The sequence below is a fragment of the Microtus pennsylvanicus genome, chromosome X, assembly GCF_037038515.1.
Source record: "Microtus pennsylvanicus isolate mMicPen1 chromosome X, mMicPen1.hap1, whole genome shotgun sequence".
Taxonomy (NCBI): Eukaryota; Metazoa; Chordata; class Mammalia; order Rodentia; family Cricetidae; genus Microtus; species Microtus pennsylvanicus.
Genome location: NC_134601.1, coordinates 81,339,397 through 81,627,754, shown reverse-complemented (window position 1 = coordinate 81,627,754; position 288,358 = coordinate 81,339,397). Strand labels below are relative to the sequence as shown.

At 39.9% G+C, this 288,358-nt stretch overlaps 2 protein-coding genes and 1 non-coding gene across 37 annotated transcripts; 2 read left to right on the top strand and 1 right to left on the bottom strand.

Moving 5' to 3' along the window:
- The first annotated feature begins 87,677 nt into the window (after window positions 1–87,677).
- Window positions 87,678–97,492, top strand: Fgf16 (fibroblast growth factor 16). The gene is made up of 3 exons (XM_075957717.1): window positions 87,678–87,951; window positions 95,662–95,765; window positions 97,101–97,492. The coding sequence occupies exons 1-3, from the start codon at window positions 87,678–87,680 to the stop codon at window positions 97,344–97,346; spliced, it is 624 nt and encodes a 207-aa protein (XP_075813832.1). The 3' UTR covers window positions 97,347–97,492.
- Window positions 97,493–124,338: 26,846 nt separating this feature from the next.
- Window positions 124,339–280,756, bottom strand: Atrx (ATRX chromatin remodeler). Of its 35 annotated transcripts, none has more exons than XM_075957921.1 (37): window positions 280,468–280,756; window positions 255,297–255,337; window positions 249,418–249,633; window positions 235,487–235,599; window positions 229,241–229,296; window positions 227,649–227,701; window positions 226,526–226,650; window positions 223,666–223,779; window positions 219,221–219,327; window positions 216,854–216,921; window positions 213,167–216,201; window positions 207,355–207,427; window positions 197,209–197,342; window positions 196,614–196,790; window positions 194,624–194,717; window positions 193,256–193,358; window positions 190,661–190,885; window positions 186,654–186,795; window positions 185,543–185,652; window positions 184,263–184,409; window positions 183,940–184,117; window positions 180,587–180,724; window positions 178,734–178,909; window positions 176,820–176,937; window positions 170,297–170,427; window positions 169,044–169,132; window positions 168,743–168,915; window positions 162,340–162,493; window positions 160,293–160,399; window positions 154,440–154,548; window positions 152,010–152,187; window positions 150,760–150,954; window positions 130,700–130,849; window positions 129,660–129,785; window positions 128,710–128,805; window positions 128,097–128,225; window positions 124,339–127,191 (listed from the first exon to the last, which is right to left on the bottom strand). In XM_075957921.1, exons 4-37 carry the CDS (start codon window positions 235,500–235,502, stop codon window positions 126,913–126,915), a joined length of 7,305 nt encoding a protein of 2,434 aa, XP_075814036.1. In that variant the 5' UTR covers window positions 235,503–235,599; window positions 249,418–249,633; window positions 255,297–255,337; window positions 280,468–280,756; the 3' UTR covers window positions 124,339–126,912. The 35 variants fall into 35 exon arrangements, with proteins under 35 accessions (XP_075814036.1, XP_075814028.1, XP_075814058.1 ...); XM_075957913.1 differs by having other exon boundaries at window positions 219,221–219,330; window positions 280,327–280,731; XM_075957943.1 differs by lacking the exon at window positions 223,666–223,779 and having other exon boundaries at window positions 213,167–215,080; window positions 215,165–216,201; window positions 280,468–280,723.
- Window positions 153,364–153,551, top strand: LOC142841923 (U2 spliceosomal RNA). The gene has a single exon (XR_012909155.1). It is a non-coding gene; the product is annotated as a U2 spliceosomal RNA (small nuclear RNA).
- Window positions 280,757–288,358: the final 7,602 nt, after the last annotated feature.

The window sequence follows — 288,358 nt, the reverse complement described above, 5'->3', positions numbered from 1 at the left end:
GGACCATACCTTTTATTCCCTACCCCTGTCATCATCACTACCACCACTAAAATTGATTTTAGCACACCTGGAAGAAATGACATAGCATCAAATTCCCTATTGATGGTGGATTCGTGTGATGGAAGAGGCTCCCATCAGCAGTCTCAATGCCTCTGTGCCCCTAAAAAGGTTTTGCTTGTGGGATTGAAAGGTTAGGCAGAAGAAGGTATAGCATGAGGTCCTGAATTCAATATGTAGCACTGTGGAAAACTAGAAGAAAATAAGTTAAAAACAAGAATTTAGGGAAAGATATTAGTGAGACAATGAGTGATATTTATCACAGATAAGGAGAGTTGAGGGGATCAAAGCCATGAAAATTGACAAAAATGATTTGAGTACATAGCTCAGCTCCTCCTTTTTAGATAAACCTTTATTAAGGCAATGGCTTTCTCTTCATCTCTCCATTCCACACAACAGGTAGAGGCTGATATTCCACACTAACTGTATGCTAGGCACTTTATGTATACTTAGTCTCAGGTTTTTGATTTGTGGGCTTGGGGTTTGAATTTGGGGGTTTAGGTTGGGTTTACTGCTTTGATTTAGTTTTTGTTTTTGAGAAAAGGCACCTGTAATCCTGGCATTCAGAAATCAGAGGAAGAAGGATAACAAGTTCATGGCCAGCCTGAGCTACATAATGAGACTGTCTCAAAAGATATGGTTGGTGTGAATGTGAGGCAGATAAGAAAGGATAGAAAGATGAGTGTGATCAGAGTATATTATATGCATATATGAAACTTTCAAAGAGTAAATTAATTAATTGATTAAAGCTGGGTGTGGTGGTATGGGCCTGTAATTACAGCATTCAGGAAGTAGAAGCCTAAAGATCATCACTCGCTACATAGCAAATTCAAGACCAATCTGTCCTACTTGAGACTTTGCTTCACAAAACCAATATTAATACTAGCATTAATAACATTATATTATTGATATTAGTAAAGTCTACCCAACTACTGTGCAAGGTAGGTACTGTTATTCAGTTTACTTACTAGATAATGAAGCCAAGACTCAAGTAGCTGATATGACTTATCTAAGATCTTGTCTCTAGTATGTGGTCTGCGTAGAATTTGAGTTGGACAGCCAGATGCTGAAGGCTGTATTCTTACATACATCAAAGTACCAGCCATAATGTTGGAGGTTAATAAATAAGGCACAGTGCCCATATCAAAGTCCCTTGCTGCCACTGTCAATACGAAGGATTATATTTGGGGCCTGTCATCACTTGGTTTCTTGTAGCCAAGCACAGACTGTTCCCCTGCCAACCTGCGGCCTCTGCAGGGTAGTAGAGGCTTTTGCAGCTAAATACAAGCCAGCTTCAGGCTCCAGACAATCCTTGTTGCTATGGTGAATGACATTGTTTCAAGGACAACAGACAAAAGCTACCTGCTAGAAGCAAAGAAAAGGAATACGTGTTTCATTTTGTTTTGTTTTGTTCTGTTCTGTTTGGAGTTTTTTGAAACATGTTTTCCCTATGTAGCCCAGGCCTGTCTCAACCTCTTGTGTGCTAGGATTACAGATGTGTGCCGCCACCAGGAAAAGGTACCATTTTGTAGAAGCATGACCACAGTTGGCTGAGGTGGCTCCTTCTTACTTCAAACCAGTTCTGAGTAAAATGGGAGTGAGGAGTTGGGATTAGCACTCAGAATATTTACATTCTAGCTCAGCTTTTGTCATGGTTGTATTGTGTGGTCTTGGATATTTCAATTCCCACTTCTCAATCTTGGTTCTTATCATTCTTGTGTGAAACAAAAGTCTTAGATAAATAATGTCACGTTGAGAGCTGAATTTACATTACATCTGTACATTGAATTTAAAAGTAGTGGTCAGAGTCATAGCCATGCATAAATGTGTACAAGAGGGCATGTGCATACACACATACACACACACATGAATTCACACACACATACATACATATATACATACATACATACACGCACACACACATGCACGCGTGCTCGCAGGAGGTTTTAAACAAACCCTGTCACTTGTGTAAGCAGCAGACATTTACAGAACACACTTTCTTGAAGGCCAAATTTAGTGCTTTCTCTCCGCTTGCCAAGGCTAAGCCATGTGATCATTTTTCTTGTAATCTACATCCACTCACAAGAAGAATGTTGTTTTTCATGATGTCACCCAAATTATATTTGTTAAAGTGAGTGAGACTGGAAGCTGGGCCTGAGGAGCCTGCTTAATTGCATTATTGCAGTATATTAAGTTATCTCGGGTACTCAAGTCTGACTGTGATGAGAAGAAAATCTGCCAGAGTTTGGGTTTTATCCACCAGCATGGAGGGTGGTCTCAGAGTTTGCTGAGCAATGAGGTAGATATTTTTCTCAAGTGTTCACATTCCTCCTTTTCAGCTTCCAAGGCAATTTTTCCACTGACCTCCCTCCTAGCAAAAGCTAGGCTTCACCTGGCCCGGTATCTTCCGGGTTCAACACAGTAAAGCCTGCTAATGGTCCCCAGCCCCTCCAGGTTCCTCAGCTGGCTCAAAGCCCTCACATCTTGCTCTACCCCCTGTGAAAGACAAGTGGAAAACACAAACTTTTGAGTGCCAGTGGAGGAAGTTAGTGTCCCCCGGAAAGCTGGATTTTAGGCCCCGCCGCACGGGAGAGAGCAAGCAGCATGTGTGGTGGGTAAGGCCATCAGTTAGATTAAGAATCCTAGCTTCTCATGCAGCTTCTACTCTCATCTAAGCAGTCTCCTGTCCGCCCTTTATACTATGGAGCTTTTTAAGATGCATGTGTGAAAACAGTGTACAGATCAGTGGTGAAGCCATGACCTAGCGTGCAACACACACACACACACACACACACACACACGTGCGCATGCACACATGCACGCAAGCACGCACGCATCTGAGATGTCTTTAAGATCAGATTGAGAATAATACTTTTTGGGTTTTCTCAGTGTGTTTAAATCCCTCTTCTCTATACTTTTGCAGGTGTCGTCAGCACACTTCCTGGCCCATTGGCATCAGAATATAGCCCCTAACAGGTAATTCAAATGTGCACTGCAAATGGCCATGAAGTGATCAGTTACCACAATATTAACACAGTCCCTCAAAACCTAGTGGCAGAAACTGAGTGCGCCTGTCCTTGGGAAGCTAAGGCAAGAAGAATGTTACCATTCAAGGTCAGTCTGGGCAAGACATTGTCTCAAAAGAAAGGAAAACTTAGTGGCAGAAAACAGCCAGTCTATAATGCCCACAAGCACTTGGGACATGGGTAAGTTGATCTGCACTCCTTTGGGTCACTCAAGTGGCTATAGGAATTCACTAACTTGCCTGGGACTGGATGGATGGCCTCACTCAGATGTGGTACAGTCAACGCTGGCTCTCAGCAAGTCTCTGTCTTCCTCAGTGTGGCCTCTCCTCGGAGTGGGCAGCCTCATGGCTTTCATATGTGGCACAAAGACTTCCCAGAAGCAAGAGGACAGCCCCAATCAATGCACAAGAAGCTTTCAAGCTTCTGTTTATGTCACATTTGCTAATGTTTCGGTGGCCAAGGCAAGTTACTTAGCCAAGAGTTGAAGAGGGAGGGAACCATTAAAGCAGGCAGATCCTAGGAGGCATGATTCATTAAGGACAATTACTTTAATGATCTGCCACAGCTGTTTTTCAGAATTTATCCAGACACATCCGATGGTTGGCACAATTGTCTGTTTATTTTCTCATCCTGTCTGGGTTACTCATGAAATTTATTCAAATGCCTTCCAAACACAATGCCTGGAGGAAATCCCAAGAGGGAGAAGTCCCCAAGGATCAAGTCAGGTCTATCTTTAGCCTTCATATGCCACCAAATGCCAACAGAAAGGAAAGGAAAACAAATTCCTCGCTAAGTGAAAGAAGCTAGCCTGCAAAAGCTGCCCCATGTAATTCCAATCATCTGACATTCCAGAAAAGGCAAAACTATAGGGAGAATAAAAAAGATCTCTGTTGCCAGGGATCTTTGGACAGGAGACAGGATGCATAGGCAAACTATCTTTAGAGCAGTGAAACTATTCTGTATGGTACCGTAATGGTAGACACATGACCTCATGCTCAGCAGCTGAACTGTGATCACAGAAGAATCCCAACAAATGTTACTGAAGCAGAAGAATCACGCAGGCCAGAACTACTCAGTCCAATAACAGTAAATTAATATTTCCGCCCATTAAGTTTTGGTGTAGATTTTCCAAACAACAATAAATTATTACAGCAGGAACATTACCTTTCAGAAGGTAAAAAAAATAGTAATAATCTCATGAAAATCTACACAATTGGCAGTACTTGAAAAATACAGATTGTATAATTTTTATCGAAATACTTGGGACCAGCAGTATTTTAGGGTTTTTATTTGTCTATATTAATTTTATAAAATAAGATGTTTCATGAAGTTCATACAAGCAGATGTTATTATTTTATCAAAGTCACTGCCTGAATTATACTTTCTTGTCCTCCTCATTTTTGAGACAAGGTCTGCATCAGTAGCCCAGGCTAGCCTTTTGCTTCCTGTGTGCCTCCAACTTGTGATCCTCTTTTAGCTTCCAGAGCCCTAGAATTAGAATCATCTTCCTCCTTCAAACTCAGAGACTTCACCTCTCCCTTACAGAGTGTGCTCTCTCTCCATCCTCATTCTCTGTCTCTCTCCTTCCTTCTTCTCTCCTTTGACATTCCTCCTTCTTTGTGATTCTGTTGAGTCCAATGAGAAAACTGAGATAATCTTCCTATTTTAAATTGTAAGCAACTTTAGTTAACCAGCTAGTTGGTTAGTTAGTTTTTGCAGTGCTGAAGTTGGAACCAGAGTTTGTGCATGACAGGGAAGTGCTCAGGCATTGAACTATATACTAAACCCCTCAACTTTAAATATCTGATTGGCAACCTTAATTCTACCTGGAGCTGTAATTCCCCTTTGCCATGTCACCCGGAGATAAGGATGTGGACATCTCTGGGGATTCAGAAACTATTCTTGCCTACACGAGCTTTAAGTGTTAGAATTTAGGAACTCAAGAGGGTGATAGTAACACTAATGATGGTGAGCAAGAGGAGAGGAAGACAACAAGGCATTTCCAAGTTAAATGGTGTGACCCACATAGCAATGGTCCCAGGGATGATGGTCTTGAAGGTCTGGGTCTCAGGAGACAAGTTATATGTTCAAGAAATGGCTTTAGGGAACTGTATACCTAGTCATGAAGACTGAAAGTCCTTTAGCAACTGGTCCCTTTGAGGGGATCCTTTAAGAGAAAGAACACAAGGATGAGAAACCACAGGAGGTGAGTCTTCATCACCTCTTCCCTGGACTCAACAGGACTCCTCCTTTGGAGAATGAAAAGAATCAAGAAGGGGCCTAAAGATTGTGGGAAAAAACCTCCAAAGGGGACCATTTAGATGGCCCCCTCAACCACATCTGTGGCCCAGATGTTCTGTGTAGCCAGAGCACATGCCCACCCCAAAAAGCCGGCATTATATGCTCCACGAGGTCTGTGGTCAACGTAAAAGTGTGGAGGAACCCATCCACATGGCAAACCAAGTTTGTTATTTATGTCACATCAAAGCCAAGGCCTCAACGAATTACTGCCCTCTGAGGTCATTTAATTATGATTAAGTGAACTAAGAACTAGTGTAAATGGCATTTTATACTCCAGTGAATTAAGGTATGAGATGTAACTGAAGTGAATAAGATTTATGGCCCAAACTCATGCAACTTTACAGTAATTTCATGACACTTTTACTATGAGGCAAGCGATGCCAGTTCTTGAAATAATTAAAAGTACATACCAGCTCCAAGGCTGGGCTTCAGACATTTCTGGGAAGCTAGGAGACAGAGTGAGGAGCAGGTTTCTGTGTGACTCTTTTACTGTGGACAGCAGCAGCTGTTTCTCTTACCTGCAGCAAACATCTCAGTTAGAGTGGGAGGACTAACCCCGAGCAAGTCATGCTGACCCTAGAAGGTCAGGCCACACCACACATCTCCAAGGTCCAGGTTCCTCCCCTAGTGAGTCAGTCCCTCACCCAAATGAAAAATGCTTCTTAGATAATAGCTCTGCGGAGCCCTTGATGCCCTTCAGGACACTTTAGCCTAGGTTACCATCCCTTGAAGGCAAGAAGTCACTATCCATAGGCCGCAAGGGACTGGGAGGGTGGGTGAAGTTCCAGCCAGAATGTGCCCCTCTTGCCTCATGGCACTTGTTCTTCGTTGTTGTAGGTCATGCTTGGCTTCCTGGGACATCTGCTTCTGCAGACTAATGTGCCAATTAGCACCTTCTTGACTTCTCCTTTTGCTCTTTGCCTCAGGAATTGTGATCTTGCCTTGCCCACTCACTGAGGTGGGTCCCCTGAACAGGTCACCCAAGGAGGGGCATAATCATACTACATTTAGTGTTCCAGATTTTCAAATTACAAACCTTAGCCTTTGAAAATGAGTCTGTCATCACAACCATTGATGTGTGAAGGAAACAGAAAATGGGCATGTGCCTGTGTGGTCACGTGTACCTGGGAGTAGGTGTAAGTGCATCTAAGTGCATTTGTATGTGTGCAGGGGCGCCTGAATGTGTAGGTGCATTTGTGTGCAGAGGCCAGCGTTCAACCACAGGCACTGTTCCTCGGGAGCCATCCGCCTTGGCTTTGGAGATGGGGGTCTTCTCACTGGGACTCAACAGTAGGCTAGACTAGCCCCACGCAATCACCCATCTCTCCCTCCTCAGCTCTGGGATTACAGGCACGGGCCAGCACACCGGCTTTTTTACATTAGGGCTGGCTCTGGAACACAAATCCTCATACTTGCAGAGCAAGCGTTTGGTTGACCAAGCTGTCTCCCCACGCTGTCTGTAAGACTTCATAACTTTTCTAAACGACTACTCAGTTCAAGTCACTTTCTGGCCAAAATCTTTCAGTGGATCCCTTCCCAATCACTGTGCTCTCCAGAGGTAACAAGTTCGTCTTTTTAATTAATTAATCTCCTGATGTTGATCCATTCAGCTCTGGAACTGAGACCTGGGATATAGAAAAAGGAATCTTTCAACTTGTGAAAAAAATTGGAATTAGGGCTTTCAAAATTTGGGAGCCTCGAATGTAGTGTGTGTGTGTGTGTGTGTGTGTGTGTGTGTGTGTGTGTTCACATGAATGGACACACACGCACATGTTGTGCTAATGCCCAAAGAAGAAGGTGCAAGGTCTCTTGGAGTTTAAGTTTTAGGTGGCTGCAAGCCACCTGACTGAGGGTGCTGGGAACCAAACCTCGTCCTCTGCAAGAGCATGACACTCACTCGAGGAGAGCTCTTTTTTATTTAAGAAGCAACCTATGTAACTCAAATAGAAATGGTCTGCGGACCACATTGGGGGAATTACAGCCCATTCCAGCTATATTCGACTATATCATAATTCTCCAAATGGACACGATCTCCCTTTCGTATTCCCCACTATTTGTTTCCTATCCCTAAAACTGTTGTCTGCCATCTAGCAAGTTCTTATTTAGCCTCCAGGCCTAGACTTAACATCTCCCTTCCTCTGGAAAAGCATCCCTGGCTCCCAGGGTCATGTTAGTTATCCCTCCTAGAGTCTCTCATATCTAGCTAGTGCTCTGATAAGGGCAAACAGTTAGGCCAATCCTATTTACCACGTTTGCTCTAACATATTCTAGTATATAACTTAGTTCAAGGTCAGTATGCAGTAAACATTGGAATTAATGTCTTGTCTTGAGCTCAAGTCCCAGAGCAAACCTAACCAATCGACATTTAAGATTCAGGTGTAATGGTGGCTCATAACCACCTGTAATCAGGCCTGCAGGGACACATATGATCAGAACATTGTATACGTAATAAATAAATAAATATTTTTAAAAAGAAAAAGAAAAGAAAAGGTAATTTTCTTTTTAAAAAAATCAGGTGTAATAACCCTTGTCAGCTTCAAAACAAATGAGTCACCAACTTACTTCATGACAGAGAGAGCCAGCAACCCAGTTTTCCATTTCCCAGGTGCTAGTTCACATGGCACTCTTGAGCTTTGCACCTCAAACTGCCACTACTGCTGTGAGTTGTGCCCTCTGAGGTTGGCACCCCTCATCACGAAATGGCTTTCTCTGTCATTCCCCATGGTTTCCTATTCACCAGTGTGATTACTAAAATTGACAACTTGACAGGATCTAGAACCACCTGAGACAAGCCTCTGGCCAACACCTGTGAGATTATCTAGATCTGGGGGGCATCCTGGCAGGCCTGTGAGAATTTACCTTGATGAGATTAATTGAGGGGGCAAGAACCCACCCTAACTAGAGGAAGCACCACTCCATATCTTGAGTCCCAGTCTACATAAAAAGGAAAAAGCAACTGGGCATAGACATTCATTGCTCTCTTCTTCCTGAGTGTGGACACAATGTCACCAGCAACTTCAAGTTCCTGCCACCTTGCCTGCCCCACCATGATGAACTGTGCCCCCAAACTGTGACCCAAAATAAGCCTTTCCTCCCTTAAGTCCTAAATCACAAGATTGTGACACAATCCTCCATCCATTTTCTCCTGCTTTCTTGCAAAGATACCAATTTTAGGGCAACCTGGCTTGCCCAGGACATTTCTACCTTTCACATTGAAAGCGCATCTTAGTCTTCAGCAAACAAAAATGCTTGATCACTCGAAGTCTGTATTTGCAGCTATATCTGGTTGACTTGGCCCTCGCATAAGAAAATGTGGACATCCTCAACAGTGGAGCCAATAGTGGGGCCTGCTTTTGAGATCCTCCCCCCCAAAAAAAATGCACTGGGTATTTTTACAGTGCTGTTACATCTTGAGTTCTTCTGGAAGGTGCTGTTGCTCTTATTCTCTCTTTTCTTCCCCTCTTCCCTCTCCTTCCCCTGGCACTGATAGAAAAGGTTCCCCTAGTTCTCCAGACTCTCTCCTCATACAGGAAGAAGTAGCATTTGACACATCTACCCTGGGCCTGTTGTCACTGCTTCAAAGTCAGGCTTCATTGCCAGCCTGAATTCCAATTAGAACTTGTGTGTAAAGTTGTTCATTTGAATTGTTTTAATCAAGATAAAATTTACCACTTTAAAGCTTTTTGGTATTTTTAAAATATAGCTGTAGTGTTGTACAACCATCATCACCTGCTAATTTTACAACTTTTTCATCACACTAAAAAGAAAATCCATGCCAGAGCAGACATTTCTGAGTTCCTCTACTACTGAGTAAACCAGCTCTTCAAAAGTGATTATATAAATACAATACAATCTAATAACAAAAACTGAAAAAAACAACAGCTCTTCATTTTTAATTGTTTATTCAATAAATGAAGTGACACATATATACCCTCCAACATAATTGACCCCCTTTACAACTAAAACAATACCCTCTTTTCAGAACAGAATAACAAATATAACAATCCTCTAAACTAAAATGCATAATATTGTTGTGTGGCAGGCTTCCTGGGAGATGCAACACACACCCATCTCCTCCAAGAAAGGGAGCCCATATCAAGTCAAAGTTGCACCAGTGTCCAGGGTGGTGAATCAATTCGTTTTTTATGGAAATTACTAACAGGAACATAGTTACTTACAAGGAGCAGGGATAACTCAAAAGCAGAAGCATCACCAGAAAGCCCACCCAAGGTGATTCCAGAAGACTATGCCTCTGGACCACCAGCTGCCTCAAGAGCCTCAAACTTGTGGTTTGAACACCTTTCCTCAGTCTGATTGGTGGGTCTCCACCCCCAGCAACTGTCTTCTGTTTTATATTGTTGGTAGGGACCCTGAGAATCTTCCCAGAGTTCGTTCTTCTTGGACATGTGACCTTTTGCTTACTCTCTGTTTACCACCTGAGGCTCCAGGCAGTCCTGCTCCTTCCTGAGACAAATGTTTCCATTTTGAGGGAATGGTAATTCTGGGGAGCAGACCATTCAACAATATAAATAATATGTTCCATATATACACTGCCTTACATGTTAGGAGAGAATTTCACATACTCTCATTTGATAATGAACATACAACTTGGAGACTCGTGTGAGAAGTACTGGCTAGTCGGTAGAGCCAATCCAGAGCTGCTTGCTTGTTTCTTAGTCAAACCCTTCTCCTGGCCTCTGTATTGCCTCTATAGCTGAGATGACTGTTGGCTCAGCCAATATTTATGGATTCTATCTTCACTCTGATGTAAAGCTGACCTGTTTCTGGTGGGACTCTACCTTCTGAACTTAGTTTTATTTGCCTGTTCAAATTCCAACCAGGCAATCAAACAACTGAGGATGACATCCAAAAGGAGTTATGGCCAAAGCTGAAGGGCTGATTTGGCACCCCCACCCTGAGGACAAGGGAACATACACCCAGGAGACTATACATCATTGAGAGAGGGCTGCCTCCCCCTACCATAGATTTCGCCTCCTTCGAGACCATCTAGACTAAAATAAACTGGTTTGGATCTCTCCTCTATATTGGCATTTCCTTGCTCTCTCTAGAGCCAGAAGATCACATGGTAATAATGACATTAAATCCTCATGTCTGTACTGGGCTTTATGGTTTATAAAACATTTTCACCCTCCTGACAGCCCTGTGAAGTATATTAGCATTATGTCCATTTAACAGACAAGGCAATTGAGAACTAGAAGGATAACCAGGCATGCCTTTTGTCCCATAATTCATCAGTAGAAGAGCCAAGAGTAAAAATAAGTGATTTGTTGAGACTTCATGGTATATTTTTGGCTTGAATGAGGTCAAGACTGGATTAGAGGACCAGTGTCCTGGGATGCTGTCTTAGTTTCTGCTGTGACAGAACCCTCACAGACTGGACAATTTATAACAAACAGAAATGTATTAGCTCCACAAGATCAAGCCAGGCACCACCCAGGCATGGAGAGAGAGGGGCTCACATGCCCCCCCCTCCTAATTGAGGAAACTTTGACAGTCGGTGGCTTCTGGGAGAAGGTTAGTCAGTTTTCTTTAAGGGTGTGGTCCCTGGCAAGTTATCATTCTCCAGTAGATGACTCCTTCACCAATGTGCACATCTGCAGCACAAACTGGGTCCCGAGGCTCTAAAACGGGCATAAAGTTGTGAGGGGTGGGGAAGTAGAAGTAAATTGGGGGGGAGTGAATGGCAGTGAATATGGTCAAAATCTGTTTTTCAAAATTCCGAAAGAATACAAAGATCATATTTAAAATTTTATTTAAAAATGTTTAAGTAGGTACCCCTGAAACTATTGTCAAGACCAAAAGAATAGAGAAAGAAATCTATTAGCTCATGGTACTGGCGGGGGGGTAAATCCAAGATTCAGGGACAGGATCTGGTGAGGGCCTTTTGCAGACGCGCCCTGAGCAAGAAGGGTCAAACCCACTGATCATACAAGCCTATTTCCACAATACCAGCATCTGTCGACTCAAGACAGTGGAGTGCTTAGGATCCATACAGCTCCCAAAAGAGCACTTCTAAATGCCATGACAATAGCAGTTATCCCCTAACAGTAATTACAAGTAACAAAAATACAAATCAAAGCACTCTTATGGAAGTAAAGTACAGACTGGCCCCAGGTCCTGGGGAAGTTGTATTTCTTAAAGCTCACAGTCCCCAATTCTAAGATACCTAGTATCTGGATATTGCTTACCCAATACCACCTCCATATATCATCCTTCAGGCCTTAATCAGAGAGTTCTTCCTAGACATAATGCAAGGAGTAGAGTAATCCGTTTTCTAACTAGATTCTGAGCAGCATTTCTAGCCTTCCACTCCACTTTTGTGTGTGTGTTTGCCGTTCCTTCTGGGGTCTTGACAACCACAAGTCTGACTTTCTGCTGGTTTACAGAGCACAGGGGATCCTCCCCACGTTTCAAAGTCCTTATAAGTGGAGGCAGTCGGACTTGAAACCGATAACTGACTGGTTCTGCAGTTCACTTTATGATCTGGAGCCTGGTTCCAGCTCTGGAGCTGGCTCTTGGCTGGCCCCTGTGAACAGAGAGAAGGAAACTCGTTTTTCATCCTCGGTTTCCAAAGTCCGACCTAGCTGTCTGCACGCAAATTCCATGACGGCGTTGGGCGCTTTGGACAGCAGCAGGTGGAAAGGTTCTCATTCCTGACTAGAATTCCTGGGCTGCTACACAAAGTCCCTCCTTCCCTTCTCACGGCAGTTCATAGGCCTCTGCTCTCTGACTCTCCCACTGTTTCCTAAGCAAAGCAAACGGAATTCTAGCTCAGCCACCCAGCAACACCTCCCTAAAGTGCTGGCTGCTTACCTGACCTAGAAACCAGGACCTCCTAGAAAGTGGTTCTTGGCTTAGCCATGCCAAGCAATGGCAAATCTCTGAGCCAGAAATGAGCAGTCCAAGACTCTACACTCACCTTTTCCTCTTTGGAAGCCCAAGTTTTCTCATCTAGAAAACAAGAATGATGATGACTCTCTGACCAGTCTCCATAGAGTTTCGCACAAGTGAAAAATCCTATATAAAAACAAATAACAGAGCTGTGGTAGCACACCTGAATAGCACATGTGTGGCCCTGAGCTCCATCTTCAGCAATACACACACACACACACACACACACACACATGCACGCACACGCGCACACATGCACGCATACACAAATGCATGTGTTGTCTTCCCAGGCCCTATCCAGCACTCTGTTCCCTTAGTCTGAAGGTTATCTAAATTGAAGCTGATGGGGGAGGCATGTAAAGAATGTGTGAGGGGGGGAAGTTACCCAGCAGACAGCAGAAAGGTCTGGGCATGTGTTCATATGTGTATGAACAAGCACTGGAGTAGAGAGGCTGGGGGTGCCAAAGAGCACAGGACTGGAGGACCCAGTGTGTGTGAATTACACCCAGGTACAAAGCAAGGAAGTGCTCAGCCTCACCCAGGCCTCCTTTTTATCTGCTTTAACTCATTCCTCTAGCTAGAGCAGCCTTCACTGTGGTTTTTGTTTAAAAAAAAAAAGACACAGTCTTCACACTGTGCTCTTAGCTTAGTTCCTGTGTGTGAAGACAGAGGCAGAACCCAGGCTCTGCCCTCCAATAGCATGTATCCGCTCTGGAGAAGAGAGACACCCATAGACTTGAAGAAATGCCTTTGTGAGTCAAGAAAAGTTTGAGTTGTCCTGATTAAAGGACACCTAATAGAAGAGGCTCACAGAAGCAAGAATAAAGTCAGGGTCTGGGAGTATAGCCCAGTGCTGCAACATTCCCCTGGCATGTGTGAGAATCTGTATTGGTTACTTTTCTGTTGCTACGACAAAAATACTTGACAAAAGTAACTTAAGGAAGAAAAGATTTAGTTCGGCTTACAGTTTCAGAGTATACAGTCCATCATGGAAGAGAAGGAATTGCAGTCTTCGTGGTGGCAGAGCACATAGATAGGACTCCTCACATTCAGGCAGACCAGGGACCAGGGAAAGATTGATGCTGTGCTCACCAGGCTTTCCTGCTCCTTTTCCCGTTTTCATTCAGCCTGGACTACCCACACAGAGGGTAGGCCTTTCCATCGCAGTTAAACCTCTCTGAGATGTCCTCGCAAGCATGCCTAGAGGTGTGTCTCCTAGGTGATGCCAAGTCTAGTCAAGCTGACAGTGAAAATGAACCATTACACCAGTACTGTGAAACAAATGCTGTTGTTGCTCTACCAAGCCTCATTCCCCAAATGGCTACTGAGAAAAGGCAAGACAATCAACCTGTGTTATGTTATTTCCTTCCCCTCTTCTCCCTGTGTATATAGAAATTCCCGTTACTTCCTGGGTTTTCAAAGGCCTCTACCTTGATAGGAGTCTTTTACTAAAAGAGATAACTTTCTCTATCCTTCACCCCGCCAGGCAATCAGCTACTTGTGCCTAAAAACATACAGTTTCCTTGTCAACCATGTTACCTTTGTCAATGTCTTTGCTGCATGCTGGTTAGGAACACTTAAACAAAGAGCACTTTTAAAGGTCTGACAACAACCAGGCTTGGTGGCACATGCCTATAATCTCAATACTAGGAGGCTAAGGCAGGAAGATCATGATTTGAGTTCAACACATGCTACATTGTTAAATCCTGTATCAAAAACTATTTTAATGATTTAATAACTAAATTAATTCCTCATTTTGGTTAAATCCAAAATATTAGAAGCTTTCTGTCTTGTGTAAGCATGTATTGCTCAGTTAAATACCTGGCACTGTTGCCAGGCATAGTGGCATGCATGTGCCTATTGTCACAAGCTACTGGGGAAGCTGAAGCTGAAGGATCGTTTGAGCACAGAAAACGAGCCTGGTTAATATGACAAAGCACCATTTTCAAAAGAAGAAAAGAAAGACAGGTATAGAGGCTCACACCTGTAATCCCAGCACTTGAGAGGTCAAAACAGGAACTCTGTCGCAGCTTCAATGGCAGCCTGAGCTGCACAATAAGCTGTGGACTAGCCTGGGCTACACTGTGATACCCTGTCCTCCCAAAGAAAGAGTTGATAGTGGTGATGCATACTCCCAATACTCAGGAGGCTGCAGCAGGAAAACCACAAGTTCCAAGCCAGCCTGGACTATAAAGCAAAACTTACCTCAAGAAAACCCAAAAATTATGAAAATGAAAATGCCTGAAATTGTCAACTTTAAGAGAGAAATGGTTTATTTGTCCTCACAGTTGCAGAGGTTCTAACCAGTAGAATGCTATGTGTGTTGCTTCTGGGCCTGCAGTGAGACAGATGGTCACGGCAGAGAGGGCACAGTAGGGATGCTCACCTCATGGTGGCTAAAACGGAAAAACAGAGGCTCATCCCCGCAGCATCTTCCAGGACATGCTCCCAAGGACCATACTTCACTTCCTAGGCCTACCTCCTAAAGGTCTCAACACCTCCAAATGACATTCCTGGTGAGGACCAAATCTTTAACACATAGGCCTTCAAGCAAGAGGAGAGACTCAAACTACAGCCATGATCACTTACCTAATAACGCAAGAAGGAGCCAGCTCCCTCAAGGTGTCCTCTGACTGCTCCATGTGCATCATGACATAAACATACGAAGTATATAAATCAATAATTTTTTAAGAACCATAGCATTTATTGAGATCAGCCATGATTGTAGGCATGTGCGTGACCTTTGGTTATTTTATTGTTTTTTAATTTTTATTGTTTTTATTGAGCTATATATTTTTCTTCACTCCCTTCCCTTCCTTCCCACTTCCCTTCTACTCTCTCCCATGACCTCCATGCTCCATATTTACTCAGGAGATCTTGTCTTTTTCTCCTATGTAGTTCCACACATGTCTCTCTTAAAATCCTCTTTGTTGTCTAGGTTCTCTGGGGTTGTGGACTGTAGGCTGGTTTTCTTTGCTTTATGCCTAAAAGCCACTTATGAGTGAGGACATATTATTTTTTTTTCTTTATGGGTCTGGGTTACCTAACTCAACATGATTTTTTCTAGGTCCCACAAATTTCAAGATGTCATTGTATTTTTCTGCTGTGTAGTACTCCATTGTGTAAATGTACCACATTTTCCTTATCCATTCTTCAGTCAAGGGGCATTTAGGTTGCTTCCAGGTTCTGGCTATGACAAACAATGCTGCTATGAACACAGTTGAGCACATGTCCTTGTGGCACAATTGAGCATCCTTTGGGTATATACCCAAAAATGGTATTACTGGGTTTTTGCAGGAGGCTGCTTGTTTGTGCCCAGCAGCCTAGAACCAAAATAATCACACAAAAACTGTATTAATTACAACACTGTTTGGCCTATTAGCTAATGGATATTTCTAGCCCACTCTTATCTCTTAAATTAACCCATTCCTATTCTTTTATATTTTACCACAAGGGTCTTGGCCTGCCAAGGTTCCAAGTGACAGCTTGTGTCTTTCTCCTCTGGCAGCTCCATGGTGTCTCCTGACTCCACCTTCTTTCCCCAGCATTCAGTTTAGTTTCTTCACCCAGCTCTGCTCTGCCTTGCTGTATGCCAAAGCAGTTTCTTTATTTATTAACCAATAAAAGCAACACATAGACAGAAGGGCTTCCCATACCACTGGGTCTTGAAAAAGGTTGTTTCCTAATTTTCTAAAAAATTGCCATACTGATATCCAAAGGGGCTGTACCAGTTTGTACTCCCACCAGCAATGCAGGAGTGTTCCCTTTACCCCACATCCTCTCTAGCATAAGTTGTCATCAGTGTTTTTGATCTTGGCCATTCTTACAGGTGTAAGATGGAATCTTAGAATTGTTTTGATTTGCATTTCTCTGATGGCTAAGGATGTTGACCATTTCCTTACATGTATTTTAGCCATTTTAGATTCCTTTGTTGAGAATTGTCCTTTAGGTCTGTACCTCATTTTTTATTGGATTATTTGTTCTTTTGATGACCAATTTCTTGAGTTCTTTGTATATTTTGGAGATCAGACCTCTGTCTGATGTGGGGTTGGTGAAGATCTTTTCCCATTCTGTGGGCTGTCGTTTTGTCTTGTTAACCGTGTTCTTTACTGTACAGAAGCTTTTAGGTTTCAGGAGGTCCCATTTATTGATTGTTTCTCTTAGTGTCTGTGCTGCTGTGGTTATATTTAGGAAGTGGTCTCCTGTGCCATTGCATTCAAGTGTACTTCCCACTTTCTCTTCTGTGAGGTTCAGTATGGTTGGCTTTACGTTGAGGTCCATTTGGACTTGAGTTTTGTGCATGGTGATAGATATGGATCTATTTTCATTCTTCTACATGTTAATATTCAGTTATGCCAGCACCATTTGTTGAATATGCTTTCTTTTTTCCATTTTATATTTTTTACTACTTTGTCAAAACTCAGGTGTCTTTAGGTGTGTAGATTGATATCCAGGTCTTTAGTTCGATTCCATTGGTCCCCTGTCTGTTTTTAATAAGTAATATTTTAATGTACACTTACATTGAGAAATCAGAAAATGTACGACTCTTTAGTATGGCATACCAAAAATACCGAGCTACTCCCTCCCTCATCTCCTCCTGTCTGTCATTTTGTGAATGGTTTCACTGTACCACATAGCTCCTTTCCTGAGATTCTGCCTCCTCAGGCAGAATGAAGTCAGCTGAACATGGACAGAAACCAAGGTAGACATCTATAGTCAGATATGGAGAACAACGGCAAAACGTTGTGTCTTTCCAAAAATCTCGGCATGGAGGAGGGTAGGGGCTACAAAGCTCCACCTCTAGTTAAGAAGTGTTTGGCATTTGATTGTTATTGGGAGAGGGATAGTCAGTTTTCTTCAGTGGAGTGATTCCTGATGTTTTGATCACACACACACACAAAGGCATGTCCTGCACTCAGGACTAGTCAGCCAACACAAAATAGATTCAATGGGGGAAGAAAGAGAGAGAGAGAGAGAGAGAGAGAGAGAGAGAGAGAGAGAGAGAGAGAGAGAGAGAGAGAGAGAACATGATGTTTGGGTGAGTAGAAAGAGTTGAGGTAGATATGATCAAAATATCTTATAAGAAATTTTCAAAGAATATATTAAAACATTATTTTCTAAAGGCACTGTGTCTAGGTCCTTCAAGAACAAGGTTTCCTGTACTACACACAAGACTCCAAAGCTCACTCCGCCAACTGTGCTGCTGGCTTAGTGCTCTGGCACAGCGTGGGTCTTTTCAATCATTAGAGGACAAGAGAGCAATCATTCCTGACCTTTTGCACTTTAATGATGAGCTCCCCATCCAGGAAGTATAGATAAAGTGATACCAGGCATTGCCACAGCAGAACCTTCTAGAGCCCAGCCATATCTAGACTTCTCTTTCTACCAGAGACACTGGAAGATTATGCTCTCTTGCCACCTTGCAGATAAGACACTGTAATTTGTCTGGAAAGTGACAAGGCTTACTTTGGGGCCAAAGCTTTTGTTATCCGTGTGAGCCCTCCAGCAATCTGTGTGCCAGTCTGGCCTCAAATTCCTTGGCTGAAAACTTTCAGACCAGTGAGGACCAGGTATTCGTGTGATGATGGATGCCACAAGTTCCCCTCTGTCAGGCTGGGTTCCAAGAGGACTGGAATGAAACCCTGGGAAATGTATGTTAGACACACACATGCACAAGTAGAATTGGTGCTACCGAACCACTAGGAGTTTGGAGAAGAACTTGCTCCTGAAGAACAGCACATCATAACCTATCCTAACACCAAAAAGAGAGACAGCCAAGGCGGCAGGAAGAGACAGGGACAAAGGAAGTTTCATATCCCTCTTGTCTCTAAAATAAAAAAGACTATTACTTTCTCAGTTTATATGTTTTCTGTTTTGAAGCGTGTTGTCCATATGGTTTAATCTTGGTCTGTGCTTAGCTTGACTCTGCTTCTATCTGGTCCTTTCCTCCTGACTTTTCCACTGGGCAGTTATTTTAAATCTTTCTTCTTTGGCTAAATTTCATCCTTGAGCAGCTTTTTCAGCTGTTCATTGTTGCTTTCATATTCAAATAATTATCTGGGTAATATATAAAATTCTTAGATCCATCGTTCTTACAATTTTGTAGACTATGCCCTACATATAATCTCACTAAAAGTAGCAGGCTTTCTTTTGGACCACCAACCAGCTCCCAAATTATGCTCCCAAATTGTGACCCAGAGACTTCTCAATTTTGAATGCTCAGCCTTATCTTATGCTTGTCCCACTAGCTCTTTTTGTTGGTATGTGTTCAGAGCAGGTGTGTTTTTTCTTTTTAATTTTATTTAATTAATAGTTTTACTCATTTTACATACCAACCAGTTTCCCCTTTCTTCTCTGCTGGATAGATGTTTTGCAGACAATAAGAGACCACAGATGCCAGCCCAGACTTTTATATCCAGCAAATCACCATAGGTGTTGAAAACAAGATATTCCATGACAACACCCACTAGCTTTTATAACTTATATTAACCTGTTTCTCTTCATCTGTTTTGTCTCGGGGCTTTTTCTCTTTCTTTCATTCTGCATGTCCTACTCCATGTCTGGCTGGCTGGTGGCTGCCTGCCTGGCCCCAGGTATCTCCTCTCTTTATCCTTTGTTCTCTCTCCTCCTCTCTTCTCTCTCAAGCCTAGATTACTCTTCTTACTTATTCTCTCTGCCCATCAGTCCCATCTTTCCCTCTCCAGACTAGCTGTTGGCTGTTCAGCTTTCTATAAGACTATTCAGGTGCCTTAGACAGGCAAAGTAAAACAAGTACAACACATCTTTACATAGTTAAACAAATGCAGCATACACAAATGTAACACATCTTTGTCTATTAAAATAATATTCAACAACTGAACTACTCATACAAGCCTCCTATGTACTGGGATTGCAGGCATGTACCACCAAGCATGGTTTGATTTTATTTAGAACCCTTGAAAAAACTTCTTTTTCTGGTGTGTATGGGAGGTGTGTTGTGGGTGTTTTGTTTTGCTTTTTGAGACAGGGTCTCACCATGTTGCCCTGGATGGCCTGGAATTCACTATGTAGACCAGGTTGGCTATAAACTCACAGGATTTAAGCCTACCTCTGCCTCCCAAGTAGTGGAACTAAAACCATGCACTGCCATGCCTACCCCTAACTCTCTTAATTTAGCCAATTTTTAAAGAATTTTTATTTTGCTCATGTGTATATGTGTATGTGTATACAGTTTATGTGCGGGTACTCACAGAGGCCAAAAGCAATTTGGAAGGAAAGAGTTTATTTCATCTACAGTTCCACATGAAAGGAAGTTGGGGCAGGAACCGATAAAGAAGCCATGGAAGAACACTGGTTACTGGCTTGCTCAGTAGGCTTTCTTTCCAGAATCACCAGCCTAGAGGTGGCACTGCCCACATCAATCAGCAGTCAAGAAAAAGCACCATGGCTTTCCCTCGGGTCAATCTAATGGGGACATTTTCCCCATTGAGGATCCCACTTCCAAAATAACTCTAGCTTGTGTCAAGTTGACATAAAACTAGCTTTTTTATTGTTCTTAAAGGAAATGTTTTCAATTTTTCCCATTTAGTATCATGTTGACTCCATCATTTTGTACACAGTCTTTTTATGTGGAAAGGTCTCTTCTGAATCTATTGAAATGATCACATGATTTCTGAAATTAAGTCTAATTACACACTTATAATTGTTAATTTACATATGTAGAAACAATCTTAAATGAAACCAACTTAGTCTTGGTCTTCTTAATGTGTTCTTGAGTACAATTTTCAAGAATTTTATTGAGCATTCTTGTGTCTGTGTTCATGATGTTTGACTTCCTTTGGTGTTCTTATAACCGTATCTGATCTTGACATAAGGATAATACTGTCTTCGTAAGTGCTCCATCCCTTTCTGTCTTGTAGAATAGTTGTGCAGTGCTAGTGTTAGCACTCACAAAAGTTTGGAAGATGCTAGGCTTTTCCTCATATGGGCTCTTTTACCACTGCCTTGATGTCATTGCTTGTCCTGAGTCTGTTTATTTCATTTTTGCCAAGCTGTATGTGTCTAGGCATTTTTTTAAGTATTCCCCAAAGTTTCTCTAGATTTCATTGGAATTTGTTGTACGTTTCCCCCTTTTTATCCCCAATTTTATTAATTTGAGTTTTCTCTCTCTCCTTCAGTCTGAGGGCTGCTTGACTAGGAGATTGTCAATCTTTTTACATTTTAAAACAGCCAGCTTTTTTCTTTGATAGATTCTATGCATTGTTGCTTTCCTCTCTATTTTATTAATTTCCATGCTGGTCTTTATTGTTTCCTGCTGGCTAGTACTTTGGGGCTTGTTGTCCTTGTTTTTCTAAGACCTTATGCATACTACTTATTTTATATCTCTCTAATTTTTCAATGTAGGCTCTCAGAGCTACAAACTTTCCTCTTACAACTGTCATAACTTAAAGAGGGTGGAAGCGTGATGCTCCCACAGGATGGCTCAGTAGACAAAGCACTTGTCATGCAAGGCTGGTGAGCTGAGTACAGTCCCTAGAGTGTGAAGGTGAAAAGAAAGAACCAACCCCAGAGCCCTGTGACCTCCACATGAGTGCTGTGCTTGCCACATGCCCACTCTCCACACATAATCATATGCACACATACATCATAATAATAAATAAAATAAATTTTAGAAAGAACTGTTTTAAGTTTATCTGAGCTAATGGGAGCTCACCAACTCCAGCAGGACTGAGAAGGAACAAGCATAGGACCAAAGTAGTCCCTCTGAATGTGTTTGACAATTGTACAGCTGGGGCAGACTGAGGGGCCACTGGCAGTGGCACTGGAATTTATCTCTACTGCTTGTACCGGCTTTTGGGGATCCTATTCTCTTTGGATGTATACCTTGCTCAGCCTAGATGTAGTAGGGAGGGCCTTGGACCTTCCACAAAGCAATGTGCCTTACCCTCTCTTAGGATTAGAGGGGGTGGGGTGGGAGGGTGTCTGGAGGGAATGGAAGGAGAAGAGGAAGTGGGAATGGGATTGCTATTTTTTTAAAAAAAAATCTAATAATAAAAAAATAAATTTAACTGGTAGTGGTGGCGCACGCCTTTAATCTCAGCACTCGGAAAGCAGAGGCAGGCGCATCTCCGTGAGTTCGAGGCCAGTCTGGTCTACAATACAAGAGCTAGTTCCAGGACAGTCTCCAAAGCTACAGAGAGACCCTGTCTCAAACCCCCTCCCCCCCAAAAAAACTACCGAGAGGGGGCCTCTACTGAGCTCATCATGGCTGGGTCCTACACATACATATATAAATAAATAAATAAATAGATAGATAGATAGATAGATAGATAGATAGATAGATAAATAAATTTAATAAAAAGAAAAAAAGAACTGTTTTAAATATATCTTAAAGGTTCTGGTAAGTTGCACTTTAATTTCCTTAGATTCTAAGAAGTTTTTATTCTCCTCTCTGATTTCAATGACTCACTCCTTATTCAAGAATATATTATTCAGTCTCCAAGTATTTGTGTAATTTCTCTTCCTATCAATTTCTAATTTTATTGCACCGTGATCCAAAAAGATATAAGAAATTACATTGATTTATATTTTTAAGGCTTGCATTGAAGCCTATAATGTGATCAATTTTAGAGAGAAGGTCCCATGGGCTGCTGAGAAAAATTTGTATGTTTCTTTTGCTTGGAATACTCACTTTTAATTCTGCTGTTTCTTTGTTGATTTGCCATGTGGTGACGTCTAAAAATGAAAATGGAATATAGAAGTCATCCACTATTCTTGTATAAGAAGCTCTTAGACATTTTACGTTCATTAGTGTCTGTTTATGAAACTTGGAGCCACAATATCCAGTGCACAGATATCTAGAATTGTCGGATATTCTTGGTGGAGTGTTTATTTTATTATAAAGTGGCCTTTTAATCTTCTGTCTAATTTTGTCTAAAGCCACTTTCTCAGCTATCAAAGATCTTGCAATAGCTTTTTGTGACTCCCATTCACTTGATAGATTGACTTTAGCTATCAGTCTGTGAGTGTCTATACCAATGAGACATGGTTCTTGGAGACAACAGATAAAACAGATTTGGTTTTTAATGGAGCCAGCACCTCTCTGTTGGTGACTTGAGTCTATATTCAATGTTGTTAGTGAGAGACGTTCATTAATTTTTGTAAAATTTTTGTTAGTTAAGCTGTTGTTTGCTCTTTACTTTCTCTCCCATTACTCTTAGGGGTTTGCTGATTCACGGTGTTGGACATGTCGCATTACTTCCTATTCTTCATCTGTGCCTCTCGTGAAATGTATTCATTCTTGTGCTCTCGTGATGAAGATAACCTTCGTTCTCTGGTGTGAGGCAATCGTGTATATTCTGTCAATTATATTTAAAATAAATGCTGATTGGCTGGTAGCCAAGCAGGAAGTATAGGTGGGAAAACCAGACAGGAAGTAGAAGTAGGGCAATGAGAACAGAAGTATTCTGGGAAGAAGGAAGCTCTTTCCTGCAGTCCTGTCCAGACACAGAAGAAGCAGGATATGATCTGCCCCTCTGAAAAAGGTACTGAGTTATGTGGCTAACATAGATAAGAATAATGGGTTAATATAAGTTATAAGAGCTAATACGAAGCCTGAGCTAATGAGCCAATCAGTTTATAACTTATGTAGAACTCTGTGTGATTTATCTTTGGAACCTAACGACTGCGACTGCGAGAACTGGGCAGGACAGAAACCTCAACAAGCAGGCCCTCATGTTACAGCTTTCTCTTCGCTCTGTAACATTTTTTTTCTTTTTTTTCTTTTTTTTTTATTGATAAAAGGACAATAAAGAAAGAAAAAAACAAATTTCCACCTCCTCCCAGCCTCCCATTTCCCTCCCCCTCCTCCCACTCTTCTCCCCCTCCTCCCACTCTTCTCCCCCTCCTCCCACCCCTCTCCCCTTCCCCCCACTCCTCTCCCCCTCCCTCTCCAGTCCAAAGAGCAGTCAGGGTTCCCTGTCCTGTGGATAGTCCTAGGTCCTCCCCCCTCCGTCCATATCTAGGAAGGTGAACATCCAAACTGATCTACTGGGAGCTCACCAAGGCCAGCTGGACTGCTACCAAAAAAGCATGGGATAAAACTGGACTCTCTGAACATGGCGAACAATGAGGGCTGATGAGACGCCAAAGACAATGGCACGTGGTTTTGATCCTACGCAATCTGCTGGCTTGGTGGGAGCCTAGCCAGTTTGGATGCTCTGTAACATTTTTCACTCCTCTTCTTTTTGTTTGTTTTTTAAGTATTTGAAAATTCTGTACACTATATTTTAACCATACTCACCCCTCTCCCAACTCATTTCCTTTGTCTTTTAACTAATTTAACCTTGTTTCTCCTCTATTTCTACCCTTTTATGCCTTCTTCATCTATCTTGTTCCTTTACTATTTTAAAATTTATTTTTATTTTATGTGCATTGGTGTTTTGCCTGCATGTATGTCTGTGTGAGTATGTCAGATCTTGTACTTAAGACAGTTGTGAGCTGCCATGTGGGTGCTGGGAATTGAACCTGGGTACTTTGGAAGAGCAGTCATTGCTCTTAACCACTGAGTCATCTCTCCAGCCCCCTAAATAATTTTTCAACGTTTTTCACAGTCTACAGTGCTTGAGAATGGGCATTAAAGATTAGTAGCATTTAATTAGTTTTAAGTACATTTCCCTATATTATAAAGGTTGATGTTGTTGCTCTTTTAGCAATTTGTTCTCTCCTCATTAAGCAGAGTTGAGCTGCTCAATAAGATCTCTATATCAAACTGGAAGAGATATGAAAACCAACAGATTATCAAATTGTATCACAAGAATCACATGAAACATGAAAAAGTAAGTCAGCATGAGTCCTCCTCAACTACCAACTCAATGATACTCAAATAGGTAAAATGCTAGATAAAGATTTTTAAGTTTACTAGTAAAAGTGATCAGTGACCTTAAGATTGATACAAAATATTATTTCAATAGGAAAGTCAACAACATAGAGGAAAAAGTTAAAGATGAAAAAAGGTTGAAAACATCACCACCCTGGAAGAAAAATTCCACAATAAGACTGAAAATAGTAACGTGGAAGAAAAATTCAACAAGGAAACGGAGATTTTGGAAAAACTCCTAGAAATATTGGAAATAAAAAAACTTCAATGAACTAAAATAAAAAACAACAGTAAAAAAACATCACCAATAGAGTTGACCAAGCAGAAAAAAAGACTATCAAGGATAGAGAAAAAGCTCAAGGAAATACCACACTGGCACATCAATAAGGAAAAAATAAAACAAAACAAAGAAAACACAGAAAGAAAATACTGAGTATGACCCAACCATCTACAACAAAAAATCTAAGAGTTTATAGGATAAAAGAAAGAGCTGAGATAAAAGCTAAGGGACTAACAGTGAAATTATAGCATGAAATTTCTCAAATCTATAGAAAGAAATTAATATCCAGATGTAAGAGACATTTGAGTCCCCTAATAGACACAAGCAGAGAAAAAGCCCTTACAGCATATCATTGTTAAGATTCAAAAATATAAGAAAATAATAATAAAATGTGAAAGAAGGGGAAAGTCAAAAATATCTACTAATATCAGATCTCTCACCGGCAACATTAAAACACAGTAGAGCATTTTAGGTCCTAAACGTAAGTGACTTCCAACCAAGACTATTATATCCAGAAAAGCTGTCTTTGAAAATTGATTGTGAAATAAGGACATTTCAAGACAAGCATAAACAAAGGCAGTTCATGACTGCCAAGCTAGCACTGCAGATGGTACCTAAAGTAAAACTATATATGAAGAAGTGCAACAGGAGGAGCGGGCTTGTTGGGGTTTCTGTCCTCCCACCAGGTCCCACAGCTGGCAAGTCCCAAAGAAAATCACACAGAGGTCTCCATAAGTTATAAACTGATTGGCCCATTAGCTCAGGCTTCGTATTAGCTCTTATAACTTAATATTAACCCATTATTCTTATCTATGTTTGTCACATGACTCAGTACCTTTTTCAGCAGGGCAGGTCACATCCTGTTTCTTCTGCGTCTGCACAGGACTGTGGGAAAGAGCTCCCTTCTTCCCAGAATACTCCTGTTCTCATTGCTTCACCTCTACTTCCAGTCTGGTTTTCTTACCTATACTTCCTGCCTGGCTACCAGCCAATCAGCATTTATTTAAAATATAATTGACAGAATATAGACTATTGTTTTGTACCATTCCCCCCCCTTTAAAAAAACAAGAAGATCCATAGTTCATTTTTTTGGGAATGTGGGCATGGTTCTCCAGGCTACTTCCTGTTGGTTATGGGCACTGATAATCATATGGGGACTAAGAAAATTTAGAATTATGATCAAGTCTTGACTGGAGTATCCTGTGAGGCTTGATCATCTCAGGCAGCATCTTGAATCTGTTCTGGATGTAGAACTCTGGCATCTGGGCCATTTGTTTCTACCGGCGATTTCTCAAGTGTCTTCCTTGATCAAACCTGACTTTTCTTAACTCAGAATGAATCCACAGCCTCTCATTTCCTGTAGAAACAAAAGCAAAATCTCTTCTCCAAAGTAACATACCTTTTGACTTCAATTTTGAAGTCAAGGTATTTTCAAAATACCTATCGTGGATTAATTCAGCAGCATTTATAAGCAAATATCTTTTAGCAGCTGTTGCTCCTTCCTCAGCATTCAAACAATTCAAAGAGAGCATAATAACTTACAGTATCAAGATTCTCTGTGTATTTTTCATCTTTACGTGGCTTTATTTTAACTTCTATTTCTTTTATTTTTACTTAATGGCTTTTTGAAACTGGGTTTCTGTGTATCTTTGTTCTAGAACTCAGTCTGTAGACCAGGCTGTCCTTGAACTCACAGAGATCTATCTGTCTGTCTCTGCCTCCCAAGTGCTAGGATTAAAGGTGTGTGCTACCACACCTTGAACTCCTAGAGATCTGTCTGCCTCTGCCTCCCAGGTATTAGGATTAAAGGCATGTGCCACCAAACCCAACTACTCTATTTCTTTTTTATTTTAAGGATTTTAACCTTTAGCCTTCATTTTTAAGGACTTTAACCATTAGCCTGGTTACCGGCCAATCAGCATTTATTTAAAACATAATTAACAGAATATAACAATTCTCCCAAACCAGAAAGCAGCAAGAGATTAGAAAAAATTTTTTAAAAAAGTATGGGGCTACAGAGATGGCTCCCAGGATCCAGTTTCCAGCACTCATATGGTGGCTTGCAACCCTCTGTAACTCCAGTTCCAAGGGATATGATGCTCTCTTCTGGCCTCTGCAGGCACCAGGCACACATATTGTGAACACACATACATGGAGGCAAAATACTCATACATATAAAATAAAAATATATAAATTATTTTTTTAAAAAAGAAATATTGTAAAGAAAAGATTTTTCAATAATGACAAAGTTTGAAAACAAAATCAGGTAAATATAAAAAGGGGCACTAAAACAAAACATGAGTTTTTAGCTGGGTATGATGGCACATCCATGTAATAAAAACACTTGGAGTGTTGAGGCAGGAGGATCAGGAGTTGAAGATCAGATTCAGCCACATCAAAATTCAAGGCCAACCTGAGCTACATGATGAGATTGTTTTTTAAATGGTAGTTTTAAGCAAACAAAAGCAAAATTCCAATAACATAAAGTCACACTATAACTAAAAATATAATAAAGAGTGCATAGAATAAAGAAACAATTTATGGAAAAATAAGGGAGCAAAAAAGATTAACCAATAATGAGGAAATGTATAAATAAAATCATTATGAATGTATGAAGGAGAAAAAACATATTTTATGACTTTTGTGTACAGATGCTTTGCTTGCATGTACAAAATGTTTATGCTTAGTGCCTGCAGAGGCCAGAATAGGTCATTGGGTCATCTGGAACTGGAGTTACATGACGTATCATGTAGGAATTATGAACTGAACCTGGGTCCTCTCCAAAAGCAGCAAGTGTTATTAATTGCTGAGCAATCTCTCCAGTCCCTAAAGACATATTTTTAATCCCACAATACAAAAGTACTACTGACAGTATGATAAAAAGAAAAGCAAGAAACACAAGGGACAGAAAAATGATGGTGAAATGTTGAAACAGCTCCTCAAAATTTAGAAACTGGCAGTTACGTGCTCAAGGTGGGGAGAGGTGTGGTCTCTTGTCTTTCCTATGGCACATACAGGTTTGGAAACTGTACTGAACACTGTCCAATGTCCAGCAGAGTTGTCTTCATTTTCTTTTTATACCAAGGGCTTCTGCCACCACAATTAGCTTTACAGCCTATGCATTAGGCAGTTTCTCTTCCCTTCCCGAGACTCCTCAGATTACACCCACTGGGTTGGCTAATGTTTTATTTGGGGGTATCTCCCAAGTGAGAAGCAAACATAGCACTGAGATTGATATGACCAGAGGACCTGTCTTCACATTTTCAAGACCTTAGAAGTCATAATCACACTGTTGAAAGGATGCAGCTATGGTAGACTTCTGGAGCCACAGAAAATTGGGGCTCTCTACCCATGAATGGCAGATGGGCAGCAGAAACTGACCTCAGGTTCCAGCCGTCAAACTCCAGGGTTGTTCTTAGTTGATGAAAACTGCTCCCAGCAGCTAGATGGCGTTACTGTCCCCTATACATTTCACTGTTGAGCTGAACCTCTCTGCCTTCACTTCTGAGCTTGTCAGTGTCTTGCTTTCCCACTCATATACATGTATGAAAACATAATATACCCATTATTAATCATAATTAACATATGCTAATAAATCATTTTAAAAATTTTAAATACCAAAAAACATTTCCACATACAAGGATGATACATATTTCCATTTGCATAATGCCTTGAAACTTATAGTTATTTCTATATTTATAGGCATTATAGTTAGCATTAAATATCAAATTGACCCAGCCTAGAGTCATCTCAGAGAAGCCTCAATTGAGGATCTGTCTAGATCAAATTGGCCTGAGGAGCTGTCAGTGAGGAATGACCTTGATTGCAAATTAATACAGGAGGGTCAGGCCCATTGTGGGTGGCACCATCCCTAGGCAAGTAGTCCTAAGCCATATAAGAAAGCTAGCTAAGCATCATCCTCTGAATGAGCCACAGAGCCAGCCAGCAAGTAGCACCCACTTCAAGACCCTGCTTAAGTTTCTGTCCTGACTGACCCTTGAAGACAGATTGTGACCTGAAAGTATAAGCCAAACCAATGCTTTCTTCCCTGTGTTACTTTTGGTCAGTGTTTTATCATATCAATAGAATGAAAGTAGAGCACAAGGATGCTCATACAGTCCACAGATTTAATCTTAGTAATTGTGTAGAATAGAGTTATGTCCCCCTGGGAAGAACCAGCAATAAAGCACACAGATGTTCTAAGAAATCACCACACTGATATCCAAAGGGGCTGTACCTGCTTTCATTCCCACCAGCAATGCTATAGTGTTCCCTTTTCCCCACAACCTCTCCAGCATAAGTTGTCATCAGTGTTTTTGATCTTGGCCATTCTTACAGGTGTAAAATGGAATCTCAGAGTTGTTTTGATTTGCATTTCTCTGATGACTAAGGATGTTGACCATTTCCTTAAGTGTCTTTCAGCCATTTTAGATTCCTCTGATGAGAATTTTGTTAGGTCTGTAACCCATTTTTTAATAGATTATTTGTTCTTTTGATGACCAATTTCTTGAGTTCTTTGTATATTTTGGAGATCAGACCTCTGTCTGATGTGGGGTTGGTGAAGATCTTTTCCCATTCTATAGGCTGTCGTTTTATTTTGTTAACCATGTCCTTTGCTTTACAGAAACTTTTCAGTTTCAGGAGGTCCCATTTAGTAGTTGTTTCTTTCAGTGTCTGTGCTACTGGTGTTATATTTAGGAAGTGTTATTCTGCACCAGTGTGTTCAAGTGTACTTCTCTCCTATGAGGTTCACTGTGGCTGGCTTGATATTGAGGTCTTCGATCCATTTGGACTTGAGTTTTGTACATGGTGATAGATATAGATTTATCTTCATTCATCTCTGTGTTGATATCCAGTTATGCCAGCCCAATTTGTTAAATATGCTTTCTTTTTTACATTTGATATTTTTTAGCTTCTTTGTCAAAAATCAAATATTTAAAGGAGTGTAGATTAATATCTGGATCTTTGATTCAATTCCATTGGTCCTCCTGTTCTGTTTTTATGCCAATACCAGGCTGTTTTCAGTATTGTATCTCTGTAGTAGAGTTTGAAGTCAGGGATTGTGATGCCTCCAGAAGTTCTTTTATTGTACAGGATTGCTTTGGCTATTCTGGGTTTTTTGCTTTTCTATGTGAAGTTGAGTACCATTCTTTTTGAGGTCTATGAAGAATTTTGCTGGGATTTTGGTGGGCATTGCATTGAATCTGTAGATTGTTTGGGGTAAGATTGTCATTTTTATTATGTTAATTCTACATACCCAAAAGCATGGGAGATCTTTCTACTTTCTGGTATCTTCTTCAATTTCTTTCTTCAAAGATTTAAAGTTCTTGTCATGCAAGTGATGGCAGAAGTCACAAAATAATCCCACACTAGTTCAGAATTATGAATAATAAAGAGTTATTTATTTAGGAGAGACTTACAGATCACTGTCCTAGATAACAGTCCTCTGCATGAATGGGGAACAGGAATGGAGTCTAGAAGCCAAAAATGAGAGCTGGAAGCAAAAATCGAGTACTCGCTTTACAGCTACATTTATATTATAAGAGACCATGCCCAAGTGGGCTAGTATCTTAAATGCTATTGGCTGAAGGAGTGAAATGTTCTGCCACAGCACCTCCCCTTTTGTTTAAATAAGAGAGTTTCAAACCCAATACAAAACTATATACACTAGGAACAGATATCAAGTATAAGATTAGAATTACAATCAGCATAAACAATATTAAGCAAGGAACATATGCTAAATGTTTTAATTATCATTCTATCCTAAGGAGTTTAAGACTTGTATAGGAAATGGTTTGGCTAGATCATAAGAGGGTGGTAACTATGACTATCTAATCTTCAACCCCATCGAAGGCCTGAGAAGAAAGATAATAGTACTTGAGTAGGCAGGATGTGCATTCAAACAGCTTCCAAAGCAAGCAATATATGACAGAGACAATTAGCTACCTGAGCAATCACCCAAAGTCTCATTTGCAACATTGAAGCAACCAACTTTGGCTAAGGTCTAGTATAAGTGACAGACCGTTTTCAGAAGCAGAAAATTTTTCAGAACTGTCTTGCCCAGTCTTGGCAAGATTTGACAGTCTTTTTCCTTGTGTCTTGCTTATCCATTTCCAGATACCATGTACTTTTTCAGTGGTTGAGGTATGGGCAGTTCCTTGCCCAAAGGCCAATTGTGCCAAGCAGAAAACAAACTCTGTGTGGAGTGTCTTCAGTGCTCAGTATTCTCTAGGGAGTAGATTGGTGCTGTCAGGAACAATCAGGTCTCATGTCAACAGAACCCTAAGTTATTTAAATGCCATGTTCTACAGATACTTGAAGTGGTTAAAGATTACCTATCTAGACATAATATAATCTCTATGCCTCTACAGAACCTAATTGATCTTACTGTATGCACAACAAACATGAACGACTATTGTCGTTATATTTAATATCTGTATAACTTAAAGACTAAAACTTCATGTCAGAATATTAAATAATCTGTAAACAAATGTGCAACAAATGAGGACAATGACCTCAAAATATAAACAATGTATAAGTATCTTGATCAGAGGTAGGAGTAATATATAGTACAATATGAAAATATACCTTAAAAGTTGTATCAATATACAAAATGTCCTAAACAGAGGTAGAAGCATGCATATATACAATCTGACAGAATAACTTTGCATAAGTGTACAAATATTATAAGAAGAAATAAAAAATATAATTTGAACTTGTATCAATACACAAAAAACTGTACCAATGTAAATTATCCAAAAAAATAGCTCACTCTATTACCCACTATTATTATCCTTTTTTTAAAAGACAAATATAGTTTTCACCCCAACCCTCTAATACAAGTAATAATTAACAACCCCTAAATGATGTTCTCAACCCTGAGGACAAACCTTTTTGGGATAGGGGGTGTCATCCTCTAGAATTGCTTACTGCTTTCATGGGGGGAATGTTTTCTTAATGGGATCCTGCAAAAATAAAGTGATGGTTAAGTTTCAAAATTACTGTCTAGTATAGTTGCAAACAATTTCTGAGCAGTCAATAGGGTTTTTTCCAAAGTTCTTATTTGGAGTTCTGGCCAGAATGTCATGAAAAGGTGCACCATTTCCACAGCTGGTACCCAAAAAACTGGTCTTATAGTAGCACTTTCAGCATCATGATGTTATCTCAACCAGGTGGAGTTGTTGCTGTGGGGCCTCATTTTCTTTCATGAAACTTCAAAGATTACTGCAGGAAAAGGCTCTGTAGGAAAATCTATTGTTCGTCGTGGAAAACAAACATTTTTCATATAGACATATATTCAATAAAGAATATGATATAGACAAAACAGACATGTAGAAAGTAAAATTTTTCCTAAAGTCTTCCTTCTGTCCCATACCATACGGCTCCCTATATGAGACAGAAACGCTGAATGTACCTTTTAACAACAAGGTTGGATTTAGAGAAGTACAGAGCCATTGTCCAACTCTATAACCAGCTGAATATATTTGTGTGTGTGTGTGTGTCTAAATGTATGTGTATCCAGTACCTGACCTCATAATCCATATTCCTTTTTCTAGATGATCCTTAGTGGATAGTTATTTTTCTTTCTGTCAGCATTCAAACATCCAGGGTCTCTTGAATTTTTGAAGATGTGTATTTTCCAGTTAAGATGAGCAGATCCCTGCCCCAAGCCTATATGCTTTCCTTACCACCTGTATGGTGGTCACCATTGTGGATGAGCTGTCATTTCTTTTTCAAGAGATTTCTCCTTTTCAAAGCGAATCTTTATTAATTTTCATGGTATCCATAGGTTTTCTTCTCCTGTGGAAACAAGAGTGAAACCCCTTCCACAATGTAGCACATCTCCTGGTTTCCATTGTGATGTAACAACATCCTTGAAATACACTGGTTGATTCTATTCAGGAGTTTTGTCCATTATCCAATGCCACTCTGCTGCTGTTGTTACTTTCTCATTAGTGTTAAGAAAATTCAAGGTTAACAAAGCATTATGCAATCTATTTCTAGGGGTATTTTTCATCCCTTTCTGTTTGTTCAGCATATCCTTTATTGTACAATTTGACCTTTCTATAACTGCCTGACCTGTAGGATTATTTGATCTACCAGTAATGTGCTTTATATTATAATAAACAAAAAATGTTTCATTTTCTTAGATTCATGTGCTAAACCATTGTCTGTCTTTATTTGTGCAGGAATGCCCATGATGGCCATAACTTCTAATAAATGCATGATTACTAAATCAGCCTTTTCTGAGCTCAGGGAAGTTCCCCATTGAAAACCTGAGTATGTGTCTATGGTGTGGTGCACATATTTTAATTTACCAAATTCTGCAAAGTAGAACACATCCATCTGCCAGATTTCATTTCTTTGAATACCCTAAGGGTTTCTCCCTGCAGGCAATGGTGTTCGGTTATAGAAAGAGCAAGTAGGACATCTCTTTATACTCTCCTTAGCTTGTTACCATGTAACAGGAAACTCTTTCTTTAAACCTTTGCTATTGACATGATGTTTTTATGAAATTCTGAGACCTACAACACACTTCCAATCAATAATTGATCAATTTCTGCATTACCTTGTGCTAGAAGACCTGGCAGACCCATATGGGATTGGATATGTGTTATGTATATAGGACAAAGTCTATTCCTGATTATGTCTTGCACCTGGATGAATAATGAAGTCAATTCCATATCATCTGGTATAAATACAACAGTTTCAATGTGCAAGACAACTCTTTCTGCATATTGTGAATGAGTAACTATAGAGGTTCTTTAAAATCCCTTAGTACCCTAAGAATAGCTTCTGCCTTCTAGACAGAATTATAAGGGCTTTATTCTACCTTACTTAAGTCTTCTGATTTGTAACCTGCCTTCTCTGATTTATTTGCATCAGCATAAAATGTACAGGCTCCAGTTATTGGTGCATCATGTACAATTTGGGGAAGAATCCAAAAAGTATTCTTTATAAGGTTAATTCTATCAGTTTTGGGATAATTGTTATTAATTTCTCGAAAAAATTAGCACAACCCCTTTGCCAGGATTCATTGTCTTCCCATAACTTTTTTATTTCATCAGTAATAAAAGGCACTATAATCTCTGCTGGATCTATACCTGCTAATTGACAAAGCCTCAATTTACCTTTTATAATTAATTCAGAGACCATTTTCACATAAGTTTTTAATTTTTTACTTGGTTTATGTTGTAAAAAGATCCATTATAAGATAATATTGTCCCTCTACATTAAAATTCCTGTAGGAGAAATTCTGGAAGGCAATATGACTAGAATACATTTAAGATTTGGACTCACCCTATCCTATCCACATGTGCTTCCTGTAATTTCTCCTCAGCAATCATCAATTCCTTTTCCGTTTCAGCTGTTAATTCTCTGGGACTATTTAAGTCTTTGTCACCATCTAAAGTTTTATTCAAATGAATTATTAGATCAGGTGTTATCCCAACAGCCAGCCATAGACTGGAGATGTCTCCCAAAAACTTTGAAAGTCATTAAGAGTCTGCAACCAGTCTCTCCTAATTTGTGCCTTTTGTGTTCTAATTTTCTGAAAATCTATTCTGTCACCTAGGTAATTAACAGAATCTCCTCTTTGAATCTTTTCAGGAGAAATTTGTAACCCCCATTTAGGCAAAACTTTTTTTTTACTTCTTCAAACATCCTTTCTAAAACATCTGTATTTGAATCAGATAACAAAATGTCATCCATGTAATAATAGATTATAGACTTAGGAAATGGTTTACATATTATTTCCAATGGCTGGCTGACCAAGTATTGGCAGGGGGGGGCTATTGAGCAATCCCTGTAGGAGGACGGTCCATTGGTATCTCCTAATAGGCTGGGAATTGTTATAAGTAGGCACCGTGAAGGCAAACTTTTCTCTATCCTTTTCTTGTAAAGGTATAGTGAAGAAACAATCCTTGAAATCAATAACTATGAGAGGCCATGCCTTTGGTAACAGAGAAGGCAGAGGAATCCAGATTGTAGAGGGCCTATAGGGTAAATAACCTTGTTGATAGCTCTAAGATGTGTCACCATTCTCCATTTTAAGATTTCTTTTTAACAACAAATACAGGAGAATTCCAAGGGCTGGTAGATTATTCAATATGTCAAGCATCTAGTTGCTCTTGTACCAACTGTTACAGATGATGGCAGGTCACAAAATAATCCCACACTAGTTCAGAATTATGAATAATAAAGAGTTATTTATTTAGGGGAAACATACAGATCACTGTTCTAGATAGGAGTCCTCTGTACAAATGGGGAACAGAAACAGAGTCTAGCAGCCAGAAGCAAGAACTGGAAGCAAGAGAGTGAGTACATGCTTTATAGCTGCATTTATACTATAACAAACCACTCCCAATTGGACTGGTGTATTAAATGCTATTGGCTGAAGGAGCAGAATGTGCTCCCACAGAATACAAGTCTTTCACTTGTTTGGTTAAACTTACTCTGAAATATTTTATGCTATTTATAGCTACTGTGAAGGGTGATGTTTTTCTGATTTCTTTCTCAGCCCATTTATTATCTGTGTACAGGAGGGCTACTGATTTTTTTTAGTTAATCTTGTATTCTGCTAAATTACTGAAAGTGTTTATGAGTTGTAGATGATCCTTGGTAGAATTTTTTGGGGTTGTCTATGTAAACTATCATATCATCAGCCAATAGTGAGACTTTGACTTCTTCCTTTCTGACTTATATCCTCTTTATCTCCTTTTGTTGTCTTATTGTTTTAGCTGGGGCCTCAAGAGCTGTATTGAATAGATATGGAGAGGGTGAACAACCTTGTCTTTTTCCTGATTTCAGTGGGATCACTGGGAGTTTCTCTCCATTTAGTTTGATGTTGGCTGTTGGCTTGCTGTAAATTGTCTTTATTAAGTTTAGGTATGTTCCTTGTATCCCTGCTCTCTCCAAGACCTTTATCATGAAGGGATATTGTATTTTGTCAAAAGCTTTTTCAGCATCTAATGAGATGATCATGTGGGATTTTTTTCAGTTTGCTTATATGATGGATTACATTGACAGATTTTCATATTTTGAACCATCATCCCTGCATCTCTGGGATGAAGCTGACTTGATCATGGTAGATGATGGTACTGATGTGTTTTTGGATTTGATTTGCCAGTATTTTATTGAGTATTTTGGCATCAATGTTCATGAGTGAGATTGGTCTGTAATTCTCTTTCTTAGTAATGTTTTTCTGTGGTTTGGTTATCAGGGTAATGGTAGCCTCACAATAAGAGTTTGTCAGTGTTCCTTCTGTTTCTATTGTGTGGAACAATTTGAGGTGTATTGGTATTAGTTCTTTGAAAATCTTGTAGAATATTGAGCTGAAAGCATCTGGTCCTGGGATATTTTTGGTTGGGAGACTTTTGATGACTGTTTCTATTTCTTCAGCAGTTATAGGTCTGTTTAATTTGATTTTCTGGTCTTGACTTAATTTTGGTAAGTGATATTTATCCAGAAAGTTGTCTATTTCCTTTAAGTTTTCTAATTGTGTAGAGTACAAGTTTTCAAAATATGACCTGATGATTCTCTGTATTTCCTCCACATCTGTTGTTATGCCCCCTTTTTCATTTCTGATTTTGTTAATTTGGATAGTCTCCTTCTGCCTTTTGGTTAGTTTGGATAATGCTTTGTCTGTTTTGTTGATTTTCTCGAAGAACAAACTCTTTGTCTCATTGATTCATTGTATTGTTTCCTTTGTTTCTATTTTGTTGATTTCAGCTCAATTTGATTATTTCCTGCGATCTAGTTCGGGTGAGTTTTCTTATTTTTGTTCTAAAGTTTTTAAATGTTCTGTTAATTCACTATTGTGGGATTTTTCCAACTTCTTTTTGTAGGCATTTAGTGCTATGAACTTTCCTCTTAGCAATGCTTTCATTGTGTCCCATAACTTTGGGTATGTTGTATGATCATTTTCATTAAATTTTAGGAAGCCTTTAATTTCTCCCTTTATTTTTTCCTTGACACATTGATGATTCAGGTGAGCATTGTTTAATTTCCATATGTTTGTGGGCTTTCTGGAATTAGTATTGCTGTTGACTTCTAGTTTTAAGCCATAGTGATCTGATAAGATACATGGGGTTATTCCAATTTTTACATATTTGTTTAGGTTTGTTTTGTTACAGAGTATGTGGTCAAATTTTGAGAAAATTCCATGAGGTGCTGAGAAGAAGGTATATTCCTTTATGTTTGGATGGAATATTCTATAGAGTCTGTTAAGTCCATTTGAGTCATAACATCCTTAGTTACCTTGTTTCTCTGTTAATTTTTTGTCTGACTGACCTGTACAGTGGTGAAAGTGGAGTGTTGAAGTCTCCCACTATTAGTGTGTGTAATTTAATGTATGATTTAAGTTTTGGAAGTGTTTCTTTTACATATGAGGGTGTCCTTGTATTTGGAACATAGATGTTCAGTATTGTGGATTTTTCCTGTGACTAATATGAAATGTCTTTCTTTGTCTCTTTTGATTGATTTTAGTTTGAAGTCTATTTTGTTAGATATTAGGATAGATACACCAGCCTATTTCTTAGGTCCATTTTATTGGAAATATTTTTTCCAACCCTCTCCTCTAAGGTGATGTCTGTCTTTGAGGTTGAGGTGTGTTTCTTGTATGCAGAAGAAGGATGCATTCTGGTTTTTTTTTTATCTAATCCATTAGCCCGTGTCTTTTTATACCTGAGTTGAATCCATTTATATTAAGGGATATTAATGATGCGTGATTGCTCTCTCCTGTTAATTTAGTTTTCATTGTTGGTGATCTTAATTTGTGTGTTTTTCCCTCCTTTATGATTTGCTGCTATGAGATCATCTGGGTTTTTCTTGATGTAGCCAACTTCCTTAGGTTGGAGTTTTCCTTCTAGTATTTTGTGTAGGGCTGAGTTTGTGGCTAGGTATTGGTTAAATCTAGTTTTGTCATAGACTATCTTTTTTTGTCCTTCTATAGTGATTGAAAGTTTTGCTGGGTATAATAGTCTGGGCTGGCACCTGTGGTCTCTTAATGTCTGCATAATGCTTGACGATGACCTTCTGACTTTCATTGTCTCCAGTGAGAAGTCAGGTATATTCAGGTAACATGAGGTGTTATATGTGTTCTTACCTTGTCTACTCATCTTTTCCTCTAATGGGTGTGGTTGTTGCTATCTGTATTTCTCGTGATTAATCTTCTAAGTGCCAGTGAATCCAAGGCTCAGGTGGTTGTTTCTTGTGGTAAAGTCAGTGTCATGGTTCTAGTTACCCTGTTGGCCACTCCATGTTCCTGGAGGTTGCTCAGCACTCCTGGGCTTTGCTCCACTCCCATGGAGTCTCAGGCCTGCTCTGGCCTAAATTGTCAGTTCAGACTGTTTCTGTAAATGTCCCTGGTCTGAATCTGCTCCTGCAGAGGTCCCTGGCTTGGGGTTGGTCCTGCAAAGATCTCTGGCTCTGATCTACTCCCTCAGAGGTCCCAGACTCAGTTGTACCCAGACCCACAGAGGACCTGGCTCAGGCCTACTCCCTCAGAGTTCCCAGACTCACACCTGGACCCGCAGAGGTTTCTGGTTCCTGCCTACTCCCTTTGACATCCCAGACCAACGCCCAGACCCACAGAGGTCCTGGCTCAGGCCTAGTCCCTCAGAGGTCCCAGACTCATACCCAGATATACAGGAGTTTTGGCTCAGGTCTACTCCCTTGAAGGTCCCAGATTCATGCCTAGACTCACAGCAGTCTCTGGCTCTTGCCCACTTGCTCAGTGGCTCCTCCCCTGTACCTGTTCCTGTGGAGTTTGCTGTCTCAGGTTTGCTCTGGTTGTCAGGTTGCTAGCTCAGTTCTGCCTCTGCAAATGTCCCTGGTCTGGATCTTCTCCCTCTCCCATTTCAGGCCCACTCTGGCCTAGGAATATGGTTCAGTCCAATTCCTGTAGAGCTCACTGCCTCAGGTCTGCTCTTGCCTAGGTCACTGGCCCAGTCCCGCTTCCACAAATGACCCTGGTCTGGATCTGCTCCTGCTCCTGTGGCGTTCACTGTCCCAGGCCTGCTCTGGCCCGGGTCGCTGGCTTAGTCCTGCTCTTTTGGAGTTCGCTGCCTCAGATCTGCTCTGGCTGAGGTTGCTGGCTCAGCCTTGTTCCTATGGCATTCACTGTCTCAGTGTTTGTTTTTTATTGTTTGGTTTAGTTTGGTTTGTGTTTTTTATTGAGGGAGTGCAGGGTCTCACTATGTAATAGTGGCTCACCTGGAACTCACTATGTTGACCAAGCTTCTCAAGTACTGAGATTAAAAATATGCATTACCATGTCTGGCTAGCAGTTCACTTTTCACATGGAGTTTGATAATCTCCCCAAGATGCAACCAGAGGAGCTGATCTTCCAAGAGATGGCCTGTTTCTGGCCAGTGGCACTAAAGGTGTACTCAGGTCAGGAAGCAAGAAACTGCCACCTTCCAGAAGGCTCTTATATGCCCTTCTCAGTCCATTACTGCTCCCCCACAGAGAAGTAGCTGTGTTATGTCCTTTCTGACTTCTGTCACCACAGATTTGCCTTTGGCATCAACTGTCAATTTATGTTAATTGTCTTGAATCCTAATTTGTGAAGTTCCATTTATGTTACCAAAAATTTATCTTACCCATTCTAGCATGTGTACTGGGATGGTCCTACTCACTTTTATTTATCTGCTCCCAAGTTGTCTGGGTTCCTGGTGAGCACTGTGAATGTCTACAGTGGGCATGTACACAGGATCTACTGGATGCCCCAGTTGACTAACACTTAACAAGGTCAAATCTTAACCAGGGGAGTGGGTAAATTGGTCAGCCTCTTATATGAGTCACTTTCCTTCAGACTGTAATACCTGTTGTGGAATATTAGTTAAGATGTATTACATTCATGTATGCTGTGGAATATTTGTTTAATGGTTTAAAGATATGTTGCATTCTTTTACATTGCATTTGTTTAACTCTGTGAATCTGTGATTCTTTGCCTGTCTAAAACACCTGATGGTCTAATAAAGGTCTGAATGGCCAATAGCAAAGCAAGAGAAAGGATAGGCAGGGCTGGCCAGCAGAGAAAATAAATAGCTGGAGAAATATGGGGAAAAAAGGATTGAGGAGCAAGAAAAGAAGAAGAGGAGGACTCTAGGAACCAGCCACCCACCTAAATAAACAGCAAGCCATAGAGTAAGAAGTAAAGAAAGGTATATAGAAAGGTAAAATTTCAGAGGCAAAAGACAGATGGGATAATTTAAGTTAAGAGAAGCTGGCAAAAAATAATGTAAAATATCTTGGGGTAACTCTAACCAAACAAGTGAAAGACCTGAATGACAAGAACTTTAAATCTTTGAAGAAAGAAACTGAAGGAAACACAAGAAAATGGGAAAATGTCCCATGCTCTTTGGGTATGTAGAATTAACATAATAAAAATGGCAATTTTACCAAAAGCAATCTACAGATTCAATGCAATGCCCATCAAAATCCCAGCAAAATTCTTCACAGACCTCAAAAAACAATACTCAATTTCATATGGAAAAGCAAAAAAAACAGGATAGCCAAAACAATCCTGTACAATAAAGGGACTTCTGGAGGTATCATCATCCCTACTTAAAACTTTAAAACAGCTTGGTATCAGCATAAAAACAGACAGGAAAATGAATGGAACCGAATCAGAGACCCAGATATCAATCCACATACCTACGAATGCCTGATTTTTGACAAAGAAGCTAAAAACATAAAATGGAAAAAAAGAAAGTATATTCCACAAATGGTGCTGGCATAACTAGACATCAACATGTAGAAGAATGCAAATAGATCCATACCTATTGCCATGTACAAAGTACAAGTCCAAATGTATCAAAGACCTCAACATAAAACCAACCACACTGAACCTCATAGAAGAGAAAGTGGGAAGTACACTTAAACACATTGGCAAAGGAGACCATTTCCTAAATATAACTCCAGTAGCACAGACACTGAGAGAAACAATTAATAAATGGGACCTCCTGAAACTGAGACATTTCTGTAAAGCAAAGGACACAGTCAACAAGACAAAATGGTAGCCTACAGAGTGGGAAAAAAATCTTCACCAACCTCACATTGGACAGGGCTGATCTCCAAAATATACAAAGAACTCAAGAAACTTGACATCAAAAGAACAAGTCATCCAATAAACAGAGAACGCTCAACAGAGAAATCTAAAATGGCTGAAAGACACTTAAGGAAATGGTCAACATCCTTAGTCATCAAAGAAATGCAAATCAAAACAACTCTGAGAATCTATCTTACACATGTAACAATGGCCAAGATCAAAAACACTGATGACAGCTTATGCTGAAGAGAATGTGGGGTAAGGGGAACACTCCTGCATTGTTGGTGGGAGTGCAAACTTGTACAGCTGCTTTAGAAATCAGCATAGCGATTTCTCAGAAAATTAGGAAACAACCCATTACCTCAAGACCCAGCAATAACCACTTTTGGGTATCTACCCAAAGGATGCTCAATTGTACCACAAGGACATGTGTTCCACTATGTTCATAGCAGCATTATTCATCATAATCAGAACCTGGAAACAACCTAGATGCCCCTCAACTGAAGAATGGATAAGGAAAATGTGGTACATTTACACAGTGGAGAACTACACAGCAGAAAAAAAGTAATGACATTTTGAAATTTTCACACAAATGGATGGATCTAGAAAAAAAACATATTGAGTGAGGTAACCCAGACCCAGAAAGACAAAAATAATATGTACTCAGTCATAAGTGGCTTTTAGACAGAAAGCAAAGAAAATTCAGCCTACAGTTCACAATCCCAGAGAACCTAGACAACAATGAGAACCTTAAGAAAGACATGCATGGAAGTACATAGGAAAGAGAAAAAGACAGATCTCCTGAGTAAATTGGAAGTGTGTGTTGGGTCACAGGAGAGGGTAGAAGGGGGAAAGGAAAAAGAAAGGGGAGAGAACAAAAATGTATAGCTCAATAAAAACAAAAAAATAAATAAATTAAAAAAAAGAATTTGAAAACATTGTAAGCATTAAGGAAAGGCACACTGTATAGTTTAAGGAAAGATCACTAAATCTAGAGACATACAGAAATCCTTAATCTGTACTAGGAATTATTGTAGTCTCTATTCCCACCCCTATACCTCGGCCACTTGTCTTACACACTCAGAATAGTTGGGGCCCAGGAACAGGGGTCTAAGAAGGATGCAGAGAAGGTGGCCCTGCTTTAGAAACGGAATAAAGATTTTTGAAAAAAGAAAAGCTGGCTAGAAATAAGCCAATCTAAGATCAGGCATTCTTAAAAAAGAATAAGTCTCTGTGTGTTTATTTGGGAGCTGACTGGCGGGCCCCCAAAGAGCAAAGAGTAAATTCAAAAAAAAAACAAAAAACAAAAAACTACAGATATCTCTACAGCCAAGGAGCTGTTTCATAGGGCCATACTCACTGGAGGCATAATTCTCTCCCACCCCTAACTTGCCTCACAACAGTCTCCTGTAGTCGTGTTCTAGGATGATACCAGTGATTGCTCTAAGCATTTGCTAAAAGCAGCAATTTACAGGCACTGCCTTTGTGTACCATAAAAGAAAGATCCAAGGCAAATGTTGGAGGAGCTGCTTGTTCGTCCAGCTGCCCAGAAATGAAATAATCACACAGAAACTGTATTAATTAAGTCACTGCTTGGCCCATTAGCTCTAGTTTCTTATTGGCTAACTTTTATATCTTAATTTAACCCATTTCAATTAATCTGTATATCACCAAAAAGTTGTGACCTACCAGCAAAGCTTCAGCATGTCTATCTCTGGCTGCAGATCCATCACTTCTCCCTGACTTTGCCCTTCTTCCTCCCAGCATTCAGCTTAGCTTTCCCTGCCTACCTAAGTTCTGCTTTGCTATAGGTCCAAAACAGTTTCTTTATTCATTAACCAATAAAAGCAATACACAGACAGAAAAACCTTCCATACCAGGCAAAGGTCAGTTATCTCTGTGAGTTGCTTTCATTCTGCCACTCAGCAGTCCAGACGTCTAAGCCAGCAGTCCTCAATCTGTGGGTCACAACCCCTCTGGGGGGCAAAAGAACCCTTTCACAGGGGTCGCCTAACCACCAGAAAACACAGATATTTGCATTATGATTCCAAAAAGGAGCAAAATTCCAGTTATGAAGTAGCAGCGAAATAATTGTATGGTTGGGCATCATCACAACATGAGGAGCTGGATTAAAGGGTCACAGCATTAGGAAGGTTGAGAATCACTAGTCTAAGAAAAGCCTTTAAAGGGAGGCATGGGAAGGAAAGAAGAGTGGGAACCTGGCAAAGTCACATTTGACTGCATACCCTTCTGATCATTCCATGATGTGTGATCTCAGAACTAGTGACTGAGCATATGAGCCCTAGACAGAGCAGGGAACACAACTGGTATCTGGATTCAGTTGTATCCAGTTTATAGGAGAGTTCATAGAAGCATGTAGATGATGCGTAGCAGAGATAGGCTTTCCCTGCTGAGACAAATGTCAGACCAAAGAGCAAAGACCAAGGCTGTCTTCTCCACCCCTGAGGCTGCCCAGCCCAGTCCTGCAGATGTAGCTGCGTTAGGAAACAGCAAATCCTCATCATCTACAATGGTACCACAGAGTCCCAAAAGAAAATTTCTTCAGGAAATCCCTGGGAATTCCTTTGTGCCAGGAAGGTCTGCCAAAGGAGGCACTATCTCTCGGGAAAAGGATAATTTCACAGTTCTGATTACTTACCTTACAACCAAGTCTCCAGATACATGTTTGCTACAGACAAGGCAGGGAGACGCTGAGAGTTTTTCTCTCCTCACTTCTTGCTCAAACTGTAATTAAACTCATTTCCTTCTAGCAATTCCCGGCTCATGGTTTTTTGGTAAGAGAAAAAAAAATGAACTTCAGATTCTGCTAACAACCCTGTGCAATGATGTGAAGGTGGGGAGGCCAGACCGAGAGGGGATTTAGTAGCTGGCTGTGGACAGCATTCCTCTAATTGGCTCTCGTGACCTTTTCCCCTGGAAGTGCACAAATGAATCCGTGTGACTTTCAGCAAAGCTATTCACCTCATGGCAGCAGGGAAACAGAGGAGCTTGTGGCTTTGGTTCTATAATATTACCCATGAAGCAAGTGTAAACAGAATTCTAAACCTTGCTCTTCTCTTTCTAGTGGCCATGGCTTTTTGTTATTGTTGTGGGTTTTTTCCATGTTAATTTCCATTTGGGGGTTGGTTTATTTGGTTGGTTGGGTTGTTTTGTCTTTTGAGACAAGGTCTTACTTTGCAGCCCAGGCAGGCTCCAAACTCACTTTCCTAGTTCTCTTCAGCTGTCAACATGGCACAGGGCAGAGTTATCTGAAAGAGTCGCCGGTGATCATATTGGCACGTCTGTGATGCATTTTCTTAATTGCTAATTGATTTGGAAGGTCCCAGCCCACTGAAAGCAATGCCAGCCCTAGGCAGGTGTGCCTGGGCTGCATGAAAAAGCTAGTTAAGCAAGCCAGTGGTAGAAAGTCAATAAGCAATGTTCCTTATGGTTTATGTTCCAGTTCCTGCTTAAACTCCTGTCTCGACTTCCCTCGATGATGGACTATGTGACTTGGAAGTGTACCAAATGAATCCTTTCCACCCCAAGTTGCTTTTGGCCATGGCATTTACCAGAGAAACAGAAAGCAAACTAAGGCACTCAACATCCCCCTGCCTCATCCTTGCAGGTGCTGAGATTACAGGTCTGTGGTGTACCACCACACGTGGTACTTTGGAAACAGCTCTTGACTTCAGGTACAGACACAGCGTGGTTAGCCTCGCACGGGGCTAGGGAGCATCTTGATTATTGCTGCTTTTCCAAGTGCACAAGGCCCAAGATGAAGTTTAGCCTTGACAGGGTAAACTAAGCAACACCTTGTTGACCACAATATGGCTCTTTGCTCATTTTCATAAAAATAGGAAGGTACTGAGGGTCTGAGCACAACTGTGGCATGGTCACATGACCTTGGTCTGCTGTATCCTTCCACTTGTCTAACTCCCTGCTCACCAAGATTCCTGTCTTGGTCTTCACTGGCCACTGAAATCCAGGTTCACTATTGCTCCAATGTCTGTGCCTGACTGGATGGCCATTGAAGACCTTGGGCTGCCTCTTTCACGCTTCTTGTCTATTTTCAGACCCTGTGCCTCAGTTGGTCTCCTCTCCTCGGCAGCAGAGCCTCTGCTAGGGCCTTCTCCACCAGAATAAGTGTTGAGAGCCCAGGGATACAAACTGGCCCAAAGGAGCCAGATAGTAGACACTACGGAAATACGTGGAGTTTTTATAAAAGACCAGGAGATGTGGGGACAGATTCTGCCTCAGTGTGGCAGTCACCATTCAGTGCCAAGCAGGCAACTTGCCCAGTGTTATCTGAACCTACTGTTTTCAATGTTCTGGGTTTTCACATGTGGGCAACCAGTGCGAAGTGTTTCAAAACACTGTAGGTCACACGGAGTGTGAATGCTGGATTGAGCCTTCTGGATCCCACTCGGTAGCTTCTCCTCTCATTCTAAAGAGACCTGCCCCTCTGTTTGCTCTCTGCCCCACTTACCAAAGGTGCTTAGAGAAGCAGTTCTAATGCCTGGGTCCAACAAGGCATTGGCCTGCAGTTCTATTGTCCTATAAGAAAATCATCAGTTAATCACCTACTGAACACCTCTCAGCTTTAGCAGCCACATTTACCTGTGGAACCAGCCTCATTTTGATCCATCCAGATCTCTCACAAAGTATACATTCCCATGTTCTTGTGAGCAGGGGCTCCATCTGCACCCCTGGAATTGATTCTACCTACAAAGACTGAGAAATAAATCCTTTTGAAATCGAAGAGACATGAGGCTCCTCCTCTTCGCATTTCTTCAGGAGCAGTGAGCAAGAGCCAGAACATAACGCGGGAGGGACAGGTATGTTCAAAATGTATTCAGGAGTGGCACCTTCTAAGTGGAGAACAGTAAGACCCAGAGGGACCGCATCATGTCCTGAGTAGTTCAACAGAATCAGAAACAACGTTTGGAGGAGCCTAGGTGGTAGCTTTATTTACCTGCCAGGCAGCAAGGAAAAGCAATTTCTTTTTATAACCAGGGCTAGAGAGGAGCCCAGCTGCAGAGCGTTTGCTTAGCATGTATGAGGTATTAGGTTCCAACCATAACACCATGGGGTGAAAATAGGAAATTTCCACAACCAACTCCAGAAAAGAACCAAAAGACAAGTTACAGAGTATACATACAGAACACACACATGCAGAAACAAACTCATGCCTGGATGAAAAGAAAGAGGGAGGGAGGGAGGGAGGGAGGGAGGGAGGGAGGAAGGAAGGAAGGAAGGAAGGAAGGAAGGAAGGAAGGAAGGAAGGAAGGAAGATGACTGTTCCTAGGTATGGAGGAGAAAGTTCATTGTAGATTAAAAAAAAAAAGGAGAGCATAACCAGAAGCAGAGACGTGGAGACATCTGGGAGAGTCCAGAGTGAACATGACCAGACTGAGCTGGGCCAAATGAGAAAAAGGGTGAGAAGAGAGGGGAGAGGAGCAGCCAACCAAGAGGGACAACCTGGACCAAGAGACTGCCAAGAGAGTAAAGGACAGACTAAAGGGGAAAAAAGGACCAGCATTGCAAAATGGCTGGATTGTATAAGGAAGGGCAGCCCAGCCCAATAACTGGGCTGGAGAGTTCAGGGTAGGAAATAGGGGATGCCAGCCAGAAGGGCCCTGTAACAGGCAGAGACTGGGGTATCCAGGGAGAACCTGGCAGCTAGCATCTGTTTTGATACGTTAATGGACACCTCGGGTCACCTGGTTTGAACCTAACAATGTAAATGCACTCACGCATGTGCCCACACGTGCCCCTTCCCACACCTGTAAACTTCAGCTAACCTTAGCCAGTAAACCCTTCCCTTCCCCTCCCACATTTGCAACCCATGCACTGATATATGAGGCACGGAACTTATTTCTGCTCAATATTAATAGCACCAGAGGATCTTTTAACCCAGAATTCCACCTCTTTCCAAAGGAGTTTAACACTGGACCCCAGCAAAGGCCCCAGGCTCTGTGAGCAAGTGAAAAGCCTCAGGGGCTGCCTAGAGGGATTAACGGAAATAATCTTTCCAGGATAGTGGCTTTTGTGGGCCCCGGGACTGGTCTCCAAGCCTGAAACAAGCTCATCAGGCCTGGTGAGTCAGTGTGACTCAGGGCTCTGGGTAGAAGCAGGTAAATTGTTAGCCTTCCATTTGCCCTCAGAGGCCAAGCAGAAGACATCTTTAGAGTGTCTCCAAAGGCCTCGGGCATTTCCTGAATGCAAATTTATTGTGTTTGCTGCCTGAATAAAATGCACAGGGCCCCTGTGTGAGCAGTTTGAGAAACAGCTTCAGAAACCCCCTCCCTCCACAACAACAAACCCTGCCTCCCCAGTGCAAGCACCTGGCCTCCAGCATTACTCATTCCTGCCCACCCTGGGAAAGCTCCCGGTGGAAATGTAAATACATCATCCAATTAACACCTATTAACACCTCAGCACGAATGCCTTTTTCTAGCTTTGGTGACAAAACAGCGTAGAGAACAAAACGTCCAGTGCTGAAAGGGATGGTAAATAGGTTTAGGTAAAGGAAGAAGTTTCTCTGCCAGATAACAGAGGGCTTGATCCTAAGGGTAACCCGGGTGTGGCCTCCGAAACACCTGGGCTTGCAGAGGCTAATTGACTTTCTCAAAGCCCATCGGTGCATCATTTCACTTCAAAAACCCTTCTGAGCCCTCTGCTCTACTTGGGCAGTACGGTTCTTTGACCCGGGATATAGAGACTACAGAGGCGGTCAGGACACAAGACATTAGCTTCACTTTGAAGGCCCCGAAACTACCCCAGGTGGACCCTCAGGAAGCAGTAGCAATGGGAGGCAAAGACCTCCAGGTGAGAACTTGTAGGTCTTGCTGCAGCAGCTGAGTCTTGATGAGAAAGACATTCTCCATGTGGGCCATTTATCGCCCTGCTGATAAATCAGCTTCAGCTGCCTCCACACCGGCTTTCCCAGCCAGTGGTTCCGGGAGAACGTTCTTTAAGACACGAGCATCCTGCTCACAGGCCGTAACTCAGGTCAGCCAGGCTTCCAAGCACTCAAGGACGTGATTGAAGTTCAGGTTCCGCTGCACTGAAAACGAACCGTTTGTTCCTTATTGGCGAGCCCTAATTAAAAAGAAAGGTGGGGGAGTGTGTGCCAGACTTCTTTGTAGACATTATCTCATTTTGTCCTCCAGCAGCCCAGAGCAGTAGGTACCAGTAACAGCACAGGTTGACAGATTGAGGAAAAGAAGCCTTGGAGAGTTCCAACTTGGCAGCGACTGGGATTCTAACCCAGGCCTGTGTAGTGTGGTTGACCATGCTATTGTTTCTGGCAGGTCGTGAGCCGGCCTTCTGTAACCTTTGCCTCTCGGCTACTCATTCCACCCACTCACTCACCCATTAAGCACCGTTACACCGAAGATACTATTCTTGACTAGGTTTCAGTAGAGACTCTAAGTTAGACAAGCCAAGGACATTATCTTCCTGGACTTTCCAGAACATAAATCCGCCAATGTTAAAAACTAAGAGGTCACATTGCCCCACCTCTTCATTTTACCTATAAGGAAGCAGAGTCCTGGCAAGGACAAGGGAGAGGTGAGGGGCTGAACCAGGCTGGCAAGCTCTGTTGGTTCAGAAACATTTTATTTAAAATCCATATGTCATTTTCTGACTTGGTGGCTCTCAGAACTCCAGAGCTCATGCAAGGAGGATTTCCACAAGTTCCAGGCCAGTCTGAACCTACGTAAGTGAGTTCTACAGCTGCTTGAGATATAGAGTGAAATCCTGTCTCGAGGGTGGCAGAGAGGAAGAAAGGAAGGAAGGGTATGGGAAAGGGAAGAGAAAACAGAAGAGAAACAAAAGTAAAGAGAAAATGATGGAGAGGGGAGGCAGAGAAGGAAGCCAAAATCCAAAGCATAGACAATGAAGCTGTAGTCAAGGAAGAAAATTCTGTGCTGATATCAACCCAGAGGCCTTCAGGGGGGATGGGGGGACAACGCTGACATTGGAGGACAAGAAGGATGAGATGGACAGGGCAGTACAGGGAGGGGATATACTCTGAACAAAGCTACAAGTGAAGACGGAGAAAGTTTTTGGCCAGTGCTGCCACATTCAGGCCCTAGAGTTTAAGTGAGGGGCTTCTCTGATGGAGCTCACACAGGACAGGCGACAGAAAAATAATCCCCAATAAATCCAAGCTGAGGCGGTGACAGGTGTCATGATAACAATAACAGGAAGATGGCTGTGGTGGAAGATGCTACCTAACAAGGGGATGGGAGGACACCCTCTGAGGGGTCATATTTACCATAACCCAAACAATAATCGATGTGGATAAATGGCAAGAACAATGGTTAGTGAGACCATAACCAGGGACTTTTCTTTTGGTTTATCTGCTTTCCTCGAATCCCAGGTAAAGGACAAGTAGGGCAATATTTGCCCTATTTTCTGATTTGTTCAAGCTACAGTGGGGTCCAGAAAAGCGGAAAATGATTTCTGGGTCACTGGATAAGATTACATGGGTGGAGCCTAGCCTGGCAGAGTAGGTATCTAACAGCACACTGGGCCTAGCACGCAGGCCTCTGACTAAATTGAGCAGACAGCCATCTCTCTTTTTTTAAACTTGGATTCTTGCTCTACAACCAGGGCTTGAGTTCCCGGCTGAAAACATGGCTCATTAAACTACAGTAACTTCCCCTCGCCACCTGCTGCAGGCAGGAAAGCTGGCCCCAGGGTTCTGAGAGCGTGAAAGCAGGCCCTGCCCCTCATCAGCTGCAGCTCTCAGGAGAGCAGACCCTGCACCTCGCCTGGGTAGCCCAATAGAGCTAATCCTTTTGACCGAGACCCAGGTAAACCAGCCCTGAGAACATGAGCGATCTGGTCCCACCCCTCATCTGCAATTTGGTAGCTTGGTCAAGGGAGAGAACTCGCCCCCCTTGCCACCTATGGCGATGGAAGAGCTGCAGCACTTAAGAGAGTGGCCCCAGCATCTCACCTGGGCAACACAACAGAGCTGTGGCTCTGCAGGTGAGCCAGCCCCGAGGGAGAGCAGGAGAACTGGCCCCCCTTTCTGCCTGCTGCCTAGGGTGAGCTATCTGGGGAAGGGCTGGAGAGCTTACCTTGGTGGTGAGGATGAGCGAGAGCCGGCAGGCTGACCAACCCAGCTACCACCCAAGCTCAGGACCTGGGCTATGAGTTGGCCCATCCCCAAATCCACCCCATCTATAAACTGCTGGAGCTTGGGAAGGGGCTTGTTCTGCAGATCCAAAGCTGCAGGATCTCCACGGCACAGGGCAACAAAGGCTATCCAAGAGGAGTCCCAGTGAGGGCCCGTTATAGATAGTGTAGCAGAAAACAGAGGCTTCAAACGAGACCAATGACTCACTGAAATGAACACTTACAAGATGTACCGACACACTTCAGCTTCCATGATGACATTTTTTCTTTTAATTTTATTTTATGGAGCTAGAGAGATGCTTAGTGGTTAAGAGCACTGGCTGATCTTCCAGAGGACCTGGGTTAAGTTCCTAGCACCCACATGGCAGCTTGCAACTGTCTGTAATTCTAGTTCTAGGGAATCTGACACCTTCAGAACAATAAAATAAAGTTAAATTAATTTATTAAAAAAATTTTATTTAATTTTATTTCGGGGGTGGGTTGCAAGGACAGAGAGCAGATAGGAAGGGACAGGGAAATGAATGGGATCAGGATGCATGATGTAAAATCCACAAAGAATCACTAAGAAGTTCAAAATTCTTTTCAGTAACTTGCCTTGAACAGGTCACACCTGTAATCCCAGAATACAGGAGACTGAGTCAGGATGTTCTCAAGTTCAAGGACAGCCTGGACTTAACAGAACAAAACCCCATTTTCAAAACCCTTTTCCAGTGACTCCTTTAGTCCTCCCTTCATTACCCAACCTCTAATCCTACAGTAACTTCACCTGTGGTCATAACTTAGGTCCAAAACTGCTTTATAGACAAGCCATCAAGTCCTCTCTGTCCCGGCAGCCCCTCTCTGTGGTCTTCTCTTCCTTGAGGATGCTATTTTCCCCCGGCTATGTGTTCTACACTCTGTGGTCTCTATGTTCACTTCATCTCCTTCACTGAAGAAAATAATAATAAAATCTCATTAATATGAAGACTGAAGTAGCTAACGGGGATGATAATACATGCCTATAATCATAGCAGTAAGAGGCTGAGACAAAAGGATGAATTCAGGGCCAGTCTGAGCTACATGTCGAGGCCTTGTCCCAAAAGAAGCAAACAAAAGATGAAAGTGATTAATGAGGTTTGGGGAGCGTTTGTGTGTTGACTGGAATTTTAGGTCTTAGTGAAGAGATACGGAAAGGTCTGCTTGGTTTGTTGGTTTAGGGAGAAGGTGAGATGAGGTGGACGACACAAGGAGTGGCTATGTTGCTGAAGCTGGCCTTGAACTCTTTGCCTCCTAAATTCCAGTATTGTATAGGTGTATACCACCATGCCTGCTTGGGTCCGTGTTATTTTGCTCGTTTTTTGAGACAGGTCTTACTGTGTAGCCTAATGCACAATCCTCTTTCCTCACCACACTGAGTGCTGGATTATAAACAAGCATCACCGTGCCCAGATGGCTATCCCCGCCCCACCCTACCGCCACTTTCTTAAATTAGGTACTTTGGGTGCTGGGGTTAAGACTCAGGGGTTAAGAATACTGACAACTCTTCCAGAGGACCCAGGTTTTATTCTAAGTACCCACATGGTGGATTACAACCCTTGGTAATTCCAGTTCTAGAAGATCCAACACCTTCTGCTGACCTCCACACTCATGATGGCTAGTAACTATCTGTAACTTCAGTTCCAGAGGATCTAACCGTCCCTTCTGAAAACATGTGTTGCAGAGACATATAGGCAGGCAAAAGACCCAGACATACAAAAAAATGTAAAATAATTTAAAAAATAAATTAGGTACTTTGGAGGAATGGGGCATGAACCTCATGGTAGAATACTTTCCTAGTCCAAGTGAAGCACTGGGTTCTATCCCCTGTGTGACAAAAGCAGAATCGAATCGAATCGAGTACTTTGGCTGCAACCCTAAATGATATTAGACAGCTGCCTACTGGGTATGGAGGCACACCTGTGATCCCAACGACTCAGGATGCTGAGGCAAGAGGATCAAGAGACTCAGGCCAGCCTGAGTAAGATAGTAAGACCCTGTCAATTTTTTTTTATTTTACTAAAATAAAAGAAAGACCACTGCCTATTCTGAAAATATAGAGTTAAACTGTGCTTCCAAAAGGCACAAGCTAAGGACAATGTAGGAACAAGAAAGAGCCAAGACCCAGATTTGTCATAACTGCGGGGTGAGTTTGTTTTTGACCATAATAATGATTAATATTATGGCAACACCCTACATTGCGGGTATAAAAACACAATTCTCTCCCAAAATATGACTCAGCCTCCGTGCTCCCAGATATCACCAGCACTCCTTGGAAGGCAACTGTGGCTGCATCCTTGCACCTTCCACGGCTGGACAAGACAAAGCACACTGGAATTTGCTGCTAAATGCTCAGTCTTAAGGGAAGGATTGTACAATGAAGGAGACATCCCGCCTATCACCTGCTGCCACCTAGGCTGCTTCTGGGCCAAACTCCACATTTAATGGCAATCCAAGCACCATCAGAGTTTGGGACAGGAGGGACTTATGACAGCTGAGTAGGGGAGGGGTGGTTTTTTATCTTTTTCTGCAATATTTTATATTTTCAGAAGCATATCCCCAACACACACACACCCTGTTCTTTCTTGGGGACTCTGTAATTGTATTTTTTATGCTAAGAAATAAAACAATAACTTAGCTCCTTTGCTAAGCCCATAGCCTTGGGTGTGGCTTTTCAGTTAAATGATGCCTGAGGAGCAGAGGTGGAAAAGGTTGGGGGATGTGAGAGGCAAAATCTTAGAAACCCAAGTATTCGAATTAGCATCACTTTTGAGTGCATGATCCAGGCCTTCTGACTCCAGCCAAGAGCTCCATCCAAAAAGATGTGTGATTCTCCCCAGTGAGTCAGCGAAACTGCAGGGAAACAGGGTTATCAGAGGAGAGGGCTGTAGCTCCAGGGCTTTCATTCAGCCTCCTTATATGAGCAGGATAGAGACAGACAAACAGGGCCTCAATGGATCAGCCAGAAGGGCTCGGCTTGCAGAGCAGGAGAGGCAGCGGCATGATCCACTTTCAAAGACGCTGCTCCAGTATGAGGCCACCCTATCTACACAAATGTCCCTCACTATGGTGACAGAGGGGTGGGGAAACAGTGACACATGAGAAAGAGAAAGAAAAGAAACTGGGACAAGGATTTGGATGGGGGGATGGCCCAATGTTTGAAAATGATTAAGACGCCACCACAGGATTATTTGGTATCCCAAGAGAAGAGATGCTTCTTTCTCTGCACCCCCACACTGGGCTCACCATTTTTTCTTTCCAGATACCTGGCTTGGGCTCCAAAGCCTCTGGACTTCAACTGTTTTGAAGGAATTTCTGGGCCAGTTCAGTCTGTTTGCTGTCTGACCTATATACAGATGTTAGTAACCTCTACCATTCCCCAGGGGACCCAAACAAAGAAAGCAGGAAAATATCTACTCCAAGTGCTGTCCTTATGTCCAATGAAGGGAATGGCATATTTCCTGACTTTCATGTCACCGCCACAACACACACACACACACACACACACACACACACACACACACACTGACTGTAGCAGTGGGCTTTACTAGTCCCACAGGCAAAAAAATAAAAAAAAAAACACAAACTACCAAGAAAAAATTGTGGAATTCAAATGAACAACACTTCATTCATCTGGAAGAAACTTCTCTGGAAAACTCAGATCTGGAGCAGCAACAAAGACAAAAGATGAAAGCCAAGGATGGTGGCTCCCGCTGTAAAGCCAGCTAGCTACTCAGGAATCAGAGATTGGAGATTGCCATACGTTTGAGGGCAGCCTGGAATACTTATTGAGAATGTGTGTAGGAAAGAGAGGGACTATTAATTTCTTCTGCTGTTACCCAGAGGACTTGTATAAAATCTTGTACTCAGGATTGTATAAAGATGGTAATTCCAAGAGGTTTCAACATAGCCAATGGGATAAGGAACTGTCAGATTTCCTGCTCCCACATCGTATCACAACAAAAGGACTTCTCAGTGTCCCTACTAAGGTAACCAGCTAGGATTATCCATATAGCTCAATGACAGAATGTTTGCCCAGCATGTTTGAGACTTAGGCTCAATCCCCAGAACCACAAAATAAAAAAAGGAAAAAGCCTCTAGGAGACCTAAATAGATGTCAACACTCATACACTGAGCTTTGCAGACTTCCTTCATAAAAGAATTTCACAGGTCTATTTTTTTTTTACTTAAGCCTAAATCCTTACAAATGTGTTTGTTGTTTCCAGAACCATAAAGAATGAGGAATGACAAATAATGAGTCAGAAATGCTGAAGAGTGTGTTGTAGATGTAGGCAGAGAATCAGACAGAGAGTCAGAGAATCTGGGCGCTTCATACGACAGCAGGCTCGTCCCTCCAGTCCAGTAGGGAGTAGTTTGCCTAGCAATGAGAAAAGGGGCCAATTCTTGCTGGCCCAGAAAGTCCAGTGGTCTGCTCTAGGGCACTGTCAATTGCTTCTCAATTATCCTTCCTGCCTGACCATTCGCTTCAGGATAATGAGTTCTGATGATGGCCATTTGTAAGGCTCCTCCCCAAATTTAAGAAATCAAATTAAGGGGAATTGTTTTTCCTTAAGCTCTACCAAGGTAAACTCAGTCCTAGTGGATTCATCACATATGACAGCACAGACACTGGAGCATTCTAAGTAGCCCAGAGGTGGGGCAGCAGCAGCAGTGTCTGGGGCAGGATTTAGGGCACCAGGCTTGTCTCTGTAGAAGAAGCGACCACAGACAAGACACTCTTCCGGGACTGGTCTTACCAAGTCGCCAAGTCACTGGGAACGTTTCTGTCTTTTTTTTCTCGGTGGGGTGAAACTGCACCCAGACCCTAGGTCCTCCTGAATGGTAGACAAGTGCTCTACTGTTGAGCTGCATCCCCAACTCCTTTGTGAGTCCTTAAAGCCTATCAGACCCTTCCCTGGGAAGATGTTTGACTTATGAAGGCTGGGATAGACACCTGCTTCCCACTCCCCTGTCCACATCACTTTCTAATCAGAAGCCCACCCAGCCATCAGGCTCATCATGTCAACAGATCCTGCATGTGCTCTCTGCGGTAAAGACAAGTTGATAAGACTGCCCCTCCACTCTCGTTTCTGTGTGTCAGGGTGTGACCCATGAATAGGGAGGGGAACAATATTAGCCCTAGAAGACATGGAGTTGAGTCACTACCAAGATCACTTTTAGGCCCTGAAGGAAGAAGTACTGGCATAGAAACATGCACCTTGGTACCAGTCCTGTGGGGCTCAGCCGTCAGTTTGGTATCAGGATGCAGGGTCCCAGACAGCAGGCAGGCACAGGGGCTACCAACTACCCTCATAGCCAGAGAACCTAGGTGGCAGGCGGCAGAACTTCTCCCAATTAAACAGATGGCTATAAAAGTCCCATTTACAGCTGTGCCTCGGCCGTCGTTCCCAAAGGAGGAACTTGGCATGCTAGGAAGAAATGCAGACCCTGACCAGCAGGCCTTAGTCCAAACAGAGAGCCAGAGCTCCAGGAGGAACATCTTCTTCAGGCAGTCGCCAGGGGTCTGAACCAGCTGAGGTGTCTCCTGTCCCTTCGGAACTGGCTCAAGAGTAGGAACTGCAAAAGACTGAGAAATGTAGGGCTTTCCGTTCACCATCAAGGTCCCCAGATATGTCAGAAAAGAACCCACCTTGTGTTGTTTAGATTTCTTTGACAATCCTTGAGCCTACTTTTAAAAACAAACAGCTTTATAGAGGTCTATGTTCATGTACTAGAAGACCATTTTGCTAAGATAAAAGTACATTCCCTCGCCCACTAGCCTGCCACCCATCCCTCCCACTATACTGATCTGGGACTGCTTAGAGTCTGAGCTAAGAGTTCCAACAGGAGCATCACTCAGCCCTCATCAGAGAAGGTTCTCTTTCAAGAGATAGTAGTTGGAATAGAGATCTACACATGGACAGTGTGAGCATTTGGTCCTAAATGGAATGCCTTTATCAAACCGCTCTCCTCAAGGCTCAAGGATCTATGCAGAAGAAGAGAGAAAAAATTATGGGCCAGAGGCAGTGGCTGATGATGCACTCACAGAAATTGTGAAAGCATCAATAAAACATGTGCAGGTTCAAACCAGACAAAACTGTTATCTGAGGTTTCTGTCCTGCTCAGTCCCGCAGATGTTCAGTCCCAAAGAAACACACAGAGGCCTGCATTAATCATAAACTGATTGACTTATTAGCTCAGGATTCTTATTAACTCATATGTCCTAAATTAATCCATAATTCTTGTTTGTGTTAGCCACATGGCTTGGTACCTTTTATCAGTGAGGCAGTCTCATCTTGCTTCCTCTGTGTCTGGGTATACCTACAGACTGAGCCTTTCCTCTTCCCAGAATTCTCCTGTTCTCATCGCCCCACCTACACTTCCTGCCTGGCTATTGGCCAATCAGCATTTTATTAAAACAATACAAGTGACAGGATACAAGACCATTGTCCCACAGCACAAAACTTCAGCACTGAGAAAGGGAAGTGCACACAAAGTTCCACTTCTACTAGTAAGCTTTTTGCTATTGATAGCTGCTCTGAGAGGTAAAATCAGTTTTATCAGCCACACTCCAAGTCAGACCTCATGCTCAGGAGTAGTTGACCAACAACATACATGTTTGGTGTGTGTGTGTGTGTGTGTGTGTGTGTGTGTCCTTTTTTAATATTTGTTTTGTTTAAGAGAGAAAATGAGGGCTGAAGCAATGGCTCACTGATTAAAAGCACTGCCTGCTCTTCCAAAGGTCCTGAGTTCAATTCCCAACGACCACATGGTGGCTCACAACCATCTGTAATACATGCACACAGGCAGAACACTGTATACTTAATAAATAAATACATCTTTTAAAGAGAGAGAGAGCGAGAACACTTTAGTAGGTGGGTTGTGGGAAGAGAGCTGAGAGGAGTTGGAGGAAGGGAAAGAATATGATCAAAATATATTGCATGACAAGACTCCTAGCAATAGGGAATATGTAGCCTGAACTAGCCATCCCCTGTGATCAGGCAAGACTTCCAGTGGAGGGATCAGGACACCAACCCAGCCACATAACTTGACCTACCTAAAGTTTGTCCTGCCTATGGGGATATGCTGGTATTTGTTCCTAGCCCAATTGCCATCAGAGAGGCTTCATCTAGCAACTGATGGAAACAGATGAAGAGACCCACAGCCAAATATTAGGTGGAGGTTGGGGAATCCTGCTGAAGACAGGAAGGAAGGATTGTTTGAGCAAGGAGGGCCAAGGACACTAGGAGAAAACCCACAGAATCAACTACCCTGGCTTCATAGGGGCTCACAGAGACTGAACCAACAACCAGGGAGCCTGCATGGGACTGACCTAGGACTTCTGCATATATGTTACAGTTGTGCAGCTTGGTCTTCTTGTGGGACTCCTAATTGTAGGAACAGGGGCTATCTCTGACTCTTTTGCTAACTTTTGAGACCCTACTCCTCATACTGTGTTGCCTTGCCCAGCCCTTGTATTAAACAAGGGGAGGTGCTTAGTCTTACTGTAACTTGATATGCCATGTTTTGCTGATATCCATGGGAGGTCTGCCCTTTTCTGAATAGAAACAATAAAAACAGAGGAGTAGTGGATGAGGGGGGCAGAAGGGAGGTAGGAGAGAGGGACTGGGAGGAGAAAAGGGAAGAAAAACTACAGTCTGATGTAAAAATTTTAAAAAAGAAAGAAAAAATATATTGCATGGAATATTTTAATAAAAAATAACAGATTTATAAAGATATATTTTACATACCACACAACGACCCATTTAAAGTATATAATTTGTCAAGCATGCTAGAAAGCACCTATAATTCTTACATTTGGGAGGTTCCAAGTTCAAGGCCAGCCTCAACTTCATAGGGAGACTCTGTCTCCAAAAAATGTAAGATTGTTTACATTATTATAGGTACAGTCTTTTTTAAATTTTTATTTTTAAAAAATTATATGTATGCTGGGCTGGAAATATTGCTCAGTGGTTAAGTGCAGTTACTGATCTTGTACAGGACCCAGGTCCCATTTCCAGCACTCGCATGATGGTGCACAACCTCCTGTCACTTCAGGGAATCCAATGCCCTTTCTGACCTCCATGGGCTCCTGCACACATGTGATACACATACATACACTAAGGCCCACACGAACACATTAAGTAAATGTGTGCTTCTCTGTGTCTGCCACATATGCACAGAGGGCAGAGAGAGCATCTTGAAGCTGGAGTTGTAGATGGCTGTAAGATGATGGAGCTGGAAGAACAACAAGCAGCCTCTGGCCTTCACTGCCACTCAACTGCAAGTAACATTTTTATTTAACACTTTGGTGACTCGCACGCATTATAAAGAAAAAATACAGGGGCCAGGTGTGGCGGCACACGCCTTTAATCCCAACACTCGGGAGGCAGAGACGCAGGTCTCTGAGTTCAAGGTCAGTTTGGTCTACTTAGTGAGTTCCAGGACAACCAGACTATACATTGAGACCTTGTGTCAAAAAGGAAAGAAAAAGAAGGAAGGAAGGAAGGTAGGAAGGAAGGAAGGAAGGAAGGAAGGAAGGAAGGAAGGAAGGAAAGAAAGAAGGAAATAGCCCGAGGATTGAGGCAGTAGCTCAGTTGGTAAAGCCCTTGCAAGCATGAGAACCTGAGTCTGATTCCCAGCATGTACATATAAAGCTAGGCATGGTAGCTAACTGGCATTTATTATCCCAGGGTTGTAGAGCTGAAGACAGTCAGATCTCTGGGGGCTCACTGGCAAGTTGCCTAGTCTAATCTACAAGCCTTAGGTCCCAGTGAGATACTAAATCTCAAAACACAAGGTGGGCCTGTGGCTCAGGTCCTTTCACACGCTCCAGCAGGTCACAGAAGGGGTGGATGTTGGAGCGGGCCAAGTCATAACCCTGGATCTGGGCCTGGGCAGCTGTAGAGCTGGTCTGCCAGCCAGTTCTCCCCTATCCTCACCAGCAGGGTGAGCTTTCCTGCATTGCCCCAGCTAATTCACCTCTTACAGTAAGGAACAAGGGGCAGGGCTGGTTCGCCTGCTTTCTCGCCCCCAGGGTTAGCTCTCTCACACCTACACCATCAGGGCCAACTCTACTGTGTGGCCCAAGCAAGGTGCAAAGGCCATTCTTCCAAGTGCTGCAGCTGAAAAAGGGGTTTACCACGTGACTCAGTGTGTCACACTGCAGCTTCCATGACGAGATTTTTTTTTTATTTTTCCTCTTTTTCTCCTTTGTTCTCTTAAATTTTGTTTTATTTGGGGGGAGTGAAGGGGAGGAGGGCAGTTGCAAAGAGATGAGGAAATGAATAGGATCAAGATACATGATATAAAAGACACATAGAATAAATAATAAGAAAAAAACCCAACAAGGTGGGTAGCTACTGTGGAACATCACCAGAGGTTGACTTTTGGGCTCCACCAGCATATGAATACACACACACACACACACACACACACACACACTACACACACACACCTGCACCTGCACACAGGAATGTGCATACAAAGAATACATCAATTTCTATTAGAGTTTCCAAGTGTCTATAATAATAACACTTTGCGAAACTACACGTCTGCAGCTCCTTCGGGGTGTTTCAATCCCTCCAAGCTCTCTCTCTTTCCCTATGCTCTCCTCCTCCAATAAATACAAGTAAAACCAAAGAGATCAGTGCCCGCCAGCAGGGTGTGAGATGGGGGAGGGGAAGATGATTCCGTGGATAAAGGCACCTACAGTGCAAGCCTGGCCACTTGACACCTAAATTTGACCCCTCAGCCCATGTAAAGGTAGAAAAGGAGAACCAACTCCACAAGGTTGTCATCTGACCTCTATAGGTGTACCATGATGGTAGACCCCTCATACACCACACACACACACATACACACACGCACACATGCACACACACCCTGCTTGCTTTCTCTGGTTTCTTTGGTTTTCCTTGTATCTGTTGGAGGAGGGGAACGTAGCGAAAGCGTGGGCCTGGAGGGGTTGAAGCATGCTAAAGGAGCTGCAGAAGTAGGGGCCACAGGCCCAGAGTAACTCTTCCATCTTAAAGATGTTCCTGGAGTCTTGATCTGCACTTAAGCACATACCACCCGCCCCCCTTTCAGTTGAAGTGTGAAGCTCAGTTCTCCAGAAATCAGACGCCAACATTTGTCACCACAAGACATCTGGCATTTGGGGACTCCACCCATGTCAGACCCCATTCTCTAGAGGGGACGCCTCGGAGGTAAGAAATCATTAATTATAGCAGAGCCCAACCATAGAGTATGGAACATTCCAGAAACCGTCCACGCACCGAGCGGAGGTTGTCTTTCGGGGAAGAAAACCCACTGTAGTAGCCAAGGCGCCTCAGGAAAGCCAAAGGCTCTTGCTTTGTGCTTTGAGTGGTTGCGCTGGGGAGGACACACTCCAGCAGCCTGGACAGGGCTCATTTGCCCTTAGTCTTTTATTCACTGAAACCTAGAGAAAGGTGTGTGCCTGTGGCCCCAGCTGCTGTGAAACCGGCAGAGCACGTGAGTTTGGGAGTTCAAGGCCAGGCTTGCAACACAACAAAATCCTGCCTCAAAAAAGAGAAACAAACCTGATGAGTTCTGCTGCTTCAATTGCTCTTCATCAGAACGAGCTACTTCTTATAATATCTGTACTTTACCGCGATGCTAGAGCAGAGCCACATACAGAGAACATGCCTCAAAAAGTTTCCTAAGGCAGAGGCAGAGGGCTTGCTACGATTACTAGTTCGGGTTACGATTGCTGTGATGAAACACCATGTTAAAAAAAAAAAAACTGGGGAGGAAAGGGTTTATTGGGCTTAGAGTTCCAGACCATAGTCCATCATTGAAGGAAATCAGAATAGGAACTCAAACAGGGCAGGAACCTGGAAGCAGGAGCTGATGCAGAGGCCATGGGAATGGTGCTGCTTACTGGCTTGCTCCCCATGGCTTGTTCAGCCTGCTTTCTTATAGAACCCAGGACCACCAACCCAGGGATGGCCCCACCCACCATGGGCTGACCTTGCCTCCATTAGTCACTAATTAAGAAGGTGCCTTACAGGTTTGTTAGCAGCCTGATCTTACGGAGGCATTTTCTCAATGTTTCTCCTTTTTCATGCCAAGTTGACATAAAGCTAGCCACCACAGTGATATTGTAAGGGCTTCTTGGAGTTGGGCTACATACAAGAAATCCCATGCTGGGAGCTAAAATGTTTTTTTAGGTCAGGAGAAAGACTCATCTGCAGTTCCACGAGGGAACCAACACCTAAACTTCCATATGGCTACTCCTGAAAGATGAATACATCTTTCATCCTGATTGTTCCATCTTCTCTGTAAGTAGGAATGTTGCTGAGGGAAAGGCACAGAGCATTTCTCACTCCACTGATTTGTTCGGAACTGTCAACAAGGCCATTTGCTTGCTCTCATCTATGCTGTGACATTTTCTCATAATATGGGTGAGCAAATGGACCCAGGGCCAGGGCCAGGCCCTGGCAGAGCTCAGGTAACAGTGCTCCGCATGACTGCTTCAGCATGGACAGTCTGGTGTCTTACTCAAGACTCTCACTCAAAGAGATGATCTAGGCTCCTGCCCTAGCACCGTTCCAACTGACTGCGATGATTAGCATGACTAATGCTGGCAATCCATTCTCATTGACAAGAACCCAGGCTTGTTCATTTATGTAATAGAGCCTGGTAGGCTAGCTACATAGGTCAAGGTGCCTGCTGCCAAGCATGACTACCTGGCTTCAACCTCCAGAATCCACCTGGTGGAAAGAAAGAACCAACTCCTTCAAGATGTCATCTGACTTCCACATGCTCCTGCTTGCACCTGCTTGCTCCACTAAGTAAATAAAATATCATAATAATGGCCTTTAAGAGAAAATTTATATAATTAACAGGCATTTAAATGGGATGTGTGTGTATTTATTGTGTGTGTGTATTTATTGTGTGTGTGTGTGTGTGTGTGTGTGTGTATTTCTTGTGTGTGTTCATTGCTCTTACAGGTCAAAGGAGGATAATAGATACCCTGGATCTGGTATTGTGAGCTGCCCAATGAGGATGCTGGGAACTGACTCCAGGTACAGAAGAGTAACAAGTCCTCTTAATTGCTTTGCCATCTCTTCAGTGCCTAAAATAGTTTGTCACTGAAATTAGTGACATACAAAATATGTGAACCGATTCGAATAGTTTTCATTGACTAAAGCATAAAGATCCCAGAGTTCCTTTAGAACTGATACTCTTCTCCTCCTTTCTCCATTCTTTTCTTCCTTTCAAATCTTTCTTTTTAAAGACAGATGTTCACTTCAAAGCTCTGGCTTACCAGGAGCTTACTACATAGACCAGGCTGGCCTCAAACTCACAGAGATCCATCTGCCTCTGCCTCCTGAGTGCTGGGATTAAAAGTATGTGTCACTACCCAGCTAGAAATGGAACCCTTTGATAGCTGTTGTAACTCAACGGCAGAACACCACTTGGTACACATGTGACCCTGAGTTTCATCCATAGCTTCCAAAAAAATAATAAAGAGAGGGAGAGAGGGAAAAAGGGAGGAAGGAAGGAAGGAAGGAAGGAAGGAAGGAAGGAAGGAAGGAAGGAAGGGAGGGAGGGAGGGAGGGAGGGAGGGGAGGGATGGGCAAAAATGTGAATCCTGTATTTTCAAATAAGATGCAAGAAGTCCACAAAAGGAAGGCCTCTGCAGTGGCACACTATGATTTAAGACTAGGTGTCCTGGGCTTCCATGTGACCTTTTGGCAAACCTCAGTTTCCTCATCTATACAATGGTGTCAAATAACACAGGACTGGACGGTACAGGGTGGGTCTATATATTCTAGGACAGTGGCTGACACACAGAAAATAATTTGTGAGCTGCAGACATCGTTCAGTTGGTGGAGCAGTTGCCTGGCATGAAGGAAGCTTTGGATTTGATCGCCAACATCATCTAAACCAGGCACAGTGGGCAAACACCTGTAATCCCAACAATGGAGAGGCAGAGAAAGCAGGACCTAGATGGAGTTCAAGGTCATCCTTTAGCAGTAGCTAGCTTTCTTCAGGAAGTCAGTGCACGACTCATGGTGGATCATGAACTAGTCATATAGTACATGTGACTAAACACTTTCCTGATAGGACAAGTACCATGATCACCTGTCTAGTTGGGCTAAGAGAGCAAGCATAGAACATGTGGAATCTTCGTGGGTTCAGCTCACAATACACTCAAAAATAACCAGTCTCAATAAAGGTGAGCTCAATATTCATCCAATTCCCACAATGAGATCCATAAGAGACCACTATGGGGGGCAACGTGGTGGTATTAGTCCCTTGGAGCTCTTTCTTGCTTTTTCTTAATCTACATTCTTTCTACTCACTACTTATCTGTGGTCCCTTGTTCATCTTGGGTGTGGAACAATGAACTCACAAACCAGTTCTAGGGTGATATTGGTAGCCATGACCATTTGGTAGCATAGCTCCCTGGGTTAAGCTCACCAAAAGCTGAGAAAGACTCTGTTACCCTCAAACAAACCATGTCAGTCCTTGGCTACACAGTAGAGCCAGCTGGACTACATGAGATCCTATCTCAAAAGAAAAAAGATACTTCATAGATGAGATATGCACATGATTCCTAACACCAGGATCAAGGTAAGCAAGTTCTCCTTTATCTTTGTGTGTGTGTGTGTGTGTGTGTGTGTGTGTGTGTGTGTGTGTGTGGTGTGTGCTTGGGATTGAAACCAGGGCCCTGCTCAGTGTCTTTCTCTGTCGCAAAGAGGGGAACTCAGTAGCTAATAGATGTTCATTGGCCTCACCAGAGGGGAGTCTCACAGTATAATAGATATTCCAGAAAGAAAAAGAAGCCAAGCGAGGAGTACACTTGCAGTTCTAGCAGCACTCCAGAGGTGAGGCAGGAGCATAGTAAGCTCAAGAGCAGCCTGGGCTCCATTGCAAGAGCATCTTTTATAAATGCAAAACTAGAAACAATACAAAGACAGAGAGATGTCCCATTCCTGCAGCTTTCTGTCCTTTGGCCCTGGATCTTAGTCCCCAAGCACAGAGAGTGATTACACAGTAATGACTCAGAAATCTGCAGCTGACTGAAATCCATCAATCCCTAGCTCTATTCCCCAAGGAAAGTCTTCTTGAGGCAGACAGAATTCTACCCTAGTCTACAGAGCCTGATATCTCTTGCAATTTGGATGATGTTCAGGAATTGGATGAAATAAAATATATCATTACACTCCCTATAATTTGTGCTGCTGTGTTGTGGCAAGTAATGGATAAATTCCCACATGCTGAGACATGTCTTTGGATGACCACTCAGTTGCAGTGGAAAAAGACCATAATATAGGCAGGAAAGCCAATAAAGAAGTTCCTGCAAGGTGGGCATGTTGGGTACATGCCTTTAATCCCAGCACTTTGGAGGCAGAGGCAGGCAGGTCACTGAGTGTGAGGCCAGCCTGGTCTACAGAGGAAGCTCCAAGACAGCCAGGGCTACACAGAGAACCCGACCACCAACCCCCACCCCCCCACTCCCCACCCCCCACCCCACACTGGAGAGATGACTCAGCAGTTAAGAGTACTTGCTGTTCTTCCAAAGGACTTGAGTTCAGTTCCCAGCATCCACATGGTAGCTCAAAACCATCTGTAACTCCAGTTCTAGGGTATCCAATACCCACTTCTGATTTCTTCAGGCACAAGGCACACACATGGTGCACATACATACATGCAGGCAATATGTTCGTACACATAAGGAAAAATAAACCTTTAAAAGAATTAAAAGACACTCCTGCAGCTGGACATGGTAGCGAGTGCCTTCCGGGCATCAAGAGGCTGTGGCAAGAGGATCACAAGTCTGAGGCCAACATTCACTATATAGTAAGATTCTGTCTCAGAAAAAAAGAAACTCCTGCAGTTATCAGTAAAGAAAGTGCATGGTAGGTTGAAGGTACGAAAGAAAAGGGGAATGATGGCTAAAATGAGCTAAGGAGAAGGGAAGAAACCATCCCCACACAAGAAGAGACATTTACTGATGGAGAGGAAGAGGTGGCACTGAGGTGCAAAGGAAGAGTAAAGGCTCACTTGTTTGTGAGAGGGATTGTGTTGAAAGGAGCCTGAGCGATTCCAACCCCATACTTTCAATGTTGTCAGCAAATCAGCAGGCTAGCTCATCTCCCAAACAAGGAAAGGATAGTGGCAGCATAGTTAGGCATGTGTAGTGGGGTTTATATCATGGCTTCCCTGTGCCTCCATCCCATTTGGTCATGGGATTTCCTAGGAAAACAAACATAGGGTGTGGTGTACTCAGTTAGCATGCCTGACAAGAGAGTGCCTTCTACTGAGAAGCCTATGTGTGAGCGAAGATTAGGGAGAAACCAGAGACAAAAGGACAGGCCACACTTTCAAGAAGTGTGTCAGAAGTCTGGCATGGTGCATGCCTTTAATGCCAGCATTTGGAAAGCCGAATTAGGAGGATTGCTCATTTGAGGCCAACCTGAGCTAAGTAGAGAGCTCCTGTCTCAGCAAACAAAACTCCCACTTTCTTATCTTGAGCAATTATGGGAATGAAAAAGAATCAAAGGAATCTGTCAACAGTAAAACCTTGTGTCTAGAAAGAAGTAAAGTAGCTGGAAAGATGGCTCAGCAATTAAGAGCACTGGTTAATTTTCCAGAGGCCTAGGTTCAATTCTTAGCACCTGCATGCTGTCTTATCACCATCTGGAACTCCAGTCCCAGCTGATCCAACAACCTCTTCTGGCCTTTACAGTGTTTATTATTGACTCATTGTGAAATTGCCAGATCATGTATGTAGCTTACATGGTCCATATATTATACATACCATATATTATATTTTATTTAGCCTTACAATCACCTGTGAGCTAACTTGAAATATTGCTTCAATTTTCCAGCCAAAGAGATAGAATTGGAAAGATTCAGGGATTTGCCTAAGGTCACACAGCTGATGAGAGATAGATCCACAATGAGATCTGTCCAGCATCTCTTTGTTTTGGATTTTGAGACAGGGTCTCACTCTGTAGGCAGCCTGGCTTTGGACTCTTGAGTCTCCTGCCTTTGGCTCTGTGTGCTAGGATTATAGACATGCACCACTGCACCTGGCCTGATTTCTTCATTGTCGCGGTTATTGTTGTTGTTGTTTGAGCTGGGGTAGGTCTCTCTGTGTTGCCCAGGCTAGTCTCAAATTCCTGGGCTCTAGAGATTACCTCCTACCCCTGCCTCCCAAGTAGCCAAGCCTACGAGCATGCCACATCCAGTACTTCTCAAGCCTTTATCTGATACATAATGCCTTCTACAAATTCTCTCGTGGACTCCAAGAGAGCCTGAGGTATACTAATTATGGTATCTGATTCCAAGACTGTCACTCCTCTGGATGGCCAAGCTCCAAACCCTTGCTGGAGGGCAAGTTATCCCACCCCTAGTAAGCAGCCAGCTGGCCCCACTTATAGTTTAAGAAGCTGAGCAATTTCCGCTTGGGTTTTCTCTCTTTTTTTTTTCTTTCCTTTTTCAGGTCGAGGTCAGTAGGTTAAACACCCTCTGCTTTGGAAATCTTGAGAAGATGAAGCTTTTTGTATCTGCAGAAGATTTGATCTCTATCACATCAAGACAACCGTTCAGTGTTGGCCCCACCCTGGCATCATGTGAACCATGCTTACCTCCCCAGTGCCCAATCTTCCCATACACTGTGCTCTGTTCAGGCAAAAGTCACAGTTTTACAAATAGCTTCATGGTCAAGGTTTTGTATTACATAACCCCTTGGGTAAACTATGAGAGTACAATCTTTAGCTTTAAACACAGCCGTTTTATGGGCAGCCAAGCCGTGACACTGTCATCTCATCTCACACCAGGCTGACCTCATCCTCCACTGTGGGCCTCAGATGCTAATCAAGAAAGGCCTGGGATAGGGGAGGTCCAGACAGTCAAGAGCCAGTGAAGTTAACGCCCTGCAAGGACAGTTTTATATTCCCTTCTTAGGGTGATGGGGAAGACTGGGGAGCTGAGCAAGTGTATCCCTCAGAACTCTGCTGTGGAGATTTAGAGCAACGGTGTGCCTATAGGTGCTGGTTTGGGTAACATTCTGATGATATGTCCAGCAATATGTCCTATTGACCTAGGGCCACTTATCACTACTGACGGGTTTATTCTCCATCTTTACAAAACCCAGATTCCGGGTGTGTTTATCAAGTTTCCCTCCATACAACAAAATTCCTGCAATACTTAACTTGCAAAAAGAAATGGACTATTTTTGGCTCGCTGTTTGAGGGCTTCCAGTCCATGACCAGGCAGACCCATGGCTCTTTAGTCTTTGGTATGGGTGCCAGATGCCAATGACATGAAGCACAGCATGGCAATGTGAAACATCTCATCTCATCAAGAGTCAAAGTCAGGGCTGGCAAGATGGCTCAGCAGATAAGAGCTCCTGCTGCCAAGCCTAGTGGCCCAGCTTTTATCCCTAGGACCCACGTTGTCTTAGGGCTATTGTTGTGATGAAACACCATGATCAAGGCAACTTGGGGAGGAAAGGCTTACACTTCTGCAGCACTGTCCATCACTGGAAGAAGTCAGGACAGAAACTCAAACAGGGAAGGACCCTGAGGCAGGAGCCGATGCAGAGGCCAGAGGGGTGCTGCTTACTGGATCGCTCCACATGACTTGCTCAGCCTGCTCTCTTATAGAACCCAGGACCGTCAGTCCAGGGATGGTCCACCCACAATGTGCTGGACCTTCCTGATCAATCACTAATTAAGAAAATGTTCTACAGAGGAATATATGGAGGCATTTTCTTAACTGAGGTTCCCCACTTTCAGATAACTCTAGCTTGTGTCAAGGTGGCATAAAACAATCCAGCACACACATGATAGAAAGAGAAACCCAACTCTGGAAACTTGTCCTTTCACCTCCATATATACACCAAGGCACACATATGTCCACACAAATAAATAAATGATGTAGGTGGGTCTTTATCTATCTGTTGCTTTCATTGGTTAATTAATAAAGAAAACTGCTTGGCCTGATAGGTCAGAACATAGGTGGGTGGAGTAGATAGAGCAGAATGCTGGGAAGAAAGGAAGTGGGTCAGATGCCATGGAGCCAGCTACCATGTCAGACATGCTGAATCTTTCCTGGTAAGCCACCACCCCGTGGTGCTACACAATTTACTAGATATGAGTTAAACGAATGTGTGAGAGTTAGCCAGTAAGAGGCTAGAGCTAATGGGCCAGGCAGTGTTTAAATGAATACAATTTGTGTGTTGTTATTTCAGGTATAAAGCTAACCATGCAGGAGCCGGGCAGGACGAAAAGCAGGCCTGCTCACCTCCTCACTACAAATAAGTAAAAATGCAATCTTAAAAATAAGATTTTCTTAAATACAAAGGGCAGGTGGGCAAGATGGCTCAGCAGGTCAATATACTTTCCCTACAAGCCTAGTGACCTGAGTCCAATTCCTAGAACTCACAGAAAAACCCAGATACAGTAGTGAACATCTGTAATTCTAGCACTTGAATGAACAGGTGGAAGGCAGAAACAGGAGCATCAGCTGGCAGCTCTCAGGCCAGCTTGTCAGTACTCAGCATCACAGAAACAAGGGAGATCCGGCATCAAAACCAAAGTGGAAGGAGAGAAAAGGCTCCAGAAAATGTCCTCTGACTTCCACACACCATGACATATGTGCAACCCCCTACACACACACACAAAGAGTACCAAAAACAATTTATTTATTGATTTAATATCCCGACCACAGTTTTTATCACTCCCCTCCCCCCATCTCCTCCCTCTGCCTCCCTTCCATAACCTCCCTCAATCCACTCCTCTTCTGTTTCTGTTCAGAAAGGCACAAGCCTCCCATGGATATCAACAAAGCATGGCATATCAGGCTGCCATAAGACTAAACATCCCCCCTGTATTAAGCCTGGGCAAGGCAATCCATCATGAGGAATGGGTTCCCAAGAGCCAGTCAAAGTGTTAGGGACAACCTCTGCTTCCATTGTTAGGAGTCCCACACAGTAAACCAACCTGTCACAGTAAACAACTGTCACATATATACATACAAGTTAGTTCCATGCAGGTTCCCTGGTTGTTGGTTCATACCCTGTGAGCCCCTGCTAGCCAGGTTAGTTGTTTCTTTAGGTTTTCTTGTGATGTCCTCGACCCTTCTGGCTCCCACAATCCTTCTGCCTTCTCTTCAACAGATTTCCCTGAGCTTGGGCTAATGTTTGGCTGTGGATCTCTGCATCTGTTTCCATCAGTCACTGGAGGAAGGCTCTCTGATGTCAATTGGGGTAGGCTCCAGTCTGATCACTGGTGAAGGCCTGTTCAGGCACTCTCTCCACTACTGCTAGGAATCTTAGCTGGGGTCATCCTTGTAGATTCCTGGTAGTTTCCCTTGCACCAGGTTTCTACCTGACCCCGAAATGCTCCCCGCTTCCCAGTCATCTCTTTTAGTACTCTCCCCCTCCACCCACCCCCCAACCTGATCCCTCAGGTTCCCCTCTCTACCCACCCCTAATCCACCCAGAAGATCTCCTCTATTTCCCTTCCCGTGGGGATCCGTGCATCCCTCCCTTGGGCCCTCCTTGTTGCATAGCCTCTCTGAGTCTGTTGATTATAGAATGATTTTCTTTTGCTTTACAAGAATATCCACTTATAAGTGAGTACATACCATGTTTATCATTCTGGGTCTGGGTGGCCTCACTTAGTATGAATTTTCTCTAGCTCTAATCATTTGCCTTCAAATTTCTTGATGTCATTTTAACAGCTGAGTAATATTCCATTGTGTAAATGTTAACATTTTCTTTATCCTTTCTTCAGTTGAGGGACATCTAGGTTGTTTCCAGGTTCTGGCTATTATGAATAAAGCTGCTATGAACATAGTTGAGCAAGAGTCTTTGTGTTGTGATTGAGCATTCTTTGGGTATATGCCGAGGAGAAGTATTGTTTTAAAAGAACCTTTAATTCCAGCACGTGGGAGGCGGAGGCAAGCAGATCTCTGTGAGTTCAAGGCCAGCCTGGACTATAGAGTGAGTTTCAGGACAGTCAAGGCTACACTGAGAAAGCTTGTCTCAAAAAACAAACAAAAAAACAAAAAAGAACCAGAAAGCACATGGCGGGACTGAAGTTCCACTGTCCCTTCAAGAGTAGACTGTCAGTAACCTCCCTTCCTCTCACTGGGCTCTACTACTTTCCCACAGCACATGAGCCTTTGGGGGATTTTTAAAATCCAAATTCTAACGTTTGGATATGTTCTGTTAAGAATCAGAGGAAGATCCGAGCTCTCCATCAATAACTCACCAACTAAGACTCATTTGTTAATATTTTTTAAACTATTTTGTTTTATTTTTATCTTGGTGCTAGAGACCAACAACCCCAAGCTTTATGCATCCTAGGCAAACCCTTTTTTGCAAGCTCTGAGTTGATCTCTAAGTTCAGTCTCAGCACTTGGCAAGCAAGGCAAGTGGATCTTTATGTGTTTGAGAGCAGCCTGGGCTACATAGAGAGTTTCTGGCCAGTTAGGGCTGCATGGTGAGAATTTTTTTTTTAAAAAAAAAAAGAATTTTGGTTCCAGTAACTGGGCTCTCTCTTGTCCCTTCCTTCACAGATGTATGACTGCTTCTGTCCCTATAACTGGACTCTCATCTTGCCCCCTCAGTGTCTGAGGCTCAGGATAGATCCTTAGGTACCTAAATTCATCCAGATCATAGGCTAGGGCTTCCCAGCTAGGAACTTTGTGGATGAGTCCTTTGGAATTTTAAATTCTTATGTATTCCAATTCCAGACATTATATTTGTTTGTTTCCTATAGGAAAAGGTAATCAGCACTCATCCATTTCTGCCTTTTCTCTCTTGTCGCCTCTTTATTTCCTTCTTTGTTCTCTCCCCTACATCCTCCCCCTCCTCTCCTTTTTCTTTTTCCATGTCAGGACGTGACCCTAAGTTTTATGCATGCTAACACTTCCTATTTAGTCATGTCAATAATTTCACTTCGCTCATTTCTAACATAGTGTTAAACACACCCTGCCACCTGCTGCTGCTCTTCCCTAAGACTAGTTCCCTTCCTAGACCCTTATCTCCAGTCAGCTGCTAGACTTTCCAGATTCCACCTCAAAGTGCCTCAAACTGAGGCTTTTTGCAACAGCCCCCTCCCCCCCACAACCCACTCCTAGGCCAGCAGTGGTGCCAAGGTTTCCAGGACAGAAAACAGAGCTGGGGAGATGGCTCATCAATTAAGAGCACTGGCTGCTCTTCTAGAGGACCCAGGTTTGGTTCCCAGCATCCACATGACAGCTCACAAATGGCTGTAATTCCAGGAAGTCCAGCTCCTCTTTCTACCATATTCTTGGAACACGGTCTCTCACGGAACCTGGAGCTCACCATTTAGCAAGGTTTTCTGGAACGTCCGAGGAACTGCCTGTCTCCTTCCCTCTCGGGATCCAGGTTTTTACATCAATGCTTGGTGTTCAAGCTCAGGTTCACATACTTGCCTGGCAGGCACTTGACCCATAGAGCCATCTCTCTAGCCTTTGCTTTTGTATTCTGAGACAGAGTTTCCCAATCTGGTCTGGAATTCATTGCAGACCTTTTGTTTTAGTCTCTAAACACACTGGGATTACACACCAGACTCCAGAGACTTCATTTTTTTGGTTGCTTCATCTAAAAAAATTAAATAAATGAAATAAAAGTTTGAAATAGACTGATCTAGCTCAATCCTATGTTTTCACGGGTAGAACAGCAGGGACCCACAGGTATTGAATAATTCAGCCAAAGCCACATACAGTGCCTTTGCAGCAGCAGCTAGAACTATAACCCACCTCTATCAAAATGACAGTTTCTTCCTAGCTAGTTTGCTGTCCTGTGTCTACTGTCTTAACTATATGCCGTTGCTGACTGTTATCCATTCTAGCCATGTTTGTTTTGAGGAGGCTCATACAACCTGTCCTGAGGGAAAGCTGTAGCTAGGAAGCTCCGAAAGCAGGGTAGATGCTGGGCTTCATTTCTATAGCATCAAGTACACTGAGTAACAATGTGTTTCTCAGCTGTCACCTGTGAATGATGAGCATACAAGCTCATGCACACACATGCATGCATGTACATGTGGCCCACAAAACAGAGCAGGGTTTCAGGACCTTCATAGACAGAGGCAAAACGAAGAGAAGGTTCTGCTCATCAGAATTCCTCTGGGTAGACCAGAAGTGGAGACAAGAGAATCATCTGAAACTTGCCTAACGCACACAGTCCAGTACAAACAGGAGAAACTGCCCCCAACAAGGTGGAAGGAAAGAACTAACTCTTGAAATTTGGCCTCTAACCCCCATAAATGTGCTATGGCATGTATGCATGTGTACACACACGCACACACACACACACAAGCTACGTCATGCTAACTGCCTTCCTGCCCATTTACACAGAGATGCTATAAGGCTACTTCATCCCATGTCTGGCATCTCTGTTTCCCTCAGGCTACTAGGCCAAAATAATCACTTTGTATGAAAATAAAATGAATTTGAGCTGGGTGTTCTGTGATCTCAGCTCTCAAAGAGGCAGAGGCCGGAGAGACATCTTGGTCTACACAGCATTTCAAGCCAGATAGGGCCACATAGCAAGACTCTGTTCAAGGAACAGACCATGAATTTAAAAAGTCAAACCACCTTCAATCTCCCAACCTGGAACACTAGGGTTCAGAGAAGAAAGAAAGGCTCTCTGGCTGAGACAAGCCCCTCGACTTAGCTTTCTGCTCAGTCTCCCACAGTGACACTGGGCCCCGAAGCTCTTTTGTCCCTGCTGTCAACTTTACAACCATCCTGTCTATTTTTCATTCAAATTAGCAGAGACTACAACTAAATTCATAGACTTACGGACACGTTAAACCTAAACCTATAACTCTGGATTCTACCCAGTCATATGCAAATGCCTGTACACTTTGCGTTAGAGAAAGCAAGCAAGCAGAGCCCTCTGCCCACATTCCCCCTCAACACCCAGCTCCACGTGCACACAGTCACCACGGATAGCCACATCCAGAGTCACAGACACCATCCTGAGATGTGGTGCAGGTCGCCAGCCTTAGAGCCACATTCCATAGTGTCCCAGTCCTCTCAGAGAACTAACAGATCATTTCACAGAGATGTCATCACCTGCCGGCTAATGTCAAGTTACAGCCAGAATAAATGGTCCATTACCTCCCCCATTACAGGTAGGCCCACAGGAAAATGACAGCAGGGACAAAGGAGACTTGTTCCTCCGTGTCACTGAAGGAGACTGAGCAGAAAGGTAAGATGAGGGGCTCATCTCAGCCAGAGAGCTTTTCTTTCTTCTCTGGACCCTGCTGTTGGGGGTGGGGAGATTGAAGATAGTTTGACTTTTGGAAGACTTCTCAAGCCCTGGATACCTAGGACAAAAGAAAAAGAAGAGGAGTGGGGGAGGGGAAAAGGGAGGGGGGAAGAAGCAGAGGGGAGGGGAAGGGATAAATGTTGCCTCCTTTTTGCAGTACTGGAATGGAGGCCAGCCTCAAGCATGCCAGGCCAATGGTCTACCACTGAGTCACACCCCACCAAAGACTAATGTTTTAACTGGGTTCATCCTTCATGGATGATAGATACTTCCTCTTTTGCATCAAGCTTCAACATTCTACAGCCAGTTCTTTATCAATAATAATCACTGACTTGCACTCCCACCTTATGACATGGCTACATGACATTAAGCAAGTGACTTTAACCTCTCCACCCTCAGATTTAACATTTGTTAAAAACTGAGATAATAATCGCATCTACTTCCTGGTGTTAGGACATGATTTAAATGTAAGGCCCTTACAAAAGTGTCTGGAACTTAGGATGCTCAATGAATGAATTACACAAATAAGCAACTTCCCATTTTCCACTCCCTTACTATTTGCTTGCCCACCCAGGGCTGACAGTGTAGTTGCTCTGTTTCTGAAGACAGGCCTTCTGAAGCCCAGAGAGAAGAAGAAGGACTCAATACCATGGAAAGAGGAGCAAGGTGACTCCGCCAGCAGCCAAGCTTCTAATGTACTTCACCTGTTCTTAAGTGCAGAAAGCAGAATGTCATTTTTAAAGATCTATTTTTATTATTGTTAATTACGTGTCCATGTGTGATGCACATGAGTATAGGTGCCCAGCAGCCAGAGGCATCAGATCCCTTTGGGGATTGTGAGCTGTTGGCCTTGAATACTGGGAATGCAAGCCAGGTCCTCTAGAAGAGGAGGACGTGATTGTGACACCTTCCTGCCCATAAAGAAAAGAAAAGAAAAGAAAAGAAAAGAAAAGAAAAGAAAAGAAAAGAAAAGAAAGGGCATAATTTAAAGAAATTAGAAGAAGAAACATAACTGAAGCTGGGGAAAATTTAAATAATGGCAATGAGAGAGATGGCTCAGCAGGTAAAGGCACTTGCCATGAAGCCTGATAAACTGGGACCCACATGGTGGAAGCAGAGAATAAATTCCTAAAGTTTGCCCTTTATCAACACATGAATTTCAGGCACATAAGCAATAAATAGATGATGATGATGATGATGATGATGAAGATAGATAGATAGATAATAGATAGATAGATAGATAGATAGATAGATAGATAGATAGATTATAAGCAATGACATATTAATATGTGCCAGGTACAGTTTTGCTGCGTATTATTTCATTTAAATTTCACAGCAACTCTGCCATCCATCTCCTAGAGAAGAGGAAACTGAACGGCATGGTGCTGTGCTTATGAAGCTAAGCCATCTGACTCTCAGGATGGAGTGTTCACATACTACGCTATCCTGCTGGCCTCAGGAAATGGAAAGTAGGAGAAAGGCAGAAGTGAGGGCAGAGGATTTGAAGTAAACTGGGGTGGTCCAGCATTTTGGGTCACTTTCAATCAAGATTCAGAGTAACGGGCTGCCTGTGGGTGGAACTCAATGCTAAAGCTCTTGCCTACCATGTGTGATGCCCTGAGTACCCTCCGAGAAAGAAATACACCTGGATTTAAGTCTGCTCTTCACTACTAGGTGTTGAATCCCTTTGGATCTGTTTCCATACATGTGAAATGGAAAGAAAACTATTTCTTACAGTTGTGCTAAGGCTCACTGGAGATAATATATGCGAATCATCTAGGCTTAACCCACGGTCTATAAACAGGAATCTTTGATGTCCTTGGCTGTCCTTTGCCCCCTTGCAGCTCTTCTTGGGCCTTCTCAGCGAAGCCTCACCACAATGGAGAAAACATTCTGAGTTGCTGGAGAAATAAAGAACTGGGTGGGGTAACGGCACTAGAGATGCCTTGCCACTTCCTGAGTAGTGAGACAGTTTTTTCAGCAATGCCTTCTCCTTCCTCCAGAAACAGGTTGGCAGCTTGTTTGGAGCTCCGTTCCCAACTTCACTTAGAGTGGAAGTCAGAATGTTCTTTTGTGGGTTTTGAGTGTAACTCCGTGGTAATCTGGTATATGCAAGGCCTTGGGTCCAATGACTATGGGTGCAATGAAAAAAACTTGCTGTTTTCCTTTCTTCTTTTCTTCCTTCCTTCCTTCCTTCCTTCCTTCCTTCCTTCCTTCTTTCTTCCCTTCCTCCCTCTCCCTCTTTCTTCCTTTCTTTCTTCCTTCCTTCCTTTCTTTCTTTCTTTCTTTCTTTCTTTCTTTCTTTCTTTCTTTCTTCATTTATAACATGTCCTTGTTTTATAGCCTACCCTGGCTTTGACCTGGCAACTCTCTTGAATACCGGGCTTACAGGGCTGTTTTTCCATGTCCTTTCCACATCGGTCTCTTTGTTTGCTTCGGTATTGGGAGGTATTAAGAAAGAAGGAAGGTGGTGTGGGGGGTCGACAATTCTCCATGTGCTGGACCATGCTGAATACTTTTCAACATTCAGCCTCACGGCACTCTTGGGAACAGATACACTTCTCGGCCCTTTCAAATCATGCCCTGAATCCAATGAAGGTTTTTGTTCCTTTGACCCCATCACCCTCAGTCCTGGGAAGCTCATGCATGCTACATTCATAGCCGCCCTCCATTTTGAAAATTTTGAAGCAGGTTCTCACTAAGTTGCCCAGGTTTCCTTTGCACTTACTTGGCAGGACAGGCAGGCCCTAAATTTGAAACTCCCTGGCCTCAGCTTCCAGAGTAGCTGGATCTGCTGGCATCTGCCACTGAGTCTGATGAGTTCTTTTTGTAATGTACATTTTCTTCTCATCCCATTCATCCAGTGCAGCACTAGCCTAAGAATGGGTCCTCATGAGCAGTTTCACTGGGCTGAAATGTATCCGTTTTTGCATAGTCACCAAATTCATAAATTGAGAGTAGTCGGTCGTAGTAGATCTGAGACCAGATTCTGACTGCTACTTTATGACTGATGACTCAGTGCTAAGCACCTGAAATAAAAAATATTGGCACCTCCTACTCCACAAGGTTGTGAAAATGCTTTCAGGAACATTCTGCTGATTGAAATGATTCATAGAAATATTGCTTAAAATAGGGACAGCAAATGGTTGGCTCAGTGGGGAAAGGGCTTGCCTCAAACACCTGACTGCCTGAGTTCAATCCCCAGAACCCAGGTAAGGTGGAAGAAGAGAACTGATCCCACAAAGTTATACTCTGACCTCCACATGTGTACTGTGTATACAACACACATACACACGTTAATAATAGTAAGTGGTTTTAAAGAAATATTTCTTAAAATAGAAGCATCAGTCAGATTAATCTCAAAAGAGCTCCAAATGGGGCAATGGCGTTCTTCAACCTCCGAACTTCATAAAGTCAGGTCTGACAACTGTGGTTGTGGTTATTGAATTTGGGGGTCACAGCCTGTATCCCAAGTCAGGTCCAACCACCCATCATCCATAAGTCAATTAGAAGGGATAAATTAAAAGTAGAAAGCAGAAGCCGGACAGTGGTGGCACACGCCTTTAATCCTAGCACTAAGGAGGCAGAGGCAGGCGGATCTCTGAATTCAAGACCAGCCTGGTCTACAGAGCGAGTTCCAGGACGTCCAGGGTTACACAGATAAACACTGTCACAGAATACCAAACAAGCAAACAACAACAAAAAAAACAATGCTAAAGGACAAAAAAAGAACCCTGTTGAATATGTGATTTGCTCTCTGTTCCCCCAGGCTCGCTGCTAGTGCTGCAACAGAACACCAGCTACATCCTTCTCTCCTCCCCTGCTCACACCTCCTGTGGACCCCACAGAGCATCCCCACCTAACCTCACTCCCCCACTCACCACTGCATCCCAGCCCCCAACTCTGGCAGTCACTCTCTGTTAAATCACAGGCCACACCTGCCAGAAAACCAAGTAAGCTGCCCACAGACCTTCTCTTCTCTCTCTGTTCCATCAGACCCATTTCCTCAGTCTTGTCTTCAGCATTGCAACAGCAGCCTTCCCTCACAACTGCCCATATCTCCCATAGATCCCACAGATCTTCCTTTCCTAACTCCCCTCCCACAACTTCTTGTTTTGTTCCAGACCCCCAAATCTACCAGGCACACCATGCTAACCCAAATGTAGCTCTTCCCAGGGCAACAAGTAGGCTGAAGGCAGAGTGACACCCCTCCACTCTCATCCCCAGCTCTGTAGCAGGAAACCCACTGTGATCTATATGACTCCATCTCCAACAGATCACAAAGAGCTTGTCCTCCAACCTTCCTTCCTTCAACTCATCCAACTATCCCAGCCTCCAACATCAACAAGTATTCCCTGTGAACAAACCAGCTAAACAGGCCAGGAAAACAGGCAACACACTTTGACAATCCAGAGAGAAAATAGAAACCAAGAAACAAAACACGCATCAAAAAAAAAAAAAAAAACTCCGAAATCAGCACCCAAACCTATAATCACTCGAAATCCAGAAACCTAGATACCTATTTAAGAACAAAATCAAGAACAATCAGGGCAATATGTCTCTACTAGAACCCAGCTATCTTACCACAGCAAGCCCTGAATAGTCCAACATGGTTGAAAGCACAAAAATACAACCTTAAAACCAACTATATAAAGATGATAGAGATCCTTAAAGAGAAAATGAAAAAATCTCTTAATGAATTCCAAGAAAACACAAATAGTATAAGGAAATGAATAAAACTGTTCTGAAATTGGAAATTTTGAAGCAATAAATAAAATTCAAAATGAGGGAATTTTTGAAATGAAAAATTTAGAAATTCAAACAGGAATTACAGAGGTAAAAATGGAAGAGATGAGAGAATCTCAGATATTGAAGATATGGTAGAAGAAATAGATACAAGAGTCACAGAAAATCTCAAAAATCTAAAAAGACTCCTGACACAAAACATTCAGGAAATCTGGAACACTATGAGAAGACCAAATCTAAGAATGATAGGAATAGAGGAAGGAGAGAATCCCAACTCAAAGGCACAGAAAATGTTTTCAACAGAATCATAGAAGAAAACTATCATAACCTAAAGAAGGACATGCCCATAAAGGTACAATAATCTTACAGAACATCAAATAGATTGGGCCAAAAAAGAAAGTCCCCTTGATGCATAGCAATCAAAGCACTAAACATACAGAACAACAACAATAAAAGAAAATAAAAGCTGCAAGGGAAAAAGTCAAGTAAAATATAAAAGCAGACCTGTTAGAATTACACCTGACTTCTGAATGAAAACTCTAAAAGCCAGAAGGGCCTGGACAGATGTGCTGCAGATGCTAAGAGATCACAGATGCTAGCCCAGACTACTATACACAGCAAAACTTTCAATCTCCACAAATGGAGAAAATAATATATTTCATTATGATATCAAATGTAAACAACATCTATCTACATATCCAGCCCTATGGAAAGTGCTAGAAGGAAAAGTCCAACCTAAGAAGGGTAACTACACCCATGAAAACAGAGAAAATAAATAATCTCATACCAGCAAAACCAAAAGAAGGGAAGCATGTCTGTGCACACACACACATGCACGCAAATGCACGCACACACACACACACTAACTCACTCACTCATACATACACCACAAACAACACAACAAAATAACAGGAATCAACAATCATTGATCACTGATATCTCTCAACATCAGTGGTCTTAATTCCCCCAATAAACAGACACAGGCTAATAGAATGGATTCAAAAACAGAATCCATCCATCCATTTCATCCAAAAAACACACCTCAACATCAAGGGGATAGACATTACCTCAGAATAAAGGATTGAAAATATATTCCAAGAAAAGAAGTCCCAAAAAGCAAACCGGTATAGCTATTCTAATATCTAACACAATAAACTTCAAACCAAAATTAATTTAGAGATGGGAAAGGACACTTCAGACTCATCAAAGGAAAAATCCACCAAGATGACATTTCAATTCTTAACAACTATGCTCTCAACACAAGAGCACCTACATTTGTAAAAGAAACACTACTACAGCTTAAATTATATATTGACCTTCACATTGGCAGTGCGAGACTTCAGTACCCCACTCCCACCAATGGAAAGGTCATCCAGACCAAAAGAAAAAAAGCCTAAACAGAGTAATAGTAGAGCTAACAGACATTATAAATCAAATGAACCTAACAGATATCTACAGAACATTTTACCCAAACACCAAATAATATACCTTCTTCTCAGCACCTTATGGAACATTATCTAAAATTAACCACATACTCAGTTATAAAGTAAATTTCAACATATACAAGAAAACTAAAATAACTCCCTGCATCCTATCAGACCACCATGTATTAAAGCTAGGCATCAACAACAGAAACAACAGAAAGTTTAAAAATTCATGGAACTGAAAAACTTCTCTACTGAATGAAAAAAATGGGTCAAGGCAGAAATAAGAAAGAAATTAACGACTTCCTAGAATTCGCTGAAAATGAATGCACAACATACCCAAACTTATGGGACATGATGAATTTCATAGCACCGTCACATAAACAAATTTAGAGAGGTCTCATACTAGCAAGTTAACAGCACACCTGAAAGCTCTAGAACAAAAGGAAGTAATTAACACTCAAGAGAAGTAGACAGCAAGAAATGATGAAACTGGGGCATGAAATCAATAAAATAGAAGCAAAGAGAACAATACAAGGAAACAATAAAACAAAGAATTGGTTCTTTGAGAGAAGAACAAAATAGACAAGGCCTTATCAAACTAATTAAAAGGCAGAGAGAGTATATACAAATTAACAAAATAAAAACAAAAGGGGGATATAGCAACAGACATAGAGAAAATTCAGACAATCATAAGGACATACTTTAAAAACCTGTACTCCAAAAAATTAGAAAACCTAAAAGAAATGGGTAATTTTCTCAGTAGATACAACTTAAACAGATCTTTAGCCTATTGTGAAATACAAATAGTCATTAAAAGTCTCCCAAACAATAAAAAATCGGGGCCAGGTATTTTTAGCACAGACTTCTACCAGACTTTCAAAGTAGAGTTCATGCCCATACTTCTCAAATTATTCCACAAAATAGAAACAGAAATATTGTTACCCAATTCATCTTATGAGGCCACAGTTACTCTGATACCCAAATCACATAAAGACTCAACAAAGAATGAGAATTATAGACCAAGTTCTCCCGGTACTAGGTAGTTATGTGTGTTAACGTGACACAAGTCAGAGTCATCAGAGGAAGGAGCCTCTGCTGAGGAAATGCTTCCTTGCGATTCAACTGTAAAGCATTTTCTCATTTAGTGATCAATGGGGAGGGTCCAGCCCATGGTGAGTGGTACCATCCCTGAGCTTCTGGTCCTGGGTTCTATAAGAAGATGGACTAAGCAAGTCATGGGAAGCAAGCCAGTAAGCAGCACCCCTCCATGACCTCTGCCTCCAGGATCCTGCCCTATTTGAGTTCCTGTCCTGACTTCCATCAGTAATGAACAGCAATGCTGAAGTGTAAACTAAATAAACCCTATCCTCCTAACTTGCTTTTTGGTCATGCTGTTTCATCATAGCAATAGAAACCCTAACTAAGACATCCCATGAACACTGATGAAAAAATACTCAATAAAATACTGGCAAACCAAAGACAAGAACACATCAAAGAGATCATTCACCATGATCAAGTAGGCTTTATCCCAGAGATGCAGGGATGGCTCAACTATCAAAATCTGTCAATGTGATCTACCATATAAACAAACAGAAAGAAAAAAATCATATCATCATGTCATTACATCCAACACCTCTTCATAATAACAGTCCTGGAAAGATTGGGGCTACAAGGAACATACCTAAACATAATAAAGACAATTTACAGCAAGCCTATAGGCAACATCAAATTAAGTAGGGAGAAACTCAAAACAACTCCACTAAAATCAGGGACAAGACAAGGCTGCCCACTCTCTCCATATCTACCCAATACAGTACCTGAAGTTCTAGCTGGAGCAGTAAGACCACTGAAGGAGATCAAGGGAATACAAATCGGAAAGGAAGAAGTCAAAGTACCTTTATTTGCAGGTGGCATGATAGTATACATAAGGGACCCTAAACATGTCATCATGAACTCCTACAGCTGATAAACATTTTTAGCAAAGTGGCTGGATTCAAAAGTAACTAAAAAAATCAGTAGCCTTCCTACATACAAATAGCAAATGGGCTGAAAAAGAAATCATGGAAACAACACCCTTCACAATAGCCACAAATAATATACAATATCTTGGTGTATCTATAACTAAGCAAGTGAAAGACCTGTATGACAAGAACTTCAAGTCTTTGAAGAAATTGAAGAAGATATCAGAAGATGGAAAGATATCCCATGCTTATGGATCAGTAGGATTAAAATAGTGAAAATGGTCATCTTACCAAAAGTAATCTACAGATTCAATGCAATCCCCATCAAAATTCAAACACAATTTTCACAAACCTTGAAAGGGCAATTCTCAACTTAATATAGAAAAACAAAATCTCAGGATAGTTAAAACAATTCTGAACAATAAAAAGACTGCTGGAGGTCTCAACCATATATAACTAAGCTACAGTAATAAAAACAGCATGACTTTGGCATAAAAACACACATTGATCAATGGAATTGAATTGAAGACCCATACTTAAATCCACACACATATCGACATTTGATTTCTCATAAAGAAGCCAGAAATACACACTGGGAAAAAGTGAGCATGTTCAATAAATGGTGCTAGTTAACCTGGATCGCTACATGTAGAAGAATGCAAATAGACCAAGTGTATTACCCTGCACAAAACTCAAGTCCAAGTGCATCAAAGAACTCAACATAAAATCAGATACAGTGAACCTGATAGAAGAGAAAGTGGGGAATAGCCTTGAACACATTGGCACAGGAAACGACTTCTTGAACAGAACACTGGTAGTGCAGGCACTAAGGTCAACAATCAATAAATGAGACCTCATGAAACTGAAAAGCTTCTGTAAGGCAAAGGACACTGCCAATCAAACAAAACTGCAACCTACAGAATGGGAAAATATTTTTACCAACTCCACATCTGATAGAGGACTAATATCGAAAATATATAAAGAACTCAAGAAACTGGATATCAAAAACAAACAAATAATCCAATTTAAAAATGGGGAATTGCTCAGCAGTTAAGAGCACTGGCTGCTCTTCCAGAGGACGTGGGTTCAATTCCCAGCACCCACATGGCAGTTTATAGTTTAGGATCTGTGAATCCTAAAAATCAATGCATATAAAATAAAAATAAATGCATTATTTTTTTAAAAAAATGTTAAATGGGGAACAGATCTAAACAGTAAATTTTCAATAGAGAAACCTTAAATGGCTGAGAAACACTTAAGAAAATGTTCGATATCCTTAGACATCAGGAAAATGCAAATTAAAACTACTTTGAGATTCAGCTTATGTAGTATGAATAATAAAAACCCAGAGACAGATATTGGGGTTCAATCTGAAGATCAGAAAAGCAAAACAACCAAGCCACTAGAGAGCTCTTACCTCTATGAAATCTTCAAACTGAAAAGCAAGTTCTTATCTAATCCCACCATATATTCCTCTCTAGTACTGGGATTAAAGGCATGCACCACCACCACCCGGCCTCTATGGCTAACTAGTGTGGTTGCTGGGATTAAAGGTGTGTGTGCCATCACTGCCTGGCCTGTATGGCTGACTAGTGTGGTTGTTTTGTGTTCTGATCATCAGTCACACTTTATTTATTAAAATACAAATGAAATATCACTACATTATTACACCTGCCAGAATGGCTAAGATCAATTATACAAGTGACAGCTCATGCTGGTGAAGATGTAGAGCAAGAGGAACACTCTTCCTTTGCTGGTGGGAGTGCAAACTTGTACAACCACTATGAAAATTAATATGGCAGTTCCTCAGAAAACTGGGAATTGATCTACCTCAAGTTCCACCTATATCACTCTTGGGCATATACCCAAAAAACTCTCTATCCTTCCACAAAGACACTTGTCCAACAATGTTCATAGCAGCTTTATCAATAGCAGGAAACTGGAAACAACCTACATGTCTCTCAACAAAAGAATGGATAAACAAATTGTGGTATGTATTTACACAATGGAGTATCACTCAGATATTAAAAAATGACATGAAGTCTGTAGGCAAATAGGTGGAACTAGAAAAAAATCAGCCTGAGTGAGGTAACCCAGATGCAGAAACATAAATATGGTACTTATTCACTTATAAGGGGATAATAGCCGTTACGTAAATGATAACCAAGCTACAATCTGTAGACCCAGAGAGGTTATGTAAAGAGAGGGATCTAGGGGGCACTCAGAGGTATCCCTGGGAGGGAAAAATAGATTTTACTAGTTGACTGGGAATGGGGCCAGAACAGGAATGGTGGGCCAGATGGTGGGAAGATGGGGTGGAGAGAGACAGTAGGAAGAGATGGCTGGAATTGTGTGGACAAGTAGGGGGTGGGTGGAAACCTAGTGCAGTGGAAACTTCCTGGAATGTATGAAGGTGATCCTAACAAATACTCCTAGTAATGGGGGATATGGATTCTCAACTGGTCATCTCTTGTTGCCAGGCTAGGCTTCCTGTAGCAGAACTAGGATGTATTCAGGTGAGTTGTTGGCCACGAGGGTTCCATGGGAATTCCCAAACAACCCAGGCTGTTGCTAAGAAAGAAGGTTGCTCTCTGAAAACTGACACTGGGCCCCATTGCGGAAGACAATACACACACACACACACACACACACACGCACGCACGCACGCGCACACACACACACAAACTCACTTAAGCATGAAGTCGAGCTGGTGCCTGCATGAAGCCCTCACCCCTACACTCTAGTCCCTTTGGTACAGGAAGGTACTCTGTAAGCTACTGAGAGATAAATGTGGACACCAACCCAACCACAAAACCTTTGACCTACAATCTGTCCTTCCTGCATAATATGCTAGGGCAATGGTGGCACAGAAGTTGTGGGAGTAGCCAATCAATGTCTAATTTGACCCTAAGGGCCACTCCACGAGAAGAAACCCATACCCAACACTGCTTGGGGGGCCAAGAACCAGAAACTGGATAGCCCAGGGACTTAGGGTAAAACCAAATACTACTGGTCTAGAAAAAAATCAATAAAATAATTCCTAATGATATTCTGCTATTTGTGTATAAATCCAGTCATCATCAGAGAGACTTCCTCCAGCAGCAGATGGGAATGGATGCAGAGACCCACAGCCAGACATTATACAGAAAGAGAGAGAGTCTAAATGGGAGGTCTCCATCAAATCATTCCACTCAGAGCTCAGGGAATCCCATGGAAGAGGAGGTAGAAAAAGTGTAAGAGCCAGGAGCAATGAAGGACACCAGGAGAACAAGGCCCTCTGAATCATCTAAGCAAGGTACATATGAGTTCACTGAGACTGAAGCAATAAGCACAGGGCCTACATGGGTCTGCATCTCTGCATATATGTTATAGCTATTAGCTTAATATTTTTATGGGACTCTTTTGCTTTGTTTTGTTTTTTGAAACAGGATTTCCCAGTAGTTATGGATCCAGTCCTGGAACTCACTCTGTAGACAAGGATAGCCTCAAGATCAGAGAGATCCACCTGTCTCTGCCTCCTAAGTGCTGGTATCATGGGGCTCTTGACTTTGAGAACAAGTGGGTCTCTGACTCTTGTGCCTGCTCTTGGGACTCTTTTCCTCCTGTTGGGTTGCCAAATCTAACTTAGATATGATAGCTTTCGCTTCATCTTATTATATTTTGTTATATTTGGTTGTTGTCTCTCAGAAGCCTGTTCTTTTCTAATGACAGACAGAAAGGGAGTGGATCCAGAGAAGAGGAGAGGGGAGGGAGAACTCGGAGGAGTAGAGAGAAGGGAAACTGTTATCAGGATATACTGCATAAGAAAAGAATCTATGTTTGATGAAAGAAAAACATTTAAAAATGTAGGATTTATTTCATCATAAACATCTACATTCTTTATAGTGTGTGCTTATCAAAGTTGTTTCATCTAATTTTTTTCATTTGACACTTATTAGAATCTTCAAGAATTACTTTTTAACAATTAAAATTGTTCCATTTTCTCTATTTTGGAAGTGATCCTTCTGACTCTGCAAAAAATTCTTCCCATATGTGCCTCAGGGCCCATTCATTACAAAAATCACCTTAGCCCAGAATGGGTCCAGGACCCCTACCTAGATAAGTTCTCTCTCTCTCTCTCTCTCTCTCTCTCTCTCTCTCTCTCTCTCTCTCCCTCCCTCCCTCCCTCCCTCCCTCCTTTCTCTCTCTGCTTCATGAATCTGCACTTCACCATAAACCCTTGTTTTATTGTTGTTGGAACAGGGTATCAAAGTCCAGTCTAGCCTTGAACTCCTGATCCTCCTGCCTCCTCCAAAGTGTTGAGACTGCGAGTGTGAGTTACTGTGTTCAGCACTTTGGATAATTTCTTATTGGTTCAGTCCTTCCTTCATTTGAAACAGGTTCTTGCTGTGCATCTCAGGCTGGCTTCACTCTAAATTCCACAAGGGCTAGAATTACAGGTAGAACCCACCACACCAAGTTCTTACTTGGAATACTTTAAAAGTAATCCAAGAGGGCCTGTAGTTTCTTTTATACGTATTCTAACATGGACTCCACCCTTTTAAAGGTGTTTTTAATTTTTTTAAAGTTATGTGTACATATGTGCCTGTGCACATGTGCGTGGGTGCCTGTGGACACCAGAAGAGGGCATCTGATCCTTTGGTGCTGGTGTTACAGGAATCTAGCAGCCAATGCGAGTGGCTGGAACAGAACCTGAGTCCTCTAGAAGTGAAACACTCGCTCGTCAGCACTGAGCCATCTCTCCAACCTCTGGATGCCACCATTTGTATTCGTGGGTCCTCTATAACTGGGTGGTAACTTGCATCTGTGTTCTCTGTTACTGAGAGCGTAATATTACTTTTGAGTGCCTACATGTGTCAGGCATTGTACTTGGCCCTGGAGGTTCCCTCTGAGCTAAAGAGGCACAGCAGGGCCAAGCCACAATGTTATTCCAAACTGAGAATTGCTACAGGAAGTGAGCACAGAGCGCACATGGGAGCTTAAGAGTAGGGCCTCGAATTGCACTGAGTTGTGGGGAATCTTGTTTACTCATTTTTATGGTAACCCTGAATTTGAACTTGCAGCTCGGTGGGGTCTCCAGCAGGAGGCGCAGCAAAGGCGCGGAAGGGTAGAATTGGGGGTTCAGTCACTACAGGAACCTGGGAAGGCGGCCAGCGCCTGCTGCGTGTGAAAACTGCAAGCAACAACGCCATTTAATAGGCAAGAAGGAGGCCAAGCGCCAGAGCCCCAGAGGGACCGTGGGGTTCAGGTGCGGGGCAGAGAAGCAGGGGCTCACGGCAGGCAGGCACCTGCCTGCCAGGTCCTCTCCACCCAGCCTGTCGTCCTGGCTACCGCCAGTTCCCACCCCGACTGCAGCTCTTCCTGATAGAATATCTTGGAACAGGGCACAGGACAGAGCGAGGAAACACCTGTTTCCAACAAGAAAAGAGGTGGGGGGAAGCCCCCACCCGACTTCCAACAGCCTCTCACCAAGCTTGCTCTCCTGAGCCTTGTAAAAGTGCGTCCAGAAAGCCATGGAGATCATTTTTCAAAAAGATCGCTTTCTATTTCTCAACCCCCCCCACACACCCCGGTTTCTATGTCTAAACCACATCTTTTTAAAAGTCTTCTTTCCCTTCTGGGGTTTCCCGCTCCTCTCAAACCCCTTAACCCCCCCCCCCTCCGTTTTGGTGTCTGCAGGGACCTTCACCACCTCTCAGTTGCAACTGCATTTGGCTTCAGTATCTTTTTCGCTTCCTCAGCCCCTGTGGACCTACAGGTGGGGAGTGGGACTACGGGACAGCAGAACAAAGGAACCGGAGCACCCCTGTCCCGGGCCAGACACCCCTTCCGCAGTCTCTTAAGAGCCAGAGAAGAGGGGCTCAGCGGCTCGAGGACGCCCTCCCCGAGCCCCAGTCTCAGGCACTTTCCCGAGGGGAGCAACCAGAGGATGCATGGGAGGTGGGGATGGCCCTTGCAGCAGACCAACAAGCAGACCCCCGCGGAACCGGCCTGCGTGGCCGTGGGCGCCGATGGCTTCCACGTACTGGACTCCGTTATTTCATCAGCAGTTTAAGAAATCCTGCCAAAAGCAGTTATGCCTCACTGCAATGTGTAGCTTTTTCCTGCCTTTTTTTTTTCATAATAAAAGAGGGAGTGAAGCTCGCTCGCTCCCCCCTCCACCCCCTCTCCCAAAAAGAGCCAAATGGATACGAGAAGGGGGGAAAAAAGGAAAGAACCCACACACCAATCTCTGAGGGGATGCCAGTGAGGTGTGGCTTGTATTTAAATATCCAATATGTCAATGGAAGGGGAGTGGGTACGTATATAAAGTGTCGTTTGCATCTGATAGCTCCACGAAGCCAGCTATGAGAGGCCAGGAGAGATGGATGCGGAGGGGAAGCCGCACTTTAACTGAGAGCAAGGTCGGGAGCGCGCTGCCCCACGCTCCCCGCCGCTAAGAAGTTCTTTGGACGCGAACAGACGTGTGCTGCAGCTGGGCAGAGCACGGAGCCTCGCAGCGAGCGAGCGCCGCCGACCCGCCCGCGCCCGCCGCGGGGAGAGGCAGTTCGCGCCCCGCGGCCCCGGTTCAGCCCGCGCGGCCGCCAGCCCCGTCATGGCGGAGGTGGGGGGCGTCTTTGCCTCCTTGGACTGGGACCTGCACGGCTTCTCCTCGTCTCTGGGGAACGTGCCCTTAGCTGACTCCCCGGGTTTTCTGAACGAGCGCCTGGGCCAGATCGAGGGGAAGCTGCAGCGCGGCTCGCCCACAGACTTCGCCCACCTGAAGGGTATCCTGCGGCGCCGCCAGCTCTACTGCCGCACCGGCTTCCACCTGGAGATCTTCCCCAATGGCACCGTGCACGGCACCCGCCACGACCACAGCCGCTTCGGTGAGGACGCAGCCAGGAGGAGAGGGAGGCGGGTGGACCGCGTACGGGGGAGCCGACAGCTTGGGGATGTCGCGCAGGGGGGCCCGCTGAGCCTCCCTGGGCCGGGTGCTGTCCGGACCCGTCGGGGCGGGACGCAGTGGCAGGGCCCTAAGCCTCGCGGCGACCCTGGGGCCCCCATGCCCCGCGACGCTCCCCGGAGGGGGCGGAGGCGCCTTGCGGTGCGGCCTCTCCCACCCGCTCCACCCTCCCTCCTTCGGGACCTAGGGGCTCCTTGTGAGAACCCCAACGTCGGGCCTCTGATGGAAGCAGGTGGAGCCAGGAGAGGAGTGGGAATCCTTGCCTAGGAGGCAAGGGGACTGCGGCTGGCGGAACCTCGAGGGTGGCAGGCCCATCGCAGCTGATCACCCAGAGCAGGAGCCTTCAGGGCCCACGGGCGTGGTGGCTGGCGGCCCGCACCCGGATCACTTTTATCCGGCCGGGACCCTGTAGCCATGGCACTGGCCATCCTTGGGATGGCTCAGGCCAGGGTAGGTGCCAGTCCAGGAAGCATGGCATAAACCGGCTACCTGAGAATCTAGGAAAAACTCGTGGTACCCATCGCAGAAGGACACAAGTCTTGGGCATCTTTTGCCTAGAACTAACTCCTTGCCCACGTGAGGAAACTGTCCTGAGCCCACTGCCAGCCCCAGAAACAGGTGTCCCCTGAGCCCAGGACAGGAAATGTCTAATCTCCAAAGCGGGATTGCCTCCGCCTGCCCGGAACTATACAAACTGTTTAGAGCACCCAGCTGCCTGCCTACATTCAGAACTAATTATGTGATTAATATAAACCTTGATTCGCGATAGAAATCTTTAGCTTTCTGTTTCCTCTTCAACAATTTGCTATTTTTATTTTCAATTTCCTATTCTCTATTAAGCCATCAAACAGGTGCTGTGAAAGTCACCTTGTCTCCTCCATCTTTCAATGTCTTCTGCTTCCTCCCAAGGTCCTTGTAATGCAAGAAGGGTATTTTCTACGACTACCCTCAAGCGGGACATGCTTCGTTTTTTTCCCCCATCCTTCCCATCTTCCCATTCTACATGCTTTTCTAGAGCTGCATCTGGAGTGCTCAGTTTTGAACAAAAGAAAGGAAAGAAAAGAAAAGGGGAGCAGAGGAGGGGGCAGATGAGGGCCAGCCTAAGGCCAAGCGTAGCAAACAACTAGGACCAGGGTTGGTCTTCCTTGCTGGGAGCAGGCAGGAACCCTAATGAGGTCTGTGTCATCTTGGAAAAATGCACTCAACGAGAGCTGGAGTACAGTAGGTTGGGAGGGGTAATGGAGGGGTGCAGGTGTCTGTATAAACTTGCAGCAGGTCCTCAAAAGGGTGATGAGGTGGGGTGGGAGGAGAGGGAGTGTTAACTTGGCTTCTTTCCCTTCCATCACTTGTGATTTAGAAGTCCCCTTTTGTTCCTCTTCCTAAGGAATGGGACTCCCACCCTGAACTCAGAGGCTCCCAGAAAGAACCTAAAGATATTGGACTGGTTCATACATAAAAGAAGTGCATATATGTGCGTGTGTGTTTATATGTATATGTGTAAAAGCAAAGTCCTGAAATGATGGTGAAATGTGGAGTGGGGGTAATGAAATTGGTGAACTTGTGCACTTCTCCTAGCTGCTATGTTTGTCTGACTCTGCCTAAGCTGAGCCCAGTAATCTACAAGGTCAACATAAATCAGTAATAGGCTCTTGGGATAAGTGGTCTTTAATTGCCTCCCTAAAGACACATCTTGATTTCTTTTCATCTCCCATACCTGCTAAGGGTGTTAAGTTTAAGGAGAAACCAGAGGAAGTAAAGCTGGCAGAGGAGGGGATGTTTGCACTGCCGCTTAACTGACTGCTTCAGTTTGGGTTTGGCCTTTTAGAAAAAACAAACTTCCTGAGACCACCTCCACATCACCTTTTCCCTTTCCTCCTTCCTTGATTTCTTGGCAGATCCGTATATTTCCTGTAAAGGAAATGATAACTGGTCAAAGCTGTCTCTTCGTAACCTCCCCTGCCAACTTTCAAACACACTCTTACTCCGTTTAGCATTTGGCACAGGACGAGGTGGTGTTTGAGTTTGCTCACACTCTCCGCCCTCCACATTTGAGTTAATCAGCCAGAGTATTCAATAAATCGAAACTTTAACATTCCATAAGTGCTTTAGCAGTCAACATTCCAGCAGGGTAAAGTAGGCCAGACTTAAGATATAAAATATTATAGATTTCTGCTTGGGGGGAGGAGGGAGTCTCCGAAGGCCATGTAAAGTAAATAGCTATTTGTTGTAATTGGAGAGCAGGGCCCCCAAGGATTACCCTGGAATCCATGTGTTCTAAACAAGTCAGGCTGAGCCCAAGTGCAGCCCCGACTCCAAATAATAACCTGTTGGCACTGCACATGCTCCCTGCTCTCCATTTGCAGTCAGTAGCCAGGAGTCTTTCAGTCCCCGCCTGGCTGGTGGCATTTACATGAGCTTCATAGGGAGCCTGACATTCCTGAGGGGCACCTGTGGACTGACAGAGCAGGGCTGGGGAGCCAGACTGGAGGAGAGGCCTCCTGCCAGGTGGGATGGAGCAGGCTGCTGCAGCTGCTTTGGGTTTTGAGCGATCTGGTTCTTATTTGGCCGAGGGCCAGGGCAGCACTGTCTTGGCCCTGATGGTCTGACAGGATGGCTGAGGGAACCAGATTAAATGACACATTAGCCAGTCATCTAGCAAGGTCCTGAAACAGTGGGGCCCAGGATAGATCCATTTTGATTGAGACCCTGGGGAGGGAGGTGTAAGAAGAGTCTGGAAACTGTCGAGAAAATGCCAGAGCATGAGGTGGGCAGGTCAAGATGAGGCAGAGGAGATGGAGGTCCTGAGCCTCGAAGGGGTGAGAACCGATGACAAACTTTGTCTACTTAATACTTTGCCTCAACGCTCTGCTGTTAACACCCCTGTCCAGCTGTAGCTGGGAAAATATGAAAATGGCTTGTTTTCGCTCCCCTTTCATGCTGGCTGGGATTCAGGAGAAGGTTTAGAAATATCTGTTCCATCATCATGTGCCACTGGGTTCCCACAGTCTGAATCCAACTAATAGGAAAGTTGGCAAAGGCAAATGATGCCCAAAGACAGCTGGGCAGGGATGATTCCAGCTGTTGGAGACCCCTGTTACTGGACACAACCCAAGCAACATCCTGTATGATCTGTCCTTTGGCATCAGGGTTCACAGAGAGTTGGAGAAAAAAAAAACTGGTGACTCAAATGGCCACACCTCTTGGGTTCATGATTTGTTCTCACACCAGGTCTCTGGAAGTGAGATCACAGGCTTCCCTCTGCTACTTAATGAGCTCAGGGTAGTCTGGGACATGGGATCCTTCGAGAAAGGGGCAACTGCTGTGATTAGAGGCTCTGAGGTGAGCTGCCTTAGCAAAGCAAAGATGGTTAGTAGCATGCTTTGGTACCCCTCAGAGGTTAACACCCAGAACAGAATCAAAGTATGGCTTGGGATCGTCTTGCCAGATAGGCCACTCTACATTTTTTTCCAACACCCTCTCTAGGCACAGTAGAACCAGACACAGAACCCCAGCATGATCCTGTCTGGACCAAGTGGAGTGGCAGAGCAGGCCCTTCTCTCATGTTAGTAACTAGCGCTCTCTGAATACAGCCTACCCCCACTTTTGTTTCCTATTTTATCCTAGGTTTTAATATATTTTTCATTTTTAAAAAGGCATCAAGGTGCACAATCTGTAATACCACTGCCTAGGAGATGGAGCAAGAGGATCAGGATCAGGTCATCCTCAGCTGCATAGAGTTCAATTTCAAGGCCACCCCGAACTACATAAGACCATGTCTCAAAAACAAAAACAAATTTAAAAGATTTAAAGACAGTGTTTCACTACCAGGCTGGCCTCAAACTTGGGAGCCCCATCTTTCAGCCTCCTAATTCCTGGAATTATGGGTGTGTGTCAATTTACCTGGTCTTTGTTTGTTTGCTCTTTTGTTTTGATTTTGTGTTTTCCAGACAGGGTCCCCCTATGGAGCACAGGCTGGCCTTGAATTACCTGTCCTCCTGCCTCAGACCCTCACGTATTAGTAGTACAGATATATGCCTCCACACCCAGATAACATTTATTTTTGTTTGACCTGTTTTATATTAGCTTTTTGAAATTTTATTTTTCATTTTGTGGGTTACAGAGGAAGAAGAAGCTTCAGTGTATGGAGGTCAGAGGACAGCTTGCAGGAGTCAGTTCTTTCCTTCTGTCATTTGAGTCCCAGGATCAAACTCAGGTTGGAGGTTAGGCAGCCATTGCTTTTATCCACTGAGCCATCTTGCCAGTCCTACCTTAACTTTAAAACTATTATTATATTTTATTTCTTTAGTGTGTGTGTGTGAGTGTGTGTGTGTGTGTGTGTGTGTGTGTGTGTGTGTGTGCAAGAGAGAGAGAGAGAGAGAGAGAGAGAGAGAGAGAGAATGGGTGTGTTGGGTGATTGGGTCAGGCATGTGTATCACCCACAGCTGCACATGTGTAGGTCAAAAGGACAGCTTGGGGAAGTCCTCACCTTCTACCACACGGGTCCCTGGAATTGAATTCAAGTGGGCAAGTTTGTAAGCAGGTACCTTTACCTGCTGAGCCACTTGTCAACCCTACATTAGCTTTTCAATAACCCTGTTAATCACCAACAAAGTGAGCTAACTGGTCAATGAAATCCCAGAAGCCTTTACTATTTGAGTTTCACTGGGCTACACTCCCCCATTGTAGAAACAGGCAGACTTATATATAATTAAAGTACACACAACATATTCTGGCTATTGGGATCAATCTTCAGCACCAAAACCAAAAAAGAGAGAGAGAAAGAAAAGAAAAAAGAAAAAAATGTTAAGTGCACAGAAATACAAAAGTACACACACTCTCAAGAAAACACACAGGTTCTAGGTAGATAGTGGCAGATTACTTACCTGGCACGTCCAAGGCCCTACGTTCAGTTCTGAAGTGGGAGGTGTATGGTGGTATGATACAGAGATGTCAAGAGGGAGATAGATGGCGGAAAAGCCCTAGAACAATGCAACTATGACAAGGGGCCATGAGCTAAGGAGTGAAGTTAGCTGTGTGCATATGGCGCTCACTCTCCCTTAACAAAACCCCAAACACAAATCTCTGGTGAAGCTAATTTTGGGGACCAAGGTATGACACTTTCTATTGGCTTATAATTATGCTTATTCTGTTGGAGTCAGACCATTTTCCAACCTTCTGAAACCTCTTTGGATCTTGAGTATCTCATCCCTTCCAACTGGGTCTCCACTGGTGCTAAGGAAAGCTGCGCTCCTGTGTCCTCTTATGAGTTGTTTATTAAAATGTTTAAAGGGCAGAACCTCTTCCAGAGCAATTGAAGATCGCTGTTCATTAAGTCAATGGTTGATTAGCCCCCATCATCACCGTCTTACCCTTCCTTCGTTAAGGCATATGGCATTCTCCTCCTGAAACAATCTGCACTGTGCTATAAGAGCTACTAGGAATCAGGAGCCTGATGAGATAGATGACTCAGAAGTCAAAGACTTGCTGCACATGCCTGAGGACTAGAGGTCAATCCCTGGAATCCATGATAGGAAGAGAGAAGTGATTCCCCCAAATTGCCCTCTGATCTCCACACAGCAACACAACAATAACACTAATAAACAACTTTTTAAAAGTTACTAACAGTCAGAATAAGGATAAGACTCAGAGAACTTGAACATGAAAAGCAAAAGACCAACCCTCAAGTGTTCCATAGACAGGTAGCAGAGCTGTAGATCCTTCAAATAGATCAGAATGAACCATAAAAACATGTACCACCAAAGCTACCATGATTGATTGACTACCTCCATTGCTAGGCTAGCCACTAAAACTTGAGAGAAAACTTCCCACTGGAGTTTTCAACCTGATTGCAGAATGCAGTGCTTCTAAGTTTTTACTTTAGCCCTTGGGAGATAGAGACGAAGGTTAGCCTGGACTGCACTGCTAACTACTTTCTCATTAAAAAAAAATAACTTTATTACATTTATGTATTTATTTATCTATTTTGTAAGTGTGTGTGTGTGTGTGTGTGTGTGTGCGTGTGCGTGTGTGTGTGTGTGTGAGAGAGAGAGAGAGAGAGAGAGAGACAGAGAGAGAGACAGAGAGAGAGACAGAGAGAGAGACAGAGAGAGAGACAGAGAGAGAGACAGAGAGAGAGACAGAGAAATGCATAGAGAAATGCATGTGCCATAGCATAAGTGAAGGCAGAGGAAAACTTGCAGGAGTCAGTTCTCTCCTTCTACCATGTGGGTCCCAGGGATCAAACTCAAATCTTCAGACATAGTATTAAGCACTTTTACTACCCTCTGAGCCATCCCAACAGCCTCCAATATCTTATCCTTCTGGGACAAGTTCTACCTCTCATATAGAATATCAAAATATTACCCTTACTAATCATACTTTTGGCATGAAAGATAGCTAAGTGTGTAAACTCAGTGCATGCTTTCAAACAAGTGTGTTGAGTTTCTGGTCTCTGCTGAAAATGTGGTTAGAGGAAGGAATAGCAAAGAACAATCTAGCTGGGCACAGGCCTTTAATCCTAGCACTGTGAAGGCAGAGGCAGGTGCATGTCTGTGAGTTCAAGGCCAGCCTGGTCTACAGAGTGAGTTCTAGGACAGCTAGGGCTACTCAGAGAAACCCTGTCTCAAAAAACCAAACCAAATCAAAAGAAGAAGAGGAGGAAGAAGGATCTAGTTGACTGTCTTCAGTACTATTTTGTTTTTGTGTCCCTTTACCCTCTTAACAATTCATTTTTTTCTCATGGGGTAAATGAAAAAATTTTCAAAACTTCACCTCTAACCTTGTCAGTTTAAAGGACATTTCTAATTTCTTCCCTTTCCCCTTAAAGTTACAACATCCAAACCAGTTTGGAGTCCAATACTACCTGCCAACTGAGCCGTGGCTCAACTTTAAAATCTCAAGAGAGGGCAGGAGATTGACAGGCTTGTCAGTTTGGGGCTGAGCGAACAGAGAATGCTTTCAGGCCAACTTTTCCCTCCAGCCATAAACAGGGTGAAGAGACTTCGAGCATGGCCTGTGTGGCATTTGTTAGAGTCAGCTACAGGCAGTTGACAGCCTTGTGTGGTTTTTAAGGACATGACAGCTGAGAGGGTAAAAAATGCATTCAGCTTAGAGGACAGTGAGGGAACGCAGGTGGGTGCCAGGGAGGAAGAGGGTGGCTTGGCATTGAGAACACTGCCTTGCCGTTTCTTGAAAGTGTGGTATTCCACTACACTGATGCCGTAATTGTGGAGTGTTTGTTAGCAAGCCTTCCCATGGGTTCTTCACCCTAGCATACCTATGGGGCTTGGGGGTGGAGCCTAGAGATCGAGCTTTTTCCTAGCGTGCCCCAAGTTCCAACCCCGGCACCGCAAAATAAAGAAGAAAATCGCGGTGTTAAGTGGAGGAAAGGATTGTTTCCCATTTTACACGTGGGAAAAACTGGGGCTTAGAGAGATTGAGCACTTTCCCTGAGGTTTTCATTTCTCACTGCAGAAGACTGATTCATCAGATGATTCTCCATGGATACCCAGGGTTACCTGTAGTTGGGGGTAAAGCTGCCTATATAGTTGAGGGTAAATGACGGGTAGGTCATAGAACAGCCTTCTCCTAGCTCCATGTGAGTAACAGAATGATGTTCTATTTTTTGACCCAGGAATTCTGGAATTTATCAGCTTGGCTGTGGGGCTGATCAGCATCCGGGGAGTGGACTCTGGCCTGTACCTAGGAATGAATGAACGAGGAGAGCTCTATGGATCAGTAAGTTTCAGCTTTTCTATTTATCAGAAGCTATAAATTTATCCAGTGTGTGGACACCCTAAGGCAGAGGATAAAATTGTTTGCCTAGCACTTGAAAGACCTTTTACGACTGTAAAGGATTAGTGTCTTCTTGTTCCTGGCTGCTCAGGGCTTTGCTCCAGAATACCTTTACCCATTCAGCCCTCCACCTTAGGTTTTGTATGATATACTTGCTTTCACCTTTTCCATTAGAGGACGCGCTAGTGCTCTGATAACAGGAAGCCATGCTGGTTTGTCAGGAGCCACTTAGGCTTGGGGGCATTAAAGTTTGGAAAGAGCACCTCCTAGTTTTAATGGGTACCCAGAGCAGAAGCCGATGGGCAGCCACAAAATAACACAGTAAAAGATCCAGCCTTCCAGTAAGAAGCACAGCCCCCGATTTCCAGATCGGCTGAACCCCAAAGGCCAAATAACACCAACAAATGAAGAATGAGGGTTCTAAGGACTGGTGACAGCCCCAATCCCCTAGCTAGGAATGGGCTGGCTGCAATACATTTTCTGTGTTCTGGAAGCTAGCCCAGCAGTGGGTCATGGTAAGTGACTTTGCTGACCTTAACCCTTTTGGGGGATCCCAGTATCCTGACTCAGACTTTCGAGTCACATAACATGCTTTCTGGCTGGCTATACCCCATGAAATCAGAACACATTTTTCTCTGACACCTAGGAGATAGGCCTGTCCCCAGCACTCGGTATCGGGCACCCCAGCAAGCAGTATGGCGGCCTGATCATGTATGAGAAGGGCCAGAAGCAGGAAACCCAGGAGCTGCCAGCTTTAAGTAGCCAGATTGGAGGAGCTTTTCAAGGAGATCTTTTCTGAGCTTTCCAGCTGACAGGCTGCTCATTAGGAGAGATCACAGCTCACCTCCCATGCAGCTTTATATAGACCCGTGGCCTTTGCCTGCCAGTTGATGTGGGTGACTGTAATCTCAGTGCAGTCAAACATTATTAGCCCTAAGTAGGAAGTGAGCCTGGTGGGTGCCAGAGGGGCATTGGAAGGCCATAATAGAAATTCTGGGGTTAAAGAGCCAGCCAAGGCCAGCTCCTCCAAATTCCTTTCCTTCAGGAAAGATCACACCCAAAACATTTTTGTGTAGCTCATGAAGGAGGATGAAGAAGATACAATGTGGGTGGGAGTGTTGCGCTGCGTGGAGGAAAGACTCCTTGGACACACAGGGAGACAGGACTGAAATTTTCTAATCTCAATGTGCTGTTGCTATTTCAGGCTTTCCCCACCAGCAAACTGGGATGGAGGAATAGTCATATAATGGGCTCTGCTTTATTTTCTCACCCTCACAGAAGAAACTCACTCGTGAATGTGTTTTCCGGGAACAATTTGAAGAAAACTGGTACAACACCTATGCCTCCACCTTGTACAAACACTCGGACTCGGAAAGACAGTATTATGTGGCCCTGAATAAAGACGGCTCACCCCGGGAGGGCTACAGGACTAAACGACACCAGAAGTTCACTCACTTCTTACCCAGGCCAGTAGATCCTTCTAAGTTGCCCTCCATGTCCAGAGACCTCTTCCGCTATAGGTAATGGACCTCTGGTGCCACCTCTGTGACCCGTGTACTCTGTGGCCATGGTTGGCTCTGCAAACACTATACTCATAGCTTTTCAGTCCTTCCTTCCTATCAATTAGATAACAGAGAAGCACTTACTGTTCAACTTGACCCAGTTGTCCCCTTGTTCAAAGTGTATATCAAGGTTGGGTTATTTTGGGGAGGGACATGGGGGGAGGGGTGGGTCAGAGGGAATCTTGTATATACTTTTTGCTTTACTCATGTTCTTTCCCATGAGGTGGCATGACAAAGAACAGGGGCCCCCTCACTACGGGCCAAGGCTGTCTTGCCGCACAATCTACCCAGCTACTTAGAGATGGGGTGCAAATGAAAGACCAAGGAATCTGCCACAGATGCTACCTACAGAGCTTTGGGAAAGTGTCGTTTGGAAAATCCTAGGGGCTCCAGCCCTGCTGCAAGCCATTCCTGCCCTGGCTCTGCAGATCTCTCATTCGTCCTGACATGCAGTTTTCCTGCCACCGAAGTGGGAGATATGGGGTAGGTTGTAAGGAAATGATATTAAAATGTAAGCATGGATACTGTGCATAAGGACAAACTATTTATGAAATGTATATGCTATTTATTTTATATATTTATTTATTTCAAAATAATTTTATTTTTAATGAGAGATGCTATGACTGGATTTTCATCAGAAAGAATAAGGTCCTACTGAAACAGGAAAAAATGAGTTATTAAAGGCTTTTATTGGCAATAAAATTGTCTTTATATTATAAACCAGTGTCTAATTCTATTGATTTGTGCATTCAGTAGCATGAAAAGGCTGGCCAGCTTCCTTCTATCCAGGTCATTAGAATTCCTGATGGCAGGCTCATGCAGCTTGGGCTGGGTGACTCCAACATCCAGTGTGGCAGCATTATCCAGGGGCCTTCCAGATCTAGCATTCTTTTCTGTCCTATGACTTACTGGAAAATTAGGGAGGAAGGCCTCAACCAACGCTCTTACTAAAGCTACCATTTGTTTAGGACTGAGCATAGAAGAACCCTCTTCAGGGACTTGATGAGGGCTCTGAGCCCCAAGGGTGGACACTATTGGTGCACCTCTACTTCAGATGTGAAGGAAAAGCAATTGAAAATGGTAGTCAGCAAGGAGAGGAATTTTTGAGCCAATCAGCTTCCCTTCAAGAAGATATTATCCTACCGGCTCTGACCACACCCAGCGTCTCTTGCCAGGGCTCCTCCTAGAAGACTCTGGGAAACTGTCAGGACATTCATTCCCTTAGAGGAGCAGTGCTCAGAGCGCATGGTCTCTTGCCCAGCAGCATCACTTGGAAACTGCTCAGGAATAGAAACCAGCAGAAATCTGTGGCTGAGCCAGACACCTTGCATGGTATCAAGCTTTCCAGGGAACTCCTAAGCACAGCATGATACAATTTGGGAACTAACACCCTAAAAAGATGTTTTTGAAACCAAATGGTTCATAAAGTAAATTGGTGGGATAGTGATAGTCCAGAGAATGAAGGAGGCATACCTCAGAGCACTCCCTCCCAGATCAGTCCTATAGTATCTTGTCTTCAAATCCCTGGACTCTTGATTGGCATTTCCAGAAGTAGTGGTAGAAGAGATCAGAAACAAATGGATAAAAGCCTTGTTGAGCACACAAACAATATGAAAGCCTGGTGGGCAAAGGTTTGGCATCTAGGATAGCTCTTCCTCAGCCTGCCCATCATATAGGCATCAACTATTTTTCTAATTAATTGAACATGTGAGTCAGACTGTTTACATACCAGCTCACTTGCAAAACAAAACCAGTAGTAGAGGTGAGATCAATGGTGAAGTGCTTCTTAGCATGTGCCAGGCCCTAGATTCCATCCCCAACACTGTCACCATCCAGCACCACAAAAAAGCAAAATCAAAAGAGTTGTAAACGCTCACCCAAATTTACATGCCCAATAGAAAAGCCACACACCTGAAATACCAAATAAGACTGTATAGTGAGAGCTAAGCTTAGGGCTGGGAATACAGTTCAGTGTAAGAGTGTTTACCTCCCATTCGTAGTTCGATTCCTAGTGCCAAACAAAAAGCAAGTTATTGCATGACATGTATGATCATTAACCAGCCTGCTGATTGGTGGGATCCCCAAGGTGGACATTTCAGTGGTCTAGGCCTACTAGGATGCTTTCCAACAAGGATAATGTCTGCTTTGAAGAAGCAACAGGATTAAGAAGAGCAAAGAACCATTGTGTGTGTTAGACTGTGGAAAAGAGACACTATCTGTAAAATTCTCCAAGATTAAGACCCAGCTACATTAAAAAAAACAATTATGTGCTTTTGAGACAGGGTATCTTTATGTACTCCAGGCCGAGAAACTTGCTACATATCCTAGACTGACCTCAAGTTCACAATCCTTCTGCATCAGCCTCCGGAGTGCTGGCTTGACTGAGGTGCACCTCCTCACCTGGATTATCATGTCAGTAATGAGCATCAGACCTTGATGGCTTGTTTGTGTCAGACCTTGATGGCTTGTTTGTGTGAGACAGGGCTTTGCTATGTCGTCCAGGCTGACCTCAGACTTTTTTTGATCAGGTGATATTTCTGCTTCAGCCTCTTGAGTACTAAGACTACAGCTGTGTAACACTACACCCAGTTTTACAGCTTGATAACTGTAGTTTTGTTGTTGTTCGTGGTGGTAGTTGTTAGGTTTGGTTGTTTCTTGTTTTGTTTCTGGGTTTTTTTCGGGGGGGGGGTGTTTGTTTTTGAGACAGGACTTTATATAGGCCAGGCTTTCCTTGAATTTAATTTATGACTGAGACTTGATCCTCTTTTCTCTACCTCACGAGTGCTGAGATGACAGGCAGATACCATCATGCCTGGCTGTACCTTGATTTTTCTAATGTACTTTTATTCCATTATTTATTTAGTGTGTACATGCATGTATGTGTATCTGTCTGTCTGTCTGTGGGCATGCATTGCCATGGGTGAAAGTCAGAGGACAATTTGCAGGAGTCGGTTCTCTAATTCTTCCATGTGGGACCTGGGGATTGAAATCAAGTTTCAGGCTAGACAGCAAGTGCCTTTACCACTGAGCCATCTCACTGGCCCTGCATTTGGTTTTAAAACCTAAAATTTACCTATGCTATCTATCAGTGCTCAGCTACCTAGAGCTTTTGATACACAGCCACAGTGTGTGACTTTTTGTGAGGCACATAAAATCTGCTGTAACCAAAAAGAGAATGACATTTCTCTGTAAGCAGGGATACTGTTATTGAAATGAGCCCATTATCTCCAGCTTGGAAAGACCACAGGCACTATATTGTAGAGCAGGATGTGCAAGAGAAATGCCATAGCAGTGAGACAGGGAAGAACCCCAAATGCCAAGTCTGGACAGGAGCAGAAGGGACAAGCCTAGAAGAGCGCCACAGTAGGGTGCTTGGTCCTGGTGATTGACGCACAGTAACTGTGGAGACAGAGATTAGGAATCCTGGCTACTCTCACTTTCAAAAAGAGAAGTCAGTCCTGGAAATGAGAATATAAGATACGTGAGCTAGTACCATTACATCAGTCAACAGCAGATCAGCACCATATCCCCAAAGTGCTAAAACAACCTAAATAAAATTCTAGAAAAATAAGCTCTGCAGCTCTGGTCTTGGATTAAATCACGCAGAGAGACCACATTTTAGTTGTCTTCCTCATGGCTAGGACATTCCTGGAGCAAAGCAGGTACTTGAGAAATCTTGTTTACACTAAGTAGTTGAAAGAATGAGTGAACAATTGAGTAAATGGACAGAGACATAGATGTTTCCTTAGCATGTATACATGTCTCTGTATATATGCATACAAATGCTACAAATACTAGGCAAGAAAGAAATTAGGTATTATATAACAGAATAATCTAGAATGCTATGTCAAGTTCTATGTGTACCTAAATAGGACTATGACAAACTTGAGTGTGTTAAGGGAAACTTAAAGGGTTCAAAGGGTTCCCTGTCACTATAAGTGCAACCACTTGACGAGAATATTGTGTCATTTGGTGTACACAGGGTAAATATGAGATACATGGTAAGGTATAGTATTAATTTACCGCCTATATAGTCTACGAGGCTCCCAGAATTCTCCTGAACTCCAATGTTGGTCCTAGAAAGAATACATAAGACCTAAAAGTGCTACCCAATTGCTATCTCTGTCAAGGAAAACAGTGATGATCAGAGATCCCCAATTTGGAGTTCATGAGATTTTTAATGGTCCAAAGAAGGCCATCTAGGCCTGAACTCCCCAGAATAATATGTTTGGTCACATATATTTGGTCCTTGAAGCATCCTTCAAAAGCTAGAGATGGGTACCTTAAGAGTTTCCAGAAAGCATCTGACATAAGAACTGGTGGGCACTGTTGTCCTGTGTGAAAATGCTAACAAAGTCTGTAGGTGTTTGTTTGCTTGCTCTTGCTTGCGTACCCCCAAAATGTGGGTTTTCTGGTCGTCTGAGAGAGAGCTTCAAATATGACAAGAAGATACAAGTGAGGGCACGGAGGACAGCACCACCCCTGACAGCAATGCTAACAGCATTATTCCCCTCCCTTCTTTGTCCCCTTCTGCCACTGTCCTTAAGGTCTTGCTTTGCTTTTTTCTCTTAATTTTAAAATTACTATTATTTTTAAATTGTATGCTTGTGGGTGTTTTGCCTACATATATGTGTGTATCTTGTGCCCAAAGAGGTCAGAAAAGGGTGCCATATGTCCTGGAATTGGAGTTTCAGATGGTTGTGAGACAACATTTGGGAGCTGGGACTCAAATCCAGGTCCTCTGGACGAGCAGGCAATGCTCTTAATTGCTGAGCCTTCTCTCTGGCTCCTCTTGCTCTATTTTCTACTTCAATTCCAGTATACCAGAGACTAGTTTATAAAGAACAAACATTCGGCTCAGGAGTCTGAAATCTAGGGTATTTGTGCTTAGACAGCTGCATCTGCAGGTCCTCTTCACTGGCAGAGACTCTAGACAGAGTTCCAAGGTGGCACGGGGCATCACGGGGCAAGAAGAAGCCATCTGCCTATGGCATTAGTGCTTCCCCCTTAAAATCTCCTTAACCTTAATCACCCCCATGAAACCACCACCACCTTCCCCACCACCAGATACCACAGTCAGATCAAGTCTCCACCTTGAAAAAGAGTCTGGCTGTGTCTAGCCCAGGATGATGTCAAACTCTAAATCCTCCTGCCTCAGCCACCAGAGTGCTGAGACAGCAAGCGTGCATCACCATATCTAGTGAGTCTCTACCTTAACAACACAAAATAGAGATTAAAGTTTAACAGGAATTTTGGTAGAGGCATTCGAGGCACAAGGGTTGTGTATGCTCAAAAAACCATCAAAGTACTGAACCACTAGGCCAAGTCACAGCAGTTCACTGGAGGCACATGGCAGGGCCTTCCCGAAGGACCTAAGTCAAAGAACATAAAAGAAGGACCTGAATCACACTCACCTCCAAATCTCTACAGTGCACTACACCAAATCCCTATGGGTACGGTAAGAAAAGCGTCAGGCCTTGCAGTGGGGTCAGAGGTCACCTGGGCTGAGTCTAAGTTATCTGGGGGGTAGCCCCAGCCTTCCCCTTCCTCGGAAAGTTAGTTCTTAAGGATCACCTTCCTCTTGCCCTAAATGGCTGGAGCTGCTATGCCTTCCTCAGCAGGGAGGACCAGTGGAGCAGGGAAGCGAGAACCAGACAGGAGGGGCTGCTCCTTTGAAAGCCACGTTCATTTTCAGTCCTCTAACTCCCTTACTCGACAGACGGCTCAGAAGAGCCTTTGGTTTGTCATGGAAGAATTTTTCTAGTAGGTCTCTGTGCCAACACCCTGGTGGCAAGTTCAGAGAAATGATCTTTGCTTTGACCTTCAGTCGTTTCTGTTCACCCCTCCACCCAGCATGGGTCGCATGGTCCCCTCTGCATCTACTGCACTCAGCTCGGTTTTTCCTCATTTGCTTTGGAGCCAAAGACATGCAGATATTATTCAGGTCCTGGAATCAGAGAAACCTCATATTTTGTTCTGTTTTTCTTGTACTTTTGCCGTGTGTGTGTGTGTGTGTGTGTGTGTGTGTGTGTGTGTGTGTGTGTTCATGCTCACTCGACTGAGGCTCAAACCTAAGCCTTTATACATATTATGTAAGTACTCTCACTGAGTTACCCTCTCAGCCCTTGGTTGTTGAGATAGAGTCTCACTGTATAGCTCAGGCTGACAATAGGCCCTTATTTTAAATCTGAATCTTTTAACTCTTTGAACAAATTCAATCATTTATTAATTCATTGAGTATTTGTGGAGCACATTTTACATCCTTAGAGGCAGAAATGTGAATAGGAGTTTCTGTCTTCCTGACATAGCTTGGTCAGATATTCTGACACAAGCAAGTGAAGCTATACAGATCACAGAGAAAGAGAAGTGCAAGCGCTGCAGTAGTGATCCCAGAGAAGCTGGCCGTGATGGTATGCCCCTGTCACCCCAGCTACTTGGGAAGCTGAGACAGAAGGATCACTGTTAGTCCAGGAGTCCAAGATCAGCCTGGCCAACACAGCAAGGCTCTGTCTTAGAGCAAGGCTGCAGGTTGGTGTTATACACGAGAGAGAAATGATCAGTTGAGGGGATTGTGAAAAGTCTCCAAACACTGATGCTTAGGCTGAATGCCCACCACTAGGAAGATACTAGGAGTCCTGTGTACCATAAAGGAGCCTAAAATGTGACTCAGAGAAGGAGGTGGAGCTCTCTGTAGGAAGGCATTTTGTCCTTTCATAGCCCTGTCCCACCCCCCCCCAAAGCCCAGCACACGTTCCAGATCCCTCCTCAAACAGAGGCAACTATAGGTTTCCTCAGCTTCCCCTCTTAGGCTATTATGTTCACATGCCAGAGGGACCTGAACTCTTCTCTCCCCCCACGTAATCCAGGTCAGAGCTTCTCAGTGGACAACCTGAATGCCAGCCGCGTGTATAGTACAAGGTGACTTAAAGAACCTCATCCGAGCCCCAGGTAGCTGGAGTTTCCAGTGCCCACCTTCTGTTCCTGTCCTTGGGCTGTCAGCACAGCTAGATACAGCTATGAGGATTAGCTCATCAAGCTCTGTCACTACCCACACAATCTCCAGGGGACCAGCTATTTTCAGCCTGACAAATCTGATTCCTCTAGTTTTAATTCCACCTGTCAGTCATAAACACTGCTGGCATGCAAACATCTTTACATTGGCTCAACATGTACCAAGCATCCTCAGTAAGTACCCAGTCCAGTTGTCTAACAACAGAGTCCAGGGCCCTAAGAAAGACTTCCTAAATCAGAATTTCCACACTTTCTCCTAACCAAAAGGCGAAGAAGCCATCTAAAGGACAATTTATAATGGAAATGATTGTTTTTCTCTGTCAATGTTTGTTTCTTGGAAACAAATCCTCACACTCTCAAAAATTACTTGGAAAATTGGGAACAGCGGTACATGCCTGTAGTTTGTATAAAACAATAAACTTATTACACATTAATATAAGCTATATTTAATAAAAATGACTACGTTCTCAACAATTCAATTAAGAGTGATAGTGTTTTACATCTTCCACTCTTCTGTGTGTCTTTTATCAGGAGTGTGTGTGTGGGTTACATCATTTATTTATTTAGGCACAGAGTGTCAGAGAGCTACTTTTCAGAGGTCAGTTCTCTCCTTTATCTTGTTTGAGGCAGCATCTCTCTCGTTTCTATTGCATTTTGTGCTCCAGCTAGCTAGCTTCAGCTAATCCTGTCTCTGCCTCCCATCTCACCACAGGAATACTGAAATTACAAATGCTCACCCCAAGATCAGTTTTTTTACAATAGTTCTAGGGATTGAACTCAGGTCATTAGGCTTGCTTAGCAATTGCTTTAACCTGCTGGGCCAGCTACCTTCTTGGGCATACAACATACACACATATACATATATGTTTTTCAAGACATGGTTTCTCTGTGTAGCCCTGGCTGTCCTAGAACCCACTATGTAAACCAGGCTGGCCTCAAACTCACAGAGATCCACCTACCTGTGCCTCCTGAGTGCTGGGATAAAAGGTATGTACCACCGCCACCTAGCCACAACAGATACTTCAATAATTAACTTTTTAACATTGTGATGATTGCTTTAGATGACGCAGGTTAAACTCAGTGGGCCACAAAACCAAAAGGCATGACCATTGAAAATGAAGGGGGCTTGCCGGGGCTGGAGGGAGATAACAGAGGGTCTGAGGTGAGAGAAATCAGAATGCATTATATCTGGATGGAATTGTCAAAGAAGAAATTAATTTTAAAAATGTAAGAAAAAAAGAGATGATTTGAGAGAAGCATCTTTTCTCCTTGGACGTTTGAAGGGATGCTTCATGTGTGACTTAATCTATAGAGAGAACTGAGTTGTGTGAGCTGTGTTAACACTGGGACCCACAACTATGCTCCCTTCCCCGCTGCTGAGGCTCAATTCTGCTGTGGTTTCAGCAGCAAATAACCAGTTCTCACTGTAACAAGAACTAACTCACAGCATTACAAAAGTTTACAGAGCCCCTATCTTCTGGCATTTTTTCTAACAGCAAAAATTACAATGGCAGAATTGAACAGATTCTCACATCTGCCCCTGCATTCAATTTGTTGCTATATGTTCTGTTGGCTGAAATATAGAGGAAAATCCAGCTAGTTTCAGAGATATGTAACTGGAAGAGAGAGGGCCTCACTGACCCCCAGGACTCCTTGGACAGTACTTTGAGAATCAGTGCTCTGTATGGTTAACAAGTCCCCAGGTGATTCTTATCATGAGAACGGGGCGTGACCAGAGCGTTGGTTCAGCTCCATTTGCCTCGAGCTTAGCTCCAGTCTGTTATGCATCAAGTACTCTTTGGTCTCTGAGGATGAGCTTCCCTCACGTTTTGCAGAAGACACAAGCCATCCAGTGGTGTTTCCTATCAATCATAGTGTTTGTGTGTCTGTCTGCTTTATTTTTCTTTATATTTTAATGAAAACTTCATTTTATTGTGATAAGATATACATAGCAAAATCTGCCATTTTATCATGTACACACAATGACATCAATTATATTTTCAGTATTGTGCAACTGACACCACAATACTTCCAAACCTTTTCATCACCCCAATCAAAAACTCTGAAACCATTAAGCAATATCTCCTCATTATCCCCTTTTCCAAGTAAGCCCCTGGTAACCCCTAATCTACTTTCAGTCTCTATGGATTTTTTTCACCCTGGACATTTCCTACAAATTGAATTTTACAATGTGCAATCTTTCATGACTGGCTACTTCTCTGTAGCACAATGTTTTGAAGGTACATCCATTTTGTAACATATCATTTTTTTTCTCTTTTGGTTTCTCAAAACAGGGTTTCTGTGTAGCCCTGACTGTCCTGGAACTTGCTCTGTAGACTACACTGGACTCAAATTCACAAACATCCACCTGTTTCTGCCTCTCAAAAGCTGGGATTAAAGGCATGCTCCACCACCGCCTAGCTACATTCCTTTTTTTGCTCGAATAGTATTCCTTTCTAAGAATATACCATATTTTACCAGTGGCTACGCATTTTGGTTGTTTCTACTTTTTGCATATGGTGAATAATGCTACTGTAAGTATCCACATACAAGTGGGTGGGAGTGGTTTCCTCCTCTTGGACATATACCTCATCATGGTCAGCTCTAAGAGGAACAGCTTTGTTTGAAAGGCTGCTCCATTTTGTAGAGAGTTCCAGTTTTTCTTTTCTTTTTTTTTTTCACCTCTTAGATTTTTTTTTGAAACAATGTCTCAATATATAGCCCAGGCTGGCCCTGAACACACAGTCCTCCTGCCTCAACCCCCTGACTGCTGGGATTACAGGCTTATGCCAGCACACCTGGCTGGCCTCTAACATCTGTACATCCTAACCTCCACTTGTTTCTCATCATTTCTATAGTCATACTATGTTGAGGGAGCTGCGGGTTGCATTCCTGCCGCCCTGCTCCCAGCCACCTGGCTAGCTTATGCCCCGAAATAACAACACACAAACTGTATTCATTTAAACACTGCCTGGCCCATTTCTATTAATGTGTGTAGCACCCCAAGGTGTGCTTACCGGGAATATTCTAGCCTACGTCCATCCTGGGTCTGAGCTTCACCGCATCTGCCCCAGAGAGGAGAGATATCGAATCTGAGCTCACTTCCTCTTCCTCCCAGCATTCTCTTCTGTTTACTCCACCCACCTAAAGGCTAGCCTATCAAATGGGCCGAGGCAGTTTCTTTATTAGCCAATGACCTTCCTCCATCATTTCCCCTTTTTCTGTTTAAACAAAAAGGAAAGGCTTTCACTTTAACATAGCAAAATTACATATAACAAAACAGTTATAAAGCAAGAATTACAGTTACAATATTTACATCTACTTTATCTTTTATCATAACTAAGGAAAACTATATCTATCTATTCTTCAACTCCATCAAAGACTCCAGAAGTATATAATATTACCTAAGTAAATGAGAAGCAAGCAACTTACAAAACTCTAGAAATCACAGAGACATCTCGCTGCCTGGACAGCCACCCAAAGTTCCTCTATACCGTTGGGGCATCCATCTTCAGCCTACAGGCCCATAGTTTCCAGCAGACATTTCAATGAAGCAGGAAATTTCAAAGGCAGTTTAGTCACTATCTGCTGTGTCCTGCAGAATGTCTCGCAGACTCCTTCATGAATCAGGAACCCTAAAAGGTCATCTCACCTTTAGGCAATTTCAGCAGTCCTCTCTCTGAGGGTTCTCGGTGTCCAGTTTATGCAGTAGTTCAGGCAAGAGCAGTTTCTTGCCCAAATGGCTATCAAACTCCATAAGGAGCCTCTTCGATGCCCATCGTCCCCTTGAAGTAGATTGGTGCTGCCAGGAGCAGAGTGTCTCATTGTCATGAAAAGTCCTAAGGTATTAAAACATTTAAAATGTCATATTCTCTACCCTTTGAAAGATATGAAGAATGCCCATTTGAAATATATCTATGCACATCTAGAAAATCTAACTAACATAACTACAAGCTTGACTATTATCTATGATTATCCATTAACAACCTATATACATTACATTTTTAAGTGAACTACACAATCACAATACCTTAATCAAGATTAGAAATACATATACATGTAACAAAATTGACCTTAAATCTCTATCAATAAAGCAAAATCTATATACTAATGCAAATTACTCCTACCTATATCAATACTAATTAGGTATGAACTAGTTTCTCATTATGATGTTTTGAGTTGTACTAGTTTTAACTGGCAAATTATAATTGCATATATTTATAGGATATAATCTAATAATTTAAAATATATGTACAATGCTGAATGATTGACTAAGGCTAATCAACGTATTAATTGCCACACTTGTTTTGTAGTGAGACGACCTATAATGTTGTTTTGTTTCTAGATATATTAAATTGTTTTATGTGTGTCAGTGTTTTGCCTGCATGTATGTATGTGCATCACATGTGTGCCTAGTGCCTAAGGAGATCAAAGGGGGTATATGATCCCCTTGAACTGGAGTCTTGGATGGTTGTGAGGCATCATGTGGGTGCCGGGAAGCAAACCCAGGTTCTAAGCAAGAACAATGAGTTCTCTTATCTGTTGAGCCATCTCTCCAGCTCTAAGTTTTGTTTCGAAATATACATTATCATTCATTATTATCACCCTACTGTACAACAGATTTCCAAACAACCATCCTTATGCCGATTCTCCACCCCACCCCCGATAACCATCATCCTAACTCTCTGCACCTTGAAGCTTTGTATTTTTTCCCCTGAGATTGTACATACAGGCAAAACCAAGTGGTATTTGTCTTTTGTGTCTGCCTTATTGCGCATGGCATAAAGACTTACAAGTTCATCATATTGTCACAAACGTCAAGATTTCTTTTTAAAACCAGCTGTAGCGGCACATACCTTTACTCCCAACATTTGTAAGGCAGAGACAGGCAGATTTCTATAAGAATTTGAGGCCAGCCTGATCTGCAACATCTAGTTCTAGGCCAATCAAGCTACACAGTGAGACCCTGTCTCAAAACCAAACCAAGCAAACAATTGCCCCCACCAAAAAAAGAGAGATAATTTTTTTTTACAAACTAATATTCTTGGGGCTGGAAACGTGAGTCAAGTAGTAGAATATTTGTCTTCACATAAAAGGAAGCAAGGTGGTATAAGCATGGAATCAAAGTATTTGAGAGATGGAGGCAGGAAGACCCCAAATACCAGGGAATGTTTAGTGAGTAGACAATGTCTCAATACATCCATAAATAAATAAATAAAATTAATAAAGCACTAGTATTCCAATGTGTTTAGACTATTGTGCCTTTATTTGTTCACCCTTGCTTAGTTCTGAGGATGAATCTATATTTTGGCTATTGCTACAATGAACTCAGGGGTAAGAGTCTCTTCGACTATTAATTTTACTTCCTTTGGTTTCTCGACAGTGAGACTGCTGACTCATAGGACAAAAGTCCTGTCTGTCTGTTTGTGAAAGGGCTTTGACAGATAGCCTAGGCTGGTCCCAAACTCACATCCTTCCTGCCTCTATTTCCTATATGCTGGGGTTACAGATGTGGCACACAGATGTGGTGCGCAGCCAACAATACCATTTTAATTGTTGCTGTTGTTTTGAGGTAGGGTCTCACTGTGTGGTCCTGGCTGGCCTGATACTCGACATGTAGATCAACCTGGCCTCAACCTCACAGAGATTTGCCTGCATCTGCTTCCTGGGTGCTAGAATTAAAGACTCTGTGTTAAGGGTTCACCATACTGCTTTCTCTAATGGCTATCCTAGTGTCCATTCCCGCCAATAGTGTACCATGTGCCATGATTCCCTTTCCGTTACATCCTCCCCAGCACTTAGCCTGGTCCACGTGCGTGTTTGTATGGGTGTGTGCCGTGTATGCACATACATCAGGAGGCCAGGGCTTGACTTTGAATGTCTTCCTCGGACACTCTCCATCTTATTTCTTTGAGACAGTGTGTCTCACCAAATCTCTGTTCACCAATTAGGCTAGGCTGGCTGACCAATGAGCCCCTGGAAATGTTCCTGTCTCTGTCTCCCCAGTGTCGAGATTAGTAGATGGGCTCGCCCAATTTTTTATGTGGGTGCTCGAGATTCACACTCAGTTTTCATGCTTGCATAGATATCTAAGTCATCCCACTCAGCCCACCTCACATGTGTTGGTAAATTGCTTGGAAATACAGAGTCCAGGGATCTAAGGGAGACTTAGTCTTTTTCACAGCCATTGTACTGCGTCCAGGTGCATTAAGGTTTGGGTTTGCATTCCCTGAAAATTAGTTATGCTCAGCTCAGCATTTTCCTATACCTTCTGGCCATTGGCATGTGGTCTTCTGAGAAGCACCTGTACATCTGGTCAACCCCGTTCCCCTTTGTTTTGCTTCGTTTTGTTTGGCAATGCCAGAAATGGAACACAAAGTGCTATAATAGCCAAGTATTCTGTCCCTGGGCTACCCCGCAGCCCCCTTTGTTCAGTTTTTAATTGCATTGTTTATTTTATTCCTATTGAGTTGTTTGAGTTCCTTGCATGTTTTGGATATTAACCTTTTAGCAGAAAAATTGTTTGCAAATGTTTTCTTTTACTCCATATGATAGTATTCCTTCTTTCTTCCTTCCTCCTTTCCTCCCTTCATTTGTTTACCTCTCTCTTCCTTCACTACTCCCCACTTTTTTTTCTTCTCTTCTATTTTTTTGAAATAGAGTCTCAAGCAGTCCAAGGTGACCTTGAACTAGCTTTAGTTTTGGATGGAACAAACCTTCTCACCATAACATACCTGATCCAAATTCTGGGATTATCTCTCTCTCTCTCTTCTCTCTCTCTCTCTCTCTCTCTCTCTCTCTCTCTCTCTCTCTCTCTCTCCCTCCCTCCCCCATTTTTTTTGAGTCCTGTGCTTTGTGGATCATATCCAAAGAACCCTTGCCCAGTTCAATGTGGAACATTTCTCGTATGTTTTCTTCTAGTAATTTTACAGTTTCAAGTCATACATTTAATTTCTTAATCTGTTTTAAGTTGATTTTTGCAGATGGTGTGAAGTAAAGATCAAATTTCATTCTTTTGCATGTGGATATCCACTTTCCCCAACACCATTTATTGAAGGGATTATCCTTTCTACAATATGTATTCTTGGCAACTTTTCTGAAAACAAATTGACCATCAATCCATGAATTTATTCCTGGCCTTTCAAATCCTGTTCCAGTGGTTGATATGTCTGTTTTTTATGCCAGTACAATGCTGTTTCAATTACAATTTCCTTATAATATATTGAAATCAGGGATTATGATGTCTCCAACTTTGTTCTTTTCGTCAAAATTGCTTTGGCTTCAGGATCTGGAGAAGTAGTTCAGTTAGGCAAGGAACACTTGCCTACCATAAGCAAGGTACTATGTTCCATTCCTAATTATCTATCTATCTATCTATCTATCTATCTATCTATCTATCTATCTATCTATCTACCTACCTACCTACATACATACATACATACATACATACACACATACGTACATACCACCAAACTATCTCTGTCTGTTATTTGAATTCTTTTGTGGTTCTGTACACATTTAAGGATTGATTTTATTCTTTCTATTGGCCAAGTAGGGCACTTCATACCTTTTATCCTACCACTTGGGAGGCAGGATCAGGCAGATCTCTGTGAGTTTGAGGCCAGGCTGGTCAACACAGTGAGTTCCAGAACAGCTATAACTACACAGTGAGACCCTTTCTAAAAAACAAGGAAAAAAAAAGAATTGGAATTTTGATAGGGCTGTGTTGCATATGTAGGTCACTTTGTGTAATATGGGCATCTTAACAGTAGGAATTCTTCCAATTCATGGGCATAGGACATATGTTTTAATATTTTCCTGATTTTCATCAGTGATTTAAATATGATCACAATGAACTACGTTTCATTGCTATTATATTTAGAATTGTCGTCTGAAGTCTTTTTCTAGATTGCTATTAGCATATAGAAATATTGCTGGGTTTTGTATGGTTTTCAAAAATAAGTTTTCACTATCTAGCCTATGCTGGCCTCAAATGTGTGACCTACCTACCCACGGCTCTGAAGTGCTTCCATTGCAGGTGTGTGCCATTCCCACTCAGCTCTTGGTGCATTTAAGTGGTTTTGTCTTATGTTATTAAGTTTATTTATATAGTCTTGATTTTTGGGACAAGGCCTCATTATGCAGGCTATACTGGCCTTGAGCTCACAATCCTCCAGCCTCAGCCTCTGGGGTAATAGGTGTAAGCCTGTCTCCATTCATGTAAATCCAGTATTAGCTATATGATTTGTAAATAATTCTCCCATACTTTAGTCTCTTCTTCCTTCCTCCCTCCTTCCCTCCCCTTTCCTTTCTTCCTTCCTTCCTTCCTTCCTTCCTCCCTCCCTCCCTCTCTCCCTTCCTTCCTTCCTTCCTTCCTTCCTTCCTTCCTTCCCCTTCCTCCCTCTCCTTCTCTACCCACCCCATTATCAAATTCAAGGCTTTGCGTTTGCCAGCAAGCACTCTGCCACTGAGCAAAATCTCTAACCCCATCACTTTCTTGGTAATGTCATTTTTGTAGGTGAGGGTTAAAACAGGACCTCACATTGTAGCACAGGCTTTCCTTACAGGGTAGGCCAGGATAAGTTCAGATTTGTGGCAATCTTTATATTTTATCCACTCAAGTGTTAGGTTTACAGGTATGTCATAATACCTGGCCTTAACAATGTCATGTAGTGCACAAAAGTTTTAATTTTTAACCTTTTATCAGAAAAATTGTTTGCAAATGTTTTCTTTTACTCCATATGGTATTCCTTCTTTCTTCCTTCATCCTTTCCTTTCTTCTTTTTTCTTCTCTTATGACTCATATTTTTGTTGTCATATATAAGAAATTGTGACCTAACCCAATGCCTTCTAGCTTTATGGTTTTATATTTTACATTTAGGTCATTGATCATTTTGGGTAGAGTTTTGAATATAGTGTGAGGTAGAGATCCAACTTCATTCTTTTGTATGTGTATATTCAGATACTCCTGGTATCTGAAGTGTCACTGGTTCAGACACTTCTCCCATTCATTTGTAGTAGCATCCTTATAGACAAGATGATGAGTACTCAGTTGTAGAGTTCTTGCCTAGCATGCCCAAGACTGTTCATGAGATCACACACATGAACATACACAAAAATCAATAGAACAAGGACTGGATTCAACTTGCTGTTCTTGCAAGTAAAACAACCATATACATAAAATACAAATAAATCTTTTAAAAATTCAACGGACCAACAGGGGTGAGTGAGTTCCTGACCTGCGGCAGCAGCCCGGGAGAGGGAGCACAGACATTTCTCAACCCCCTATACTTCCTGGCCATTCTACAGGGCTACGCTCCCCAGTTCCTGCATCCCTCTTCCTATCCTATCCCAGCTTGCACCCAGGAAAACGCCCCCTTCTTCCTCCCTTCTTCGGGATCATAAGATCCCCCAGCTCAGCCCTTTTCGGTGCTGGGACTGGGTGGTGAGCACAACCGGGCAGGAGTTCCTTTGTTTCAACAGCCTGCCTGAAGCAAGATAGGCCTTTTGTCTGCGAGGTCCCTGGCCAGCAAGGGGACCTGATCCTGTACCAGAAGATCCATCGGGGAGCATTCTGAGGAAGAGATGGGCAGGCGCCAATCCAAAAATTCCCCCAACAATCTGAAAAACAACATGAAAACTCCAGAACCCAGAGAACTTACAACAGGAGTACCTGAACACCCTAATCCAGAAGAAGCAGAAAAAAATTGACTTTATGAAAGTGATAGAGTCCCTTAAACAGGAGATGAAAAACTCCCTTAAATTCTTCACAGACCTTGAGAGGACAATAATCAACTTTATTTGGAAAAACAAAAAACCCAGGATAGCCAAAAAAATCTTACACAATAAAGGAACCTTTGGAGGCATTACCATCCCTGACTTCAAACTCTATTACAGAGATACAGTAATGAAAACAGCTTGGTACTGGCATAAAAACAGAGAAGTCGACCAATGGAATCGAATAGAAGACCTGGATATTAACCTACAAACCTATGAACACCTGATTTTTGACAAAGGAGCTAAAAATATACCATGGAAGAAAGAAAGCATCTTCAACAAATGGTGCTGGCAGAACTGGTTGTCAACCTGTAGAAGAATGAAAATAGATCCATATTTATCACGATGCACGAAACTCAAGTCCAAATGGATTAAGATCTCAATATCAATCTGAACACACTGAACCTGATAGAAGAGAAAGTGGGAAGTAGTCTACAACATATGGGCACAGGAGACCACTTCCTACGTATAACCCCAGTAGCACAGACAATAAGGGCAACATTGAATAAATGGGACCTCCTAAAACTGAGAAGCTTCTGTAAAGCAAAGGACACTGTCATTAAGACAAAAAAGCAACCTACTGACTGGGAGAAGATCTTCACCAACTCCGCAACAGACAAAGGTCTGATCTCCAAAATATAAAAAGAACTCAAGAAACTAGACTAAAATGCTAGTTAACCCAATTAAAAAATGGGGTACTGATCTGAACAGAATTCTCAACTGAAGAAGTTCAAATGGCCAAAAGATACTTAAGGTCATGCTCACCTCCTTAGCGATCAGGAAAATGCAAATCAAAACAACTTTGAGATACCATCTTACACCTGTCAGAATGGTTAAAATAAAAAAAAAAAAACCAATGATAGCCTTTGCTGGAGAGGATGTGGAATAAGGGGCACACTCATCCATTGCTGATGGGAATGCAGACTTGTACAACCACTCTGGAAATCAGTGTTTCGGTTTCTCAGGAAATTCAGGATCAACCTACCCCTGGACCCAGCAATACCACTCCTGGGAATATACCCAAGAGATGCTCTATCATATGACAAGAGCATTTGTTCAACCATGTTCATAGAAGTATTATTTGTAATAGCCAGAACCTGGAAACAACCTAGATGCTCCTCAATGGAAGAATGGATAAAGTATGGAATATATACGCATTCGGGTACTACTCAGCGGTAAAAAAAACAATGACATCTTTAATTTTGCATGCAAATGGATGGAAATAGAGAACACTATCCTGAGCGAGGTAACCAGACCCAAAAAGATGAATATGGTATATACTCACTCATTAGTGGATTCTAGCCATAAACAAAGGACATTGAGCTTATAGTTGGTGATCCTAGAGAAGCTAACTAAGAGGGTGAACCCAAAGGAAAAAAAATATGTAGTTATCCTCCTGGATATTGGAAGTATATAAGATTTCCAGGCAAAAACTGAGAGCTTGGGGGTGGGGGTGGAACAGGGGTAAGGGGAGATGGGGAGAGAGAAGTGAGAAGGGGAGCATGGGGGGAGCTTGGGGGAATGGGATGGTTGGGATGTAGGAGGAGTGGATATGGGAGCAGGGAAGTATATATCTTAATTAAGGGAGCCATTTGAGGGTCGTCAAGAGACTGGACTCTAGAGGGGTTCCCAGGTGTTCAAGGAGATGTCCCCAGCTTGTTCCCTGAGCAGCTGAGGAGAGGGCATCTGAACTGGCCCTATACTATAGCCACTCTGATGAATATCTTGCATATCACCATAGAACCTTCATCTGGTGATGGATGGAGATAGAGACAGAGACCCACATTGGAGCACTGGACTGAGCTCCCAAGGCCCAAATGAGGAGCAGAAGGAGAGAGAACATGAGCAAGGAAGTCAGGACCGCAAGGGGTGCGCCCACCCACTGTGATGGTGGAGCTGATCTAATGGGAACTCACCAAGGCCAGCTGGACGGGGAATGATGGAGCATGTGATCAAACTGGACTCTCTGAACATGGCTGACAATGAGTGCTGACTGAGAAGCCAAGGATAATGGCATTGGGTTTTGATTCTATTCCATGTACTGGCTTTGTGGGAACCTAGTCTGTTTGGATCCTCACCTTCCTAGACCTGGATGGAGGGGGAGGTCCTTGGTCTTACCACAGGGCAGGGAACCCTGACTTCTCTTTGGACTGGAGAGGGAGGGGGAATGAGGGGAGGGGAAGGAAAGTGGGAGGAGGGGGAGGGAAATGAGAGGAGGGGAGGTGGTGAAAATTTGTAATAATAATAATAATAAAATAAGGAAAATATTGTAAATAAAGTTTACCATTTGGAAATTTTTAACACAAAAAAAATTCAATGGACCAAAGATATATACACTTGAGAGGTGACAAAATAAGCATGTATATCTTTACCTCCACACATGATTGCCATGGATGCCCCCCCACACAACACCAGTCTCCTTTTCCATGCTTCTCCATGAATTCTTGCACTTTCAATACATTCAAGTTTCTCTCTAGTTGCGGTGGTTTGAGTGAGAATGCCTCCCGTAGACTTAAATATTTGAATGTGCCCAGGGAGTAGAACTGATTGAAAGGATTGTGAGATGTGGTCCTATTGTGGAAATGTGTCACTGAGAGGTGGGCTTTCGGGTTTCTAAAGCATACACCAGGCTCAGTGGCTCTTTCTCTCCCTCTGCCTATAGATTAGGATGTAGCTCTCAGCTCCTGCTGCAGTGACTACCTGCACGCTGTCATTCTCACCACTATGATGAGATTGAATTAATCCTCTGAAACTGTAAGCAAGACCCCAGTTAAATATTTTTTATAAGAATTGCCTTGATTATGGTGCCCCTTTACAGCAATAGAACAGTGACTAAGACACTGGTTATCACAAACCTATGCTATCAAAGAATGAAACCATCAAAAAAATTTAAAGAAGTTTGACACGTCTAAACATAAAAAGGAATAAAATAAAAGGTAAAAGAGAAGACTTTTGTAACAAAATAAAAAATTGGCTTTAAATATGCAGAATATAGTACTCATAGACATATGTAATAAAAACCACTATTTCCAATATAATATGAACAAAGCACATAACAATTCACCAAATATGACATGTAATTTATTTTAAACATATGCTTCAACCTCAAAAGCAATTAATAAAATAGAAAAAATGAAGCAAAGTTTGCCTGTAAAATTAAAAGGGTTTTGGTGTTCTCTTTTGGTAATCTTTTTTTTTTTCAAGACAGTTTGATTGTATAGCTAGCTCTGGCTGGCCTTGAACACCTGATCCTCCTGTCTCAACCTCCCAAGTTTTGGAATGGCAGGTATGTGGTGCCACGTGTCCAGCTCAAACTTTTCACTCCTACAAGTTATCTCAGGTATTTTGCCACAATGACAGAAAGTAGACTAATACAATACTTGAGCCAATGAGGATATGAAGAACTAAGTAAGCACAATCATATCGGAAATGAATATAAATCTTGGAACTACAGATATAACCCAGTGGTAGAACCCCTGCTTAGTATGCAAGAGACCCTGGGTTCAATCTCCAGTACTGCAGGAGAAAAAGAGCTTTTAAAAAAGATCATGTCTTTAAAGCAGTGTGTCTGCATCTGAGAACGCAGAAAGTCATAAAGAATCCCATTAAAGTATTCTGCATAAAAAGCCACACTTGCAGGAAAATAGCTGTGAGTTATGGTACATCTCTATGACCTGTTATCACGCTGTTTCTTCAGTTACTTAGTTTTAGAGCCTCATTTATTGGGGATTGCATTCATGCATATGCAAGGGCGTGCTCATGTGTGGGCATGTGGAGGTCCAAGGATAACCTCCAGTGGTTTTACTTGGAAAAAAAAAGGTGAATGCAAATCAGGTGGCTAATCAATTGACTTCAAGACGGCAGAGGATGGTCTAGCTTGTCTGGGTGGGTCTGTCTACCTTTCATTTGTTTGTTTTAATTGTAACAAAAATATCACATCAATTTTTTTGTCACCTGATAATAAAAATACTAAGGGCCACCAAAATCATATGAATAAAATGTTTCAGGCTGTGCTCCCAGCAGAAGAAACTATAAAGGAAAAAAAAGATACACTGTATTACCTTCTCGACCTCTGGCATCCTTGATCATTTCTAGTTGGAAACTCTTTGTAGCAAAGCAGATCTCTTTTTAGCACAATCTGCCCCAGTAGTTTCTTGCCTTTGTTTTAGAGTGGCCCTCTTTTGTATCATCTAGTTCGAGGCTCGTGGATCCATTGAAACCAATAATCTACCCCTCTAGCCACATATTCACTCATTAATAGAGCCACAGCTGAATGTGAGATCTACTTTACAAGTGTCTGAGGATGAGTGTGATGCTGTTCCATCACCTTCTGCACCTTCTGATCCTTCCAAGGTGGAAGTCACAAAGCCCACACAAAGGAGAAGCTCCCTTCTGTTTTGAAACAGGCTCTTTCATTAGGCTCTGGGATTTGCCAATTAGGCTAGTCTGACTGGCCATCAAGCTCCAGGGATCCACCTGCCTCCGCCTCTCCAGTACTGGTCTGACAAGTGTGGACCACTGGGCCTGGTTTGTTATGTGGGTGAGATATATAGATAGATATAGATATAGATAGATCGATTGAGATAGTGAAAAGAAAGACAAGGTTAAGTAGATAGCTCAGCCAATAAAATACTTGCCTTGCAAGAATCCACATAAAACAGCCAGGTGTGTTGGCACAGGCCTTTCATCATGGCACTCAGGAGGCAGAGAGGGGAGGATCCTGGCAAGCTCCAGGTCAGCCATGGCTACATTGTAAGACCGTGTCTTAAAAGAAAAGCTGCAAATGTTACTACAAAGTCATGTGTGATGGCCCATGCCTATGGCCCATGCCTATAACCCTGCACTGAAGAGGCTAGGCAGGAGGACTGCAGTGTTTGAGGCTAGCTTGAGCTACATAGGGAGTTCCAGGCAGACCTTGTCTAAAGAAAGTGACAAAACAAAATGAGATCCATGAATATCTTAAATGACACTGGAATTAAATTATCCCAGGATAATTTAAAGGGGAAAGCAAAATAGAAATCCCATTGCACTATAATCTTAATCATGTCCATATTCCACACATGCAAACATATCCATAGGAAAAAGGAATAATGGTAACTAGGACAAAGGTTGATGGTTGTCTTCAACAAATCCTTAGCTTCTGTACTTTCTGCCTCCATTTTCAAGGGCTTGGTGATTGTTTGGACCCGTGAAGACAAACTAGGCCACACATCTCCATCTCAGACTAATGGAGGAAGCATTGAAGGTGAGTTCAGACACTTGGCTGAGGCAGGAGGAAACGTAACAAGTTCTCTGTGTGACAAGTGGAATATTTCCATCGTCCTACTGGCCATCTCAGACACATGTTTGGATCAAAGAAGGAAATGAAAAAAAGCGTCATGTGCCCTGGGTGCTGCTTGCGGGGAACAAAAGAGAGTACCTGGAAAACACCCATAGGGTGGGAGATTCTAGTTCAAAGCCTTGCTTTGGATAAAAGATCAAAACAGTCGTTGTTGGTGGCACAGGCCTTTAATGCTGGCACTTGGGATACAGAGGCAGGCTAGCCTTGTCTTTAGAGTGAGTTCCAGAACAACCAGGGCTATACAAAGACACTCTGTCTGGGGGGCAAAAAACACAAAACAAGTTCAAAATGGCGAAGGCCTGTGAACCGTTTTCAAAGGGCTGGGCTTAAGTAACAGTGCAAGGAAGACTTTGTCTTGCTCAGTCACAGAGTGAGCCATGAGCTCTGAAACCTGCCTCTTCTAGGTAGCATGACACTGTATAGAATTCTATTATTTTAAACCTATTTCCTCGCCTGTAAAACAAGAAAAACAAAAGGCAACTGAGCATAATGCCTGTGATGTTCCAAGTGTCCAATAAAGCCTGTTCGCTATGTGGGAGGAGATTCTGAGGGATGAAATGGCACGAGGTGGGGATGACTGTGGGCTGTTAAAATTGTTTTGAGTCTTTCAGTTCTTTGCAAATATGTATGCTATTCATGGTCCTTTATGGCACATTTCTATAACACAAGAAAAGTGCCGCATATCCTAAAGAGATTTTTAAAATATTTTTTAAAGATTTGGTTTATATGTATGAGTGTTGAACCTTCATGTATGTTTGTGCAGCACATGTGCAACTGCTGTCCACGGGGGTCAGAAGAAGGTAACAGATCCCCTGCAACTAGAGTGACAGAGGATTGCGAGCTGCCATATAGGTGTTGAGAATGTACCCGGGTCCTTAGCAAGAGCAACAAGTGCTCTTAAGCACTGAGCCAACTGTGTTGGCCAGCAGAGATTCTTCTTAACATAAAGCCTTTTATTTTGTTCTAGTAACTACATCGAAATTTCCCATTCTAAAATAGAGGTTTTTGAAATACTTACTATGGGAACCTGCCTGGCCTGAGGAAGGCTGAGGGAATCCATCCTAGGCCTTGGACACAGAAATGCATAAAGCTCTCAGATCCTATCAGTTTAGCCCATGTTAAGTGTGGTGAAAGAAAAACCTTTTAAACAAATTAAATATCCCTCTAAAACAAAATCCTGAGGCCAATGGGCTGGATGCCAAATTAAAGGCTATGGGAATATTCCTGGGTCTTCCCCTTTCATGCTGTGTTGGTTGCAGTTTCCCACCCCCATTTTGGTTCACATATTCTTCCACGTCCCAGAAACAGTGCTCATTTGAAATGTTACTTCAGTAAAATTACTCAGAAAATGTACCTAATTTTGACTGGCAAACTGAACAAAAAACCCCAAGTGGAACTACTTGTAGTAACCCATCTGAAGGGAGTTGAGAGAACTGCAATAGGAAGACATAGGTGTGGGATGTCGCACTCCCTTCTCTCTGATCAGAAAGGCTGGCCTACCATCCTTCTAGCTCCAGCATCCTTTGATGCTAGGTCTTCCCTTAAGCATTATTAAGGGGGCTGTATGTATAGAGTAGATTTTGGGGAATCCAGTATGGAGAAGAAAAGGGTAAGAATTGGAGGCCCGCACTTGATTTGTGCATCTAGGAGGTGGGAAAAGAGGGTGGGAACCCTACAAATAGAGTAAATTGTTTCCTTTGCTGAATAGGATACACTCCAAGATGCCCTGCTTCACTAAAGGCTTTGAAGCCCAACCTCTCCCAGCTGTATTGTTGCAAAACTGAGGGCCGGGATGAACTAACAAGACCTCTGATGGCTCTAAAGCCCAGTTCCCGCCTCCTTTTCTTAAGTTTGGTTTTGTTTTCATTGAGATTTATTCACAGGCTTCTACCTGCTTTCCTGCTGGCATGCCGGGACAAGCAGCTACAGAAAAAAAAAAAAAAGATCACTATTTCACTCTTCTATTAGTTTGCTTCATGTTTGTCATGATTGGACTATAAACCTATAACAGCAAAAGAAGACACATCCTGTGTCAATGTAAATGTCACCTCCTCTGGCTAACCATAAACTTCATCCAGACAGGACCACTCTAAGCTGGGATCACTCTAAGCTGGTTTTTGTTTTGTTTTCAGTTGTGAACAACGGAATGGGAAATCACCAATTGTTTGCTTTAGAAGCTGGCTTCGAAAACGCCGGTTTGTATTTACCTTGATGTTTTCTCACACTCATTCCAACCACGCAGTTAGGATCTAAGAAAGAGCCTCCTTGGAAACATGTTTTTTCCATTTTCAGCAATGAGTTCCAGAGGCAGTAAGAGCCACACAGCTCTGGGAGTGCCTCTGGGCAAAAGATAAAGGAGGTTATAGCTAGTGGAAGCGGTAATTAGAGCCAATTACAACGTGACTTATCTGCTTTGTCATTAAAATGCCTGTCAGACCTCTCATTTTTCTAAACTAGAGGAAAAGAAAAGGTATAGCTTAGTGGGGGAGAGGGTTAGCCAAAGGGAAAAGGATTTCTACCGCTGTTCTCAAACTCACCCTGTAACCTTAGAAAACACATAGCCTTTTTGGCTTCACAGTGCTTTGCTCAGACTCTTAACTCTGGAAGCTAAAAGGAACTTGGGAATCACTTGGTACAGTCTCTTGCCTTCTTGCAAGTATTATTGCCCCACCCCTTCCAAATGAGACATGAAAGACTCAAAAGACTAACTAGAATCTATCTTGTGCTTATATGCTATGGCTTTGACTTTGGTCTCATTTTTACTGTTATTAAAAGAATGTAATTTCCCTCACAACTCTCATAGATATTATACATGTTAACACATAACAGCAAAGCACTTTGAAAACCTTTAGGGGACCTTATAAATAAGACCTTGCCAAGAGACACTACCACTCTAAACGAATAAAGTAATAGATCAGGCTTGATGCAGGGCATAGCGGCTCCCACTTGAAAACCCTTACTGTTTTGAGGAAGACCTGTATCCAAAGAACAAAAGAGAATTGGCTTGAGAAAACATTACTTTCTGCAGAACAAAAATGTCACTAATGGATATATCGTTTTGAAAAAATAATCAAACAGTAAATGAAAAATGGAATCCTGACATTTGGTCTCTTGGGGACACAGGTAAGAGGAAGTAGCAGGTTTTTCTTACAAACACCGTATAAATCTTCTATTCTATACAATCTCTTAATGCTGGGTTCCTTTGTTCTTCAAAGTATCTGTAGTCTGGTCAATGAATACCAGGACTCATCTGTCTTCTAGTCTCCAATCTTTCTTCACTTTACATTCTAACCCATTCAAATTACCCCACCCTAAGGCTCCATCTTTACCTGCTACTTTGAACACATTGCCTGCCTTACAAACCCTAGTTATCCTCTATATTAAATTACTCATTCAGAATTCCAAGGTCTTTCTCCATCCCTACTGACCTTTGTTCCCTTTCTTTCAATACTACACTTTCTCTTCATATACCCAAAACAAAGCCCATCATCTATCTGATAAGCCATCTCTCTTCACCGTTGTTGAAAGCCAACACCTGTTTAATATGAGGATAAAGGGATGGAGCTGGGCACACAGGAAAAGGTAAAGGACTCTTAGTAGTCATCTGATCCCTCAGAGATGACAGCCAAGCTCCCACCCTCGCCTGGATCCTCTGCCAGAGAAGGGCAGTACAGGCACAATGTGCAGGACAATGTAAAGCGTCGCCTTGCTGAGCAGATTGTGATATGCCCTGAGAATTAAGTTTGTATTCTTAATAGAGGCTTCCATTTTCTTGACAAATGTTATGTACTGGTCACTAACACACAATCACCCTCTCTAGGGTGACTCCCTTAACTGAGGACTAGAGCGCCAGGCAGGGAATTTTTAAGAGGGTTTTATGTATACTGAGAATATTGTGGCAGAGCATACCCCAGTGACGAACACTCTTGAGGTTCTTAGATCCAACACTAGTGATACTGAGTTTAATTCCTTTGCAGATAATAAGCATAGCATTTTAGAATTTTTAGATCACTCTTAAATATGTGTGCATCTGTGTGTGAGCATGCCTGTGCATGTACACACAACCACAGATAAAAGTATTTCTGTAACCTGGTAACTTCTGGGATGGGCTCAGTTACAGACTAAGAGGGTGGAGGGACAATGGTGGATTTATTTCTCTAAAGATAGATTTGACTTTGAGACACTCAAAAGTCACTTAAAATATGTCTGCTGATACTAGATTGGTAATGGCCTGACTATAACTCTGAATGAAACAAACATGTAAAATAACTAACCTATTTTACTTGAAGAATCACAAACACGTGGTACCTTCTTCCAAAGAATTCCTGGTTACTAGGTCATGTAATTAACTGATTTCAAAGTTTTGTCTGGAAGAAACTGAATTCATGCAAAAAAAAGGGATGGGGTGGGGAATGCTCAAGCAGTCTACAAACTTGCAGTTCTTTTAAGGCCAGGTACTATGACTTCCATGCATCCGATTGGACTTCTGGGCAGTAACCACCCAAAACATGGGTGGGGAGTGGCCCTGTTTGACTTAAATGAATGGCACAGATGTAGGGAAGCAAGGAATGGTGCTGGATTACACAGAGACAACCAAAATGGAAACAACACACACAGGCTTCCTGGTATGTAAATTCTTTTTGAGGTTAGAGATCTCCTTTTACAGAATTTAGTATATAACAGATTCAAAAACCAAACTTCTTGACCTCTCAAATAGTAAACAACTAAATGTGCAAAAGAACCACCATCAAACAAGACATCAAAAGCTATACATTTTCTATGAAACAATATGTGCACAGATTTTTTCAAAGCTGTGAAAATGCAATAAAGAGCACAACACATTTTGGTCACTTTATTAAATGACATTAAATAGTTTAAGTTTCAACTACTAAACAGCACTTTGAATGGTGAAAACACAGATAGTATATTGTCATACTTGAATGCTTTTCTTTAAAAACACAATTCCAGTCCTTATATATATTACAAAACAGCCTTAAAGGAAGAAGTGACATCTTTTCTACAGTACTTAAGATACTCAATACAGAACTTAAAAGCAGTCTAACAGAAACCAAGGCAAGTCTTCACAGCTGTATGATTTCAGCAGCCAAAGCTGGATGATGGACTGAAACATTACTATACAACTGGGACAAAACATATACAATATCACAATTCTAGGCCAAAACGCTTTACACCCAAAGAAATAAAACAGGTTACAAAATGTAGAGAATTTAGCAGGCAAAACTGTATTACAAGCAACATTTTTAAAATCGTCATTTTAAGCCATTGCAACTATTTAAAACATCTAAAACAAATATAAAAATGAGCTTTTAGTATCTTATGTGATATTTGTCTTTAAATATTTGTTAAAAGTTGATGTTATACTCAAAGTACATATATCATGTTGCTAAAATGTCAAGTGAGAAGAGTGTATGCAAAGTGGTCCAAGATTTATTTCAAACTCTCTGATTTCCAATTAGTCCTTCTAATTACTATTCAAGTTATAACTTCATTCACTGTGAAAACAGATTAGAAGGTTGCCTAAAATTTTCACATCTATGTCTTTGAGTAAATAATTAGACCATGTTGAAAATTCCCAGGTCTAGTAAATCAGTTTTAAAGTATTCTGGTAACAGTTGGCCAGAGCATACTGCTTTCAAATATTTATCTCATAAATCTTCCTTCTTTTATTTCTTCCAAAGTACACACACATCTGCCCCCCTCCCCATTAAATGAACTCAATTAAATGGCTGAGACAGTATCTAAATACATAAAGTTCATTAGTGTGTTTTATCACGGAAAGGTGGAGCCACCAAACCTCACATATTCTCCATTATTAACACAGTGTGTGCGAATGTTTCAGCCACTATTTTTTCCAAGATAAAAATGGAAATCTTTTATTATTCAAACAATAAAACCATGTTCAATTTTAGCTCAATGTTTAACTCATTTTCAATTCGATTAAGTCCAAAGATGCCTAGAACAAATACTCCACCCAGCTTTTCTTCAGCTATTCTACTACTTGTTATATCATTTCATAAATGATATTGCTATGATGAGTTGACTCCCATAGTCAAACACAATGTTTTTATTGAATAAACTCAAGCAATCAAATTGAACATGAGTAAAATTATAGGTCACATTTCATAAATATGGATCTAGAAAAAGAAATAATATGATTTTCTAGTAAAAAACATTCATGAATTGGGTGAATTAAAAAAAAAATCACCCCAGAGATCAAAACAGGAAAAAAAGTCAAACTGAAAATCAATTTACTAAAATGTAAAAGAACCGGGAAAAAGGAACACGGTGATGAGCGAAAAGGAGAGCATAGAAGCCAGTGATTCTAATCTTTAAGAGGAATATTTCACAATACTGACAGTACTGGAGACTGTTAAAGCACATTCCTCATGTGAACTTAAAGTCAGCAATGATTCTGCCATTTTGATGTTGTTTATAAAACAGGGTGTGAGCCTAAAACCACAACTTTGGCGCTAAGCTCTTCAAATGCTCTAACTTGATTTTCTTAGTTTGCATCCCACTGCCAGCAACAGGATGAAGCACCAGCACTGGCACCATGGCTGACAGGTATGTTTCCATTAGTGCCAAGAGACAGGAAACTCATGTGCAGAAGATAATCCACAACCCTGAAATCTTACCAGTAATTATTTCAGCACATACAACTGAAAATAAAAATGGCAGAAAGACTAAATAAGAAAAAGGAATTTCCTTGTATTTGACTGTACTTAAGGCTGTTTATACAATGTTAAGATAACTGCAAAGCTCCTCCAACTTTAGAGTAGTAGTACTTAAGAATATTGCACACGCTTCTCTGTCTAAAATAATCCTTAGATCTAACTTTTAATCACAGAGACAATATAGCAGGAGCCCAGTTTCAGACTTCAGTTAAAAGAACATTAAGACCATTTCAGTCACTCGAATCAAGAAATGGATTAAGTATAAAAGTATTTTTATAACTTTGAGGAATCAACTCTAAGAACTCAGCTGTGTGTTTTTATATGTAAAGAGCGAATATATAAATCTTTATTCATTTCTAAATTCGTTAATTTTATGACAATTTTATGGTTGCTAAAAGCAGGCATAAAAATTTAGAGAGGAAATCTGTGGAGCTGTTACTGTTATGGAAGGATTTGTTTTCACTGAAAACAATTTGAAATATCTTCTGTACTCAATGCGTGTAAGAAGATTGTAGGCAATATCACTGACAAATGTCAGAGAGAAATGGTATGCCCTATTTAAAAAAATTTAAAACTAATATGGAAGATTGGCATTTAAGGGGTCCAAACTATTTATACAGTTGAGTTCTGTTAAGTCATTGATTCCTAAAAAAATAAAAGATCTTTCTATGATTTTAATAATCCTTTAAACTTTTAGTGCAAAATCACATAGATTTCCCTGGGGAAGGTCCTGGATTTTTGCTTCTCATTGGGGGTGGTGCACGTTGTAAGGGTGGTGGCTGCATACCACCAGCCACTGACTGATACATTCCTCTCATATCAATCTGCTGGTAGTTAGAAGGAGTCATGATTAAACTTGGAGGCTTTGGCATCATGAGGTGACTCAGAGTTGCTTGCTGAAAAGTCATTTGTTGTTGTTGCTGCTGATTGTACTGTTGCTGGAGCCTTCTGTTCATAAGTATTCGCTGAACACAGCTGATTAACTGGAGAGAGAAAAGGGAACTGTATATATACACAAGTGTATGTCCCGCCTCAAAGACGCAAGTATCAAGTTTTGAGTTAAAATCAATTTGTTAAGGGAGTACCATACCAAAAGGAAAACACATTATTGTTATCACCGTTACTAATTTGATGGTATTCAGAAGACCATTACTGTAGAAACCAGTTAGTAACAGCATTTAGGACTAAATTCTCTTAATGACTTGACTATTGTATTGCAGTCCTGCACTGTGATTAGTCTCAAGTATTAGTTACAGAACTTTTTGTCAACTCCCCTTTCTTTGTCATTCTCTTAAATATTTTACATGATGACAGACAAACATTTCAGTGATGGACACCAAGGGGAAAAGCATTTGTGGCAGGAATAATTCCTACCTGAAGGTCTCAAATTCCCTAAGCTAATTTAAAAGTACAATTCCACAGTGCTTTCTAAGTAAAACTCATGCCAGAGAGATTGATTCCCTGGTGTCAAGATAGTGCTGGGAAAGATGATCAAGGATCATGAAATATGGTATCTTTTGGAAAATTCAGGATAAGCAGGAGCTTATACAACATTCAGGACACCACTTCCATTTTCCAAACAAATATACTGAAATTTATACTTTTAGAAGATTTTAGAAAATGATAGAAGCAAAAGTCTTGAGACAATTCTAAATGTCCAAAATAGATAAAAAATAAAATTAAAGAAATAGATTCCATAAAAACACACAGGAGAACTGATTGTGGGGCTGCTCTTTCAGCCAAATATCTTAGTATCACTAGTTGTGTTTTCTTTTCCAGCAAAACTTGAGAATAATCAATGACCATTCGTCCTGTATGGTTATTACAGTCATATCAACTCATTAGAAACTGAAGACAATCCAACAGAGCCTAGAGACAAAGTTCTTACCATCTGTTGTTTTGTCAATACATCGTTGTAGATTGCCTCTCTTCGTTTCACGTCAAGCTCCTGGCTGGCTTGTCTACTTAACGCTAATGCCTGTACTTGGGCCTCAGAGAGATTCATGTTTTCTTTCCACTAAAAGAAAGACATTTCCATTTACTCCTCATAACTGTACAACAGAGGGGAAATTATTAAGGTACTTAAATACAGTCAGAATTTTTTAACCCTTGTTCCCCTTTCTTTACTCATTTGTAAAGAAACCAAGGTTAGGCAAACAGGGTACTAAGTTGTCCACTATTATATGTGTGTTGGCTTCCTCTGGAATAAAGAATTGTTTGGAATTAATCTGTATAAATGGTAAATTTAAGACGTGGTTATACAAACAATGCACACATTCCTATGCTTGATGTCTCAATTCTTATATTCTATCCATTTCTGTCAGCATTTATGCAAAATGGATGAATTACAGTCTAAGACTGTTATCAGCTTATTGGTACGTCACTATTTCTAATCAAATTATAAAGATTACATGATTCTACCTCCCAGAAAGTAGAGAAGTTAACAAACGTTAAAACAAATGATGGCGGAGGCTGATGTAAGTCAACTGTCAGTTACTTACTACAGTTGAAATGATATCTTCAAGAGACTGGATCCTCACTGCTGTCACACTGTTCGTTGCTTCTACAACTTTTTCTCTTCCTTGATTAATAAGGTCCTAGAAGGATGTAAGAAATAAGCTATATAGGGTAGAAAGACAGCAGAGTCCTAAAGTACACGGACCATTCTTCTTGTCAATTTATAGCACTTGATTTAAAACCTAAACAATTAAAGAGAGCAACAAAACTCAGCATCTAAAGTGAAGTAAAACTCAATGATGCAGAGGGAGGTGGATCTCTGTGATTTCAAGGAAAGCCTGGTCTACATGGTGAATTCCAGGAGAGCCAGGGCTACACAAAGAGACCTTGTCTCAAAAAAACAAAAAAAAACCTCAATGATGCAAGAGACATTTTAAGAAGATGCAAATTTGGGGTTTATTGAACCAATTAACTTAAATAAACCCATTAAGTAAATTTTAAAAACAAAACCAGATTCAGTTAAATTATTAAACTGTTGGTATAACTGACTTGTCTCATTTAATTACTATTTTATTCTAGTTTTAAATCACAAATGTCATGACGATGGACAGTAGTATATACCTAATGGCACCCCTACATTGCTTGTAAACTCATGTATGCATTTAACCTACTTTCAAACATTAAGCACTTTGTTTGTTCCAGGTATTTTATAATTGATCAAAGTGCTATTTCCCTAGCCGTTCAGATGCCCTATTGTTCCTTAATTAAAATAATTCAAACTACATTAATTCAAGGATTGATTCCTTTGTGCTCTGTACAAACTCCATTTTACTATATTAGGTTGGTGAAAAAGGTCAACAAATAAACGAAAACTTTCTTGGTCTATTCAGGGTAATCTTTCAGAGAATGTGATAGTGCTGCAGTGGGAGCCGGCAACAAGGCAGCTGGCACTGCCTTTAATTCCTGTTAACTACTTTTGTCCTTTAAAACTCACCTCCAGCTGTTGATTACTCATTGCTGACAGGGCTCCCAAATTAAAAGGAATATAAGGAGTCTGAGAGCTGAAAGTGACAGGGGGTAAATTGGTCCCAGTTGGTATGTTGAAACGCATGGTCAGTCCCTAAAAATCAAACCAAAAAAAAAAAAAAAGTTATGCACTTTTCACATTGTGATTAAAAACTTGAAATTCTACATCACCTACTGGTTTAGTAAAGAATCTACTTTCTCAGATCTAAGAAATTATTAACACTCTTCCACACATAAACAAAACACCCTTTTTACCCGAAACTAAGATCTTATTACATGGAAAGGTTTAACCCGTAAAGGTATATTCTTTTTTTCTGGTTATTCCCACAGACCGAGAGAACTCTGTGAATTCTGATGAGACTCCTAACATATTAATGTTAAAGAAATTTGGTACAATGAGTTAGGAGTTAGGGATTCAGGTATTAAGATAAGGTTTCCATGCTCAGTCTCATTTTTGTTCAAGTGGGCTGCTATTTAAAACAGCCAAGAATTACTAAATAAAGTTGCTGACAGATTGACACTAAATGTACAGCTCTTAATTCAGGAAGGGCTAAACAGAAATGGAGGTTTTTTTAAATTATAAACTGCTTTCTTCTCCTTACTTTACTACCAAGCATAGGCAAACCCCATGAATTGAGACTCCTAACTGGGGAGCCTATACCTGAGGACCAACTATATTAATGTCTTCCTTCAAAGACGACCCCTCTCTTCTTCATTGCTCTGTCCAATGACTAACAGAAAAGCAGAAACTTCTAATTTGTTGCCCAGACCAGTTTTTAACTGTTGAGTTCAAATAATTCCCCTGTCTCAGTCTTTCAAGTATCTGGGACTACAGACACTGCACCTAGTTCCAAAAGAATTATCAGTTATAAGCAGATCATTATGATATAAAATAAAAAATTTCATTGTGGCATACATGCAAAAAATGGACTCAAATCACAGGCACTCTAATTAAGCTTCTTCTTTTCCCCACACAGATCCATGAGAAGAGCATTCTGAACAAAATACCTTCTTTTCTGCTTCATATTCAGCCCAAGCTGCTTTTCTTTCTTCTTCAGTCAGCTCTTCTTCTTCTTTGTGGTCCAAAAGAGAATCATGTTCATGATATCCTACAATGTGTTCTTTGTGTATCTGAAGAAGCTCTGCAAGTATGGTATCCTGTTTTGGGGGGTAAAATCATAATTATTTCCCCTCTGGATCATGTCTTCGTAGTTCTAAACTGTTAAGAGTAGAAACCGACTGCTTTTCATATTTCCAATGCATATTATATATTACCTAGAAAATAGACTGCATATCAGAATTTCATAACTCAAAATATTTAGAGATTTTTTTTTAAAAAGAGAGAACTGATCTCTAACTTGTTATGTAGCCAAGAATGACTTTGAATTCTTGATTTTCCTGCCTCCATCTACAAAGTGCTAGGATTACCGGTAGGTACCACCCCATCTGACTATCTACAAATTTAAATTGATATACATTATCAATTAATCAAAGTCTTTTAAAATGGTGTCCTGAGCTTATTATTATTATTATTTGCATTTGTGTGGTGTGTGTGTGTAGATGCACATATATGCTACAATATACACCATAGCATGCAAGTGGAGGTCAGACGACAACTTGCTGAAACTGTTCTCTCCTTCTACCTTATGGGTTCTGAGGCTCAAAATTCAGGCCATTAGGCTTGGAAGCAAGCACTATTTCCTACCAAGTAATTCTTGCCAATGTGTGTCTTGTGTGTTGAGTACAGTGCCCTCGAAGGCTAGTGGCATTGGATTCCTGTGAAGCTTAAGTTACAGGCAGTTGTGAGCTATGGACATATGTGATGGAATCAAACTCCTTTACAGGACGGTATATGTTCTTAACTGCTGAGCCACCTCTCTAGCCCTAACTCTGTCTTTGAACACTAAAAATTGAATGCTTAAACATAAAATCCTGCTCTGTGTAATTATGACTATGAGAGTATATTACAAAAGAGAGATGGGTGTGAGTCAGTCATGAACATGATAATTTTGCTAATAAAACATTAGTCAGGCAATGTGACACAAACCTGTAACCCCAGCCACACTTTTTTTTTTTCAATAGGAGGTTTCTCTTGTAGTTTGGCTGACCTGGAACTCATTCTGTAGGCCAGGCTGGCAGATCCACCAGCCCCTGCCTCCTGAGTGCTGAGATTAAAGGCACGTGCCACCATCACCAAGCTCTCAGTCACTCTTTAGGTTATGGCGGAAGGATCTCAAGTTCAAGGATTATTCAGTGTATGACCCTGACTCAAAAACCTACCAAACCTAAATGTGGTACATGACTGTAATCCCAGTACTTGGTAGTAGAAAAATGAACAAACTTGAAAATATCCACAAGTTGTTAAAAATCATACATGAAAACATGGATATAAAAGAAAACTTAATTTATTTACAAATGATTTTGCAAAGATGTTAACAAGTTCTCCTTGGAAATACTTTCTAGAGAACAAATTACTGATCAAATGAATGGTGGTGGGGCATATGGCACATAAAAGCAGCTAATTTACATCAAGCAATGCTTAACTCGTGCATAAGTTTAAGCATTGACAAATCCCACACTTGCAAAAAACTGTCTTCACATATTTAGCCATACCTAGAAATAGGATCCAAAACAGGTAGGAAGTCAAATGTATGTTAAATAACTCAAGATGAAAGATGAAGCCCTAACTCTTTTCCTGTACAACAGCAAACACTGATACTAATTCCATATAATGTGATATTTAATCTCATATAAACAACCTTTAACTTGCTACTGTAGCAAACCTGACTTTTTAAAGCTATAGCTATAATTCATTTTGACCTGCAGCATGTGCTTTGTTGAAGTGAGCAAGCTTTTAAAGGACCATACAAAGAGAATTTCAAGAAAATTTCCTGGTAGAACCCAGTTATGAAAGGTACTGTCTGGTATAGAAATCTTCCATCCAAATCTCAGTTGCTGGCCTATGGACCACTAAACAGGCTTATCATCAATTTTTCAAACTCCACAGCAGTTACCAGGACTAGTGGACAAAGAGATGTGCCTGTCTTTATAAACTCATCTACGAAAAGATACTCCCATGACTACCCCAAGCATAAAAGAAATAAACCAGGTAACACTCGGTTTTTAATTTATATATTTTGTTTTCATGAGACAGGGTCTCAGACTGGCTTTGAGCTCCTAATTTCTTGCCTCTACTTCACACGTGCTGGGATTACAAACATGAATCACTATACTCAGATTTTTTTTTTTGGAGGTAAGAGTTTTGCTATACGTCGTGAATTGGGTTCAAACTCACGATCTTCTTGCCTTAGCCTCTTGGGTACTGGGATTACAGGCCTCAATCACCACATTCAGTCTCTAATATTTTCACAGGGGAACATTCAAATAGAACTATTTAAATTACAAGGCTCAGAGGCTTGATGGATAGTACCTATCTTATTTCTGCCTGGCAGTAAGAGAAAACTGTAACCACAATTACTATCAGTTCATTTCTCTGACTAAGCTACCTACTCCAGGGACCAAGAGAACAACTCTACACCTTGGACTTGGAGCTATACCACTGATAACTCTGGCTTTGAACAGAAGTTAAATATGGATGAAATACTACTTGCTCACAGAATAACAAGATGGTACAAGAATAGCAGAATAAATGAAAACACCCAACCTTTAAAATAATAAAGACCTTGTCAATTGAGTAATGTCTATTTCTCAATTATACCCCAAGTCAGATATTACTTATTTACTGTGAAGGAGAAGCCTTTCCAAAAATACATGTGTACTCACAGTAAAAATGTCTGAGACATCAGCGAGTTTTATCAGGTTGGTCCTTAGCATCCTATAATTTCAAAACCCAAATTTACTGACTTGAAATTAGGAGAAATTGAGGACCAGGCAAGTGACTTTTCCAATTATACAAGGGACTAGCTGGGACTAGCAACTGAATTTTCCAACTCTTCCCCAGTAATTATTATTGTATCACACTGTAGAGAATGCTTATTTTCACTAGGCATGGCTCCTCCATTTCCTAGATCTACATGTTTAGATAAAAAAACATAATCACTTAAAGGACTCTGAGCAAGGAAAAAATATAATGAGGTCTTTCATTTTTCTTTCCTTTTAATACTTGTAACTTCTTTGAGATTTTCCTTAACAAGTATAATTTTTCAAGATTTATTTATCTTAAGGTTATGTATATGGGTGTTTTGCCTGTGTGTGTGTGTGTGTGTGTGTGCACCATGCATGTGCCTAGTACCCACAGAGGCCAGAAGAGGGCATGGCTTAACTGGGACTAGCCTAATAGATGGTTGTGAGTCAGGATGTGTGTGTGCTAGGAAGTCAGGTCCCTTGGAAGAAAAGCCAGTGTTCAATGGCTGAGCCATCTTTCCAGCCTCAGTGGAAACTTGTGAAAGACAAGTCATGTTCATACCAGAGTTGGCATGCACTATTTTAACATTTAATTCCAGATGCAAGATTTATTCTATCAAAATGAAACACAGGAAGTGAGTTCAATTTCCAGCAGCCACATGGTGGCTCAAAACCATCTATCTATAGGGGGATCTGATGCCCTCTTCTGGCATGCAGTTGTACATGTGGATATAGTACTCACATACAAAAAAATAAATTCCTAAAAAAGGAAAATTATTTTTTTAAAAAAAACGAAACACGATTGGCCAATTAAGGCCAGGCAATGGTGACAATTCAGCCTCTGCCCCAGCAATAATGCTCCTTTTGATTCCTAGCCAAAGAAATAGTAGTAAGCCACAGGAAAAGTTCACATTTCTTTGATTACTACCAGTAATAAATTTTATAGCCTTACTAACATAGTACCTTCTGCATTTTATCAAGCCAAACCTCAAAAGCCAAAACAGAAACTATTCATATTGTTTCTAATGAATGTGATAGTCTCTCTTTTTAAAGAAATTAATGAAAATAATACTGGTATCTAACTATACAACCTGGGGACAGCTATGAGAAACATGTTATGTATTCCTCCACATATTTATACATGCAGCTTTGCATAAAAATGGGAAAGCATTATACTTAGCTGAAACCTACCTTTCTCTCTTGCTATCTTTGCAACATCATTTTACACCAAATACAAACCATGAGTTTTGATGGGTGTATATTATTATAAGTGGTTTTCAACCTGTGGGTTGCAACCCTTTGGCAAACCTTTCTCTCCAAAAATATTTACATTATGATTCATAGCAGTAGTAAAATTACAGTTACAAAGTAGCAGCGAAAATAATTTTATGGTTGGGGGGGTCACCACAACATGAGAAACTATATTAAAGGGTCACAAGCATTTAGTAAAGTTGAAAACCACTGTATTATACAGAAAATACTTCATCAACTATTCATTCCTAAAAAGTAGTAGTGTTTGAAGACATTAAAAATTTTGTTATGACACCTGCAATGAAATGAATTTGTGGATATATTTAATAATTTCCTCATATGTTGATTATACTCAAGCCCCTTAACAAACATTGTGTACTACAATGACCATTTGAAGATTCTGGGGAGATAGCTCAGTTGGTAAAGTACTTGCTTTGTAAGGACAAGAGTCAATTTGGATCACCAGTACACATGTAAAAAGCTGGGCATGGCTGTACATGTCTGTAAACCCAGGGCTAAGGAGGAAGAGAGAGGAGGAAATCTGGGGCTCCACAGCCAGCTAGCTTAGTCAAATATACAAGCCCCAGATTCAGCAAGAGACCCTATCTCAAAAGTTGAAGATGAAAAAAGTCGACCTCTGGTCAGATGAGCATTCACTCACAAATTCATGCATATGCCACCCTCACTCTAATTTACAAATAAAAAGACAACGCACATAAATGAAGCCATTGTCTTAAAAAAATAAAATAGTTCAGAAGCAGGAAAGCAGACACCTTTCCCACATCTTTGGCTTTTAAATTAATTGCAGCATTCAATAAATACAATTAAACTAATAATGATATTAAGAGAGCCAAAAAGTATTTGTAACATAATCCTCAAGATTACTTCTTTGAAAAAAAGTTTTGCACATCCAGAATTAACTATGAAACTTACAGTTCTCATCCCATGTAAGATACAATCAGTGGAAAGGGTTTTGTTTTCCCCTTTAAAGCAGCATTTATATTTGTTGCTATAGTAACACTATTATTGAAAACAATACTGGAACAGAATCTATAATCACCAAGCCAACAGTCATCAAAATGAGGTTTAAATTACATCCAAATGTGTACCTTTTTCTTTGTTTAAACTTTATTTTTGCTTAAATACCCCCCTTTTAAAAATAAGCTTACAAGCTGAAAATAGAATGGTTTGTAGTTCAGCTAACCACCTAAATTTTAAGGTTTAAAAACGACTAGTTCAATTAATAAAACAAAATTAATGATAAATTAAAAGTTTAAGTTAATTTATTTAGAAGTTTAAAGTATTTGGCAAGCTGACAAAAATTCCTATCTAATTAATTCTGAAATCCAACCTTGAAAATAAAATTGTTAAAAAATAATCAAGGCTTAGCCTGGGGGTAGGGTAGGAGGTTTGCCACATTTCAAAAATATTTTGCTTACTATCACTTTGAATTTGGGTTTTATAATATCTGGAAATAAAAGGTCACCAGAATACTTAACTGCCATATAAGCCACTAACAAGGCTATGAAAAAGTCCCTTTTATTACTTGAAGAAGTCTAGCATTTGAGTGAAGAAATTTAATAATCCTAGTCTAAAAGCTTTTCCTTTCCCATTTGAAGTCAGTTTCTTCTCCCAGACTGTAACGGGAAAAAAAACTCGTGTGTGCAGTAAGAAACCGGAGAGCACACTAAATGAATGTCACATTAGACTTGTGTGTCTGGAGTACCTAACCTTTGCTAGAGAACATTAGAAACAGGCCCAGATTTCCAGAGTATTGGTGACAATTAGTGACAACCATAGAACTTGTCACTTCTAGGGAAAGAAAAGGCATGTCTGCTAAGCTGACATTCGCAGGAGGTAAAAACCATGTTTAATAAGAATGGGTTTTTTTTTTAACATTTGAAGAGCTTGACACTATATTTGGTATCTAGACCTCAAAAATCTGTTATCGGGTTACAATGATTACGTGTGCTACATGCCACTATGAGATGGAGAGTTGTCATTGTAGATTTTATATGACCACAGTTGTTAGTCTAGAGACTACAGTTTTCCAAGTAGGACCTAAACTGGAAATCAAATTTTCATCTCACACAGTCTGTAGTTAACATGACCAACTGCTATGTTTTTGCAAACATTTGTACTCTCTAAGTCAAACTAGGTATGTTATAACACACACAGAATAGAAATACAAACATCAGAAGACAAGTAAATAATAAGGATATAAACATTTAAAAGATATGGAAAGGTCATTCAGTAATTCTAAGATAAAATAAATAAAGCTCTTCTGTAACTTCTGTTCTTTTAAGGGTCCAGAATAATAAATGTAATACAAAAGCTTAGCTATGCAATCTAGTAGCTGAATCTAATAATTCTTGTAAAAGGGGCACAGCTTTAGCTCCTGTCACTCTTCTTCCTCTAACATGTTAAAAGACCCAAATTTGAATTAGCGAAACTAGCTGATAGTAACAACTCTATTAGCACACAGAACCTCTGCTACTGAAATTATTACCTCAATGAAGGGTTGACCCTAGGGAGCTGACAACTTGTTAGATGTGTCCTCAACTCCCAGAAATGTACAAGAAAATGCCTCATAAGCTTTCCTCTGTAATCAACTCCACAACTAAACTGCCCGAAATTCTAAGACCAACAATAAAACTGTGTAGTCAACTTATTTTATAAAAGAGAAACCCGCATTACTTTCTGAATTTCAGATGGAAGGTAGGGCAGGATTTTAAATGTAACATACACATGATCACATAAACAGAAACCATGGTAGTAGTTCAGAAGAATTAAAACTTTGGCTTATTTGTATATTTTTGTTTTTTGAGACAGTTTCTCTGTAGCCCTGGCTGTCCTGGAACTTGCGAGGTAGACCAGCCTGGCCTTGAAGTCAGAGATCCACCTGCCTCTGCCTCTCAAGTACTGGGATTAAAAGCATGTGTAACCACCCACTGCCTGGCCAAAAAGTGAAGTTTTAAATTCTAGTATAAATAGGCATACGTGGCCTGTCGTGCTAGACAGTGCAGTTCTAAGGTCGTTACAATTCTATCACTTACTAGCCCTATGTCTGAGCACATTATTTTTCATTATATGTGTATAAAGTGAGTCTACAACTTTTGTGGTGATATATGTGATGGTCACAGACAGAATCATATCTATCTGTAAGTAATTATCAGAAAGAACTGAACCACTCTTTTCACCAAAGTAGTTTCTCCTCTTGGTAAGCTACTAGGTAAGCTACTGGCATTATTTATCAGTTTTCTAACACCATTTCCAAGAAAATCGTAAACATATAGCTGCTAAAGAAAGACTAATAAAACCTGTCTTAAGAATAAGTATCTATCAAATTACACATATACACACAATATGTAATGTATATATAATGTATATATGTATATACATATGTATATATATGTAAATTTGATCTTAAAAATTGGGGTATTTAGTTGGGGTTTCTGAGATGGCTCAGTGGCTAAGAGCACACTGCTCTTCCAGAGGACTCAAGTTTGATTGTCAGAACCCACATCAGGTAGCTCACAAGAACCTGTAACTACAGCGTCAGGGGATACGATGCCTCTAGATTCCATGGGTGTGTGCATACATACACATACACACACACACACACACACACACACACACTTAAAATAAATCTTTTGAAAAAAAAGAAATCTAGCTGATGATTAACAGATACCTTCCATTATTTAAAGTAAAAAGAATGATAAATCCTAAGCAATTTATATGTAAGAGTATCAAAAATTCTAGAACTACATACAGGGAACTTCAGCAGTCTGTAATCACTCCCATTTTGCCAGAGACTGAGGCATGGAAAAAACTTGAATGTTAACAATGCACAGGTTTATGTAGAGAGATATTGGGCCTGTTTTGCAACTTTTCTTTCTGAATGCTAACTTTGCTCCTTAATGACTAGGTGGTCCCTTACCACAGATAGTTCACATTAAGGATTCATTTTAAACTCATCTTTGAGTGCCATACTAAACCCAGAGTCTCATGCATGCTAAATGCACACACCACCAGAGTTATACCCCAGCCCAAAATAATTGACGAAAGGTCCACATAAGTACTTCAGAGATATTAATTCTTTATCCTCAAACTTTGATTTGTCTTCTTCTATCTTTCTTTTTACTTTGGGCGGGGGCGATGGAGAGGGGAGAGTGTCATCTTTAATCGTAGCACTGGGAAGCCAGGGATAGGCAGATCTCTGTGGGCTAAGGAGCAGCCTTGTCTGCATAGCAAGCTCCAGGCAAACCAGGGATATATAGTCAGATCCTGTCTCAAAAAGGGAAAGATTCTGAAATTTAACCAAGTTTTTCTATGCTTTCTTTGCAGTAAGAAGTCCATACAGCAGACTGTTAAACAGAATATTGGGACAGCTTGATCTCTAAAAGAGTGGGTCAGAAAAACTTAGTCCATAGGATATATTTTAGCATATCAAAATGTATACTACTCTAAATTTGAGATGAGAACACAAGTCAGACCCCTGTAAAAATTTGTATTTTATATATGCCTGTATGGCAGCACTATCCTAAGAACTTCACATGGAACACCCAATGTTCATATCGCTATGAAGGATGTATTACTACACCCAATTTATGGACCACACTACAGAAATAAAGCAACATAGGTTTTGAACTTGCAACCATTCTGCTTCAGTGTCTCAAGATGCTGGGACCAAAAGCATGCATCACTAGACATGGCAAGTAGTAAATATTTGTAGTGGATCAAACTCTCCATAAGGAAATAATTTTAGAACTCCAGCTCAATCCTTCACCAATGGAATCTTGCAAAACACCCTGGCCAGCAAGGATACATTATAAATGATGTAATTTCTACTGGCAGTAATTTCTAAGACAGTGTAGCTTGCCAAAGTTTGAGAATATGCTATCTGGAGGTACCGTTGGCATCATGATCTCTATAACCTAAAGAAAGACATGGTGGCCTTGGCTTACTAATTTTCGCTGTTTTTTTTTAAAAAAAGGAAAAAGAAAAGGGGGTAAAAAGATCCAAAGCAGCACCATAAAGCACTAATAGCAAGTAAATTTTGTGTCGTTTGTAGGAGGAAACCAAAAGTACTCTTTTATTTTAAAAAAACTGAAAACTGAGATCCTTTATTAAATAAGATATTCTAAAACCTAAACAAATACTCCAGAAGCACCAGTTGGCTAAAAGATAATTCTATATTATCTAAGAAAGGGGGAAAGAAAATCCTTAGTTATTGGAAACGGTATTCATTCTTTGGCAACTGCATGCTAGCTTCATTGGAAATGATGATCACTTTTGAGTAATTAATGTTATTATTCTGCCAAATGATCCAACTCATCTCTAAGGAAACTCAAGCCTCCAAATACATGTTTCTTCTATAATGTAGCTAAGATTATTTCCTTTGGTCCCTAAAAGTTTTTATTCATGTCAAATTTTGATCTTATAAGGAGAAAGACCTCATGTGGTGCCTTTTTAATGAATTTAAGTCTACCAGGAGGTGGTGGCACACGCTTTAATCGCAGCACTCTGGAGGCAGAGACAGGAAAGGCCAGCCTGGTCTAGAGAGTGAGATCCAGAACAGGTTCCAAAGAAAGACAGAGAAACCCTACCTCCACAAAGCAAAAAAAAAGTCTATATTACTTTCAGAGAATTGAACTTAGCAAAATGGCAACACGGTATCAACTATGGAATGAAAACTAGTAGTGAACATTGGTGCGGTTACCACATATGTGACAATAAACATACACACTCACACATTGATGTCATCTCTGTGAGGTATAGATATTGTCATTTTCTGAAGCACAGTAAGGTTCACAAAGTTTATGAGGCTTGCTTAAGAGCCAGGTATGGTAACTCATTTCTGACATCTAAGCATTGCAGAGGCCAAGATGAGAAGAATGCTATGAATTTAGGGCAGCCTCGGCTACATAGTAAGTTCCATGCCAGTTTCAACTACAGAGTGAGACTCTGTCTCAAAACAAACATAGAGGCTATTGAGATGGCTCAGTCAGTAAAGGCTGTTCAATCCACATGGGGACTTGACAAGATGAAAGGAGAAAACCGACTCCGCTAAGTTTTCCAAATACCTACTCTTATACTGTGGCATCATGCCCCCTCACCAAAAATAAACTTTATAAGTTAAAAGAAACGACAAGATTTATCTCCAAAAGGGTGTTTAGCAGATGACCTGGAAGAAGGACAAGGCACAAACCACCTTCCACCTTGTATAAACTATTGCAACAAACACCAACTTAGACACTTTAATAACCTACAAAGTAATGGTACAACTGAAGTAATTCCTCTTAAGCCTGCTGTATTTTCTGGTATTCTATTTTTACTCAGATAAATAATAAGCCTTTTTATACCAGTTAACATGTATGTGTGAATATTAGCCTTTGTTTTATTAAACAAAAAAGATTAAACTTGTAATAAAAGGCAGAGAAGTAAATAACAATGGCATTAAACTTCATATTTCAAATAGAACTTTGGCTTCTTAGAAGTTATCAAAAATTGAGCTCATGTGCCACCATGTGGTTCTTACATCTCAAAAGTCAATATATGTAAGCTCAGAGAAAGTTCCTGAAATAAGCTGATTAGCAATTATATGTTTTACATAAATCAATTTTAATGAAAAATATTCCACTCTAGCAATAAGAATGACAAAGGCAAAACCTTATATTATCATGTGCTGGCTAATAAAACTGTACAATAACATCTCTGTTCAGTAAACTATGCTTTGAGGTATTAAAGCTTGAATAAAGGACTAAAGACTAGGAGAGAAAATTGTACACAAAATCAGGGTGGAGAAAGCCAACCTAAAGCCTCACTTAGAGTACTTTAACTTAAATCCCCATTTTGTCTTCTCTATAATTACCACCATGCAGCCCACATTTAAAGAGACATAAGTGGTGCAGTGCTGAAAAGGGGAAGTGCAGAAACACTTCTATGCCAGTTCTACTGGCTTTTGTTTTCTTAATAAAGGGTACAGAACTTAGGCTGTGTACACTGTACTTAAGAGGGAAAAAAACACCTACTTAGGCGCGTATTATGAAATGTGGCCCTGGCCAAGATTTTAATCACTGAAATCTATGCGACCTATAAGTTTATTGCCAGAACAGCATTTTCCCAAAGAAATTTACATAAATGTTAACAAAGGTGAGATATTAATATTTAAGAAACAAATAGTTCACAATCAGCCCCCAACTCCAGTATCAATAGAGCCTGGTTTGGCAAATTTGTAAGTTTGGTGAAGGCTTACGATGACTGAAGAACATAGCATGAATAATAAGAAACCAGAGACAGATATTGGGGTCCAACCTGATGATCAGGAAAGCAAAGCAGCCAGTCATTGGCTCTTTTCTCTACCTCAGACCAAAAATCGCCAAGTTCATGTTTCCACAAATCCTGAAGACTCCACACCCCAATGAGTTCCTATCTCTCTACCCTTTATATTCATTCCTCTCTCCACCCAGCCATATCACACATTTCTCCACCTGCCTATTGCTGGGATTAAAAACATGTGATACCAAGTGCAGGGATCACTTTTGAGTGTTTCTCTTTTAGACAAGATTCAATCTTGTGTAGCCCAGGGTGGCCTTGTAGTCATAGAGATCCGTCTGCCTCTGTCTCCCAAGTTCTGGGATTAAAATTGTGTGCCACCACGGCTAACTAGTATGGGTGCTTTGCCCTCTGATTTTCAGGCAAGCTTTATTTATTAAAATACAAATAATATAGCACTAAATTTCCTCTTTATTGTATAAAATAAAAAGGCTATAATATAAGAAAAACTATATGCAATAAGTACAATAACTATACACAATATGTATAAGCATTAAGTACATCAACAATATCTAGTCAATTTCCATTTGAAAAATTCAGAAAAAATACTCCGTATCTATTCTATCTTGGTGAGTCCAAAGCCTTATATCTTATTTACTTTTTATCATAACTTGATTCCTATGTATGATAAACAAGGAAAACTAAAACTATCTAGTTTACAATTCCTTCAGAGACCTAAGAAGGAAAAATAGTATTAACTAAGTAACCATTAAGTGTGAGCAAGCAACTTCCAAAAATTGTGAGAAATGACACCTGGTTGCCTGGACAGTCATACAAAGTTCCTCTGCAATGTTGGGGTATCCTATATATTTTGAAAATGCCTTGACTTCAAAATTTAAAGTCAAAAGATATGTTACTTTAGAGAAGAAGTTTTGCTTTTTAAAACTCTATTTCTTTTACTTCTATTTTTAATTTTTGGTTTTTTGAGAGAGGGTTTCTCTGTGTATTTTTAGCTGTCCTAGATCTCACTCTGTAGACCAGGCTACCCTCAAAATCAGAGATCGACCTGCCTCTCCCTCCCAAGTGCTGGCATTAAAGGAGTGCACCACCACACCCGGCTACTCTATTTCTTTTTTCAAGGACTTTCTCTATCCTTTTTCTTTTCTTTCCCAAGCCTACATATATTTTTAGACACACTATAAACCATTAAGATGCTTTTTTCTGTATGAATCTGTCTTTACCACATATCTCTATCTTTTTCTGAGTACAAGTCTTTAATCTGTTAAGCAGAATGGCTAGGATTAAAGCTGCAGCTTTGGTGGCTGACTCCATCCCATTCCTTAGCTTCCTGGGAGACTAGCTTCATGGTGGAGGAACAGGCAGGAGTCACATTTATTGCCACAACTCTTGAGAAAAGATGGTTACAAAGAAGATTCATTTGACTCTGTTCTTCTCTTGTCTAGAATCCTTTTTTCTTTTTTAAAAAACTTTCTCAGGCTTTATGTGGAAATTCTTGCCAAATGCTGGGCACAAATTATAGCAAGAATAATAAAAAACCAGAGAAAAATATTGGGGTTAAAGCTGAAGATCAGAAAAGTAAAACAGCCAAGCCACTAGAGAAGTCTTACCTCTAGAAAGACTGGGTGACTGCAGACAGAGCCCTGATCTTCTGTCTCCTCCCATTTTATATTCTCCACTAGTGCTGGGATTAAAGACATGTGACTCACTAGGACTGAGATTAAAAATATGGGCCACCACCACCTAAATCTATTTTTGCATTGATGTTGAGTAGCCTAGGGTGGCCTTGAACTCACAGAGATCCATACGCCTGTCTCCCAAATCCTGGGATTAAAGGTGTGTGACACCACTGCCTGGCCTCTAGTGACTTAGTTTTACCTTCTGACCTTCAAGGTAAGCTTTATTTATTAACAAATAAATAAAATATTGCTGTTATTGAAACATCTTAAATGCCATATTCTGTAGAACTCTGAAGAGTTTGATAATGACCTGTCTATCTAAAATATACCTTCGTTTGACCTTGAAAATATACCTATTTAACTACAAATTCAATTATAATGGAGGCTTAACTACTAACCTGCATTTCCTTATTATCCTAAACTAAACAGTTGGTAACAATTTAAAAGGACTAGAAATTTGTATTACATTGTTAAATGAGTTGTATAGGTACAATAACTTGAATAAGAGTAGAAATGTATATACAGTATGCTCTAACAAAATTAATCTGAAGTTTTTATCAATATACAAAATTTATACAACATACAAGAGTCCAGACCAATGTAAAACATTTAAAACTAGTAAAAGCAGACTCAATAATCTACCTTTTTATCATATATCTATAACCTCTGTCTTTACTTTTCAGAGTAGATTCAATAATCTACCATTTTATCCTATCACATCTGTGTCACTTCTTTTTAGAGTAGATTCAAAAATCTACCATTTTAGCATATCTATACCCCTTTTTTTCTTTTCAAAACAAAAACCTTACATTTAATTTCTTTTGTTTTGATTTTTTTCCTGGCTATAATCAATAACAACTTAACCAAACCCAGTCTCTGTGTAATGGGAAAGTACAAGGTTTGTCTCAAGTACTGGCTAGAGTAGAGTAGTCTGTTAGGGTGGATCTACCTCAGCTAGACACCTAAAAATTGTTCTGAGAAGTTTGTAGTCCAAAGCCCATCTTTAGGTGGTGTTTTTCAGCCTAGTGATAGTATAATACTCCTGAAGGAATTGTCAAAGTCATGGTTCACCGCAGAAAACTGATAGAGACTAAAACCCGAAATCATGTACAGGAAGGTAGATAAAACCTTTTTCTAAAATTAGCACTCTATATGACCATTAATTTCATTATATATATATCTTACACCTTAAGAAAAGCTGTTAAAGAGTCAAAAACCAAAGGATTATGAGATTAGTGGCAATAAAAGTCCTTAAAGTTTTGTTTTTCTTCTGTCCCATATCAGGTGGCTCTTCTGACATGAGACAGAGATTTGATTTCACTTCAATAAGCATGTTTGGGTTTAGAGAAGGAGAGAGCCACACTCCAATTCAAAGCCATTTTTAATCTTTAATTGGAGTGGGACTCGAAAAATATCATTTGTATTAATATATCTATAGAAAATAGAAGAAGCAAATATTTTGGAAGACTTATGAAATTTTATCCTGTTTGGAAATGTGATATACCAATAGGCCAATTTACTCTTTTTCTTGAGATTTTTTTTTGGGGGGGGGGATGATTTGTCCTTTTTCTTCAGATTTCTCATTTGTCCAGTGTTCTTTGGGTTCCTTAATGGGATGCTTTTATTCTCCAGAAAAGACAGAAATAAAACCCATTTACCAACCCTAATTTTGGGGAGGTTCTATTTTGACAAGTTATTTCTGATCAAATGAAAAGCATTTGTTAGATTTATAGGTCAGTTTAGATAAAACAACCATGCTGCTTGATAAAAAACAATTTGGGTGCCAAGATTCTGATGAAATTATTGCTACATTCACACCTGTGTCTACCAGATCTTTTTAATTTTAGTATTTGTTCATTTATAGAAGTTTGTCAAAATATTTGCTTTATGGTCTTTCCTGAATTTTTTTGTTCTCTTTTCTATAGTTATTCTATTATCCAGAGCAGTATGGTTTCTTACAATAGGCATTAGGTTCACTGTTGCTCTGAAAAGGAGTTTCCTCTATTATGGCAGGAAATGACTGAACAAGATTTGGCATAGGGTACTGAAAAGAGACCCTCAACGGAGTTTCTTGATGGCAAAGGATTATACTGAAAATCCCTTGTTGACCCACATTCATTAGTCCAATGTCTGCCTTTGCCACAATTTCTGCATAATACAGAAGGGGGGGGTGTTCTGAATGGATTATGCTTGGAAAAAAAATAGTTTTTAGGAATACCCTGTTTACAATCCCTGTTAAAGTGACCTTGTTTGCCATAATTGAAACAAAACCTGACATTTCGATTTTTCTTCAAACCTCTGAAAAATCACCTCTTACCACATCATCATGGTCATGAGATTCAACACTAATTGTATCTAGGATCAATTACTCCAAAGATGCTGACCTTGTGTTTAATGGCCTAATTATCCTTCTGCATTGAGAATTAGCATTCTCTCATATTTTTGGTTGTAAGACTAGCCTTTAATGGCTGAGACAACTCTCCAGCCCGAGAATTAGCAGTCTCAATAGCCAGAGATTCAATCATTATTTGTCTACCTTCTCATTTTTGGTATCATTTTATTTATTACTGATGTCAATCTTTGTAAGAAATCCATGAAGGTTTGTTTCTTTTGGCCCCTGTATGACTTTAGTAAATGATTCAATCTTCTTTCCTACTTCTTCAATTCTGTCCCAAGCATTTAAAACTGCTGCATAGCATAAAGTCACAATGTGATCATCATATAGAGATTTCCTTGCTAGAGTAGCTATAGTAGCATAAAAGAAGTTGATCTTGGGAGATTTCTATACCTCTAGCTTTACTACCTTTAGTTCAGCTGAAAGCAGTCAGCCACTGACACCTCTACCTCAGACTAAAAAAATTGGTGGGATTCTGTCATCATGAATCCTGAAGACTCCACACCCCACATTTCACTGAGTTCCTATCTTTTCCCCCTTATATTCCTCTCTCCAACCAGCCATAACACTCCCGTCTCCACTTCCCTAGCGATGGGATTAAAGGTGTGTGATCCTAAGTCCTGGGATCACCTTTGTATGAGCTCTATTTCGCTTTTAGACAGATTCAATCTTGTATAGCTCACGGTGGCCTTGTAGTCACAGAGATTCACATGCCTCTGTCTCCCAAGTCCTCGGGATAAAAATGTGTGCCCCCAGGCCCTGGCCTGTATGTATGGCTGCTTTGCTCTCTGATCTTCAGGCAAACTTTATTTATTAAAACACAAATAATACACCACTATAGAAGAACATTATAAAAGAATGGACTGAAGCTAGTTATTCCAGGTTTTTGTTTGTTTGTTTTGTTTCATTGAGTTGTGTTTTTTTTGTCAACTGAACTCAAACTGAAATTATCTGAGATGAGGAACTTTAATAGAGAAAATGCCACCATTAGATTGCTGTAGACAAGTCAGAGGCCTTTTCTAGATTGATTATTGGTATGAGAGGTACCAGCACACTGTGATTGGTATCAGTCCTGGACAAGTGGTCCAGAGGTGTATAAGAAAGCAAACTGAGATGATCAGGGGGAGCGAACAAGTAAGCAGCACTTTTCTATGGTCTCTGTTTCAGCTCCTGCATCTCAGTTTCTACCTTGACTTCTACTGATCATGGATTATTAAACCTGTAAGCCAAAGAAACCCTTTCTTCCTCATGTTGCTTTTGGCCTTGGTGTTTTAGCAATGCAATAAAAAGCATAACTAGGAGAGCTGAGCGTATAATTCAAACCAGTAATCCCAACCTTTAGGATGCTGAAGCAGGAAGACTGCTAGGTATTCCAGAACAGCCTGAGTAACATAGTAAATTCAAGGTGAGTAAAAGCTATACAGCAAGATCCGAGATTTAAAAAAAAGAATATGAGAAGAATATACACATTGAGGACACATGATTCAGAAGACCCTAAAATTAAATCACTAAAAGAAAACATTATCATTAGCAACAACAATGAAGAATCCTATATGCAGATTTAAGGAAATATGAGTAATGTGATAAGGCAGTGAATGAAGCTGACTACTATGATAGTTTCAAGAAGGAACTAAAGACACAATATAAAGGGCTAGTGTGAGGCTTAGGAGTAAAGTACTTGTGGAACAAGTGCAACGTCCTGGGTTCAACCCCAGGAACACAAAAAGACCTACACAAAACCAAATACAAGGTAAAACAAACCAATTATCTTCCTTTCAGAAATCTACCTTGAGTTACTGAGTGAAACTACGCATTCAACTGTAACCAAACTTTTCAAAGACAGTAGATCATTAAGGAAAGATGGAAGTTTTTTTAAAAGACCAGAACAATATGGAAGACAGCAATGGAAGAATGTAGTTCTTACTTTTAAAGAGCTAGAAAAATAAGACACCAAATCACAGTTAAGTGATTAATAAACAAAGTCTGAGACATCCAATCTAATTAGAAAATTGCAAAGTACAACTAAATAGTAACAGAAATACAAGACAAGAATTGTGTAACAAAGAGGATGTGATAAGGCAGAAAGACACAAAATCATATCAGGGAAATAAAAGTTAGGTACATTCAGGAAAAATAACTCATCAAAAGGTATACTACTTAATAACTATTTAGATAACACTAGGCAATAAATTTAATAAAAACGAAGAAGATAAATCATTTATAGCGGTCTTAAAAATAAAACACAAAATGAAAATCAAAACAAAGGAGGGGGAAAATACCATAACAAAACAAAAGAGAGAAAACAAAGTTGGTTCGGTAGGGAGGTGTAAAGGAGCAGGAAGAAGTTGGGAGAAGGAAGAAAACATGATCAAAATATATTGTATGTAGCTGGGTGCTGGTGGCACATGCCTTTAATCCCACCACTCAGGAAGAAAAGGAAGGTAAATCTCTGTGAGTTCAAGGCCAGTCTAGTCTATTAAGCAAGTTTCAGGACAGCCAGGGCTACACAAAGAAAGTCTGCTTCAATAAACCCATATGTTTAAATAAATTTTAATTACAAATAAAGAATAAAAATTATAGATAAAAAGGACTAGTGCCACAATTTTACTGTAATAGAAGTAGCTTTGATGATAAAAGCAGATTCAAAAGACAAGAAATGTTTCACTACAAATATCAAAATAAATACTATCAAAATATTAGCATGATGAAATGAACTTGTAAATACAAGCCTAAGGAACAAAAATAACACTTATTGAGTAACTATACAATACCTACTCCACTATAACCACCTTGTTTTAGGTCTGCTATTACCATTCACCTATATCATATTAATAGTATCCTAACAAGTTTCTTAACATCTATTTTACTTTCTCCAGTTCATCTTCTACACTGATACAAAGTTATTTTTCTAAGAATAACTTAGATAGAAAATGTTTCTGTTTAAAATTTAATAGATTCCGTAGCCATAATATGATTCCTAACTTAAGTACTATGATCACAATTCCCTTCTGCCTTGGAGCATTTTTTTCTTCTTCTCTTGCCAAGTAAGCCTACTTCTGTACTGCCACTGTAAACTTACAGTGGTGATGATCTGATTTCTTGAGGCTCCCAAAACTTGTGCCATTTTATGCACATTTCTTTTGCCTGTCCTCCCTGTGGTCTCAGCAATACCATAGCCACACACTTCTATTTTCTTTTCTTCAAGCCTTCTTCAAGCAAGTCCTCTCCCTAACTTTTCCCAACAAACTGGGTAGTCCTTTTACATGTCTGTATAGATTTCTAATATACAACCCAGAATATTCATTTTGTTACTTAAGGCAAGATAAAAAACTTATTAAACTTATAACGAAGTACATAAAAGCAGAGGGAGTCTACCTAAAAGGGGATGCAGGCTTGAGTGTCTGCTGTTTTGGCCTACCTGATCTCATTTAGTCACACATTGCTAGCCCTGAATCATCTCTGTGGAACAGCAAACACAATTATGAAAATGAGTTTCAAGTTTTAGCTATAACCTTATAACCTTTACTCATTAGAGACTGTTGCTTGTAAAAAAGAACTTCCTTCCTAAGCCTATTTGCTTTACTTGAATGTGCACAGCCACATGAAGAACTAATAAATACTTTTATAAGTGACAGAAGTTACACTGTTGTATTGATATGGCACCCAGATAGCTGCTTTCCTAATTCTCTTAATGTTAATGATTTTTTTGAGACCGGGTTTCTTAGTGTAGCTTTGGAGCCTGTCATGGAACTTGCTTTATATATGTAATTTTATTTTATTTTTTTAAGGAACGTCCACTCCACCTTAATCCCAGCACTCAGGAGGCAGAGGCAGGTGGATCTTTGTGAGTTTGAAGTCAGCCTGGTCTATGTAGTGAATTCCAGGACAGCCAGGGCTACACAAAGAAACCCTGTCTCAAAAAACCCAACAAAATCAAAGAACCTCTTTACTGTTTTGAGTTGTGGGTGCAATAATTTACATGCTTACCAAAAGTGCACACGGTTCCCTTTATATCCACATTCTCACCAATACTGACTACTTCTTATTCCTTGGATTCTTAGCTACCCTAACAGATATAAGGTAGAATCTCATTCATTATGTTTTTGATTTTGCGGCTCCCTAACAAGTAGTGATGATGGGAAAATTTTCATACACCCATTTGCTGATTCTTAATTGCTCTATGAGAGAAAAAAAGGTTAAAGAACAGACAACTAACTTACTAGTAGATTAGTCATATAAACATGCCTTCAATTTAAAGCTTAGGAAAACACAGTTTTAATGATTTCCACTCAGATTTCTGATTAGATTTCTTTCTGGGTGGTGGAAATGTTATTTGGCATAAATAACGTTTATGGTTTTCAGAAATATTATCTTCTTTGTGGTGTTGTATTGATAAGTAATTAAGCATTCTTTCACTTATAATCATATAGACTAAAGTTTGTTAAATATCAATTTAGTCTCTGAAAATGTATGAAGTACACACAGCCTTAATCAGAATCTCATCTTCATTGTAGTAGCACAATTTCCTTGGTCCCTGTTGGCATTTGATTTGTTAGTTAACCTAATAATCTGAAAAGACATACCTTTGGCAGCATGGGGGTGTCCCTTTTCTTCTTCTTTTCTGAATTGGGGTCATCTAATAAGTCTGGCTCAAAAGTATAAAGTTCAGTAAGCTCATTCATAGTAAAATGACGTTCAACCTGCTGTTGATCAACAACTCGAAAAGACAGTGACTGCTTTGTTACCTGTCGATCATAAATCTTATCTTCCATGGTTCCCTTTGTTTAAAAAACAAAGAAACAATACACAGATAAAAAAATTGGTCAACATAAAACTTATGGATAAATCTAGTTACACGTTAATATGAAATGCTAAAATTTCAAGGTCACATGTTGCCACAAAAAAATCCCTAACAATGTTAGTCCATTCATGAAAGAATTCATCTATTCTAGGAAACTTACCGTCTTAATTTGTCATCAGGTTAATAAAATTTGACTATGAAGAGTTATTCTAAATTATCTGACCAAAATGGATTTGTGGCCTGCTTTGAGATAATTCTATACTTTATGAAAGTCAAAGAGCAGGCAGATATCAGGATAAACAGAAATAGAAGGCACAAGAAATAAGAATTTAGATAGGTACTGAAATTAGAATACGGGAAACCAGATTTTTAATGTGATATATAATAGGCTAACAATACGCAAAACGTCTTATAATTCAAATATGGCTTTCTAAAATTCAAGATAAACTAATATACTGACATATACTATACATTACTTATAAACTAAAATACAAAGAAGCTGTACACATGTCACACTAAAGAAGATCAAGTAAATAAATATCTGCTAGTAAATATCAGGCTGCAACTGAGAGAAGCCCAGATTTGGGTTCAAGTGGAGAGTATATGTCCTACCTGCTCCTGAAACAGATGTGTCAGTTAAAAGGGCACCTTGACTCTACAAACACAAATGACCTTGAAATGCATCTATTTCTTGAATTTTGATGAATTTTATTAAATCTGAATTCTGAGGGGAGTTGACTTTGTTTTTAAACAGAGGTCTCACTATGTAACCAAGATTGTCATTGAAAGCGCCACCATCCTACCTACAGGTCCTATGTGCTGGGACCACAGCTGTGCAACACGACGTCTGGCTTCTGTCTGACCTAACTTGATATCAGTTTTATTTATAGAATATTTTCAAGTATGTCTCTTTCTAAGAGACCTACGCTGGGCATGTCTAAAGTATTATCAGTTTCATCTGTATATGTTCTGCACCTCTAGATTATTAACATCAACTTCTTAGTATAAAAAGAATGCAAACGACAAACCTACCTGAGCTAAGAACCTATACACATAAACAGGCTTAGTTTGTCCAAAGCGATAAACTCTGAATATACTCTGGATGTCATAAGATGGATTCCAAGAAGCATCAAATATAATCACTCTATTAGCAGCTACCAGGTTAATTCCAAGAGACCCTGCTTTGGTGGAAATGATAAACAATCGCCCTCTAAAAATGAAAATGTAAAATAAATGCTTAGTTATTATGACTTTAATATTACAAAAGTACACATACACTGTATACTTTAATAAGAAAAATCAACTTCCCACAAAAAACAATTGTACTATTATATTAATTATAGTTATATTATTAATATTAAAACCTACAATAATTTATAATTAAAGATGACTTAAAGATTAAGAGGGGCTGAAGGAGGGGATAGAATATGATCAAAATATAGTATGTATAAAATTGGCTTAACAAATAACAAGGTGAACCCAAAGAAAAAATATATAAATCCTCCTGGAAATTGGAAGCAGGCAAAAACACCGGGCAAAAGTTGCAAGCATGAGGGTGGGGGTAGGGGTGGAAGGAAGGGGGGTTGGGAGAAGGGGAGAGGGGAGAGAGAAGGCAGAAGGGAAGAACTGGGGAGAGCTTGGGGGAATGGGATGGTTGAGATGGAGGAAGGGTGGATACAGGAGCAGGGAAGAAGATATCTACATTAAGGGAGCCATTTTAGGGTTGGCAAGAGACTTGGCTCTAGAGGGGTACGCAGGTGTCCGCGCGGGAGAGGGTGCCTGAACTGTCCTTGCCCCATAATCACACCGATGATTATTTCGAATATCACCATAGAATCTTTGTGCGGTGATGGAGATAGAGACAGAGACTCACATCAGAGCACTGGACTGAGCTCCCAAGGTCCAGTTGAAGAGCAGAAGGAGGGAGAAGATGAGCAAGAAAGTCAGGACCGCCAGGGGTTGGTCCACCCACTGAGACAGTGTGCCTGAGCTAATGGGAGCTCACTAAATCCAGCTGGACCGGAACTGAATGAGCATGTGATCAAACCAGACTCTCTGAATGTGGCTGACAATGGGGAATGACTGAGAAGCCACTGATAAAGGCACTGGGACTTGTTTCTACTGCATGTACTGGCTTTTTGGGACCCTAGTCTATCTGGATGCACAACTTCCTAGGCCTGGATATAGGGCGGGGGGGGGGGGGGGGTGTTGGACTTCCCACAGGGCAGGGTTCCCTGTGGAAATTTTTGAATGGAAAAATTAAAAATAAATAAATAAATGGAAAATAAATAAAATTGGCTTAAATAAAAAAGTTATCAATATACATATTAAAATTAGTTCTGCATCATTTATGATTGAAGAAAAGCAAAGTAAAAATCACTGCAGGACTGTTTCTCAGCCTTTTGGCAAAAATCAAGTATAGTGTCTGTTATCAGTTTAATATCCAATGTATCCTCTAACAAAAGAGAGTATGTTATACGGATTTTTGGAGCTAAGAGATAGAATAGGAACAGTTTATGACCACTCCATGCATCGACCAAATATTGCAGTTCCTCCAGGAACAGTGCACCGCCTTTGGAGAACATGAATGAATGAATGAACAAACTAGATTTTGTAAAACATGAAAATACTAAGTTGCGAGGAGAATGTAGAATCGCAGTGCCATATACATTGTTAAAAGTACAAACCATAAAGTCACTGTGGAAAACTGACAATTTCATAGATAAAGATAAAATTAGCCAGGCAATGATGGTACACTCCTTTAATCCCAACACTCAGGAGGCAGAGGCAGGTGGGTCTCTGTGAGTTCCAGGACAGCCTGGTGTTAAGAGCTAGTTCCAGGACAGCTAAGACTGTAGGCAGAGAAACGCTGTCTAAAAAAAAAAATTATCACAAAAAAAACCCAGAAATTACGATCCTTAGATTGCATCACACATAGGGAAATAGCATTGAGGAAAAACTTATACAAGGACATTCATAATAGCTTTAATCCCAAAACCTGGGAAAAATTCAATGTCCCTGAGAAGGCAAGGCTACACACACTGTATATATCCCTATGATGACCTAGAATTTAAAAATAATCAGGAAATAAGCAAAAAAATCACAAATAGTTTTTTGAGACAAAATCTTACAATGTTGGCCTAGCTGCCTTGCAAATTGCTACATAGATGAGGCTGGCATTGAACCTACAAAGATTTACCTGTTTCTGTTTCCCAAATGCTGGAATTAAAGTATGTGCTACCATGTCTGGCACAAATAAATACATTTCAGTAAGTAAATGAAGTGAGACTCGTATTGCTACAATGTATAGGATTCCATAAACAAATTTTTGGAATGAAGAGTGTGATTGACCTGGTTTAGGCCTTAATTTCATCATTTGTTAAAAATGAGAGGATATATTAAAAATATAATTTTACTGAAACTACATTTAAAATATCTATACGTGTAGAACAAGCACCATACCTCACATTGGTTTCATCATTAAATTCCTCGGCCCACTTTTTCCTTGACTGTGCAGTAGTAGAACCATCCAAGCGGTAATAGTCAATATTCCTGAGCCACTTCCCTTCACCTGAAAATGTAAACAGAAAACTCAAAAGAGGAATTTGATGTGTTACCCTACTAATATTAGTAGATTTTTTTTCCTTGAGTATCACTTAAAAGGAAGATGGCCAAATTCTTGCTACAAAGCTTGGCCTGAATTTGATCCACCAGGTTGAAGACAAAACTGAACTCAAATTGTTTTCTGACCTCCACTCACATCCCCGCACATGCACACACTAAATAAGCGTAATAAAAAAAAAAACTTTAAGTGGATGATAGGCCAGGCATAATACTATATGCCTATAATCCCAGCACTAGGAGGGCTAACGGAGAATTTCAAGTTCTGAATCTGAGAAGCTTCTGTAAAGCAAAGGACAACATCAAAAAGACGAAAAGGCAGCCTACAGAATGGAAAAAAAAATTTTCACCAACCCTACATCACACAGGACTGATCTCCAAAATATATAGAGAACTCAAGAAAATAGACATCAAAGTTCCAAATAACCCAATTAAAAAATGGGCTACGGATCTAAGAGAATTCTAACAGAAGAATCTCAAATGGCCGAAAGATACTTAAGAAAATGCTCAACATCCTTAGCTATCAGGTAAATGCAAATGAAAACGACTCTGAGATACTATCTTACATCAGTCAGAATGGCTAACATCAAAAATACCAACGATAGCTTATGTTGAAGAGGATGCAGAGTAAGGGAAACACTTCTCCATTGCTGGTGGGAGGGCAAACTTGTACAGCCACTTTGGAAAACAGTATGGCGGTTTCCCAGAAAATTGGGACTCAACCTAACGCACAACCCAGCAATACCACATTTGGGCATATACCCAAAGTATGCTCAATCATACTATAAGAACATCTGCTCGACTATGTTCATAGCAGCATTACTCGTAATAGCCAGAACCTGGAAACAGCCTAGATGCCCCTCAACCAAAGAATGGATGAAGAAAATGTAATACATTTAAACAATGGAGTACTACTCAGTGCCTTTAAAAAAAAACGAAAAACAATGACATCTTGAAATTTGTAGGCAAATGGATGGAACTAGAAAAACCATCCTCAGTGAAGTAACCCAGACCCAGAAAGAGGAACATGGTATGTACTCACTTATAGAGGATATTAGACATAAAGCAAAGGATAACCAGCCTACAGTCCTTAACCCCAGAGAAGCTCGGTAACAAGGAGAACCCTATGAGAAACATATATGGATCGCCCTGGAAAGGGGAAACAGACAAGATCTCCTGAGAAAATTGGGACATGGGGATGGAGGAGGAAGGGAGGGTGGAAGGGAAGGGGAGGAAGAAAGAAGAAGGAGAAGGGGAAGGATTAGTTGAGGAAATGGGATAGCAGAGATGGGGGAAGGACAGAGAGGGAGAACAAGGAAAAAGGTATCTTGATTGAGTGAGACATTATGGGGTTAGCAAGAAACCTGGCACGAGAGAAGTTCCCAGGAATCCACAAGGATGACCCCAGCTAAAATCCTAAGCAATAGAGAAGAAGGTACCAAACTGACTGTGTCCTATAGTCAGATTGATGAATATCTTAAATGTCATCATAGAACCTTCATCCAGCAGCTGATGGAAACAGATACATGCTATGGGATAATGCTCTTGTACCCTGAAATGATTTGTCACTATTATAGGTTTAATAAAAGAATGATTGGCAAGTAGCCAGGCAGGAAGTAAAGATGGGGTGACCAGACTAGGAGAATTCTAGGAAGAGGAAAGGCTCAGTTTAGAGTCGCCACCTAGATGCAGAGGAAAATGCTGCAGTGAGAAAAGATAGCAAGCCATGTAACTAATCATAGATAAGAATTATGGGCTAATTTAAGTTGTGAAACCTAGTTAATAATAAGCCTGAGCTAATAAGCCAAACAGTTTATAATCAATATAAGCCTCTGTGTGTTTCTTTGGGACTGAACTTGTGGCACCAAGAGGGAAAGAAATTTTTGTTTACAGATGCAGAGATCTACAGCAGGTTCCCCTGCTGTCAGGCTGGAGTTGCTGAACTCCCATTAACTCACTTAAGCTAGTTCAGTAGGCATCTGTATCATGGTATTGATTCCTTTATGCATATTATTGCTCCTCCCTCTAATTGAACTTTGGTAGTTCAGCAACTCCAGCCCGACAGCAGGGGAACCTGCATAGGACCAAACCAGGCCCTCTGAATGTAGGGGACAGTTGTGTGGCTTGGGCAGTTTGTGGAGCCACTGGTAGTGGGACCAGGATTTATCCCTACTGCTTATACAGGTTTCTGGAACCCATTCTCTTTATATGAATACCTTGCTCGGCCTAGATATAGTGGAAAGGGCCTTAGCCCTGCCTCAAAGCAATGTGCTAGACTTTGCTAACTCTCCATGGAAAGCCTTACTCTCTCTGAGGAATGGATGGGAGTTGGAGTTGGGGGGAAGGTAGAGGGAGTAGGAGGAGGGGAGGGAATAGAAACTGGGATCGGTATGTAAAATGAGAAAATATCTTTTTTTAAAAAAAATAAATACATAAACTTTAAAAAAAATTAAATGGATGGTAGAGCAGGCATAATAGTACATGCTTATAATCCCAGCACTAGGAAGACTGATGGAGAATTTCAAGTCCAGGTCAGGCTAGTACTCCATAACTAGACATTCTCAAAATATCAAAATAAGATAAAAAAAAAAGATATAGCTAAGTTGGCAAGTGCATGAAGCCCTGGATTCTCAGTACAAAAGAAAACCAGATGTGGTAGAGAGTAAATGCATACAATTCCAGCACCACTTGGGAGGTAGAGGCAAGAGGACAAGAACTTCAAGGCCAGGCTCAGATAAGAGTGAATTCGAGACTATATATTTAGGAACAGAAACAAACTGGGTTAATGGCTCATGGCCGGCTGTGCAAATATGAGGATCTGAGTTCTGATCCCTAGCACCCAGGCAAAAGCTGGGCATGGTGATGGGCTCCTGATGCTAAGGGCTTACTGGCCAGTCAGCCTAGCTGGATTTGTGAGCTCCAGTCAGTGAGAGACTTTGTTTCAAAAAAAAAAAAAATAAGAAAGAGTGACTGAGGAAGATACCTGAGGCTGACTCTGATCCTCAGGTACTCAGAGGCACTTGTGTACAGGCACACATATACACACAAAAACCAAACAAGAAGGTAGGTTATATTACTGAACAGATGAGCAGTATACTCTTCTAGCATGTACAAAGCCCCGAGGTCCCATCCTCAGAAAACAGAAATGAGTTTATCTCTTCTTATTGTACAAAATATATCCTTCCCCCCTTTCCAGTGTTGTATTGAGACAGGGTTTCACCCCATAGCCAAGACTGCCAACACAATCCTTCTTGTCTCTGCCTTCCTAGTGCCAGAATTATAGTACTGTCATTACGTCTAGCAGAAATACGGTCCTTTCCAAAACAAGAGATAATTAATTACATCATGAATAAATTCACCACACTGGCTCTGGTGGCTCATGCCTGTAAATCCTAGTATCTTGCTCAAACAAGAGGTAGAAAATACCTGAGAAATGTCAGCCTCTACCCTCACTGGCCTGGAACTTTAGGTCAGTACCTAAAACTCAAGATTCTGGAGTTCTCTGACTTTGGACATTTTGCACAGACAGCTAGATTATAATTTCTAATCTGAATCTGATACTCTAAATTAAAACCTATAGTATTCCAAATTCCGATACTTAAAAAACTTCAGATTACCAAACACTTTTTAATTTGCAACTAGGGTTATATGTGTTTGATCAAGCACTACCATGATTTACTGTGGTGTTCCTTAAATCTAACATACACAATACACAGTGCCAATCCTAGGAGTAGTAAAAATAGTCACTTAAAAAACTCCATTGGTAGTTGTAACCAATGCTTGCAAAGACAAATCATAAAATTAGAAATAAACTGAGCCAGGCAGTGGTGATACATGCAGCACTCAAGAGACACAGGAAGGTGAATCTCTCTGAGTTTGAGGCCAGTCTGGTCTACAGAGCTAGTTTCAGGTCAGCCAGGGTTAGAAAAACTTGCCCCAAACTAGATGATAAAAAAAAGGAACCAATTGAAAAGCATATTAAAAAAACAAAAATAGGTCAACTTTACTAGTGATCAGAAAAAAATATAAATTAGCCTAACAAAGGAACACCCCAAAACAAAGTCAAGGACTTTGAGTAAAAATAGTGATTTACAAACTGTCTCTGAAATACAAGAATCAGAGTAACTGCCAGGTGGTTGTGGTGCACACCTTTAATCCCAGCACTTGTGAGGCAGAGGCAGGAGGATCTCTGTGAGTTCAACGCCGGTCTGGTCTACAGAGTGAATTACAAGACAGTCAGATCTATTATACAAAGAATTCCTGTCAGAAAATTAAAAAAAGAGTCAGAATAACCAAGGGCTTTATTCTGAAGAGAGAAGGGAGGGAAAGCATGAGGAAACATGACAAAGTAGACAGGACCGTTGAAAGGCATAGAGAAAGAGAAAGGTTACAAACACAACCATGGGAAGCAACCTAAGCCCACACACAGCTCAGCCTCCAAGGTCTGATTACCTACTATGTGTTGGTTTTTGTTTCTTGTGGTCCTGGAGCTGAAACTTGCTTTGTACATCCAAGTTGCATGCTCTATCACTGAGCTACATCCCCAGACTCTTCAATAAGTTTAAAAAGAATTGCCCTATAGAACTATGACAGCCTACAATCCCATTCAAAATATTAGAAAATTTGTGTTTAAATATACAAAAACTCAAAATAGTCAAAACATCACCGTTTACAATAGCCCAAAGGTGAAAACATACCCAGTATCAATGAATGACTGATGAAAATGTGAAATGAGGCAGACAGTGGGATGATGGGGGATTTCCCTCTGTATGCTGTGATTATCATTAAGGAACAAAGAAACTGCTTTGGACCTATAATAGGGCAGAACATAGGTAGGCAGAGAAGACAGAACTGAATGCTGGGAGAGAAGGGCGGAAAGAGAGATGCCATGGAGCCGCCACTAGAGTCAGACATGCTGAACCTTTGCCGGTAAGCCACTGCTATGTGGCGATATGCAGATTAATAAAAAAGAGTTAAATTAATATATAAGTTAACCAATAAGAAGCTAGAGCTAATGGGCCAAGCAGTGATTTAATTAATATGGTTTCTATGTAACTATTTTGGTTCTGGGCAGCCAAGACAAACAAGCGGCCTCATCCAACAGTGGGATAATAGATCATACACAAAGTATAACTTAATAACACCTGCCACAAATAGAATAACATTGAATTTAGCTCACAAAGTGAAAGAAGCTAATAATGAAACACTGTATTAGCATATTAGATTTTTGATAAATGGATTTTAGCAAATCTTGGCACAAAAGAATAACAACAAAAAATACATTAATATAATTCAGTGTAGTAGTCATTTTACTATTTGTATCCCATTAACATCATACCTTAAATATACAAAAGAAATATTTAAACAAACAAAATAAAATAAAACAAAACAAGCAAGCATAATAACAAATGCTGTGATGCACTCAAGCACAAAGTTGAGGCCAGAAGATCATGAGTTTGGGGCCAGCCTAGTTAAACATCAAGAACCTGTTTTAAAACAGGGGATGAAAGGGGAAGAAACAGAGATGATACATAGATGTCTGTGAATAAACACAAGGAGAAAATACAAGCTAATTCTGAATTATCAGGGTTGTGAAAAATTGCATAGTTTGGTTTCCTTTATCCTTAAAATGTTTATATATGCTCAAGTGAGTGTTTTAAAGCTTATAATAATGTAGGCATGCTTATAACTTACCTTTATAGATAAGAGGTTTATCTTTATCTTCTGTTTTCTCCCTACTAGCCAATTCGAGAAAATCTTCAATCAAGTCCAAAGATATGAGTGACTGGCTAAAAACAAGACTTAAAAAAAAAAGACTAGTGTTCATGGATTAGAAGATCAATCCAGTAATTATTTCTCCTAATTAAGTATTAATTTAACACAAAATCTTATAATTAAAATCTAAAAGGTTCAGCAAGATATACATTGAAAAAATTAAAAAGCTGACTGTAAGATTTGTATGAGTGTTAGGCACAAGACAAACAAAAAAAAAACCAACTGAAAGGTAACTCAGCTCTAAATCACCAAAAGGCAGGAGAATATCAATGGAACAGAGCCTATCTGGACACAAACATAGTAACAGTTTGGTTGTCTCAGTTGTCTTCCCCAGAATCAAACACTCTACTGAATCAATTAATTCTGAACTACAAACTAAGTTCTTGATGGAACCGAAGTTCCTAGAAATGCTATTTAATTGCTATTAATATAGAATTTGAACAATTATTCTAGACAAGAAGTCAGCCTGAACCAATAAGCAAGTAAGACTAGTCTGGGAATCACTGAGCTAAGAACCACGCAAAGAACTTAAGAATCACTAGGAACAATTATCAAAATACTAATAATAACTGTTTCCTAGCTGCAAATAACAAAGAAAAGTTGATATCTGATTGACAAAAAAATGTTTATACTTGCACAAGACATTTTGGTTTTACCTACTTTATTAGCATTTCATATGAAAATATAAAGAGCAGCGGGGCGGTGGTTACACGCACCTTTAATCCCAGCACTTGGAAGGCAGAGGTAGGCGGATCTTTGAATTTGAGGCCAGCCTGGTCTACAAGTGCTAGTTCCAGGACCGGCTTGAAAGTCAAACAGAAACCCTGTCTCAAACCACCCCCCCCCCAAAAAAAAGAAAAGAAAGGAAATATAAATAGCAATATAAGACTGACTATATGGTTCAGTGGGTAAAATAGCTTGCCATCATCAGTCCAGACAAGTTGAGTTCAATCCCTGGCTTCCACAATGATGGAAGGAAAGATCCAATTCCCAAAGTATTCTTGTTACTTCCTCACATGTGCTATGGCACAGGCAACATTCATGTATGTAATTAGAAACTTTTAAAAAGCAATACCCACAAAAACAGATCACTGGGGATAGATGGACTTTATTATCTACTTCCTGGTCCCTGTGAAAAATGGCAGCTACACACTGCCTTTGCCATGCATATCCCTTTATAATGAATGGACTAAAAATCCCTCTGAAACCATGAGAAAATGCTCCTCCTTTAAGCTGTTTTTATCAGGTATTTTGTTACAACAATGAGAAAGTGAGTAAGACAGATAATATCCAAAAAATTGAAGGTGCTAATGATCTTCTATACACTAGGCAAGCACTCTATCACTAGCAATAGACGCACCTAAGCTCTCAAATTGTTTTTAAACCACAGAAATTGATAACAGAAAAACATATCTGTAGTATCATTTCTTCTCCTGTACAAACTCTAAACTCAAGTATCTACTTCCTACTTTTCATCTTTCATGAATAACAAAAATTATTCAAACTTAGCATGGCTCAAAGAAAAAATTCTTTATTTCTTCTAATGTACTTGTTTAGTCTATAGCCCTCTTTATTTTAGTAAATAATACCATAATCCACCAGTCATCTAAATTGCAGATCTAGTAGTCATCTTTGATTATTTCTTGCCCATATTTAATCTATCAATTCCTATTGTTTCTAAACCAAAACATAACGTTTACCAATTAATCCCAGGACCTGGGAAGCGAAGGCAGAAAGAGTATTGAGTTTAAGACCACCCTGAACTATACAGTAAAAAGCCTGAAGCACTGAAGAAAAAACTTGATATGTACTCAGAAACACACTGTTTATACTTCATTACATTGTAATAATAATAAAATGTACTTTACATGAGAAGAAAACACTAGATTTATTTAAATAAGCTTTATAAACAATAGTAAGTATACTAAAAAGTTCATTTACATAATAGATATATGAAAAAGCTTACACTTTATCCCCAATTTCTTCTGCCATTCGAAGAATTTCAAAAAGAAGTACCATTTTTCCAGAATGCTCTAAAACCTCAGCATCAGCATCTGTAACAAAATCTTTGTACCAATCTGGAGCTGGACTACTTGGATTAGAAGTGGAAGTAGTTTTACCTAAATAAAATAAATAGAACATAAGTAAGTATATTAATCAGGAAAAAAACTGAATGAGACCAAAAGGAGCAAAATAAGCCAAAGTAAGAAGGGTTAAGGGACTGATGAATATTTGGTACAGGGACAGACAGATGACCACGAAGGCCATCACAAGAGAAAGCTCTACACTGAGGAAAGGGCATTGAATTGGAAGAGATGAAGGTTGGAGATATGCAAGGTGGTAGCAAGCAAAAGATGGATTCTGACAGAATTCAAGAAGACAGATGCTACAAGCAGGGCTGAGGAGGTCAGAACGAGATTATAAGAGGTGGAAATCCCACAGACCATAAAAAACTAAAACCCTGAAAATATACTATGAAAGACAGGAAACAACAGAGACAGAGAGAACAAGGAAGAAAATGTCTTCCCCGTGCCAGTAAACCCAAACAGTGACCTGAGAAATCATCCACTCACACTAAACCATTGTGTTTTTAGTTTAAAAGAAAATTTGGCCATAAAAGGAACAAGAAGAAAGTATAGGAAATAATCTGCTAGATAATTTAAATGTAATTAGAATCAAAATAAAAATATTAGGTTAACATGCTTCTACACTTTCTTTCAACTCTGTTGCAAAGTATTTTAAATCTTAATGTTATAAAAAGCATAGAGCACAGTGAACTGTGTTTCATATCTAATCTTCATCAATATTTTAACTGTACTTAGTACAGATGAGTCTAAGATATAGTTCATTTTCGCTACTTTTTCTAAGACCAAACTAATCCTCTACTTTCTATATATCTGTCATTTCTGTTCTACTCCACGTATAACCCTAAACTGTGCATCATCTTGGTTGGCATTTTAAGCTGTGGACAAATAGTACCATCCTGCTTGTATCGTTCTGCAAATTATTGCTCAGTGTGGTTTCTCACGCGAAATGTAGTTATTCGTGTGTGTCATTTAGCTTTTTGATTCAGTCACACTAACTGCCATGTAGTATGCAACTACATGATTATGTAATCTGTTATTAACGTTCTGTCTGTAAGATAAAATGTTTCTCTATGAAAGCAAAAGGAATGTTCAATGCTGAGGCTATATTTTCTCATATACCATGCATTTTATACCAGAAAGTTACACGATGATTCCTACAACAGTGCAACATACCAACTTTACAGAGTCATTAGCCAGTATTTACAGAATCTTATTTTCTTGAGAATCTGGCTATGCTGTTTGTTTTGTGATCTCACTTTCCCCAGGCTGCTTATTAGCAATTTTAGTCATAAAATTTTCCTAAGGTTAATATTTCTAGTATTCTATTATTTTCTTTTTAAAATTCAAAAATGTGCCAGTCAGTGGTGGCACACACCTTTAATCCCAGCACTCAGGAGGCAGAGGCAGGCGGATCTCCGTGACTTGTAGGTCAGCCTGCTCTATAAGAGCTAGTTCCAGGACAGGCTCCAAAGCTACAGACAAACCCTGTCTCATAAAACAAAACAAAAGAAAAATTTTAAATGTACTTATTGTGTTTGACATAGGGGGACTCATCTGTGGGGGTCAGGGGCCAACTGTGTGAAGTCCATTCTCTCCTTCCACCTTTATGTGGGTTTCTGGTATCAAACTCAAGTCCGCAAGCTTATACTATCTTGCCAACCATGTTTTAAAAATATTTCTATTTTGCTTTTATCAATTATACATGTGTACACTTTGAATACTGACCACTCCTCACCTCCAACTTCCCACCAGTTCTGCACACCATTTAACCTCCCTTCTAATCTCTCTACTAAAGAGATTTGTGTGTTCATTTTCTTCTGTGACACACAAGATAAACCAAGGCCATCTGTGTAAAATGTGAGTTTGGAGCTATCAGCTGGAAGGTGGTGGCAACAGCGGAGGATATATGACTAAGACAGTCATTTATTTACCCTTGTCAGAAGCTAATGACTGCCAATAGTTGAGAGATAAAGAGTGACCCTTGATCCCTCTCCTATTTCCTTGACTGAATGTTGAAAGAGCTGGTCTGGTGTGGGCTCAACTACACTTCATATGAGTTAATCTAACAGTTAGTGGTGCTCCATTGCTCTTCACCTTTAGCTTCCCACTATTACATAGGTCCAGGTCCCTGAAACTACTGGCCTGTGGTTAGTCTGGGAACATGAATGGTAAACTGTCCTCTTCGCTAACATGAAAACATGACTTGGTGACCACAACTCATCGCACACAGGAAATTTGGGGGAAAGAAAAACAATGTGGCTTATTCTGAGCACTATTTGTGGGAGTCTAGAATTTGGAGTCACCACGTACTTAGTAACCAGCCCCCAATAAAAACACTTTAACAAGGAATCTCTAATAGGCTTCTCTAGTAAACAATACTTTGTACATGTAGTAATTGAGTGCTAAAGAAGAACACTCTAGAAGACTCCAAAGAGTGCACTTGTTTGAAAGAAAATGGCCCACAAAGTGATTTTAGGAGGTGTGGCCTTATTAGAGGAAGTGTGTCACTGCAGAGGTAGACTTTAAAGTCTGTTTTGCTTAAAGTTCCCTCAGTTTCACTTGGCAGTTGACTTCCAGTGAACTGCAAGATGTAGGACTCTTAGCAGATCTAGTCTGCCTGCACACTGCCATGCTCCCCTTTATGACAGAACCTCTGAAACTAAGTAAGCTACAAAAATTAAATGTTTTCTTTATAAGAGTTGTCATGGTCATGGTGTCTCTTCACAGCAACTGAAACACAAACTAAGTTTTGGAGTGATGTTTAGAAGTTTCCTTTGGACTTTACTGCATGTCTTTTTCTCTTTGTTGACCTTGTGTTATAATAAACCATAGTCCTGAATATGACTATCCCCTGAATTTTCTGATACGTTCTAGTCAATCAATGAGCTTGGACACAGTCTTGAGGACCTTGGAACATAACTTATTAAACAAATGTGAACACTTTTTATAATCAGTCACCTAGCAAACAGCCAATGCTTCTGGAGAATAGTGCACTAAAATAATTTTAATATGAAATCATCAGAACACAAAAATGCTAGCAGAAAGTAAAAATGTGAAGTTATATAGAACGTAATTATAATTTCCAAGCAAACAGAACAAATTCCACTCTTTTTTGTGTGGGTAACTGAGGATCAAACCCAGGGAATCCTGAATGATAAACATGTGAACTACCATTGAACCATGACTTTAGCCCTTCCATTCTAATTTTGCTCCTACTAAATATAATAATAGTCTATTATCTTAGCTGGTAGAACGCTTTTCTAGCATACATGAACCCCTGGACACCATCCTCAGCACTGCAAAAATGAAGTATCATGGCATATATCTATAAGCCTAACACTCTGAAGATAGATATAAAAGAACAGAAGTTCAAGATCATACTCAGATACATATCAACAACCTAGACCCTTTCTCTAAAATAAATAATACAGAAACCTATGGGCTACTCTAAGTAATAGATATTCTGGTTTGGAATGGTAGACCATGTCTCTAATCCCAGTAGCAGGGAGGCTAAGTAAGGATAATTTCAAGTTCAAGGCAAGTCTCTGTTAGATTGCAAGTTCCAAGCCAGCATAAACTACACAGAATTTATGTCTCAAAAACAAACAAATCCTTAGCAATATATAAAATTAAAACTTATAAACAAGTATGTCACACTGATTTTTCTTATTTTATCATCCACATAATTTAGTTATAACTTCTGTTATAACTCTGTGCTGTGTAAAGATTCATGACATGTTATCGGGAACTGAATGAATTCAGAACTATTTTATATATGTTCTAGATCCTCGAAGAATCATAGAAGGCACAGAATATGATGTGTTAAAAAGCAATACACTTATTCAAAACTTCTTGATGCCTTCTAAACATATTTAAATAAATGGACTACTGTTGTATATGGAGTAATCGTTCACTGTACATTTTAAAGGGGAAAAACCATTAACATGTCGGCAAAACACCTATACACATAAAATAAATAATAGAGGTAAGAAGGGAAAGGGGAGAGACAGACAAACAAAGTGTATGTAGGGGGGAGAAAAGCAGCAGCAGCATAGTTCTATGGTCTAGAATATGGTTTTCCCCCTCACTAAAACTCATTTTAAAATTTGATTCCCAAGAGATGGTTAGGTTGTTAAGGCAGATGAATAAACCAGAATAATGCAATGGTGAACACCGATAAAACTGAGGAGGCTAAGGCAGGAAGATCATGAGTTTGAGGCCAAGAAAACCCTATCTCAGAAAATAAATAAAAGAAGAATTAAAGGAGGGAGTCATCTTGTGAGAATTATTATAATTCCTTTTGTGTTTTATCTTCTCCTTGAGTGCCCATTTGGTCTCTTATTTTCTACAAGGTGAACAGCATGACTCTCACTGCATACATGCAAACATGGGATGCTCAGCCTCTAGAATTGTGAGCCCTAATAAAACTTTTTCCTTTACAAACTATACAATCACTTGGATAAAAACAAATATAGTATATTCTTAAATGAAGATCATTTAAATCTAAAGAACAAAGTTGTATTTTACCATCTATCCTAGAGAACGCTTATGTGTATATGTTATATATATATATATATGTTACAAAATACAAAATATATCTACAAATAAGTAACTTCTACTTAACTTCACACAGACATTAAAAAACAAAAGCAGTCAAAACTTGTCTTTTGGAACTCATAACTTTTCCTGCTTTCTTTCAAGGACACACCATACTGCCTTCTACACCCTGCTCTAGTGCCCAAGTCCTTCACATTAGAGCATATATAAAAAGAAGAGATACTTCAGAAAACATACCAGAAAAAAAGAATGGAAGCAGCTAAACATTTTTAAAAGCAATCCAGCCACACATACCACTTGTACTTCTTGGTGATAAAAGGAACGTTGGCCAACTTTTAAAGTTAATATCTTATTCCTTGAGAATTTCATACGTGCATCAAGTCTATCGCCATTGCCTCCCCGCTTCAATTCTCCCAACCCTCTGACTTCCATATTACTTATTTACAGCACTGAACAATTCTTTCTCTTTTCAGCCAAAACAGAAAAAAGAAATTCAGTAACCATATTTCCATACAATTATTTCCAGGAACACACATATAGAGAGAGACTGCAGAACTATACGCAGAAAGGGGGGAGAAGAAAGCACAGAAGGAGACAGAAGCAGCTTTCCAATGCATTAACTCTATAAGAACAGGTTTTGCTGTTTTAATGAAAATATTCTTTTAATTCTATTAGGAAGATGAATGCTGATAAAGCTGCTTTAGTAGATGGAGTAGCCAGAGAGAAGAAAAAAAGGGAAATTTTGTAGTTTAAATCTCATGACTCCCCTGATTTGGAGAATCCAGGGTTTGTGGTTAGGCTGCCACCTGTCTATTCCACAGAGGTACTGAAAAGAGAAGCGTTTATAGAGGAGTCACTGAGTTAGTCAGCTGCAGACCTTTGCTCACTCAAGCTTATCTGATCACAAGATCATCCAGCTGTCACCCACACTGCTTTCCTCCTCACTGATGCTTAACTACTGGGCTCTAGAGCTTCCCAATGCCAAATATTTAGAGCCATTTACAAGTGCAGTATTTTAAATAATCTGATGTTTGGTCCAGGCTTCAAAACTCCTACAAAGAACATAGAAAGGCTAAACACTAATTTTTCAGCATATACAAGGGGAGAAGAGCTGAACCCACTGGACAGTAAACTCTAAGACTTTTTTACTTTCATATAAGAGAGAGAAAAACAGCAAAATAAACAGCACATGTTGTAGAGGAAACCAAAGCAGATAATTATAGACTATGAAGAATTTGAAAGAAAAAAAACCTAAATGATTAAAATTCATTCTAATATATACAATTCATTACCTGAAATGCTTCCAGATTTCCTATGTAGTTAAGTGGAAATCCTTGCGATTAGACATATTTGGGCCTGAATGGTAGTTCTACAATTCATTTATAAACCTAAATTTACCAATGACATTGCAGTATCACTAAAGAACTGTTAGTTACACACAGAATCAGAATAATTGAGTGCAGGTTTATAAAATCAACTTAACAAATACCTTTCCTTTTGTCCTCCCTCCAAAATACCAGAGGGAAAAAAATGAATTGCCTACAACTAAACATTAGTTGGAAATTGTTGCAACTCTGTGCCCTCTTTCATTTTAGGTTCTTAATAACCTAAGCAAAGAAATTCCTTTGCATCAACATTAGGATAACAAAGAACAAAAAAAGCACTAATGACCTAACATGGTCTAAGTCAAGGTTCCGCAAGAAAGGCAACATTCATTACACTCACTTTCCTCTAGCTTCACAGAACCTGAGGGGTTGTTTCCTGTGTCGTCCACATTTCCTTCTCCACCTCCTCTAGATCTTGAATTCCAGACTTTGATGACTTCAACATCATTGTCACTACCACTTCCACTTGAGCTACTATCCTTTTTCCCTTTTTTACCCTTTGTTTTCTTCTTCCTGAAACAAAAAGAAAGAAAATTTCATGTTAAGAAAGCATATTAAAGCTATAAAGTCAATTCTTAGCCGACAACCACAAGTATGGGGTTTTGAATATATCAGCATAGGTAACAAAGTACTCAATTTACTTTGCATACTCATCTGAGCTTAAGCTCATGGAGGTTTCATCAGAATCTGAAGCTATAAATTCATCCATACTATCTTCATCAAAATAACCCTAAACAAAAAAAGACATATGTTTTAGTAGCCCATTTCAGAATATATTGGAAATTCAAGCATTTCATTTCACTTAAATTAACCAACATCAATAAATAAGGACTAAGGAACTATTGAAGATGGGAAGAAACAGTGGCTTTTTAATGGGATTGTACAAAAGAAGGTCCTCTATGGGATGATCAAAATAAAAAAAAGGGCACTAGAAACATGAAGAAACAAAGTTTGTTGTTTTGTAGCACAGTTAATTTCTTAGCTCAGATAAGTTACTATGGCTATACAAGATATTAAAATTAGGAGAAACTGGATTAATTTCTAATCTTTCAATAAATATAAAATTATTCCAAACTTAAAAAAAAAAGAATTAAGACAAGCCTCAGCCAAAGCTGGCCTCACAATGCTTGATCTAACTACCTCAGCCTTCCAAGTGCTGAGAGTACAAATGTGTGTCAACATACCCAGCAGGGCTTTTGTTTGTTTGTCGCATGGAGACAGGGTTTGCTGTACTATGGGCTCCCTATATATCCAAGATGACTATGACATTCAGATCATCCTACTTCCACTTGCTAGGTGCTGGGATTAGAGATGCACGCTACTTTGCCTGGTTCTCAACATCCATGGGTATTATGCATGCTAGACACTCTACCTATCGAACTACATTCCCAGCCTAATTTTTTGCATTTTTTCCAGTGTATGTGTGTGTGCGCACGCGCGCATTCACGCATGCACATGCACTCATACAAGCACATGTTGTCAATGGGGATCAAAACTAAGGACCCTGTGCTTAATAGCCAAGTATTCAAGTAGTAAGATATGCCTCTACCCCTCTAAAAAAAGTTAAAAGGGCTCAATACAAAAACTTTTAGGACTGGGACTATAACCCCATTGGGTTCAAAGCCAACACATAAACATTTAATGATTCTATAAGTATAATGAATTCAAAACATAGAAATAAGTTAGGCATGGTAGCCACAAGTTGGAGGCTAAAGTGGACTACACATTGAGTTTCAGGTCATCCAGTGATATAGAGTAAGACCCTTTCTCAATGGCAATAAAAAGAAATAAAAGTGAACTAAAAGTAAAAGAGGCTGAATTAATGAAACAGAAAGTTGCTTCAGAGAGAGAATATAAAAAATAACATTTAAATAATTTGAGGTACTTAATTTACCTTATTTTCTTTGCTAATGTAGTCCAGCTGCAAACACCAAGGATGAGTCCAAATTCTACTTAACATCTGAAAGTCTTGAAAGAGCTTTGCACCTGCCTTTCCTCTTCCACCTTCAGTGCTATTACCTACACCTAACAAAAAGAAACCACAGTTGAAGACACAAGAATTCTCCATTTCCACCATGGTGGTTCTATACTAGGTCTCATACATGCTCAAGCCACGCCCAGCATCTCACTTCACTTCCTGGATAAAGATGTAGCTCCTTCTCTACTCAGCTCCTTCTCCAGCACATGTCTGCCTGCAAGCACCATGTTCTGTCATGATGGTATAAGACTAACCCCTCAAACTGTAGAACACCCAATTAAATGTTTTTCTATTTTTCTTTTTTTTTGACAGCTGTAATGGTCATGATGTCTCTTCACAGCAATAGAAATCCTAACTAAGACAGAAGTGATAAAGATGGAGAGCAAGGAAAGAGATATTTTGATTGAGGGAGTCATTATGGGGCTAGCAAGAAGCCTGGCCCAACTGGTCTTGCCCTGTGATCAGGTTGATGACTATCTTAAATATCACCATAGAACCTTCATTCAGCAACTGATGGAAACAGAGGCAGAGACCTGCAGTGGAGCAGTGGGCTGAGCTCCCAAAGTCCAGCTGAAGAGTGGGAGGAGCAAGAATATGAACAAAGAGGTCAAGAGTATGGTGGGTATATCCACTGAAACAGTCTACCTGAGCTAATGGGAAGGAACCAGCTTAGAACCAAACTAGACCCTCTAAATGTGGGTGACAATGATAAGGCTGGGGCAGACTGAGGGGCCACTGGCAATGGCACCAGGATTTATCTCTACTGCTTGTACTGGCTTTTTTGGACCATTCTCTTTGCTCAGCCTAGATATAGTAGGGAGGGCCTTTAACCTTCCCCCAAAGCAATGTGCCTTACCTTCTCTGAGGAGTGGATGGGGGAATGGAGAAGGGAATGGGAGGGAGTGGGAACTGAGATTGATATGTAAAATGAAAAAAGATAGTTTGTTTTCTTTAAAATAATAGAATTAAAAAAGAAAAAGAACAGAAGTGATAAAATACGGGAATTAAAATATCTAAAATTTTGAAAAGTTTATTACTATAATATCAGTAGAAATAGCAAATAAAAAGTTCTGATTTTAGTCACAACAAAGTCATAACTACTAACACAAACTATAATCTTTTATCAGTCCCATAATGGGGGGCTCACTGCAATTTTAATTAAAAAGGTCACTAAAAATACATACTTTCCCTTATATTTTTGAAATGCCCTAAATTGTATTCATGGCCCCTTTATCTATTACAGATAGATAAAGTGTTGCTCCATACAGATAGGCCTCCAGCAATTCTTTCCAACTATGACAACTCAAAAAGGCTTCTTTCAAAAATTATGTTGAACAAAATATAAATGAGGGTAGGAGAGGAAAATATTCTAGGTAAAGACAGACAAATAATAGTGCTCTTACTACTATAGGAGGGAAAAAAATCAAAGACCTGAAATCCACAGAAATACAGAATAATTGGGAGAAGCAAAGGGCTGGGGAAAATGAAGGGATGGAGGGCAACAGGTATAAAATTTCAATCACATATGATAATGTTCTACAGACATAATAATAAGCATAAGGACTATAATGTATTGTATACTATAAACCGCTAAGAGTGTATTTTAGGTATTATTTCTATATACAAAATGTATGAGAAAAAAACAGGCATGCTTAATCAGCTATATTAACTTTCTTGCTATGTAGATGTATACATTAAGCGTGTCTTAAGTATAGTTCATAATGTTGCTCATTTAAGTCCAATGATGATCTGCTTAGCTATTCTAGGAATCACTAAAAGCCTTTTGTGTTTCTTGGCCATATTGGTGGAAGAAGAAAAATAATGAGGGCATTAAAAATGGGGAAACTTGGGGCCAATGTGGGGCTGGGAAAGGCACATGTTACTAAGCCTAAACTTAATCCCCAGAACCCACATAAGGTAGCAGAGAACTGAGCATTACAGGCTGTGGTCTAACCTGCACATGAGTGCCATGGTCCAAGTGTGTACACATACACTTGAAAAATAAATGTAATAAAAAATATGAAAAATTGGAAGTGGCAGTGCACACCTTTAATCACAGCAGTCAGGAAGCAGAATCAAGTTGGGGGCCAATCTGGTCTACATGGTAAGTGTCAGGGTAACAGGAGAATCTGAAAACAGAACTGAAAAGGAATATGGTAGCACAAGCCTATGATCTCAGCATTTGGGACACAGAGGCAAGTGAATCATAAATTTAAAGACATTCCTAGCTAGACAGAAACTTTGAGGCCGGCTTGGATGGTGGTGGCAAAAGCCTCTAATCCCAACACTTGGGGGGGCTGAGGCTGCCAGATCTCTGTTGAGTTCCAGGAAAGCCAGAAAGCTGTTATAGAGAAAGCACGTTTTGGGGGGGGGGGGGGAAAGGCAAGAGAAAAACCAACTAAAAGAAATATGGAAGCACCTTATAGGAGTTAGTTCTACAATTAGTTTATCTCAAAATATGCACTGATGAAATAATCTCCTTTAACACAAAAATCTGATTTTATATCCTCTAATATTTCTGGGTCAATTAGTGAAAATAAACACTTAAGATGACCTAAAAAAAATCTCCAAGACATCACATACCTAATACAAAGTACCCAAGAGAATTCTATATATTCACAAATAACTGAAAAAATATGGTATTAAATTATCTCATCAACGCAGGTCTAGAAAGTTGAAGAATGTGGCTTACTTTTCATGTGCAAACATGTTTTACATCAGTTGAAATCGAAATCATGCAGTTCTATCATTTGCTAATTGGCTTCAATATTCAGTTTGCTAATTGGCTTCAATACACATCATTGCTGAACTGTCCTCTAAGGGAATTGTTAAAAACCATGTTCTTACTTCAATATTTGACGAAAGAAATAAGATTAGAGATAGTACAAAAATCTTGTCTGTACCACCAAACAGTTCAACACAAGCTGTGTTTGATTTATAAATTGTACTATAAGATACCAGAATAATAAAATCTTCAGGCTGACTGCTTAAGAAAAACATCAATTTCTTGAGGAAAATTAATCCTTAGTCAAAGGAATATCAGGAACTACGGTCAAAAGTGCTTCTGGTCACAGGGTAACAGGAAAGAATTCGTAAAAACAAAAAGAAATGTCAAAAAAAGATGAAGGAATTATTGGGGCACAGCAACTGGAATGCTCAGGTAAAGCAAATACAGTTTAAAGAAATGCTACAGGAAATCTTGATGTTATATAGGACTCTGAAGTCATAAAGAATAAACAACAGAATAACTGAATATAACTTTTGAAAATAAGTCACTGTGTTTTCCTTTCAAAGACTTATTAAATGTGGGAATACAATGCATGCCTGTACTTCCTTCCAGTACTCAAAAGCTCAGAACAGAATATCATGAGTTCAAAATCATCCTGATATATACATCAAGACCTTGTTTCTCCCCTAAAAAGTTTTACAGAGATATAATATATACAGTATGAAATTACAAATTAAAAGTATAAAATCCAGTGACTTTTACTCTACTCACAACCATTGTCACAATTCAAAGACTTTTGGCTGCTAGAAAGCCTTTGCTGGTTTTGTCTTTGCAGTGGTGGGTATTGATTCTAGAGTAAAACACATGCTGGCTAAGCTCCATGCATCTGAGCTACACCTCAACCCCACAATTCAGCTTGAAAATACTTTCATCACCACTACAAAACACTACACGACTTAGCCTCAACCTCCTCATTCCCTCCTTTGCATAGCCCTTAGCCAAACTGCATCTAATGAATCTGTAGATTTGCCGATACATGATGTTTCATATAAGCAGCATCATAAACTTATGCATGGCTTCCTTATTGCCAAATATTACCCATTATATGTATAGTCCTTGTTTCTTCATCCATTCATTTTGTTAACAAACATAGTTTCTGCACTTGGGTATGTATTTATGAAAAATGTTACGATCAACATTGAAATTAAAACTTCATTTCAATTGTGTATACATCTAGGATTAGAACTGGTGAATAATCCTAAATCTTGGCCACTTTTTTCTTTTATCATATCCTATTTCATGTATAGTGATCCATCACTGTGTGCCTACCTTACATTCATTTCCTAAGTAATAATATGAGTAAGTGCCAGTTGTTTATATTCTTTGAAGAAGTCTTCTTGATTCTTTAATACCTACCAGAGCTTGCAGGAGGGGGAAGTTTGAGATACTTTCTCTATTAACCCAGGCTGGACTGAAGTTCATGATTCTCCTATTCTAGCCTCCTCAGTGTTGGGATTATATGTGCATACTACCACACTAGGCAGGCATGTCCATTTATGACTGGGTTGTAAAAGTCCGTTTTATATGTTCTAGATATAAGTACCTTATTAGACAGGATTCATTTAGGTTACCTCTTATCACAACTTATCTTTCATCTTTTTTATCAATTGAGACAGGGTTTTACTCTGTAACATACGCTGATATGGAACTTGCTAGGAAGCCAAGGCTGGCATCAAACTTGAGGTCCTCCTCCTGCAGCTTCATGAGTACCTGGATCACAGGCCATGTGTCACCATGCCAGGTTAGTTTTAGTTCTTAAATACAGGTCCTACACATTTTTTGGTAATTCATTGAATGAGGTAATGCATGGATGTGTGTGATAACCTCATTGAGAGGATGGGATGAGATTGTCTGCTTCAGTCCAAGAGTACAAGACAGCCGGGTGAACACAGGCAGACCATATCTCAAAGTGAGAAAGGTGAGTGGGAGAAAAAATGAAAGGGAGGCAGAAGAGGCTAAGAAGAAGCGAGGAGAGAGACGGTGATTCCTGCTCAGTTTTGTTTTGTTGGTTTTGTTTTTTAGTTTTTTGAGACAGAGTTTCCCTGTTTAACAGTCTTGGCTTTCCTGGAACTCACTTTGTGGGCCAGGCTGGCCTTGAACTCAGAGATCTGCCTGCCTCTGCCTCCCAAGTCCTGGAATTAAAGACCAACATTGTTCCCAGCCAGCTTTGTTTTTCATTTTTTTCAGATGAGACATTTACTAGGTTTTCTTACTGTCAAGCTTGCCCCACTTCTCTCCCCCTTTCCATCTTTCTGTTTCTCCCTCCCTCTTGCCTACTCCCCCAACCTGGTCTGACTAAGCAGCTGGCTGTCCCAGAATTCATTATGTAGAACCAGATGGCCTGGAGCTCACAGCAAGATGCCTGCTACCATTCCCAGCTAAGCATCTCTCTTAAGATGTCTATGCATCTCATCTCAGTGAGCTTCCAACTCCCTATGTAACAGAAGACAATGGCCTTAAACTACTAATCCTGCTGCTGTCACCTCCTAAACACTTTCATTATAGGTATGTGCCACCGAGTCTAGCTTCTTTTTAAATCAATAACTATATGCAGGTGGGCTAAAGAGCAACTTTTCACCTATATTTACTATTCTTATTATATGTATTCATCAGTTAGGGCCAATAAGTAGAAACCTAACTCCAAACGAGAGACCAGGTTGTTATGTAAAGAAGTATAACATCAAGTATACTGGGTAGGACACATAGATAATAATACTTGTGCATTCTAGTTTTTAAAAGGATACCGAGAAGAATAAATTAACAGTACTTCAGTCAACATTTTAAACATTTCTCTGTTTTTTTTAAATTATAACATGGAGAGGATAATATGGTTTGCCTTGGATTTTGCCTTCAAACCTTGTGAACTTGATAACTAAGACACAATTTCATGGATGTAATTTACATACTTTTTCATACAAATGTAGAATATTTTTAAAATTACTCTAAATTTTTTTGTTTTCTTTTACAGATTTACTCCGCATGTGTAATTCTTCTGAAGTAGCCCTGTTTTGGTTTTGTTTTGTTTTTTTCAAGGCAGGGTTTCTCTGTGGAGCCCTGGCTTTCCTAGAACTCACCCTGTACACCATGCTGACCTCAAACTCAGAGATCCACTTGCCTCTATCTCCCAAGAGCTATGACTAAAAGGCGTGTGCCACCATGCCTGACCTGAACTAGTTCTTAACTAATTAAAGGCTTTATTCACATAATACACAGATATTCGTGGGCATTTTCTTGCATATTGTTAGCGGTGCTGAAAATCAAGCTGAGGTTCCCATATATACCATGTTTAGTTGAAGAGTACTTCAACTAAACAATTATTGCTTTAAGATTGTCCCTTGAACAATCTTAAACAAATTACTTGGATAGTAATTTTAATTTAATTATAATTTAATTGCAATTTTTTATTGATTTTTATTGAGCTCTACATTTTTCTCTGCTCCCTTCCACTTCAACACTCCCCCAAAGTCCCCATGCTCCCAATTTACTCAGTAGATCTTGTATTTTTCTACTTCCCATGTAGATTAGATCTATGTATGTCTTAAGCATACTTATTTCATTCAAATGTAAAAAATATGAAATAAACTTAAAAATGGCAAAATTACCAAGAGCATATTCATACAGAAGATGAAAACAACTGAATGCATTTGTTACCTGTTAAGTGATCTAAGTAGTACTGATAGAGCTTGCACTGAATAGCAGTCATTCTCACAGCTAATACATATTCATGTTTTGGAGGCAAAAACTTTGTTAATGCTGTATAATCTTTCCTCTGCAATTAACAAGACAGAATGCAAATCAGTTATCTAAACATATAAAAACTTTAAGAGCTCTCATTTGTTGGGAGTTAAAAGACACATAGTCAATATTTTCTAAATGATATTTACCCTCTCAAGTTGTAACAGAAACCACATATGACTATACTTAATATATGTCATATGACTATATAATGATACATTGGTTTAAAAAAAGATACTGCAACATGCCCATCAGATTTTAAAATAAAGTGGTTACATGTGATCGTTTAATAAAATTCAAGTTCTCAAGATAATCTTTTCGGTATTTAAAAAAAAAGTATAAGTAGAAGAAGTCATGTGGTAAGTAATACTATCAAAAATGACTTGCTTTTCATGTAAATCATGAATCAAAAGTGTCATGGGAATCAAAAGTGTCACATAGGCAGGGCAGTGGTAGTGTGCACATTTAATCCCAGCACTCTGGAGACAGAGGCAGCCAGATCTTTGTGAATTCGAGGCCAGCCTGGCAAGTTCCAGTATAGCCAGGGCTACACAGGAAACCTCCTGTCTCGGAAAAAATAAAAGTGTCACGTAGCCAACTGTTGAGGCATATGCCTGTGATCCTAACACTTGAGATGCTGAGGCAGGAAGATCAAGGCTTCCAATCCAGCCTAGGCTAAAAAGAAAACCCATCTCAAAGGAGAAAAAGGGGGAAAACACACACACATTCACACAAAACTCAAATTCTAAGACAATCTGAATTATGCCAAACACTAACACATAACTTCTGAAGCTATGTTTGTCCCTTTAAGAAAATAAGTCATGCTTAAAAAAAAAAAAAAGAAAAAGAAACACCAATGGAACCATGTTACTGTAGGGACAGAAAATAATACTAATAATAAGTGAATAGAAATAACTACTTAAAACAAAACAAAATAACAAAAAACCCAACTTACTACTTGGGTAATAACAGCAGTAAAGAAACAAAGTACTTATGAGTACATGTAGCCAACCTAATCAAACACAATTGTCTTCTATGACAGCATTATAGCCATCCTAAAAGATATTCTGCTTCACTGTGGATCATCTTTATAGCCACCCTTAGGGTTTAGTGTCCTCGGAGAGAATGTAGATATTTAAATTTCTGAATTGATAACAAGATATTTACCTATCTATAAATATGGATTCACCAATAGTCTTACTTAAATAACACTACTAACCTGTTCAATATATACCCGAAAGTAACGAAACCATTGTGTGCATGTGTGTGTGCGTCTGTGAATGGATGTATGACTAAAGAGTGAATGAATATATGAACCACATGTGTGTCACAGCATAAATGTGGAGCCCAGAGGACAACCTTGTGAGCAAATTTTCTCTTTCCACTTTTACAGAAATTCCAGGGATTAAGCTCTGGTTGCCATGCTTGTGCAGCAAGCACCTTTACCCACTAAGCCATCTTGCCAGCCCCTAAAATGATATGTTAAGGATTACTTTAAAATCAGTTCTACTCTTAGTTTATACTAGCCTCTACTACAACTATTTCAAACAATGAGGTTCTGAACACCATGCCATAGTACAAAAAAGAATTTCTTCATCATAACAGCTGTGCGTCTTAAGACAATGAATTTAAACATGAACATAGCAATATATGGGGCAAGAGCATTAATCAACTGTGTTCTTAAACTGTGAAACATATTACAAATATGAATAAATGGCAGATTTTTAAAGAGATGCAAAACTAAAAAAGAAAAAGAAACAAAAGTAGTTGAAGCTTCAACTCAGAAAATAATGTGGGATGGCAGTATTCTTATTATGGAAGCATCTGTACCTGAACACATCCGGCTAACATCTCATAGAGAATATGAGCACGTTTTTTCATCACTCTCACATCTGCCATTGTAGAATCTGCACACTGACCATTCTGGATTGGATTTATAAATCTATTCCTGAACTCCTTGATGGATCCAAGCAAATTTTCCTTGATAAAGTTAACCATGCAATGATCTAAGAGACAAAATATTGATTCATTAATAACATTAAAGATAGAAACCCAGAAAAACTCCCCAATATATCGCTCATGCCAAAACCTCAGATTATAAAGGGAAGGGAAACCGGAGGCAGAAGGGAGGTGAGGAGAAAAAGTCGAGTTTAGGAAAATATCTGGTTCTAAGTCTGATCTAGAACTACATAAATCATATGAGAAACTGAAAGAGACCATCCATAAACCCTAAGTGTTGCGGGAGGTTGTTTTACTGAACTTCCTAATTACCCAGGTAACATTATTTCCCTTCTCAGATCTTTGATGGGGTTGAAGACTATATAAATGTAGTTACTTTCTCTCATGACTTGGCCAAGTTATTTATTATACAAGACCTAAGCTAGTTAGAATAGGATATTTGTACTTATTGTATATAATTGCATAGTAGGTTTAGAACTTTCTTATTTAAACAAAAGGGGGAGGTGTTGCGGGAGGTCCTCCCGCTCCTCCAACCTATAGCTGCTGAGATACCAGCCCATTGGGGCGTGGTCTCTCTCCCTTTAAAAAAGCAGCCACTTCCCTCTTCTCTCTCTCTTCACTTCCTGCTCCACCGGCGACTAGATTCCTTTCCTGGTTGCGTAGAGGGCTGTTGCCTGGGACAGTGATCTGTAAGTTTTTTCCCCTTTAAATAAATACCACCCTATTAATCATAATCCCAAATTGGTGTGGCACTGTTTGTGACTTACGCCTTCACCCTAAGCCTAGTTCTTCTAAAAAGTGATTGATTCTAAATCACTATTCTTTACAGGAAAAAACAAAACAAGTATATATAACTATAATGATGATTTTATGGTCAGTGAGGGCATGTTGTAAGAAAAATAAATACAAAATAAAAGTAATAAAAGTAGATAATAAGCTACTATGACGCAGTGAAGTCTGTTCTTGATTCAGCTGTGCAAGCCTTTAAAGGTGCCACCACTTGCCCTATATTAAACAGCACCACAATGTAAAATAGCATTTCTATAGTAAGGAGAACAAAAGAACAATGGGAAAAATAACAAACAAATAAAAAGCCTGATGAAATGGAAAACACGAAACTCTATGATGACAATTGGAATTTGCTAAATAAACTCCTGTTCCATTCCAAGAAAATGAAGGCTATTCACAGGGCACCTCTCTGTATATTTCAGTTTTCTCTTTCAAAATTGTTCACAACCAGCCTTTCTTTTTAAACTTTTTTGCAAGTGGAGGGGAGGTTTCACTGTGTAGTATTGGCAACCCTAGAACTCACAAAGATAAACCTCCTCAGTGATGGGATCAAAGGTGTATACAACCACACTCAGCCTCTTTTTGTTTCCTTATTAGTACTTCCTCCAAACTGGATATATGACCTTATAAGACACACTGAATAAGCACATACACATTTTGTATATTTTAAAGCAATCGTTAAAGAATTCTGATACTTTTTCAAATATTTGAGTTTCCTTAGCTATATCTGAGCAATGACAACAGCACATGTCTTGTGGTATGCTACTCCTATCCATACAGCATTTCACTTATGAGCATGTTGTCCTTTTACAGAAGAATCAACTATAGATCATGGTAAGGGACTATAACAAACAGAAGGAAGAAAAATGGTAACAGTGCAAAATTATATGAGTCAACAACAGCATTCTGGAGCATAAAGGTGTATATTAACTCACACTCGATTAGGTTATTTTGAAGTGGTGTTCCTGTTAAAATAATCCTCCTTCTTGATCGTATAGAGTTCATAGCTTTAGAAACAGCAGATGCTTCATTTTTTAGAATATGGCCTTCATCACAAACAACAAAATCAGGGCCTATAAAATGTATACAAAAACAATGCTTAATTTAAACCCAATGAAACTAAAAAGGCTGTTCCTGGAAACTAAAAAGGCTGTTCTATGGTTAATCATTTTATAATGTTGGTCTTGAAAGAAAGTAACATTATTACAAGCACAATCATATTTTATGTCTCACTATGTATGGTTGAAATGGCACTGATTAGTATTAATCAAAGCAACCACAGCCAAGTACTAAAGTATTACTATAAATAGTATTAAGGTCTATAAACCTTGAAGACTAAAGCTTAAAGATTTTACCAAAAGCCAGGTGATATTGGCACATGCCTTTAATCTCAGCACTCACTCAGGAGACAGAGACAGAAGGATCTCTGTGAGTTTGAGGCAAGACTGGTCTATAGAGCAAGTTCCAGGACACCCAGGGCTACACAGAGAAACCCTGCATGAAAAACAAGCAAACAAATAAACAGAAGACTTAACCAACATAAAAAGAGCAAGAGAAATACAAGTGAAGAACACCTGGGTTTTTCAAAAAGAACTATCTTCTGGGGGATGACAAAAAAAGAAATAACTTTTAGAACTAAGATACTTTAAAATGCTTAAGCACTTTTAACAATTAGAATGAAATATCTTCAAAGATAATATTTTGGCTATAGATTACATTAAAATTATCACAAAAGACAAAGAAGAATTTATATATATATATATATATATATGAAAAAGACAAATATCAAAACTCTATAATGAATAATATAGGGGCTGAATAAAGAAGTGGCTCAGTGGTTATAAAAACTTGATGTTCCTCCACAGGTCCTGGCTTCCACCTCCAGCACCTAAATCATGGCTCCCAACCATCCATATCTCCATTTCCAAGAGATCTGACACATTTTTCTGGCCTCCATGAGCAACAGGCATGAACCTGGTGCACAAAAATACATGGAGGCAAAAACACCCACACATATAAATAAAAATAAGTATTTTTAAAAGGAAATGATAAAAACTAATTACAAGAAGTCATAAAACATTTGCAGTTTATTTAAAATAACACTAAATGCTGAGACTATTTTATGTTTTAAACACATTCCTCTTGGTATATGTTATACATGGTATATATTATGAGATACTCATTGCAATACAAGTAAATAGTTTGAGACTTAAAACTATCTCTAATCTTAAGGGACAGTGACAAGGACAAGGGAAGGATCAAGCATTCAAAACCCACCTCAACTATGTAGAAAAATACCTTTGTCACCCCCCCACACACACACACACAATTTAACAAAACACTAATGGAAAATCAAAGTATTGTTGAAGTCATAACAAGGATAACCTAGACATTTAAACTTAAAAATTAACTAACAAGAGGACTGGAGAGATGGCTCAAAGACTAAGAGGATTTGCTGCTTTTATAAAGGACCTAGGTTCAGTTCCAAGGACCAATTGACAGCTCATAACTTTCTGTAATTCCAGTTCTTGGGGACCTAACAAGTTCTTCAGGCATCTTCAGGTGCCAGACACACATATGGTACGGATATAAATGCAGGCAAAACACTTACACAAAAAAATACTTTAAAAATAACTTAAAAATTAAAGTAAATGAATACATTTTAAAGTAAAATAAGCATCATATCACCTAAAACTACATTTAGAATTGTATTACACATTAACCAGAATTTACTAAAGCAATGTTAGGCTACATAAAAAAAACCATTAATTTCAGAGCAAGCTGGATACTGTACACCTAGCACCTGGAACTGTTTGCTGGGAAGCTGAACAGCAATAGACTTAATTCCATAGAAGGTTTAGAATTGAAGGCATTTACTCAGCTAACTAGCCCTCCTCTCCTTTGTGTTCCTAAGAGCTCCTGCTTGTCCTCTGATCTACTAGTCTCTCCAAGAATTGTTTACATTTTTTTGCTCTTGGCTCTATGGTGATCTGTCTCTTTACCTCCAGTCTCTGTCACATAACACTAAGTCTTGTTTTAAATCTTTTGCGTATATTCTCTTAGCTTCCTCTTCTCAGCTAAAACTGTAGCAACTTTGTTGGTGGCTAAGAAAGCAAAAATTCATGAAGTGGCAGCAATGTGCTCATGAGTTAAATAACTGGTAAATTGCTATCCGAGATGTACTAAGTAGGAGCCAAAGAGAATGTCTAAGAATCTCAAAGTAGTGGACAAAGAAGAGAAAACAGAAGCATACGGAATTATATACCGGCTTCCAGTTTCCAATAGCATTCAGACCACCATTAAAATAAAAGGGAGCCAGACATATGATTTAGTAAGTCAAAGTGCTGAGGCTAGTTGCAAATGCATGAGCTCTATTACAGAAACCCACGGTGGTGAAAAGGTGCCAAAAGTTGTGTTCTGTCCTCTGTACATGCAAGCCATGGAACACATATGTTTACATTCATCCATTCTACTCATTCCTGCAATCTCAACCCCTCCCTCCCTTCTCTCTCAGACAAAGTAAGATGAAATTTAAAAATAAAATAAATCATTGCATCTTGAACTGATTCTGGAATCCATTCTTGCACCAATTCCCAGAAATTGAACTAAGATCATCAGGCATGCAGAATAACAGCTTTCACCCACTAAGCTACTTTAGTGCATGCCCCATCCTATTTCAGATGGACATATGATCTTACTGCCTCCATTTCAGAAATACTAGGATTACAGATGATTTGCCATGCCCAGCATATAAAACTTACTTCAAAATTAAATTTCAGGCTGGGGATGTGACCTAGCATGCATGAGGCATTGGGATTAATCTGTAGTACCACATCATCACATAAACCACGTGACAGGGTTAATGTCAATAATTCCATCACTCAGGAAGTGGAGGCAGGAGGATCAGAAGGCAAAGGTGACCCTCTGCTAGTCACAGAGACATCCCTGTCAAAATAGGGAAGGCTATGCACATGCCACAATGCCTGATTTTAAAAACTGTTTAAAACCATTCACAAGATACACTGAAAAAAACCGGCTGAAATAATACAATAGTTAAAATTCTAATACACCAACCTCAGATCGAAACACGAAAACTCAATAGCTAAAAGTATTAAAGATGATTTAATGTTATTTAAATTATATTTAGAACTAAGAAAAAAATAAAACCTAATGGACAAAGGAAACAAGTACTGGCTACTTAATAAGTATTCAATTAATAACTCTTAAATTACAGATAAACACATATTTTTCAACTGGCTTTGTCATGTCAGCGCTGATAGTACCTTACCTGGATCAACTAAAGCTTTATTGAAAATTTCTTTAAGTTTCCGACTCTTCACATTCCTTCCTTGAGCAAGATTTCGGTACATCTCATAACCTATGATCATAACGCCACCATCTTCTTGCCATCTCTGTAGCATATAACTTCTCTCCTGAGGACGTTTCACGGTTGCTAATTCAGAGACCTTGAAAAATAAAGGTTTAACAGTAGCTATTAAAACAACTGAGTTTTAAATACTGCCACTGAAATGTGCATTAGTAACTAAGAATCTTCTTTCCATATAGGAATCTCATGCTATTGCTTCAATAGGAAACATAACTAAATGTTACCTCAAGTTTTTCATCATCATTTAGTCCCTCCTGCCACTTCTCAAATTCATTCATCCAGTTCAAAGCAGTGTTAAGAGGACAAACCACTAAAGCTGTACTGAAATCCAATTTGTCACACAAAAGAACTGTGTGAAGAAAACTAACCACCTACAATAAAGTAAATAAAGTTACATTTTCATTTAAATATACACAAAACAAATTAGAAAAATCAAACAATCACAATTTACTCAGTTTGCTTTAAATAATGAGCCAGGCAAAAAAAGCAAGATCATAATTCCAAACCCATACAAAATATAGATAAAGAACTATAACATTAAAACCAGTCCTAGAAATGAAGGAGTTTTAGTAGTGAAAAGGACTTTAAACTTTTATTATCATAACAAACTATAAAGTTCAGTAAAAAGGCTGGGCAGTCGTGGTGCATGCCTTTAATCCCAGCACATGGGAGATAGAGGCAGGCTGATCTGTGAGTTTGAGGATAGCCTGGTCTACAAAGCAAGTTCCAGAACAATCAGGAATGTTACACAGAGAAACCCTGTCTTGGGAAAAAAACAAATTTCACCTGGTATCCTTGAAGCTGTTGGTAGTCACACCTGCAAGCACACTGCCTCAACTCCTATCACTCAGCACCTTTACACAAACATCACTCTTTTTGTAGTGCTGTCAAGAATATTTGGGTTTTTAACTTTTTCTTTTATTTGAGATTATAAAGCAATAGTATCATCTCCTCCTTCCCTTTCTTCCCTCCGAAATTTCGCACATACTCCTCCTTGCTCTCTAGCTAATTCATGGTCTCTTTTTCCATTGTTTTTATGCACATATATGAATATGCATACACAAACACCATCTCTTTAAATATGTTTACCCTAACTCTTGATCCTCCCCTTTTAACAGAGTATCAGAAAGTACATTTTTAAATTTCATTCCTCACCACAATATGCAATATAAAATACTTGAGAAGGGACCTTATTCTTCTTTACTGCTGTATCTCTACCACCCACCTAAAACACAGCAGAATCCAAAACACTTATTAATGTATGTGCAAAATGAATAGGTTTATTTCCTTTTTTTAAAAAAAGACTTATTTATTTATTATGTATACAACATTCTGCCTCCATATATGCCCGCACACCAGAGGAGGGCACCAGATCTCATTACAGATGGTTGTGAGCCACCATGTGGTTGCTGGGAATTGAACTCAGGACCTCTGGTAGAGCAGTCAGTGCTCTCAACCACTGAGCCATCTCTCGAGCCCTAGGTTTATTTCCTATAGCTCTTACCTGCAAGGTCTTACCAAGGCCCATGCAGTGGGCAAGAATACACCCTGAACCTGGAGATTTCTTTGTCTTTTTCACAGATTCACAGCAGCAATCCCACATAAACTGAACACCTAAGAATGAGAAACCAAAACTTGTAAGAAACAGTAAGCTTTTAGATTTTGTTTTTTAACATTTATTTTATGTGTCTAAATGTATACTATATGAGTGCTGGGAATCGAACCAAGCTGCCATACAAGAGCAACAAGTACTCTTAGCTACTAAGCCATCTCTCTAACACCCAAGAAATAGCATTCAAAACACAATGGGCACTAAAGATATTTTGTTGTTGTTGTTGTTGTTGACTAAAGACATTCTTAATACAAATAGAACTGGTTTTTTTTTCTGCTAAAGTAAAGCAGAACTAAAACACAAGCAGAAAACGGGGGGATGTCTGTTCAAATACCCTAAAGTATAACACTAGATTTCTCTATACCTTAAGATAGCTTTAAAAGGTAGAAGAATACTTGAAAAACAGAAACTTTAACCAAAGAGGGCAGAGCTTTGTATCAAATACACATTAAAGGCTACAGAATCAACCAGAAAACTATTCCGGGAAGAAAATTCTTCGTTGAGCAATAGAAACTGAACAATAAACAGGGCTGGTAATCCAAGAAGTAGGAACAGCTCAATTTCCCTTATGGACTACTTCACATATATATTTAAAATTAAAGTAGTAGCTCTATAGTAACACAGCAGAGAATAGGAACAGTTGAATAACTTCCTCATACTAATGTAAGAAAATCAATAAAACACTTACTTCAAAATGCTGAAATGGCACTTCCCTAAGAAAGCTTTTGGTTAACTGTGTTTCTTTCTACCTGCTCTAGCCAAGCACTATGTACTCTATGTACTCTGCTTCCCACTTGTAAGAGCACTTCTTGCCAATTTAAAACATTATGCTTGCAGTCACCAAAACTTATTCTCCCTTCCTGGTAAGATCTATAACAGCTGTAATCATATTATTGCTCTACAATGTATCTCCAGTGATTAGCAAAATGCTAGACAAACAGAAGAAGACAAAATATAGGTAAAATTTAGCTAAAAGTGATTAAATCATTTAATAACTTCTTACCATCTACTTGGTGGGGTTTCAATTTAATAACCATGTTTCTATGAACCTGCACTAAAGGTTCTTTGGTTTCTTCATCTTCATCTAAAACCAATTTGGTTGTTATTGGACACTTGGTAGGTGAGGCATCCTCAATTTCTATCACCTACAAAAAAGGGAGTTGTTGATAGTTAAGCTCACAGAAATCTTTCAAGCAATGGTGGAGTAGCAATCTTTTTTGCTTTTGTGTTTGTTTTTTTGTTTGTTTGTTTTCAATACAGAGTTTCTCTGTTAAGTCCTTGCTGTCCTGGAACTCACTCTTGTAGATCAGGCTGGCCTGAAACTCACAGAGATCCACCTGCCTCTACGAGCCAAGTGCTGGGTTAGCCACCAGCTTGTATCAATCTTAAGATAGATTTTTCCAAAGCATAAACACACCTATACTCAGGTTCATATTTCCCAGAGAAAAAGAAAATTTCATATAGACTTGAAATCACTATAGCACCCAAAATATTGGAATACAGTTGTATTAAGTAGGATTTTAAGTAAATAGCTCTCTCAGTCAGTGAAGTACTTGCTTGTACAAGCATGTGGACCTGAGTCCAATCCCCCAAAATATGTGGAAGGAAGGAGGGAAGGAGAAAGGGTGAGCAGGCAGGTAATTAGGCAGGGGAGTGGGTAAAGAACAAAAGGACAAAAGAAGGCAAGAAGGAAAGAAGCAAGCTATCCCTTCTGATAGTAGAGAAAGGCAGATTCTATCACTCAGAAGTCAGTCAGCATAATATACCTGGCCAACTCCAAGTCCCTATCTTAAGTGCGGTTGATAGTTCCCGAGGAATGACACTCCAGGCTAAACTCTGCGTTCTACATAAATATGCACCTCACACACACACAAATACATATATACTAACAAAAACCTTAATTTAACATACACACGAGAACAAGTATGTGTACACTCATTTTTTGTCAACCCTAACTAACACTTTAAATATAGGAACTAAACAACAGATTTAGACCTAGAAAACTGCTTCCATATAGCCCAAACCCAATGATGTTTTAACAAAAGAAATGCTTATGTGAACAACTTATTGTCACATGCAAAAAACTAACAAAAATTCTTAATTAGAAAAATTGTAGAAGTGGGGTATGGCTAGATAGTGGAGAGTTTGCCTAACATGTGCCAGGCCTTAAGGCTCAATTCCCTAACATAGAAAACTAAACAAAACGTTGTGTCAAGCATAGTGACAAAGCCTATACTCTTACCACCTGGAAAGTAAACACAGGAAAACCAGGGGGTCAAAGACAGCCTAAGCGAAATATTGAGTTCATAAACAAACTTTGCAACATGAAACATTGTCTCTAAAAACTGAAAAACAAAATATGCCGTTGAAGTGGTAGTCAACCTCTCTCCCATTCCTAAATGCTGGGGTTACAGGTGTTTACCACCACATCTAGCCTAGAAGTTATCTTGAAGCAAACATAAAAAACTAGGGAACTTTATACATAAAAATTGGAAATTAAATCACAGGTTTGTAATGAAATACAAGGACACTAAATTTACATGAAATTTTAAGTGATAAACACATCAAGAATAATACTGAGAGACAGAGTTGAGCATATACATTTAGGTCCAAATTCCATTTCATTTTGCTATGTAAATTTTCTTAACATTAGTTTCTATACTTGAAAATTAGGAATATGTTTCAAGAGCCCTCAGAGGAACTGTGGAAAATAAAGCAGCACATATTAAGAATTTAGTACATAATAAGTATTCAACTTATTATGTCCTAGCATAGACGGTATCATGCCATATCACAAGGAACAGCCACTACAAAAAATTTAATTTCTTAAAATGCCTTGGCCTGTTTGCAAGATATGGTAGGCAAAATGTTAAAATGGCACCAGTATTCTTGCCTCTTGGTATAAACGTCCTGTATAATCTGCCCTTGTTGAGTGTGGTTAAGACCTATGAATACAATGTGATATGAGTCCCAGATATGAATAATCATCATTTAACTCAGATTTACTCAAAACATACTCTCCTAAGTAGGCCTGAACTCAAAAAGTTAGCCATTCAAAAGATTGAAATGCTTTCCTATGGGGCAAAGAACGGAAGCAACATGTCATGTAGCAGAAAGAAGCATGTAGTCGATAAGAGACTATGTACGTGACTGCAAGAAACTAACACACCATGTTAACAAGTTGAGAAAATAACAAAAACTCTTAGACGAAAGTACAGCCCTGGTTAATTTCTTAAACATAATGAAACACTGAGCAGAGGATCCAGTAGAGTCATACCTAGCTAAGTCACTCCCAAATTCTCTAATAATGGTAAGATAATGAATTTATCTTCTTTAAAGAGGTTAAGTGGATGCAAACATTTTCAAACAGGCAGAAAACCCCTTGATGTCTGCAACCTCTTTCCTTGGGCAGATCTGAATACTCTGAGATCATTACACAAAGTACCAGGGAATATGAGTTCTCCCCCTCTACTATGGTATAGAATGCTTTGCATCCTTCTCCCGGGTTCTGATGCATACAAGCACGTGGAGGGAGAACTTTTTGTCTTGGAAACTTTGCCAGCCTCGCTTGCATACAGGAGCTGGCCACTTACCCAGACCACAGTAGAAAAGCTTACTGTGACCATGAGTAGCATCTGCTAGTAAAGATGGGAAGTTCTTTTCTTCAATATAATATGCTTTCTTTGCTTAGTTCCCTACCTCATTTTAGATTAAGTATATTCATTATTATTTTTTTACAGTAATTTTCACTTCGTAGCTTATTCTCTATCATTATTTTGGCTATTATTTTTCCTATGGTTCTTAGTGGTGTTGTAGCTGGCATTTACTCATTATAAATTTATTCCTATATCTGGTTTAATTTTGGGTTCCCTAATATTGGGTTCTGAGTGTTGATAAGGAATGAGCTCACCATAAAAGGCAACTCACAAAGACACCAATAAAAAGTCAACAGGTGTATGTATCCCAAGGTTATAGAGGTCACAACACAGAAAAATAAAAATATAGAAATTCAAAGTAGTGCAACTTAAAAAGAACACATTTCTCAAAATATTATAACTTGAAGAAATAAAATATAATATGACCTTATAATAATGTTTAAAATATCCTTATCTTTTTAATGTTATAGTCTCAACTATTAATAGATGATGATACCAATTCTGGAATCTACTCCAAAATAATCCAAAAGTAGGTAAATATATGAAACAAATCTGGTACTGTTAGTAATGGATGATGCTGGAATAAAAGATACATGGAGGATTACTATATAATTTTGCACACATATATTTGACAGCATTTTCACTAAAAATTGATTCAAAAAGAGAAATCCCGGGGCTTAGAGAGATAGCTCAGAGGGTAACAGCACATACTGCTCTTGCAGAGGACAAGCATTCGGTTCCTAGCACCCATGTCTGGAAGGCAGCTCTAGTGCCTAGAATCCCAATTCCAACAGATCTGACACCGTCTTCTGGTCTTCATGGGCAAACACACACACATATGAAGCAAACCCACATGCAGACATACATATAAACCCATAATTTAAAATAACATAAACTTTTAAAAAAAATTTATACATATAAAAAAATCAATTTAAAGCTGACACGAGAACTCAGCAGATAGAGGTACTTTCTACACAAGCCTAACAACTGAGTGGAACCCACATAAAAGCAAAAGGAGAGAACCAATCACAAAGTGCCTTCTGATAAACACATGTGCATCATGGTACATATGTACCCCATACACACAATTTTAGAAACTAAAAAGAAATTTTAAAAAGGAAGTCATTTTCCTAACTAACTATATTACAATCATTTGTTATCATGTAACAGTCTCAATTGTTTTCAAATCCTTAATTATACAAGCATAGCCTAATAAGCATAGCATGCTAACACTGGTGTAAAAGAATTTTACCTAGAAATCTACAGTTTATTAAGACATTCAACTCTTGAAAACCTGTATGCATCTGTGACATATGTCTATGAAAGTTATATATCACAGAAATACAGTGGCTACCTCTCTTAATTTCTCTCTCTCACGTTCTCTCTCTGCAATACGTTTTCGTCTCTCTTCTTCTTCTTTAAGGGCATTCTGGGTTTCTGTTCTTAGTTTATCATCTTTTAGAATCTTCCGAATTTTCTTTCTGCCTTTTCCAGGGGACTTAGAATCATCATTTTCATCCTCCTCCTCCTCTTCTTCCTCCTCCTCATCATCTTCCTTTTTTTCTTCTTCAGAATGGGTCTGTGGAATTCAAATACAGAGAAAAACAATAAAAGTGCTCTAATACATTTATTTCATGTTAAATTGCGTAATGTGCCAACAAGGGGTAGATGAAAAACTTTATTAATTATATCCAGAAATAAACAAGTGTTGAATAAAACTTCAATTAAACCAGAACAAAAGAAAAGAATCAGGGCTAAAGAATCAAACAGGTATTAATTTTAAAACTGTATACAAATAGCAAACAAGAACATGAAAAGATATCCAAACTGACAGGTCAGAGGAAAAAATTCAAAACTGTAATTAGGTACCGTTTTATGCACATTGTAATTATTATTAATAAAAACAAATTTTGTAACACAAAGGGGGCCTGCTTGTTGTTGGGGTTTTTGTCCCGCCCAGTACCCCACAACTGTTTAGCCCCAAAAAAAATCACACATAGGTCTCCATAAATTATAAGCTGATTGGCCCATTAGCTCTAGCCTCTCTCACTGGCTAACTCTCACATCTTGATTAACCTATTTTTCTGATCTATGTTAGCCATGTGGCTCAGTACCTTTTTCAGTGGGGCAGATCACATCCTGCTGCTTCGGTAATCTGGGCAGGAGTGGGAGGAATCAACTTCCTCCTTCCCAGAATTCTCCCGTTCTCATTGCATCATTTCTATTTCCTGTCTGGTTTTCCTGCCTATACTTCCTGCCTGGCCAATCAACATTTATTTAACACATGATTGACAGATTACAAATTCTCCTGCACCACTTTCCCCCTCTTTTTAAGAAAAAAAAAAAACAAAGGAAAATATCCATAGTCCATTTTTTGGGAATGTGGGCATAGTATTCTAGGCTACTTCCAGCTGGTTGGGGGCACTGATAATCTTATAAGGAACCTAAAGAAAATTTAGAGTTATAATCAAGTCCTGATTGGAGTATCCTGTGAGTCTTGATCATCTCAGGCAGCAAAATTTAAGAAACTAAATGTCAGTGAACATGAGGCAGTACAGTGCTTCTAAGAATGCTAAATGATGTAACCAATACAGAAAAACTACGTGGAAATCTGACCCAGCAATTACAACTTGCACACATACCAGAGACAACTAAATGCAGGAATAAAAACAAATATTTACAGGTATGTTCATAATCGCCTGACTCAAAACAATTAAAAGGAGAAAATAAGCGATGTCCAACAACAGGTGAATGAATACTCAAAATGTGATATACATATACAACAGTTTATCCAGATGTAAAAATGAAATGCTGATATATGCTACAACATGAATTAAACCTGAAAACAATTCATCAACAAAATAAGATAGGAAGAAAAGCAAATATTTTATTGTAGAAGGTACTTTAAATGTCAAATTCATAAATCAGAGCACACCAGAAGCAAAATAAAAATCAGACAGAAAAATGACAAAGTTCAGTTGGTCTTGGGCTGAAGAGATGTCTCACTAGTTAAAAAGGCTTGCTGTTCTTCCAGAGGACCTGAGTTCAATTCCCAGCACCCATATCCAGTGACTCATAATGGCTCTAGGAATCCATTGCCTTCTTTTGGAGTCCTACCTGCACATACATGGCATTAAACACAACACACACACACAGAAATTATGTTTTAAACTTCTGAAAAGTCCAGTGGGCCTGAAATTATTGTTTGTGAAAACAATTAAGGCCATTAAATAGTATATTCTAACATGTTTCCAAAGTTAGTTTTTCAAAAAGTAAAGCCTTCTGGCCTAGGAGATTGTCTCAAGTGAAGGGTAGGTATCTAACATGCCTGAGGCCCTATATTCATGTCAGCACTCAGGAAGCTGAGAAAAGAGGGTCAGGAATTCAAAGCCTACCTCAGAAACTGAGTTAGTTCAAGGTCAGGCTGAACTACATGAATCCTATCTCAAAAGAGGAAACCAATATACTGTGTGAAAAAAATATTTTTGTGAATTTAAACAAAGAAAAAAATGAATGAAGATAGTTATGTTTTGGAGCTGGAGAAATGGCTCGGTGGTTAAGAAAGAGCACTGACTTCTCTTGTAGAGGACCCAGGTTCAATTCCCAGCAACCACATGGCAGCTCACAATTGTTTAAAACTCCAGTTCCAGTGGATCAACCACCCTCACACAGACACACAAGCAGGCAAAACACCAATTTGCATGAAAAGGTAATGATTGTATTATATTACAATGTTTTAAATGTGAATACAATAACATTAAAAATGAATTAAAGACTTTCTGCTAAAGGCAGAGAATAAGAAAGAACAAATGATTCTTTCAACAATAGTAAGAATTAAATAATAAAATATAATTACTGAATGGAATACAAACAAAAATGGTGAACTTACTATGAAGTATAATATAATGGGTGAATAATAATTCAAACAAACAACAAATGCCATTATTACCTTATTTTCACTGGAGGAATCCTCTTGAACTTTAATCCGTCGTCTTTTCTTTTTCTGTTTATAACTCCGCTGATTTTCTTCCAATTCTGCTTTCTTTGCAGACCTTAAGAAAATTTTAAATGTAAAATGAAGTAAAATAAAATGCTTCCTGATGAGTATGTACTATTCTGGAAATACCATGCCAGGATCATATATATGCTGGCACACATACTACAGCACTGAGCAGCATACATATGCCATCTTATTATTTTAGTAATAATAAAAGGCACAAATCATAAAATTAAGCATCTTAGCAATTTTTCAGCATATACTTTAGTAGTATTAATAACACTGACTTTTTCTGAATACCACTGCTCAAATGTATGGCATGCATATAGCATGCAGCAGACTGCGGGGTTTCATTCTCAGCACTACAAAATCAAAATCAAGCAATTAAAAACATTAACGAGGGGCTAGGACTGTAGCTTAGGTGGTAGAGCGCTGGCCTACAAAGCACAAAGCTCTAGGTCTAAGCCCTACCACAGAGTAAAATGGTGCTAGGAAACACCTGCCATCTCAGCACCCAAGAAGTGAAAATAAGAGTAACAATGGTTCAAGGTCATCCACAGGTACACAGAAACTCCAAGTCAGCAGCCCTGGCTATATAACACTGCCCAGCCACCCCCCCCCCCAAAAAAAAAAACAAGAAGAAAGGAGGGGCAGAAAAAGAGGAAGATCTGTCTGGGCCTGTACCTCATTGGTAGAATCATTGTCAAAAACACATAAAGCCCTGAGTTCAACCATCACCACTATTACAGACTAAATATAATTATCTGTTTTAATTTTTATTAACATATATTAATTTGCACAATGTTAAGGGTTTCATAAACACATTTATTCCCTGAGAGAGAGAGAGAGAGAGAGAGAGAGAGAGAGAGAGAGAGAGAGAGAGAGAGAGAGAGAGAGCATCAATGTGTAGCAGTTAAGAAAACTTGTAGGCATCAGTTCTCTCTTTGTATCAATTTATTTTCAAGGATAAGGCTTATCAGAAAGTATCTTTACCCACTGAGCTTTCTCACTTTCAAAAATTAATTTCAAGCATGTGTGTGTGTGTGTGTGTGTGTGTGTGTGTGTGTGTGCAACTTTATTTGCAATCAATCATAGTCCTTCTTCAGAGGGAGGGGGCCAGAGTACATATGCAGGGAAACAAGAATAGCTTACAAGTATCGATTCTCTCCTTCCACCACATGGGTCCTAGAACAAGCTCAGGTCATCAAACTTAGCAGTAGGCAGCTTTACTGTCTGGGCCATCTCACTGGCCCAATTCCCAACCTTCTTTGCAAAATAAAGCAAAACAGACATACAAACAAAAATATGTGTAATACTGACCTTGTTCTAGGCCGCTGTTCATCCTCAGATTCACTGACTTCTTCACTAACTCCTGACTCTTGAAAGTCAGTGTCTTCTGAATCCTCACTGCTCACTTGAATTTAGAAAGAAATGAGTAAATAGTTTTCAAAAGAAACAAAATCCAATTGGTCATTTCACATTAAAACACTAGAGAATTATATAAACACCAAAAGGAGAGAGACAGACAGAAAAAGAGAGAGAGAGTATATATTACTAAGAGAGAATATATTACATAAGATATACCAAATTCAAGTATTCAAGCCCACCATAGTGGCACACCTTTAATCCCAGCACTAGGGAGGCAGAGGCAGGTAGGATCTCTGTGAGTTTGAGGCCAACCTGGTCAATAGAAGGAGTGCCAAGACAGCCCAGGATACATGGTAAAACCCTCTATCTCAAAAAAAAAGCAGACCAAAACATGATAAACCAGTTAATGATTCAAATGGTACAGGCTAAACAGCCTTAATCAGATCTGAAATGCACTAAAATCTGAAGTCTATGAATATCAACATATTCCATGAGTGAAAACATCTAAACTCATGTGCTAAGTTGCTACCAAAATGCAGGTGCACTGGGAATACTGCCTAAGTACATGAGGCAGAGATGACAAATAAATGAATTTTGTGTTAACAAGGATCCATTTCCCAAGATATCATTATTTATATATCAATATTTCAAAAAAGGGAAAACCCACAAAACTAAAGCATTTCTGGTACGATGCATATCAGATAAGGTATACTAAACATGTATTTATAAATATAAAACTGTACTTCTATATTAAAAATGCAGGTGTTTAGTACTATATAAATTAACAAAATGAGAATTAGCCATACATACATATGTAAGTAATAATCAAAGGTAAATTAATGGAAGTAAGTCTGGGTACAAATAAACAAGGCTGCTCAAGGTAAAATGATTATAAACTTTCTGCCAATGAGGATGATTAACAACCATGTGCAGGATACAGAAAGCCATGACCTAAGGATTCTAAAAGAGAAACAATAGCAGGCAGATTGCTGGTTGAAATCAAGACTGATATAATGACTCCTCTATAGTAAGAGGGAGACATAAGACAAGTCAGCTGTTGACTGCCATGGGTAATTTTCTTCCTTTGTCTGCTGTATTGCTTAAGTTGTTTGACTGGTTGGTTGTTGTTAATGTTTTTTGTCAGCTTGACATAAGTAAAAATCACTTGGGGACTAAGAAGAGCAACTGAGAAAATGTCTCCAGTAGATTGGCCTGTGAGCAAGACAGTAGGGCATTTTCTTGATTCATGATTGATGTGCACTGGGGTAAAGGGGTGGTGATCAGCTCTGGGCAGGTGGTCCTGAGTAGTAAAGCAGGATGAACAAGCCTTGACAGTCAGTAAGCAAACTGTTCTTGTTTGTCTATCGCCTCTGCTTGTGTTCCTGATCAATAATTAGGAACCAGCATTCCTCAGTAATGGAGTGACCCGAGAGTTCTAAGATGAAATAAACTTTTCCCCTAACATGATTTTAGTCATGGTGCTTATCACAGCATTAGAAACTTTAAGATATTCCTGGGTTTTTTGTTTGTTTGGTTGGTGGGTTTGGTTTGGTTTTTCGAGACAGGATTTATCTACAGCTTTGGAGCCTGTCCTGGAACTAATTCTTGTAGACCAGGCTGACCTCGAACTCAGAGATCTGCCTGCCTCTGCCTCCCGAGTGCTGGGAATTAAAGGTGTGCACCACCATTGCCTAGCTAAAATATAAAATATTCCTGGTTTTAAGGTGTAAGATAGGCTGAATTCTAAAACTACAGAGACTATTAATGGCGAAACTGTCAGAGTTTTCTAGTTATGCACTGGGACCAAACATGAGATCAGATATGTACAGATGCTCTCTTAGGGGCAGCGTTAAAGTGTCTGAACAGATATACTCAAATTTGAATATGAGAACTCATTCACAAAACAAGTATTTGCTTTACAATCAAAATTAAAATGTCTTACCCTTCCTTCTATTTATTCCTTTGGCTTCTTTATGTTCTTTAGGCTTTGTCTTTTTTTCTTCTCCAGATTCTCCATCACTCACCGCCAGCTTGTATCTCAAAAGTCTATGTCTGTATCTTGGCTTCTTAGATTCTTCGGAATCTGAATCTGATTCAGAATTGACTTGATTTGGGGCTTCTAAATGAAGAAAATATATCTAAAAAGCCCTCATCAACAGACTTTCTTTTAAGTACATTTTAAAATTATTCTCTCCATTCACAATTAGCACAATTTATGTACCTTAATACCACCACTGATAACAGGTAGTCACTTACCAGCCCCAGTTACTGACTATGGACTAACCATCACCAGTGTGTGACACTTTAAAATAAGAACTATTTTGTTTACATGTTTATTGACAGTAAGGGAAACAACGAGCATAACTTACACAATTATCGTAATGCATACAAATGATTTGTGATAATAAAGTTTCAAATATTTTTTAAACCCTCAAATGCATTTCCTGAGATTTCTTGGTCAGATAATCTTCACAGATTAAATGGCTAAGGAAATATACTATAAATCCAACATGGCAACTTCTCTGTGGGGAGCTCACCCTCATCTCCTGGTGTTTTTTCACTTTGTTTTCCAATTCTTTTTTTCTCTTCTTCAGGTTCATCATCTGAAGATCCATCCTCATCAGAGGAAATATTGGCGTTAATTTCTTCTAAAAGCATCTTCTTGGCAATTCTTGGGAGTAAAAAAATAAATAAATAAAAAGCTGTATTTTGGGGGGTAAAGTACACCAAATTAAAAACAAATTCTCTGTATCAAAATAAAAATAAATATGGTCAAACAGACTTTATATTGCAAGCATGAGACAAGACCAAAAAAAAAACATGTTTTAGCACAAGCTACCAATGAACACTCTTGAAAATGTTCACTGATCATTCCTCAATTCCACATAATTTTTTAATGTACTAAAAACTCTCAGGGATATAGTCTACTAAGTATTTTGACCAATTAAAAGTTGATGCTGCCATCCTCCGGTGACTACCATGTGAGATAGGCTAACAACAGTAAAATTCACTTATCCAGACAACAGAAGTTCAAATCTGCAGAGAAAGGGATACTTAACAGAAAAACAAAATCTCAGAAAAGCAATGAGTAACAAACCAATCTAATAGGAGACAGCACGTCAACTACATGATAAGATGTTTGGACCTTAATTTCACTTTTCTTCATAAAAAGGTTAACCAAAGTAACACCATTAATATTCGATACTGAAGCAACCATCAATCATTAGTATTAGTCAAGCTGGGGTATTGAAGGGGCAGCAGTGCCACTTATAAGGTGAAAGAACACGTATTATTATAACTGAATTTTAAGTTTCAGGAAAAATACAGAAAAATAGCTTTGCTCATACAATTTCTCAAGATGCTTCTCGAGACAAATTTGCTTAATGAAGACACACCTTTTACTAATATGAAAATACACTACTTGGTAATTTCAAACTTAAACTAAGAAAAATATCTGAAAGTGTAAAATAAAAGCAATAATGAAATTTTTGTACAAGTTATGGTCATGGATTGCTCTAGGTATCCTTTTGCTATATATTTGTAAATCACCGTAATTAATAAAAGAAAAGCTTATAGCAAGATCCTAAAACCTTGTCATGACTTAACATTTATGAGGTAAACAGCCATTCGGCAATCAAGACAGCCTGATTAATTGAAAGTGGTATTCTTGTGACTACAGAACCTTTGTTTGGGTTATGTTTCATTAGTTTTTCAAAACGGGGTATCACTATATAACCCGAGCTGACCTTGAATTCAGAGAGGCCTGCCTCTGCCTCCCAAGTGCAAAAATTAAAGATATGTGCTACCAAACCTGGCCACGTTTGTTGTTTCAACCCTTCTCTACCTTGCTTAGCATGATGTTTCACTTCAATAAAGAATTCCCTTCTTAGTAAGGAGCAGTAATATGTCAAGGCCTCAGCTTTGACAGATAAAATGTTCACTGCTATTTACATTGTAAGACGCAGATTAAACAGCTACAGAAATGTTCATTATATGCCATTTTGAACTATCTCCTTCACACAGATAGATCAGAAAACAACACAGAAAATCACCAATAGATGAAGGAAGCCACAGATGACTATTTTTCTGATGGTTTCTGCTATGATTTTATAGACTAAATTATCTCAAATTAACTCTTTATAAGGTTAAGGAAGCAAGCTTTGCTCTTATACATAGGGATAAGTGGTTCTGGCTTGTAGGAAACATTTTATGAACAGTAGACTAACTAAGGGGTGCAATATTGTATTTAGACAAGAAAAAATAACAAGTATCATTTACTTTCATCAGTTTATAAAGAGAATCCACGAATTCTTCCTCAAATTCATAAGCCATTACCAAATAAAGGAAAGTTCTTTAGAACTAAAAGAAAAGATCTTTTATAGAAGATGATTTCTAAAATCATCCTAAATACATACTAGATCAGTTCTTCTCATCAACTAGGAAGAAAAATCTTTCTCAAGTTAAGCTAGGTAATAGAGTCTTTAAAAATGTGTCTATATATAAAACTTGTACATGACATGTTGCATGTTAGATTAGAGTCAGAAAATTGTATTTATTTCACTAGAGGCTACAAGAAGATCTATAAAATCATTTGGGTAAGGCAATACATTCTGAATCTACTTACTCTAAATGTCAATGTAGTAACCTGACTTCTGGTTGTGACCACAAATTCAAAGAGCTTTAAAAGTTCATGCTAACTATAAAAACGTTAACTGTAAGCAACCAAACGATTTTTCCTCTTTCAAATTCTAGATTCTTAAGACTATGTCTAAGTGGGAAGTCAGAATATATAAATCTAACGAAAGTATTCACAAGATTTAGATTGTCAAATAACAAAGGAATATTAATGTAAACAGTGATACAATATGTTAAGTAATAAATTATACAATAAATCACTGAAAATGACAGCACATCCACGCATTAAAGAATTACAACTTGTCAACAATCTTCAGTAATGTTAAAGTATGGGAAACAATTATGGTCACTTTAGAAGCAGATAAACCACAAATTTCAGAGAATGGTCGTTTTTCTCCAAATCACAAGTTAAATACAGAGTAGTGGAGACTTCTTAAGATTTTTAAGACTAGGGCATTTTCAAACTGCCCTGGAACATTATCTTACCAAAGTAAAATCTTATTTATAGCAAAGGATACTAAGGAAGTTGAATAATTTCGCATAAATTATAGCTGATGGGGAACTAATGAGGTGGCAAAATGTTAAGCACACATACTGCTCTTCCATAGGACACAAGTTTAATGCCAAGCACCGGCATGATCAGGAAGCTCACAACGTTCTGTAACTCCAACACTTGGGGTAATCAACATCCCTGGCCTCTGTGGGCACCTGCACACATGGTACATATACCCACACATAAACTTAGAGATAAGAATAAATTTAAAAAGCAAAATGATTGATGGTTCAAGCCTCATGTCAAAGAATGACTGTTATAATCCTAACATAAATTCTGCTACATCAGAAAATTATAATTCAAAGGACCTAAGGGCTAAGACCAAACTTCAATATGAACAGAAAGCATGCTGAGGTGAAATGTGTCCCACCTACAAAGCCAACAGTGAGCCACTTTAGGGAAACTCCACTACCTTAACTCTGGAGTCATGAGCCACAGAGACATCACTTGAGAACCAGCTGAGGCTGGCAAAGCATCATTTGAGGCCTCAGCTGGACCCATGCTGGTATGCATGTGATGGATGTATAGTCATGTTCCCTAGTTGATTCTGTTTGCTCTGAAGTTCCTTTCTTGAGGTTTCCAGGATGTTTCTGAGAAATTCATCCAGGCAACAAGGTGCCCCCTGGAATCTCAATGATCAAAATTATACCATGGGACCAAGTAGAGCATTCAAAGCAGTCGGGACTCTTATCGGAAGCATTAAAGGCATAGGCCATGTGCCATTCTTGTGGCAGCATACCCAGGCAGAGCCTGATGTAATAAGAGCCTCCATTTTCCTGAAAGGGAGGGAAAGAAGAGGGGAGAAAGCAAAACAATATGGAGGGAAGGTATAGTCCCACAAACAATGAACAGGATGATGCATAAGATAGGACCCCCAAGTCCATACAAACAAAGACTTCTAAATTACACAGCAAATGCTAAGATAATATTTTATTACACCTCATCTACTAAAATAAGCAAAAATGATAAGAAATGAGCCTGATGACACAAAAAAGCAATCAGAAAAACAAAATTAGAAAGTAAAAAAATCTGTTAGAAATTGTGATCTGGAAAATAAGTGAGTAATGAATGCCTCGGTAAAGTGCTTAAACAGGAAAAAAAACTGCCTCCAGCTGGCATGTAAATCAATAATTCAAAAAAAGTGAATTTCTCTATAAGGAACTATCTGGATGGATCTCCAGTACCAGAACACTTTAGAAAAAGCTATAACAAAAATAACACAAAATGTTATATATAACCAGAAGTCAAGAACATACATTCTAGTGAGAGACAGCAAATGACAATGCTAATGAATACCTGGACAAACACATCAAAGTCGTTCCAAAAGACAACTATATATGCATTCATATGCATATAAATGCAATCCACAGTCAATTTTTATGTCTTTACAATTCAAAGAATCAAAGTTTTCTTTTTTAAAAGAGCTCTAAATATAAACATGTCAGTATGTTTTTATATCTACAATAGAGTAAAATGACATCACGTAATACATCCTACAACTACAATTTTACTATTTAAGAAGCTCTAAAACAAAAAGAAAAAAAAACTTCTCAACTTAAAATTACATTTTTGAAAGGGTAATAAATTAACAAAGTTTATTAAGAATTGTTGTTCTACACTCTGCATAAAGTGCAACAATGGAATATATGGCTGTGAGATAATGTTCTTGTATCCTGCAAAGATTTGTCACTTATATTGGTTTAATAAAACACTAATTGGTCAGTAGCCAGGCAAGAAGTTTAAGCGGGGTGACCATACTAGGAGAATTCTGGGAAGAGAAAAAGGCTCAGTCTGCAGTCACCAACCAGACATAGAGGAAAGAAGATGCTGCACTGAGAAAAGGTACCAAGCCAAGTAGTTAACAAAGACAAGAATTATGGGTGAATCTGAGTTGTAAGAAATAGTTAATAATAAGCCTGAGCTAATAGGCCAAACAGTTAATAATTATTACAAGCCTCTGTGTGTTTCTTTGGGACTGAATGGCTACAGGATCAGGCAGGACAGAAACTCTGTCTAAAATATACAGCTAATAAAATAGATCATTGGCTTAAATGTATTTTATTTAGATGACATAGTTTCTGAGTATACATAACATAAAGCACACATTATACTTTCCAAGTTTATTTGTAAAACAATTACAGGGTGAAAAGTTAAGGAATGTTTACTATTTTCAGTGAGAAAAGAAGAGTAAATACATATTTTGCAGCAGAGTATAAGGCATTATTTTAATCACTGCCATTTACTTCAAAGATTAAAAAGTTTTATACTTATTATAGAAATTTTTAAACTTTATACTAGTATATTATTTTAATACAACTTCAAAATTCCTTAATGTGAAGTTTTCTATCAAAAAAGTAAATAAGCCATGATGATCTATACCCCAAAATGATAAGAGTTCTAAGTTTTAAAGGAATTTTATTGAGAAAAAATACATTAATGTCAATATAGGACATTTAGTCATATTAAGGAATTCGATCTTTAATATCCAATATTTTTATAATAAAAACAGAATTAAATGAAAATCATTAATTTAAAACATAGAAGTTAAAAGCAAAGAATATCAGGTCAGAAAAATGAGTTACATTGGCTACACTATACTGTAAACTTTTTATCCTGGCAAAATATTTATTTGCTCAAAGTCCCAATATCATCAAAGAACGGAAAACAAGAAAGGGTATTTAGTAGTCTGTCTAAGCCCTATCCACAGAAGGAGAAAGGTCTTCAATACTAAAACTATTTTTTTCTTTGATGAGCCATCTAGTAAAAAAAATAAAATTGCTGACACTTGCAATTAGTTGACTCATTAGCCAGCGGACTCTATTGTCTCTGGCACCTCCACTGACTTCATTGATCATACTTACCAGAAATATATCAGCAAAGTAATGAAAAAGAATTACCTTAAAATTCCTAAATACTCAAAACATTTAATTCCAAAAGAAAAAGGAACAAAATTCTTTATTTCAAATGCTGTATTTAAAGCACAATAAAGACTCAAAATAATTTTACTAACCAAACAAAACCCATTAAAAAAAGCCACATAAAAAATTCTAGCTTTAGCAAATTTGTAAATATATATATACACATACATACATACATATGTGTGTGTGTGTATATATAGAGAGAGGGGGGTCAACTGTAAATATATTTCAAATGAAACTGTAAAGGGACTTGTTTCACTACTTCTCCCAAAATCAGATGAGTAAGCATCAAATATGTTAATTATAGTTTCTATATAATTAATGTCCAGGAATTATTAGTCTCTTCCTAAGTAACTAAGCTGCATTAAAAGTACAAAGCATTCATTAACAGAATATCCACATCATGCCAACAGGGCAACAAGAAAAATTGTATATTGCCTAGATTGAAAGGCAAAACCTATTGTCCCATTCTCCAAGAGTAACAAAAACTTCAATCAACAACTCCCATAACAGAGTTTGCATTTATGAAAAAATTAATTTAGTGCCATCTATAGGAATTCTGAGAAAAAGGTACAACATTATTTAAACCATGTACACCTTCAACAATAAAAAAATGTTATGTGCCAGGCAGTGGTGGTACACACCTTTAATCCCAGCACTGGGGAGGCAGATGTAAGTGGATCTCTGTGAGTTAAAAGCCAACCTGGTTAGTTCCAAGATAGCTAGGACTCTAACACAGAGAAACCATAGCTCGAAAAAACTAAAAAGGGAAAAAATATGTGCTAATATGCTGAATATACACTAATATTCTATTACTGAGTGAGGCCCACTGACAGCATTATGTTCTACAATATATACAATTGGAAAAGTTTGGGTCAAGAAGTCCCCAGTCATAATAAAAAGAAAAGAATCACAAAGCATGTATCCACTGAACGTTCCTAATCTCAAAATTTTGATATGCTGTGAAATACTTTGGATTTGTAGATCTTCAACATTTAAATGGTAAAGTCTTGCTAAGTAAAACTGAAAAATCTGAAACACATTTGCTCCCAAGAATTTTGGCTGAAAACTGTAAAATATAAGTTTTTATCGATTGCATGATGTTTTTTCAAAGCAAGAACCAATTTAAAACTAAACTAAAGGTGGTGCACGCCTTTAATCCCAGCACTGGACAGTCAAAGGCAAGCAGATCTCTGTGAGTTCAAGGTCAGTGTGGTCTACAAAACAAGTTTCAAGCTAGCCAAGGCTGTTAAACATAGAAACCTGTCTCGAAAAACAACAACAAAAGAACTAAGTATTTAAAAGGTACATGAATCCTTACCATGCTGGCACAATCATATAACTAAAATAAACTATAATTTAAAAAACTCTTGCCAGGCAGTGGAACATGGTAGGTAGCACACACCTTTAATCTTAGTACTTGGGTAACAAAGGCAGGCAGTTCTCTTTCAGTGTGTGTGTGTGTGTGTGTGTGTGTGTGTGTGTGTGTGTGTGTGTGTGTGTGTGTGTGTGTAAATATATACATAATAGCATGAGCTACATAGTGAGACAGTTTCAAAAACTCACCAACAACAATGTATTATTACTATGATGATGATGTAAAGCCTAAGGTGAAAAATCTGAGGTAACTTGTCAAATGCATAAATTTCAAAATTTAAGAGCACTAATTTTTTCTTATAAAAAAGATCAGAAAATGATAGCTATCTGCTTCAATCAAACTATAGCTGGTCAACTAAATAGAAATATACAGACAGGACAATTCTAACTCACAGTGGTATATACTTACTTTCAAATGTTAAACTAACAAAAGTTTTTTATTTACAGTAAAATGTTGAAAATGTAACTTTTTAATGATCTCAAAAGCCTTATTTTTATTTTCTTACTATCACAGCTTTAAAATACTAAAGTAAATAAAAAGAATTGTTTATTAAGCCTTCACCAAAATATAAACATATGTGTTTTAGAAATTTAAAGTACTGACTTCCTTAATTTGAAGAATGAGAAAACTTCTTTGGCTTACAAACTAACCATTTAACTTTATTCTAAAAAAGACCTATAAACTTTATTTTATTTTAGTTTATTGATTTTTCAAGGCTTCTCTATGTAACGTAACAGCACAAGCTGTCCTGGAACTAGCTCTGTAGACCAGGCTGGCCGCAAACTCACAATGCTCTACCTGCCTCTGCCGCTCAAATGCTGTGATTAAAAAGGCAAGAACCACCACCTTCTGGTCTTATAAACACTTATGAAACATACATCATAATTAAAATTAAATGCTTGAACAAGAAAAAGTTTTAGATAAATTTATTGCATTCAAAGTTAAGCATTTGTAACAATACACTATTTACCTCTTCATAAACACCAACACTGGACTACAAAAATAGAAAAACGTATAAAATTTATACACAATTTACACACAATTATACAATTGTGTACAAATTTACAATTACAATATGCTTTCTATCAAGATACATCTTGCTAAAAATATGATACTGAAAGATTTAAACATGATCTTCAGACAAATTTTTGAAGGTTGCTTAGAGCATAGTCAAATCTGTTCAAGTACTTAGTCTGAACGAAAGTAGTGCCAAGAGGTATTTATATTCCCATCAAGGATATGAGGAGTAGCTAGTCCATGCATAGTAAGATGCTTGTTTGGTATAGTGGCTATTAAACAAGTTATAAATTGTATATTTTATAAAAGCCATTAAAATGAGTATAAAGATATGCTCAAACTAAAATTCAATTACTCTCCAAAATACCCAGAAGAGTTGCAGGGTTTTTTTTAATTTATTTATTTATTATGTATACAGTGTTCTGTCTGTTTGTATGCTTGCTGGAAATGAAGAGGGCACCAGATCTCATTACAGATGGTAGTGAGCCACCATGTGGTTGCTGGGAATTGAACTCAGGACCTCTGGAAGAACAGTCAATGCTCTTAACCTCTGAGCCATCTCTCCAGCCCCCAAGTTGCAGTTTTTTTAAATCACAAGTTTAAGATGGAATTAATGAGACTTTTTAATATAATAGTTGTCAGTTAAAGAGAGGTAAAATCAGAGAATTTTAGAAGTGAAAATGTTAATTTTTGACAAGCTATAACAAAAATTATACTTTAATAACATTCTTAATTGGTGACTAAATATAAAAGTTCATCTCTCATAGTTAAAAAAGTACTAATAACTATTAGTAAAAAGATTTTGTAAGAACTACTACTAACATCTATGGGCTTGTGATTTATACAAAAACAGTAGCATATATGAATGAAAGCATTCTAAAAGAAAAGCAAGTTCTAAATGCTTTCATAATCTAGCCCTAATGGTATATACTATAAAACCTCTGGACAGACATTTGTAAGAGAAAAACTAAATAGGAAAGCAGAGGCTGAGTCTCTGGCTTTACAACAGAGCTCTAATTAACTGTAGAAATAAGTATGGTCTTTCACCCTAGTTAAAGGATTCAGTCTACTAACACAATGCCAATGGCTGAAACAGAAACCTGTCAGCACCAGCAAGACACAAACCTGGGAGAAAATAACAGATGACCTTAGAGCACTTGGTTCATTTATCACAAAATTATGACAGCAAGTATGTATTATTTTCAGTTTCTAAATACTAGAGCTTTCTATTGGAAATAGATGGTCATTTTCATGGTCTTTACTAAAATCGTTTTTCAGACTATTGCGTATTTTTGGTATCAGAATTAAAGAGAAAATATCCATTTTTCATTGTTAGAAATAAAAAATTATGACAAAAAAATTATATTCACCAGCCCAATATTACACAATTAATTATTAAAAGGTTAGAAGTTGACCATCCACTATACATACCAGGCTATGTTCTCATTAGGTATCCTAAAGAATAGAAAATGTTTAAAATGTATGCAGAACCATGTTGACTATGGTTAATATGGTTAATATATGTTTAATTTACTCACTGCTGTGACAGGGTTGTCATTTTTTTTCTTTCAGCCGTCCCTTAGATAAGGATAGGTAACTGTATAGACTTCACTGTTTACATTTAAACATACTGTTTAAGTCTTAGTGAAATTAATAATGTCATACTATATACTTCTATTTGGGAAAAAAGGTTAAAATATGAATCGGCCTATATACGTCATCAACTGATACTTAGTTTGAAAGAAATTTTCTAAGCTTAAATATATGAATTTTTTTCATTCTTCACATGTCTTCATAAATAGGCCCACTATGTTGAATGACAAAACAATAATCAAATATAGAGATGTCTGTTCTTGCCATTTATTATGATTCACTTGTATCAAAAATTAATCTGTCAAAACTGAAAGCCTCAAAAAATAATCACATTTTACATGGAAAGATAAAATTGACAGTTCTTTATAACACACCCTATGCTAGGTGTGTTAATATTGATATTTGTTTTAAGCTTTCTGAGCTTTAGCCCATTTTCTGGCCTTTCTTTCAAACTTGCAAGAAGACTGGCAAGAGTCTTTCTAAGGCAGGAACTCCTGGTTTTTACAACCTCCTTGTTGTTAAGTTGTTGCTGTTTGCGCCCACGCCTAGGGTGTGTTATAATCTTAAGTCCTTATAGATGGAATCATACCTATTCTCAGGATCATTGTCATCGTCGTCATCATCCGCTGTGACAGGCACTGATTTAGATAAGGCTTCATCTCCTTGGGAGAAAAAGTGTACTTAAAATTAGCTTTGAATTATCTATACAAGTAAAGCTGTGTAAAATAAAACCGAAACCCAACAATGCTAGAGCAAACTAGTAGGTTCTATACAAAAGTGCTGAAATCTAAATAAGTACAAGGAATGTTGATAAAATACATAAAAGGAACTTTATGAAGGATCGTGTGTGTCTGAAGGTTCCTTTCAAAGCACAAGAATTTTAAAGGCCATCCTTTTTACAAAGTCTTATTAGTTGCCATCATTACCTGTAGTTTGTTACAGTAACTGTATTAATCTACTGAAAGTGCAAAGTTAACCAGTGTCTACTATATCTGGATTCACTGAAGTATAACAAAACTGCTTCTAATTTGATAGTGCCAAGTAATAGAAAACCACACTTTGAATCCGTATAAAACCTACAATTTGAGGTACCCAAAAAAAGACATTCGAGCACACTAAGACTTACTTCATTTTTAAAAGTTTTTTATTTAAAATCTAAGGAGATAGCTGAGGCTGTAGGTAAGCGGCATAACACTACTCTTTAATATTCACAAGGTCCCAGATTCCACTGCAAACACAGCAAAAAGGGAACAAAGGCAGGACGACTGGAATTTGTGCATTTCATAGTACAAAAGTTTTACCTTAAAAGAACAACTTAAATATTAAACTCTAGTTAATATTATGAATGCCAAACCACTCAGGGTTACTTATGCTGATGTTCAATATTAATCCACTATTAATTCAATATTATTCACTATTAATGAATGGAAGATGTCAAGGACAATACATAGGGGGAAAGCTCACAATAAATACCAATCTCAAATTAAGCAAATTAATTAGTAATGGAGACAAGGAAAAAAAACTCTACAGTGAGGAAGGACACAGGTGTCATAATAATGAAACATTTAGGCATTTTTGTTGTGTTGAGGTTATACAGAGCTAAACACAAGAAAAACCAAAATAAACACATACATACACACACACACACACACAAACACACATGGGGTGGGGAGAACAAATGTATATACAACTACTGAGTTAAATCAGGTATGGTGACTCACAACAGTAATCTTAGCAATAGACAGGCAGAAGCAGAGGATCATAAATTTGAGGCCAGCTTGGGCTAACAATAGGCTAGGCATGATGGTGCATACCTTTAATCTCAGCACTGAGAATCAGACACAGGAGGATTTGTTTGAATTCAAAACCAACCTTGTCTACATAGTAAGTTCTAGACCAGCTAGTGTTACATAGTGAGACTTGTCTCAAAAAAGAAACATGAAGGGGCTGGTGAGATGGCTCAATGGTTATTTAGCATTTGCTGTTCTTCAATAGGATTGGAGTTCAGTTCCTAGCACCCTTGTCAGGAAGTTCACAAATGCCTGTAAACTCCATCTCCAGGGGATCTGACACCCCCTTCTTCTCTGTGGGCACTCACACAATTGCACAGAGACACAAACATACAAATAAGTAGCAATGTTTTTTTTCAAACCTACTAAAATCTAAATAAATCTTCAATTTTCTGGACTTAACACTGTATTAGTTACACAAGTTATCACTAGTGAGGAAATCCAGTAAAGGTAATATTTGAGACCCTTTTTTCCCTTATTCTTTGCAACTTTTTCCATAACATAAGAGAGGAAATGGAGAAAAATATATATAAAGAAAAGACTTTGGGCTAAGTAATGTACCTCAGAGATACAGTACTTGCTTGGTGTGTGCAAGGAACTGAAACCTAGTACTGAGGAAGGGTCGACAGATACCTACAGATTTCAGGATAGAAGCATGCTAACTGTAGAAAAGCAAAAATAACTCTCAGGACACTCTAGTAAACATCCCTCTTGAACAATATTAAAATAACATATTCCTAGCTGTATTACCTTCATTCCCTCCGTTTTAGAGGCAAGATCTCACTATTTGGCCCTACTTGATCAATAATTTGCAATGTCATCCAGAACAACTTCAGATCAATTACAGTGATTCCTCTACCTTTGCCTCTGGAGTGCTGGGATTACAAACCATTAACTCCATGCCATTCAATGTAATCCCCTTTACTGTCTAAATGTTGACCTAAACTTCAAAATCAAGTTCAAACAGTACAAATTATTCTAAATTTTTGCCTAAAATACTTAAATAGTTCATTTACCATTACAACACCCATTGTGGCTTTCTCAATTTTATTTTTGATAGCTTTTTAGGAGTAGAGGAATCATTCTTTTTGTTCTGTTTTGCTTTGTGTTTGAAAACAGGATTTCTCTATGTAGTGTGGCAGTCCTGGAACTCACTACATAAACCAGTCTAGCCCCATACTCAGGAGATCCAGGCAGTCCTCTGCCTCCCAAGTATTATGATTAAAGGCGTACAACACTGCAACCCAGCTTAAGCAATGTTTTTTAATCACTGGCTCATACCTAAGTTTATCCTGAAAAAAAAAAACATTATTTTGTGCATGTTTATCTTCAAAACCTTTCATATTTCTATTATGTTTGCATATTTTTATTGGTAGGATAAAATCCCTGGTAAATTTATCTTTTATTTCTTATCCTAAATATTCCACTTGGTCCTAGCAAATTTATGTTCTATTTTTTATTCTAAATATTCCACTTGGTCCTAAGAAATTCACAAGCAACAAGGTTTATTTAATCAAACTGTTGAATAATTAGCATCTGATTAAGAGACAGATACTCAAGCTTTTTTGGATATATATCCCTAGCACCTAGTCAGTCTATGTCAAGGTTCTATTGGCTAAAATGGAACATAATTGTCTAGGTTAGTACTGAATTATGGGATTACTGGGAAATGCTTTCATTGTGTGTTTGCCACATGTTGCCAGCTTCTAAGGTCTAATGAATAATAGTACTTATTACACAAAATATTAATAATTCCAAACATAAGACAGAAACTTTCTGTTGGACATAGTGGTACAAGCCCATAACTTCAGTACTCGAGGTAGAGGCAGGATGATTACTACAAGTTTGAGGCTGCTCTAGTCTACATAGACTAGTGAGTGCTACATAGCAAGAGCTTGTCTTAAACATCATCAAAAATAAAGTAAAATGAAATAAAATAAATGATGGGTCTGGGGAGATGACTCGGGAGCTAAGGGCACTTGATGCTTTCACTGCTCTTGCAGAAGACCTGTGTTTGATTCCCAGTCCCCACATAGTGGCTTCCAAACTTCTCTAACTCAAAGTCCAAGGAATCTGAAGCCTTCTTCTAGCCCCCAAGAGTACCACGTAAAAATATGGTGCATAGAAATACATGCAGGCAAAACACCCATTAAATATCAATTTAAAAAAAGATAAATATAAGGTCTAACACGTCAAATCACTCAGTGGTAGGGCATTTGCCCATCACACATGAGAGGCCCTGGACTCCCCAACATTCGACACCCAGACTCAGAGAGAGAGAGAGAGAGAGAGAGAGAGAGAGAGAGAGAGAGAGAGAGAGAGAGAGAGAGAGAGAGAGAAGCTAATAACTTTTCATTCTTACAGACTAATCTTTAATAGGGATTTTACCAACTAACCTGCTAACTAAAACATTTTCTATCAAAGTAACTATTACACTTTGTGTTTGTTTAAATTATGTATATACGTCTATTGTATGAGTACATACATGTTTGTACATATGGCCATGAAGGCCAGAGAATTAGGATCTCTTAGAGCTGGAGTTACAGGTGTCTGTGAAAAACAAAATGTAGGTCCCTAGAATTGAACTCTAGTTCTCTAAAAGAGCAGCAATATGTGCTCTTTTTAAACTATTGAGCCATCTTTCCAGACCCTAAATCCATTTATAATACAAGACCACAATTCTGAAGTTGAAAAAAAAGTTAGTTTACAGGAAAACCTGATCTGTATTAATACTCAAATATTTCATTTGTGGAAACATTGTTTGATTTTGTGGCATCACATCAAACCTCTTCAAGAGTTTTTTTTTTAAATGCCCTATAAATTTAAAGGTTTTTTCTTCTCAAAAATAAGACTGAAGTTAGTTTTATTTAGAAAGTTGGAATAAATGAGAAACTCATAAGTAATAAAGAAAAAATTCTTCTGATTTTGCCTATACTGGAAAGTTTTCTAAAAATTTATTTATATATTTAATAATTCTAAATATTGTTGATATTGTCTTAACTAATTAAAAATAAATACAATTAACCAATACACATATACTAGTCAAGCGATTAAATTTTTTTTCTAGGTATTAAGGACAAACTGATCTAATTCATCAGGGTGGGGTGACTTTGGGATTTTTCTTTCTTCCTTTATTTTGATAGTGTTTCTAAAAGAGAAATACCTTTTCATATCATTAGATACTAGTTGATGAGGAAAAGGATTATATTAAAGTAAATTCCAATTCTTTAGATGTTCAGTGCTAAAGCATTTGTCTAGTGTACAGAAGGGCCTAGGAATAATCACCTTCTAATATCAAAACAAATTATTTTAGAGAACCAGATGTGGTTATTAGAAAAAATTAGGCAGTGACCAACCTTAGCTAACTTGGTTACACTGAGTTAAAAGCCAACTGCGTATAAATGAATCCATCTTTAAAACAAAATATGTCAAGGAATTTGATGGGACACACAAAAAGATGTTTTGATTTAAATAGGAAAATCTAGCAAAGCAGTCAAGACTTTTTATATGCCATATTATACCATTATCAAGCACTCCCCACCACTGCATGAATACTTACTAAACTATTGACATTGTAAGCGGCCTCACAGAATGAACACACACTAGTGCCCCTCAAGCTGACTAATGAAAAATAGATCCCAAGAAATGGGAATTTCCCCAAGAATCTCTAATTTCTTTAGAAATCTCACACTAGGAGAAGGAAAAGGCTAGGATCCTGGAGCTAGCCAAAGAGAGAATTTGTCTCTAGGAAAAGCGGTCCCACCGGTCTATCAACTTGTCAAAATACCTTGGAGGTAGGTGTTAGCTTCAGCAACACGTACACAAACTGAAATGATAGGAGAAAAATAACATTGACCATGCTCAAGGATCGATCTCTCTCTCTCTCTCTCTCTCTCTCACACACACACACACACACACACACACACACACACACACACACACACGCGCGAAAATTTCTGTATTTTAAACAACAAAAACAAACCAACAACAACTTGTAGTATAAGACTGACTAAATGAAGACCAACTGATGAGTCAGCGGCAAGCAGGACTACACCTTCACCAGGAGTGCTTGGATGTGCATGTATCATCCTGGCCCTCCACAAACTTTAATCTCACTTCACTTGAAACATGTCTGGCAGACGGCAGTAAACTGAATCTCTATCCCTCTTTCCAATGTGGCCATAATGAGTAAATACATTTTGACTTTTTACTATAAATCTGGCTGTTTTAGTTGGCCCCTGGGAAACAGCAGCTAGCCAAACAACTTGGCTTCTTAGGATACAGACTGTAACACCAGGTTTGGTAACAACATCAACTTGATTTTATTTCATAACTACTGCACATTATTCCAAAGAACACTGAACACTGACAAAGTAATTCTGCTGTTTATCCAACAAACTTGGGGTGCTTGACATAGAATGCTTGAAATACCCTCTAATGATGGCATAGAAATAAATAAAAAAAGTATCGACAGTAAATGTCTAAATAAATTTTAAATAGGTTTTTCCTCAACAGTAACTCTGAATTTCACCTTAGGGAAAATTAAACAATATAGTTATCATAGAGGGGGACAGATTACAAATTCTAAAGTTGAAATTTACTCTTGCATACCTGAAGACTGACAAAATCCACTGTGTGAAGGCAGCACTAAATTTTCAGTCACAGGCTTTATTTTCTGTTCATCACTGCTCTCCTCGCCTGCAGAATTCTGATCATCATCTTCTAGATCAGAAGACGAAGAAGTAATGTCTGCTTGCTTCCTTTTAGTACTTGTTCTTAAGGACTTTCTTCTTTTATCCTTGGCGTTGCCTATCTTCTTTTTGGCTGAAGTTCTTTGTTTCTTCCGCTTTTTATTATCTTCTGAACTTCCCTCAGCATCGGAAGAAGATGAAGCACTCCGGATTTCCTTGGTATTTCTCTTGGAATTTAAATTTCTTCTTTCTCTCAATTCAGTTCTTTTGGGTCTCTTCTCGGTAGAGTCACACTCTCCTTTCAAGGAGTATTTCTCAGTATCTGAGGATGAACACTCTGGCCTCTTCCCTGAACCCTTTGCAGCCAAGCTGGATTTTTTCTTCTCTTTCTGAGAAATTCCATTCTTGCTCTTTTTCTCTTCTGAAGAGTCACAACTGTCTCCTTTGCCTGGCAACTTAACACTATCAGATGCGTCTTCCTTCTTTTTGGAAAACTTGTCTCTCAATTTTTTGCCTTTCTTTTCTCCATCAGTTGTGTCATGCTTATTTGGCTTTATTCCTTTAGGAAAATGGCCAATTTCTTCTCCCTCAGGCAACTTCTCAGTACCATCAGAGGAAGACTCATACTGTTGCTCTGACTTAATTGTTTCTTCCTTTAGGTCCAAAGTTTTCTTTCCTTTTGCTCCAGTTTCCCGTCTCTTCTGCTGCTTCTCGCCTTCTGAAGATTCATCGCTGTGCTCTTTCTTTGGAAATCTATCAGCACCATCAGATGAACTACTCTGTACTTTTCTACATGCTCTGGTTCTCACATGTTTACTCCTCTCTTTAGTTTTAGAAACTCTTCTGTCATCAGAATTTCCATCCTCCTCTCCGCCGGAAGGCTTTTCCGCACCATCGGAGGAAACACTTGGCTGCTGCCTTGCACAAAGCGCCTCGCTCAATTCCATGGCACTCTTGTCTTTTTCAACTGAGCTTTCAGCTGCAGACAAATTCTCTCCCTGTTTTTCAGTGTCGCCAGTGTCGTCACTAGACAATCCTTCTTGTACAGTCTTCACACTGGCCTGCCCTTCATTATCTACTACTTTTTTGCTCTGTTTTTCATCTTCAGAAAAGTCACATTCTTTTTTGCCTGAAATACTTTTTTTAGTTATTCTGGCAGCCCCAATTCTGCTCATGGTTTTTATCTCTCTCTCTAACTCTGAGTCATAGTTAGAGGAATCTGAGTAGCTCTGGCGTTTCTTTTTAGAGATAATAGAGGTGTCAGTTGACTTTCCTTTTTTAATGTCAAAGTCTGACCCAGAAGTAGAATTTTTCCGTTTCCTTTTTCCATTATCGTCAGTCCCTGCTTCAGCTTTATGATTCATGTGTGTTTCATTAACATCAGTGTCTGAAGAAGAGCTGTGCCCCATCTGGCTTACCTCCTTAAGGACTGCTAGCATTTCATCAGAATCTGAATTCTGATCCACAACCGTGGGTTGCTTAGCTTTGGGCACCTTATGAGGTTTAGGGTTATCAATAGCACAGTCAGTAGAATTTCGCTTATCCTTTTTTCTTATCGGAACTGACAACTTTTGTTTCTCTTTAATAGATTCATTACTTTCTTCATCTGAATTCGATATTGCAGGGTTACTTTCTGTTTGTCTCCTCAAGGGTGTAGTTTTTACACGTGGAGATCTTCGAAGATCAGATTCTTCTAAAAGTAATTCAACATCATTTTGAACTGAACGCTCATTATCACTATTTTCCTCTTCCAGTCCACATTTCTCTGAGTTGGGGGCCACCCCAGAACTTTTACGGCCATCCTTCTCTTTTGAAACTTCCTGAAGGTCAGCACCTTTAATTGGGGAATTAGAAAGGGAGACAGGAGTGAGTTTAACATATAATTCCTTTCTTACTTTCGCTGCCATTTTTGACTTACTGCTATCCTTTGAAGAAGTGGGAAGTTTTAGAGATAATCCCTCCACTTCTGGCACAGTCCCACTGTGGCGGCCATGTACTCGATAATCAGCTGAACACTGAACTTCCATAGCATTCTCAAGGCTGTCAAATATGTCTTCAGGAACTGAGGAAGGAACGGACACAATGTCCATGTCTATGTCTTCAGAAGGATTAGAAGGTCCAAACTGAGGTCCATCTTTCCTACTTGAACCCTTATGTTCACCACTAGTACTTTTACTTGCTTTGTGCTCTTCTTGGATGTGCTCGCTGCCTATGACCTTAGCTGATGATCTAGCATCTACCTTTAAAAGGTCTTTCTTCTCTGTAATAGAGGATTTGTCCCCCTTTCGCGCTTTTGTTTCAGACTTTACATCTGTGATTTTAAGCTCTTTGGTATTTTTCTCTTTGTGCAAAGCATCCAAAACTCGGATCTCTGAATTTAAATCTTCTTCCAATGCAAGATGAGTCTTCTTGATATCAGCCAACACAGATTTAAAAGCCTTAAGCTGACGTAACTTCAGAGCAGGACTCATTTCTGAATTATCTGCTGCCTGTTTCAGAAACTTAACATAACTAGAGTTCATGTTAGATGTAGTCTCAATCAGTATTTTTGTCTTCTTAGTTAATTCTTTGGGCACAGTGAGTGCTGAGTAAGTGCAGGTTACAGAACCAGAACATGAATCCTCTAATTTTTTTTCTTCTCCATTACAACTAGAACTATTCTTCTTTGGAGAAAATTTGCATGTTTGGTCACATACTTTACTACTCTTTTCACTGTCAACTTTTATCTTCTTCTTATTTTGTTGCAACAACTGTTCTAAATTCTCAAATACGCTGTTACATGCAGTGACCAAGTCCAATAGAGGCTCGGGTTGACAAATGTAGCAATACCATTGATTGTTTTCATCCAGTATTGTAGATAACTCCTTTCGACCAAGGTTGCGCAAGATGCATTTCTTACAGAAGGCATTATGGCAAAAGTCGCAACAAATCAAGTTCCCACCTTCTGCACACCATCTGAAATGGTTTAAGGATTAAAATGTTATTTCCAGTGAAACTAATTTTAATGTCTTTATACTGGCAAAAGAATTTAAAATTTCCATCAGTGTTTTCAGTGGTAATTTAGATCACCTGCTTACTTTTAGCAGAAATGTAAAAGTAGACAAACTGGTTTTGTGGAAAAGACAACCAACAACTAAACACAGCAATGAAAACACTACAAAAGATGACTCTAGGGATAGAAAGATAACCCTGGAGTTAAGAGAACATAGTACTCTTGTAGAAGAATAAAATTTGGTTCCCAGCACCCATGTCATACAGCTTACAACTGCCTGGAACTCCAGCTCTAGAGGAATTCAACATGTCTGGTTTCCAAAAAAACCTGCACACACCTGCACAGACACACATGCATATATACTTATGACTGAAAAAGAATTTTTAAAGGTAATTTAAAAAAATAATTTTAAAAGATGTATCTAAAAAGATGAGAGTGGTGGGGGACGCCTTAAATGACAGCACTCCAGAGGCAGGCTAATAATCTCTGTGAGTTCAAGGCCAGCCTGGTCTACAGAGTGAGTTCCAGAACAGCTAGGGTGTAACACAGTAACAAAGTTGATAATAACCCCAAAATAGAAAACAATGAATGTTAAATAAAGAATTTATTACCTACCTACATTGCTCATCCATTCCATCTGAGTCACGGCTAATATCATCACTCATATAATACTTAAAACAGTTCTAGTGAAAGAAAAGAGGAAGGCAGAATTTATTCAAAATATACAAGTCCTAAATGCTCCTTTGAAATCATTAAAAATGTGAAAGGGATGTGCATGGTTTGGATGATGAAAGCAAAACCACTGTACTGCCCAATATTAGTTTTTTAAACATAGGACTATTTCAAGAAACTGATTCCTTGAAATGCATTTTTCTTCTAATCTCATCCACAACCACTACTCTTTAAATAAAAATATGATAAAAATTCTATTTATAGCCAAGTGGTGGTGGTGCATGCCTTTAATTCCAGTCCTCAGAAGGCAGACAGGTGAACTCCATGAGTTCAAGGCCAGTCTAGTCTACACAGTGAGTTGCAGGACAGGCTCCAAAGCAACATACGACCTTGTCTCAAGAAAAACAAAAGACTAATTTGTTGTTTGTTTAGGGACTGGAGTTAAAAACAAGAACACTGCCTCTTCTTCCAGAGGACCTGGGTTCAATATCCAGCACCCACATGGCAGCTCACAACTGTCTGAAACTCCAGTTCCAGGGGACCTGGAACCCGCACAGTCATACACATAGACCAAGGCACATAAAATAAAATAAATCAATTATTTTAAAATAAAAAAATTTAAAAGATTTTACTTAATAAACATTTCTAATCTTATTCAACTAGCTACCAAATTTCTACATAAAAGCATACATGCTTTTGCTAATTAAAATGTAAAATAGTCAGCATATACAAACAAGTACTATGTTTACAGCTAAACAATTAACAACCTGCATTATCTTTAAATCTCAAAATAAGCTGAGCAGTGGTGGTGGTCACCTTTAATCAGAGCACTTGGGAGGCAGAGGCAGGTTCAAGGCCAACTTGGTCTACAGAGTCAGTTCCAGGACAGCTACGGCTGTTAAACAGAGTAACCTTGTCTCAAAAAACTAAACAAAACAAATAAATAAATATCAAAATATCTACCATGCAAGATAGGATACATCATGATAAAGAAGTTTGAGGTTCATTAAAAGGTAAATAATATCCAATACCTAATGCAGGTGTCTGAGAAGCAAAGCAGTTATTCAAATCCAAGTCTGATTAACCTAATTTTTTTCCAGTGGAACTGTTATTAGTAAAATGGTCAGCACTGAACAGTCAGACCCCATGGGAAACTGGAACACAGCAGTCAAGCATATAATGAAAGAGAGCAAATGCTGAACCCAGTGATAAAAGATCTGGTTGTCAGAACTTAAAACACAAAACACTGAATAGGCCTCTGGGGAAAATAAATTCAAAGAAGGGGAAATAAAAGAAAGGAAAAAGAAAAGCTTAGCAGAGTTGTGGAAGTCAGAATCTACCAAAAATTCATGCCAATAAAGATCTAACATACAAGGAAAGTATGGCCTACAGCCGCATTTCAAAAGGGTCTTTTTTTTGGGGGGGGGGGTGGAGTCTCAACTGTGGACCTCTACCTGGCATAGAACTCACTATGTAAATGAGCCTGGTCTGGAATCCACAGAAATCCACCTGCTTCTGCCTCCTAAGTGTTGGGATTAAGGTGTGCACTACCACTCCTGGCTGAAGGTAGTAGCTTTTTATTGGGAAACAAGCTAAAAAAAAAAAAAACTTAATCCAATGCAAGCTGGAGATCCTGCAAGCTTGGCATCATAGATATTTGAAATTGAATCCGGGGTGTTTAGCAAGGCATAGTAGCGCTAACCTTCAATCCCAGCACTAGGGAGGCAGAGGCAGCCTGGTCTCTGTGAGTTCGAGGCCAGCTTGGTAAACAAATCGAGTTCCAGGACAGCCAGGGCTACAAAGAGAAACCAACCTCGTCTAAATAGATAAATAAATACATATACATCAAGGTGTTCCTAATAAAAACATGCACAAAGTGTTAAAAGCTACAATTAACATATATGAAACACTTTAATGTCTTTTATTTCCTACTCATATTAAAACTATGTTTGAGATGCAGATTTAGAGAAGTAGGATACGCAGGATAGAAAGTTATAGACCACACAAATACACACACAGGAAAGTGCAGGTTTTGAAAGACATTTGACTTCTTTTGCTTCCCAATCTCTAAATATCATGATACACATCTAGAACATACTAAACTAATCCACTTAAACAATCTAATTCTTACTCATATTTTAAGTATCAACTTGTATCTCCCAAGTTGTAAGGACACAAGCTTCCTGGATGCCCCACAATCACAGTAGCTTCCACATAATGGCCATTTTCAGGATGTTCCTTTGTACCTGTGTCCCTCATATACTGTGAGCCCCCCAAAGGGCAAAGCCTTGTCACCAAATCTTTACATACCTTACAAATAAGAACTTTCAGTGAAGGGTGTCTATAAATGGAATCTTTATGAAAATGATTGACCTGTTGTCCACAAGCTGTGCAGCTCACGATCCCATGAAGTCCATCTTCTAGGAAGAAAGAGTGATCATTACTCACATATTTACACTCACAGGAAAAAAGATATTTGCCTTAGCCAGAATTTTACAACCTTTGCTTTGTATCAGAAATAATGTATCTCGTAATCCTTGAGAAAATGACATTTTGGACACAGGTTAAAAAGCCTAATTTTACTGACCTTTTAAAAGACCATAACAAACTTGGCAGACTCTGAGGCCTAAATGCTAACTACATTCATTCATCATAAAGCCCACCCATTACAATCTTGACATGACCTAAAGAGATACCATAAAGAAATCCTTAAAATGAGATTAAAAGCTCTTTGTTTTTTGAGACAGGTTCTTGCTATGTAGCCCTGACTGGTCTCATACTTGAAATGTAGCCCATACTCGTCTCGAACTCACAGCAACCCTCCTGCCTCAATCTCCCCAGTGCTGGGATTATAGGCATACACCACCACACCCAGAACCAAGCACTTTCATTTGCTAATGCCTTAGAAACAAATTAAGTACCAGTTCTTAAGGAATGAAAAAAGTAAGTTACAACGGTGGAACAGATTCTTTTTCAATTGTACAGTTAAGTTAGACATACCATAAAGGTTTGGCTTCTTAAGTAAAATTTGTTTATATAAACCCTACCAATATGGTACATAGAAACTGGGTAATTTATAGTGTCACCAATTCCCAAATTTACTTCAACATTACTAATCACCAATTACCTTCCTTCCTACTTGACAGCCTGTTCCTTATCAATGATGTCTACTATTTGCAAATATAACATTGTGACAAATGCAAATAAGACATCATCTTAAAAAGCAGAATGTCTGCGAGGGTGGGAGAAAAAAACTCCAGTTTATAATTACTGCAGGAAAACGAGATGAACACAACTTATTCAAGAAACATTAAGCAAAAAAAAATCTCACCTGCCTCATTCTTTCTTTTAAATTTTCTGTTATTATTTATGTGTATGGGAGTATGCTTTCACTACATCTATTACTCTCAGGGGACAAAAGAAGGAATTAATAACTTGGAACTGGTGATAAAGATGGTTTTGAATCACTTGGATACTGGGAATTAAATCTAGGTTCTCTGGAAGGGCAGCTGGTGCTCTTAACCACTGACGCATCTCTCCAGTCCCTCCTACTTTACTCTCCATCCGTAGTTCTTTTCATTCTGAGAATATCAAATTAGAGGAATCTTAAAGCAAAAACACAACAACAAAGTCACAGAACTGGAATCCCAGCAACTGAGGCTGAGACTGGAGGATCACCTGAGCCCAGGAGTTTGAGTCTAACCTGAGCTACATAGTGATACTCTGTCTCAAGAAAGAAAGGAAGGAAAAGAGAAACAGAGAAGAAAGAGACAGAAAACAGAAAGCAATTCCTACCTCTAAACACTAAAGACAAGGTTTTGTAGATAATCCTGATATGCAATCAAGACCTTGATTCAGATCCTGTAGTAAGACTATCCTTCAAAGTAAATCAGTGCAAATGTGTACATTCAAAATGAAAAGGAGGCAACTGGTGGGGAGTAACTGTCTCTACCCCTAAACAAAAGATAAAATACTATGTATATTTCTCACCATAATTCTGTATTTTGTATTTTTGCTACTTTTAAGGCCCAAGGCACCATGGACCCAAATATTACTATATCTTTATTTGTAGGTGTTTTTTAAAAAATTAAAGAACACATTCTTTTTCATAAAAAGAGAATCTGAAGGCTTGCTGTTACACAAGAAACCAGTGTCCTATATCAATGCTTTTTCACTTTAGATACTTTTGAAAAGAAATACAATGTTATTTATGTTAAATAATGTTTCAGATAAACAAGATAAATGAAAGCTACAGTTTGAGTATTCATCTAATGTTAAATTCTATCCAGTTAAACATCCATGTACTTTTGTGTATATTATACATGATATTTTGTTAAACTTGATGACCCTTTGGAGATTTCCTTTCTAATATGTGCAAAAGGAATCATAGTTGAGGACAGCAACTGCTTCTTATTTGGAAATAGATGGAAATCTGTTATACATACAACACTGTATATAGAGCAATGAAACTAAACCCATGCGTTTACTGCCATGGATAAATTTCAAAAATCAACACTCCCAAAGCACATTAAGAGCATACAATTTCTTGTACTTTTTTAAAATGAAAAATGGTTTTGACTCACATATTAATATAGATAACCATGCACATACATGCACATGCATAAAACTTTAAGATAATCATTACCTGTGGGGTAGGAAGAAGGGAAAATGGATGAGAGTAGGACTGAATCAATATATTATTTAAGTGAGATCTGAAGCAAATATGGTAAAATGTTGAAATGTTATTTTACTTATGTGTTTCTGTACATGTAGGTTTCAATTTTTAATTTTTAGTTATGAAGTATCTTAAAGATTCTAAACTGTGTAAATGGAAAAGAGGCATTTTTAATTTATTGGCTCAATATATTTTAGTGGTTTTAAGAAAAATAAAATTATTTTTCCAAGTAGAAGAATTGTGTAATAATATATATGTTTTAAACAATTTAACTGGGCAAACTATATCAAAACAGACTAAGATTGTTTAATTTTCATCAATGTACTTTTATTGTTATTGTCCCAAAATTTTGTTCCAAATTAATTTAAGATTATTTTATATATAAAGTATACATTCCTCACAGTATTCTAAATTCAAGCTCCATTTTAGAACTAATCTACTAAAATGTTTGAATACTAACTATAGCATCCTTTCTCTCAAACCAATAGTTTATTCACACATTCACATATTAGCAATCCTAAAATTTAATTTCCTGTGAGATTCCTGACAGCTTAGACATGCAAATCACTGAGATGAAAATAATCATGAAATATTTAGGCACTACATACACAGCCCCTTAAGCATGATAGAAATATTCTTACAAAGAACATCCAAAAATATTCCAGCAACACATGTGCTAAACCTAAGCACCAGCAGCATACCACAATGGCCCAAGGAATTCCCTCCCAAGCAACAGTGGCTCCTCCTTTTCTTCAGCTTTCCAGTTGTAGCCACATTTCAGGCACTGACTGCTCTGGAGCCTCCACACAGACATTAGTCTTAATACAATGCTGTATACGGTCATTTGTCTTCACTATGAGACCCATGATCAAACAAAAACAAAAAACAAAACAAAAAAAAAACAAAAAAAAGTTACTGGTCCTTACCATTATTCTTTACGTGATGATGAAGGCTTAAGAAGAGTACCTTAGCTTTGCTGACCTATATTGTCGAAATGGCAACTTTGCTACTATAAATGAGAAGAATCTCAGAAAATCCCTTTTATGCTCAAAAGAGGTTGAACACCCTCTTGTGGACAAAAGACTAAACAACAGTCTCTTGATTTTTACCTGCACCCTAACAAATAGTTTAAGTACAGAAAATATTTTACTAGTTCTATCAAGATAATCATACCACTAAAATAAAAATCTTAAAATTTTCATCAAGAATCTCAGTATAGTTTCACAATTATGTACTATAAACAAATAAAAAAATGGACACTTCCAGAACACTCCTACTTGAAAATCTACTGTCATGTTCTACTTTTCAGATTTATTCCTCTCATAGTTACTGATTCTGACTATTATTCTGCCCAAAAAGTATATATAGGCACTATCTAAAATCACACCAAAAATGTGACACAAACGCAACTGTAATAGATTTGTAAGCAAATTTTCCTGCTGCTCTGTCTACAGATGGCTAGGTAATCTGGCCATGTATATGAGGGAAGACAAAGAGTGAGGAAACTAACAGATGGAAGGAGGTTCACTAACTCTAGCTCCCACCTCTTCCACTTATTATTACAATGCAACTGTAGTGCCCATGAAGAACAAACTGAGGCACAGTGCTGACCTTATCCAGAAATTATAACTAGTCGTGAATAAAGGGATTGGAATTTTTAATAAGTACGCCAAATAATACCTAATGTTGTGCTCTATTACTATACATAGTATCGCTCAGTATGTATGAAGTTGTATACATGGAGGCCACAAGCAAATTTTTTTGCACAATTTTGAGATTGCTTCCACTGGAGGGCACACTCATGCTATTCTGGCATGTATGTCTTCTGGAACCAGTATGTGGAGAGAAAAGGCTAAGCTTCTTGTAACAACTTGACAGCCACTGAAGGCAAAGGTGTTTTTCAAAAATGGACTTTAACCTTTTCTGCTTCAGAGCGCAAAGAGAAACAGAAGTTATTTTTAAGTAATGCTTTTAATAAACAATGGGCAGAAAAGTGGAGGTATTTTTAGTAAGCATATCAGATTTTCCAATATGGTCATAGACAGCAATTTAAACTCGTTTCATTTTCACTTGTATTTACCTCCGCGTTTTTTGAGATTTTCAGTTTTCATTTTACTTCTGCTTCTAAATTCAGGCCCTTTAAAATCATCTTTGTCTTCATTCAGCACTGGCTCTGGTTGTACAATCACTGTACCTAGAATGATTTCATTTAAAAAACCAATTACACATATTAAATGTGCAAGTGAAGTGCAAGACTTCAGTTCAGATAAAGCCAACATTGCTGGTACATAGTTTGTCAAGTTTTTAGTACTTGGATAAGGACCACGGGATAGTAGTAAAAGGGCCAGGTGTCAACAATCAAATTACTTGTTGCAGTTTAGAGATCATAAAAACAGGAGGGGGAAGTATTATGAAAAAAGAAAAATGTCGATCAAATAGAAAGCCTCAGCCCAGCTCACGATGTTTATAGTGCCTATCATAAAAGCTGTTATGAAATGAACATTCATGCTAAGCCCTAAAAAGTCTAAAGTAAATGGCAGAAGGGGGAAGACATCCTATTTTTCTCACAGTCCAAATTAGAAAAAAAAATATTAAAAGATTTTTAAGTGTGTTTTTACATTGTTTTGGCAGGAGGGACTTGTGGGGTTAGGCAACAATGAAGTTCATTCTATTACTACAGCACCTAGGCTACACAATTTCCCCAATAGTACAAAGCTTCTCTAGCTTTCCAAGTTCTTCAAGAACATTAAACTGCAGGCTGTTTTAAGACACTTAAGCTAAAGTAGTCTACCAATAAACTGTAAAATAAGATCATCTGTTAGCATCTACTAAAATATTTTGGAAAGATTATCCTTCCATAAGCTCTAAAACTTCCAAACTGCGAAAAGAACAACAACAAAAAAAAAAACAAGCATCATAAAAGGGGTTCAAGCCTCAACATTTACTTACATTACTGGGCTTAGTACTAAAGTGGCCATTATTGGCAACAATTAAGAAAGTCAAAGCAGGGAGTCGTCAGAGTTCCCTCTGAAACACAGGAATATGTAACTCAGCAAGCAGATTTTGGCAAATTCTTAGCATCTAGTTTGTAAATGGATATTTAAGCCTCGGGGGTGAATAAAAAGGGCTGGGTAGGCACAGAGGATTGAAGCGTTTACAGGCTGTGGAAAATTTAATACTCATATTCCCAAAAATAATCATTTCACAGATATGCTTTCAGAGAAGAGCTCTCAAGATTTAAAACTAAAGTGTTTCTTTCTGAAGTGGGAGAAAGAATACCCACAGACACTGGATTAAAGCAGGCCTGGGCTGAAATCTGCGCTTCTCAACCTAATGTAAGGAAAATCCCTTGAGCTCTGAATTTGAACCTAAACTTCTTAACAACACAGAAGCAATAACTGCTATATAACACATTGTTTAGAACAAAGGTGCTCAACCTATAGGTTGTAACCCTTGGGGAGAGTTGTTGAACGACCCTTTCGGGGAGGGTGCACCTAAGATCATTGGAAAACATATTTCCATTACAATGCATAACAGTAGCAAAATTACAGTTATGAAATAGCAACAAAAATAACTGTATGAGGGGGGTCATCACAACAGGATGAGCTATATTAAAGGGTAGGGCATTAGGAAGGCCAAGAACCACTGGTCTAGAGGTTTAAATGAGGTAAATCACTGACCTATGCATATTCAATACAGAACTGTAACAATGAAGATAGTCGCCAGATGTAAGTTATGAAATAGGTCACAGTTGAACATGAACTTGAGCTTAGCTCAGGCTAGTAACATCAGATACCAACTTCCGACTACAATACCAATAAAAGAAATGTTTGGACTCCTAGTTCTTACACTGAAGCACTCCCAGTGACACTCAACAAGAATCAACAGTGAGTAACTGCCATTAGGACTGAAACTTCCACATTAGTTCTTCCTACTGACAGCCACAAAACAAATACATAAAATTGCTATAGATAATTTGCAAAAAAAAAACAAAAAAAACACCAAAATGATAGTAACCATCATTTTCTTCTACCTTTCTATCTTTATTTTATGCATTTTTCATTTTGAAATTCCTAATTATCCTAACTTAACCTAATTAAGTGAAACCCTAACTTTCATACTCACATTCAACAGACTTCCATAATTCAAAAATTATGAACAGAGAATCAGGTTTAGTAAATACTGCTATACATGATCTGCTAAGAGGCCAGAATATATTATTTAACAAAGGAAAAAACTCTAAATAGTTGACTATTTGAAACACCATAAAATCACCAAGACCTTTATCATTCTGTAATTATCTAATAACATAGCTCTCAGTCTTGAACAACAAAGAATCCAAAACCTCCATTTGGCAGTTTTTCTCTCCAACCTAATCAATAATGTTTCACAAGTAGGACTACAACACTCAAAAGGTCTGTGGCAAGGCTTGTTCAAAGGATAACTTCAAGAATATATCTAAATCTACTGAATAGTTAACATTTCAGGGGATGTCAGAATGCAGTTAAGACAGGGTAGAAGACAGTGATGCTTGCTTAACATGCAAAAGGCTGTGGGAATAATGCTCAGCACTGCACAAAAATAAATTTAAAAAGACTGAAGTAGACCACAAAATGCTTTATGTTTTCAAGAAAAATCCATTACATTTTGAAATAAGAATACTTGATATTTATTAAGTCAAAACTTAGTATCTTAAATCTTTAAAACAACTTCCATATTCAAATGTAATTTGGAAAGTTTGTCATCCCCTTATTATAAACCCAATGAAAACAAAAAAATGTTTGATTTTGTTCTTTTCAAAACTAACTGAATTATGTAACATTTTCAAACTAAATGTTTTCATTTCCAAACTAATATTTCCAGACCACTATCAATGTAAAACAATGTTCATTTTAAAATACATTTCAATTTAACTTCATGTAAAAATTAATACACATTACCTTTTGGCAAGCTTTGCATAGTAATTTCATTTTCTGAATTCTCATTAGCAGCTTTTTCATTTACATTCTCATCCATTGGTTTTTCATCATCAGATTCTACATATTTTGTCACAATTGAAGGTTTCCTATGAAAAGAGTTAAGTTCATGGAATTATAGGCATTTCGGACAATTGGAACAACATAGCAAGGCAATAACTAACATGTTTAGATATAATAGTGGCTCCCAAGCAAGTATGCCATCAGAGTCATTGGCAGAAAGTATTTCTTTATCATATCACTAAAGATTGTAACTGAACACACACATTATGGTAACAAGTGGATTTTTAAGGAATTATTTTTACATCACTACTTCGGGAGGAAAATCAATAATAATCAAACTGTGTTTAGTAAGAGACAGTTCTATTGTATAAGGAATGGCAAAAGCAAGTAGTACCACAAAGAAAATTTCTAGGAAGGGCTGCCCACCCATGGGTCTTTGGTATACCTGGAAATAATTCCTGTCCTTATGGATAAATTTGGCAATTCAAAAGAAAAAAGGCCTCTTAACAGTTTTGGAACTTCTTATATAACATACACATATAATGTCTTTTTCCATCCTCAACAACATCATGTAACTATTCAAAACCCACATTGTTGCAAAAGAATTTCAACATTTCTCTTCTTTGTAAAGTACTCTATACTGAAAGGGTCACTAAGACATAAATCTGTCTCAAAAATTTCCTTTTGACTGAAACTGCACTACAGATCTATTAGAATTTATTGCATTACTCATCTCTAAGCATTTTGACTTGTATAGAATGGTTTATCTAAAACAATGGCACTTGAAGTAAGTTCGGGAAAAAATACATTGTATTTTTAGAAACAGTAAACCAAAAAACAAATAGAATGAAAGGAAGAAAGGAGGGAGGAAGAAAGGGAGAAAGGGAAGGAAGGAGAGAGGAAGGGGTGGAAAGGGAGGGAGGGAGGGAGGGAGGGAGGGAGGGAGGGAGGGAGGGAGGGAGGGAGGGAGGGAGGGAAAGAAAGAAAGAAAGAAAGAAAGAAAGAAAGAAAGAAAGAAAGAAAGAAAGAAAGAAAGAAAGAAAGAAAGAAAGAAAGAATTGTATTCCTTCCAATGTCAACCCACCTCTTTGACCGTGATGATCCAAATGATTTGGATTTTTCTGAGGTGCTAGTTCCCTAAACATGAGGAGAAAAACACAATGGTGAGTAAAACATTCCCAGTAACAATATCTCTATAATCAATCATCTTCCTATAGGAAAATCTTCTTATAGTAATATAACAAAATAGTATTTCAAACACCCAAAATCTTTCTTTCAAAGAATTCCAGAAACAAATTCGGAGGTTGAGAATGTACCTCAGTGGTAAAGCTGCAAAGTCCTAGGTTCAGCACCAACACCAACAGGCCACCAGCCCTGGCCACCTCAGCCCACCACAGTCCACCACAACCTACCACAGCCCAATCCACCCACAGCACACACGCACACACACCACTAATTCTCATTACTCTTGGGTTTCCTTGACTGAAGATTAAATCTGTCTCTTAAAATGGGGGGGGGGGTTTAAGGGTGCTAGAACTTTAACCTAAGAGCCCTAGCATGTGTTCTTCCATTTATTAACATTTAGTTTACTCTTTGATAATTTTATACATTTAATAAAAATGTACTTCAAAGCAGCTGTGATCACATGCACAAGAACAAGCCACCAAGTCAGAATTCCAGCAATGGTAGGGGTAGGTGAGTGACTCCTGAGGCACCACCTTTAACATGTGTCCTAACACTGAACTACACCCCAGCTCTTCCATTTTCTTTTTACTAATGTTTTATTTGGAGATAATGCCCCACTATGTAGCCCCAGCAGACCTGGAACTTGCTATGCAGACTAGGCTGGTATCCAATTCAGAGTCCCACCTGCCTCTAACTCCTGAGTACTGAGGCTGCCACTATGCCAGATGTTCTGGATTCTTTTGTTTATGCTTCTATGGTGTTGGTGTGTGTGTGTTTATGTGTGTAAGTTGCTACAAAAGCACTCTACCACTGAGCTAATTCTCGTGAAATAATTATAATTATCAGCTAAGGATGTGGAAAAGAATACAATGTTTATACCATGATCTCTGTCTCATCTAACACAAAATAAAGGAGCAGAAGCAATCAGATTTGAGAGGCAGGTGTTTTTAAGGAGTTACAAAAGGTGCCATTCTTCTTTAATAAACAGCACAAAATAATCTCCCTAAAATGCAAGCCTGGCAAAAGATGGAGGACCTCAGTGTGTGTTAACAGGATAATGCTTAGGGACTCTGAATATCATGTTTTGAAAACTCTTACAGCCAGCAGAGCATGGTGGCACACACCCTAATTCCAGCACTCAGGAGGCAGGTGCAAGTGGATCTCCATAAGGTCCAAGACAGACCAGGCTAGACAGAGAGACTCTATCTTAGGAGAAAAAACTCAAAATTCTAGAGCTATTTTCACAATGTATATCTCAAACTGATAATGACAGTTAAATATCTTCTCAATTAGCAAGCCTTTTTGACCTCAAATAAACTGCTAGAGTGAGCTGCATGATAAACACCCTAACAAACACAACAACCAAATTAAAGTATCACAGTGATAAGTGCATACAACAGTAGCCTTAAATGTTGACATCTATTAAAACTGAAAGCACTAAAGACAAATATGCTGATTAATAACCTTTAAAATATTTCAAATTCTACTTACCTCTTCCTTGCTATTTTCCATCATATCAGAGTTAATTACAGAACCACTGTTTTTATCTAAAGAAAAAGAAGAAATGGAAGAATATTTACCATCTCTTCGACGTATTATCAAACAACACCAAAAGTGGCAGTGTGGCATGCGCCGATAATCCAAGCACTCAGGAGGCAGGTATAGGAGTAGTAACACAAATTTGAGGCCAAATGGCTTACATAACAGGTCCAAGATCAGTCAGGGTTACATAGGAAGATCCTATCTCAAAAAATAAAATAATTAAAAAAAACAAATAGCAGAATACTAATACCTAGTACTAATACTAATACCAGGACCATTTTGTAGCTATGAAACACAGTGATATTGATAATACTAAAAGCTTTTTATTTTATTTTATTTTTTGGTTTTTCAAGACAGAGTTTCTCTGTGTAGCCCTGGCTGTCCTGGAACTCACGAGGTAGACCAGGCTGGCCTCAAACACAGAGATCTGCCTGCCTCTGCCTCTGCCTCTAAGAATAACATGACTACTAACAAGCTGTATTTCATCTCATTATAGAATATTGGCAACAGAGACTGGAGAGATGGCTCAGCTGGCAAGAACATTCACTGATCTTATAAGAGAACCCAGGTATGACTCTCAGCACCCACATGTCAGCTCACAACTGTCCATAGCTATAGTTCCCAGTGATCGGAACATTGCCCATGAACAATAAGCAGACAAGGGTTGTACAGCAATACGTGGCAAAACACCATACACATAAATCCTGGAGGGCGAGGCAGTGGTAGCACAAGCCTTTAATCCCAGCACTCGGGAGGCAGATGTAAGCAGATCTTTGTGAGTTCAAGTGAAGCCTGGTCTAGAAGAGCTAGTTCCAGGACAGTCAAGGCTGTTACACAGAGAAACACTGTCTTGAAAAACCACCAAAACAAAACAAAAAGCAAACAGAAGAAAATAATACAGATTAATAAAACCAGGAATAAAAAAGAAAATTCAAGAAGCTAAAAATTGTTCAAAAAATGGAATCAACCTTAGGCTAGACTAATCAAGAAATAAGAGAGGATTATTATTGCCAACGTTAACAAAATAAAAAGAATATAAAGGAAATCTTATTAACTATACACCAAAAAAAAAAGAGGAATGTAACAGGCAAACTAATGAAATACGCTCCTGAAAATTAAGACAATATGGAAAAGATTAGTCATCAAAAATGACCCACAAAAAAACAAAAGTCCAGATGTTTTAATCAATAATTTTAACAAACACGTAAAAAGGGATGTTAATACTTTATGAATTCCTCTAAAAATGAGAGGATACTTCTGGATTTATTTTGAGGCCATAATTACCCTAATACCAAATCAAAGTAAGATAATCACAAAAGGGGAAACTACAGATTACTATTACTTCTTAAAACTCCACACAAGAAAAAAAACTACAGGACTGGGGATGTGACTTGATGGTAGGCACATAAGAGTATTTGATTCACAGGAAAAAAGCCCTGGGTTCTTTCCCCAGTACCCCATAAACCGAACATGGAGGTACATGCCTGAAATCCCAGCACTGAAAATGGAGAGAGAGGCAAGGGGACCTGGGGTGGTAACACAGGCCTTTAATAGCAGCACCTGGGAGACAAAGGAGGATCTCCACTGAGTTCAAGGTCAGCCTGGTCTGTATAGTAAGACAGTCTTAAGTAGAGTATCCCAAAGAATCTATAAAAATACAAGAAAAAATTACTAGAACTAATAACTAATTTCAAGAGCACAGGACACAAATTTGACATAGAAATGTCAAAAGAGTTCCTAAATAGTTCAAAACAAGATTTTTATATGTAAACTAAACAGAGAATCTCATACTTGAAAGACTAGAGGTTCAAGCACTAGTGTTGTAATAGAAGTGGCAGGGCCGCGTCCCTAGCAACTGGCCACTTACATGGCTAGCTGATGCCCCGAAATAATTACACGGAAACTGTATTCTTTTAAACACTGCCTGACCCATTAGTTTCAGCCTCTTAACCCATTTCTAATAATCTATGTAGCACCATGAGGTGCGCTTACCAGGAAAGATCTTGACCCACATCTGTCTGGAGTGGGAGAACCATGGCAACTGCCTGACTCAGCTTCTTTCTCCCAGCATTCTGTTCTGTTTGCTCCTCCCACCTATCTTCTAACCAATGAGGGCCAAGCAGTTTATTTAACCAATGACCTTCCTCCATCACACCAGCCTGTGCAACACAGCCATCTGGGGGGAGGGGTAGAGAGATGGCTCAGCAGTTAAACACATTAGTTGCTTTCCAAGAGAACCTGAGTTCAAGTCCCAGCACCCACATGGTGATTTCACAACCATCTATATCTCCAGTTCCAGGAAACCTGACACTCTCTTCTGACCTCCATGGGCACCAGACATGCAAGTGAGACACATACATGCATGTATACAAAACACTCCAATTTAAAAAAAAAAGAATTAAATCTAATTTAGAAAAAAAATTAAAGCCCTGATGTGTTTAGGTAAAAATACTTATAATATTAGTATTCTGATAACAGAAAAGCACCAGGCTAAGAATGTATACAGTTGTCTATTAATTAAACATTCCTAGTCTTTGTTTTTTTAAAGAGTCTCCCTATGCAGCCATCCTCTTTCCTCATCCAGTGGAAAATGGAGACAAGTTCAGGGTTATCCTCCACTACACAGGAAGTTCGAGCCTGGGCTACAAGACATCCATTCTCAAAAATAATAACAAACAAACAAAAAGAACTTTCTGCCTCTGCATCCCAAGAGCCTTTGATTTTATCACCCACCATTCCCGGCTGGCTATCCTCTGGCATTGCCACTGCTACCCTCACCCTCCTAAGCTGGGTCTTGAACCCAAGGCAAGCACTCTACCCCTAAGCAACACTGCCAACCTAACATTCTTATTCATTAAATAAATAACTTTCCAGTTTTATAGTTACCTTTTGAAGAAAAAAAATGATGGCCAGTTTTGAATACTCATTACAGGGGGAATTATTACTATTAATCTTTCATCAAATTCACCACCATTCTCTCTAATGTTCTGTCAAATATTATTTGGTTATTCATAAATTCTTTAGCTGCAGAATTTCAAATTGGTTTTTTTCTTACAGTTTTTCTCTTACTGGACTTCCTCATAGGTCTGTTCCTAATTATGCCTGCCTTTTGATATTTGAACATAGTTACAATACTTGTCTACTCATTTCAACACCTAAGTTTCTAGAGATCCCCTTTGCCTTTCATGAATGAGTGACATTTCCTCTTTTGGTCTATCTAGCATCTTAAATTGGATACTGGACACTGTGAAATAGTCAAGCTATGTCTGTTATGTTTCTGAAAAGAGCTGCTGTGTGACTGCAGATACTTAAGGCACCTGAAATCAAAACCTACCCTATATAAAGAAGACAGCCAATTTTTTGTCCTATCCTTTCACAGCCCTCCCCCACTGCGGAGAATCCAGCATACACTTAGACAATTCAGTCAGAAGACTGTATGGGTAGGTCTTTTTTTTTTTTTTTTGCTAGAGGGTTTTATTTTCTGCAAAAATTAAGAGCTCCCATTTGGTAGCTCTAACCAAGATGAGCTCTCCTAGCTCACTTTATAACTACTTATACAGTGCTCAAAGGTTTTTCCTTGACACTGCATCCAATTAGACCACCAGATTTTAGTTAGGTCTTAACAGCTACAAAAGGTAACTGGAAGGAACATTTCCTGAGGCAAAGAGGCTTTATTTTAACAAATGGAGAATTCAGCCAGTGTCATTTCCTTCTTCTAGGCTCTGCCTTTCCTTCCATTATCCCCCACTACTTATCTAACTCCTTATTTGTGCTGCCCAAAGCACATATAATATTGGATATTTGTGAAAAATATGATTCGTTCAACTGAAGCCACACTCTGCCCTGCCACTAGAAGTAGACACTTAATGTGCCCAACTAATGAATACAGGACTCTGGCAATAAACTTCATTCTAAAAACAAGAAATTAGCTGGGCAGTGTAATTTAAGTCTGTAAGTAGGGACCCTCCACATCCATCAACAAAATATATCAATTAAATCAATAGAGTTGAGCATGATAATTCCAGCACTTAAGATACTGAAGTAAGAGCCGGGCGGTGGTGGCGCACGCCTTTAATCCCAGCACTCGGGAGGCAGAGGCAGGTGGATCTCTGTGAGTTCGAGACCAGCCTGGTCTACAGAGCTAGTTCCAGGACAGGCTCCAAAGCCACAGAGAAACCCTGTCTCGAAAAATTAAAAAAAAAAAAAAAAGAAAGAAAGAAACTGAAGTAAAAAAAAACAGTCAGGGCCGGGCGGTGGTGGCGCACGCCTTTAATCCCAGCACTCGGGAGGCAGAGGCAAGCAGATCTCTGTGAGTTCGAGACCAGCCTGGTCTACAAGAGCTAGTTCCAGGACAGGCTTCAAAAACCACAGAGAAACCCTGTCTCGAAAAACCAAAAAAAAAAAAAGAAAAAAAAAAGAAACTGAAGTAGATGGGCTGGAGAAATGGCTCAGAGGTTAAGATGAGCCATTTAACTGTCTTCTCTTCCAGAGGTCCCAAGTTCAATTCCCAGCAACCACATGGTAGCTCACAACCATCTATATAATGAGATCTGGTGCCCTCTTCTGACCTTCAGGCATACATGCAGGCAGAACACTATACATAATAAATAAATAAATCTTAAAAAAAAAACTGAAGTAGAAGACTGCTTACCAGTTCAAAAACCAGCCTGGGCTAGGGGAGAACTTGTCTTGGTAAAAATCTAGAGCAGTGGTACATGCCTATAATCCCCACACTCTTTAGGTAGGGGGAGAAAGACCTCTTAGCTCAAGGCCAGCCGGGTCTACACAGTGAGTTCATTGAATAACAAGGATTATCTAGAGACATTTTACTTTAAAACAAAACTGAATGGATGGATAATTTCAAACAAATACTAAACTTCAATTACATTTCTCTTCTGTTATTAGCAACTACAATGAACTTTTAAGTAAAAAGAGGATTAGGCAAATGACTATAAAAATTGAAGATGATAGGAGCCCAATTTCTTTATTTTAGAGAAAAAAAAAGCTCTAAATACAAAAAAAAGAAGGCTGCAGAAGTGTGGTCTGAAATTACAAATGCTGACATCAACTCCTAAACATTTAACACATTTGCACTAGCTTTCCTGAAGAAGCAAGCAAGGCCTTCCTGGGGACAATGAGCACACCAGGCACATTAATATCTGTTGTTAGCCTTAAACATGTTGTGGAGACAAAAAAAAAGGAAGGATCCAAGAAATGATCAGTACTTGTTTTACAGAAAAAGTCAATGGATGGTGGCACACTCCTTTAATCCCAGCACTCAGGAGGCAGAGGCAGGCAGATCTCTGTGAGTTCGAGGCCTGAGTTTCAGGACAGCTAGAGAGAAACCCTGCCTAGGACAACCAAATCAAAACAAACAAAGCCAAACAAACAAACCAAAACCAAACCAAAAAAAAATCAAACAAGCAAACAAAAAAAGTCAATGTAAGCATCCAGAGAGCCATCCTCCTGTAACAGCCTACTTGCCTACTGAGTACTGACATTTTAGGTATGAGACACCAATCCAAACTTCACTGAGTAGTATTATTAAATAAACAACATAACAATTTAAATTCTAAAACACACGTAACCAGTGGAATAAAATATTTCTGTACTTCATCAGGGATACAGTTGTACAGCACTTGCCTAGCAGGCTTAATCCTTGAGTTCCAGCACCTGAAACCTCTACTGCTCATATCTCTGCTAATACTTATCTACTCATTACCTCCTTCACCAGGAACTTCCATTAGACAGAAAACAGAATTAAGTGTTTCACTCTATGCATCATCAGTTTACACATTTACACTTTTCCTTCCAAAATTAAAATTATACAGCAGATACTAGCAAACATATCCAATAAGGACTTCTACAAATTAAGTAGCTACACCATACAAAAATAAATAAATGACAACTAGAGAGGTGACTTAGCAATTAAGAACGCTTACTATTCTTGCAGAGGACCAAGATTCGGTTCCCAGCACCCTCACCAAGCGGCTCACAACCACCTACAATGCCAGTTCTAGGGAATCTGAAATTGTAACACAGAGGAATCCAGGCCTCTGCAGACACCTGCACACATATCGCAGACATAAACTCATGCAACCTCACACATCATAGACATAACTAAAAATATAAGAAAATACTTATAATAAATTAATAGAAATAAATAAAAAGGGACTGCATACAGCAAAGGTTTACCTGTGCTTTGGTTCATAACAACTCGTGGCGAAGAACACGTTTCCTCAGATTCTTCTGACGAATGTGCTAGGAAGTCATGAAGCTTCTGCACCAATGTATTCAACTTGCTTTCACTATCAAAACAAAAATTTTAACAATGCCCTTATAATAAACATAAATCTTTAACAAACACTGAAGTTTATCCTATAGTCTTATGAGAATATACATACTCAAAGTCAAAATTAAGGCAATAAATTTTATTTTGCTGAAGATATAAAAATATAATTAACAGCCAGGCGTTGGTGGCATGTGCCTTTAATCCCAGCACTCAGGAGGCAGAGGCAGGCAGATCTCTCTGAGTTCCAGGCCAGCCTGGTCTACAGAGTGAGTTCCAGGACAGCCAGGGCAACACAGAAAAACCTGTCTAGAAATCAAACAAATAAACAAAAAAAAATATAACACAATCTACACATACAATTATGGACAGACTAAAAAATATCACTTAAGAGAAATGCTGATACTCTTCACTAAACATTTCTAGAATATTAACATCTTTCAATATGCTCAATATGGTATCTATAAGTTACATTTCAAGATAACACCAAGTAAAGCTTATCACACGTACTGGGAATAGAGATGGGCATCAAAACTATTTACTTTGTACAAGGCTCCAAGCTTAATTCCCAGCACTTCCAAAAATAGCAAAGAAAAAAACATATCACCTAATTTTTTTTAAGAAAATGCAATCTTACAACCATGAATGAGTTTCAAAAGAAAAACTGCAGCAATAAAAAGCAAGAGACACTCATGTTTAAATTTTATGTATCTTTAGCTGGACATGGTGCACACCTTTGATCACAGCACTCAGAAGGCAGAAGCAAGCAGATCTCTGAGTTAGAGGCTAGCCTGGTCTACAAAGAATGTCCCGAGATATCCAGAACTACACTGAAAAATCCTGTCTCAAAAAACAAACAAAATTTTATCTACCTTTATTTCACAATATCTAGCTGGCCCTTGTATATATCTTCTCATTATCATTAATAACTTAAGTAACTTTTTTTATACATAAGCTATATCTGAAAAGGCCTCTGAAACCAAAACACTGGTAGATCACCTTCTCAAGAAAGCTTAAACACACCAACATGCAAAATATGTAACATTTTTCTTCCTTTACACGAGAAAATTAGTAATTTATCAAGTATATTTACTCCTTGCCTTGACTAATTTGTTTTTAATTATTCTATCATCTGCCTGGCATAGAATAGTTGTATAAAGACTGATGGTAAAATGAAAAAGATTATAGAACAGGACTTGAAAGAATGAAGACTTTTAAGAGACCAATAACAGAATCATTATTTACAGCATAAACTGTTAAATTGTTTAATGACTGAATAGGGTTGCCTTACATGGTGGCAAACACCTTTAATCCCACACTCCAGAGGCAGAGGCAAGCAGATCTCTATGACAAGGCTATTCTGGTCTACAGAGTGAGTTCCAGGATGGCCAGAGCTACACAGAAAAAACCTGACTCAAACAAATGAGAGAAATAAACTGATAAGGAATTCAAAGCTTAAACATTTAATCCTTTCTTTTAAAAGATGCAGATCTTTCAAGACTGGAAAGATGACTCAGCAATGAAAACCACTTGTGCAATCATGAGGACCAGAATCCATATCCCAGCATCCACGTTAACAAGCAACTGTCGCCCAATGGAAGCCAGAAACAGAAAAATCCATGGGGTTTGCTAGCATCTAGTCTAGAAAACACAAGTTCCAGGTTCAGAGAAATCCTGACTCAACAGAATAGAAAAGGATAGCAATAACCTTTTCTAGCCAGTGTATACACAGACATGAGCACCAGACAAATAAATATACAATCACAACACACAAATAAATTGTTTTAAAGGAAGATTTTATAAGCTTAAAAGCAAGACAGGAAATAAACAAATATTGACTACATCAAACTTCAAAACAATTGTGTCAAAGGATACCATCAAGAAAATGGAAAGACTAAAAGCAGAAATTAATGAAATGTGAAGAGGCTAAAGAAATGGTACACACTGCTTTTTCAGAGGACAAAGTTCAGCTATCAACACCCACATTAGACAAAAAAACTGCCTCTAAATCCCACACTCATGTGCAAAGACAAACATACACGCATACATTAAAAAGGGGCTGGAGGAACAATTCAGTCTTTATCACACTTTTTTTTTTTGGATTTTCGAGACAGGGTTTCTCTGTGGTTTTGGAGCCTGTCCTGGAACTAGCTCTTGTAGACCAGGCTGGTCTCGAACTCACAGAGATCTGCCTGCCTCTCCCTCCCAAGTGCTGGGATTAAAGGCGTGCGCCACCACCGCCCGGCAACAATTCAGTCTTTAAGGGCACTGGCTGTTCTTGCAGAATGCCTGGACTCAATTCCCAGCATTCACATCATGACCATCAGTAACTCCAGTTTCAGGAAATCTGATGGCCTCTCCTGGCTTCTGTAGGCACCATGGAAGCATGTGATGCACATACATGCAAATACTCACACATAAAATAAAAACTGTAAGTATGTACCCATCTTAAAAAAAGAAATTAATGAAATGGGAGACTAAAAGACTAAGAATCATGAAATAGAGTTTGGGTGAAGGGGGTTTACTCAAGCTTGCAGAATACTTGCCTAGCACAAATTCCTAGGTTTGATCCCCAGCACCAGATAAACTAGGAATGGTGACATGTGCCTATAATCCCATTCCTCTGATGCTAGAGGCAAGAGTACCAGAAATTTAAGATCATCCTTACCTGCATAGCAGTATGAAGCAAGCCTGGGATACTGAGATCCTGCCTCAAAAAAAATTAATAAAAAAAATAATAAAAAGTTGAGATTGGAACTCAACCTTTGACCTGCCTATAGAATGAACTGGGGTAAGGGTGGTGCATAGATCGTGAGAGTGGCCATTCCATAAAAGTGAACCCACGCCTGACAGGTTTGAAGTGCCAAGACCCAATAGCTAAATGACCCAAAGACCTAGGAAAAAATCAAACACAATTGGGGGAAGAAAATATGTCAACATAATGACACCTAACGATATTATGCTATACTCATAGATTGGTGCCTTGTCCAATTGTCATCATAGATGCTTCATCCAGTAACTGATGGAAACAGAGACCAACAACAGCCAAGCACTGGACCAAGTTCAGAGAATCCTGCTAAAGAGAAGGATTATACAAACGGGGGGGGAGGAGTCAAGGGAATCACAGGGAAACCCACAGAAACAACTAACGTGGGCTCAAAGGAACCCAGAGTCTGGAGCTTGCAAGGAACCAACCTAGGCCCTCTACATATGTGTGACAGTTGCGTGGCTTGGTCTACTTATGGGACTCCTAACAGTGGGCTGTCCCTAACACTTTGATTGGCTTTTGGGAGCCTATTCCTCATTCTGGGTTGCCTTGCCCAGCCTTAATAAAAAGGAGAAGCTTATTCCTACTGCAACTTGATATGCCATGGTTTGTTAATTCAAAAAGGCCTATCTCTTTTTGAACAGAAACTGAGGAGAGGATTGGGGGAGGGGAGAGGGGAGAGAATAGGAGGGAGGAGGGGAAACTGCAGTCTGGATATTAAATAAATAAATAAATGTAGTTAATTTAAAAAGGAAAAAAAGTTGAGGCTGGAAAAATGGCTTGGTGGTAAAAGAGCATTGGCTTCTTTCTCTTCCAGAGGACCCAGGTTCAATCCTCAAGCTCCAAGGGATCCTTCATCTTCTTCCAGCCTCCCCAGACACCAAGCACATATGTGATACACAAACATATATGCAGACAAACTGCAAATATACATAAACACATAAAAAAGGACACCAGAAATGATTCCTTGAAAAGATAAAATCAAAGATAAAAATCAATAAACAAACTAAACAAAATACTGAAATTAGGAAGGAAGTTGAGAGGATGCTTAAGAAATATTTTAGAAATTTACATTCCAAGTAGATGGGAAACCTAGAAGTAATGGATAGATTCCTAGACACATACAGCTACCAAAATTAAATCAAGGAAACACAACTTAAATGGCAAGCGAGATTGAAGCAGTTAACAGTCTCAAAAAAGAAAACCCTAGGCATGACCAGAAAGATTTACTGGTAAATACTACCAGACTTCTAAAGTAAAGCTAACATTGATGCTTCTCAAACTATTCCATAAAAGTAGAAAGGCAAGAGGCAAGCAAGATGATTCAATAAATAGGTAAAGGGAGGGACTTGTGGTAAAGGAGAACCCACATGGCTGAAGAGAACCAATTTTCAAAAAGTGTTCTTTAAACTCCATACATACTAAGGTACACCCATGAGGGCACAAAAGGGGGGGAGAGGGCACTCACTAGATGAATATTTTTATTTTTTATTATTACTATAGTATTTTATATGGATGGGTATTTTTTCCTGTACATATGTCCGTGTATATATGTGCCCAGTGGCCACAGAGGCCAGAAGAGGACATTGTATCCCCAGGAACTGTAGTTGCATATGGTTGTGAGCTAGCATGTAGGGAAATGGAAGCCAGGCCCTCTACAAGCCATCAATGCTGGTTACTACCCAAATGTATTTTTAAAACCCCATTCTGGGACAGAAAGATGGCTCAGAGGGTAAAGGTGTTTGCCACCAAGCCTGAGGACCTGAGATCATCCCCAGAAGAGAAATGGCCCCTAAAACTTGTCCTAGCCTCCATCTATGCTCTATGGTGCACACACAGAAATAAGTAAATGAAAAAACAGTAAGTATAAAAATAGGTTGAGAGGCTAAGAAAACAGCTCATGGTTAAGAGCGTCTGCTGTTCTTCAAAAGGATCCCAATTCAGACCACGCACCCACATTAGGCAGCCTTAGAACTCCAGCTCCAGGGTATCTGATACCCTCATCTGGTTTCCTTGGGTACTGACACACATGTGGCATACATTCACACATACACGTAAGGAAATCTATTTTATTTGAAAAACTGGCAAATAACTTTTATATAAAGGCATCCAAAGAAAATGCACAAATGGCAATGCAAATCAAAACCACATAAGAAACCATTTGAGGTCAGGCAGTGGTGCACACTTTTAATCTCAGCACTTAGGAGGCAGAACTCTGTGAATTCCAGGACAGCCAGGGCTACATAGAGAAACCTGTCTTGGAAAAGAAACAAACAAAAAAAAAATCAAACAACAACAACAAAAAAAAAGCATTGATACTCAATAAAATGGATAAAACTATTTTAAAAAATTCTGGCAACGCTACAGAAAACTAGAATCCATATGCATTGCCTGTAAATAGAACTGGGGATGCAGCTCAGTTGGTAATGTGCTCACCTAGCATGTATGAGGCCCTAGTTTGGATCCTGAGTGCCACACAAATTGGGCAAAGTGCCAGCACTGGAGAGGTATAAGCAGAAGGATCAGGAATGCAAGACAACTCAACTTATTTCACCCCATTAAATAAGGATTCAACGCCAGCCTGAGCTATGAGACCTCATCTGCAAAAACAAAACGTAATACAAAATTGGTACAGGCACTGTGGAAAAAACTGGCCTGTTTTATATATATAAATACACACACACATATATACAAGGCCATGGACTTGTTCCCTAGCACTGAAAAAAAAAATAAAGAGTAACAAAATGAGCCAGAAATCCTACTTCAAGAAATACACCCAAGAGAATAAAACCCACATCCTAATTCATCAAAAATAATTGTAAGCAATTGTTCATAGCAACAAGATTCATAATTTAAAAAAAAACAGAAAGTACTCAAATATACATCAACAGATAAATGGATAAACAACATGCAGTTTCATAACAGAATATTACACTCCAACAAACAGATACAACACAACACATTTTAAGATGACATTTCTCTATTTATATATCCAAAATGGGCAAGTCCATAGAGACAGAAGTAAAGTACCAATAGCTAGGGGATGGGAAAAAGGAGAATTAGAAGATAGAGGGAATCCCTATATCTTTTTATGGTGATAAAAAATACGTTAGAGGCTAAAGATATACCTCAGTTGATAGACTGTTTGTCTAGAGTGCACAAAGCCATCCCTAGGTGTAGATGGAAGTTTCTGTCCCACCCAGTCCCTCAGCCATTCAGTTCTAAATAAACACGCAGAGGCTTATATAAATTATAAACTGTAGTATTAGCTCAGGCTTATTATTAACTAGCCCTTACAACTTAAGTTAACCTATCATTCTTGTCTCTGTTAGCCAAGTGGCTTGCTACCTTTTCTCAGTAAGGCATTCTCATCTTGCTTCCCCTGTGTCTGGAATGGTGACTGACTCTGCCTTTCCTCTTCCCAGAATTCACCTAGTCCGTTTGCCCTGTGTTTACTTCCTGCTTGGCTACTGGCCAATCAGCATTTTATTAAACCAATATGAGTAACAAATCTTTATGGTGTACAAGAGCATTATCTCACAGCACCTAGTACCATATAAAACCATAAAACTGGATATAGTAGTACACTCAGAAGAAGCAAGACCAATGTCATTCTTGGTTACATGGTGAGTTTAAGACCAGGCTGGGATACATGAAACCATGTGCTCAAAAATAAGAAATAAATTCCTAGAGCTAGATTGCAAAGCAATGAGTTTATTTAAACACTTAATGTTTTTAATTTTCAAGTAATTAAGAAATAAAAACATGCATACATTCCAAAAAAATCCACAACCAAAACTTAAGGTACAAACCAGCATGAAAATTTACATAAAAAATAAATATTTGGGCTGGAGAGATGGCTCAGCATTGGCTGCTCTTCCAGAGGTCCTGAGTTCAATTCTCAGCAACCATGTGATGGTACATAACCATCTATAGTGGGACTGATGCCCTCTTCTGGAATAAAGACATACAAGCACATAGAGCACTCATACATAAATACTCTTTTTTGGGTTTTTTTTTTTTTTGAAGCAGGATTTCTCTGTGTATCTCTCTCTAGCTGCCTGGAACTCACTCTGTAAACCAGGCTGGCCTTGAATTCACAGCAATCCACCCACCTCTGCCTGAGTGCTGGGATTAAAGGTGTGTACCACCACCACCTGGCTATAAAGAAATCTTCTTAAAAAATAAACATTTAAGTAGCAGGCCCAAAAAACACAAATGAACTTTTGGGTCTCTCTGCATAGTCCTGGCTGTACTCTTACTTTGTAGACCAGGTTGGCCTTGAACAAGAGATCTGCCTGCCTCTGTCTTCTGAATGCAAGGATTAAAGGAGTGAGCCGCCACCACCTGGCTAAACGAGTATTTCTTTTTTATAATGTATACAGGTCCTTTTTCTGAAAATACGCCTGCAAACTAGAAGACAAGATCAGATTGTTAGCTGTCATGTGGGTACTGGGAATTGAACTCAGGACCTTTAGAAGAGAAGTCAATGCTTTTAGCTTCTGAGCCATCTCTCCAACCCCTAAAATAGTATTCTTATTTGACCTCTTCATCACATGTTCTATAACGTTTAAAATATCAATGTTTACATAAAACAAAACCTGCCTTTCTGCTGTTTACTATAAATTAGGCAAACACACCATGATCATAACAAAATTAAAGTGATAGGATTGTGGGTTTAAGACTAGATGCTCAAGGAGATTTTTCAGAGATTTGGATCAGTGCCTGTCCTATTTCAGAATTTAACCACATGACCACATTCACGAGGCTTGTAATCAATCACAGCACCAAAATATCCAACCAGGAGAAGCACAGCCTGCTCTCATTGGAATATAGTTGGGGCTGGAGATCTGGGTCAGTGATTTAAAAGTGTGTATCTCTACTTATTTTTTGCAGAGGACTCAAGAATTTAGTTCCTAAAATCCTGCAGGTGGCTCACAGATGCTTGTGTTTCTAGGTCCAAGGGATCTGGTAACCCCTTCTGTCCTCTGAGGGCATCTGCATTCTTGTGAACACATAGACACATATGTGCATGCACACACACACAAATAAAAATACAACATGGGGAAAAATGTACTCAAAAGTCATAGGTTCACCTAGAAAGCCATCAATAATGGAAAAGAAGCCCAAACCTCTTGATTAAAAGTTGGAACTGATTAAAAACAAGACAGAGGCTGGAGAAATGACTCAGTCATTTAAGGGCACTTACTCATCTTGCCAAGGACTGAAATTCAGTTTCCAGTATACATCTGAGGCAACTTATAACCATTCCAATTTCAAGGGATCAAACACTTTCAATCCCAGCACTTGGGAGACAGAAGCGGGTGGATCTCTGAGAAGGAAACCAATCGGATCTAAAAAGTTTCAAGCCAGAGAAAGATACAAAGAGACATAAGGGAGACACCCCCAACCTAAGTCTATCTCAAGCTAACTTCACTTTTTGTATTTTACTCTTGTCATTGGGATTATTGTGGTGGGATTAAAGGCATGAGCCACTGCCACCCCACTAAAATGGCTTTTGATGAAATCATTCCTAAACTTAATTTTCCAAATAAAAATTCCTACAAATACAGCAACCTCACCATGCAGTCACTTAGAGACAACACTATAGATGCTACACAGTGCATCAACAGAAAGACTGAACGTGTGATGCATTTAGCATTGTCAACCTTTTTCCCTTCAAGAATCCTATTTACACATCTCCATTCTTTTTTGCCTGGATTTCCTATAGGAATCAGCTGCACATATTCTTTCCCACTGTAGCTTTGGAAGAACTCCATTCCTTGTTTTATGGTGTCATGGTCTTCCTGGTGTGCAGTTTGTGTCATAGAAAGGTATTAACAGCTTTCATTTCAAATAAACATGAATAATTATCAAGCACTTTATACAGAGGACTAAAACTGAATCTGGCATTTAAGCAATGTGAAACAGTCCTGTAAAGGATGGTAGTGTAGTGCCATTAAGATGTGACAATGTACCTGCTTTGTGACTTTTTTGGTTGGTTTGGTTTTTTGAGGTGGGGTTTCTCTATGTAGCCCTAACTATCATGGAACTAGCTCTGTACCCCAGGCTGATCTCCAACTTAGAGATTTGTTTTCCTATGTCTCCCAAGTGCTGGGATTAAAGATATGTGCCACCAAACCCAGCTCTATATGACTTAACTTCTGCATCTGCTCCCTTAATTTTCTTTGGGAGGGGGGGGTCTACTTTCAGAAAGCAACTCTTCCAAGCTCTTATTGTGTTCCTTATTATTAGGAATCAAGAACTATTAGAATGTTCCAGCATGGAGGCACATGCCTTTTAATACTAACACTTGGAAGGCAGGCAGATCTTATGAGTTCAGGGCCAGCCTGGTCTACAAAGCAAGTTCCAAGACAGCCAAAGCTGTCTCGAAAAAAAAAGAAAGAAAAGAAAAAGAAAACCAACTCTACATGGTAGGGTTTTTTTTTTTTTTACCTCTGCATATGTGCACTATGTCAGGCACACCCACATCCATAGTAAGAAGTAAAAAAAAAAAATTAAAAGTAAATGGGGAGGATAACGAGTAATATTTCTCCTTCTACCTGCTTATGTTAAAATGAATGCACAGCTTTCATTGCTGGGAAAATTTTATTGCCTTCTTTAACTCACCTAATTTTCTTTTAAAAGATTATATATAATTCTGAAACTAAGATAAAAGGAGAAAGCATCGGGGACTGGAGAGATGGCTCAGTGGTTAAGAGCATTGCCTGCTCTTCCAAAGGTCCTGAGTTCAATTCCCAGCAACCACATGGTGGCTCACAACCATCTGTAATGAGATCTGGTGTCTTCTTCTGGCCTGCAGGCATACATGCAGACAGAATATTGTATACATAATAAATAAATAAATAAGCAAGCAGAAAGCATCATTGAACATATTTCCCCAAATTTTTTATGATGATCTAATACCTACCACTCAGGAATATACACCAGAAAAGGTGAGCAGATGTGACAATGCAGTACAATAACACAAGACTGTGATCCTAGCTCTGCAGTGTGAGTCTGAAGCCAACCTGAGCTATATTACAATACCTGTCTCAAACCACCACCCTCACAAAAAAAGGAAATTAATCACATCTACATGTGTTTCTAGTTTCAAGATCATCGTGTCTAGATAAAAACAGCGATTTCATTTGTCCATTCCCATAATCTCACTTTAAACATTAACTGACAACCAGCTTTTCACTAATCAAATACATTCATGCCTTGCTTTATTTAAAATTCAATACTCACTGGATTTGGCACAGCTGATCTTACTCGTCAACTATTACTGGGTTGAGAAGTGCCTTGAAGATTAGCAAAGCACATTTCTGAGTATGTATAAAGTAAGTGCAAAGAGAGGATTAACAAAGTGAACCATGACTCAGAATGTGCTCAGGCCAGTCCAGATGTTGAAGACCTAAATATAATAAATGGACATTTTAAAATGAGTGCCCCTAGGTGGCGGTGGTACAGGCCTTTGATTCGATCACTTCAGAATTCAAGACTGGCCTGGTCCAGAGAATTCCTACACCCAAACAAACAAGTTAGTAAATAAATAAGGTGATATTTAAGAAAATAAAATGAAGACAGAGCAGTGGTGGTTAAACAAAACACTCAGAAAGCAGAGGCAGGCAGATCCCTGTGAGTTCAAGGCCAGCCTGGTCTACAAGAGCTAGTTCCAGAACAGGTTCCAAAGCTACAATAGCTAGTTCCAGAACAGGTTCCAAAGCTGCAGAGAACCCCTGTGAAGGGGGAAGGGGAGGGGGGAGGGAGACAGAGGGAGATGGAGGGAGGGAGAGGGGAGACAAAGGGGAGGGAGGGAGGGAGGGAGGGAGGGAGGGAAGGAAGGAATAAAAGCAAAAGTACTTTCTGCTTCTGGAGCTGCTTTGCTGCCATACACCCTCACCATCCCAACAAACTGAAAACTCTGAAGCCATGAGCCCAAAGAAACTTTTCAATGAAAAGGTCGCCAGCATAGAAGTGTTTTAAAAAACTCCTAAGGAAAAAAAAACTCCTAAGGAATGCCCCATCCAAGTATCATAAAAATATTCTTTTCAAGGCTGTCAAGTACTAACTGTGCAAATACAGAAAATAAGGTCCAAGAATCTGTCAATTTTTAATTAGATTTATTACATGCCATGCCCAAGGAGATCAAATAAGGGTCACTGATCCCCTGGAACTGGAGTTCTGGATAGTTGTGAGTCACCATGTGGGTACTGGAACTACAACCTGGGCCCTCTGCAAGAGAAACAAGTGCTCCTAATCACAAAGCCATCACTCCAGGCTGTCTGTAATTTTCAAAAATATATTTACTTTATGTGTAAGCATTCAGTAGCTCATGAAGATCAGAAGAGGCATCAAAAACTTTGGAACTGGAGTTACAAGCTATAAGCTGCATGTGGGTGCTAGAAAGTGAATCTGTGTCCTCTTAACCATCGAGCCATTTCTCCGGCCACACATATGCCCATCTGTAGATTTTATGCTTTAATTTTACTACTAAATAAGGCAAAAGTCCATGCAGATTTTTGCCAAACCACTGAATACCAACCACTGGAAAAACAGCTGTTAAGAGAAAATGGTAGCCAGGCAGTGGTGGCAACATGCCTTTAATCTCAGCACTTAGGTGGCAGAGGCAGGAGGATCTCTTTGAGTTTGAGATTGGTCTGTTCTACAAAGCAGATGCCAAAACTATGAAACAGAGAAATCCTGTCTCAAAAAAAAAAGTAAGTGCTTGTCTGGTAGAGTTGGTAGTGACAATGTACACATTTAATTCCAACACTCCAAGTTCGAGACCAGCCTAGTTTGCAGAGCTAGTTCCAGGGCAATCAAGACTACAAAGAAATCCGAGCGTGGGGGGATAGTAAATGTTGGAGAACTTTTTAACAAGCATGCCAAATTTCAGTAAATTGCAATGTGTATTTTATACATAGTGACCAGATTTAAAAATCAAAAGAGTCAGGGCTGGTGAGGTGGCTCAGCAGTTAAGAGCACTGACTGCTCTTCAGAAGTCCTGAGTTCAATTCCCAGCAACAACGTGGTAGCTCACAAACATCTATAATAGGATCCAATGCACCCTTCAAGTAAACTGGTGCCTAGCACTCATACATAAAAACAAACAAAAAATTTTTAACAAAAATTTTTTCTAAATGATTTATTTTTATTTTATATGCATTGGTGTTTTTGCCTGCCTGCATGACTGTGTGAGAGTGTCGGATCCCTTAGAACTGTAACTACAAGACAGTTGTGAGCTGCTGTATGGATGCTGGGAATTGAATCCTGGTCCTCTGGAAGAACAGCCAGTGTTCTTAACCACTGATCCATCTCTCCAGCTCCCTTAAAAAAGAATCATATTACAGGAAAGTAATACTCAGAGAGACACTTACTTGCAAAATGTAGTAAGAGAATCATAGTTTCCACTTTTAACTACTAATATAGAATCAAGATGTGCAACTCTAATCAAATCCAATCCTATCATGCATTCTTTAGGGAAACTCAAAAGACTTACTAATAAAAGCTAATGAGTAACAGGGCTGGGGATGTAGGTCAGTGTTAGAGTGCATGCCTAACACAAGCAAGGCCCCGGGCTCAATCCACTAAGCTCACAAAAATATTTTCTTAAAGAGTAAAAAACAGTTTATTCTAATAGATAATACTCAAAACTAAATACTTTAAAAGACTAAAGATACAGTAAGGCAAGCACACAGCTGTTTAATACAGCATACTGTTTCCAAAATGTGTGTGAGTTTGTTTTATTTTATGGTGATGGTGGTGGTAACTGTCATCACCATTGGAGACAGAGTTTGTGTACCCCGGAGTGGTCTCAAACTCAACTGTGTAGGTGAATGCAACCAAGAACCCTGTCCCCACCAACTGAGTTATAGGATTATCACTGGCACTGCCATGCCTACTTTATTTCCAAATTTTTAATTGTTTTCTATTGTCTTTACTAACACCTTCTTTAAATTCTCAGATTTTTAAATTTTTGTTTTATGTATTTCTATTATATATACACAAACACACACAAGTGTTTTGTCTAAAATGTACATGCCTGATGCCCAGAGAAGCCAGAAGGTGTTGGATGCCTAGAACTGGAGTTTTAGATGGTGGTAAGCTGCTATGTGTATGCTGAGAGCCAAACTTGGGTCCTTTACAAGAACAGGAAAGGAAGTGCTCTTAACTTGTGAGCCAGCTCTCCAGACTTTTTGATTTTAATATTTATGAACACATAATAAGTCTCTAGCTTTATTTTTCATCCCAAGGCTACTGTGCAATAAATACAGTGATAACAAGATGAGGTTCTAACAATAAAAAAAATCATCTAATTCCTGCACTGGGGATGAAACCCAGCTTATGAAGAGCTTCTGTGTGATGCCCCACGTTTAATCCTCAGCACCACAAAAAGAATAAATTAGAAGCTGGTGGTGGTGCACACCTTTAATCCCAGCACTCAGGAGGTAGAGCCAGGCAGATCTCTGTGAGTTCAAGGCCAGCATAAGCTACACAGAGAAGCCCTGTCTTGAAAAACAAAACACAAAACAAAACAAAAAGAACTAGAATCTCTAAGTGTTTGCCTGTATGTATGTCTGCACCAGGTGTGTGCCTAGTACTGGAAGAGAACATAAGGGGGCGTTTGGATTCCTTGGAACTGGGCCTATGTGCTGCCATTTAGGAACTTTGTATGCTCTGGCTATTTTGAGCTGGAGCTTGACCTTATGTAACACATTAAATTAAGCATGGCCTTTGTCACTGAGAACACTCCAACAATGAGTTAATAATAATAAAAATAAAGATTATCTTTTTGCTCTATTATTATCTACTGCTCTATGTAAAATGTTGCTTTATTTTTGGCACTCTTGTTTTGAAATGCTGGTGGAGCACTTTTCAGTGCTTAGTCTTTTGTGAAGAGTAGGTTCTAATTCATTTGAGGAAGAGTGAAGGGGAAAAACTGGACAAACGGAATTATTAGCTTATCTTAAATCTATCAGATCTCAGGTCCAAGGCAAAGCAAGGCACACTCACACACACCACAAAAACCCTAGAGACAAACAAATACAAAAAGCCATTGTTTACCTGAAACCGGGTATTTTAACAGTCTCTCTCGGACAAGCTGCTGGAAGCCAAGGACCGATTGAGTGAAGAGTTACAAAACTTCAGGCCTGTGGCAGGGCTGGAGAGATAGCTCAGCAGTCAAGTGTCTTGGCTGTTCTTCCAGAGGACCTGGGTTCAATTCCCAGCAGTCACATGGCAGCTTGAAACTGTAACTCCAGCTCTAGAGAATCTGACACACTCACAAAGACATATATGCAAGCAATGTAAAATAAAAGAATCACTGTAGCCTAAGTCTTATAGAACACCTGTATTTTTACTTCCAGGATTTTAGAAAGATCTCACTGGAAAGATCTGAAAACTGATCTTTGAGCAAGAACAGGAGAAAGTAACCATATCAAAATATGCCCAGAGAATTATCTATCCTTTTGGAGAAAAGGCAATAAAATAACCCTAGACATTTCTTGCCTTCCTGTGTTACCTTAGTGGATATAAAACTCAGGAAATTATTTTTGAAGGTCAAAATCAGAAACCTGGGCTGGAGAAACCACTCAGAATTAAGAGCACTGGCTACTCCGAGAGGACTCTCATTTAGTTCCCAGCATCTACATAGCAGCTCACAACAGTCTGTAACTTCAGTCAGTTGCAGGGATCCACTGCCCATGCCTGACCTCTTCAAGCAATAGGTACACATGGCACATAGACATACTCACAGGCAAAACACCTATACAGATCATTTTTAAAATAATAGACAAAATAAATCAGAAACTGGGGACAGCACTAAAAATCAGAGATTTCAGCTCACACTATAGTCCCAGCATTTCCAAGACAAGAAAGGAGGATTGACAAGAGTTTCAGTCCAGTCTGGGCTACAGAGAGAGATCCTATTTCAAAAGAAACAATAGATTTAATTGTAAAGGACTCCCTAACTCCCTACTATTACATCAAGGAGACTCTAGCATAATAACGGTGAATTAAAACTAAGATAGCACCAAGATAAGGCATTGTTTAGGGAAGAATTCATAGGAAAATAAAAAATAGAAAGTTTTTTTTTTAAAAAAAAAAAGACAATAGAAGAAGCTTTAAGTCTGGGAATGTGGTACAGTGCTTGCTTAGCGTATACAAGGTTCGGGTTTGCTGCCGAGCAGGAGGTGAAGGAGGTAAAGGAGGAGGAAAAATGAGATTTAAGCCTGCAGCAAAGGAGGCTGAGTTTGATCACCTCAAACTTTTTTGGTACCCAAAAAAGACAAAATCTCATACTAAAATACTGAGGGTTACCTCAGTTTCTGTTATTAGATAAAGCATGCCTAGATTCCAATAACAAAAACAAGGCCTCCCACAGGGCAAAAACAAACAAAACCACAGTCAAAAAGAGACAAAAATTAAGTATCAAGACCAACTCAGATCTGATGAAGAATTTGAAATTATCAGACTGAAAATATAAAGTAACTATTACTAAAACAAATACCGTACTGAAGAGTTAGCAAAATGCAAGATGAGAAAGGTAATATTAGCAGTACATACAAGAATGTCTAGTCAGGCAGTGGGAGTGAACACCTTTAATCCCAGCACTGGGGAGGCAGAGGCAAGGGATCTCTGAATTCAGGGCCAGCACAGTCTACAGAGAGAGTTCCAGAACAGCTAAGGCTCCACAAAGAAATCCTGTACCAAAAGACTTAAAAAAACAAACAAAATTTCTGGGCAGAAGCTGTGTGTTACAAATACTGACTGATTAGAACTTCAGTGACTCAGAGGCTGGAATGCTGCAGGTCCAGGCCTTGTTACAATTTAACTGGCAGTGAGGACTGAAGAGAAGAGATGGCTCAGTGGTTAAGTGCACTGGTTGATCCTCCAGAGGACCCGGGTTCAATTCCTAGCACTTGCACAGTAGCTCAAAACTGTCTGCAGATCTAGTGCCCTTACACAGACATATGTTGCAGAATATTATTTTAAGGTGTGTTACATTTGTTTATGTTCCAGAACATTTAATGAGACAAACATGCTTCATTAAATAAAATTCTCCTGTGGTCAGGAAGCTGCATCGGCAACTTGCTGACAGGAAGTAGTAGGAAGGAGCCCGGTGGAGAAGGGTTTTCAAGGAGGGGCAAGGAAAAGCTTGAGGGCTTCAACGGGAGAAGAGGAGGCCAGCAATTTGCTATTCAGCCTCCCTGAGGAGTAAAATTCCACCTCAAATCTGGTATCTTTAATTCTTTAGAGGGTCAGAGATTTAGTAAAGTTCCCTTTTTAGCTTTGAAAGAATCTGTGTCTGAGAAAACAGAATTCCCTCAGGCTGCAGCCCAGAGGCCTAATCCCTGCTGGTGGCGGCAGAGTGGCAGTTGCTGATTCCAACAGCCAAGGCTTAAAAGGCAGCAACAATCTTAAAAAGATTTGCGTGCAATGGTGGAGCATGCCTTTAATCCCAGCACTCGGGAGGCAGAGGCAGGTGGATCTCTGTGAGTTCGAGACCACCCTGGTCTACAGAGCTAGTTCCAGGACAGGCTCCAAAGCCACAGTTTCTAGAAACCCTGTCTCGAAAAACCAAAAAAAAAAAAAAAAAGGACAACAGACTTATATAAACTGGTAAAATGCTAATGCACACAAAAATAAAAAATCTTTTTTTAAAAAAAGAATATCCATCTTTGGCTATGTCTATACACCCTCTAAAGATTCTGTTCCTTGCCCACCTCTGTATGGGACCTACCATCCTGTAAAAGACAGAAAATAATAACATTTAGAATGAATGTATTAACAAAACCCTATTCCCCACTAATCAAAGAACAATGCTAGTTATAAATATATCCTGTAACTCTAAAGCAAGCAATAACGAAAACAATTAAAAGGGCCAGTGAGATAGTTCTGACAGGTGCTTACCACCAAGCTTAATTACTTAAAGTCAATCTCCAGGACTCATGTGGTATCGACAGAGAAAGAACCCCACAAGCTGCTTTATATCTCCACACATGCAGTAAAGCATGTGTACATACATCCTCATGCACAAATAAATATAATTTAAGTTATTTTAAAAAAGTTCTTTGTAGCCGGGCGGTGGTGGCACACGCCTTTAATCCCAGCACTAGGGAGGCAGAGGCAGGCGGATCTCTGTGAGTTCGAGACCAGCCTGGTCTACAAGAGCTAGTTCCAGGACAGGCTCCAAAACCACAGAGAAACCCTGTCTCGAAAAACCAAAAAAAAAAAAAAAAAAAAAAAGTTCTTTGTGACCAGGCATGGTGGTGCACACCTTTAATCCCAGCACTCAGGAGGCAGAGGCAGGCATAACTTTGTGGGCTTGAGGCCAGCCTGGTCTACAAGAGCTAGTTCCAGGACAGCCAGAACTGTCACACAGAGAAACCCTGTCTCAAAAAACCAAAAATAAAATAAAGGTCAAGATGGCCAACTGTGGTGGCTCACGCACGTAATCTCAGCACTTGGGAAGACTAAGGAGGACTGCTGCAAATTCAAGCCGAACCTGGTGCACAGAGAAAGTTCCAAGAGGGCCAAGTCCAGTCAATGAGTGTGTCTCAAAAAAAAAATGTTAGGCCCTGAGGCGGTGGTGCAGGCCTTTAATCCCAGAGGCAGGCGAATCTCTGTGAGTTCAAGGCCAGCTTGGTCTACAGAGCGAGTTCCAGGACAGGCTCCAAAGCTACACACAAAACCTTGTCTTGAAAAACCAAGCAAACAAATAAATAAATAAGCAGAAAAATGTGAGAGCAACAACAAATGAGTGAAGAACTGACTGAAATTTAATGAAAGGTTATGAATATGCACTTGCCCTACCTATAATTAAAAGAACCATGGACACATGAAAAATAAAAACACTGCTCTAACCAGTACCAGTTCCAATGGGAACAATGTTTGCTCCAGAATACCTGTGAAAATGTCTGGAGACTGTTTACAGTAACAAGTCAGTGACGTTTCTTATAATTTATTGGCTTATATATTATTAGTCCTGTGTATGCTTGTGTATATAATGCATGTGTGGAGGTCAAAGGACAAGTTATGGAATTAGTTCTCTCCTACCTTTACATGGGCTCTAGGGACTGAATTCGGATCACAAGGCTGGCAAAGCAAGTACCTTTACTCACTAAAGCATCTCGTGTCAGCACAGTTTCTTGGTTTAATACACATATTTTGGTCCTTTTTTTTTTACATTTATTGTATGTGTGTCTCCATGAATGTGGAGATCAGAAGGCAACTTGTAGGGGTTCTCTCCTTCCACCATATCAGTCCTGGGTATGGAACTCAGGTCCTTGAGCTTGGCAACAGGTCTCTTAACCAACTGAGACATCTCTCAGGGATCACCCCCTCATCCCCTACTCCACACCCCTGCCAGCCAGTTTCTTTCTTTTTTAATCGGTGCGCCTTGGTGATTTCAAGACAAGGTCATACTTAGTTCCCCAGGCTAGACAAGAACTCAAATTCCTCTTGCCACAATTTCAAGAATGCTGAGATTACACTGCAGACATGGGTCACCATGCCCAGCACCTATGTTGGTTGTTTCCAGTGCATGTATGATAAAAAAATAAACACATTAAAAAGCTCAGGGTTAGGGACATAAAAACCTTTTCTTTCTCCTTTAAACATCCATCAAAATTCATCATTTTTACAACAAAAGAGAAAGGTGAAGAGTCAAATGGCAAAAATAAGAAGAGCAAATTGTAATGCAAGGATTAATTTTTCTATAAACTGTCTTGAAATGGGTAACAAGAAATGGTACACTAACGTGATTTACAAAGACCTGGCCATTGCTGGGCTGTGGTGGTGCATGCCTTTAATCCCAGCACTCGGAAGGCAGAGGCAAGCAGATCTCTGTGAATTCCAGAGCACTACAAAACGAGTTCCACGACATGCTTCAAAGCAATACAGAAAAACCCTGTCTCTAAAAACAAAACAAAACAAAACCCAACAACAACAACAACAAAAAGATATGGCCATATATTGATTTTTAATGTTTTCTATCATTTTTTTTATCCCTCCTATTTCTTTCAACTTACTTTTTCATCTACAAACTGTAACTGTTTCATACCACTGCTTTAAAAGAATGTAACTAAAAGTTTTACTTCCTGGGGCTGGAGAGATGACTCAGCAGTTAAAAGCACTTGGTGCACTTCCAGAGGACCCAGGTTTGGTTCCCAGCACCCAGTGGTGGCTTATAACTACCTGACTCCCGTTTCCAGGGATCCAATACCATCTTCTAGCCTCCGTAGGCACCAGGCACACATGTAGTGCAAGACATACATGCAAGCAAAATAGCTATACAGATTTTTTTCAAATAAATAAATAAATTATATATACACACACATACAACTTCCTCAAGGCCAGCAAGCTAGCTCAATAGCTAAAGGTACATGCCACCAAGCCTGACTATCCCCAGGAATGGCATACTGAAAGGAGAAAACGGACTCCTGCAAGTTGTCCTCTGACCTCCACAAACACATCATGAATCACACACACAAACACACAAGTAAATGTAAAAACGTTTCTTCAATGCTCACTCTGGCAGCCATTATATATGCTGAAACTGGAACAATGCAGGGAAGATTAGCATGGCCTAAGCAAAGATGACCCACAACTCCATTTTTTAAAAGGAAAAAAAAGAAGAGGTGAGATAGGTAAAGGTGCCTAATGCCAAGCCTAACAACCTGAGTTTGTTCCTGGGACCCCAAATGGTGGAAGGAGAATAGACTTCTACAAACTGTCCTCTGACCTCCACACACTCACTGCGGCACACACATGCTCATACACATACACACACATGCTCATACACATACACACACATGCTCATACACGTACACAAACACAAAAATACCTGCTGAAAAAATTTGTGTTTAAAAGAAATAGAAAATCCCAGCACTTGAGAGACAGAAACAGGAGGATAGCTAAAAGTTCAAGACAAGCAGGATTACCTGGTGAGCTCCAGACCAGTTGAGGTGTTGTGAGATCCTATCTAGAAAAAAACAAAAACAAAAACAGGGCTGGGGGCAAATGCTTACCATTAGAACCTTGCACCAGGCCCTAGGCTCCACCCCTGGCACTGCATAAAGTCGGGACTGGTGACACCTAACTGTAATGGCAACACAGGAATGTGGAGGGAGGATCCTGAGACTTTCACCTGAGTTTTAGATATGCAATTCTGTCCTAATTGCACATAGCCTCTTGGAGCGGCTTAAATATATACATCTGAGAAGGCTAGGCATGTGATTCCACCATTTCTGTGGCAAGGGGATGCTATCATCTCTGTAGGGCAAACACTTCTCAGTGCAACCTTTCCTGGGAGTGCACCCACAGTCCTGTAAGTAACCCCTCAACCTATGCTCTCGAAGTAAGCCCAATAAACATACTGTTTCCCAAGTAAACTCTGGAGGAATGCGCTTGGTTGTCTTGGGACCTGAGGAGGAGGAGTAGACTTGTTTGTTATCTCCTCTAAGGAAGGAATTTTAGCAACATTTGGGTGGTCAGACTTGCTCAGCAAGCCCACACCCAATGAGCTGAAATCTGGACTCCTTGTTAATTTCCTACTTTAGGCTTAGACTTCTAAGACTTTAAGTTATCTCAAGTCTAGTGCTCGCCAACCACACACTTTTTTTTTTCAACACTGGGGACTGAAATGTTTTGGCAAACATTCTAGCATTAAGCCACAACCCTAATCCTTTTTCATCTTACTTTGAGATAGGGTCTAGCTAAATTTCCCAAGCTGGCCTCAAATTTGAGATCCTCCTACCACAGTGATCCAAGTCACTGAGGTTACAGGTATAGATTTCCCGACAGTTTAACATTTCACTATTTCATTATGATTTATTACTCAGGGGTCCCATGGCCTTCTACTGCCAGGGACACAGCAGTTCAAGGCACAGGCAGCCAGAGCTCTTGCACAGGGCTCCAGAAGGGCATAAGGATACCCTGCTCCTATTAGCAGCCCTCCTACTGCTATGATGAGCATTTACCTAGCACTGAGCACCAGCATGCAGTATGCTGTTTCAGCGCATTACCTCGGCTTTACATTGTGCCCATTTAACAACTAGTGAAAACCCCAAGGGCCAAGATGCCTCAGCAATGAAGGTGTCTGCAGTCGAGTCAAGGTTGTCTTCTCCACATGTGCATCGTGGCATGTGAACACAAATTTGAATGCTAAATTAGAAAAATGTAAAAGGAGAAAATGAACTGCAGACAGACCAGATAACTTGGGCAAACTGCTTCTGTGTACATTTATTTTATTTTATTTTTAGTGCTAGGATTAAATACACCATCTCCCTCAGATGCTAGACAAATTTTCCACTTCCAAAGTACCTCAATTTTTTTTCCATTTCAAATTTCTGGTTTGCTTTTAAAAAGAAAAATAGAAACCAAGCAAAACCTCAACAATAGTACTACTATTAGGAAGTGCCTCAGTGGGTTTGTTTTCCTTCACTAAGTGGCTACAATAAAAATGGGGTCCCTTTTTCATGCATTGTAGGTTACTTTTCTGTGTTTGTTTTTTGAGACAAGGTTTCTCTGTGTAACAGCAGTGGCTGTCCTGGAACTCACTCTGTAAATAAACCAGGTTGGCCTTAAACTTAGGGAGATCCACCTGCCTTTGCCTCTCAGATGCTGGGACCGCAGGTGTGAGCCACCTTGCCCAGCCAAAAGGGCTTCCTGGAGCAAGACAAGCTAATCACACCTATAGTTTGAGTACTTAGGAGGCGAAAGCAAGAGAATGAGGAGTTCAAAGTCAATCATGGCTACAGAGCAAGGTCGAGGCTAGCCTGGGCCTTGTCCCTGTCTCCAAAAAATGAGGGAATTTGCTTTCTGGGCTGGTGATAGAAGGCTCAGGCTTCCATCCCTTACACTGCAAGGAAAAGACCCAACCAGACTTTCTGCACTTAGAATTAAAATGCAAACTCCTCGCACTGACACTGGTAAATCTGAGAAAGTCAAAGGGTGCCTTCACCCCACATTGCCCAAGTCCCTATATGCCCTATTTCACTGTGTTTCCCTTCACAGCTACTCTTCTGAGTAGTCAGACTCAGATATGAGTGTATGCATGGGTTTTAAAACAAGGTCTGACTATGCTAACCCCAGCTGCCCTTAAACTCAGATCCTCTTGCCTCAGCCTCCAGAACAGATGGAATTCACATGTGAAGATGTGAATATGGCAAAACTTCTTAAATCTACACATACTGTGTCTCTTATCCTCACTTCCCAGTCACCCTTCAAACTGTTCCAATCCTAGTTCCCACAGCTATTATCCTACTTCAAAGAAAGGGCCAGTGAGCCATCTAAGCAGATGAGGGCCTAACTTCAATCGTCAATGTCCCACAAGCTAGAAGACTACTGCAGATTGTCCTCGGTTCACTGTTCACTGTACATGTGCTGACATGTGACTCCATACACACATAAACACAAAATGAAAAAGTAAATGTATAATGAAAGAAAATGGCCCAGAAAGTGAGTGGCACTATTAGGAGGTGTGGCTTTCTTGAAGTAGGTGTGGCTTTGCTGGAGGAAATGTCACTATGGAGGCAGGCTTTGAGGTTTCAGACCACTTCCTGTTGCCTGTAAGTCAAGATGTAAGAACTCTCAGCAACTTCTCTATAAACAAGTCTGCCTCATGCTGCCTTGCTTCCTGCCATGAAGATAACGGGCTAAACCTCTGAACTATGAGTCACCACAATTAAATGTTTTTGTTTATAAGAGTTGCCATGGTCATGTTTTCTCTTCACAGCAACAGAATCCCTAAGACAAAATATAACATGAGAGTTTTAAGAAATAAATACATAGAAATAAATCTAATCAGGTTCAAACTCTGCACGATGAAAACTAATATCATTACTGACAGAAATTAAAGAAAGCTAAGTAAATGGAATGATATCACACATTCAAACTGAACTATTTCATTAACAACAATATTCAGGAGAGATGGTGCCATGCACCTTTAATCTCAGCACTTGGGATGCAGAGGCAGGTGTTATTTCTGTGAGTTCCAGGCCAGCCTAGTCTACAAAGCCAACTCCAGGCCAGCCAAAGATACAGTGAGACACTGTCACCACCACCTCACCGAAAAACTCCAACAAAACACTGACTATGAATGAACTCTTGATCTTCTATGAGCGAAGAGCTTGGGTTACAAGCATGTGCAACCAAACCCAGTTGATTAAGTAAATGTTTTATCTACAGATAAATAATGAAGCCAAAAACATTTTCCAACTAGAGAGCTGAATTACTAACCAAAATATATAGTACAGGTTTTATATTAATGCAGTATGTTGATCTTATACATTAATTTCATGACACTTTCATACTGGGATTAAGGGTATGAGCCATTATCACCTCGATCTGTTTCTGCATTGTTCTTGTGTAGCCCAGGATGGCATTTAAACTCACAGAGATCCATCAAACTCTGTCTCCCAAATCCTGGGATTAAAAGTGTGTGACACCACTGCCTGGCCTCCAGTGGCTTAGTTTTTACCTCATAATCTTCAGGCAAGTTTTATTAAAACATAAATATCACTATATTTCCTCTTTTTGTGTAAAATAAAAAGGCTATAAATAATATAAAAACTATACACAATAGTACAATAACTACATATATAATTTTTGCAGGCAATAAATGTATCAACAATTCCTATTCCATTTGCATTTGACAAATTCAAAGAAAATACTCCATATCTATCCTATCTTGGTAAGTCCAAAGTCTTGTACCTAATTTACTTTCTATCATAACTTGCTTTCTGCGTCTGGAAAACAAAGAAAACTATAACTATCTAGTCTTCAACTCCACCACAGAACCAAGAAGGAAATAATATTAACTGAGTAAGCAGGAAGTGTGAGCAATCAACTTCCAAAAATTATGAGAAACGACAAAACAGAGGGCTGCCCCAACAGTCACCCAAAGTTCCTCTGCAAAATTGGGGCATCCATCTTCAGCCTACAGGACTAGAATACCTGACAGACTTTTCTATGAAGCAGGGTATTTGAAGGACTGGGCCACTGTGTCTGGGCAAGGTTTGGCAGTCACTATCTTTTGTGCCCTGTTTGTCCCACTAGGACAGCATACTGTCAGAAGTTGAGGCAAGAGTACTTTCTAGCCCAGTGGCATACTTTTGCCACAAAGAAAGTAATAAATTCCATATGGAGTTTCTTTGAGTCCCATTCTCTCTGAAGTACATTGGTGCTACCAGGAGCAGACATGCTTCATTGTCATAACAAAAAGAAAAAGAAAACCCATGTTATCAAAACATCTTAAATGCCATATTATGCAAATTTCTGGTGTTTGAAAATGACCTGCCTATTTACTATTATCTCTGTATGACCTTGAAAGCACACCTAATGTGACTACAAGTTCGATTGTAATGAGGGACTAATTACTAACCTGCATTTCCTTGTTATAATCTTAAACAGTTGGTAATAATTCTCAAGGACTAGAAATTTGCATTACATTACTAAATGAGTTGTATAGGTACAATATCTTGAACAAGAGTAGAAATGTATGTACAGCATGTTCTAACAAAATTAATCTCAAATTTGTGTCAATATACAAAATTTGTATACAATATACAAAAGTCCAATCTAATGTAAAACGTATCAAACTAGAAGCTCAATTTTCCTTTTAGAATTAACTCAGAGACCTTTTCCACATAAGTTATTAATTTTTTACTCAATTTATGTAGTAAAAAGATCCATTCTAAGATAATATCTTCCCTCTACATTAAAATTCCTATAGGGGGAATGTATATGACCAGAATGCAGTTAAGATTTAGATCCACGGCCGGGCGGTGGTGGTGCACGCCTTTAATCCCAGCACTCGGGAGGCAGAGGCAGGCGGATCTCTGTGAGTTCGAGACCAGCCTGGTCTACAAGAGCTAGTTCCAGGACAGGCTCCAAAAAAAAAGATTCAGATCCACACAATCCACATATGCCTTCTGGATTTCTCTTGAATCAAAGTCAATTCTCTCTCAGCTTCAGTTCATAATTCTCTAGGACTATTTAAGTCCTTGTTACCATCTAAGGTTTTGTTTAAATTAATCACTTCATCAGGTTTTATCCCAATAGTGGGCCATCAATGGGAAATGTCTCCTAGTAATCTTTGAAAGTCATTAAGAATCTGCAATCTCTCCTAATTTGTACCTTTTGGGGTCTAATTTTTTGTACACCTATTTTATAGCCTAAATAATTAATAGAATCTCCTGTTTGTACTTTTCAGGAGCAATTTGTAATCCCCAATAAGGCAAAACTTGATTTACTTGTTCAAACATTCCTTCTAAAGTATCTACATCTGAATCAGATAGCAAAATGTCATCCATGTAACAGAAAACTATACATTCAGGAAATTACTTACATATCATTTCCTGTACAAAATATTAGCATAGGGTGTGGCTATTATCACACTCTGAGAGAACCTTGCATTGATATCTTTTAGCAAGTTAAGAATTATTATAAGTAGGTACTGTGAAGGCAAATTTTTCTTTTTCTCATAAAGGTATTAAGTCTGTCCTGTTCCTTTAAGAGACAAGTCCCGCCCACTCCCTTCCCCCCCCCCCACTTCACCACCAGGGAGAGCTAGTCTCTCTCTCAAAGAGGCAGCTTCTGCCTCACTCCCTTTTCCCCACTTCTCCCCGCTCTACCTCCTCCTCCTCCTTCTCCTCCTCCTCCTCCTTCTCCTCCTCTTCCTCCTCCTCTTTCTTCTTCTTCTCTCTCTCTCTCTCTCTCTCTCGTTATTTCTCTTTCTGCCTCTTTCTGCTCTTTCCCCTTTTCCCGTCCCCTCCATAACCCACCTCATAAATAAATATCCAAGCTCACTCTTCATGGCATGCCTATCCATCTGTCTCTCACATACTGTGGCTGTGGTTCCACGTATTCTATCCCTCTCAGTCTCTCACCCACCACACAGCTCCTGGCCTGGTACTTGCTGATCTCAGTTTCTCACCCACCATGTGGCTCCCTGCCTAGGCTCCCTGTCTAGGACTCACTGACCCTTCATGGCCATTAGGGGGCTTCCTGCCTGGGGCCCAGCTGCCTCTGTGGCCCGCTGTGGTCTCATGTTCATGGACCACTGCTGTCACTTGGGGACCTGTGGCGTTTTACTTTTACTGTAACATGTATAGTGAGTGAGGCCATCCTTTAGGCAATAGAGAAGGCAAAGGAACACCAGACTGTAGAGAGTCCATTGGCTGAATCACCTTATTAACAGCTCTTAAATCTGTTATCATTCTCCATTTTCCAAATTTCTTTTTAACAAGTGCAAGATAATTCCAAGAGATGGTTGATTCTTCAATATGCTGAGCATTTAGTTGTTCCTGTACCAGCTGTTCTAAAGCCTGTAGTTTCTCTGTTGTTAAAGGCCATTGCTTACTCCATACAGTTTTGTCTGCCAACGATTTTAGTGGCAAGGGTGTTGGTCCCTTTGGAAAGTCAGCAGCTGTTGTACTCTGTTCTTGTATAATCTGAAGGGTCAGTGACTTTTTATAAAACCTTCTAACATTTTTCCCAGAAACATATGTTAATTTATGGTTTGTTTCTAAGACTGGGGAAATGTTAATCCACATATTCCATTGCTATAACAAATCATATCTCCAAAAATTCATTGTTATGTTAGCCACATATGGTTTTAATATTCTTCTTTGACCTTCTGGCTCTATAATTCGACACATCTCACACTCTGATTTACCTGAGATAAAGTTCTGATCCCTAAAAACTGAACATTTACATCATGAAGAGTCCAATTTGTATGCCAAGATTCTAATGAAATTATTGTTACATCTGGACCTGTGTCTACCAGACCTTCAATGACAATGTCATTTATTCATATTTTTAATTTTGGTCTTTATTCATTTATAGAAGTTTGCCAAAATACTCACTTTGTGGTTTCTCCTGAATTTTTATTCTCTCTTCTATAGCTGTTCTATTATCCACAGCAGTATGGTTTCTTACAATAGTAGGAATGAAGTTCTTTAATTGCGCTGGGAAGGAGTTCTACTATGGCAGGAAATGAAGTGAACCTGATTTGGCATAGAGGCCTGTGAGAGCACCTTCACAGAGTTTCCTGACAACAAAGGATTACCATGAATATTCCTTGTTGACCTACATTCATTAGTCCAATGCCTGCCTTTGCCACACTTTCTGCATAATCCAGAAGGGAGGGGTGTTCTGAATAGATTATTCTGAGAAAAAACATTGTTTATAGAAATACCCTGTCCACGATCCCTTTTAAGGTGACCTTGTTTGGCATAATTATTACATTTGATATCTCAATTTTTCCTCAAACCTTTGGAAATCACCTCTCCTATCCATGCATCATCATGGTCATGAGATTCAATATTAATTGTATCTCAGATCCATTCCTCCAGGTGGTATATATGTGTTGCTTTCATTGGTTGAATAAAGAAACTGCATTGGCCTAGTTGATAGGACAGAACTTAGGTAGACGGAGTAGACAGAACTGAATGCTGGGAAGAAGGGCAGAGTGGCAGATGCCATGAATCTCCTGCCTGAGACAGACGCTGGTTAGAATATTGCCAGTAAGTCACAGTCATGTGGCAATACACAGATGAACAGAAATGAGTTAAATTAAGATGGAAGAATTAGCCAATAAGAAGTTAGAGCTAATGGGCCAGGTACTGTTTAAATGAATACAGTTTCTGTGTGATTATTTCAGGTGTAAGCTAGCTGGGCGGCTGGGACAGACCAAAAGGGTCTGCTCTCTGTGCAACACCCAGGTGCTGACCTTGCCTTTAAGAGCCCAATTATCCTTTGGCATAGAGAATTGGCATTTTCAAAAGTCCACACACCTTTGAACACCTGATTTGACAAAGAAACAAAAAATATCAATTGGAAAAGAAAGCATATTTAACTAATGGTGCTGGCATAACTGAATAGCAACATGTAGAAGAATGAAAATAGACCCATATCTATCACCATGCACAAAACTGAAGTCCAAAGGGATCAACATAAAGCCAGCCACACTGAAACTTATAGAGAAAGTGGGAAGTACACTTGAACACACTGGCACAGGAGACTACTTCCTAAATATAACCCCAGAAGCATAAAACTGAGAGAAACAATAAATGGGACCTCCTGAAACTGAAAAGCTTCTGTAAAACAAAGGACACAATCAACAAGACAAAATGACAGCCTACAGAATGGGAAAATATCTTCACCACATAAGACAGAGGTCTGATCTCCAAAATATATGAAGAACTCAAGAAATTGGTCATCAAAAGAACACATAATCCAATAAAAAAATGGAGTACAGTCCTAAACAAAGAACTCTCAACAGAGGAATCTAAAATGGCTGAAAGACACTTAAGGAAATGTACAACATCCTTAGTCTTCAGAGAAATGCAAATCAAAACAACTCTGAGATTCCATCTTACACCTGTAAGAATGGCCAAGATCAAAAACACTGATGGCAACTTATGCAGGAGAGGTTGTGGGGAAAAGGGAACACTTCTGCATTGCTGGTGGGAATGCAAGCTGGTACAACCCCTTTGGATGTCAGTGTGGCGATTTCTCAGAAAATTAGGAAACAACCTTCCTCAAGACCCAGTAATACCACTCTTGGGTATATACCCAAAGGATGCTCAATCGTACCACAAGGACATGTGCTCAACTATATTCATAGCAGCATTGTTTGTCATAGCCAGAACCTGGAAACAACCAGATTAACCAACATTTTTAGTGATAAGCCAAAAATGATAAAGAAACTGATGTTTACAAATTGACATTGACATTACATAAATCCCATCTAAATTAGATATTCTCTCATTTAATCATTCTATTTTCAAACTATCTTGCATATTATCATACATTATATTAGTTTTTCCCATTTTTAATGTGGGAAACCTCTCTTATCTAATTTCTTACTTTAATAATTCCCAATTGTCTACCAAATCTATGCTGATGAAGATGTGAGGCTTAGGGGCTGGAGCACTGGCTGCTTTTCCAGAAGTCCTGAGTTCAATTCCCAGCAACCACATGGTGGCTCACAACCATCTGTAATGAGATCTGGTGCCCTCTTCTGGCCTGCAGGCATACATGGAGGCAGAATACTGCATACATAATAGATAGATAGATAGATAGATAGATAGATAGATAGATAGATAGATAGATAGATAGAGATCTTAAAAAAAGATGTGAGGCTTATTGCTGCTGTGTAGAACAGTAAAAGCCTGACTGGATTTCAAGGCAGCTACACAGTTTGGTAGCAGCCCATGAAGGAGGTTCAGGGAGAGCCCACAACCCATGGTGAGGAGAGGAAGAGAGGGAGAGGGAGGGAGGCGGGAGAGGGGGAGGGGGAAAGAGACAGGAGAGGGAGCGAAGGAGAGGGAGGGAAGGAGGGAGAGGAGGGAGAGAGGGAGGGAGGGACTGAAAAACACACAGGGGACTGTTTGGAAAAAGCACGTGTTTTAGGAGGCTGCCTGAAGGCTACAACAGAAAAATCCCAAACTCATTCAGAGGCTACCTGAAAAAAAAAAGAAAAAGAAAAAAAACCTAGCCAGATGGGGCAGGAGCTCCATGTGCAGTTCTGGTCTGCGCTGGTGGCTTTTGTGTGAATTCATACCAAATGTTGGGTGCCAAATGTAGCATGAATAATTTAAAAACCCAGAGACAGATATTGGGGTTCAAGCTCAAGATCAGAACAGTAAAACAGCCAAGCCACTAGAAAACTCTTACCTCTACCAAGGCTGGGCAACTGCAGATAAAGAGCTGAGCCTCTGTAGCTTCCTGTCTTATATTCCTCTTTAGTGCTGGGATTAAAGTGTGTGATTCCCTAGCACCTTGATTAAAGGTGTAAGCCACCACCACCTGGATCTGTAGCCCTTAGTTCCTACATTCTCTCTGCCCTGGCTCTGTGATAATCTCTGAGACTTAAACAAAGTGATATACAAGTCCCACGTAGGTTGGGCACTGGACATTCACTTAGTTCAGCACTGACCATTATAACCATATAAATGGTTTTTGAGTCTTTTTAGTTACCATCATCCACTGGGGAAAAAAGGTTCTGGCAGGAGCACTAATCTGTCGGTATTATATTAAACATAATTATTCAGGTGGCAATTTGATGAGCACATCCTAAGAGATTTGTAGAAGCACAATGGAAATCTGTGGGACAATACTCATCCATTTTGTTCAACGTATTGTATAATTCTGGTGATAATTATCAGCGATAATATGAGAAAGTGAGTTCCTAAAAGTACTGGTACTGAGATGGCTTCATATGGTTTAATCCCTGGTCCCTGGAATCCATATAAAGATGGAACGAACTTATTGCCAAGCCTGACAAGCATTCAATGCCCAGGACCCACAGGATAGGAGGACAGACCCAATACATACAAGCTGTTCTCTGAACTCCACATGTGTACCCCTATACTCGCCAGAAAAGTAAATAAAACACACAAAAAAGTTTTTAATAAAAGCCAGGAAATAGCCTCAGTGGATAAAGCATTTGCTGCACAAGAGAGAACCAGAGATCAGATTCCAGAATCCACATAAAAGCTTAGCAGGTGTGGCAACTGCTTGTAATCCGAGTATTCACATGGTAGACATAGGACATTTCTGAGGGAAACTAGCTACCTTGAGTAGCCAGAATCTGAGAACTCGAGGTTCAACAAGAGACCCTGACTCAATAAACACAGTGGGGAGATATCGAGTAAGAAACCTAACATCAACCTCAGCCCTCCACAAACATGTGCAAACGTGTGTATGTGTACACACACAGGGACGGACACACGGATATAAATATACATATGCAAAATAAAAATCACTGGGCAAGCAGGGTGTGGTGATGCATTCTCATAATTCCAGAACTTGAAAGGCTTGAACTATTAATATACAGCAAATTAGAGGCAAGCCTAGTCCACAAAATATCCTGTCTTACTTAATAATGCCAACAACAACCAGAGGATGTTTTCTTCAGTGGTGTAGCCAGTTATAAGTTGCCTGTGTACCAGTAGAGAGTTCCCATCCAACTGCCAGGTGTGTCACAAGGCTTCAGTCCCAGCCCTCGGGAGGCAGAGGCAGGCAGAGCTGTTAGAGGCCAGCCTGATTGATACAGCAAGTTCAATGCCAGCAAGGATTACACAGTGAGATCCTGTCACAAGAGTAAAAAATAAAACAAGAAGACCATGCAAATTTGTGCAACCAACATCAGAACTCATAGGGAAAAAATGAGATTAGAAGCTCAACACTTGCACACTTTTAACCCATACCCCAAGAAGTAGAGGCAGGTAGATTTCTGAGTTTGAGGCTAGCCTGGTCTACACACTGAGTTTCCAGACAGCCAGGAATACACAGAGAAACCCTGTCTCAAAAAAAAGCACAACACTCAAAACATCCACCAGAGTCAAGCATACTTAGTGTACACCTGTAATCCTGACATTCGGGAAGCTGCAGAAAGAAAATAATGTGTTCAAAGCCATTCTCAACTACATACAAATTCAAGGCTAGCCTTGGCCATGTGAGACCCTGTATCAAAACAAAAAAAAAGAAAAGAAAAGAAAAGAAAATACTGTATGTGGTGACTTATAATCCTAGCACTGGGAGGGAAAGGTGATGAAGAAGATAGACTGGATGGACTAGAGTGAGACCCTATCTCAATGAATGAAGGAAGAAAGGAAGGACAGGGAGGGAGGAACAATAGCAAGAGTTTTTTCCTTTATCTTATGTATGTGGTGTTTTGCTTATATGTATCTCTACACACTACACTTAAGCAATGCTGCAGAAGTCCAAAGAAGGCCTAATTGGAGTTACAGACAATTGTGAGCTGTCATGTGCATACTGGGAATTGAACCTGGGTCCTCTGAAGAGTAGCCAATGCTCTTAACCTCTGAGTCATCTTTCCAGCCCCAAAATGATAGCAATTTTACACAATTTACACATGATCCAGAAATGCTTTGAAAACAGACCTGAAATTTGCTTGTGGAAATGAACTTCAGAAGAGCTGCAGTTCATAAGTCAAGTATGTTAGGACATGAATAATCTTAGCACTCACAAGAAGCTAACGTAAGCATCAGGGCAAGTTTAAGGTAAGAACAGACTTTACAAGGTGAGGTTCAGGCATCCTTGCTCTAGAGAGTAAGACTGTCTCAAAACAAGTAGTTGCAGCTTGTGAATTATTGTCAAATGGTAGAAGGCAGGCTATGAAAATTGAATGGAAAACTATTAACAGATGCAATTAGGTGTGGCTCCTAACATGGTGAACTAAGGTAGCTGATAAATGTTTGGCATAAATACATGTTTATGCATGTATTTTTATGCAACTCTACTCAGCTGGGTATGGTTTTCCTGCATTTACCTAGTGCAGAAATCAACAAATGCTTTCTATAAAGGCCAGAGAATACTTCCTTTAGGCTTTGTAGACCATAAGGGGCAACCATCCAACTCTGCAACTACAAAACACAGTTGCTAAAATCGCATCAGGTGGCATAAACAAACAGGCTTGGGTGCATTCCAATAGAACTTTACAAAAACAGGGCCACAAATTGGTGGCTAGATCAGTTTGCTGACCTCTGACTCACAGAGGAAATCCTGCATAAGCCAAGTATTAAATTCTGCCTTATGATTAAATTGTTCTTTGATGTATCAATCTTTTAAAACAAGTTAGAGGCGTGTTTTCAAAACAACCATCAAAACTAAATTTGGAACCTATCAAATGAATCAAAACATGTTTTGATTTTTTGTTTGTTTGTTTTGAGACAAGGTTTCTCTGTGTAAGTCCTAGCTGTCCTGGAACTCGATTTATAGACCAGGCTGGCCTTGCACTCATAGGGATCGACCTGCCTCTGCCTCTGGAATGTTGGGATTAAAGGTGTGCGCCACACCCAGCCACAAAACACGTTTAATATAAATGAAATAAACAAAACAGAGCTGTTTTACCTTCCTCACAGAGGCTGCCCTTTAAACCCTAGTGGCCTGGCTGTCAGGCCTTAGCCTGGGGGAATTCTGTTCCCCCAAAACAATGGCTGTTGCTGCCACTACAGGCAGCTTTAACTAAATTTCTATAGTTCTACTAAAACTGGAGATTCAAAAGCCTGAAAACCTAAAAGCTCAGAGAGTTAGAGTAGCAACTGGCTAACCTTCTCTCTTCACCGGTGACCCTAATCCTTTTAGTACCTGTGAACTGAGATCAAACCCATTCACAAGAACATAGAGCATTTATAAAATCACCAGGCCCGAAAGCTAACTAACATGCGACTGTCCAAATGTTAAATAATACTTTCCACAAGTTAAAGGAAGTCTTAGCTGACCTTCTTCCAAAATAAAAATGCTAACATATAATTGCCTGGCCCTTTTTGTCTATTTATTTATTCATTTATTGGTTTTCTCAAACTGCCATTCCTCATATGTGTAATCGTCTCACAGTCTTGTCAAGTGTGCCCATTATTGGAAAAAAAAAAACTTTGCCAGGTAGTGGTGGCACGCACCTTTAATCCCAGCACTCAGAAGGCAGAGGCAAGCCGGGCGATGGTGGCGCACGCCTTTAATCCCAGCACTCGGGAGGCAGAGGCAGGCAGATCTCTGTGAGTTCAAGACCAGCCTGGTCTACAGAGCTAGTTCCAGGACAGGCTCCAAAGCCACAGAGAAAAACAAAAAAAAAAAAAAAGAAGGCAGAGGCAGATGGATCTCCGTGAGTTCGAGGCCAGCCTGGTCTACAAAGTGAGCTCCGGGACAGCTAGGGCTTTAATACAGAGAAACCCTGTCTCGAAAAAAATTTTAAAAAAAGAAAGTATGCCCACCCTCTAAGGACTAGACTGAAGTATCTACTGCATCTCTATTTCTTAGACCCCATCAGAAATGCCTTCGCATCAAGTTAGTGCACTGACACACACCATCATCTGGAGGCTGAGGCAAGATTATTGCAAATTAAGCCAGCCTGAGCTACAAGAAAGATTGCTCCAGAAGAGACAGAGGGAGAGAAATAGGCAGTGGTGGCAGTAGCAGAAGAAAAGATGCAGGGAGTAAAATGTCTTCCTGGGCTTGAAGAGTTCATCTAAGATAGGGGGCATACTTAGCATGCTGAAGATGTCCACAGCACTACCAAAAAGGAGGGGGGAGTTCCTACTCCCACAGTAACCTCACTGTACCTTGGACAGTATTTTTATCATTTTTTTAACTTGCTCCAAATATTTGTGTATATGTCTTATTTCTTCTACTATGTGTAAAATAAGACTAATTTCTAGCCAGGCAGTGGTGGCGCATGCCTTTAATCCCAGCACTCGGGAGGCAGAAGCAGGCAGATCTCTGTGAGTTCGAGGCCAGCCTGGTCTAGAAGATCTAGTTCCAGGACAGGAACCAAAAGCTACAGAGAAACCCTATCTCGAAAATCAAAAAAAAAAAAGACTAATTTCTAACCATACTAACCTTTCCAACTCACAGTCAAATCTTTGATGTGAACACATTCAAAACTCAATAGAAAGGTAGGGTCGTGGCACATGCCTAGAATCCATGAGGAGTTAAAAGCCAGTCTCTGCTATATAAGTTCAAGGCCAGTCTAGATATGAGATTCTGTCTCATGAGATTCAATGACAATCCCATCTAGTCTGTAAAACTTTACTAGACCTCTTTGAAGTCAGCATTCTCTCCTCTTCTGATCCTAGCAGAGCCAATAAATATGACACTGTAGAACTGCTTCCTTACTCAGCCACCCCCCCCCCTTTAATAAGAATGCCTACAGGGCATCAAGTCTTTATTTGGGGAGGCAGCTTGTGCTATCGTGCAGATGGAGTCTTGTGAATCAGTTCTCTCCTTCCACCATGTGTTTCAGGACTAAAACTCAGGCTTGGCCATAAGCACCTTTATCTGCTGAGCCACCTTGCTGAATGGTGGTAAAAGGTAAGGAGTTGGCGTGAAGAAATGGAGAGATGGAAAGAAATGCAGAAATTATTACCCTTTGCACAGATAGTGCCCAGCCTTGTTCCTCACTGACACGCAAATATTAGATTAACTGGCAAAGTAGTCTCCCAAAACACAGTGTAGGTTACTAATATGCCAGCGCTACCCTAAACAAAAATTATGAGAAATTAAAAAAAGAGATAGCTAGACTACAGATACCAGGAACAAGAATAACTATTTTAAGCCAAAACTGAGAGACTTCTCAGGGGCAGGATATGAAAATAGTAGCTACAGGGCAAATCTCAAACAACTTTTTCTAGAGCAAGAATCTTGCCCCAGGCAAAAAGAACTGGCTAGGGTAATAAAGTATTTTTTAATCACAAAAGGACAAAACTACACTAGATAAAAAGTAGAACAAAATCTAAAGCCAAAATTAGCAACCTTCCAGCACAATAGTTACTCTTCTCAGTAAATACCTGCACTTGTATGTACACATGATATAGAGCACATCAGCAACAAAACATCTCTACACAATCATTTGCGTTTCAGAGCAAAAGATGCATGTACATTGAATAAACTTCCCCTCGTCACTAGCCTTCTCCCTACACCCCAAAAGTAAATCAAAGCAAATCTTATGAAGCCGAGACATTTCTAAAATGAGAATATCTTCTACAAATTCATTCTGCTAATAACAAAACATAAACTTGGAAATAAAAATTTATCCATCCAAGCTCATCCAATCAGAAATAAGATGTAGCTATTTGACTAGAAAAGTCAAATGGTGTAGGAGGTTCTTCTGTTCATGTGTTGCTTTCATTGGTTAATGAATAAAGAAACTGCTTTGGGCCTGATAGGGTAGAATTTAGGTAGGCAGAGAAGACAGAACTGAATGCTGGGAAGAAGAGCAGAGTGAGGGTAGTCATGGATCTTCTGCCTGAGACAGACGCTGGTTAGAGTCTTGCCGGTGGGCCACAGTCATGTGGTGATTAACAGATTGGTAGAGATGGGTTAAATTGGGATGTGGGAGTTAGCCAGTGGGAGGCTAGGGCTAGTGGGCCAAGTGATGTTTTAATGAATACAGTTTCTGTGGTTGTTTTGGGGCTGAGCTGGCTGGGCAGCCGGGGCAAACAGGGGCCTGCTTCCATACAACAAAGTCAGGCTTGGGTCAGTTGACAACAGTCCTCCAACTATTATTAAACTAAATTAAGAAGGATCCCAAAGATTTTACTAATAAGGACTGTTGTAACATTGAACAGAGTGGCAAATACCTAACTATCCTATGCCTTGTGAGGATGCAATAGGAGTATCATGTTGGAGACCAACCTGAACTGCACAGTAGTTTTGAAGCTAGCATGGGCTACACAGCCATACTGTGTCTCAAAAAAATATTACCTCACATGCCTAGATCCGTTCAGAAGTAATTCTTTTCTTTTGTCTTGCTTATTATGACAGATTCTTGCCATGCTGCATAGGTCTGCCTAGAACTCATCCTCCTGTTTCAGCCTTGAAGTGACTGGAATTACAGACAAATCTGCACCACCACACCAAGATAGAAATACTTTTATGTATGTACTACACATACTTATCTAAAGAGAGTGACAATATATAACTGACAATTCCATGACCAACTACATCAAAGGCTGCCAAATATAGTCTGATCAAAATCAAGGTTTAAATTGGTGTGGTAAAGAATGCCTATAATTAGCCAGTGGAGGCGCCCACCCGCCTTTAACACTGTCTCAAAAACAAACTTTAGTATATGTGCTACTAAAGGAAATGGACTGGGAAGGAACAAGCATAGGACCAAACTAGTCCCTCTGAATGTGGTTGATAGTTATACGGCTGGGGCAGACTGTGGGGCCACTGACAGTGGCACTGCGGTTTATCTCTCTCTACTGAATGTACTGGCTTTTTTTGGATCCTATTCTTTTTGAATGTATACCTTGCTCAGCCTAGGTATACACAAAGCAAAGTGCCTTACCCTCTCTTAGGATTAGATGGGGGTGGGTTGGGAAGGTATGTGGAGGGAATGGGAGGAGGGGAAGGAGTGGGAATTTGGATTGGTATTTTAAAAAAAATTCTAATAAACTTTTAAAAAAAAACAGAGCCGGGCGATGGTTGCGCACGCCTTTGATCCCAGCACTCGGGAGGCAGAAGCAGGCGGATCTCTGTGAGTTCGAGACCACCCTGGTCTACAGAGCTAGTTCCAGGACAGGCTCCAAAGCCACAGAGAAACCCTGTCTCGAAAAACCAAAAAAAAAAAATAAAATAAAATAAATAAAAGCCAGAAGGCGGTGGCACATACATTTAATCCCAGCACGTGCTCGCTCGCTCTCTCTCTCTCTCTCTCTCTCTCTCCCTCTCTCTCTCACACACACACAGGCCTGGCTTAATGTTTTCCACATTGCTGAAATACAGTATTTGCCCAACTAAACATATTTAAAATACTGGGTTACTATCCAATTCCTAGATAACGATCACCTTAGCAGTCTCTAATGTCTTTCTACGACATTAACTAACATCTCTCAAACCAGAAAACTTCCACTTTAAGACTAGCCAATGTGGTGGCACACATCTTTAATCCCAGCACTTGGAAGGCAAAACAAGCACATCTAAGTTTGAAACCAGCCTGTTCTACATAACATGTTCCAAGCCAGCCAGGGTTACACGGTGAGACCTTGTCTTAATAAGGGAAGCTGGGGATAGAGAGTTGGGTCATTGGTTAAAAGCATCATATATTGCTCTTCCATAAGATCTGAATTCAAATCTCAGCACCCATACCAGGTAGCTCACAGTCACTTATAAGTCCAGTTCCAGGGAGATCTAACACCTCTGGCCTACACAGACATCACAATCATGGGCACATACCCACTCTCTCACACACAAATCCACACTACTAAGAAATAATATAAATAAATAAGCACAATACCAAAAGTTAGGTCTTGTGACGCACCGCTGCCACCTCCTTCTGCCACTGCTGCTTTTGTGTAATTTCAGTGTGGGCCTTGGCCTCTTTTGTGAGGCAGTTTTCGCCACGGCAGGTGAGAAAAATCAAAGCAGTCAAGACTGAGTACACAATCATATTAATCTAAAGCTGCTCTGGCGTAGGCTGGTTCTGTGGCACAGCGAGAGATTAAGAGGCCTCCATCCCTCTGGCAAACTAATGAAAGCCGATTATGAACAACGGGGTTTGTTAATGAGGCAGATCAGTTTCTGATCTGATGGACAATCCACCAATGAAACAGACACACCTGCACAGCTAGAACTGGAGGCCAAACAGAATTGATGCATTCCAACAACAGCCAGGAGCTGTCTACTATAAAGGGGCCTTCTGCTTTACTCTATAATTTTGTCAGACCAAGAATATATTCTCCAATCAAAAGCCCAACTTTGGTCCCACCACATTGTGACAGCATGGTTTTCTCTATGCTTTCATTCCCCTTCCCCAGTCCTTTATTGCACGTAAAGTAACGGTGTATATACACAAGCATGTTGTGCTTTTCTTTTCAAACTAAACTGCCAATGTTGTTTCGGCTGACGTCAAATGGAGATGGTCTGGGGGAAGGTATTGGTTCTGGGAAAATGCCCCCTTTCTCCATTAGTGGCATGTTTAATTCAGCTCTTTATATTCCAGGAAGTGACTTTGCTTTCCTTTTAACAAATGAAACAAACAACATGAAATTCCTTGCATACCTTGCTTGATAAGAGAAGTTTAATGCTTTTCTTTATTGTTGTAAAACCAAGTACAGATTTCTAACTCTTTTGTATGTACTGTTACAAGGATGGCAATCTGTGTTTTAGTAGTGGTAAATTACTCTTAAAAAAATCCTAGCCAGTTTTCCCCTCAGGCCAAGCAAAAACAGCCAGGGATGTAATTCAGTGGTAGAGTGGTTGCTTAGCATACAAAAGGCCCCGGGCTGGGTCCCCCAAGACTGGGTGAAGGGTATAACATTATCAGCTGCTGCCTATTCTAATAATCAGTTGCCATAAGGATTAGAATGGTATCCATCCTCTCAATACCAAGATCTCAACACCAATAAGTTTATTAGTTGACCAAAATTTTCCATGATGTCAAAAACATGAAACAACTCAGTGACTTAAAATAAAACAGCTGTGTGCATACCTCTAATCCCAGCACTCAGGAGACAGAGGCAGGCGGAGTTCTGGGAGTTCCAGGATAGTCAGAGCTATTACAGAGAAACTGTAAAAAAAAAAAAAAAAAGTTAAGAGACCAAAAGTCAAAAGTGAGGAAACTGTAATTCCAACTAGAGAGCTTGGGACAGCCTGGGCTACACAGTTTGTAAAACAAAAAACATTTAAAAAAAACTGGCCAGCACTTGGGAGGGACCTCTATGTTTGAGGCCAGCCTGGTCTAAAGTTCCAGGCCAGCCAGAGATAGAGCCTGTCTTAAAAAAAAGATGTAAATGCCGGGCGATGGTGGCGCACACCTTTAATCCCAGCACTTGGAAGGCAGAGGCAGGCGGATCTCTGTGAGTTCGAGACCAGCCTGGTCTACAGAGCTAGTTCCAGGACAGGCTCCAAAGCCACAGAGAAACCCTGTCTCGAAAACCCCCCAAAAAAAAAAAGAAAAAAAGAAAAGAAAAAAAATGTAAAGCTCTTAAAAGCTGAGCCATTGATTATTCCGTATATGACTTAGCCAGGTCATCAGTTTAATTTTCCTTCCTCTGGCTCTTGCCTACTGAGCATTTTTCTACCACAGGTCCCTAAAACATTTGTTGTTTTTTTTTTAAATACAAGTAAAACAATAAAACTAAGCTCTTCTCCTACCTAAGAAAGTTCTAATGAAGAAAAACAACTGGAATTACTACGCAAAAATCAAATTAATGATAAAAGTATAGCTGTCCATATTATATCTGTTTCACATTAAAAGATAATGAAGCCAGGAAGGGTGGAGCAATGGAGAAACTGGAATTGAGATTGACTGATTTGGAACTGTGGGCTTGGTTCTCAACCACTGTCTGTTTCTTTAGTAACTGTGATTGTTATGACTAGGGAGATTAGTGACACTTCAGCCCGAGACAATTCTTAGTACCCCAAGGAATTCTTCCACAGCAATAACCAGGGAAGTACAGCTTTACTGACACTCTACCATTTAGACATATGGTTTGCCTTGGTTGGGGGGGGGGCTTTTTTCCCTTCTTCCTTTTTTTAAAGACAGGATTTCTCTGTGTAACTCTGATTCTCCTAGAACTCACTCTGTGGACCACGGTGGCCTTGAACTCAGAGATCCACCTGCCTCTGCCTCCTGAGTGCTGGGATTAATGGCACGTGCCACCACCAGCTGGGCACAAACAATTTTTTTTTTTGGTTTTTCGAGACAAGGTTTCTTTGTGGCTTTGGAGCCTGTCCTGGAACTAGCTCTGTAGACCAGGCTGGTCTCGAACTCACAGAGATCTGCCTGCCTCTGCCTCCCGAGTGCTGGGATTAAAGGCATGCGCCACCATCGCCCGGCTCACAAACAATTTTAAATTAAAGTAATTCAATCCCTGAAGTCAGGAGTGGTGGCTCATACCTGTAATTCCAGCACTTGGGAGGCTGAAGCAGGAGACTGGTCTATGCAGAGGCCAGCATAGACTACCAACCGAATTCAAGGCTATCACAGACCACATACTGAGACCTGTCTCAACCAAAAAAGAAAAGAACAGAATACAAGCTGAGTTAACGCTGGATAGAGCCCGATGGTGGCGGCAGGCGCTTTTAAACCCAGCACTCAGGAGGTAGAGGCAGGTGGATCTCTGTGAGTTTGAGGTCAGCGTGGTCTACAAGAGCTAGTTCCAGGACAGCCAGGACTGTTTCACTGAGAAACCCTGTCTCAAACACCCCGCCCCCAAAAAAAGACTGGGTAGAATTCAGGCTCCACTAATTACAAGTTGTCAAACTTCAATCAAGTTCTGTTTCTATTTCCTCACCAGCAAAACGGGGAAGATGAAGTAGTATTCTGAAAATTAATCCCAACTATACATGCTGGGCCTTGCATACTTCAGCACTTTAGAGCTCCTGGAGAAAGCCGAGTTTGGTTCTGGGCACCAATTGTCAGGTGCTTCACAAGTGCCTGGAACGCCAGCTTCAAGGGACCCAACACCCTCTTTTCTGGCTTTGTGCTTGAGGAAAAATGGCCCACATAAGCTCATACATTTGAATGCTTAGTCATCAGGAAGTGACACTATTTGAGGAGCAGGAGGTGTAGCCTTGCTGGAGATTTGAAAAGCACATGCCAGGCCCAGTGTCTGTATGTCTGCTTGCCCATCCCTCCCTTCCTCTCCCTTTCTGCTACTGCTCCAGCATCAGTAGTGCTGACAATGATCCCACCATGATAATGGACTAACCTTCTGAAACTGTAAACAAGTCCCCAAAAAGAGTTGCTGTGGCCCTGGTGTCTCTTCACAGCAATAGAACAGTGTTGGCACTGGCCACTCTTCCAGATGCCCCAGATTCAATTCCTAGCACCCACATGGCAGATTACAACTGTCTGTAACTCCAGTTCCACGGGATCTGACAACCCCCCACCCCAAGATATACATATAAGCAAAATACCAATTCACGTGAAATAAAAATAAATAATTTTTTTAGAAAAATAAGTTAGTACCAGGTACTGAAGTTTTGTTATAACAATCCCGACCATGCTGTTGGAGGAATATGGAAGACTTTGAACTAAAAAATCAGACACTTGAAGAAGGGCTTAATGGGCCATTCTGAGCTTGGAAGACGATGCAGAGGGAGATTTGAACTGTGAGGGCCCAGCTCAAGAAGTTTCTTTCAGATGACGGGCTGGAAAGATGGCTCAGTGGTTAAGAGTACTGCCTGCTCTTCCAAAGGTTCTGAGTTCAATTCCCAGCAACCACATGGTAGCCCAAACCATCTGTAATGAGATCTGATGTCCTCTTCGGGCCTGCAGACATGCATGCAGGCAGAAGACTGTATACTTAATATTTTTTTAAAAAAAAGTTTCAGATGGGAAAAATAGGCCCTCAAGAAGTTTCAGATGGGAAAAATATTAGTAAGTGGCCTAGAGACCATTCTTGTGAAATTGACAATGTGGGTACTTTTTGCCCTTGTCCTAAAAATCCGCCTGAAGCTAAACTGAAGAGTTTTAGATTAATGCCATTAGCAGAAGGCTTCAAGACAGGTAATATTGACCATATGACCTAGAGTGGCTATTAGTCTTCACTCTTACGCAGATCTATGACGATAAGGAACAAGCTAGACAAGGGGAGACACAAAATGTACAGTTTGAGGAGAAAAGGGGCACCAGGAAAAAGTTCAAAGAAAAACCTGATGCTAAGTGGAATAAAGGGAGTGGGGACCTCAAAGCAAGACCCCACTCAGGTAAGCTAACTTGTGAAAAGGAATTCAAGAGAAATTTAGGCAGTGAAGGAAACCATCAGCAACAGAAAACTGATGAAGATGTAACTGAATGAGGGGGCCATGTTCCAGCCCCAGCAAGCGGCAGAACTTGATAGCTTTGACCACAAGGTTCAGGCTTTGGAGTCAGGGATACAAGAAAGAGGCTGTGGCATCTCCCTGCACAGAGGCCTAAAGAAGCCATTGTGTGAACTGTGAAGGTGAAGCCTGGATTACCTTGGAGAGCCAGAGCCTTGGAACACCTGCTGAGGACAGCTGCTAACACAGCAGAACCAGCCCAAGGGAAGTATGCTGTAGGCAATAAAGCTGCAAGGAGTTGGAGACCGGAAGAATGCTCCACACCACGATGATAATAAACTAAACCTCTAAAACTGTAAGCAATTTCCTAATCAAACATTTAAATCAGAGTTGCCATGGTCATGATGTCTCTTCACAGTAATAGAACAGTGACTAAGACAGGCCTCTTCCAGCACCGGCACACATGTATATGTAACACATAAATAAGACACACCTTTAAAATAAAAAATTTTGTTGCCTGCCAAGATGGCTCAGTGAGTAAAGGTGTCTACTGCAAGACTGAGGACCTGAGTTCTATCCCCTGAACCCACATGGAAGGGGAGAACACACTCTGACCCCTGTAGGTCTCACATATAAACACACTAAATAAATGTAACTTTAAAATGTGTTAATTATGCAAAGACAACAAGTACTCAATTTTAGTTATGATTACTGTCATCACCAGGATCAAAAAAAAAAAAACCCTCAAGACCAGTAAAAAAATAAAGAAAATCCCAGCATTAAAGCAGTAGGCATAATTTCTTCATCCTAAAGAAAGAGGAGTTTCCTGAGGTGGTTGTGTCAAATACTGTGTAGAAGTCTCAGACACTGGAAAAACTGAAACAGGAAGATCTACTGGGCCTAGGAATTAAAGAGTCAACCTGGTCAACACGGTAACATTGTTTCAAACTAAACTGCACTAAAACTGGGGTGCAGCTCAGCAGGGGAGCAGTAGCTTAGCAATTCACAGGACCGCAAAGAGGAAGGCTAGGCTGATAGAACAGGTGGTAGCATTCTTACTTAGCATGCACAAAAGTCCTGGGTTCAATCCTCCAGTCCAGCAAACCCCGGCACGGTGACATGTAATGCCAGCTTTGGTAAGTTTATGATCTTCCTTCACTACACTGTTCGAGTTTAGTTTACATGAGATCCTGTCTCAAATAAATAAAAATGAAAGAAAAGAAAAAAAAAGAGAAAATCCAAGGAAGACCTATTTTTTTTTTCATTTGATACAGTCTTAGGATATTGACCAGGCTGGATTTGAACTTGTGAGATCCAAGATTGTTCTGCCTCAGCCTCTTGATGGCAGAGGCTACAGGCAACACCTGTGTTTTCTGTTCAGGAATTTTCAGTTTTGAATCAGGCTGGCTTCAAATGCAGCTTCACCCTCCACAAAGGCACAACTACGGTTTTAAATATAACTAAGAAACTAAATAAAATGTAGCAATCATACAGAACTGAATGCCTAATAATAACCTGCCAATACTTCCTAATACCCCATAAAGATTTGTCTTACTTGAGTCAATTAACTCAAATTCAGAAAACAAGGCAAAGATCTTTACACAACTAAGAGCCTGTATTTTAGAACCAACGTATATTTTCCCTAAGTAAAAAGAGCATCTATGCGCTGCTTGCTTAAAATAGGCTGATAGGCTCGTTCTCAAATTCTACCATCTAAACTGCTCTAAACACATGCTGTCCTAGTAGTAATTCAAAGGCACATTTTGCCAACTATAAATGCAATTATGATCCATGCTACCTGTAATTTTATTTTGCCACTGGGTACCAAGCACGCATCTCATCTGAGCAGAAAAAAAAAGCAACCTAATTCACTCTTAGGATGAAAAGTCAAATATCGAACTGCCCACAGAGAAAGGTAACTGCATAAAAGCAGTATACATTTCAGATTAACTACTCAAAACAGTCAAGAAGCAAACTGGAAACGCGTGAAAACAGCCTCGGTCTAATTAAAACGTTTGATTAGTAAGATATGGCCTGCCGGGCACAGCTACCTCTGCAATAAATCTTACTTCTGGTGAATCCCCGTTAACTGGCTCCTCATCTCTCGTGGAACAAATAAATAAAAACATGACCTAACTACTTCCCGAAATATGCCCCAAACGCGGGGAAAACAACTGATGTCCCACTAAAAACCGGACTTTGCCAAAAAGTAGTACGCCAGGCTTCTCAGAAAGCAAAAAGCATTAGCCTGCCCCCCTCCCCCGCCGCCAGCCGTTGGAAAAAAAAAATCCAGGATACCCTCCAGGATTTGGGGTGGGTGAGAAAGAAGATAATACCTTTGGGGCCAGCGTCCTTGCCCTCCAACCTCGAAAGCTCTGCCACCGCAACTGCGGGGAGCCGAGAATTTCCCGGGGCGACTGCCCTTAGAGAGCTCGTCCCAGGATCTCACTTCCTCCCGCCGCCCCTCCTCCGCCCCTCCCCCTCCCCTCCCCTCCCCCCCCCCACCCGGCACAGTCGCTAGGCCCAAAGATTAGGAAGAATGGCCGCAAGCGCCCAGCGCCCGCGACTCCCCGGCCACCACACTGCAGCCACTGAGGCAGGAGCCCAGGAGAGGCTCCCGACTCGGCGCCGGCGGGAGGCGGAGAAGTCGCGGCGCCACGCAGGCCGCCCCCGACACACACCCCTAGCCCCAATTGGGGCTCCCCACCACACTCCCCCAGCCCCGCTCACCTAGAGGGAAAACGATGCCGCTGACCGCGAAGCCGCGCGCGGGCCTAGGGCGCCTAGCGCACGTCTTTGCAAACACCCCACTCGAGTGGAAAGCTCCCGGGAGCAGAACGCCGGGGCCCGTGACAAGGGCTTGCGTTTTACCTCATGGGCTCAGCGGTCATGTTTTTGGCTCGGACGCCTGCTTGGCTTCGGCTACCCTTGGGTACCGATCCTCGTTCCCCAGCACCCGATCCCGAACGCAAAGTACTGGAAGCTTAGTAGTCACCGCAGCTGCTGCTGGATCTTCCCCACAGCTCAAAGGCCGTTGCCGCTGCCGCCGCCGCAGGAGCCGCGGAAACAAAGCGACGCCGCCGCCGACGCCATTTTGTTGGGCCGAGGCTCAGGCAGGAGAATTGGCGCGTCCTCCCTCTTCCGCTTTCCGTCATCTATTGGCTACCTCTGCCAGAGCTCAGTGTCTTATTGGCTACGGAAATTCACCTTCTTTGGGGGCCTGTTGCTAAGGCGGTCGACGTCATTAGATTCCATCCACCTTTTCATAGAGGGTCCAGTTCATTCCTAGCTGACCTCAAAGTACCAGGGATATATCTTGACTTTATCCTAAAAACACTCTGTTGGTCCATTCTCTTTACCTCCATCTAATTGACGAAACAGTGACACCCCATTTATGCTTATTGAGAATTTACTATAGGTCGACCCCTTCTGCAGATGCTTTATCTGAATTATCTCATGCAATGCTTGCACCCTCTAAAGTAGACAGACCTAACATTTTCTGTGTAAGGAAACCAAAGCACAAATTCTTCATTCAACCAAACACTCATCCTGGGAGAAAAAAAAAAAGACATGCTCTTGTGCTCTTTTGAACCCAAGGCTTTGTGCATGCTAAGGAAACATTGTATCAATAAGCTACATGCGCAACCCCATTAACCTCTATAAACCATCCAAAATGTAAATGTTTTCTTTCCTTGATCTTGTAATGCCCTCGTTTTCTCTCCTACATGTTTTATGCATAATATTACCTTGCCGGGGTGCTTGCGCCTATGTGCATTTTTACATTTGGGGGGAAGAGAGTGAGAAAGGTTCTCACTATGCTGTCCTGGCTAGGCTGCAACTCACTGTGTAGATGAGGCTGGCTTCAAACTTGCAATGACCTTGCCTCCCAAGTGCTTAGAAGACAGATGTGCCCCACCACACTTATGGATATTTAAAGATAATTACATGTATATGTTCAGCCAGACATTGGCATGCAATTCTTTAAAAAAAAAAAAAAAGCCGGGTGGTGGTGGCGCACGCCTTTAATCCCAGCACTAGGGAGGCAGAGGCAGGCGGATCTTTGTGAGTTCGAGGCCAGCCTGGTCTACAAGAGCTAGTGCCAGGACAGGCTCCAAAGCTACAGAGAAACCCTGTCTAGAAAAACTAAAAAAAAAGAAGAAGAAAAAAACCCACCCCACCACTTGGGAATGTGGGTATTATATTCTTTTGGTTTTAAAGATTTATTTAATTATTATGTATACAGTATTCTGCCTGCATGTATGCCTGCAGGCCAAAGAAGACACCAGATCTCATTACAGATGGTTGTTGAGCCATCATGTGGTTGCTGGGAATTGAACTCGGAACCTCTGGAAGAGCAGCCTGTGCTCTTAACCCCTGAGCCATCTCTCCAGCTCTGGCATGCAATTCTTTTCATATTGAACAAACTTGAAACTGTTACACAGAGATCAGCCATTACTTCAATCTGATGAAGGTATATCTTATAAGCCAACGTATCTAAATCCTTTTTCTCCTCATTTCACTCTTCATTCATAATCTCTGCAAATCACAAATAGTCTATTATTTTAATCGGAATTAATTTTTCATTTGTTTCTTTTCGATTTTGCTTTTTGTTTTGTTTGGTTGGTTGCTTTGGGTTTGGTTTTTGGGGTTTGGTTTGTTTTTTTTTTTTTTTGAGACAGGGTTTCTGTGTGTTTTTGACTGTCCTGGAACTAGCTCTGTAGACCAGGCCAGCCATGAACTCACAGAGATCAACCTGCCTCTGCCTCCTGAGTGCTGAGATTAAAGGCATGCACCACCACTGTCTGGCTCAGAATCTTTTTAATGTAAAATAACTATGTTTATGAATCATAAGAAAGATAATTTCTTTACTATTAAAGGGTAACTGGCAAATTTTATTGAAATACTTGTAATATAATCATATTCAGTCATGATAATCTATAGTTTTCCAACCACAATATTTTAAGGAAAAAATTATCAGTGTATAACCCCTTGATAACATTCTTCAATTAGTCACAGAAAGCAGCACACAAATCTCCTTGGATGTTTATCCATAAATGTGGAACTTGTCAATTTTTGTTTGTTTTGAGGGAAAAAGAAAGTAAATTGCCTATAAGACAGAAAATCAAATAAACAAATAGTTATTCGTAGTTTTTAATAAGCACCTTCACAAAACCCAATCCATGTAAAAATAGTTTTTTATTAACTTCTAGAAAGTATCCAGAAGACAGTCTGTCTTACTCACTATTCTAATTGCTGTGAAGAGACACCATGACCAAGGCAACTATTTTAACAGAAAGCATTTAATTGGGGGCTGGCTTACAGTTTCAGATGTTCAGTCCATTATTGTGGCAGGAGCATGGCAACAGGCAGGCCGACCCTGGAAGAGTCGCTGAGAACTACATCCTGATCTGATCTGGGAAGAGAGAGAGAGAGAGAGAGAGAGAGAGAGAGAGAGAGAGAGAGAGAGAGAGAGAGAGAGAGAAACACTTTTCCTGGCTTGGGCTTTTGAAACCCCAAAGTCCAGTAACATAGTCACACCTTCTCCAACAAGACCATGCCTCCTAATTTTTGTAATAATTTCAAGTGATACCACTTCCTGGTGACTAAACATTCAAATGTATGTGTCTATGGGGTCATTTTTATTCAAAATACCACATTCCACTCCTGGCCCCCATAGGCTTCTAGCAAAACCATAATACAAAATGCATTTTGTCCAACTTCAAAAGTCCCCATAGTCTATCACAGTCTCAACATTGTTTAAAACTCCAGTCTTTTCTGAGACTCATAGCAATCTTTTTTTTTAATTTTTTTTGAGGCAGGGTTTCTTTGTGTACCCTTGGCTATATTGGAACTCACTCTATAGACAAGGCTAGCCTCTAACTCAGAGATCCTCCTGCCTCTGCTTCTCAAACGCTGGGGTTAAAGGTGTGCACCATCACTGCCCAGATCATGGCAATCTCTTAACTGTAGCCACCTATAAAATTAAAATCAAAAAGCAGACCACATACTCTCAACATACTAGAGAGAACATATATTACCACTCTAAAATGAGGGAGAGAAAACGTAGTAAGGAAATACTGGACCAAAACAAGACTGAAAACCAGCTGAACAAACTACAAACTCTGTGTTTCCATGTCTGATGTCAAAACACTCTTCAGATCTCCAACTCCTTTCAGCTTTGTTGACTTCAACACACTTCTCTTGGGCTGGTTATGCTCCCTGTTAGCACCTCTGCTCGGTAGTTATCCCATGGCTCTGGCATCTCCAACATCTTGGAGTCTCCAAGACAATCCAGGCTTCACCTTCACAGTTTCATACAATGGCCTCTCTAGACCTCCAGATTGGGACACCCCTGCCACACACCTGGCCTCAGTGGTTTTCTTTAGCCATAGAGGGATATTCCTCAAGCTCTTTCTTGTATCCTTGACTCTAAAGCCAGAACCACATAGCCCAAGTTGCCAAGTTCTCCTGCTTACTGGGGTTGGAACATGCTCCTTTCGTTGTAGATATACATACTAATTACAAATTACTAATAACAACACTTGGTCAATACGGGTCATACTAGGCTATCTTGAAATCTCTTTTGTCAATGCTGTCAACCCAAAACTCTTCAATTTATCATCAGGCACCTTTATAGGACAAAGGCAAAAAGTACCCACATTCTTTTCCAAAATTCCCCAAGAACACTAATTAAACTCAGTGAGTACCTGAGTAGAGTGCTTTAATTCCAGGACTAGAGAATACACAGGCAGGTGGATCTCTGTGAGTTCAAGGCTGGCCTGATCTTCATAGTGTATTCCAGGACAGCCAGGGCTACATAATAGAGAGATCCTATCTCAAAATAATGTGAGAGGAGACACTTAGGAGGGTAGTTGAGTGGGAGATGAATGAGAGCAAAGTATAATGACATATGTATGAAGATGCTATGGTGAAATCCGTTTGTTTGTATGCTAACCTAAAAATTAGTACAAAAGGGAAAGAAAGAATTATATCTAAAAGATGTAAGAGAAAAAAAGCTTAGAAGGCACAACCAAAAATTATAAAAGTTAAAAGATCAGTGTTGAGTATCTCGGTGGGAGGATGTTTGCTTAACCTATGAGATCCCATCCCCAATACCACAAAATGAAAATAAATGTAAAAGGAAAGGTTAGGAGGCTGGAGAGGTGGTTCTGTGGTTACGAGTGTGTAGGGGCCGAATTTTTGTCAGGGCTGGTCCCTGACACGGGTGTGTATTGCTCTCGCAGAGAGCCTGTGTTCATTTCTCAACAGTCACTCAGACAATTCACAGCTGCCTGTAAAGGACTCCAAAGTAATCACACTGCTCTGATTTCCATGTTCAGCTGCACTAATGCGCACACTGTACACACACACACACACACACACACACACTTAGAAATAAAATATAGCCAGGCATGGAGGCGCACACCTTTAATCCACGCAATCAGGAGGTAGAGACAGGTGGATCTCTGTGAGTTCAGGGCCACCCTGGTCTACTTAGTCAGTTCCAGATAACCAGGGCTACAAAGAAAAACCTATTTCAAAACTCTATGTGTGTGTGTGTGCGCGCACACGCGCGCGTTCATATGTGTAATTTTTTTTAAATGATAGCTTAGATATCTCCAGATGAAATGTCTCAGTGATTTTTTTTCAGCACTGTGCTTTTCCATTACCTCCAAATTTCCCTATAATGAGAATATATTATAAAGGTGATGGGGGAAATTAATTTTAATTGTTGCAAGTAACAAAAGGATTATCCATTTTCTAGTGACAAATATGAAGCAAGTAGCGATTATACCAACATAAACCTCAGCTCATTATCTTAACAGATGTTCTCATAAAATCCTAATACTAGTGAGGCCCACACACTAGTGAGGGTGCATATCATAGATCATGTGGCGGAGATTTTTCACTCCGAGGCAACCAGGAAGCAGAGAGAGCAAATGCCTTGCTCATTGGCTTGCTTTTTGCCTCCTTCTCGTTCTGTCTGGACTTGTAGCTCATGTGGTGGTGCCATTGTTCACATTAAGGCAGAGCTTTCCCCCAGTCAGCTGCCTCTGGAAATGCCCTACTAATCTCTCTCAATCTACTCAAGTAAAGAATCAAGGTTAACCATCACAATGTTCTATGTATCCTAGGAAGAGGATGTTCCTTCTGCACTCAGAGGCTGGAACATTCTCTAAATGTCACATCCATTTGGTTAATAACGCTGTCTAAGGCATTTATACCTTAGTTAATCTTCTGTGTAGTTATTGTACCTGCTGTCGAGAGGGGAGTGTTTCCTATTATTTGTATTTACTTCTACCTTCTCTTCTATTTTATTTTGGTTAACATATGTTAATTTGCTATTGTAAGTTGTGTACTCATTTAAAATTGCTGCACTTTGCCGGGCAGTGGTGGCCCACACGTTTAATACCAGGACTTGGGAGGTAGCTGCAGATGGATCTCTGTGAGTTCGAGTCCAGGCTGGTCTACAGAGTGAGTTCCAGACAGCCAGAGCTGTTACACAGAAAAACCCTGTCTCAAAACAACAACAAAATAAAATGTGCTCCTTTGTCTTTATGTTCTTAAGAAGTCTCTGCTTTCTAATATAACATTACCACTCCACCTCTCTTTACTATTCATTCAGTTGGCATATCATCTATTATTTACTTTTAACTTGTCTTCCTTGAGAAATAGCATATGTGTCATTTGTAGATAGAAAATAGGTAAGGTTTTAAAATAAAACTTCAGTGTGCTAATCTGGTTTTGTTGTATTTGGGGTTTCATTTTTGTTTGGTTTTGTTTGGTGCCAAGGAGGATTGGAACAGAGTCTTATATGGCCCAGTACCATAGCTGAGGATTACTTTGAACTTCTGATCCTTCCCACATGCTGGAATTACTGCTATGGACCATAGCTACTGGTTTCTGCAGTTATTAAGAGCCCAGTACATACTAGACAGGCCCTCTACCAATTGAGCTATATTCCCAGTTCCACATACTTTGATACAATATTTTAATACTTTTGTTGTTGATTTTGTTCATTTATTCTACTTTTAAAAATTAACATATATGTATTTACTGGGTGTGCCAACACATGCTTTAATACCAGCATAAGCTGAGGCAGAATTGTCGCAAGCTTTTTTTTTTTTCAAGACAGGGTTTCTCTGAAATAGTGTGAGAGCCAAAGTTACATTTTAAGTTTTAATTACTATGTCTGAGAGATCCATGAAACAAAAATGCCTCTGATCTGCAAGCCCCTTTGCCCAGGGAAAGATAGTTCCTGAAATGCTGGAGGCTATTGTTTATGGGAGATAGCAAGTCAGGGGTTTTTCACTCCCCCAAACAAGGTTGTTTGACCCACCTGCACCAGGTGGGAGGTTCACAGGCTGGAGGTACTTCAGGATATATGCTTGCTCCTGATTGAACCTGAAAGGAAATGCAATGAATTATGGGTTTTCCTTCATGGGTCCTGGTCATACTTGATTCTGGGCCATTTTCCCATGAACCTGGGTATGGACCTGGCCAGTATTTAATTAAAGCTTGCTTCAAATTTGCCTTCAAATTGTGGTAGTAGTTTTATTCTCGATCGCTGGGGTTAACAACAGTCCTAGCTGTCCTGGAATTTGCTCGGTAGACCAAGCCAGCCTCGAACTCACAGAGATCTGACTGCATCTACCTTCCAAATGCTTGGATTAAAGGCTCGCACCACCACCAACCAGGTGAGGCTATCTATCAGATTCCAAGGTGTTTAGGTGGAAGTCCTGCAAGTGTCAACACCTACCCAAAAAGGTTGGGATATTTGGAATCCAGTTCCTACCTGTTCCAAACCCAGCCCTCAGGGTGTCAAGCAATGGCCCCTCCCCTGGAGTTGCCTCAGTTCAGACTCCACCCTGAGAAAGCCCACCCTCAGCAGCTCCACTCCCAAAGGGCATTAAAAAGTTCCTACCTCCTGGGTTCCCCTCGTGGTCTTCTCAACTTCCCCTGGGGCTACCCAGGAGTGTTTGCTCAGATTAAACCTAGATTTATTAATCAGTTTGATTGGCTTATTACATCAGCGGTGGTGGATTCCCATTAACCAACAAGTATTCAACTTAACACAGGGCAGCCAGTGTTTATGTAACAGTGTATGTGACTCTGTCTCAAAAAAATGGTTTTCATTATGATATTTTTCTACATGTGTATGTACATACACACACACAAAATAAGAATAATAACAACAAAAAAGAAACTGGCTGTTAGGTAACCAAAGCTAGCTTTGAACTCCTCATCAGGAAGTCAAAGTCATCCTCAGTTACATAGCTAGTTGTAGGCATCTGGACTACAGGAGATTTCTGTTTCAAATTTTAAAAAAAAAAGAGTGGAAAAGTATTCTATTCTATTCCCATGTGCTTGGAAATTCCCCAAATTCCCTTTAGATATTGCTACTTTCAATTAGTTGTGCTCAGAGGACATACTTCATGATTTCAGTCTTTTTTATTTATTGAGCCTTGTGCATGATTGTTGTGTGAGAGGCTTTTCTTAGGGAAACACCACACACACACACACACACACACACAGGATCCCCTGAAAGTGGAACCTATGACAATTCAAAGTACTGATTACATCAATGGCCAACTTGGTGAAGCAGAGTTTTTGTTGGGGTTGCTAATAGAGTCTGGGTGAGGGATTATTTTCATAAGCAGGGATGACCCAAAGGCCATTGCATGACCAAAAAAACATCCACTTCCCCTGATGCAGAGGAGTCAGGAAAACTGGAACCCTATGGCTCTCTTCCAGGGGACAA

Coding starts and splice junctions, on each gene's coding strand:
- Atrx (XM_075957909.1), bottom strand. CDS start 280,487: ATGACCGCTGAGCCCATGAG. Junction 194,718..196,613: donor AGGAATAAATAGAAGGAAGG/GTAAGACATTTT, acceptor TCTAAATTCAAG/TGAGCAGTGAGGATTCAGAA. Junction 190,886..193,255: donor ATTCCTCCAGTGAAAATAAG/GTAATAATGGCA, acceptor TGAATTCCACAG/ACCCATTCTGAAGAAGAAAA.
- Fgf16 (XM_075957717.1), top strand. CDS start 87,678: ATGGCGGAGGTGGGGGGCGTCTTTGCCTCCTTGGACTGGGACCTGCAC. Junction 87,952..95,661: donor CCACGACCACAGCCGCTTCG/GTGAGGACGCAG, acceptor TTTTTGACCCAG/GAATTCTGGAATTTATCAGC. Junction 95,766..97,100: donor GAGGAGAGCTCTATGGATCA/GTAAGTTTCAGC, acceptor TCACCCTCACAG/AAGAAACTCACTCGTGAATG.